General features: G+C 50.3%; 2 protein-coding genes across 2 annotated transcripts; both read left to right on the top strand.

The window, feature by feature from the left end:
* The first annotated feature begins 62981 nt into the window (after positions 1–62981).
* IGSF21 (immunoglobin superfamily member 21) lies at positions 62982–211301 on the top strand. Its single transcript, XM_060259586.1, has 10 exons — positions 62982–63216; positions 71127–71239; positions 117656–117777; positions 165818–165936; positions 183785–183900; positions 186702–187173; positions 206098–206183; positions 208287–208479; positions 209084–209122; positions 210996–211301. Exons 1-10 carry the CDS (start codon positions 62982–62984, stop codon positions 211067–211069), a joined length of 1569 nt encoding a protein of 522 aa, XP_060115569.1. The 3' UTR covers positions 211070–211301.
* A 65826-nt stretch (positions 211302–277127) lies between these two features.
* Positions 277128–280129, top strand: KLHDC7A (kelch domain containing 7A). The gene has a single exon (XM_060259094.1). The coding sequence runs from the start codon at positions 277170–277172 to the stop codon at positions 279810–279812; it is 2643 nt and encodes an 880-aa protein (XP_060115077.1). The 5' UTR covers positions 277128–277169; the 3' UTR covers positions 279813–280129.
* Positions 280130–285452: the final 5323 nt, after the last annotated feature.

Consider the following 285452-nt stretch of genomic DNA (forward strand, 5'->3'; position numbering starts at 1 on the left):
AGCTTCTCTGTTGGGGCCACGAAAGCCTCAGGCTCTTCCAGCCCAAGCCAGCAAGCGAGTGGGCTCCTTCGACCAGGGACCCTGGGAGTGCGGGATTCTGCACCCTGCAGGGAATGGTGATGCCACGTTGGGCCGCAAGTCCTGTGTTCTCAGCCCCTGTCTATGGTCAATCCACCAGGGCCAGGTTCCCACAGGCCACAGAATACTCACCTGGACTATTGTGTTCAGTTTGGGGCACTACATTTTAAGAAGGATCTAGACAAGCTGGAAGGAGTCCAGAGGAGGGTGACGAAGATGGTGAGGGGTCTGGAGACCAAGTCCTATCAGGAAAGGTTGAAGGAGCTGGGCATGTTTAGCCTGGAGAGGAGGCTGCTGAGAGGTGATAGGATCACCATCTTCAAGTCCTCGAAGGGCTGTCATCGAGAGGATGGGGTGGAATTGTTTTCTGTGGCCCCAGAAGGCAGGACCAGAACCAGTGGGTTGAAATTAAATCAAAAGAGGTTCCGGCTCAACATTAGGAAGAACTTCCTGACTGTTAGAGCAGTTCCTCAGTGGAACAGGCTTCCTCCTTGGGAGGTGGTGGGCTCTCCTTCCTTGGAGGTTTTTAAACAGAGGCTAGATGGCCATCTGACAGCAATGAGGATCCTGTGAATTTAGGAGGAGGTGTTTGTGAATTTCCTGCACTGTGCAGGGGGTTGGACTAGATGACCCTGGAGGTCCCTTCCATCTCTATGGTTCTATGAAAGAATTTCAGAGCCCCTATCCACACGTGCTGCCCTCTGTAAAATAAGAGACCTACGGTTGGAAGACCACCAGAGCAAACCAAGACATGGAGGCAGCACCTTGTTTGCTTCTGTGCTTGTTTCCAGCTTGTGGGGAGGGAGGTTTTTTCCTTTCACGTGAAGAACTATTCTGCTCTGGAGGCCAGCTCACTGCTGGCAGAGGGGTCACAGTGCCTTCTACAGCTTGGGCAGCTGACTCCCCTCAGTGCCAACAACTGCTCCTGAGCTAGGTCCGGGCACTCTGCACGTGCTCTGAGGCACTGACAGCTTCACTTGTCTCAGAGGCTGCATTTGGGTTTGGCTCCCACGAGCTCCAGCCCAGAGGAGTCCCAAACATCCCACAGATGACCCCAGACCTGAGGTGCCACCTCTTGTGGCCGACCCCCAGCCTGCAGGAGAGGTGCCCCCCCACCGTGGACTCTCTTGGCTCTAGGCTGGGAAATCCCTGGAGCTTTGGGAGGTACACCCTGGGGAAGAGGGGGTTGGGGAGGAACAGGACCTTAGCTGGGTGTGAAGTTGTGAAGCCCACCTTCCCGAGCGGCCATTTTCTCCAGCGGAACTGACCTCTTTTGTCTGGAGATCAGCTGTAATTCCACATCTCCAGCCACTCCCTGGAGGTTGGCAACCCAAGGCTCACAAATCCTTTCACACTCCCTTGTCAGGCTGCTGCTGCTCTGTCTGCATGTTGCTCCCAGGCCGAAGTCTCTCTCTTCGCTTTCTCTCTCAGGAGTCCTTATTATAATGAGGGGCTTCCGGTTTCATTATGCTTATTTTGCAGACAAACGATTGGGCACTTCTCATATCTCCCACCCCCGCTTGCCGCCAGCCTCCCTCCAACAAACTGTCAAGGGTAGGATGCTTTTCCAGCAGCTGGGCCTTGGCAGACGGAGGAATATTGGGAAGTTTTCACCAGAAGTGCAGATGCAGGGGCAATCCAACCGGGGGGGGGGGGCAAACTGATCCATGGAGGATGGAATTTTAGCAGATACTAGTCCAGAGGGCTAGGTAGAACTTCCATATTTGGCGGCAGTGTCGTCCCTACTTATTGCTGGGGGCAACAGCTGGGAGGGAGAGCCAGTTTGGTGTAGTGGTTAAATGTGCAGACTCTTATCTGGCAGAACCAGGTTTGATTCCCCACTCCTCCACTTGCAGCTGCTGGAATGGCCTTGGGTCAGCCAGAGCTCTCTTATCTGGGAGAACCGAGTTTGATTTCCCCCTCCTCCACTTGCAGCTGCTGGAATGGCCTTGGGTCAGCCAGAGCTCTCTTATCTGGGAGAACCGAGTTTGATTCTCCACTCCTCCACTTGCAGCTGCTGGAATGGCCTTGGGTCAGCCATAGTGGTTAAGTGAACCGGGTTTGATTCCCCACTCCTCCACTTGCAGCTGCTGGAATAGCCTTGGGCCAGCCCTAGTGGCGAAGTGTGCGGACTCTTATCTGGGAGAACCAGGTTTGATTCCCCCCTCCTCCACTTGCAGCTGCTGGAATGGCCTTGGGACAGCCATAGTGGTGAAGTGTACGAACTCTTATCTGGGAGAACCGGGTTTGATTCCCCACTCCTCCACTTGCAGCTGCTGGAATGGCCTTGGGGCAGCCATAGTGGTTAAGTGAGCGGACTCTTATCTGGGAGAACCGGGTTTGATTCCCCACTCCTCCCCTTGCAGCTGCTGGAATGGCCTTGGGTCAGCCATAGTGGTTAAGTGAGCGGACTCTTATCTGGGAGAACCGGGTTTGATTCCCCACTCCTCCCCTTGCAGCTGCTGGAATGGCCTTGGGTCAGCCTTAGCTCTGGCAAAGGTTGTCCTTGAAAGGGCAGCTGCTGTGGGAACCCTCTCAGCCTCGCCCACCTCACAGGGTGTCTGTTGTGGGGAAGGAAGATAAAGGAGATTGTAAGCTGCTCTGAGACTCTGATTCAAAGAGGCAGGGTATAAATCTACTGTCGTCTTCTTCTTCTTCCTTTGGGTTTCATGTCCTGTTTTATGAGCTTCCTCCAGGCCTCTGATTGGTCACTGCAGGAAACAGGATGCTGGGCTAGATGCAGGACTGCTCCTGCCCCTAAGCAAACTAGGGGATTGCCTAGGGCACTGGCTTCTGGGGGTAACAAATTGGGCACCCCCATGTGACTTGGTGATGCTATCAGTGTGGGAGGGTGTTTGCCGGAGTTTAGCCTTGCCTCGGGTGCCAGAATCTAGGGCCAGCCCTGGCTAGATGGATCCTTGCTTTGACCCTCCATGGCTGCTCTTGCATCCCCCAGCTGCTGATTTCCCACATCTGCCCCCTGCAGTGCTTCTAAACTAGAAAAGCCAGGGGGTGCTCATGGGAGACTCTGAATGGGTTGGTGCATACCAGGTTGCCAGACTAAGAAGCCTCCAGGCACTTGGGTGGTGGAGCTGTGAGGGCTGAAATCAAAGAGGTTGAGGGCAGCCCATCCCCCTTCATGTATCCCGTGGAAGTGGGGAGTTCTGCAGTGCTGAAGAGCTTTAAGCCAGAGCTGTGCAATCACTTCCCTGCTCAGACTGCAAATGGATCACAGATTGCGAGCACCGTCCCCATCTGCTCCAAAAAACGCTCACTTTTCAGAACATCCAGGATTGTCCTAAATGAGGTTACAAAAGATTTGTGCATGTGGATTTTCACATTGCATTCCAGCATTTGTCTCTGTCCTTTCCCTGCCCACTTGAACGGCAAAAGAGACATTTCCCTTGATTGTCTCAGTGCTGTGCAGGGGTGGGGGGAGTTGCATGATCCCCCCTCTCATATTTTCAAAGTCTCTCAGTTTGCCTGCCTGTCTCCTGAAGCCCAGCATGCTTATGTGCATCAGGTATCCTAATCTGGATTGCAAAGATCTTGAGCAAGGTTGGGGTTCTTTTTCTAGCAGGAGCAACTCTGCATATTAGGCCACACCCCCTGATGTAGCCAATCCTCCTGGAGCTTCCAGCAGGCCCTGTACAAAGAGCCCTCTAAGCTCTTGGAGGATTGGCTACAACAGGAGGGCATGGCCTAATATGCAGAGCAGCTCCTGTTAGAAAAAGAGCCCTATGGCCATCCTGTGCCACTCTTAAAGTAAGAGGCAACTTGAAATGGTGTGACCCACCCAGGACAACCCTAGGGGTGCGACTTTTGAACAAGCTGGCAATTGGGAGTTCGTGCCAGCTGGGCTGCCCAGCCAGCACCCTCCTGAAGCCCCCACCTGCACAAAGTGTCTTCTTTTCATTTAGATTCAGGGGGGTTGCCATATGCTAATAGATCCAGCTAGAGGCAATGGGGTGGCTCAAGCCCTCCCCTCTTCTCCAGGCAGGGAACAGAGTTTGGAGGACTCAAGGCTAGAACAGCTCCAGGGAGAATCTCCAGGAAAGGGCTGGAGAAAGCCCTTTTCTAGGCTGACCTGGTTTGGGGGGGGGGGGTGGCACGGAAAGGTAGGAGCCAGGAGGCAGCTCTTATTTCTTGTTGATGCTGCATTGAAAGAAGAATGCTAAGCTCCATTCTGCAGGCAGCAAGCAGCCCTTTTGACCCTGCATTCTCCTGAAGGGAGAGCCGAACAGAGCTTCAAGGTAATGGTCACTTTGCAGAAAGCTGGAGAAAGATAAAGAGCCCGTATTATTTTAACAGCTGGTAGGACATCTGTCGAGAGATGGACAGAGGATTTATGTTTTGTATTCAGGGATGCCAGGTTGGTGTTGGAAAATATCTGGAGCCTTTGGGGTGGAGCCAGGAGAGGGCGTGGTTTGAGGAGGGGAGGGGCTTCAGCATGACACCATACCCCAGGGCCCACCCTTCCAAGCAGCCATTTTCTCCAGGGGAGCTGATCTCTGCCAGCTGGAGATCAGTTGTAAAAGCGGGCGATCTCCAGGCCCCTCCTGGAGGCTGGCAACCATATGTTCTTTGCTCAAATCTTGTGCTGCATTAAAAGTATGTTTGTAAAGTACAGTCTGAAGTAGTTTAAACACCATAGTTTTAGGGGTTAAAGAGTCTACAGTAAAAAGTCTGATTTTACTGTTTTATAACCAGCATTGTAACCCTCCCTGAGCTGGCTTGTGGGAAGGGCAGGACAGAAATTGAACCAAATAAATAAATTATCTTTAAAATAAATACTTCAAACCTTTGATGCTGGGAGGCAGTTCTCTGTACCATGTAGACCTCCAGTGTCTTGGACACACTATTCTAGACAGGCCTTTTTGCGGGAAAAGCCCAGCAGGAACTGGGCCACACCCCCTGACATCACCATTGTCTCATGCAGGGTTTTTTTGTGAGAAAAACCCAGCGTTCCTGTGCATTCCTGCTAAAAAAAAAAAGCCCTGATTCTAGAGCTCCAGGAGGGGAAAAGAGAAGAAAATTAACACATGTGATTAACACGTGGAATTCCCTGCCACAGGAAGTGGTGGCGGCTACAAGCATAGACAGCTTCAAGAGGGGATTGGAAAAGCATATGGAGCAGAGGTCCATCAGTGGCTATTAGTTTATTGTTGGAACTCTGGCTGGGGCAGGGATGCTCTGTATTCTTGGTGCTTGGGGGGGCAACAGTGGGAGGGCTTCCAGTGTCCTGGCTCCACTGGTGGGCCTCTTGATGGCACTTGGGTTTTTTGGCCACTGTGACATAGAGTGTTGGATTGGATGGGCCATTGGCCCACTCCAACATGGCTTCTCTTATGTTCTCTTAAGAAGAAGATATTGGATTTATATCCCACCCAATACTCTGAATCTCAGAATCCCAGAGCGGTCCTTTACCTCCCCACCCCAACAACAGACACCCAGCTCTTATAGCAACTGCCCTTTCAAGGACAACTACGAGAGCTCTGGCTGACCCACAGCCATTCCAACAGGTGCAAGTGGAGGAGTGGGGAATCAAACCCAGTTCTCCCAGATAAGAGTCTGTGCACTTACCCACTGCACCAAACTGGCTCTCTGGGAAGATGGGCAACTGGGAAATAGCTGTTTCTCTAAGGAGAAAGGAAAAGTCTCTCCGGGGAGTTGAGAACCCCTTGGAAGGGAGTGTGGAATGGGGCCTGCAGGCTACAGCAGTCACACTTGGCCACACTGGGTATAAACTTTTGTGAGCATGCACATGTGGTATCTGAAGAAGTTTGCATGCGCATGAAACCTTATAACCATAAGGATGGACTCCATGGCATTGCATTATGCTGAGGTCCCTCTCTTGCCCAATACCCATCCTCTCCTGGATCCACCCCCAAAGTCTCCAGGTGTTTTCCAACACAGACCTGGCAACCCACAGTCCTACTGCCTCTGAACATGGAGGTTTCATCAAGTTTGCCTTTCAGCATTTCTGTCTCTGACCGCAGCTGTTTGAAGACCCGAGCCTCTGACGGAAGCCAGAGTTCCCTTAGATGAACAACCTTCCTTCTTTCTTGTGAGGAAGAGTTGCAGTGACAGTTTCCATTAACACAGCTTAAAACCTCCTCCCCTCCCTCTTCTAGCTGGAGATTTAAAACTTCCTGATGGAGGAATATGATAATGTTATAAATATCTGCAAACTGGCTGGCGATGCTTGTGGCTTTTCTTTGAGCCAAGAGTGATGGATCCGCACCGTGCGCCGTATCGATGGCCGTGGCGTAGCGGTGATACGGAAGAGCTGCTGGAGGGGATGGGAGGCTGGGCTGCAGCCAGGCGGAAATGGCAACACATTGATTTACTGTAGAAACAAATGTCTAAAATTGGACTCTGCCATTTTCTTTGTCAAGGACAGAGACGGGCTAATGGGCCACTTCTCCGGTGTGTGTTTTTCCTCCAAGGCAGGAGATTAAGGGTGTGCAGAAGTTCAAGGCAGGCTTCCAAAACTCTTTTCTTTCAAATCTTGTCCTGTATCTTGGCTTTCCAAATCACCTAGTTCTGTTTGTAAAGTGAAACCAACAAATAAGGATTCCTTCCTTTAGTATTTTATGTCCAGCTTTCCCAGAAAGCCCTGTAGCTGGGCTCCTTGCCTAAGAGTGCCGTTAATTTGTGTTGCTTCTCCTCCTTTAGCATCCAGTTGTGCAGGGGGTGTGTTTCTGTGGTGTTTTATCAGTCTCAGCGTGAGTGTGTGATTGCAGTTTCCCCTGCAATGCTTGTGAGCCGCATATGTGAATTTCCAAGAGGCCATGTCCGAGAACCTCGACAACACCCTGTGCAACCTCACCAAAAAAGGCTTTGTCCATCTTGTGTGCAGGAAGAACATGGCAGGGCCAGCTCTGTGGGTTCTGTTTTGAGGAATCCCCCACCCAAGCTGGGCCTGAGGAATAGGGTTTGATTCCCCACTCCTCCACTTGCACCTGCTGGAATGGCCTTGGGTCAGCCGTAGCTCTGGCAGAGGTTGTCCTTGAAAGGGCAGCTGCTGTGAGAGCCGTCTCCAGACCCACCCACCTCACGGGGTGTCTGCTGTGGGGGAGGAAGGTAAAGGAGATTGTGAGCCGCTCTGAGACTCTTCGGAGTGGAGGGCGGGATATAAATCCAATATCTTCTTCTTAACTGGGAGAACCAGGTTTGATTCCCCACTCCTCCACTTGCATCTGCTGGAATGGCCTTGGGTCAGCCATAGTGGTTAAGTGAGTGGACTCTAATCTGGGAGAACTGGGTTTGATTCCCCACTCCTCCACTTGCAGCTGCTGGAATGGCCTTGGGGCAGCCATAGCCCGTGTAGGAGTTGTCCTTGAAAGGGCAGCCCCACCCACCTCATAGGGTGTCTGTTGTGTGTGCGGGGGGGAGATAAAGGAGATTGTGAGCCGCTCTGAGACTCTTCGGAGTGGAGGGCGGGATATAAATCCAATATCATCATCATCATCTTCTTCTTCTTCTTCTTCTTCTTCTTCTTCTTCTTCTTCTTCTTCTTCTTCTTCTTCTTCTTCTTCTTCTTCTTCTTCTTCTTCTTCTTCTTCTTCTTTCTGGGCCCAGGACCAAACTGGTGCAATCCATGCAGGGGGAGGGGGAGCTGTGTGAATGCTGGTTCCCGTAAGAGAACGCAGGGCCCTGGCGGATTCCCTTTGGAGACAGGAAGTGAAGAGGAGGGGGGCTGGAGCGGGACATGTTCCCTTTCTGGGCACAGCTGGGCCTGTGTGCTGGATACCTCTTCGTGCTACAGACAGAGACGCTTAGTCATCCTTGTGAGTTCCAGGGTTTGGAAGGAGTCTTCCAGCAGAATGAGGGTTGCCAACAGAGCCGGTGCTGCCCTTCCTGGTGCCCTATCGAATCACCCACTAGTGCCCCCCCATTAGTAAAAAAAATATAGGGAAAATGAAGAGCATCAAACTTGAAACTTTCACATTTTTAATTTACTGATTTTAAATTTTAATTTTTTTAAAAAAATGTGAGAGTTTTTTAAAAATATATATTTTTTTAAAAAAATTGTGAAAATAACTGCTTGCTGGTCACCAGGAAGGAGGGTGGCGGAAAAGGATGAGGTGGGAGGCCAAGTCGCACATCGGGGGGGGGGGGGAGAGGGGGGTGGCTTGGCTTTGTTGAGGACAGCTGGGTGATGGGAGAGGACAAGGGGACAGTGGTCTGGAGCCAGAGTCATGTGTCGGGGAGGGGGCGCCCAGTGGTGCCCACTAGGCCAGGTGGCACCCTAGGTGACTGCCTACATTGCCTACTCCCATGCACCAGCCCTGGTTGCCAACCACCAGCTGGTGGCTGGAGAGCTCCTGTCCAGGTGAAAGAGATCGGTTCCCTGGAGAAAACGGCTGCTTTGGGTGGGGGTCTCTATGGCATTGTACTCCATTGAAGTCCCTCCCTACCCAAACGCTGCCTTCCTCAGGCCCCCCCTCCAAATCTGCAGTAATTTCCCAACGCAGAACTGGCAACCTTCAGCAGAACAGCAATGCAGGCCGGCGAGCTCCCTCTGCTTTCCCAGAATGCTTCACTTTTATAGGAACTTCAGTTGAAGTGTTGGGTCTCTGTGGAATGACTGAGGAAGCCTGAGGAGGAGTTGGGGTGTGTGTGTGTGTGTGTTTGTGTGTGTGTGGAAGGTTTGTCAAGTCACAGCTGGCTTACGGTGACCCTGTGGGGTTTTCCCGGCAGGAGACTTTTGGAGGTGGTTTGCCACGGCCTGCCTCTGCGTCACAAGCCTGGCATTTCTTGGAGGTCTCCCCTCCAAAGACCAGCCAGGGCTGACCCTGCTTAGCTTCTGAGATCTGATGAGATCAGGCTAGCCTGGGCCATCCATGTCAAGGCAAGGAGGCAGGCATCAGGTCAACAAATTTATGCACAGGATGGAGGAGGTAGAGAAAGTCCTTCTCTCCCTTTCTCACAATACAAGGAGAACTCGTGGGCACTCCATGAAATTGGTAAGCTGTCGGCTTAGAACAGATAAAGGGAAGTACTTCTGCAATGAAAGGGTGATGAACACGTGGAATTCGCTGCCAGAGGAAGTGGTGGCAGCTATAAGCACAGACAGCTTCAAGAGGGGAATGGATAAGCATATGGAGCAGAGGCCCATCCGTGGCTATTAGCCGCAAGATATCGGTGTAACATTATGTCTAGGGCAGTGAGACTCCATTCTTGGTGCTTGGGGAGAGGCACAGTAGGAGGCTTTCTGGAGTTCTGGCCTTACTTGTGGACCTCCTGATGGCATCTGGGTTTTGACTTCTGTGTGACACAGAGGGTTGGGCTGGATGGTCCTTCGGCCTGATCCAACAAGGCTTCTCTTATATTCTTATGTTCGGATTCTTATGGGAATCTGTGCCTTGCCAAACTGCCTTGGATTCTACTTGAATTCTGTTCTTTCACCCAAGAAGGGCCAAGCCAGCTTTGCTGGGGTTTGCACAATGTCTCTGGGGAGGGAGTGTGTGTGTGTGTGTGTGTGTGTGTGTATTTGCTCACATGCATGCTCATCCATTCCCTGGGTGTCCTTACAGTGATCCTATAAGTCCTTCTTCCCATGTTTTGAGACGGGCAGGGAAAGGTGAGGGTGACTAACTTGTTCCAGATGGGAGCAGGTGGGCTTGACCTCCCAGCTGAGCCCCCTTGCCTTTGGGCCACACTGACTCTCCTCCTTGGTGTCTTCCATGAGAAGCCACAAAGGTTTGTAGTGTGCTGAAATTTCAAGGCAGAATGAGCTCCAATGCGTGTCTTCCAGATCCCTCTTTGAAATGAGCTATGGATGGACTTTTCTGTGTTTTGGGATGGAGCTGCAAGAGTTATAGGAGAGCCAGTTTGGTGTAGTGCTGAAGTGTGCGGACTCTTATCTGGGAGAACCGGGTTTGATTGCCCACTCCTCCACTTGCACCTGCTGGAATGGCCTTGGGTCAGCCATAGCTCTGGCAGAGGTTGTCCTTGAAAGGGCAGCTGCTGTGAGAGCCCTCTCCAGCCCCACCCACCTCACAGGGTGTCTGTTGTGGGGGAGGAAGGGAAAGGAGATTGTGAGCCACTCTGAGACTCTTTGTAGTGGAGGGCGGGATATAAATCCAATATCTTCATCTACCTCACAAGGTGTCTGTTGTGGGGGAGGAAGGGAAAGGAGATTGTGAGCCGCTCTGAGACTCCGGAGTGGAGGGCGGGATATAAATCCAAGATCTTCATCTTCATCGTTTTGCCCACGTCCTGTGGTTGTGTCTCAGAATGTTGTCATCTCTAGGGAGGCATATAGGCTGGAGACAAATTTGGGTAAGTTTTAGCATTTAGGGGCCCATGGATTGCATGGTGTTTCTAAATGCATTTGGGGAGAGTTTCTGCGCATTGACAGTTCACAGAAACATATTGTGGTTTGGGGGATATTGGCCAATGGAGCCAGGGAAGGAGTGCGGATGGGAGGGGGCGGCCATCAATCACCTTGTGTGACTCTGTGTGTCGGTGGTGACCCCTGCCCCAGGGAAATGGGGTGGTGCTCTGCCTGCCTTGGGCCTGAGCTTCTGAGATGAAGATAGCTTTCCCTGCAATGAGGCCCCTCCCCTCGCCTGCAATTTCCCAAGCATCTTATGAACTAAATTTACAGCCATCTTGTGGGGTGGATATTGCAGCAGGTTGATTGCTTGTCTCTCCCCTCTTCCAGCGAGGGCTTCCCCTTCCCTGTACTCTGTTGAAAGCTTCCTGCAGAGGGGTGGGGGGAAACAACCAAACTCTTTAAACATTTAAAGGGCTGATTTAAACAATGTTATCTCTCTTGGAAACAAAAGAGAGAGAGAGAGAGAGCATATTCTCCAGTTATATTTAGTGTATTGTGTTGGACAAAACAGATGTGGCAAGATTTCAATGACTACAGCCCCAGGAATATTAAATATCCCATTTGGGGACTGCTGAAGTGTGCAATGCAAAAGCGATTATTAGGTGCAGAATTCAGTAGAAGGAGACTCGCTGTTTGCTATCGTACTGTGGGGGAAATGCAAAAAGTCCATGGGCAGGAAAGATGGCACTGAAAAGTTCTGGTCACCATAGAGTGGAGCCAGAGGTGGGTTGGAACAATGAGAAGGACCCCTTGCCCACCGTCTCCCCTGTGCCACAGTAGCAGGGTCCAAAGAAACAACATGGCATTCGTTGTCTGCAGGGCCACCTTCCCATATGAATCTGCCCTGAGAGGGTTGGGGGCACCTGTGATCATGTTCGACATGACTCTGCATATGGAGAGGCCTTTTCTCCATCGGCTTCATAGTTGTGGGATGCTCTGCCCATCACTCCATTGATGCCCATCATCTGTGGGTTAGATCCAGGCATTCTCCAAGGAGCCAAGGAATCTTCTTCCAACTTAGGTGGCTTTTCCCCCAAAGGGAGAGACACACACATTGGTGGAAGGGCCCCTTGGGTTGGCAGGAGGCTTCAACCTTTGCTCCGTGGAGTGTTGGGACAGGGGTAGGATCCACACTCCGTTGCTAGCTTTTAGGTGCCTAGCAGAACCATTGTTGGTCCCCTGAACTGCTGTCTCCACCTCTTTCGTTTGGCTCCGCTGGTTCAGCTTTGTATTTTCCACAGTGGAAAGTGCAGCTGACTTCTGATGACCTTGTAGGGTTTTCAAGGCCAGAGATGAGCAGGCTCTGTGCAGCAACCCTGGCCTTCTTTGATGGTCTCCCCTCCAAGTACCAGGACTGGCCCAAAGAGTGCTTGTGGATGGTTCCTCATCCTCTTGGAGAGGAGGGACAAGCGGAGTGCCTCAAGGACCTCTCCTGGGAGGACCTGTTTTGTTCAACATCTTTATAAATGATTTGGATAAAGGAATAGAGGGAATGCTTATTAAATTTGTAGATGATACTAAATTGGGAGGGGGTCGCAAATACAATAGAACAGGGGTGGCCAAGGGTAGCTCTCCAGATGTTATTTTGCTTATAACTCCCATCAGCCCCAGCCAGCATGGCCAATGGCTGGGGCTGATGGGAATTGTAGGCAAAAAACATCCCTTGGCCACCCCTGCAATAGAAGACAGAGACAGAATACAGGATGATCTTGACAGACTGGAAAACTGGCTAAAACCAATAAAATGAATCTTAGCAGGGATAAATGTAACGTTCATCATTTAGGTAGGAAAAATCAAATGCATAATTATAGGATGGGGCAGACTTGTCTTGGGAGTAGTTTGGATCTAGAGGTCTTAGTGGATCATACAGTGAACATGAGTCAACAGTATGTTGTGGTGGCTAAAAAAGGCCAATGCAATCTTGGGCTGTATCAACAGAAGTATAGTGTCCAGATGACATGAAGGGATAGTATCGCTTTACTCTGCTCTGAATAGACCTCACCTGGCGCATTGTGTTCAGTTTTGGGCACCACAATTTAAGAAGGATCTAGACAAGCTGGAACAGGTCCAGAGGAGGGCGACGGTGAAGGGTCTGGAGACCAAGTCTTATGAGGAAAGGTTGAAGGAGCTGGGGATGTTTAGCCTGGAGAGGAGGCAGCTGAGAGGTGACAGGATCACCATCTTCAAGTCCTTGAAGGGCTGTCATCTAGAGGATGGTGTGGAATTGTTTTCTGTGGCCCCGGAAGGTAGGGCCAGAACCAGCAGATTGAAATTAAATCAAAAGAGTTTTCAGCTTAACATTAGGAAGAACTTCCTGACCATTAGAGCGGTTCCTCAGTGGAACAGGCTTCCTCGGGAGGTGGTGGGCTCTCCTTCCTTGGAGGTTTTTAAACAGAGGCTGGATGGCCATCAGATAGCAATGCAGAGCCTGAGAGCCAGTTTGGTGTAGTGGTTAAGTGTGCGGACTCTTATCTGGGAGAACCGGGTTTGATTCCCCACTCCTCCACTTGCACCTGCTGGAATGGCCTTGGGTCAGCCATAGCTCTGGCAGAGGTTGTCCTTGAAAGGGCAGCTGCTGTGGGAGCCCTCTCCAGCCCCACCCACCTCACAGGGTGTCTGTTGTGGGGGAGGAAGATAAAGGAGATTGTGAGCCGCTCTGAGACTCTTCGGAGTGTAGGGCAGGATATAAATCCAATATCTTCTTCTTCTTCATCATCATGAGAAGGAAGGTGGGAAGGATTGCATCAGCCCTATCTTACAAACCCAGGGAAATGCTGGTTGCCACTTTGGGGTCAGTCAGCAATTTTTCTCCAGGCCGGTTTGGCCAGGGATCCTGGAGGTTTTTGCCATTTCATGGGCCTAGATGAGGGATCTGGGGATGTGTGTGCGTTTGCGGAGAGGAGGACTTGCGAATTTCCTGCATTGTGCAGGGGGCTGGACTAGATGACCCTGGAGGTCCCTTCCAGCTCTATGATTCTACGACCCTGCTTAGCTTCTGTGGGCTGAGGAGATTGCCTGGGCCATCTCGGTTAGGGCTTTGTGCTTTTACTGCTGTTAAATCTCCCTGGTTGCTTTATACAATGTTGTCTGCTGTTGCCTGGAGATAAGATAGGACAGAAATATTGTAAATAAATAAGTCCTTAAGATTATGAGGTGGTACGTATTGGAGTTGACAAACCCCATGTTTTTGCTGTAGATCCCAGCCCTCGGCTTCCTTTGCACACAGACCGTTCCCAGCATCTCCCAGCAAAAAGACTCTGAGGCAGCATCACTTGAAGGCGTATTGTGTGCCTGACTCGGTTTCCCTTGGAGAGTGCATTAGGTGTCCTCCTCTGAAGACAGGAAACAGCCGCATCTCTGAATCAGGAGCAGCCAGAGCATTCCCTAATGCCTCATGCCAAGTGAAGCAGAATTACCATCCCCAAGCAGAAGTTCATTGGAGGGAGCAGCAAAGCATGCAGAGATGCAGTGGGCATCCTCCTCCACAGACAAGCCCCATGACTCTTTCATGGATTAACTGGCTTATTTTCCAGGGCTGGCTGGGTTCGAAAGGAAAGAGAGGAGGAGGCAGTAAACCCTTGTTGTGTCTCTTCAATGTTGTTGTCATGTGTGGTGTGATATTTGGTCCTCTTTCTTTTGCACTGCTGTGGTTGGTGATTCTTTTCTTTATTCAACGCCATTTGTATGCAACTGAAGTGTTAGGGGAACAGGGAAAAATTGACAAAGGGAAAGAGAAACTGGTGCAAAACAATAAAAAAGATTCCTAGCTTTGTTTCTCACCAGGGAGACCCGCAGTCAGAGTGGGGGTGTTCTAATGCCCATCCATCCATTCAGCCTTTGGATTTAGCACCCCCCACTACCCCCACCCCTGTAAAGACAGGTTCCTACATCTTCTGTGCCTGGGCTGGCATTATAAGCCCTTGAAAAGTCAGCCTGTTTTGTGGGGATAGGAAGGTTTGCCAAGAATCTCCTGCTGTGGGGGGGGGGGCAGTTGGAATTGGAGGTGCACTTGATTCTTTTGCAGCCTTGAATTGCCCTTAGAAAAAAGGGGGAGTGTAAATGAGCTTTGGGTGCACCCTGCAGAGCCCTTCCAGCCCAGCCTTGTTTGTGTTTTTAAAAGGACTCCCCTTCTGCAAACAAGCGTCTCATCTCTCCCCGCCAAAGTGCCTCGCGCATTACCAAGCCGCTATTACCCTTCCTCACGGGAGCACTGAATTAAAGGAAATATTTTACGATTCCACGCTTCGTTATGTTTTATTAAAAGCAGTGTGTCAGCTTTCCCCTGCCACATTCATCAGACGGGCGGGCGCTACCTCCCCCGCCCGGTGCTTTTAAAGCTGCAGCCGCCTCTGGCCTTTGGTCCAAGCCAGGGACCCAGAAGCGGAGCCTGAACTCTGTGCAGTGATGAACTCAGGGGGGGGGGGGAGACTGAGAGCTTCTGAGCATGAACAGAGGATGGCTCCCTTTGCTGCTGACTCACAGCCGCATGCTCTTCTTCTCCCTGAAATCTAGGGTTATAGAGGGCAAGGGTGCCAGGGGGCAGGAGATTGGCTGCCCTTTCTGGAGGGCATTTTGAGGTGGGCTTTTTTTGCAGCAGGAACTCCTTTGCATATTAGGCCACACCCCCTGATGTAGCCAATTCCCCTGGAGCTGACAGTAGACCCTGTAAGAAAAGCCCTGTAAGCTCTTGCAGGATTGGCTACATCAGGGGGTGTGACCTAATATGCAGAGGAGTTCTTGCTACAAAAATGCCCTGCATCCATCTGTGGGAGAATTTTTCCCATCCATCCATCCTGATGTAGCCAATCCTCCTGGAGCTTACAGTAGGCCCTGTAAGAAAAAGGGAGGCTTGGTGGTTCAGTGGTAGAGCATCTGCTTGGTAAGCAGAAGGTCCCAGGTTCAATCTCCAACAAAAGCAGAAGGTCCCAGCATATCCAACAAAAAAGGGTCCAGGCAAATAGGCGTGAAAAACCTCCGCTTGAGACCCTGGAGAGCTGCTGCCAGTCTGAATAGGCAATACTGACTTTGATGGACTGAGGGTCTGATTCAGTAGAAGGCAGCTTCATATGTTCATATATGTTCATCCACCCACCCATGGCGTTTTCTGTAGCAGGAGCTCCTTTGCATATTAGGCCACACACCCCTGATGTAGCCAGTCCTCCAAGAGCTTACAGTAGGCCCTGTAAGAAAAGCCTTGTAAGCTCCAGGAGGATTGGCTACATCATGGGTGTGTGGCCTAATATGCAAAGGAGTTCCTGTTACAAAAAAAAGCCCCGGTTAAGAGAATCCTCTCACTTGGCAGTTGATACCAACCCTCTCATTGGTTAGATGTTCAGCCTCTTTGGCTGTTGCTTCCCTTTTGTGTTTTCAGGGGAGGGACGGTGGCTCATTGGTAGAGCATCTGCTTGGTAAGCAGAAGGTCCCAGGTTCAATCCCTGGCATCTCCAAAAAAGGGTCCAGGCAAGTAGGCATGAAAAACCTCAGCTTGAGACCCTGGAGAGCCGCTGCCAGTCTGAGTAGACAAGACTGACTTTGATGGGCCAAGGGTCTGATTCAATAGAAGGTAGCTTCATATGTTCATATCTTATATAGGACCTCTCTTTCCCTTAGGCTTGGAGCTGTAGCAAGTTAACCTTCTTGAAGTTAATCTATTAACAATAAGTTAAATGTTCCTACCTGAATATGTCATTAAGATGTAAAATTTCTTTCTCTTGTAACCATTGGAATCAGATCGTTTTTGTACTTTGAGCAGCATTTTTCCCTTAACCGGGAAATGTGGCGGATCAGGGATACTGCGTAAAGCTTCTGTACTTCCGAGGCAAATGATAATATTTTACATTTAACTCAATAATGTTTTGTCAGGGTTCGCTTGGGTCCCCTGGTCTGCTCCACCAACAGCAGAAAACCACTGAATACTGCCCATTCCCTGGAGAATACCACTGACGGTCAGGTCAAAGGGCCCATGCACAGGCTGTAGGGACCAATGGCCAAGTGACCCTGCAGATATTGGAGAACCATTTTCTAGCTGGGCAAAATGGGGAGACAGAAAGGTATTAATTAGGTGTTATTCCTTTGGTGGCTCGGAGAAGGATTAAGGCGGCCGCTCCACTCATCTGTTTCTGTAACATCTGAAAAGGAACGGTAAATCAGCAATATGGATCGGTGCTGTAAAAGAGAGATATGTTTTAATCTTATTAGCGGCGCAGCATTACGGAGAAAGGGACGGGATTATTAATCACAGGGTGCAAATCGGTTTCGGGAGGAGGAGGGTGGTGAAGGAAGGACGGGCTTTCCAGGGAGCAAGTCTGCATTGGAGGTCAGTCCAAAGTGGTGAGATGAATGGCAGGAAGGGGAAGAAGGGAGAGCGGGTAAAAGTCAGGCTTGGGGCAGAGAAGGCTGAAGAGGTTGGTGCTGCCTCGAGGTTTCCAAGTTGCTGCATTTGAACATATGAAGCTGCCTTCTACTGATGCAGACCCCCCCCCACTCCCCACTTGTCCCATCAAGGTCAGTCTTGTCTACTTGAGAAATAAAAAAAGACTCATTTAGGCGGGGGGGGGGGTTGTAGAAAAAGCAAAATAGGAATTCATTTGCATATTAGGCCACACCTCCTGACATCAGCATTGTTTCACACAGGGTTTTTTCGGTAGAAAAAGCCCAACAGGAACTCATTTGCGTATTAGGCCACACCTCCTGACCCCAAGCTAGCCAGAACTGTGTTCCTGTGCACTCCTGCTCAAAAGAACCCCTGCATTTAGGAATGGAAGGAGGGTCTTATAACCAAGGATGAATATAAACACATCTCCAGTGCTTGTAGAGAAAGAGTTAGGAAAGCTAAAGCTCAGCATGAGCTTAGGCTGGCCAAAGATGCTAAAAACAATGAAGGAAGGAAGGAAGGAAGGAAGGAAGGAAGGAAGGAAGGAAGGAAGGAAGGAAGGAAGGAAGGAAGGAAGGAAGGAAGGAAGGAAGGAAGAAAAAGAGCATGGAAATGGCAGGCCTGTTGTGAGGGCAGGAAAGTGAAATTGTAAGAGGCAATGAAGAGAGAGCAGAACTGCTAAATTTCTACTTTTCCTCCATCCTCTCTTCAAGGCTGATCCTGTGAATTAAGGGAGAGGTGCTTGTAAGTTTCCTGCATTGTGCAGGGGGTTGGACTAGATGACCCTGGGGGGTAACCTTCCAACTCTGTGATTCTACTCAGATTGGCAGCAGCTTCCCAGGTCTCAGGCAGAGGTCTTTCCCATCACCTCCTGCCTGCTCCTTTTTAAGGGGAGATACTGGGGATAGACCCTGCGACCTTTTGCATACCAAGCGGATGCTCCGCCCCTGAGTCACGGCTCCTCCTCACAAATGACTCCGCAAAGCTGCCTTGTAGAGTCAAACCAAGGTCTCTGCCTTTCCCAGCATGCAGTGCAAATGGGATTCCTTTTAGCTGGGGCTTCTGGGAAGCAACTTCCCACATGCCAAGCAGTGTGTGTGGGGGGGTGCCTTCTGTCCAGAAACTGCTTGGTCCCCTGGCCCACCTAACCCAGCATTGTCCCCTCCAGCTGGCCACAAGTCTCAAAGGGCCCGGGCAGTGAATGGACTCTTGTGGCATCTGAGGTCCATGAACTAGCCATGTTGAGGAGGGGGCCTTCTGCATGCCCAGGAGGCGCTCAGCCCCTGAGCTGTGGGGGTGCTGAGGAGGGACATGAGATGGAGCCGGTACCTTAAGCCACCTGGGCATGTTCCAGATTCTCCCTGGGTGACTGCTGACTTCTGTGTGTAAAGGAATTAACCTTGTCACCTTGGAAGCCTCTGCTAATGCAAAGTGGCAAAGAGTTTCTGGGGCCCGGCCAGGGTTTTATGGCAAAGGGGAGGGGAGGGAAACTCTCTTGGCCGGTTGTCAAGATGGTGCTGGTGGCTGGAGCAGGCAGGGGATGTTTGCTGCACAGTATATCATCATTGGTATTCAGCTCAGCATCATTTGAGACAAATAAGAGGGGCAGGGAGTTGACTGGGCGCCTGTTCGCACTTAAGGCTGATGCTCCTGATGCCCTTGCATCTTCCCCTCGAGATCTCAAGGTCTTCTCAGCCCACAGCTGCGGGGTGGTGTTTGGGGCTCCCCTGGCCCTACAACACAGGCAGGTCTTTCCTGGAACTCCCAGGAGACTCCAGGGCTGAACTGGGAATCTCCTGGGTCCCTCCCCCCTTTCACAGGGCAATGAGATTGTGGCTGGGGGGGGGGGGGTGGCACAGATTGGGTGGTGGCATGTCATGCCAGGGCCTCTCTTTGCCAGAAGCTGCTCTTCTTCCTCCCAGAGTTCTGTGGGTGGCAACGCCAGCTAGAGCACGCAAGTGAGAAATGCTGGACTTGAATCGACGGCGTGTCTTTTGTCTTGGCAAACTCTTGGGCAGCTGACATTTCGCAGCTCTCATGTAAATGAGTCTGTCTGAGAAACGCTTCCATTTATAGCGATTCCAATGTTAAGGAAGCTTCCACGATAGGCTGGGCATGTCCGTGTGTGTGTTTTTTCTCCCCCTCCCAGCTCTTTCCAAGTGCCTCCTTAATAGGACAGGTTTCTTCCAAGAGGATTGGCCTGTGTATCTTGGGGGTGAATTTTGAAAGAGGCCTGTGAACTTCTGGTTGTGGTGTTGCTGAATTGATGCTAAGGCCGAGCATTAAATATAGCAATATCAAGAGAAAAAAGGATCGATACTTCCAAATGAGATGGGTCCCATCAATATGCGGCAATAATTGGATTTCCTAAAAATTCATCAGCTGAAGCAAAAGGTATCCTCTCCGTCTCCAACTTTCAGCTGGCGGGGGCCCCTCCTTCCGCCTCCTCTTCTTGGTTGCTGTTTTATTTTGAAGCCTTCTGTCCAGCCCTTGCATTAAAAGTAACCCTGGCTACATTGGAAATGACACTATTGCAAAGGGAAACTATCGCACCATATTTTGAAAAGGCTGCAAACCCTGGCACTGAAAGTACAGCAAGTCCTCTGGTGAGATGAGCCAACGGGATTTGATACACTGAGCAAGAAGAAGCCCTGGTGTGTGGGCCTCCAGTCCTCGCTTCCAGGCTGCTCTGTCTGTCCGGCAACGAGACCCTGAGGCTGGATGCAGCCTTAGAACGTTGCCTGCTGCTGTGGTCTGCCTCTCACTCCCCCCCATACTCTTGGCTGCTGTCAACAGTGGGAGAAAAGAGGGTTGGGCATGATATAGCTGTAAGGTTGCCAGGCCAAACAGAAAATATCTGAAGACTTTGAGAGTGGAGCTGGGAGACTTTGGCGGTGGAGCCAGGAGACTTTCCCATTCTCTAAAATAAAAAAAAAATATAGCAGTACAGTTCCCCTGAATACAGTCTTCATTTCCTCATTCCCCAGCAGCTATATTTCCACTAAATGAAAGTGAACACACACACAGTCATTTGATTGCTTTATTTGTATGTTTACTAAATTCAATAAAAAAGTTTTTGGACATGTTTACTAAATTCAATAAAAAAGTTTTTGGACATTAAAAAAAAAAAAAAAAAAAACAAAGCAGCCAAAATAAGCACAGTTAGCAAGCACACCCTTCTGTGATCTCACTGGGGCAATTTACTCACATTGCTGAATGTAATCTGCTGTATTTCAACCAATATCCTCACACTAATAGGAAAATGAAAGGACTGTCCAGGGGGTGAAGTTTTCCTCCAAACAGAGGGACTGAGAGCCACGTGGCTCTGTCTGCTCACCCTGCCTCCTTGCAGCTTTCCTCTTGATGAGATTTAAAGGCACACACACATTCAGAACCACCAACAGTTGCAAGCCTCTTCTAAACGTGCTGAGATTTGAATGCACATGGTGGCTGTTGGGGCAGGGCTTTCCCCTGCTGGCCAGCTGGCTGGTGGTGAGGATGAGCCTCAAAAATTAGGTGATCCCCACCCAGACCTGAGGACTAGCAAGACCTATGTAGCTGATGCAGTGATGTCACTTCCGAATGTCACTTTCATAACACTCTAGGAATTTCCCCAGTCTCTGTGGTATTTACCATAGTGTTGCACAGTGCTCCCCCCTCCCCATAACCTGTCCCCAGAAGCTCCCAGGATCCAAACAAGAACCAGCAAGTGGACTTGGCAGCAGAACTCCTTAAGTTGACTGGGAATGCCCAGAGGCAGAAGGGTCATGGGGCCGGACAGTTAAGTAGAGCCCCCAGGATCTGGCCTTCCATCTTTGGCTGCACAACACACAACAGGAAATGTGCCTGTTGCACTTGGGACGTCCTGATCACACCTCCCCCCCACCAAATAAGTGAAGGTGTTCCCTGGGTGGGACTTCTTAGCCCAGTCTCGTTCTTTCTCAGAGACCCTCCACGGGTTCCCTCATCTGGGGCAGGGCCTGCTGGGTGTCTTCCAGAAAATTTCTGAGTTTGGGACCGAGGGCCCTTTGGGAGCTTGCCTCCCCCCCAACCCCCCTCCCCCCCGCCTCAGTTGCCTGTTGCTTTTCTCAGCCTCAGCTCCTTCGTACGAGCCCTGACTCCAAAATGCCTGAGTGGAGGAGGGAAGAGTCTAGGAGGGAGAAAAGCCCCTCTGGCAACTGCCTAAAAGAGACCCTGGCATAATGTGCTGCCCCAGCCCTGACCTGGTGGCCCTTCCAAGTGCAGAGGGGAGCTGGGGCTTCCTTGCACAGCTGCTCTGAGAAAGGCCAGTCTTGGACCCGCAGAGGCTCTGGATTGGCCAGTCCTTAGGATGCCTTTGAAGAGTCCCTCTCTTGACCTGGCCAGAACAAAGAGAGGTGTCTATGTAATGCCATTGATGGGCACAGTACTTCACATATGAAGCTGCCTTCTACTGAATCAGACCCTCAGTTCATCAGTCTTGTCTACTCAGACTGGCAGCGGCTCTCCAGGGTCTCAAGCTGAGGTTTTTCACAGCTACTTGCCTGGACCCTTTTTAGTTGGAGATGCCAGGGACTGAACCTGGGACCTTCTGCTGACCAAGCAGATGCTCTACCACTGAGCCACCAGCCCCCCCTAAGCAAAGACATATGAACATACGAAGCTGCCTTATACTGAATCAGACCCTCTTTGGTCCATCAGAGTCAGTATTGACTACTCAGACTGGCATCAGCTCTCCAGGGTCTCAAGCTGAGATTTTTCATGCCTACTTTCTGGACCCTTTTTAGTTGGAGATGCCGGGGATTGAACCTGGGACCTTCTGCTTGCCAAGCAGGTGCTCTACCACTGAGCCACCATCCCTTCCAACATATGAACATATATGAAGCTGCCTTCTACTGAACCAGACCCCCCTCGGTCCATCAAAGTCAGTATTGTCTACTCAGACTGGCAGCGGCTCTCCAGAGTCTCAAGTGAGGTTTTCCACGCCTACTTGCCCGAACCCATTTCAGTTGGAGATGCCGAGGATTGATGCTCTAGCTCAACCACTGAGCCACTGTCCTTCCCCCAAAGTGATGGGGAGTCCCCTGTCTCCATGCCCCAGCAGAAAACCTTTCTGGTTGTTCTGCATTCTTGTGTCAAGAGAGGGGGATGTTGCTTCCTTCCTCCTTGAGAGCCCTCACAGAAGGAGTGGTGTTGGGACTGGAAAGGTCTCGGAGTCAATTGCTGAGTATTCCTCTGGGTTGCCTCCACTCTTACATAGGTGGGCACCACCCATCCCGGAGAATGACCCCTCAGAGCGTGGCAAAGCCACCCCAAAGCACGCACTGTGCCCTGCCAAGCTGAAGCATCTAATTTCTGCAGATTGCCGAGCTTGGGTGTTTATATAATTAGCACGAATGAGTTACATGTGTACTGCCGAGCGAGCGGGTGCCCAAATGAACCGTCTGGGCGTAGGCTAGGTAATCAGAGAGCAGCAAGCAAATTAAGCGGCTTGATTAAATCTGTGAGGTGCATGTGAGGAGAGGCTCCTGTTGCTGAACGGGGGGGGGGGGGGGGACAACAACCCAAAAGGTACATGGAGGAGAAGAGGATGGCGTGACCCTGCACCTTTCCCCCCTGAGCTTTTCAGCTTGGCTTGGTAGGAGTGGCCAGAGTGAACGAGAGACAGGATTGCCCAGTGGTTAGACAGACAGAGGAAGACTGGGTTGACCCGGATTCCAATCCCCACTCATCCAGGAAGCTGGGTACCTGGCCGGAGCTGCTCAAGGCCCAGTGAGGAATATTGACAGTGGTTCAGGACCATTACAATTCCTGTGCCAGAATGTGAACTCGTAACATTTGTCTCTGCGTGTGAGTGTTGTGTGCATACACATGGGAACTCTCCCCATCAGTTCTTCCTATTCCCAAATAGTAAACCTTATGTTTATGAAGGGGCAGAGCTTTTTGTTGTGGCAGGAACTCTTTTGCATATTAGGCCCCACCCCCCACCCCCCTTATGTAGCCAATCCTCTGGGAGCTTACAGGGCTCTTCGTACAGAGCCTACTGTAAACTCCAGGAGGATTGGCTACAGCAGGTGTGCATGGACTAATATGCAAAGGAGTTCCTGCTACAAAAAAAGCCCTGTGAAGGGGGGGGGAGATAACTCCCCATGGGGGAATGGCTGCTGACAGAGGACTGGTCGCTTCTCCTCATTGCACATTCCTATTATAGTTCTGATTTGCATGGGAAAGGTACAAAAACTTCTGTTACCATCGTCCCAGAAATCAGTTAAATTCTGAGCATTTATTTATTTCTATCTCGCCTTTCCCCACAGTGGGATCCCAAAGTGTCTGACCTCATTCTCTTCGCCTCCATTTTATCCTCTCCACAACCCTGCGAGGAAGGTTGACCTAAAGGAAAGTGACTGGCCCAAGGTCACCCAACAGGCTTCCAAGCACAAGTGGGGATTTGAACCTGGATCCCCCAGGTCCTAGCTTGACACTGTAACCATGACATCACACTGGCTCATTTACCACCCACTGTCTGCCTCTGTGTTGATGCCGCCACTTTTGAGTCTGTTGGGAAGAAATGGGGCAGAGATAGCTTAAATAAAGGAATCCAAACCAGATATACCTGAAACTGCTAGTATTTCCTTGTGGTTCTTGCATTGAGCCGCAGTCTGAGAGATGCAGGTTCAGTGTCCCCCACTCTAAGATGGAACTTTCTGGGCCTTCATAAAATCATAGAGTTGGAGGGGAGTTCCAGAGTCATCTATTCCAACCCTCTGTACAATGTAGGAGATTCACAAATACCTCCCACCACTCACCCCCAGTGACCCCTGCTCCACACCCAGAAGATGGGGTGGGGGCCCTCTCCTGGATCCCTGGCCAAACTGGCCTGGAAAGAAAATTCTGGCTTACCTCGAAGTGTCAATCAGCATTTCCCTGGGTGTGTAAGAAGGGGCCATGAGAACTTACAACTGATGCAGCCCCTCCTGCCCTCCTTCCCATGATCTGCCTAAGTCCACAGAATCAGCCTTGCTGCCAGATGGCCATCTGGCCTAACCAAGCGATGTCACGAGGAGCAGATGGGGAAGGGAGAGCCCCGTCCAATGGGAGAGAGGCTGTGTGGCTCAGTGGTAGCGCATTTGCTTTGCGCACAGGAGGTCCCAGGCACCATCCCTGCCAGCATCTCCAGCCAAAAGGGTCAGAAGGCTGCTGGTCAGAAGAGACCGGACTGACCCTGAGAGATGGGGGTGGGGTGTCTGGCTTAGGAAAAGGCAGATTCTGGCATTCAAGGGGCCCTCAGTCCCTTTGGAGGAAGCGCAGGATAAAAATGTGCTAGGCTGAGAGTTTGTGCTTGCTGAAGATTTTGGGGGAAAGCATCAGCTTGAGCATCTGGTGTGCTTGTCCCGAGAGAAAAGGGGCACTGCAAAGAGGTTGACTGCTCTCTGAGCACGTTGTTCACAAGGGTTGGAGTTTTTCTAACCAACAAGAAGTCCTTTCCCTGGGCTTTTTGGGCTTCTGTCCCTCTGCCTATCTACATGCCTTGCCCTGTACAAACTTGTGAGGTTCTAGCCCCCAAAGAGGGTGGGTGACTTCCTCTTCTTGCATGCTGTCCCAGACACAAGGCCGTTCAGCTGCGTGGACTGCCTCTTGCATAGAGACATTGAGGCTGATTTGCATATATGCAAATAGTGAGCTCATCACACATTTACAGATGGGTCATTCAGGGCCTCAGCTGACCTGTCTGCATGGCTTGCATTAATGGGGAAGGCAGCTGGACAAGCTGCTGGGGGAAGAGGCCAGGAAGGGATGGAGTATAGAGGCCATAAAGGGTTCTGTAGGCAAATGCACAAGAGCCCCGTGGCACAGAGTGGTCAAGCTGCAGTACTGCAGTCCTAAGCTCTGCTCATGACCTGAGTTTGATCCCAGAGGAAGCTGGGTTCAGGTAGCCGGCTTGAGGTTTACTCAGCCTTCCATCCTTCCGAGGTCCGTAAAAGGAGTCCCCAGCTTGCAGGGGGGAAAGTGTAGAGGACTGAGGAAGGCAAGGGCAAACCAACCCATAAAAAATCTGCTGTGAAAACGTTGTGAAAGCAACGTCATCCCAGAGTCGGAAACGACTGGTGCTTGCACTGGGGACTACCTTTACCTTTTGAGGCAAATGCGCAGGATCCTTTTGGGGACTGACTGCCATGCCAGCAGGATGCCCTAGACCTCTTCCTTGGCATGTGGTTCTCAGAGTGCTCTGTAATTACAGGTCTTCCAGGAGCACAGCCAGTTGCCATAAGCTGCTTCACCAGTTTTGAGTCTGCCAGATCCTCTTGCTCCAGTAGGCCATGCCTCTTGGGCTCTTGCCGGAGCAGTGTCATAAGGACGGACTCTGGACTTTTCACAGGCTCTTTTACTGTCCTTCAGTGAGCCTCTTCTTCACAGGTCCTGTTGCCCTCTAGAAAGGAGCTCTGTTTGCTGGAGGTGGGCAAGCACGTGGGAAGCTACTTTGCAAAATGCCGGGCTGGGTCTGGTGGTTGCAGGGGTAGCCCTAGAGAGCAGAGTGGGTGGGCCCATCAAGGGGCCCACTACCCTACGAGAAAGCTCTTTACTTGCCAAGTCAAAGGAATCCCTAGCAGGTGCTTTGAGGGTCGCACTAATTTTGGATCAGACGTGGCCCAGTTGGACCACCAGTTCAGGCAGCTGCTCTTTAGGTTCTGAATGAAGACACAGAAAGGGGCACAATAGTGACTTCCTTCTTTGGGCAGAATGGAAAGGTGACCATCTCTGAGGCTCGAGTAGAGGGGGAGGCCTTAGAATCCTAGAGTTGGAAGGGACCTCCAGGGTCATCTAGTCCAACCCCCTGCACAATGCAGGAAACCCACGAACACCTCCCCCTAAATTCACAGGATCTTCATTGCTGTCAGATGGCCATCTAGCCTCTGTTGAAAAACCTCCAAGGAAGGAGAGCCCACCACCTCTCGAGGAGGAAGCCTGTTCCACTGAGGAATCGCTCTAAACTCACAAACACCTCCCCCTAAATTCACAGGATCTTCATTGCTGTCAGATGGCCATCTAGCCTCTGTTGAAAAACCTCCAAGGAAGGAGAGCCCACCACCTCCCGAAGAAGCCTGTTCCACTGAGGAACCGCTCTAACGGTCAGGGAGTTCTTCCTAATGTTGAGCCAGAAACTCTTCTGATTTAATTGCAACCCATTGGCTGAGAGCCCCAGACTTCACTTTACCTGACAGCAGCCAGATTGGAAGCGTTCCACTGGATGGGTCCTGCAGCGGGCCAGTCCCAACAATGTTCATCCGGTTGCACCTCCCAAGGACAGCTGCTCCCCCCCAACTGCCCAGGTGACCCCAGCAGTGGGGGCTGGGGGGAGGCTGGCTCTGGCCACCTGCCTCTCATTGTTGGGACTTTTGGGGCAGAGGGAGGGGCAATGGAGTCCAGCATCTTGTTTCCCCATCAGGGCTGGAATTTTCAGGTGGTGGGTTTGCTTGGAGGGTCCTGGTTTTGGGTTGGCGTCTCCCTTGAGAGACGAGAACCTGGACGTCTTCATTTTCACTCCGCTTCCTGCGCCTTCCCATCTGCTGTCCTCCATCAGATGTTCTGATGCGTTCATCATTATTTGTGTGTGTCAGATGCATCAATGAACTGTCAGTAGCAATGACAAAAAAGAGACGGACTGCAACCAGGGAGGATGCCGACACGCAGGCAGACAGAAAGGCCCAGCATCGGCCTTGTCCTTGGTCCTGATGGTGACTTTCACTCCCTGTTCTTGGGGTCTTCTGGGGCAACGACCCTCCAGCAGCATTCTGAGGTAGCCTGCCTCTCCACTTAACTATCCCAGCTTATAGCCATCGGTGACTCCTTCAGCTTCAGAAGGGTGCTTTTTCCGGGCTGACGTGTCACCTTTCAGCACAGCAAACCCACAGCCCAAAGAGGCTGTTGAAGAAGAAGAATTGCAGATTTATACCCCACCCTTCTCTCTGAATCTCCCATGTCTTCTCCCCCCACAACAGACCCTGTGAAGTGGGTGGGGCCGAGAGGGCTCTCACAGCAGCTGCCCTTTCAAGGACAACTTCTGCCAGAGCTCTGGCTGACCCAAGGCCATTCCAGTAGGTGCAAGTGGAGGAGTGGGGAATCAAACCCGGTTCACTCAGATAAGAGTCTGCACACTTAACCACTATGGTTGACCCAAGGCCATTCCAGCAGGTGCAAGCGGAGGAGTGGGGAATCAAACCTGGTTCTCCCAGATAAGAGTCCGCTCACTTAACCACTATGGCTGACCCAAGGCCATTCCAGCAGCTGCAAGCGGAGGAGTGGGGAATCAAACCCGGTTCTCCCAGATAAGAGTCCGCTCACTTAACCACTATGGTTGACCCAAGGCCATTCCAGCAGGTGCAAGCGGAGGAGTGGGGAATCAAACCCGGTTCTCCCAGATAAGAGTCCGCTCACTTAACCACTATGGCTGACCCAAGGCCATTCTAGCAGCTGCAAGTGGAGGAGCAGGGAATCAAACCCGGTTTCCCCAGACAGGAGTCCGCACACTTCACCACTACACCAAACTGGCTCTGTGCGGCATCTCTCCCTTCGCAGCCAGCTCCTGTGCTATTGAGGTGGCCAGGGAGGCTCTGTTGGCTTTATAGCGGCACTCGTCTTGCCACGTTGACAGTAGCAAAGAGGTGAAATTTATAAATAAAACTTTACTGCAGTGGGGTAAACGCCGCTAAACATTCTTCACATCTGTGCAGTGTGGGGAGATAAATATTACATCTATAATTTATGTAGATGGCTTCCCAGCTTGCAGGGAGGGGGCCGCTGCTGGCTAATAAAATACAGTATATCAAGGCAACGGATCTTGGTCGTTGCTGCAGAGCTCTGCAGGCTGTGCGTGGGGACTGGCCAGAAGCTCTGGTGGAGACCCTACCTACCTGCTCACCTCCCCTTGCTCACAGCCCTTTGCTTTCTCTGCAGTGATTTGTGGCAGGGCTTCTGTGCTTCCCCTTCCCTCTTAACATCTTGCCTCTTCTTTGAATAGTGGGTTCATTACCCTTGTCTGGGATATAATCTCAAGCTGCTGCCCACATACACAAATCCAGCCCTCCTCCATGGCATGTGATGTGCAGCCTCCTATTAAAAGGCAAATAGAACTCCTCTTTCGGATGTTACTCTCTGCCAGTTACACTCCTAGAGAAGTCAGAACTGATGTGAAGAGTCCAAGCAAGGGCAGAGAGCCAGTTTGGTGTAGGACTCTTATCTGGGAGAACCGGGTTTGATTCCCCCCTCCTCCACTTGCAGCTGCTGGAATGGCCTTTGGTCAGCCATAGTGGTTAAGTGAGCAGACTCTTATCTAGGAGAACCGGGTTTGATTCCCCACTCCTCCACTTGCACCTGCTGGAATGGCCTTGGGTCAGCCATAGTGGTTAAGTGTGTGGACTCTTATCTGGGAGAACCCGGTTTGATTTCCCCCTCCTCCACTTGCACCTGCTGGAATGGCCTTGGGTCAGCCATAGTGGTTAAGTGTGCGGACTCTTATCTAGGAGAACCGGGTTTGATTCCCCCCTACTCCACTTGCACCTGCTGGAATGGCCTTGGGTCAGCCATAGTGGTTAAGTGTGCGGACTCTTATCTGGGAGAACCGGGTTTGATTCCCCACTCCTCCCCTTGGAGCTCCTGGAATGGCCTTGGGTCAGCCATAGTGGTTAAGTGAGCGGACTCTTATCTGGGAGAACCGGGTTTGATTCCCCACTCCTCCACTTGCAGCTGCTGGAATGGGCTTGGGGCAGCCATAGCTCTCGTAGGAGTGGTCCTTGAAAGGGCAGCTGCTGCTGAGGTCTCTCAGCCCCACCCACCTGACAGAGTGTCTGTTGTGGGGGAGGAAGATAAGGGAGATTGTGAGCCACTCTGAGAATCAGGGTATAGGGTGGGATATAGATCCAATATCATCTTCTTCTTCTCTCTAGCTTGATGAAGGAGTCCATCACAGGATGCCAAAAAGAGACAAGCTGCCCCCCCCCCTTTATTCTCTGTTTATTCTGTAGCTTATTCATATTGACACTTGGAGTCTGCCTTATTTTTGTTGCTGCTGACAATTCCACAATGGAAGCCCTGCAGAAGGAGGGAAGGGAAGGCTGTGGATGATTTGCTGTCAAGTCACTTCTGACTTACAATGACATTATGAATGAGTGACCTCTGAGATGTCCTCTCATTAGCAATCTAGCTTGGGTCTTGCAAACAGAAAGCCGTGACTTCCTCTGTTGGGTCCGTCCCTCTCACATCGGGGCTCCCTCTTTTCCTGCTGCGTTCAACTTTTCCTAGCATGATTGACTTTTCCAGTGACTCTTGTCTTCTCGTCATGTGACCAAAGTACGGCAGCCTCAGTTTAGTCAGGAAGGCTACGAATGCTTTCATCAATAATTTCCCCCCTGCCCCCCCAACTGAGGCACAGACTGTGTTGAGAAAGGTGTAAGCTTTTGTGGAGGAAATGGGGGGGGGGGAGGAAACTGCAGCCGTGCAGGCTTCCGGGTTTGTTTTTTGCAAGGGAAAAGCAACTTCCAAATGAGGATATTGAGACTGAGTGAGGAATCTTGCAGATGTGAGTCCTGCAGTACTGAAGGCGAGTTGGGAATCCGTGCATGATGTTGACACCCACAGCTCCACATGCAATGGTTCTGTGGCTGTGCGGAAAACACAGACTTCCCTGAGAGACCCTCTTCGATTGGCAGGGGACTTAAGTGCACAGATTTTACAAATGTGACCCACGTGTGTGTTGAATGGGCAGGGGAGCAGGAAATGGCTACAGCTCCTTACTGAGTGGCAAACCCAGGTTGTGTCCAAAAATGTGTGAAGCAGAGAACTGGTACCAAGCCTCTTTTATTCTTCGTATGAATAGGTTCTGTGGTTGCATAGCTGCTAGATAGACTGGTCCTTATCCATGTGTTCATAAAGCCTTTACTTTTAAAGCCATTTTTATCAGTTGGCATAAAATTCTATGTCGGGGAGTTCTAAAAAGGGATAGAGTTGCCACTTTTTAACCCTCACACACTGCAGTAAGTCCAGGGGAGCAGTATCAGCTTGGTCCTATCAAATTGGTATGGAGTGACTTGCTACACCAGAAACATGCATAGATTGCCACAATGCGCTCAGAGTGAGAAGTCGGTGTTTGCGTACTGGGCCCAGCCAAGAGCTTTCCTTTTCTAAGAGTGTTGTTGTGAGCCTGAGATGCTTTTTCCATTTTCCTTGTTGATGTTTCAGGGTGTTTTCTTGTTTCTTTAAGGCATTCTTCTGCCAAAATGGAGGCAAAAATAAGGCCACACAATTGTCTAAATAGAATGGGGAGGGAAGTACCAAAATATAGGTTGAGTTTGCACAAGAGAAAAGCAAAAATGAAACTGGGATTTTCTGGTCTGTGAAATTTGGTAGCATCCCTAGCTACTAGGCCTGCTGGCCAGAGGAAGAAGATCCAGAAGCAGCGCAAGCAATAATGGGGCACCCCAGAATCCTCCTGACCTTTGCACTCCTCAGTTGTCATTGTGCCCCTCAGACTGGCCCCTCGGGCAGGTATCAGGGTCTACACCTGGTCTCTCCAGCTCTCCTTCTGCCCTTCCGAGTGACCCATCTTCAGCCATTTTCCTCCTTCCAACCCCCCCCCCCCCCATGAAGGTCTCCCTAAGTCCAGAGCAAGATTGAATTCCCCTCTCCCCACTCCCTCACCTCCTGCCGCCTCTGCTTGACTGTTGCAAGGCTCTGACACCCCTATAAATCACAGCCCGATTATGACACCAAATAGTGACCAATAAAAGGGATGTAAGCACCTGCTTTTTATCTGGCCTATTACGCCGGCCCGCCAGCCGCTAATGAAAAACAGATCCGCTGCAGATAGAATCATCCATAATGCTTACGTCTGGTGCTAGGACGGAGACAAAACCCCTGCTTAATATCTTCATTGCTCCTCTGAAGCAAAGCGCCTGGCCTCTGGCAGGCCACTGTTCCGGCTCAGCGGAGCACAGGAGAGAGGAAGGTGGCTCCCTCCCTCCCTCCTTCTCTCTCTCGCTCCCCACGGGTTTGGAGTGGGTGCTGCCATGTCAGCGGGCGTGGGGGTCCACAGGATCTCCGTTAGGGGCCAGGCTGGCACAAAGTTGGCAGGCTGTAAGGTCAGGAGCCCTTATTCACACAGTGCGGGGCTGACTGGTGGAACTCCCTGCCAAGTGGGGACGCCTTGCTTTGGCGGCTTTCAACTGAGATTAGACCAGCTGGCAGAGAGTCAGTCCATCAGACTCCATTCCTGAATTAAACCTCCCATGTTCAGAGGCAGAATAGCTTTCACTATCTGTGGCTCGGAGGCAGCAACGGAGCGAGACTTTGGACTCTGTACCATTGCTAGTGAAGCCGGTTTGGTGTAGTGGTGAAGTGCGCGGACTCTTATCCAGGAGAACTGGGTTTAATTCCCCACTCCTCCACTTGCAGCTGCTGGAATGGCCTTGGGTCAGCCATAGTGGTTAAGTGAGTGGACTTTTATCTGGGAGAACCAGGTTTGACTCCCCACTCCTCCCCTTGCAGCTGCTGGAATGGCCTTGGGGCAGCCATAGTGGTAAGTGAGCGGACTCTTATCTGGGAGAATCGGGTTTGATTCCTCCCTCCTCCACTTGCAGCAGCTGGAATGGCCTTGGGTCAGTCATAGTGGTTATGTGAGCAGACTCTTATCTGGGAGAACTGGGTTTGATTCCCCACTCCTCCACTTGCAGCTGCTGGAATGGGCTTGGGGCAGCCATAACTCTCGTAGGAGTTGTCCTTAAAAGGGCAGCTGCTGTGAAAGCCCTCTCAGCCCCACCCACCTCACAGGGTGTCTGTTGTGGGAGGAGAAGATATGGGAGATTGTGAGCTGCTCTGAGTCTCTGATTCAGAGAGAAGGGCGGGGTATAAATCTGCAGTCGTCTTCTTCTTCTTCTTCTTCTTCTTCTTCTTCTTCTTCTTCTTCTCCTCCTCCTCTATTGTTTCAATGCAGAGCAGAGCAGAGAAGACAGAGCAGGGGAGTGAAACCCAGGTTCAAATGCTCACTCTGACATGGAAACTCACTGGGTGACCTCGGCCCAGTTGCTCTCTTTCAGCCTCACCTACTGTTGTGAAGAGAAAATGGAAGCGAGAAGAAGGATGTAAGAAGCTTTGGTTCCCCATTGGGGAAGGAGCCAGGGTATAAATGAAGAAAATACAATCTCTCTGGTCCTAGTTGTATGCACTAACCAGTACACCACATTGCCTAGTTTCTCAGACAGCACACGCCATCCTTCCTGTCCCGGCTTGGCTCAGTCCTGGCCCATGCTTGCCCTTTATCTTCCCTTCCCTGGAAATCTCCCATCATACCTTTGGGATCCCGGCTGCAGTTCCCAGCCAAGATTCTATTACCACCTTCCTCAGTTGGGGCCCAGCAAACACCCATAAAGTATAATTAAAGGTGCAATTGATAAGTGTTTCTTGTACATTTCTGCAGATCAGTGAGGTAAGAGGCATATAATTAAATGTTTGTACTTTAATACGCTGCAGTGTGAAGGAAGATGAATTTTAATTACCAGTTCCTAATTGTTTGGTTGGCCTGTTAATATCCTATTTACACAGTATTAATGCAATATGCGGTGTGCCAGCAGGGCCCCTGCGTTCGGCTGGAATGGAAATTGCCTCCCCCTCGATCCTATTGAAAGGCTCCGGGCACCACGTGCGAGATTGTCAAGAGGGGCTTAGCTTCGTGTAAGGGCCTGTCTATAGAGGGAATTAGCATGCTGGGGTGCGAGGCCCTTATGCCAACACAGATCCGGTGCAGGCGGCAAGCCTTGTGTCTGGACGGATGCCGAGAGCTCCCAGGAATGGGCAAGTGGGGGGGGGGGAAGGCAAAGTGTTCGAGGCGCCAAGCCAGGGGTTCTATATCCACAGTCCTGTTGCCGAGGCCGAATCCTTCCCCTTTGGGAGGGAGAAGCACATTCTTCTGGCTCTGAAGACCAGCTTCTGGGTGCCCCATCCCTGCCGGCTTTGGCTCTCTCTTTAGAATTCCTTTTGCTTTGCTTTCTGCAGCTGCTTTTGGCTGAATGGGAGCCATAGTCCTCTGCTGTTCCCTGAGGCTCCTGAGGCCGTGTGGGGATTTGTTTGGGGTGGGGAGAGCAGAGGCCTGCCCTCGGAGCTCAGCTGCTGCCCTTGCCGCACGGGCTTCTGCGCAATCAGGCGTCACACAGAGAGAGGCACAGAAATATATTAAATAATCATTTTGTAGGTGGCAGAATGAGGGGAACAAAGGAGGCTCAGCTGGTTTCATTTCAGCGTGTTGCGCCAGTGAATGGACAAATCAAATCGGGTGGAGAAATAAAGCAGCAGAGGACTTCAGCTCCCACCCCGCCTCTTCTGCCTCTCCCCCACCTTCCCCATTTTGCAAGATAAGTTTATTTTCCCCCATGCTGTACTGATTTGGAATTTCAAGCACTCATTGAATAAAATGTTGCACCCTCCTTTTTACAAGGGCATGGTCCCCAAGGCACAGGGTGAAGCCCATAACAAGAGGGTGTTGGGTGGGAATGCAGCAGGAAGGAGGAGTTGGTGAGAAGGGTGTGTGATTCTGGGAGCAGAATGCAGCCATGTCAGAGTTAAAAGAAAGTAGGATTTGCTTCTGCAGGACCAGGGACAGCTCCGGGGCAGCAGACAGGTTGTTTCAACAAGCATTAAAGCTTGGATAACAAGTGCCCTGATTATTAAAGACATGTGTGAGGAGATATATGTTGCTGGCTTCACGATGTCAGTCCAACATCTAAAAGCCCTGCTCCTCACAAGAAGCTCTATCAGCACTTGGTGTGACTTCTTCTGGATACTTCCAACCAGGGCTTTTGTTGTAGCAGGAGCTCCTTTGCATATTAGGCCACACACCCCTGATGTAGCCAATCCTCCAAGAGCTTACAGGGCTCTAAGTACAGGGCCTATGGTAAGCTTCAGGAGAATTGGCTGCATCAGGGGGTGTGGCCTAATATGCAAAGAAGTTCCTGCTACAAAAAAAAAGCTCTGCTTCCAACTGTTCTCTGGAGTCGTGGCAATGTTGGTCATGAACTCAGATAGTCCTTCTAAAACACTGCTTAAGGTCTTCCACATGCTCAGTAGAACTCACAAATGGTCACAAATTTCCAGTACTGGGAGAGATTATTGAGTCCTTCTTTGTTTTCTAGAAATCCCAGTCATACCTTTTCCTCATTAGTAAAGTAAACTACTTTGTTTCTTAAGCTAAACCGTGTGCCTGGCTGTTATTCGTGGTTCTCTCCACGTTACTCTGCTAATAGTATATATAAACCCCAACAAAAGGCTATGGGCCGCAGAAAGCTTCACAGCTGCGAGCAAAAATCCAAGGCGGTAATTAGCTAAGAGAGAGGCATAGAGAAGTGCTCAGGTAAATTCTCCAGGAATTTGCATCTGAAGGAACTCCTTCCCATCGCTTGTAGTCACCGGCTGACTACTTGGGAACAAAAGGAACGGATTCTCTTTGATGTCCCGTCAGAGGCACAGACCTAAGAAACCCAGAGAGAGGCAAATGCCTGCAGGTTCTGGGACAGCATCTTCACCTGCAACTAGTGAGGAAAACATGATGTCGCAATCGTCTGAACAGGTCGTATGCAATATGGAAAATTCCCCCAGGTTAAGCATCCCTAAGCTGAGCAGGGATAACTTCCTTTTATGGAAAATGGGAATTGAGTGTGCTCTTGGAGTTCAACGGATAAGATATGTGTTGGACTTTGATATTCCAGATGATATATCCCAACACGAGAGGGAAAAGTTTGATGCAGATGAACTTAAAGCTAAGCTACTGATTCTAAGTTCAGTCTCATCTCAGGAAACGGCCGTTGTGGTTAATTGTGCTAATAGTACATATAAACCCCAACAGAGATTCCTTTGTGAATTCCTTGGGTTTGTCAGGCATTCTGCGGAGTTAGTGGCTGCGTACTTGCAGAGATTCATAGCCATTGTCTAGGACTCCAGAGTAATGCTTGGGCTGGTGCAGCTGCTGTGTCCAGATGAGGGTGGCAGTGAGCAGAGGGTCATCCCCTCTTGATCACTCCACACCATGGGAAGGGGTGTGTGTGTGCATGCCAGAGTTTGGTCCTTCATGGCCATGGAGGGTGTTTTGATGAATCCCTTTACAAAACCCAACTGAGTAGCACATATTGGAAAACCCTTATTCCCTAAAAATGAACCTAACAGATTTGAGTCTGGTTTACATTTCTCTTGTAGACCTCTCAGAAGAGTTCTGGATCTGCTGCTGTTCACCTTCTGTGGACAATGCCAGGGCCAAAAAGAGAGTGGGAAAGAAACAAAACCAATCAAGCAAAAACCTCCAAAGGAAGTTTGGAGTATGAGTAAGGACCAGAAGTTAAACAAAACAGCAGTAGTTAAAGACAAAAGTACACGTGCTTATCATAAAGAGAAGAAAAAAAAAGAGAAAGATAAAAACCTTGTGGGGGCCCAAATGAAGCCTCATAAAATCATCAAAGTGACAAACGCACAAAAAAGAGCTATATATGACCTGATGCGTTTCAGCCTGAAGAGGTCAACTAGTACAAATTACAACATACAACAAAGGCCCTGTTACACCTGTAAGGCAGTACACACTTAATATAGGACCCAAAATCGAATGTTCCAATCTGGGAATGAGTCTGGGAAAAACTTTGGGAGGCCACAAATGTATCTGACCTTATGTCAGCAGCAATCACATATGCTGGAAATAGTAATATTGCCAATATATACCTTCCAGTTTAGGTCCTAAGAAGACAAGTAAACTTCCCGTATCATCAAAGGAAAGGCATGATGTTAGTATTTCCATACAGTACTAAACCTAACTACTCAAAGTAGTTCTGGACGGCCAGCATTTTGCAAATTGAAAGGTTTCTGTAAAAGGCAGGGAGGAGTTGTGCGTTTGTAAACAGCTGTCTGAGTGACTTAATATTTATCAGCACAATATGTGTGCATTTCCCTTAGAGTAAGATCTTAGAAGTGGAATTCGCACGTGCTTCTCTCACACACACTTGCACACACCCCCAATCACTTCTGACCGAAGAGTCACTTCATTTTAGAAGTGTGAAGACAACGTGTTTTTTCCAGATCACACCTCCTTCTTTTACATCGTTTAACCCATGCTAAAATATTCATTCCCCTCAAGTCTACTTGATGAAAATTTGGAGAGGAGAACTGCACCAGGTATTCAAATTTTGACTTGAGGTCTGAAAAGGGGGGTTTCATGGAGGGTGTGGAAATGTTTGACAAATCATTTCCCCCCATCTTCACCCTTTCCAGTCCTGTTTGGTGTGCTGCCCCACTACTCTTGTGTGTGTGTTACATTTCCATGCAGCTGTTGCTTCTTTCTCTTTCCTTGATTATTCAGCCAGACTGGGATTTCATAGTAACTGGAATGATATCCCTGTACTATCTGTATAGTGAATCACATGACAAACACCACCAAATGAAGTCTATCAAGAGTGAGGGCATTACCCTCCAAGGTTAGGCAAGTAGGTGATCACAGTCAGCCGGGGATCCCATCATAACCAGGTAACCAATAGTGGAGGGGGGGGATGCATGCCATTTTGTCTTGGTCCTAAATTGGAGAATGGGACCCTTATCAGTAAAGCCCTGTGCCTCAGGATGTGTTGATATCTTTTGTTTTCTTCCATGCTCTTCTTGCTGGGCCTCCCTCTTAATTGTAAATTGGCTGTAAGATTCGACACAAAGCATTTACAGGAAGGCAGCAATGACCCAGAAGCAAGACGCTTTCTCTGCTGCATTTGCAGGAGAGAGGACAACTGCTAGCATGAATGTTTCATGAACAAGATCTTCCAGCCCCACCTGTTGGCACACATTTCATTCAGCAAAACCCGCTTTGGTGCTTGGCTCTGCAGGGCAATGGTGTTGGTCACGGCGGGGCGGGGGGGGGGGCATTGTTGACCTTTGTGGCCAGAGAGAGAAGGTCAAGGCCTGTGCTGCGGTTTCCAGGGGGCCACTTCTGCCTCTTCCCTTTCATTCCTCGGTAGTCTCTACACGTAAATTTTTATTTAGAGAAGTGGGAGAGAAATCATTTAAATTAAATAAGTGCTTTAAAAAAAATCTCTAACACCGGGAAGGGTGGTTTTGCACTCATGTATTCTTCACTGGATTCCTGCAAAGGCAAGCAAGGTAGCAAGTGTGAACAGGCCATTGCAGACGGGCCACTTCTGTTTATAATTTTTTCCCCCAAGAGAATTAAAAATATCCACGTCGTTCTCTGGTCAATTATCGATGAATGTTTAGGCCCTTGTCCACTGCTGCCTTGGTTGCTTGAGGCCTTCTAAAGCTGGGAGTGGAGTTGGTGCCCACAACTCCTGCCATTCTGTCTGCAGTCCAGCCCAGAAACTTCACCATACCCACAAGGTAGTTCCCAGTCCTAAAAAGATCCTTAAATTGTCTGGGTTCTGAATGGCAAAAGGGTTGCCTGTCCTCAAAAGCAGGAGCACCTGACATTGCTTCTGCTGAGAAGGACAACTGGTTCTGATAGCCCAGTTCTCTCTGGTCCGCCTCACAACCAGGGCTTTTTTTGAGCAGGAACGCACAGGAACACAGTTCTGGCTGGCTTGGCCTTGGGGTGTGTGGCCTAATACGCAAATGAGTTCATGCTGGGCTTTCCCCACAAAAAAACCCCTGGTGATGTCAGGGGGTGTGGTCTAATATGCAAATGCATTCCTGCTGGGCTTTTTCTACAAACAAGTCCTGCCAGCAACAACTCTTCTCGAGCCTTTCCCTAAAGTTGCCACCAGGCATCGAACCTGGGACATTCTGAATACAAACCCTTAATCTCTGACTCTGCCAATCTGCCTGGCTTGATTAGCTCCTCCTTGTTGGGGGCTCTGTTCGGAGTAGCAGAGATGGTGTTGCAGAGAGGTGCTTCAGGACAGCGGCATCTTGGCGGCTCTCTCAGGCCTGTGGTGCCACCTTCCCAGGGAAATTCCTGCTATGTCTTCTTCCCTCCTTCCAAAAGCCTGTCTAAACCTTCCTTTTCAAACTTCCTTGGAGAGGGCAGCTTCTTCTTGGGCACCTCTATCATCAGCGTGCCTCTACACAGTTTATACTTTTTGCTTTCGTGAAATTTTAAACAGTGGTGCCTTGTAAGGTTTTATGGCTCTAATAAGCACACATTCCTGCAGCCAGACAGAAAGATGATATACATAGCCAGGGTCTGTTGGGGGTCTGGTCCCAAATAATCAGGTCTCTAAATATTATCCTCTGGTTACAGAGCAGGAGATGGAGAAAGGACATGGTGGAGCGAGACTAGAAAACTGCAGCTAATCCACTGGACTGTGGTTGAATTCGGGCTGCGTCTTGGGAATTTGTTTCTCTAGTGGAGGCTCCATCAATGCCATTTTTGCATTGCTGCAGTGCTGCATTTTATTCCAGCTCAATGGGAATATTTCTATTACATTGAAGCTGAGATGTAAACTCTGGACTTCATTCCCATCTCCCTGAGAATCTTCTCTGGAGACAGAGTGACATTCTAGGAAAGAACCCACACCAGGGGCCCCTCTTCAGAAAGTGCCCCGTTGCCCGGCCATTGAGGTCTTTCCTTGTAGCCCCATGGAGCATTCTGCCTTGGCCCATTGTGGGGCTTCTCTGCTTCTCGGTGAAAGGCTGGCACGACAAGATGACAAGCCACGGCTCTTGCAGGCTGTCGTCGCCCGAGCGGAGGGGGAGAGACGGAAGCCGTTTGTAGAACAAACCTGAATAATGCATGAAGTTTGGTTAATCAGGCGCTGATTAAAATGATGATGTGTTAATATTATCTCTGTCACCTCAGGAGAGAGGAGACAGAATGGAGGCACCTGGGGGAGGGCAGGAGGAAGAGAGGGAGTGAGAGAGAGAGCAGCCAGAAAGTCATCTAGTCCAGCCCCTCTTAGGGGTCACTCATACACCAGCTATGCATGACCAGTTAGGAGCCAGTTAAGGTCACGCATCTGCCTGCCCAGTGTCAGGAAGCCCTGCATCTTGGCCTAGAGAGCTCTGGGGTGCTTTGTGCGGGCTCAAAGCTCTCTGCTGGCACAGGTGTGACTCCCTGCATGACCTCCACCAGCCTCTGGGAAGGAATGGCGGTTGCAGAGGAACATTCACATGAAGCTGCCTTCTACTGGATCAGACCCTCAGTCCGTCAAGGTCAGCATGGTCTCTACACAGACTCACTCTGGGGTCTTCCACATCACCTGCCTAGGTGCTTAACTGGAGATACCACGGACAGAACCTGGGACCTTCTGCATGCTAAGCAGCTTTTCTACTCCTGTGCCACCACCCCTCCTGCACCAGCTGGACCTGGGAGGGAAACTGAGGGCTTGGCCTTCTGCCCTTGCTTGCTTACCAGTGCTGGATCTTCAGCCCCATCTGAAGCAGCTGCAGAGAGTACTGACGTCTCACATTTAAGAACATAAGAGAAGCCCTGTTGGATCAGGCCAATGGCCCCTCCAGTCCAACACTCTGTGTCACATAAGAACATAAGAGAAGCCCTGTTGGATCAGGCCAATGGCCCCTCCAGTCCAAAACTCTGTGTCACATAAGAACATAAGAGAAGCCCTGTTGGATCAGGCCAATGGCCCCTCCAATCCAACTCTCTGTGTCACATAAGAATATAAGAAAAGCCCTGTTGGATCAGGCCAGTGGCCCATCCAGTCCAACACTCTGTGTCACATAAGAGAAGCCATGTTGGATCAGGCCAATGGCCCCTCCAGTCCAACACTCTGTGTCACATAAGAGAAGCCATGTTGGATCAGGCCAATGGCCATCCAGTCCAACACTCTGTGTCACATAAGAACATAAGAGAAGCCCTGTTGGATCAGGCCAATGGCCCATCCAGTCGAACATTCTGTGTCACATAAGAACATAAGAGAAGCCATGTTGGATCAGGCCAATGGCCATCCAGTCCAACACTCTGTGTCACATAAGAACATAAGAGAAGCCCTGTTGGATCAGGCCAATGGCCCATCCAGTCCAACATTCTGTGTCACATAAGAACATAAGAGAAGCCATGTTGGATCAGGCCAATGGCCATCCAGTCCAACACTCTGTGTCACATAAGAACATAAGAGGAGCCCTGTTGGATCAGGCCAATGGCCCCTCCAATCCAACTCTCTGTGTCACATAAGAACATAAGAAAAGCCCTGTTGGATCAGGCCAGTGGCCCATCCAGTCCAACACTCTGTGTCACACAAGAGAAGCCATGTTGGATCAGGCCAATGGCCCCTGCAGTCCAACACTCTGTGTCACATAAGAGAAGCCATGTTGGATCAGGCCAATGGCCATCCAGTCCAACACTCTGTGTCACATAAGAACATAAGAGAAGCCATGTTGGATCAGGCCAATGGCCATCCAGTCCAACACTCTGTGTCACATAAGAACATAAGAGAAGCCCTGTTGGATCAGGCCAATGGCCCATCCAGTCCAACATTCTGTGTCACATAAGAACATAAGAGAAGCCATGTTGGATCAGGCCAATGGCCCCTCCAGTCCAACACTGAGTCACATAAGAACATAAGAGAAGCCATGTTGGATCAGGCCAGTGGCCCCTCCAGTCCAACACTCTGTGTCACATAAGGGAAGCCCTGTTGGATCAGGACAGTGGCCCATCCAGTCCAACACTCTGTGTCACATAAGAACATAAGAGAAGCCCTGTTGGATCAGGCCAATGGCCCATCCAGTCCAACACTCTGTGTCACATAAGAACATTAGAGAAGCCATGTTGGATCAGGCCAGTGGCCCATCCAGTCCAGCACTCTGTGTCACATAAGAACATAAGAGAAGCCATGTCAGATCAGGCCAGTGGCCCATCCAGTCCAACACTCTGTGTCACACTGGCCAAAAAAAGAGAGGTGCCATCAGGAGACCCACCAGTGGTTTTGATCCCCAGCCCTCCAAGGCCAGCTCACACAGCTCCTCAGCTGGATTGGGGTGCCTGGTCCAACCTCCCCCCCCCCTTCCACACATGCCCGTGAACTGCACAGGCCAGAGGACATCTGTCGCAAGAAAGGCGCTGCTTCTGTCTTGGGGAGGGGAGGAGCTGGAGTCACTGTTGCATTAGGCTTGCTTTGGCCTGGTCCACGTATCCGCTGCATTCATGACTTGGATATCCACATCCGGTGACTTGCTGCTGCATGGTCTCCATCTTTTAGAAACCCCCCAGTTGCCTGTGTGAAGTGGCGGTTCCAGGGTCTGCTCCTGGTGGCTGGTTCTGAACCTGCAGGTCATCCTGATGTTGAAGCCAATATGCTGGTCCCAAAAGGCATCATTTTGAATTTGTCTCTGGCTGACTCAGGATTTGTCCAGGAGATGCTGAACGCGTTTTATCTGCCATCCATCAGCTCACCTGGCCGGATTCCAAAACGGGTCTATCATGTCTAGCATCTCATTTATAATAATGCCCACAAGCAAGGCCTAAAGATCTCCCCCTGCTCTTTGCCCCCCAGTGAGATGCAGCCTCTGAAAACAGAGGCTCTATTAGCTGTCATGAAATGGACTTCTCCGGTATGAATTATGTGCCTGATTGTCCTTGTTTAGCCTAGAGGCTGCCTCCCTCCTTGTGACACTGAGTTCCACAAGCTAACTTTTATGGTGGTAAGAGATGCTTCTCTCTGTTGATCTTGTGCTGATCAATTTCATAAAATTCTAATACTGGGAAAGAGGGCAAAAAATGCCCCTCCCATGCTTCCAGACTTCTAAACAGCATGGTGTAGTGGTTAAGAGCAGCAGATTCTAATCGGGAGAGAATTGGGTTTGATTCCCTACTCTTTCTCCACAGGAAGCCTGCTGGGTGAGCTTGGACCAGTCACGATTCTCTCTGAATTCTCTCAGCCCCACCAGCCTCAGAGGGTTCCTGTTGTGGGAGAGGAAGGGAAGGAGATGGTAGGCTGTTTTAAGGGTAGAGAGAACTCTCCTTCTAAATGCTTCTTCTAAATTGGCACCCCCAATGCCTTCTGGTTGTCTTGACCTGTGGGTGAAAACTGGCGGGATGGAGGGTAGCCACAGCTGGCCAGCTGCAACACCTGTTGGCGACCAGTCCTTGGGGCCCTCCGGCAGCCCCAGGGCTACATAGAAGTGAGTGAAAGAGCGAGAGGGTAAATATTAATATTAGATTAACATGCTGCTTCAGTGATACAAGTCAGTCCATATGCAAAGCTGTGCAGAAAATGGTTCAGGGGAATTGTTTAGACAGCACGAAATGGGGCTTCGGGGACCCCGGTCTGTCAGCTCATCTGTCAATGTCTCATCCAACTATGCTTGTGACTGGCACCCTCTTTTTCAAGCCGTCAATCATAGCCGGCAAGAACACACAGAAGCAGGGTCCGTTGCAGGAGATAGGCACCCAGGCCAAAGCCGCAGTTCTGTCATCTTTGCTGTCTGTGCGGTTCTGCCTCCACTGGTTTTGATAACAGGGATGAAGCCTGGCAGGTAGATGGCAAAACACCAACAAAGACCAGCAAGGTGTCAGCACCTTGATGTGAAAGAAAAAGACCATAGATTTATACCTTGCCTTTTTCTCTGAATCAGAGACTCAGAGTGGCTCACAATCGCCTATATCTTCTCCCCCCACAACAGACACCCTGTGAGGTGGGAGGGGCTGAGAGGGCTCTCACAGCAACTGCCCTTTCAAGGACAACCTCTGCCAGAGCTATGGCTGACCCAAGGCCATTCCAGCAGGTGCAAGTGGAGGAGTGGGGAATCAAACCCGGTTCTCCCAGATAAGAGTCCACACATTTAACCACTACATCAAATTGGCTCTCTGAGATAGCCATGGCTGACCCAAGGCCATTCCAGCAGGTGCAAGTGGAGGAGTGGGGAATTGAGCCCGGTTCTCCCAGATAAGAGTCCGCACACTTCACTACTATGGCTGACCCAAGGTCATTCCAGCAGCTGCAAGTGGAGGAGTGGGGAATCAAACCTGGTTCTCCCAGATAAGAGTCCGCTCACTTAACCACTATGGCTGACCCAAGGCCATTCCAGCAGCTGCAAGGGGAGGAGTGGGGAATCAAACCTGGTTCTCTCAGATAAGAGTCCGCTCACTTAACCACTATGGCTGACCCAAGGCCATTCCAGCAGGTACAAGGGGAGGAGTGGGGAATCAAACCCGGTTCTCCCAGATAAGAGTCTGTGCACTTAACCACTATGCCAAACTTCTTAACCACTACACCAAACCATTATACCATGTGCCTCGCTGCTTGCAGAATGTGGGGACGCTGCACCTCCCCTCTTGCACTGTTTGTGGACTGGGCTTGGGAACCACTGACCACTGTCCAGGCCCAAAGGATTGGTACCCATTGAAGAGCCCGAGGTGCAGTCTGATTCCCAGTGGGGGCACAAGCCTCTGCTTATCCTGTGAGGGGCTCATGTATCCAGCCTTCTCAGGTCTTCTAGTTCTGGTGCAACATCATTTCATTTCACTCCTTTTGTTGCAGAGGTTGCCATTTTTGTGTGTGTGTGTGCCATTCATTGATGCAAAACGAAAGTTAAACGGGAAGAAATTTGGTGCCAAGAAATAGAAAAATGCCTTGGAATAGAGAGTTACAGGTTTGATGTGTGCAAGGGAGAAGTGGAACCAGATTGACATGGAGTGACCGTGATATTTGACAACATCCCTTAGGCCTGTCTCTGTGTATTGGATAGGCAGCACTTGTGTGATGGTTTGTGTTGCCATATACTTATTGATTGCAATCTCAAGTATTTATTGTTGTATTGTAATTGGAATCTTGAATAACAGCATTTATTAGTAATCATGATTGCAACTTTATAAGTAATCATGATTGCAACAGCCATTTGGCTTTTTGGTATCTGATCCCATGGAGTGGCACCTCTTTCTTCCCATGTCCTTTGCACACCTGGATCCCTGGATCCTACAGGCTGAGATCCATTTGTGGGAATCTGGTGCCTCTGTTGTTTGCAGCCAGCAGAGTGTAATGGTTAAAGTGTTGGATTAGAATCTGGGAATTTCAGGTTTGAATCCCTACTTGGCCATGAAAGCTGGCTGGGTGACCTTAGACCAGTTACACATTCTCAGCCTAGCCCACCTTACAGGGAGGTTGTGAGGATAAAATGAGAGGAGAATGAGGGAAGCAACTTTGAGTTACCACTGGGGAGAAAGGGGGGGATATAAAGTAAATAAATAAATAAATGAAGGTGATGTTATGTGCAATGGTTTAACAAAAGGAAGAACAGGTTGCATAGCATCCTTGGGCTTTCTTCTAAATTTAAGATGCATTCCCTGTTTTTTAAATGAACAAATTTATTTATCTCTCTGTGTTTAGAACGGGTGATGTCAGAATTCCCTAAGTCTGCCATCAGAAAACATTCATATTCCACTGGGCTGCCGTCTAATCAGAATAGTTGTAATTCCCAGTTGGTAATCTAATCAGAAGGTTTCATTTTAGATTTGACGTTGTAGAGAGGAACTGTGGCTTGCAAATGAAGCATGCAACAGGAGTGGGGGTGAGGCAGAAGGGGAGAACTAGAATGTCACCAACACTAGAATGTCACTTCATGGTGACATGTTGCCAAAACAATTGGGGTCTCAGACCTGGTGGTGGTGAGACATTTCTGGCATCTGAATATGGTCCTTGCCAGTTTCCCCTCCCTGCCTCCCAAATCTTCTCTCAGATCCATGTGGCTTTCTCCTCTTGTGTTCACACATGGTGGTTTGTTCCACCATGTGTGAGAACCAGTTTGGTGTAGTGGTTAAGCGTGTGGATTCGAGAACCAGGTTTGATTCCCCACTCCTCCACTTAGAGCTGCTGGAATGGCCTTGGGTCAGCCATAGTGGTTAAGTGAGCAGACTCTTATCTGGGAGAACCGGGTTTGATTCCCCACTCCTCCACTTGCACCTGCTGGAATGGCCTTGGGTCAGCCATAGTGGTTAAGTGAGCGGACTCTTATCTGGGAGAACCGGGTTTGATTCCCCACTCCTCCACTTGCAGCTGCTGGAATGGCCTTGGGTCAGCCATAGTGGTTAAGTGAGCAGACTCTTATCTGGGAGAACCGGGTTTGATTCCCCACTCCTCCACTTAGAGCTGCTGGAATGGCCTTGGGTCAGCCATAGTGGTTAAGTGAGCGGACTCTTATCTGGGAGAACCGGGTTTGATTCCCCACTCCTCCACTTGCAGCTGCTGGAATGGCCTTGGGTCAGCCATAGTGGTTAAGTGAGCGGACTCTTATCTGGGAGAACCGGGTTTGATTCCCCACTCCTCCAGTTAGAGCTGCTGGAATGGCCTTGGGTCAGCCATAGTGGTTAAGTGTGCGGACTCTTATCTGGGAGAACCAGGTTTGATTCCCCACTCCTCCCCCTGCAGCTGCTGGAATGGCCTTGGGTCAGCCATAGTGGTTAAGCGTGTGGATTCTTATCTGGGAGAACCAGGTTTGATTCCCCCCTCCTCCACTTAGAGCTGCTGGAATGGCCTTGAGTTAGCCATAACTATCGCAGGAGTTGTCCTTGAAAGGGCAGCTGTTGTGAGACCCTCTCAGCACAACCCACCTCACACCTCAGCACAGCTCTGTTGTAGGGGGAGATGATATAGGAGATTGTAAGCTGCTCTGAGTCTCTGATTCAGAGGGAAGGGTGGGGTATAAATCTGCAGCCTTCTTCTTCTTTGCTTAGGAGCAGGGATCCTGTCAACAGCTCTCATATATTTATCCTACCTTTCAAAGTGCCTTTAGCCTGAGAATATGATTCTCTCTCATTGTTTCACAATAACCTTGCAAGGCAGATCAAGATGAGTAATCACATTATCTGAAGTGACCACAGTGACGCCCAAAAGCTCCTCCCCCGTCACACATTTTGTTAGTCTTCATGGTGCCCCTGGAGATCGGCTCTCTTCTACTTGTAAGGTAGGTTAGGCTGCAGGAGTTACTGGGCTGCTGAAGCCAGGTTCCCCTGCTCTTTCTCCAACTATCTGAGACCACTGCACCATCCTGACCTTGACCCGCGGGTGGCCATTCCTACCAAAGACAGGAACGCTTGGCGAAGCTGGTTTCCATAGTTCCTTTTAGGACTCACATGACTCACTGATGGTGATGAGTGGAAAACAGGGCTGCTACTTTTTAAAGAAGAAGAAGATATTGGATTTATATCCCGCCCTCCACTCTGAAGAGTCTCAGAGCGGCTCACAATCTCCTTTCCCTTCCTCCCCCACAACAGACACCCTGTGAGGTAGATGAAGATATTGGATTTATATCCCGCCCTCCACTCCAAAGAGTCTCAGAGCGGCTCACAATCTCCTTTCCCTTCCTCCTCCACAACAGACACCCTGTGAGGTAGATGAAGATATTGGATTTATATCCCACCCTCCACTCCGAAGAGTCTCAGAGTGGCTCACAATCTCCTTTCCCTTCCTCCCCCACAACAGACACCCTGTGAGGTAGATGAAGATATTGGATTTATATCCCGCCCTCCACTCCAAAGAGTCTCAGAGCGGCTCACAATCTCCTTTCCCTTCCTCCCCCACAACAGACACCCTGTGAGGTAGATGAAGATATTGGATTTCTATCCCACCCTCCACTCCGAAGAGTCTCAGAGCAGCTCACAATCTCCTTTACTTCCCCCCACAACAGACACCCTGTGAGGTGGGCGGGGCTGAGAAGGTTCTCACAGCAGCTGCCCTATCAAGGACAACCTCTGCCAGAGCTATTGCTGACCCAAGGCCATGCTAGCAGGTGCAAGTGGAGGAGTGGGGAATCAAACCTGGTTCTCCCAGATAAGAGTCCGTGTACTTAACCACTACACCAAACTGGCTCTCCATAAATAACTTTATGGAAGCTTGCTAGATTCAAGTCCAGTAGCACATGATGAGATCTTCAGGTAGAAGCATCTCTTCTTCTTTGGAAGGCTTCTGCCCTGAAACTAGGGATGGTCTTTAAGATGGTCCTGGGCTCAAATCCAGCTGTTCTCCTGCAGACCAACCTGGCTGCCCCGTGAAACTTTGGGAGGCTTATTTGTGAGTCTGTTATTTATTATTTTAGAACCCTGGTGTGCCACACCTCCTGGGATTCTGCCCAAGGCAGCTTACACAATAACAACAAAAAGGATCAACAGAAACCAGCTTTGCCAAGCATTTCTGCCCATGGGGGGGGGGTAGCCATTCCTACCAAAAAAGGCCAGGATGGTGCAGTGGTCAGATTGTTGGAGAAGACCAGGTAAACTTGACTTCAGCTCCCCAGTTACTCTTTCAGACTAACCTACCACACAACAAAAAACTTAGACAGAATCCCTGCCAGCAGTGTTCCCTCTAAGCTGAGTTAGCGTGAGCTAGCTCACAGATTTTTAGCCTCCAGCTCACACATTTTTTGTCTTAGCTCAGGAAGGATGACCCCGGAGCACACTCATTTATGCAGGAGCTCACAACTTTAATGCCAGGAGCTCACAAAGCTGAATTTTTGCTCACAAGACTCTGCAGCTTAGAGGGAATGTGGGCTGCCAGGTCCTAAATATTAAGCTGATTGCCATGGGCTTTGCCATTTTCCAGCTAACAGCAGATTCTAAACATGACGTTAAAGACCAAGCCTTGAATTTCAGGGCTCCCCAAATCCCACCGCTGATCCACTTGCAGCGGGTGATGTGTGGGCTGCAAGCGGTGCCGTGAGAATGCATCTCTCTGACAACACTGAAACCGGGTTGCTGATTAGGAGCTCCTGACAGCTCATTGAGTGTGTTCTTTTCAAGAGGGGCATTGTGCTTCTCCCACTCTTCCATCCCGCTTTTACTGACTGACAGTTCCTAAATATTGACATTCCCACCCCCTCTTGGCTAGGTTAAATGGCTTTCCTTCCATTGTTTTCTTGGGGATGTTGTGAGGAGCAGCCTATTTGGACAGATAGCGCCCTCGTGGCTCTGGCCTGATTGAAATGTTATCTCACATCTTTTCTGATTGTGCGCGGGTGGCCCCTCTGGATTCAGCCAGCGATCGCTCCTGATGCTATTTTCTCCTCTCCGGTTTCTCTGCTCGCTGATACTGATTTCTTGGTATTACCTGGGCCGTAGCAAAAAGGGTGTCTGCAGCGGCTCTTGTGTGAAGGTGGCATTAGAGTGATTTTGTTGTCTGAGACCACTGGGTCATCGGACTGTAATTTACAATAAATAAAGATTAGGAGCACCGTCCTCAACTGCTCCGGAGAAACTTGCTCCCAGAGTGGCTGGCCGGGCGAAATGCTGTTTGACACGTGCACAGACTATTGGGTGGGTTTATTTTTAGTCTTGGAGAATGCAGCTCCAACCAAGCTAACCAGCCTCCCACTTACCCAAAGATGGATGAGCAGGCCAGTCCAGGGATGGGGGTGGCGGAAGGGGGAGAAGCAGAACCAACACATAAATTTGCCTGAGTGAACTTGGAAAAGCTTCTCTGCTCCATAGCAGTTGCCAACGGTGTCTACAAAGCCCTTAAAGTCACCCTTGGGGATGTTTTCATAATTCTACCGGAGCTGCACTTAGTGTCCATGTTTTGGGCTATAAACAGGGCTAAATTAATGGCATCCTTTAAGCTGCAGATGTGCCGGATTTTGTTTTGCGCAGCAAGCTAATTAGGACTTTTCAGGGAAATGGTCTCTGTGAGCCTTGCCTGCTTGTCAGGTGGGCATGACTGTGAATTTCCTCTGTTAGTGATGGGCAAATACCACGCAGCTTGAATCACAGATTGCAAGTCCCTCTCTCAAAGACTGTTATTAAAAGTTCCCTTTCTACGAAGGAGGCTGCAAAGGAATGGATTCATGAGCCCCTCCTGTTCCCGTGGGTTGGTTCCTGGGAGGTTGGAAAACTCAGTGGCCCTTGACGATACTGCCACCTTCCCCTCACTCCCCAGGGATGCCAAAAATAAACCGGGTAACAATGGCTGCCACCTGCAACTCTGAGAGCTAAATAGAGTGGCACAACTCCATTTATCACTTTACTCTGCTCTGGGAAGACCTCACCTGAAGTCTTGTGTTCAGTTTTGGGCACCACATTTTAAGAAGGATCTAGACAAGCTGGGTCCAGAGGAGGGCGACGAAGATGGTGAGGGGTCTGGAGACCAAGTCCTATGAGGAAAGGTTGAAGGAGCTGGGCATGTTTAGCCTGGAGAGGAGGCGGCAGAGAGGTGATAGGATCACCATCTTCAAGTACTTGAAGGGCTGTCATATAGAGGGCGGTGTGGAATTGTTTTCTGTGGCCCTGGAAGGTAGGACCAGAACCAATGGGTTGAAATTGATTCAAAACAGTTTCCGGCTCAACGCTGGAAGAACTTCCTGACCATTAGAGCAGTTCCTCAGTGGAACAGGCTTCCTCGGGAGGTGGTGGGCTCTCCTTCCTTGGAGGTTTTTAAACAGAGGCTAGATGGCCATCTTACAGTGATGAAGATCCTGTGAATTTGGGGTAGGTATTTGTGGGTTTCCTGCATTGTGCAGGAGGTTGGACTAGATGACCCTGGAGGTCCCTTCCAACTCTATGATTCTATGATCTAGTATGATGTACATGACTTTTCAATTAGAGGCTCCATCCAGCCGCTGCACCTCTCATTGCACTCCTACAAGTTAGCCTGGGGAAATCTGTTGGAACGTCGTAATTTCTGACTGACCTGATCCAGAGATGCTGAGCTGCTCTCCTACCCCACCTCCAGTTACCAAACTTAAGACAGCAAGACCAAGTAGGCATGCTGTCATTCCAGAGGTTAAGCTTTACGCATTCAGAATTTAGGAAAATGTAATAACTGAATAAAATACATATACGTGGTCTGGTTGAGCAACAGCACCAAGAAACGACAAAAACCCACAGTCCCCTTTCCTTACACTCAGCACTGGTTCTAATCAGTGTTTTTGACTAACATTAGGAAGAACTTCCTGAAAGTTAGAGCGGTTCCTCAGTGGAACAGGCTTCCTCAGGAGGTGGTGGGCTCTGCTTCCTTGGAAGTTTCTAAGCAGAGGCTAGACGGCCGTCTGACAGCAATGTTGATTCTGTGAACTTAGGCAGATCTTGAAAAGGAGGGCAGGAAGGGCTGCATCAGTGCTTAGTTCTCATGGCCCTTCCTTACCTGCCCAGGGAAATGCTGATCGCTACCTTTGGGGTCAAGCAGCAATTTTTCTCCAGACCACCTTGGCCAGGGAGCCTGTAGGGGTTTTTACCATCTTCTGGGCATTGGATAGGTGTGCGAGGGAGGCATTTGTGAGTTTCCTGCCTTGTGCAGGAGGTTGGACTAGATGACCCTGGAGGTCCCTTCCAACTACTCTATGATTCTGTGAAGGAAAGTGGCAGCAGCCATTTTGTGGCTGATGGTACCTCCCGTAGAAGCCATTTTGTTCTTGGACTGATAATACTATGGCAGAATTCCAACAGTGCCTGCAGTCTCAAAAAGGTCGGACGGGCCTGGTCTTAGTGGTTCCTGACTTGTGCTCCAAAGTCCAGATGAAGATGAAAGAGAACTTCTGGAGAGTTTATGATCGCCCTCTGGGAGAGGAGGAGGGTTTATTATCTTGCCTTTGGCTCTTAGCAGTTTCTGTTCCTTTGGGGGTGTGCCATTTTAGCAGGGTGTGAAACGGCAGGCCATCGTCTCCCTTTAGCCAGAGCCATTAGCAGAAACCTCTAAGGACAACCCAAGCGGGCAGCCGTGTTGGTCTGAAGTAGTTGAACAAAGCAGGAGTCAAGTTTCACCTTTAAGACCAACCAAGTTTTATTCAGAACATAAGCTTCCGTGTGCTCTCTAAGCACACTTCAGCCCCCCTCGTGACTTCCTGCTACTACTGGATTTGCTGCTGGATTTCAGTTCCTAGTAGGGTTGCCAGGTCCAATTCAAGAAATATCTGGGACTTTGGGGGTGCAGCCAGGAGACTTCAGGGGTGGAGCCAGGAGACTTTGGGGGTGGAGCCAGGAGATATTGGGGTGGAGCCAGGAGCAAGGTTGTGACAATCATAACTGAACTCCAAAGGGAGTTTTGGCCATCACATTAAAGGGACCGCACACCTTTTAAATGCCTTATTATTTCCAACAGAGAATGACAGACAGGGGCACCTTCTTTTAATAATAATAATAATAATAATAATAATAAACTTTAATTTGTATCCCGCCCTCCCCACCGAAGCAGGCTCAGGGCGGCTAACAAGACATGGTTTCCCATGATTTACATAAGACAATTTAGGGCTCACAGAATTGGACCCCCTGGTCCAGTCTTTTTGAAACTTGGAGGGGGTTTTGTTTGCAACAGGCATTTCCCTCCTCGCCCCCACTTTCTGATGACCTTGAAGCCGTGGGGAGGCCTCCAAACTGGGGGATCCCCCACCCTAGTTCCTAGGCAGGGTGCCATCACAGGAATTGAAATATTGGGGTGATTTCTTGCATGGAGGCAGGCCCGTAGCTATGAGGGGGCCTGTGGGGGGGCACAGCCCCTGACTGGAGGCCCCAACCAGCCCCCGGGGCCTTTGCCATGGTTATGGGGGTTGCCATTGGGCCCGTGAGCATTTGGCAGGCGAGGGCAGAAGCAGTTCCAGCTTCTCGCTGGAGTTAAAGGGCTCCCGATCAGCTGTTTCATGGGCCCTTTAACTAGCACAGGGGCTGGGGCTGCTTCTGCCTCCAGCCCTCCGCACTGTTTTCATGGTGGGGAAGGAAGGGAGGGTGGTGGCGGGAAAGCAGCAGGGAGAGGAGAGGAGGGAAGGGAAGGGAAGCTCTTCCTTGCCTGCCCCTCACCACCGCCCTCCCTTGCCCGCCATTAAAATAGCACTGCGGGGCTGGAGGCAGAAGCAGCCCCAGCCCCCCTGCTAGTTAAAGGGCCCGCGAAACAGCTGATCATCGGGCCCTTTAACTGGCGGGGAGGTGGGGGGCTGCTTCTGCCCTGCTCCGGCTTCTCCTGGCCTCTTCCCCTCCCTCCCAGCCCTGATCGCTGCCTTCTCACCTCCTTCCCCTCTTTCCCAGCCCCAATCCTTGCCCATTCTCCTGCCTGTCACTCTCATTACCACCCTCCCTTCCTTGGGGGGAGGGTGTCAGAGGGGGAGAACAACTAGAGGGAAGGTCGTGGTGGGGGGCGTCCGTGCCCCCCCAAATGCAAATGCCCCCCCGATCTTCCAAATCCTGGCTACGGCCCTGCATGCAGGACATTCGGCCATACAGGTGAAATTCTAAATTGTGTCACAAATGGTTTTGCTCACGTGTGGTGTCTCAGGGCTCTCCCCTGGCTCTGTCTGAATCCCTCCCCCCCCCATTTACTCAACACAGCCAGAAAGATCCTCAGTTTCCCCAGGCGGCGCTGTCCTTAATGGCTTTGAGCCTGCTGGGGAGCCACATGGCCAGCTGGCCTCTCTTGTTTTCCAGGCTCCTTCTCTTTGTCTGGAGAACTTCCCCAACATGTTTGTGTCCATCAAGTCCTCTCAACCGGATTGCGAGTTCTTGGAGCATTTTTGTGCTGTCTCCGGGGTTCAATCCTGCAAGTTCTGAGAACCAGCCAAGATGCTTCGTGTTGCCAACTGCCAGAAGCTAAAACAACTGAGAGAGGTCAATGGAATGGGCATCACATGATGCAGAAGCTGGGCAGGCATGAGCCAAGAGGGGCCCCCCGGCCAGCTGCGCAACTGCAAAACAACTCGATATGCGTCTTCTGCTGAACTGTGGCCCAATCATCTGCGTGATTGTTTGGGATGCTTGGCTTGGGAGGAATGAGCATGGCAAACCATCTTTGAAAGTTCTGTTTGTGAAAACCAGATTGCCTCCAGTTTGAACTGGAGTTACTGCTTGAAGGCAGCTTTCCCAGATGTACCCCAAGGGGCTGCAGCTGGGAGATCCTCTGCCTTCTCTCCGATGGAAGGCACTGGGGACTCCTTTGCAGCTTTCACTGCTGCAGACAACAAAAACAACCCCCCCCCCCTGCACTTTCCTTCCATGTGTGTGTGTGTGTATTTGTGTGTGTGACACTCTGCAGTGGCATCAATAAAATGGATTGTCGTGTGGAGTGTAAACATCTCTCTGTGTGCTAGTGCACGGAGAGGTGCAAAGTGTTTGTTTTCTAGTCGCCTTCTGCACCTATTGACAAAACTAACACAGCCCCCGCTGGGAGGTGGCAGATCCAAGCATGCAAATAAGAGACTGGGATGGGGGGGGGTGGGTGGGGAGAGAATCTGGAAGAGAAGCTCCAGAAGGCTCCCCTGCTGGTAATTCATGCTTGGTCCTTCTTCCTCAGAACTGCAAGGCTGCTTTCTCACATGAGCCTTATTTCTAGAATTTAAGTCAGCAGCCCACTTTGTTCTGAGGCTGGGGTCACACCTGTAGGGGAGGGTGGTGGTTAGAAAGCTGATGCAGAAAAATAGATTGCACTGCTGCATGCACGCATGTGTGTGTGTGTGTGTGTGTGTGTGTATTGCTTCTTTGCTCAAAAGTGTCAATGTCGGCAGAAAGCTAGAGGAGGGAAAGGTTCTACCTGTACAGAATATCAGGCCAATGGCCCATCCAGTCCAACACTCTGTGTCACTCAGTGGCCAAAACCAAGAGTCACCAGGAGGCCCACCAGCAGGGCCAGAACTCCAGAAGCCCTCCCACTGTCCCCCCCCCACTCCAGCACCAAGAATACAGAGCACCACTGCCCCAGACATAAGAACATAAGAGAAGCCATGTTGGATCAGGCCAATGGGCCCATCCAGTCCAACACTCTGTGTCACACAGTGGCCAAAAACCAGGTGCCACCAGGAGGTCCACCAACAGGGTGTGAACTCCAGAAGCTCTCCCATTGTTGCCTGCCAAGCAGCAAGAAGACAGAGCATCACTGCCCAGGCATAAGAACAAAAGAGAAGCCATGTTGCATCAGGCCAGTGGCCCATCCAGTCCAACACTCTGTGTCACACAGGCCAAAACTCAGGTGTCACCAGGGGTCCATCAGTGGGGCCAGAACTCCAGAAGCCCTCCCTCGGTTGCTCCCCAAGCACCAAGGACACAAAGCATCACTGCCCAAGGCAGAGTGTTCCATCTATACCTTGTGGCCAACCGCCACTCAGGGACCTTAGCTCCATATCCCCTCTTGAAGCTGCTGTCTATGCTTCTAGCTGCCATGACTTCCTGCGATAGTGAATCGCTCTTTGGGGTGAAGAAGAACATTGTTTATCTGTTCCAAGCTTATTGCTCATTAAGTTGGTCCAAATGTTCTTTTTTGGAGGGGTCGGGTACATCCAAACTGCCCCAAAGCCTCTTGAGACTCCTCTTGTAAGCGGTTGGCAGTTCCACTGGTAGTGTAACAGCCGCCTGCTTCTGTAATTTGCTGAGGGGTGTGTGTGTGTGTTTAGGCTGAGGACGCCAAGTTCAGGAGTCAAGCTGATTGCGCTGGGAGCTGTTTGGAGACTCCATTCATCTCTGTGCCCTCCTGGCTTCTCTGTAATGTGAGTTTCTTGCCCGGGTGACCTTGGCATGGGCCGGAGGAAAAATCTTTGTAGTCCGAACACACACCTCTCCTGCCGAGCTGAAAGGAGGGCCCTGGAACATGAAGTGATTTGTATGCTCCACACACGTCACCTCCTTTTCAGAAGGGAGAAAGGCAGCTTGAGAAGTCATTTTTCAGCGTTTGACACCAAGTCTCTTTCGCTCTTGCACCAAGCCAGATAACTATCAGCTGCTGGAGAGATTAGGAAAATATATATCTACATTGTTTGGGAAAGGAAGTTGGAAGGAGAATATCTGTCTCCTGCCCTCATTGTCAAAGAGAAAACAGTTTTCTGCACTGGGGCTGCCAGCTCCAGGCTGGGGAATTCCTGGAGATTTAGAGGGGATGCTTGGAAAGGGGCCTCAGCAGGGTCCAATGCCCTAGAGTCCCCCCTCCAAAGCAGCCGTTTTCTCCAGGGGAGCTAATCTCTGTGGTCTGGAAATCAGTTGTAATTCTGCAAGATCTTCGGGTCCCACCTGGAGGTTGGCAACCATAGCTATAGGATCTGATGTCTACCTGACAGATGTTGTGGCTTGGTAGATGGATACCACGCCTCAAATGGTGGAGACAGATGGCCATTTGTGGCCCTTTCTTGAGGGACAGGGTGGGGTATAAATTGGAAAATTAAATTAAAATTTAAATTAACCCAGAATGATGAATACCTTTGGCTCAGTTCAGAATTGACTCATCATGACGAGATGTCTTGGAGGATATTGGACCAAAACCTCATCTGTTTCTCAAAGAATCTCTTGACAGTTCTCACATCAGTAAAAAGGTAAAGGTAGTCCCCTGTGCAAGCACTGAGACATTACCAATCCACGGGGTGACATCACATCAGGATGTTTTCATGGCAGACTTTTACAGGGTGGTTTGCCATTGCCTTCCTCAGTCATCTACACTTGCCCCCACCCCCAGCAAGCTGGGTTCTCATTTTACTGACCTCGGAAGGCTGGAAGGCTGAGTCAACCTTGAGCTGGCTACCTGAACCCAGCTTCTGCTGGGATCAAACTCAGGTCATGAACACAGCTTGAACTGCAGGACTGCAGCTTTACCACTCCGCACCACGGGGCTCCCTCTCACATCAGTAGGTGCACACAGATGGTGGCCCAGGCACAACTGCACATGCAACAAGGGTTGCCAGGTCTGTGTTGGAAAACACCTGTAGACTTTGGGGGCGGATCCAGGAGAGGGCGGGGTTTGGGGAGGGGAGGGGCCTCAGTGTGGCGCACTGCCACAGAGTCCACCCTCCAAAGCAGCCATGTTCTCCAGAGGAGCTGATCTCTGCCAGCTGGAGGTCAGTTTTAAAAGCGGGAGATCTCCAGGCCCCACCTGGAGACTGACAACCCTGTGCAACTTCTCTCCCCTTTTTGACATTGAGAGAAGAAAAAGAACCCCTGGAGAATATGAGGCTCAGCCCATCATAAGAACGTAAGAGAAGCCATGTTGGATCAGGCCAATGGCCCATCCAGTCCAACACTGTGGCACACAGTGGCCAATATATGTGTGTGTCTGTGTGAATATATATACTGTGGCTAATAGCCACTGATGGACCTCTGCTCCACATTTTTATCCAAACCCCTCTTGAAGCTGGCTATGCTTGTAGCCGCCGCCACCTCCTGTGGCAGTGAATTCCACATGTTAATCACCCTTTGGGTGAAGAAGGACTTCCTTTTATCCGTTTTAACCTGACTGCTCAGCAATTTCACTGAATGCCCAGGAGTTCTTGTATTGTGAGAAAGGGAGAAAAGAACTTCTTTCTCTACTTTCTCCATCCCATGCATAATCTTGTAAACCTCTATCATGTCACCCCACAGTTGGCGTTTCTCCAAGCTAAAGAGCCCCAAGCGTTTTAACCTTTCTTCATAGGGAAAGTGTTCCAAACCTTTAATCATTCTAGTTGCCCTTTTCTGCACTTTTTCCAATGCTATAATATCCTTTTTGAGGTGCGGTGATGAGAATTGCACGCAGTATTCCAAATGAGACCACACCATTGATTTATACAGGGGCATTATGTAGGGTTGCCAAGTCCAATTCAAGAAATATCTGGGGACTTTGGGGTTGGAGTCAGGAGACTTTGGGGGTGGAGCCAGGACCAAGGGTGTGACAAACATCACTGAACTCCAAAGGGAGTTCTGGCTATCACATTTAAAGAAACCGCACACCTTTTAAATGCCTTCCTTCTATAGGAAATAATGAAGGATAGGGGCACCTTTTTGGGGGGCTCATAGAATTGGACCCCCTGGTCCAATATTTTTTGAAACCTGGAGGATATTTTGGGGAGAGGCACTGGATGCTATACTGAAAATTCGGTGCCTCTACCTCAAAAGACAGCATCCCCACAGAGCCCCAGATAGCCACAGATCAATTCTCCATTATTTTCTATGGGAATAAGTCTCCATAGGGCATAACGGAGTGTCCAGCGGACATTTCCCTCCCCTCCCCTGCTTTCTGAAGACCCTAAAGCGGGGGGAGCGCCTCCAAACCGGGGGATCCCCTGCCTCCACCTGGGGATTGGCAACCCTAGCATTATGATACTGCCTGATTTGTTTTCAATTCCCTTCCTAATAATTCCCAGCATGGCGTTGGCCTTTTTTTTTTTATCACTGCAAGCGATGAGGACATCTGTCTTCTGAGCCAGGGAAGGTGGGGGGGCTTCGGAGACAGCACCACACAAACTTTTAGCTCACCGGGACGGCCCTTCAGATCACGTGGGGGGCTCACAATCTGTTCTCGCCTCCCCCCCACACCCATAAAGGAGTAAGGAGAGGCTCCACACCCAATCAGACATTTAGGCAGAAGAGCTTTAAAATTATCTCCATTTGGCAGGAGGCCACAGGGAACTAACTCCGTTTCCAAGTAGCATTTGAAAGCTCCTGCTAAGCAAAAAAGGGAGGGTCTGCTGTTTCCCCTCAGCCTTGTATGGGAGGGGGAGGAGGGGGAAGAAGTGTTTCCTTTCTTTGGTGCTGATATTTTGTCATTGGTTTTGGCTGACTGCTTTTCATCCCCGGGGTTTTTAGATCTGACTGTTCTGGGAACGCCTCTTGTGTGGCTTTTGTTGGCCACTGAATATGGTCTTTACCTAAACATGGAGGACTCTCTAGGTTTGCAGAAAAATCTGGAAGTTACAAAGGGGTGGGGGGGGAGAATACATTTTAAAAAAATGAACAGCAGTGCCTGTCCTGGCAAAATGTTTTCTGTGATGGGCTGCCAGCTCTGAGCAGGAAAATACCTGGAAATTTGGGGGTACGGTGGGGTTTGGAGAGGGGAGGTATCTTGGGGGGGGTATAATGTCATAGAGTCCACCCTCCCAAGCAGCTATTTTCTCCAGGGAACTAATCTCCATACCCTAGGGACTAATTGTAATTCTGGAGGATCTCCAGCCACCACCTGGAGACTGGTAACCCCAGGGCATGTCGCATTCATCTAGGTGTTCCAAATCTTCTCTTATTTTTTTAGCCATTCCCCATAATCTTTTTGGGGCTGTTGTTTCCCCTGCTTTTGTTTCCTTCTTGCATTTGTTGCAAGAGTGGGACCGTTCATTGCAGTGGTGACGGTGATGCTACAGACGTGTGCTAAGATCATTGGGGGGGGGGGGCAAAGTCCGTTGGAAGGGAGGGCTGTGCTCCAGAGACTGATCTCTGGGGTGATCCGAGCAAGTAGGGATCCCATAGCAAGGCTGCTGACTTAGGCTTGAGCTGTGCATTGAGCTCCAAGGGAAAATACAGCCAAGAATGAGGGCTAAGCATTGAACAGTGGGACGCCGTTGCATTTTGCATCCCTGCTGGCTCAGCGGGAAAGTCCCCATTTTTTATTTTGTGCGAATTGAGCCTTTAAATCTCTAGTTCCAAGTCGTTTTCTGTTGCTCTGTGCCAATTCCCCCCCAACCGTTAAAATTAACGCATTTATAAATAGTATATAAATGACATCAATGTGGTGTCAAAGAAATGAACAAATAAGGAATACCAGCCATTGAATTGGGCAGCAATAAGGAATCACAATGGTAACATATGATTTAAAAAACCGAAATGTGTATATTCATAGTTATTATATCTAGTGGTAAAATAGCTGGGCGCAAACCCCGTCCTGGTCTTAAAAGCAGCAAATCAGGTCACTCCAAAATGTACATTGATGGAGGAGTTCTCAGGTATGCCAATAAACATGGTAGGGTTGCCAGCCTCCAGGTGGGGCCTGGAAATCTCCTGCTTTTACAGCTGATCTCCAGTTTGCAGAGATCAGCTCCCCTGGAGGAAATGGCTGCTTTGAAGGGTGGACTCTATGACATTGCACCATGCTGAAGCCCCTCCCCAAACTCCACCCTCTCCTGGTTTCACCCCAAAGCCTCCAGGTATTTTCCAGCACAGACCTGGTAACCCTAAAACATGGGCTCCTAGATTAATGAAAAGACCCACACCCAAGTGGGCTGACTGGGACAGAAGATGCCGGCAACACTCTCTGCTCCTGTAGCAACTGCAAATAAGTTTGGGAAAGGACAATTAGCCCGCTTAGGCCTCTGAGAGTTGCTGGTCTCCTTGCAGGGGGAGGGGAGAGCTGAAGGAGGGCTTCCCAAATGGCTTCTGAGCAGCAAGAGTGAGCCTTGGGGGAAGGTCGGGCGTGGCTCTTCAGGGCAGCCCCCCCCCCGGGTGGTTATAGGGTTGCCAGGCCCAGCAAACAGGGGGAGACCAGGGGCAGGACATGTGAGAGCAGCCATCAGTGAAGGTGTGACGTCACTTCCAGGAAGAACCTGGAAATGATGCCAGTCCTCTCTAGGGATTGTCAGATCTCTATAGTTTTAGCATAGATTTTCTGACAATCTGAAGAGAGACATGATACTGCGCCATTGGCTCAACAGCCATTTAGAAGAAAAATTCAGCCTGGTGAGTGCAACCAGGATGCTAGATTTGGCCTGATCCAGCAGAGCACCTCAGATTGGTTACCATACTCTAGGAGGAGCCTGCAGTTCTCCTGGAAATACAACTTATCTGTTGTGGGGGAAGAAGATAAAGGAGCTTGTAAGCCGCTCTGATTCAGAGAGAAGGGCGGGGTATAAATCCACAGACTTCTTCTTGTCTCCAGACTGTAGCAGAGGTCAGTTTGCCTGGAGAAAACGGCCGCTTGGGTGGATGGACTGTATGGCATCACATCCTCACTGAACTCCCCCCTCCTCAAACTCCACTGACCAAATCTCCAGGAATTTCCAAACGCAGAGTTGGCAACCCTGACCTCTGGCGTTCTACTGCAGCTCCTCACAGGCCCCGCCTTTCCCTTATTTTGGAGGACAGGCCGATGCTTTCAGAGCCGCCCGCTTCCAGGATCAAGACTTTTTTGCACTGCTCCATAGAACCAGAGTATTTTTATTTTGGTTCTCCTTGTGGAAGCTCTTGTTTTGTCACTCCGGAGGATGCTGACACCATCAGGAGACCAATCACAGTTCCTCTGAGTTGGAAACACAACCCCCCCCCCGCCCCCCCCTCGCAGCCTTTGAGTGAGAAAGGCAATCAGCCTGTTATCTCCCCCCACACTTTTTGCCAGACTGACAATTTCACCTTGTCTGCGTCTCTCTTTCTCACAATCGGTGCTGTTTATCTGCACAACAACAACGAAAACAACCAGGTTGGATCCCAACGTTCTGTTAACAAACGCGCAAGGCAGGTTTGAAATCGCAAATGTCAGCACCACTCGGCTTGCTGCGCCGCTCTTCTCTGTCAGATAAGAGTCCGGCATTTTGGCGGTTTCGTTTGGGAGCTCCTGCGCCGAATGGAATCCTTGCCTTCCAATTCCACTGGTTTATCAGAGGCAGATAAAACCCCTGATTATTGAGGTTTGTAAGTCGGAAGGCTGGCCCCTATCTATAAGCCTACATGGGCAGGCGTTTGGTCTCTTGGTTATCGCTGAAGCACAAAATAGATATTTTCCCTACTGCCTCTTTTAATGTAGGGTGCTTCTTTGCTTTCTCTGGCCCTGTGCAGAGGTGGCAGGATCCTAACCCAGAGACTTGGGCGTGAAGAAAGGGGTTGTGGGAAGAGAGATGTCGGGGCACAGACGGTCTGCCTTGCAGGAGCGGACCAAAACTTCATCTCAATGGATCTGAGTTGAATTTGGAGGCTAAAAGGCTTGCAAAGAATCTAAGAATCCCTGGACTGGACTACATTAAGTTCCATCCAGGGGCCAGAGGGCGATTCTTTATTTTTACTTTATTTTATTCGATTCTGAGAATGACGGTGGCTGCCTGCCGTGCCCAGGTGTTCCATGGGGTACTGCCCCTGAGCAAGGAGGGTCTGTTCATCTGCCATGGCAGAGAGGTCCAGAATAGGGTTGCCAAGACCCAGGTGGGGGCAGGGGATCACTCCGTTTGGAGGCCCTCCCCCCGCTTCAGGGTCATCAGAAAGCAGGGCAGGGAGGGGAAGGGAAATGTCTACTGAGCACTCCATTATTCCCTATGAAGACTGATTCCCATAGGGTATAATAGAGAATCAATCTGCAGGAATCTGGGGCTCAGGGGGGGGGGGAGCTGTTTTTTGATGTAGATGCACCAAATTTGCTGCATAGGATTCAGTGCCTCTCCTTAAGATACCGTCCAAGTTTCAAAAAGATTGGAACAGGGGATCCAGTTGTATGAGCCCCAAAAGAAGGTGCCCCTATCCTTCATTATTTCCAGTGGAGGGAAGGCATCTAAAAGGTGTGCAGTCCCTTTAAATGTGATAGCCAGAACTCCCTTTGGAGTTAAATTATGCTTGTCACAACTTGGCTCCGCTCCAATGTCTCTTGACTCTACCCCCAAGCACCCCAGATATTTCTTGAATTGGACTTGGCAACCCTAGCTCAGATACATTTTGGGATCACATCAGGGTCCTTTTAGTCAATGTAATTGTGATATCCGTCCTCCGTTGGTGTACCCTGACAAGTGGAAGCCAGAGGAATACTCACGATAAGTGTGGAGGCGACATTTATACGGCCTCTTCTCCCTGAATGTATTTAACCCTTCCAAAAATGCCATTCTCAGCTAGAGGCCATGATTGTATCTCATGGCAGTTAATTAGGTAGCAAGGGAGAAGCTGGCAAGGGGAGAGGCTGAATTCGGTCTTTGCTGGAGATTATGGTCCCGAGGAAAGTCTTGAAGGAAAAGAGGGAGGGAGGGAAGAACCTGAGGAGCAGAGAAGAGGGGTTGGTTTGAATGCCCAGAGAAGAAGGGAATGGTGGATGGTCCGAGGCAAGCTTGTGGTCTCTGCACAAACAGGGATGCTCCTGAATCCTGCCTAGTTGGGTGAGGGATTTGTGGCGGATCCAGAGAGGGATGTCTTGAGAAGAGATGCTGCCCCTTCTTTAGCCACAACAGGAAAGGCTGAATCCGAGTGATGCGCCTTAAATGGAGACTCCTTAGTTCTACGTGGCCAGACTGATGACATCAATCCATGCCATTCCTACTGGCCTCTCCAGTGTGAGGCATTCACAATTGACTGCCTCGTAATTATGGTATTCCTCAGAACTCATCAGGCAGTGTGACTGCTATCCCAGTGGAACTCTGTGGATTTCTCATGTCAGAATCTGCGTGCATAGATGCTCCTGTGGAATTTCCTCTACTAGGTTTTGCTCAGGGGTTCTGCCCATCCAATAGAGAGAGAGAGAGAGAGAGAGTTTGGTGTAGTGGTTAAGTGCACAGACTCTTATCTGGGGGAACTGGGTTTGATTCCCCACTCCTCCACTTGCACCTGCTGGAATGTCCTTCGGTCAGCCTTTAGTGGTTAAGTGTGCGGAGTCTTATCTGGGAGAACCGGGTTTGATTCCCCACTCCTCCACTTGCACCTGCTAGCATGGCCTTGGATCAGCCATAGCTCTCAAGGAGGTTGTCCTTGAAAAGGCAGCTTCTGGGAGAGCTCTCTCAGCCCCACCCACCTCACAGGGTGTCTGTTGTGGGGGAGGAAGATAAAGGAGATTGTGAGCCACTCTGAGATTCAGAGTGGAGGGCAGAATATGAATCCCGTATCATCAATCATAATAATCATCATCAATATGCTGTAATTTTTAGCAATAAATGTTAGCCATTGTTTCCTGGCCCTGGAAAGTTCAGGACCCTGCCAGTTCTCCAGAAGAAAGCCCAGGAACTATTCAGGTTTTTAAAAATGGCAATTTCTGATAGGTGAAAGCCATTCTCCCGGTATTTGTTTACTGGAACAGGATAATGTGCCTGTACTGGAGACAATCTGAATGCAACGAACACATTTATCGGGCATGTCAATGAATCACAAAGAGACGCTTCCCATTATAGTCACCTTTGCTTGTTGTGCTGATCCAGCGATGTCTAAAACCTACATTTTAGATGAGGAGGAAACTTATTTTATGAGGCCTTCCTGAAAGGGGAAGGAGGCAACAGCCAGGAAGGCCGTGCAGCAGCTGATCCTCAGATCTGCCAGAATGTGCCTTGTCCTGGTGCCAATCCGGTCCCCAAGCGGTAGACTCCAGCGCCCCCCTCCCTGGGGTGTTCTAGTGCTCTCGTGGGTGGGGAGGAAGAATCAACAAAGGCTGCTTTTTGCATCTGTCGCAAGCGGGCGGGGCTCTGTACAGTTGCCTCATCCAGACTGGAGAGCAGAAGTGATCCACGGTCCAAAGGCCACAGAGAAATGTCACACCCTTTGGGAAACTCCAGGTTTGTTTGGCCTCATTGGGCGTGTGTGAGGGAGGGGTGACAATGTGGGCCACCACTGGCTGGTGATATTTGCAGCATGCTGTGTATCCGATACATAACATGGCTAAGAATGTTGATGCTCCCCTTCACCATCCCAGGGTTGGGACTCCGGGCAACCAGAGACCCGCGGGCATGGCGCTTTCAGCAGGTGCCTCCGTCTTGCCCCTCTCCTGCGGCTCACCTGCCTGCTCCGCCCCTTCCCTCCTCACGGGGCTCAAGAGCTTTTTACTTGTCTGTGTGACAGTTCCATTTAAGAAATTATTTGCATTTCTCAAAGAACGCCTCTGTGTCTTGCTGTGGTGTCATTTCTTTGGCGTAGAGATGAAATTGGATGTGAAGAGGAAGCTCTTGGAAATAAGGCACCATCGTGGGTTAGGGAGACAAAAGGTGCAATTTACCTTTCAAAGAGATGACGGGGTGACTGGGGAGGGTCTGAGGGCCAGGAAGCCTTAGATGGAGAAGCGCCGGCGGATGTTCCTACGGGGAGATTTTTAACTAGCTTTTCCCTCTGCTGTTCCATTTTTGATCTTCTTAGCATTACAGAGGAGCACAAAAACTCCAGTCTGTTCTAGGAAACTTTTAGGAGAAGAGGGGCGGAGATAAGAGAGGCTGTGGCTCAGTGGTAGAGCATCTGCTTGGCATGCAGAAGGTCCCAGGTATCTCCCATTAAAAAGGACCCCATGGTAGGTGATGTAAAAGACCTCTGTCTGAGACTCTGGCCTAACAGAGCCTTCTGCTGGCTGCCACCACTCTGGTAAGGGGCTGTACGGAGCACCCAGAGCACCCTTGTCTTCCTTATTAATAAATATCTCTTAGCGGTGACCAAGGAGTTGTGAGAATCCAGGCAGGATAACAACAAAAAGAAGTTTATTATTAGTGTTCTAAAACAATAAGCGGGTGATAAAGATTTAGTGCTAAAGTGAATATGAAAACAGTAAAGGTTGGTGCAAATAAAACAAAAGCCCTGACGGGTTTAGCTATACAGTCCCTACTCTAATACCAAATCCACCACACTTCCCTTGGGTGAGGGATCTTCCTACTGCCTGTTCCAGAGAGTGCTCCTTCTCTGCCTGCAACCTCTCTAGACAGAGAACCTCCCTGCCTGCAGCCTCTCCAGAAAAGAATACACCCTGTCTGGGCTTGGCCCTCTTTATGCTCTCTTCCCAGGTCCCACTCCTCTCTGGGTTAGTTTCCCTCCAAAACCTTGCCAACCTATCAGAGGGACAGAAGGGATCCTGGGAAATGTAGGCTTTCTCCAGTAACTCCTAGGCAGGCTTCCCTGAGGCCTGCAGGCCTCACTAGGCCCAGGCTCATGACAGAGGGTGAGGGCAGACTCGGCAGGGTTGCCAGCCTCCAGGCGGGCCACAACAGCAAATGCCTCGATCAAGATCTGATTAGGCTCCTTTATTTGAATTAAGCCTGTATTACCAATGATTGTATGGAAAGGCCTGATTTAAATTTTGTTCCAGAAACTGCAAAGGCGTAACTGTAGGACTGCCTGTACCTCTCTTTGACAAAGGGCTGGGAACGGCACGTCTACGCAAGCTTAGTTGGGCTCTGTTAGAGGTGGCAACAGAGTGTCCAATCTGTGCTTAAACTTGAAAGAATCTGCTGCACAAGCACTTTTCATGACTGAGACATCTGGCACTTATTCAAGGAACAATTTTTGACCATTTTCTTCAAGAATGAATTTATTGTTTATAAGGACTGGATGAGTATCTAAATACATGTTGGTGTATTCGTTTGGTGTTTGTATTGGAATTCGTGAAATAGAGACAACTTCCTCTAACTTTGATATTAATGTTTATTTAGCATTACATGTCCAAATTGTTGCTTCGTTAATCATTCATGGTTGCTGTTGTAGTTGATAGTCTATCCCAGGGGTGGCCAAACTTGCTTAATGTAAGACCCACAGAGAATGAACCTCAGATGTTTGAGGGCCGCAAGGCATGAATGTCAGATATTTGAGAGAAGGAAGGAAGGGCAATAGATGGGGAGGGAGGAGAGAGGGAGAGGTGGAAAGGAAGAAACTTTAACTCTAAATGCATTCCCCAAGCTGCTGGCTGGCTTGGCTTGGAGAAATCATTAGCATTGGAAAAAGTCCAGAAAAGGGCAACTAGAATGATTAAAGGTTTGGAACACTTTCCCTATGAAGAAAGGTTAAAACGCTTGGGGCTCTTTAGCTTGGAGAAACGTCGACTGCGGGGTGACATGATAGAGGTTTACAAGATTATGTATGGGATGGAGAAGGTAGAGAAAGAAGTCCTTTTCCCCCTTTCTCACAATACAAGAATTTGTGGGCATTCAATGAAATTGCTGAGCTGTCAGGTTAAAACGGAGAAAAGGAAGTCCTTCTTCACCCAAAGGGTGATTAACATGTGGAACTCACTGCCACAGGAAGTGGTGGCGGCTACAAGCACAGACAGCTTCAAGAGGGGATTGGATAAAAATATGGAGCAGAGGTCCATCAGTGGCTATTAGCCACAGTGTGTGTGTGTGTGTGTACTGGCCACTGTGTGACACAGAGTGTTGGACTGGATGGGCCATTGGCCTGATCCAACATGGCTTCTCTTATGTTCTTATGTGACACAGAGTGTTGGACTGGATGGGCCATTGGCCTGATCCAACATGGCTTCTCTCATGTGATACAGAGTGTTGGACTGGATGGGCCATTGGCCTGATCCAACATGGCTTCTCTTATGTTCTTATGTTCATTTAAAGAGACAATTGCCTTCTCCAAGCTGGTCAACGGGACAGTGAGGGCTTTGATAGTCACAAAATATGTGTGAAAGAGCCACATGTGGCTCCCAAGCCACAGGTTGGCCATCCCTGGTCTATCCCGTGGATCTTCCCCTTACTGCTCTCTGCTTAGCCTCCAGATGAGGCCTGGAGACCTCCAAGAATCCAACAGGTCTCTGGACCACAGATAAAATGGCCGCTTCGGAGGTGGACTCTGTTGCGTTGTGCCCTCTCTAGACCTTCCCCTCCTGAGGCTCCACCTCCAAATCTCCAGGAATTTCTCCACCTGGAGTTAGCAATGCTAATAGAATGGGAAAGAAAGGTCTCAAGTTGGCTGGAGAGATGGGCAGTGGCTAGAGACCCAGCCAGAGCACCTGCTGAGCTGGTTGCATTGGCTTCAGGTAGAGCCCCTCACATGCGGAGAGCCCCCTCCCTCCCTCTGGAGAATAGCTGTGCCCCTGCTGTGCCCTCTCTCTGCCACAGCAAGCCAGGAGAAGCCGGGGAGCCACAATTTCGGTCTCTGTCATCCATAATACATTTCCCTCCAGGTGCTTCTCCACAGCTGTCAAAAGTCACCCTGGCAACTTGGGTGCTGCTCGGCATTCCACGCCGTGCTTCAAGAAGGGGCTTTAAATTTTTAAAACTCTGCTGCCGCTTCTCTCTATTCCTCCCCCCTACACACACACACACACTCAGGGTTGTGTCGCTGATGCTGTCTCTTGTTTTTGAAATGTGTCTTCATTAACATTTCTGGAGACAGATTTAGGTGCTTCTGGTCCATATTTCTGTGTCTGCGTTGAAAGAGAGAATTTTAAGTTCCTAAGCGGCTTTCCCACCATAAAGGCCCTCAAAGGAGCTTATACTGGAATAGCTAAAAATGTGAAACAAAATATTCTTAAACCAGTAAAAATGAATGCACTTGTCTTAAAATTAAAAATGGCTGCCTCATTGAGAATAAAATCTCTGAACATTTGGTAGAAGCTGAGAGAGCAATCCTAAATGAGTCTACTTGGAATCCTAATCAGCCCTACTCAACGGCACTTACTCCTAGGAAAGTATTCTTAGGACTGCAGAGGAATTGCCTAATTTTAGTCACTGGAGCGGTCCAGGAGTTTTTCTCCTAGGCAACCCTAGGAGCTGGACTAATTTGGGATTTAGAGAAATTAACAAATTTAGCAATGTTAATACTTGATTGATGCACACATCATTTTGAAAAACGTGTTTGATTAACAGGAGAGATCCTATTAAGAAAATAGCACCCAAATCAGAATCTTTGGTGTATTTTGCACTGTGGGGGGGGGGGGGGGGGAAGCAAAGAGAAAAGCTGATTCCGGAGTCAGAAGAGCAGAGATGAGGAATTTTGAAAGGGAGGAGGGCACCTGTTTGGCCCCCAGTTCAGTCCCTGGCATCTCGGTTAAAGGGGCCAGGCAGAAGGTGATGGGAAGGACCCCTTTGCATGAGACCCTGGAGAACTGAGGGCCAGTCTGAATAAACAGTACTGACCTTGATGGACCAGTGGTCTGATTCAGTATGTGTGTGTGTGTGTGAAGTGCTGTCACTTCTGATCCATGGATTAATGAATTCAAGATGGTCTCTTAAAACAGCCTTTGCTGAGGTCTTGCAGACGGAGGGCCCTTGTGGCTTTTAGGCTGGGGTCCATCCATCTCCTCCTAATATATTCAGGTGGGAAGTTGTGTTGGTCTGAAGCAGAAGAACAAACTTTGAGTCGAGGGGCACCTTGAAGACCAACCAAGTTCTATTCAAGCTACATTTCTGGTGTGCATGCACACTTCTTCAGACATGCTGTAATGGAAGCTACCAGTCTGTACATATAGGTAGAGGGAGAGCAGCAAATTAGCATACAACATAATGCAGATGGTATAACGGATTCCAGGACCAAACAGGAGAATAAAAAGCTTAGCTTATATAGCCACCGTGTATTTACACATTAGTCTCCAATTCTGCTGACCCATGGCACAGTGGTAAAGCACCAGTAGTGGTCTGAACTCTCTGCTCATGACCTGAGTTTGATTCCGGCGGAAGCTGGATTCAGGTAGCCAGTCCAAGGTTGACTCAGCCTTCCACCCTTCCGAGGTGGGTAAAATGAGTACCCAGCTTGCTGGGGGGGGAAAGTGTAAAAGACTGGGGAAGGCAATGGCAAACTACCCTGTAAAAAGTCTGCTGTGAAAATGTTGCGAAAGCAACGTCACCCCAGAGTTGGAAACTACTGGTGCATGCACAGGGATCCTTTCCTTTCCCTCCAATTCTGATACATTTATTTGCTTAGCTATGTTACATAGCAAAGCAAATGATATGTATCAGAATTGGAGACTGATGTGTAAATGTACCATTCTTAATTGTGGAATGCTGAGAGTAATTAGTTGAGACCTCAGGTTGGGGCTTCCTTTTTTTCCTGCTGCCTTCCACTTTTCCTAGCATTTAGTGTCCTTTCCAATGATGCATCTAAAGTATGATAGCTTCAGTTTGTATGTACATCCACATGAAAGGATCCATACTCAGAAATTCTCCTTCTGGTCCTGGGCACCCCCCAACCCTTTCTCTTTCTTGAGTCGTCCCCCACCCAAACCCCTCTTGGGCACCCTCGCTGGGGGTGTCGTTTCACACAACTTCTTCTGCTCATCTGCAAATGCCTGACAGAGACGGATCTTCGGCAATCATCTCCCCATGCGGCCGTGTCTAATTCTTAAATATCGCCCGTTTATTTTGTTAAATGTATCTTAATAGGCGAGGCATAAAAGCACTTGCTGGGAGAGAGATGGAGCCGTCCAAAGTAATGAAGCGTCAAGTAATGGAGGCACCGGCGTCTGTCCAGCACCGGGGCGCAAGGAGAGGACATGGATTGGTGGGGAGGTCAAAGCTGGCTATTTTTCAAAAAGCCATCTGTCTTTTCCTTCGCTTTCTGACGCATCTTGTGGAGTCCTTTGCAGGCATTTGCATTGGGCTGAGTGGGATGCAGAGTTCTTTAGGGAAAACCTGACTAGAGGACTGGATGGTGGTTGTCCTTGAGAACCAGAACCCCATAGGGTGGCCAGCAGAGGGCGATGGACCGGTCATTCTCCCTCTGCCAAAACATACCTGACAGCATCCATCTTGTGACTCGGTGGCCACTGATAGCTTAAGAGAAACTTTTGGAGACAATTGGTCCAACCAGGTCTGTTAGCCAGCCAGAATGGCTAAATGAACCTCCAGAGTCAGAGACCATCTACCTCTGAATTACCACTTTCTGTAAGGTGGCTGCGGTGGGGAGACCTTGGCCTCTAGGCCCTGTTTGTGGGCTTTCTAGAGCATCGCAGACTGGGTGGGATAGATGGGACCCATTCACCTGATCCAGTAGATCTGTGCTTTCAGCCTCAGGCTGTTTGGGTGGGCCATGGATTGCCCTCTGGAACACCCCACCCTAGTCCCAACGTCCTTGGAGGAGATATGAACCTTCTGAGCCACATTTTGTAGGGAAGAAACAAAACTGGTGGTTGCTTCCTACTTTACATAGCAGTAAACCTGGCTTTGCTTTGGTTACTCAGTGGTATGAGAGAAGCAGCACTCTGCACATCCTCAGAGGTTAATTTTTTTCCTATCTATCTCAGAGCTGGATCCCGACATTGAGAATAGCTTCTGGGGATCACGCCTGCATACTATTAAGCTCTGAAAGTGACCGCTCTGTAACTTCTTTCTCCGTTTCCGGAAGACTGGGCAAAATATTATTTTTCCATGAATCCAGTAAGCCGACTTTGTTCCGTTTAGATGTTATAATATCCTCTGAAATGGAATCTCTGGCACCATTAATGAGAAATGTGTCGGAGGCCGGGCTTTCAGTTCCACCCTGCAGCAGGTTAAATGTGTAGAAGCAAAATAAGAGGAGGGGGGATTAGACAAAATGGTTCCTTCTGTTGTTCCTCTTCAGCAGAATTCCCAGGTTCTTTCTGCTCCCTCCCCCCCTAGCATGTTCTTTCCCCCCGCAGTTACTTTCCATGTGAACAGCCGAGGACGCATCATATGAACCCAGCCACCCACTCACCGACATGCAGGGCTGTTTTTGTAGCAGGAACTCCTTTGCATATTAGGCCACACACCCCTGATGGAGCCAATAGGGCTGCCAAGTTCCTGGGCCAGGTGGGGGCTCTCCTGCTCAGGAGATCCCCTCCTAACGTCAAGTGATGTCATCGCGCTGGCGATGTCGCATGCCGGCCACTCTAGGAGCTTCCAGGGAAACTCTACGGTTTTCCTGGCTGCTCTAGAAATTTGGGAGGAAAACTAAAGTTTCCCTCCCAAATTGCTAGTGTGTACCCTGCTGGAGACCATGGGGGACTCGCCAACCCTAGCAGCCAATCCTCCTGGAGCTTACAGTAGGTCCTGTACTAAGAGTTCTGTAAGCTCTTGGAAGATTGGCTACATCAGGAGTGTGTGGCTTAATAAGCAAAGGAGTTCCTGCTACAAGAAAAGCCCTGGACTCATGTAAAGCTCTCGCCTTCCACTGCCTGCCTGCAGGGATTGTGTTTATCAACCCCGTGACTGGATGGTTGTTGGATGCATTTTTCTCCCAGGGAGGAGCCTGCCTATCAACAGGCATGTGAATCCATCTTTTGCCAACTCAGGGCCCTGGGTTTGTCCTACTCCACATGGTCTCCTTTGACTGGCAGCTGCCCTCCTGGGTCCCAGGCAAAGAAGCGCCATCCCAAAAGAACTCAAGGCCTTCTCTCTATGCAAAGCTGTCCCCTGAGCCAAATCTGGGTTTCTCTGGCCCTGCCTTGCCTCCTTAGACTGCCAGCAGCTGTCCAAAGCCTGGGACTGAGAGAGGCCTTGCCCAAGACCTGTTCCACCCCCCCCCGCCCCCCACAGCCCTTCAATTGGAGATGCTGCTGGGGACTGAACCTGGGGCCATCTGCATGCCAAGCGGAGGCTCTGCCACTGAGCCCATCTGTGGTCCTCCAAAAGTTCGTCTGCCCATGGTGTGGGACAAAATCAAATCAATTTACCCCCCCCCCCCACCTCTGGAACCCAGCTGCCACTAATGGTTTTATTCAGAAAACAAGGTGAAGAACAAAAAAGAAAAGGGTGTTAATTATGGTTGCCAGCCTCCAGGTGGGGCCTGGGGATCTCCCAGGATCACAACGGATCTGCACAATACAGAGATCATTTCCTCTGGAGGAAATGGCTGCTTTGTTGGCGGTGGGCTCTCAGGCATTATAACCCACTGAGGTCTCTCTCTCTTCAGATTCCACTCTACATCAACAGGAATTTCCCAGCACAGAGTTGGCAACCCTACGTTAACTCCTGGCTCCTTTCTAGCACTCAAAGGCCTCCTTCAGGCTGCTCTAGAACTGGCTTGTGCAGCTTTCTCAAGGCTGAAAATGGAGCGTCTTTGCTGCAAGATAGGATATTTCTGATTTCCAGATGCTGAAAAATGGGGCAGCGCTCCCTTAGTCATGGCAGTGAGGGGTCTGGTTGCAAGACGGGGTCTTGGGTCCAACTCAGCCAGGCACTTCCCGCGTTCTCATGGATGATCCTTCTTCCCTCCAGGTTACCTGACTGTCAACATCGAGCCGCTTCCTCCGGTGGTGGTTGGGGATGCCGTGACTTTGAAATGTAATTTCAAGACAGATGGCAGGATGCGGGAGATCGTCTGGTACCGGGTAAGTGTGCGACACCAAACTCTTCCTTTGCAGCTGAGTTCCTGCTGCACTGTTGGTTGTGTGTTGGGAGAACCGGGTCAAGGGCACATCAGAGGAAGTTGCAGGACTGCCCCCTCCCCACCCCACACAAAGACTGAACTTCCTTTTCCATGCATCTCCGGTATTCAGTAATTCTAAGTGTGCAGGGCAGACGCATATTGTGCCAGAAGGAAGCCAACAAGCAGTGTGGAGAGTGCCCACCTGATGAGAGCCAGTTTGGTGCAGTGGTTAAGTGCGCGGACTCTTATCTCGGAGAAACCGGATTTGATTCCCCCCTCCTCCACTTGCAGCTGCTGGAATGGCCTTGGGTCAGCCGTAGCTATAGCAGGAGTAGTCCTTGAAAGGGCAGCTGCTGTAAGAGCTCTCTCAGCCCCACCTACCTCACAGGGTGTCTGTTGTGGGGGAAAAGGTAAAGGAGATTGTGAGCCTCTCTCAGACTTTGAGATTTGGAGTGGAGGATGGGATATAAATCTAATTTCTTCTCCTCCTTCTCTTTCTCTTCCTCCTCCTCCTCCTTCTCTTCCTTTGCCACCACCTTCCCATCACAATTATGCTAAGTTCCCTTTTGTCCTTGTAACCATCTTCTTATCGCCGGGAAACAATTCTCCTGCTTTTCTGCGCAGCTGACTTCTCCAAATGGTTTTGTCCAGATGCAGAAATGTTTCTACCTGCTCTCCAGTGAGGCCCTCTGGGAACAGTGACCTGTGCAAAAGTCTAGTGGGTGAACTCCGCTGGTAGGAGTAGAGTAACTCTTATGCTACAAGCAAGCTTTTCTGTGTGAGGCAGATGCCTCACCTTAAAAAAATTATGATCTTTACATCATTTCTCTGTTTACTGGATGGGTCAACATTCAAGCATTCTTGTGCACAATGGACAGGCTGAATTACCTGACAACCTCCCCCCTCCACCCCCTCCCATGCTCCAACCTTAGATTGTATTAGTAAACTGTGTCAAATGCCATTTAGTTCCAGGTCACCTGGACAGCAGTAGTGAGCCAGAGGTCTATTTATCTCAAAACCCATTAAGTCTTTTCAGGGGATGATGGGAGTTTAACCCTGCCTGGGAATGTGAAACCGCCCCCCCTCTCCCCCCACCCACTGCCCTCTCTGCTTGCTCTCAGCAATCTGCTCTGGGAAGATGGAGAAAATTATTACTGCCTGAGTATCTGATCTCTCTGGTTGCTGTGCCTCCAGCAGTCGGCAAGGGAAAAATTATCTGTTCGGGGCATATTCTGGGCTTGGAATTTGTCTGCTGGATGTATTCAAAACTGGAAATATGTCTAAAAAGCAATGCTTTGGTGGCTGTACATTCAGTGGAGGGGAGGGGAAACAGTGTGATGTGGTGGCTAAAAAGGCTAATGCAGTTTTGGGCTGTATCAACGGAAGTATAGTGTCCAGATCACGTGATGTGATGGTATCATTTTACTCTGCTACTGCTAAGACCTCACCTGGAGTCTTGTGTTCAGTTTCGGGCACCACATTTTAAGAAGGATCTAGACAAGTTGGAAGGGGTCCAAAGGAGGGCAACAAAGATGGGGAGGGGTCTGGAGACCAAGTCCTATGAGGAAAGGTTGAAGGAGCTGGGGATGTTTAGCTGGAGAGGAGGCGGCTGAGAGGTGATAGGATCACCATCTTCAAGTACTTGAAGGGCTGTCCTAGAGAGGATGGTGTGGAATTGTTTTCTGTGGCCCCAGAAGGTCGGACCAGAACCAATGGGTTGAAATTAAATCAAAAGAGTTTCCGGCTCAACATTAGGAAGAACTTCCTGACTGTTAGAGCAGTTCCTCAGTGGAACAGTGGAAGGACAGGTTTGTTTGGGAGCAGGCAGGAGCTGACTTCCCAGGGTGATTTTTCAGACGGATGCCCCCCAAGATCCCCGCCTGGATCTTCAGATGTCTTGTGAATCAAGTAAGACCAACCTAAGGCTCTGAGCGGCAGCATCCTTTGAAATGGAAACCTCTTCCACCACCCCCCCCCCCCGTACATGTACCAGCCGGAAATGGTATCCTTCTTCCACCCCCCGCCCTGCCCCCACAGCCCTGCCTTCCATCCCCAGCAGATTTCAGTGTCAGACACCCAGGGGATTAAAGGGAAACAATAATGCCATGCGGGGGAGAGAAATCCCTTGTCAAGCTCTCTTAATACGCGGAGACATTTAAGACTCCCCCAACCAACACCACACAATTCAGCTGCAGCCTGAACTGACCCTGCCAGAGAGGGAATCGACCATGGTGGGAGGTGAAGAGCCTTGCTGAGGGGTGGGTGGGAGGGAAACTGCCAGTTGGGCACACGATGGCTGGCAAGGGTCAAGGGCTGCAGTGGGTGGTTGTGAGAGGGACTCCCAGCTCCCCTCCCCTCCCCTTGCCAGCACAGAAGCTAGAAACGGCCCCCATCTTCCCACCTGTGCAAAGTTCAGTATAGCAGCGTCAGCCTGCAGGAGTCCACCTGAAAGATCAGTTAGCATCATCTGCACCACAGCGATGGGTCGGGAGGAATATGAAATGGGTTTAGGGAGGCAATCATTACAGGGCCTTAGGAGAGACGCAGGTGGGCAGCCTGCCATGTTGGTGTGAAGCAGCAGAACAAAGTGTGAGTCCAGTCGGGCACCTTGAAGACCAGCCGGGTTTAAATCCGGGGAGAAGGCTTTCGTGGGCATGCCCACTTCTTCAGATACATGTGGAAACTTCTACGCAGAATTAAACTGGGTTGGTCTTTGTTATGTATATGAATCTGTGTGTATCAAATGGGGTTCCTGCTTGGCTCATTGGAGCCTGATGGACTGGGTTTGGGGATCCAAATCTCAACTGCCCTGCTCCAATCACAGGCCCCCCACTGGTTTGAATGACCCAATCACGTGCTAGCGCAGGAACCCAGTGTTCTATATAGTTGGCCCTGCGAACCCCATTTTCCAGTTCAGTTAGTGCAGCCACCCACCATGGTGTACTCAATAAAAAGCTTGTTATCGCGACCACCTCGCCTCTTCAATGCCTACAAACCCACTGACTATGCTATAATTTTGAAGGTGCCTGGTTAGACTCACATTTTGTTCTAGAGGGCTGCAAGGAATTGAGGCAGGGTGCTGGGGTTTCTGTCTCTGGGCTGGGACCTTCCTGGAGGTTTGGGAGTGAAGCCGAGGGAGGAGGGACTTTGTCAGGGTATAGCCACATGCAGCCCCTTCCTTAGGCACATAGATGGACAGACAGGCAGCCCTTAAATATCTTGCCCTCGAATCATATGAGGAAGCGGAATGAAGTCAACAGGGCAGAGGAGCAGCCTCCCCTGGGAGCTGAGCCTAAGAGAGCCAGTGTGGTGTAGTGGTTAAGTGTGCGGACTCTTATCTGGGAGAACTGGGTTTGATTCCCCACTCCTCCACTTGCACCTGCTGGAATGGCCTTGGGGCAGCCAGAGCTCTGGCAGAGGTTGTCCTTGAAAGGGCAGCTGCTGTGAGAGCCCTCTCCAGCCCCACCCATCTCACAGGGTGTCTGTTGTTGGGGGAGAAAATATAGGAGATTGTGAGCTGCTCTGAGACTCTGAGATTCAGAGTGGAGGGCGGGATATAATTCCAATATCTTCTTCATCTTCTTCTTGTCTCTTTGGGATCCATAGAAAGTCCTGGAATAGCCTCTGCCACTTTGCCATGGATCAGGCTGGACTCTTTAGAAGGCCTCCATGATTCACGGATCTTGCCTCTCTCCTGTTAGTGGCTCCAGATGGCGTGTTTTGACATTCTTTCACTGCATGTCAGTTGGATGTCACTTTTCCCTTTCTAATATAATTAGAGAGGAACAAACGTTCTCAATTTCAGTTCTTTTCACATTCATATTTGTGTCAATAGCTTTGGTTCTTTGCTTGGATTGTACAATGGTTTTGTACATTGGGTAGACACATTGTATGTTTTTAATACAAAATGTATATAATATTTAATCATACAGTATATATTGTAGTTGAGTAAATATTGTGTGTGTGTATGTATACACAGGCACAAATACACACACACACACAGGGCATATATACACAGGGTTTTTTTAATAGCAGGAACACATTTGCATATTAGGCCACACCCCCTGATGTAGCCAATCCTTCTGGAGCTCACAGTAGGCCCTGTACTAAGAGCCCTGTAAGCTCTTGGAGGATTGGCTACATCAGGGGTATGTGGCCTAATATGCAAAGGAGTTCCTGCTACAAAAAAAGCCCTACGCACACACACATCTTATACTTTATGGGACTGGATGCCCTGAATCTATTCTCTTAGCAGGGGTGCTTTATGGCCATAGAAGGAGTTTTGGTCTGATACAAGAGGTTTCCAGACAGTTGCCCCCAGCAGCTGTTATTTAGAGGTGTACTGCTGCTGTACATGGAGGTTCTATTTAGCTGTCATACTAAACAGCTAAACATTGACCTCTATACTTCCATGGATCTGTCTAATCTCGTTAGAATGTCTCTGTGATCCACCAGCCTTGCCTTTCTCCCCTGTTAGTGGCTCCAGATGGCGTGTTTTGACATTCTTTCACTGCATGTCAGTTTGATGTCACTTTCCCCTTTCTAATATAATTAGGGAAGACCAAACGTTCTTCAGTTTCATGCATGAGGAGGAGACAATGAAGAGAGAATTTTTCTTCTGCCTCCTCTTGGGTCACCCTGTGAGCATGACTGGCAGTCGGTTCAGGACAGCTAAAATGCTTCCCGCTCAGTCATCCAAACAACAGGCCCATCACATCTTACAGTATTTTTGTCGATGAACTGAGTGTGGGGTATTTGAGCAGTCCTGCACTGCCAGTCATGATCCTGGGGTTGGCCCCAAAGAGAGGCAGAAGAAAAATTCTCTCTTCATTGTCTCCGCCTTGTGCATGACTTATAAGCTTTTGTGATGTCGCAAGAGAAGGTGTTTCAGCAGGTGCAGCAGCTTCCTTTGCCTCTCCTGAGCCTCTCTGCACCTGCCACACTCCGCTTCTGTCTCCTGAAGGTTTGGTTAACGTGCTGTGTTCATGTGTGAGTGAGCCCTTCCAGACTGTCTTCATGCCAGAGGGAACTGTGGCCCCATTCTTGCACCGCACCTTTTCAGCAAGGGATTCTTGTGTATTAAGCATTTCCCCACAAGAAAGGGAGAACCCTGGCAGATTTTAAAAATCCTCCTAGTTAAGCGAAAGTAAAGAAGTAGGTGAATGACATGGGGAGAGAAACTCTGGGCTAACGGCTGGCAGTGTTCCCTCTAAGCTGAGTTAGCGTGAGCTAGCTCACAGATTTTTAACCTCCGGCTCACCCATTTTGTCTTAGCTCAGGAAGGATGACCCCAGAGCACACTCATTTATGCAGCAGTTCCCAGCTTTAATGCCAGTAGCTCAAAAAGTAGAATTTTTGCTCCCAAGACTGCAGCTTAGAGAGAACATTGATGGCTGGAGGAGTGCAAGCAGGGCAACCCCCACAGTTTTTTTCATGGCAACGGAGTCCCTTAAGGTGCCTCCAGGGCTCAAGGGGGTGGAGCAGCGGATCCCAGGTCCCTCCCTGGGGCTGGAGCCTCTCCGGTCTTTTATATCACATTGCTCTGTTACATCAAGACCCAGTCTTAACCCAGTCTGCATAGCCACACCCCTTCATCTGGGAGGGATGGTGGCTCAGTGGTGGAGCATCTGCTTGGGAAGCAGAAGGTCCCAGGTTCAATCCCTGGCATCTCCAACTAAAAGGGTCCAGGCAAATAGGTGTGAAAAACCTCAGCTTGAGACCCTGGAGAGCCGCTGCCAGTCTGAGAAGACAATACTGACTTTGATGGACCAAAGGTCTGATTCAGGATAAGGCAGCTTCATATGTTCATATGTTCATCTGCATAGCAGACCCAAGGATCTCTCTCTTGGTCACACCATAGTGGACAGAAGTAGCAGAATCAAGTCTTTTATGTTTCTTCATTTGCCAGGCTTTCCCAGTTGGGTTGCCAATCCCCAGGTGGACAACCAAAGAAACAGTCACACAGGATGTGGAAGTGGAGATCAAGTGTAGGCACCGTGTACCGTAGACTCCTGCAGCAGAGTTAACCCTTGACAAATCCATTCAAAAAATGTGAAAATATGTCCAAAAATATTTATTAATTCATTCAGACCCCAAGGGTGAACATCGACCCCAAGGGTTTAGAAAATCTCTCCAATATCAAAAAATTAGTTTCCACAAGGGAATTAAGCCGTTTCTTGGAAGTGTTAGAACGCTATGATCTTTGAGAGTGGAAGCTGTTTTGTAAATTGAATAAGCAAAGGCTTAGATAAAGCTTACAGCGAAACAGGGAAAAATAGACCAGTTTTGCCTGTCAGGTTCATTCCCTTGTGGAAACTAGTTTTTGATATTGGAGAAATTTTCTATACCCTTGGGGTCGATGTTCACCATCTGAATTAATAAATACTTTTGACATATTTTCACATTTTTTGAATTGGTTTGTCAAGGGTTAACTCTGCTACAGGAGTGAATGGAACAGGGTGTCTGTGCTCGCTCTCCAATCCCCAGGTGGGGGCAGGGGATCCCCTGGTTTGGAGGCCCTCCCCCCACTTCAGGGTCATCAGAAAGTGCGAGGGGGAAGGAAATGTCTGCTGGGTGCTCCATTCTTCCCTATGGAGACCAGTTCCCATAGAGTACAATGGAGAATTGATCTGTGGCTATCTGGGGCTCTGGAGGGGCTATTATTTGAGATAGAAGCATCAGAGTTTCAGCATAGCATCCAATAGCTCTTCTCAAAACAACCTCCAAGTTTCAAAATGAGCCTCAAAAGAAGGTGCCCTATCCATGATTTCCAACGGAGGGAAGGCATTTAAAAGTTGTGCGGTCCCTTTAAATGCAATGGCCCGAACTCCCTTTGGAGTTGTTATGCTTGTCACAGCCTTACTCCTGCTCCACCCCCAATGTCTCCTGGCTCCACCCTCCCCAAAGTCCCCAGAGATTTCTTGAATTGGACTTGGCAACCCTATTTCCCAGCCTGGAGTTTTGGTTTGGAACCAGCCTGCTTAGCATATGTCATCTGCAACGCTGACTTTTGTGCATATAAAGCCCCCCCCCCCCCCCCCTCTTCCTGTCTAATGTCAGCACAAAGCTGGATTCTAAGGGCAGCCATTCTTGCCAACCAAAATCAGGCACATGAGGAAGAGATTAGAAGTCTTGCTGGAAAGAGGATCTCCTACCAGGTGGGTCTGCAGAGCTATCATTTGGAAAAGTGACAGCCAAGATGAGAGTCTGGTCTTTGGCACAGCCTCTCTTAAAATGATTGATCCAACAGTTCTTTAGGGAAGGTACCCACAATGGGTCAGGCAGTGGGATTTTTTTTTTTGTTTAACTATCCATTTTTCAAAATACAGGTACCTATAAATAGGGATGCTGCGGTTTTTGCGGCAAATGCATCTGACAGTCGGATTTGCCCGGTTCGCTGGCTGCGATAAGGGTGAGCTGATCCTCAGATTAGTTTGGTTTGGCGGCAAACGGCTGGAACACCTCCGGAACAGGTTGGCGGCTGCCTCTGAGCTGTGGTTGCTCGCAGGCACTGACTTGAGCACGTGAAGGCAGCCAAGGATAGCAGGCAGACTTCTAGTGAACTTTGTGCAGATTTCACCTCCAATGTAACTCAAACAGGGGGAGGGGCTGTGGCAGTGACAGAGCCTCTGCTTGGCACACAGAAAGTCCCAGGTTCAATCCCCAGCTTCTCCAGTAAGGATCAGGTGATATGGAAAAACTCAGCCTGAGACCCTGGAAAGCCGCCGCCAGCTTGAGTAGACAAGTCTGCCCTGGATGGACCCTCAAGGGTCTGACTCAGCAGAAGGCGGCTTCATATGGTCAAGTGGCCAGACAACCTTTGAAGATACTTAAAAACGTGTTGACAGTGCTAGATACCAACAGCAGTCTATCTTCACCAAGAGCTGAGAGACACCGTCTTCTCCTCAGCCTTGGGATGGAGGTGTGTGGTCACTTTCCTTTGCGGTGAGACTGTGTGGCTGTGAGAATGTTGGTCCAGGACCTGAGGATTTGAGTTCAAATCCTCACAGGGTGGTCTTGTTGGGCCAGTCAGTTTGGTGTAGGAGAACAAGTTTGGTGTTGTGGTTAAGTGCATGGACTCTTATCTGGGAGAACCGGGTTTGATTCCCCCACTCCTCCACTTGCAGCTGCTGGAATGGCCTTGGGTCAGCCATAGTGGTTAAGTGAGCGAACTCTTATCTGGGAGAACCGGGTTTGATTCCCCACTCCTCCCCTTGCAGCTGCTGGAATGGCCTTGGGTCAGCCATAGTGGTTAAGTGTGCGGACTCTTATCTGGGAGAACCGGGTTTGATTCCCCCCTCCTCCACTTGCAGCTGCTGGAATGGCCTTGGGTCAGCCATAGTGGTTAAGTGAGCGGACTCTTATCTGGGAGAATCAGGTTTGATTCCCCACTCCTCCACTTGCAGCTGCTGGAATGGCCTTGGGTCAGCCATAGTGGTTAAGTGTGCGGACTCTTATCTGGGAGAACCGGGTTTGATTCCCCCCTCCTCCACTTGCAGCTGCTGGAATGGCCTTGGGTCAGCCATAGCTCTGGCAGAGGTTGCCCTTGAAAGGGCAGCTGCTGTGAGAGCCCTCTCAGCCCCACCTACCTCACAGGGTGTCTGTTGTGTGGGGAGAAGACATAGGAGATGTGAGCCGCTTTGAATCTCTGATCCAGAGAGAAGGGAGGGATATAAATCTGCAATTCTTCTTCTCCAGTCATTCTCAGACATCCTCACTTACCTCAGAGGATTATTGTAGGATGAAGCAAAGGCTGGGAGGAATTTGTGCCCTGCCTGAGCTCTTCGAAGGAAGGGGAGGGAAATAATAATAATCAGGGCTTTTTTTTTTAAGCGGGAATGCACAGGAATGCAGTTCCAGCTGCCTTGGTGTCAGGGGATGTGGCCTAATATGCAAATGAGTTCATGCTGGGCTTTTTCTACAAAAAGCCATGAGGATGATGATGATGGTAGCTGGGCTGTTCTGGACCCAACTCCCTCTCTTCAGCTGTAGGTTTCACCTTAGAGGCCTTTTGCACCTCCCCACCCCCCAAGATTAAAGGCCTCCTGCACCTCTGAGGAAACCTCCCATCCCTTCTTGCTTTCCCACTCCCCAGCTGCGCGCACATGGGCATGCAACCCCCCCCCCATGCTCATTTGCCCCTCTCCTCTTCCCTGCTTCCACTCATTCTCAGCCCCGTTCAGTAATATTGGATTAGCCCACTTTTCCCGAAAAGCTGATTTCCTATTTGCATAATCCTCCCCAGTTTGGAGAAGTATCGGCTGGTGCTCCATGCGCGATAAGAGGAGGTGGCTCTGGAGGGGAGACAGCAGCAAATTATGCTCTTGATACTGAACAGCGACAGAGAGGGGAGGGCGAGGGGGGGGCACATTTCTATTTTTATGTTTTGAAAAATCTCTTTTGGAAAGAGGGCGGCACATTCTCTACTCTCCCCTCACTCGTGCCTATTTCTGGAGAGTAGATGCAGGGGGTGTGTGGGGGGGTTCTCACTAAACTGGAACACAAAGTAGGCCAGTTGGTAATAGTCCCATCCATCTCTGGAAGCGGGCTGTGCCTTGCCAAAGAAACATGGCAGGTGGTCTGGTTCATGCACCCGTGGCTCTGGAGCTGCAGTCTTGAGGGCTGGCCTGCATGTGGGAATCCACTTCTGCCGTTCAAACACCCCAACGGAGCTTTTGTAGCAGTGCAGGATGGACGCCTGCTGTAACGTTGTGATACAGGGGATGGATTCAAATCTCTCCTCAGCCTGAAATCCTGGGAGGAAGGGGCTTGGGGCAGGTAATTCTTTCTCAGCACCATCAGGAGGTTCACAATTGGGGCTTGAAGCCCTTCCACTTTGCCCCCCTCAAAGGACCAAGAATACAGAGCATCAAAGATTTCAGGTTTTCACGGCTGGTAACATCATTAGGGTTTGTAGAATCTTTCGGGCTCAAGTGCCGTGTTCTACTGGAGAAAGTTTTCCTTCCAGACGTTTCGTTCTCAGCTGCGGAGAACATCCTCAGTGGCGTTGCAGCCGGAGCAGGCGCTCTGACCTTCTTGGCTGCTGTGCATTGAGTGAGCACAGCAGCCAATGCACAGCAGCCAAGAAGGTCAGTGCGTCTGGAAGAAAAACTTTCTCCAGTAGAACACGGCACTTGAGCCTGAAAGATTCTACAAACCCTAATAATATAGAGCAACACTGCCCCAGACAGTTCCAACAATAAGCTGTGGCTAATAGCCACTGATGAACCTCTGCTCCATATTTTTATCCAATTTCTCAAGCTGAGGTTTTTCCCACCTATTTGCTTAGACCCTTTTTAGTTGGAGATGCCGGGGATTGAACCTGGGGCCTTCCGCTTACCAAGCACGTGCTCTACCACTGAGCCACTGTCCCTCCCTAAATTGATAGTTCCTTTATAAGGCAGCTTCATATATTCATATATGTTCAGATGGCAAACCTACGAATTAACATTCTCCAAAATGTCCTGCCCTTCATAGCCTTTCTCAAGTCTTGTGAACTGAGGGCCCTCGTGGCTTCATGGATGGAGTCCATTTCTCTCCTGTTGGGTCTTCCTCTTTTCCTAGCATGATTGTCTTTTCCTCCAGTGACTCTTGCACTGTGAACATAGATGAACCTATGAAGCTGCCTTCTACTGAATCAGAACCCCTCAGTCCATCAAAGTCAGTCTTGTCTACTCAGACTGGCAGCGGCTCTCCAGGGTCTCAAGCTGAGGCTTTTCATGCCTATTTGCCTGGAGTTGTTTTAGTTGCAGATGCCAGGGAATTGAACCTGGGACCTTCTGCTTACCAAGCAGATGCTCTACCACTGAGCCACAGCCCCATTCATGGCTCTCCAGGGTCTCCAGCTGAGGTTTTTCACGCCTACTTGCCTGGACCCTTTTGAGTTGGAGATGCCGGGGATTGAACCTGGGACCTTCTGCTTACCAAGCAGATGCTCTACCACTGTGCCACTGTCCTCTGGTCACATTATACACTTGGGTAACATCATTTCAGCTTCTAGGGAGAGTTCAGGCTTGATTTGGTCTAGAACAAGCTTATTTGTCTTATTGGTGGTCCACGAAATCTGTAAAATTCTCCTCAAACACCACAGTTCAGAGGAATCAACTTTCTTCCTGCCCACTTTCTTCATTGTCCAACTTTCACACCCACACATAGTAGTGGGGAATATCCTGGCATGAATTGTCTTGATTTTGAAGAGGAAGATATTGGATTTTTATCCCGCCCTTCACTCTGAATCTCAGTCTCAGAGCAGTCACAATCTCCTTTACCTTCCTCCCCCACAACAGACACCCTGTGAGGTCGGTAGGGCTAAGAGAGCTCTCTCAGAAGCTGCCCTTTCAAGGACAACTCTGCAGCAGCTATGGCTGACCCAAGGCCATTCCAGCAGCTGCAAGTGGAGGATGGAGAATCCAATCCGATTCTCCCAGATAAGAGTCCGCACACTTAACCACTACACCAAACTGGCTCTCTTGGTCACCAGACGCCCATCCTTATGCTTAAGAATTGTTCCCAGTTCCTCCATGACTGCCCTTCCCAGTCTCTGTCTTCTGGTCTCTTGGTTGCAGTCTCCCTTTTGGTTAATGATGGAGCCAAGGAAAAGAAAACCTTAATTTCAGTGTCTTCATTGTCAATATGTTGCCGAAGGCTTTCACGGCTGGAGTTCATTAGTGGCTGTAGATTTTCTGGGCTGTACAGCCGTGGTCTTGGCATTGTAGAACCTGATGTTTCACCATCAGCTGTGACTGGCATACTCAGAGGTATAATACAGAAGGCCAGAGACACAGAGAACTCTAGCCTTCTTTTATTAGATTAGATATTGGATTTATACCCCAGCCTCCACTCTGAATCTCAGCATCTCAAAGCAGCTCACAATTTCCTTTATCTTCTTCCCCCACAACAAACACCCCGTGAGGTGGATGGGGCTGAGAGAGCTTTGACAGAAGATGCCCTTTCAAGGACAACTCCTGCAAGAGCTATGGCTGACCCAAGGCCATTCCAGCAGCTGCAAGTGGATGAGCGAGGAATCAAACCCGGTTCTCCCAGATAAGAGTCCGCACACTTAACCACTACACTAAACTGGCTTTGTTATACTTCTGAGGATGCCAGTCACAGTTGCTGGTGAAACGTTAGGATCTACAATGCCAAGACTACTGCCATACAGGCTGGAAAGTCTACAACCACTAATAGAACATAGAAGCTGCCTTTTACTGAATCAGACCCTTGGTCCATCAAAGTCAGTCTTGTCTACTCAGACAGGCAGCGGCTCTTTCTCCGGGGTCTCAAGCTGAGGTTTTTCACGCCTACTTGCCTGGACCCTTCTTAGTTGGAAATGCCAGGGATTGAACCTGGGACCTTCTGCCTACCAAGCAGATGCTCTACCACTGAGCCAACATCCCTCCCCAATAATAATCTTCATTGTCAGTTTCTATATTTCTTGAAAATCTGGGAGACACCGGTTCTAATCCCCCCTCTTCCACAAAAGCTGACCACGCAACTTGGGCCAGTGACACACACTCCATCTAGCCTACCTCACAGGGTTGTTCTATTGGTAAAACGGAGGAGAGCAGAACAATGTAAACCACTTTGAGTCCCCACGGGAGAGAAAGGCAGGGTATAAATAAGCCAAATAAAAATCAATCAGTCAATGAAAATAAGTCCATTGGGACCCCATTTTGTTTGGGGTCTGATTTTTCTGCAAAACCAGCATACCCATGATCCCCCCAGGCCTGGGTGTCTGTCTCTCTTCCAGCCTCCCCTCTCCTGAGGACACCAAACATACCAGTTGCTGCCTCTTCCTCACTTGAGGAATGAAGGTTCCTCTCCACTGAACTGGTGCGGAGACGCAGGGGCTGTAGCGCTATATTTATACAATTTGTAAATGATTCTGACAGTGCTTGTCGGCAGGAGGCGAGAAACAGGTGTGCGAAAGAGCTATCTGGCTGGCATCAATTTCGCCTTTCTTTTACAAAGAAAGGGAGAGAATTCACAGCCTTTGGAAAAGCTACCCGAGGGGCCACTTGAAAATGCCCCGGGGAGCGGGATGCTGAATTAATAAACCAAACACAGGATTTCCAAGAGAGATCCAGACGCGGAGCCATGTGAGTCAGTCTGTAGCGGCAGAAAAGAAGATTCCAGGAACACCTTCAAGACTAACAAAATGGGTGGCAGGGAAGGCGCTTTAGGGAGCCACTAGTCACTTCTCACAACTGAGAGCCGGTCTGGTGTAGTGGTTAAGTGTGCAGACTTTTACCTGGGAGAACCGAGTTTGATACCCCACTCCTTCAGATGGATCTGCTGATGTGACCTTGAGTCAGCTGTTGGGCTGTCCTGGCTAAGGACCAAGAGAAAGACTCATTTGGTGTAGTGGTTAAGTGCGCAGCCTCTTATCTGGGAGAACCGGGTTTGATTTCCCTCTCCTCCACTTGCAGCTGCTGGAATGGCCTTGGGTCAGCCATAGTGGTTAAATGAGCGGACTCTTATCTGGGAGAACCGGGTTTGATTCCCCACTCCTCCACTTGCAGCTGCTGGAATGGCCTTGGGTCAGCCATAGTGGTTAAGTGAGCGGACTCTTATCTGGGAGAACCAGGTTTGATTCCTCACTCCTCCCCTTGCAGCTGCTGGAATGGCCTTGGGTCAGCCCTAGTGGTTAAGTGAGCGGACTCTTGTCTGGGAGAACCAGGTTTGATTCCTCACTCCTCCCCTTGCAGCTGCTGGAATGGCCTTGGGTCAGCCCTAGTGGTTAAGTGAGCGGACTCTTTTCTGGAAGAACCAGGTTTGATTCCCCACTCCTCCCCTTGCAGCTGCTGGAATGGCCTTGGGTCAGCCATAGTGGTTAAGTGTGCGAACTCTTATCTGGGAGAACCGGGTTTGATTCCCCACTCCTCCACTTGCAGCTGTTGGAATGGCCTTGGGTCAGCCATAGTGGTTAAGTGAGGGGACTCTTATCTGGGAGAACCGGGTTTGATTCCCCACTCCTCCCCTTGCAGCTGCTGGAATGGCCTTGGGTCAGCCATAGTGGTGAAGTGAGCAGACTCTAATCTGGGAGATCCGGGTTTGATTCCCCACTCCTCCACTTGCAGCTGCTGGAATGGCCTTGGGTCAGCCATAGTGGTGAAGTGAGCAGACTTTTATCTGGGAGAATCGGGTTTGATTCCCCAATTTTCCACTTGCAGCTGCTGGAATGGCCTTGGGTCAGCCATAGCTCTCTCAGAACTGTCCTTGAGTGTCTGTTGTGGGGGGAGAAGATAGAGGAGATTGTAAGCCACTCTGAGTCTCTGATTCAAAGAGAGGGGCGGGGTATAAATCTGCAGTCTTCTTCTGCTTCTCCTTCTCCTTCAGGATTTCTAAGTCCAGAGGAGTTAGCCGTGTTAGTCTGTTGCTCCAAAACAGTAAAGAGACCAGTAGCACTTTTAAGACTAATAAATTTTTATTGTAGCATAAGCTATCAAGAAACACATGTCTCTTCATCAGATGCATCAGATGTGTTTCTCGAAAGCTTATGCTACAATAAATTGTTAGTCTAAAAGGTGCTACTGGACTCCTTGCTATTGAAGATTTTGGGTCACTGTCACTGTTTTGGGTCACTGTGTTGGTTGGAATACTTGTGAATGTCCATCATTTTGCTTTTTTCTGCTTTGGTAGTTCTGGTATGCAGGATGTCCTAGTTTTATGAAGAATGAAAAGCAACCAACCCCCACCCAGGTCTAGTACATTCATTAGCACAATGAGAATTGATGAGGATATGAAGAAACTGAACCAATGCCATTTGTGCATTAATTTTTGTGTCTGGCAGCCTAGTGAGAAACTTGAACAAGGGCAGAGAAAGAACCAGAATGTAGGTGGAAATATGAAACTGACATGGAAGAATTCCAATCAGCAAAGTCAAACAAAGTCACACAACCAATGGAAGAAGTTCAAGGGCAGGTCAGAGAGAGAGTGTCAGCAGACCATGTGAAACAAACACCTATCTGTCCTAGTAGGTTTTGCTTCAGGCTACTGGAAGAACTCCAGCAGTTGATGTTAAAAAATGCTGAGCAGATTCTTAAAACTGTTGCTTTGGTAGCTAGCAACTACTACCACAGCATGAGGAATGCAAGCTGCAGCAGCCATTTTGTGGCTGGCTCCGCCTCCTGTAGCAACCATTTTGTGTCTGTGCCCACTATGCCGTGTCGGAATTCCCAAGGTGCCTACGGAGACCCCAGGAATGTTGGAGACCCAGGGCCAGCCTTGCCACTGGGCACACTAGGTGACTGTCTAGGGTGCTAACCTTCTGGGGGCACCTAATTGGGCACCCCATGTGACTCTGTAATATTACCAATGCGGGTGTGTGTGTGTGTGTGTGTGCGCTAGACAATCTAGGGCCAGCCCTGTGAAGACCCCCTGATCTAGTTGGCAGGATGCAGATCTTGTCTCAGTGTCTCCCAGAAAGGAAATCTCACTCACATATAGTTTTATCTTTCCTTCCTCCAAGCAGCACAGCCCCCACAACAGCACTGTTAGAAGCCCTGCCCCCCCAGAGGTTTCGAACTCAGCTTTTAGTCTGATGCTCAAACCGCTACCCAATGTTGGCTTCCCAAGGGTGAATGGAGAGGGAAAGCTTTTCTGATTTCTACCCTCTTCTCCCCGTTTTGGTGCGCAGGCTGACCCCACCCCTCTCCCCAGCAATTGTTTCCAGGCTCCGTTTTTTATTCCTTGCAAGGGAGAATGCCCAAGATGTGATCCCCCAGAGAGATGAGCAAATGTTTGTGAGTTTTCTGCTAACGGCTTCTATCTGAGCTGACCGTTTCTGTTTTTGGCTTTTTGCTCTTCCTTCTGCCGATCCCATTGAGATAGCAGGTGCACATTGTACAAGACTTTTTTGTATGGCGTTTGGATGGTATTTGTATGTCGAACGTGTCTTTCTGTCTGTGTAATGCACAATAATGATTTATTGATGCAGAAATAATGGGGGAAATCAGTGTGAGGAAGCAGGATATGGAAGGGAAAAGATTTAAAGCCACGAGTTCTCATAAGAGGGAAAAGTCAAAATTGAAGCGGGGGTGGGGGGGGGGAGGCTTCTGGGTTGAGACAGCAGGGGGTGGGAAATGCAGAAAAACTTCACAATTGCAATCACAGTCCCTTTTGAAACAGGAGTGTTGGTAGGGAGACAAGAATCCTGAACAGGGCTTGAGTTAGCCAATGAGGTCCAATTCTTTTTTTCTGGAAGACAAAACAAAATAGGGCTGCCCCTCCAGGGTCCACCTCCTTCCCTGCTAAGTTTCCCTCCAAGTCATTGGGCCTGGCGCTCAGGTGCCTTGGACTCTAGCCAGGCTGGAGAGCTTTGTGGACCCCCCCCCCCCACACCATTTCTCTTGGAGGGGGGCACTTCAGGGACTGCCGTGGAGCCTGATTCCAAATCATCATGGAACTTTATGGCAAGAAGATGCTCATTGTCCTTCAGAGACAGCCCGGAGATGGTGGTGGCTCTAGGTTGCCATGGAGACCTCTTCTCCTGTGCACTGACCGCTCCTAAAACAACTCCTGAATTTCTCTATTTAAAAAGAGAGAGAGAGAAAGAAAGAAACAATCACCTCCCCTCTTGACTTGAAACGTTCATTTGTTCTCAGCCGTCCTTATCAGGAGACGACAGCAGTGAAGAGTGCAGGAAAAAGGGAGCCAGTTGCCACCACGCTGCCTCCCTTGGCAAACTTCCGGGGAGCAAAGGGAAAGAACAAAGGGAACCTGCGACTCAGGGCAATGTGGGAAAGGTGGCCTTTTTGGCAGAAGGCATCCTGGGTTGTGTGCCAAGGAAGACAAAGATGCAGAGAGCAGGACAGCAGGCTGGCTGCCTGGAGGGGGTCAGAACTGCCCCCAGTTCCCAGATCTGCTATGCAAAGCACCCAAACTTGGCCAGCCCCACTCCTGGGTGGGACATGTTGGCATCCATGCAAAAGGATCTTGGGAGATGCCATGACTCCCATGTAAGCCAATCTGGAGGGACCCGCTCTTTGCAACACATCTTGCCAGACCTCGAAAGGATTCGGAGAAGCATAGCGAAATTCCCTGGAGGAGGGATGGGGGTGTGTGTGGCTTCAGCCCATTTCAATTGGGCACTGAATCACTAAAGTGATTTGGTGCATATGTGGTGTCTTCTTTCCAGGAAGCATCCCTGAGATTTTCAAGGAAGCAAAAATAATTTTAAGGAGATAAACTTCGCTAGGTGCTTTTGCACAACTCAGGATCTTAATAATAGGCACGTTTTGGCCTCATATGCTGATACTTCCCTGCCAGTGATTTCTACTTGTCCAGCTCAGCTGAGCAGAAGTCTCCTCTGGGGAAGAGGTGCTTAAGACCAGCTCTGTCTCTGCCTTCATCCCACTGTAGCCAGTCCACCTTCTCCTTGATGCCTACCTGGCTTGGCAGAATGGTCAGCACTGCCTTGTACTGCCAGTTGATTTCTCCCTGGGGCATGACTTGTTTGAATTGTGGGGTGGTTTTTCTTTTCATGGGGGTGCGCTATCCGACGATAGCTTTCCCCTCCTGCAGCCTGCAGTGGTACAGTCAGGACTCTGCTGTGCAAAATATGTTGAACACAAAGGCATAAGAACATAAGAGAAGCCATGTTGGATCAGGAATGGCCCCTCCAGTCCAAAAGGGGAGGGACGGTGGCTCAGTGGTAGAGCATCTGCTTGGGAAGGTCCCAGGTTCAATCCCCGGCATCTCCAAAAAAGGGTCCAGGCAAATAGGTGTGAAAAACCTCAGCTTGAGACCCTGGAGAGCTGCTGCCAGTCTGAGAAGACAATACTGACTTTGATGGACCAAGGGTCTGATTCAGTAGAAGGCAGCTTCATATGTTCAAGACTCTGTGTCACACAGAGGCCAAAAAAACCCAAATGCCATCAAGAGGTCCACCAGTGGGGCCAGGACACTAGAAGTCCTCCCACTGTGCCCCCTCAAGTACCAAAAATACAGAGCATCACTGCCCCAGACATAAGAACCTAAGAGAAGCCATGTTGGATCAGGCCAATGGCCCCTCCAGTCCAACACTCTGTGTCACACAGTGGCCAAAAAACCCAAGTGCCATCAGGAAGTCACCAGTGGGCCCAGGACACTAGAAGTCCTCCCACTGTGCCCCCACAAGCACCAAGAATACAGAGCATCACTGCCCCAGACAGAGTTCCATCTATACCCTGTAAGGCACATGGAGGACAGCCTACAAATTTATCATTGATAATAACTTTAAAAAGACTCCTCAGGATCTTTCAGCTTCTGTCCTGGTTTAATTCTTTCCTGGTTTTTTTCAGTCACGCCCCAGCCCTGCACAGATCCCCTCCCTCACTTGCTGGGTTTTCCTGAGTTTCCAAAAAGCCCTTCTGGATCAGAACTGCGGTCCAGCCAGTCCTGGTACCAGAGTTTCCCCCCAAAATGCACTGAGTGGGGCCCTAAACTTCTGGGCAGGACCTGGAAGTCCATGGGGGGTGGGCAGAGAAGAGCCGGTGGAGTCCTTGGGGTGACCCTCCTGCGTCAGGCAGCCTTGGGCTGCGTCCCAACTAGATTGTAATTGGCTTGCAGCGTGTCAGCCCCAGATTGTAATTGGCGCGTAGTGTTCAGCCGGCTGCCACCTCCTACCTGGCTGGGCTGTTCTCCCTGGAGCCTTTGTTTCTTGTTATGACAAGAAAAGGGGGGGATTCCTTTGTAGTCTGGGAAGTGAGTTTTCATTATCGCTGCCTCGCTGCAATCTTGGGCCTGCCTGCAGAACTATCTGCTTTCTCCCAGGAGAAAAAAAGTCTATCGGTTCCTTTCGCACTGGCCATCTCACAGCTATCACACCTTTGTGTGGAGGGAGGCGGGCTGCTGTTTCGCCATGATAGCATCTCTGCGGGAGGCGCCATTATTCATCTTGCAGATTCTATTTTATGGGCCGCATGAGCACCTTCCGATGGCTCGGCCCAGGGGACACGGAGAGAGCCATTCCCTGATGTGCGACTAGCCACGTCCTCTGTGGTGAGCTCAGACCTGAATCGCTGAAGGGGGAGCGATGCTGGTTTGGAAGGTCTCTCCAAGGCTGTGGAGGAATCACTGCGGCAGGAAGTCTAGGGTTGACCGATGGAGATCAGACCAGGCCTTCATGGGATCTCTTCAGCTTTCCGAAATCACCGGGCAGCCATGGCAGAGCTGCTCGGAGTTGTAAGCTTTTTTTCCGAGGGTGGTCAAGAGTAGATGAAGAAGAAGATATTGGATTTATATCCCGCCCTCCACTCCGAAGAGTCTCAGAGCGGCTCACAATCTCCTTTACCTTCCTCCCCCACAACACGGCGACCCTGTGAGGTGGGTGGGGCTGAGAGGGCTCTCACAGCAGCTGCCCTTTCAAGGACAACCTCTACCAGAGCTCTGGCTGACCCAAGGCCATTCCAGCAGCTGCAAGTGGAGGAGTGGGGAATCAAACCCGGTTCTCCCAGATAAGAGTCTGCTCACTTCACCACTATGGCTGACCCAAGGCCATGCTAGCAGGTGCAAGTGGAGGAGTGGGGAATCAAACCGGTCTCCCAGATAAGAGTCCGCACACTTAACCACTACACCAAACTGGCTCTCCAGGTGTAGCCATCCAGGTGGGCTCCGTGCTCCATATCAATACCATTTGTGGTTGAAGAAATGGAGCTGGGGGTCACAGCTCAAAAAGGGAGGCCAACTGCAGGGTCAAGGGAGGGTGGTGAAGGGGCCAGGAGCTGCTGAAGGCAAAACAAGAAAGATCAGCAAGGACCAGAAGAACAGAGCCCCTGGAGCTAAGGTGCCAGTCTCCAGAAGGGGCCTGGAGATTGCCTGAAATTACAGTTGATCTTCAGATTACAGAGATCAACTCCCCCGGAGACAAGGGCTGCTTCATGTTGGATTCTCTGCAGAGAACCACGTAAAAGTAGCAGAGTGCTCAAGGCTTTAACGCGGCAGAGCTGGGGCTAAGGGGTGGCAACAGACTTAACACAGTGACATGGAGTCAGCAATTAGTTCTAAGACTAATAGACAACTTTTGCTAGAGGAAATACATGCAGGAGAATGCAGGTAAGAGACAGGAATAGATGACCTGTTCTCGCTAACTAGATGGTGTTGAATGCTGGCTGCATGCCCAGCCTCTGTGGTGCAAGATGCATGGCTGGTGCGTGGGAGGAGGCCAAGTAGGCGACCGCCTAGGGCAGCACCTGGCCTGGGGGTGCCACTAGGTGCCTCCTCTCCCCACACGCAGCTTCCCCAGTGTAAAGCAGGCTCCATGGAGTGCAGATGCTGCCCGGCAGTTTTGTGTTCCCTGGGTCTATTACACACCTGGGAAATGCGAAAGCAGACGGCGCCTCAGAGCCTCATCTGCCACGTTGACGCCCACTCACCCAGCCTCAACAGATCCCTTTGGAGTGCCTCACAATCCTCGCTGGTTCTCACCACCCTGAACAATTTAGTGTCATCTGCAAACTTGGCCACTTCACTGCTCACTCCCAACTCCAAATCATTTATGAAGAAGTTAAAGAGCATGGGGCCCAGTAATGAGCCCAACTACAAGGATCAAGTAGAAATGGTCATGTGAAGGTCTTGTCCCTGGCACCTCCAGCTACAAGGATCAAGTAGAAATGGCCATGTGAAGGTCTTGTCCCTGGCACCTCCAGCTAAAAGCATCAAGTAGGAATGGTCATGTGAAGGTCTTGTCCCTGGCACCTCCAGCTAAAAGGATCACGTAGAAATGGTCATGTGAAGGTCTTGTCCCTGGCACCTCCAGCTACAAGGATCAAGTAGAATCGGTCATGTGAAAGTCTTGTCCCTGGCACCTCCAGCTACAAGGATCAAGTAGAAATGGTCATGTGAAGGTCTTGTCCCTGGCACCTCCATCTACAAGGATCAAGTAGAAATGGTCATGTGAATGTCTTGTCCCTGGCACCTCCAGCTACAAGGATCAAGTAGAAATGGTCATGTGAATGTCTTGTCCCTGGCACCTCCAGCTACAAGAATCACATAGTATTCTCACATTTTGTATTGCTTCATCTCACAATATTTTTTTTAAATAAAATGTAAAATAAAAAACTGCAAATTAAAAATGTAAATAGTTTCAAGTTTCTTCATTTCTCCTACAATTCTCTATTTTTTAAATTTCGGGGGGGGGGGGCACTAGTGGGCAGCTCGCCTAGGGCACCAAAAAACCCCCCACACCAGCCCTGGCAAGATGGAGAGATCATGCACCTGCTTTGTGCATGCAGGAGAGAGGAAGTGTGAAAGCAGAAAAGGAGGAAATTGTGCCCCTCAAGAATAGCATTCTGCTTTAAAGGGAAAGGATCAGAAAGGAAGGAAAGGATGCTCGGTGTGTCCTTTTGACCTCTCTATCTGGCTGAACTCTTTGGTGCCATCTCTCAAGTCTGAGACAGGAGGCAGTGCAAAGTCCTCTACTTCCAACACTTCGGAGGGTGGATGTTCTTATGTTTAATGCATGAGGGAGGCCCTGCTTCAGGTACGATTCTGCCCCAAAGGTTGCTCATCTCCCAAGACTCTGTCGCTTGAGTTGCAATCCACTGAGCCTACCGGAATAAGAATGGTAGAAGACTGTGGCTGGATCAGGGCAAAATGGTGCTGTGCAACCTTTACATTTCTCCTCCTAAAAATCTCCTTGAGGCAAGTCAGTAGTACTGTGGCTCTTGATTTGCAGGTCCTTCTTTACTGTGACACCATGCCAACGAATCCATAAAGCCAGCAGTGAAAACCAGAGAGCCAGAAAAGAAGATATTGGATTGGAAGATATTGGATTGAAAACCAGAGAGCCAGAAAAGAAGATATATTGGATTTACCAGTATATCCCACCTTATACTCTGTCTCTCAGAGTTTCAGAGCGGCTCATAATCTCCTTTATCTCCTCGCCCCAACAACAGACGCCCCGTGAGGTGGGTGGGGCTAAGAGAGCTCTCACAGAAGCTGCCCTTTCAAGGACAGCTCTGCGAGAGCTATGGCTGACCCGGAGCCATTCCAGCAGCTGCAAGTGGAGGAGTGGGAAATCAAACCAGATTCTTCCATATAAGAGTCCGCACACTTAACCACTACACCAAAGCGGTTCTCAAAAGGGGGCAGAAGTTAAAAAAAGCAGGACTACGAAGAGAACGACATCCCTGAGGCTGTCAAATCCTTCATGCTGGGAAGGCAGCCAGTCCAAAAGGAGTCAGGGATTCTTCAGCACTTCCTGGCTGGGACCTTTTGGTGAGGCTGGATTCTCATCTGATCTGGTTCACCAGTTCCGAGGAGCACTCAGGTCAAACCGTGGAAATAGGGGCTTCGCCGTGTTTCTGTCTGTAACTGCTTTGGTGCAAAATAAAAACGGTCCCTTGCTGGACCAATCCCACAGTTTCTGCTGGGGGCAACCTGGCAGCGGCTTTGTTTTTGCTCCTGGTCTCCAGAGTCTTTTTAAGAAACTCTGTCCACATTTGTGCCAGGAAGGATCTTTCTTCCTTAGAATGGGTAGTATCTTGCGCTTTGTCTCTGCTGCACCAAAACCCTGACAGGCAACTAATACAATTTAACAACATAAATAACAGAGTGGGGGATTCCAGGGCGGGGCTGGGACCAGAGCCCTTCCTTTCCTTTTCATAAGGAGGGTTGCCCCACACAGGAAAGCACGGGGAGGGGGGACTTCCCATTGCATTAGCTTGGTGGACACCACAGTGGAAGTTGCAAACCAACAGGAATGGGATCAGGGGGAGGGCTGAGCATTGGACGCCTGCTGTTTGCAGCTATGCCGTCTCACTCAGTGTATCACATCTTGGGAGCAACGGCCTAAAAAGGGGGCTTTGGGGAGAAGGCAAGGAACATACTTCAGTGTTAAATGTTAATCCAGCACACTCAGTCTGCCGCCCTGGTCTCAAAGCTGTATGAACTTTGAAGGGGAGAGGCACTGAAAGCTATGCTGAAAATTCAGTATCTCAAAAAAACAGGGCCCCCAGAGCCCCAGATAACTGCAGATCAATTCTCCATTATACCCTGTGGGAGTCAGTCTCCCTAGAGAATAATGAAGTGCCCAGCAGATATTTCCCTCCCCCTGCCCCTGCTTTCTGATGACCCTGAAGTGGGGGGAGGGCCTCCAAACCAGGGGATTCCCTGCCCTCGCCTGGCCCCACCCTAACCCAGAGCTGTGGGGGGAAGAACGTTGAGAGGTGAGAGGAGCCTTGGTGAGAAGAACCCAGTGGGGGAAGGGAAGAGGCGACAGGGCTGTCTGGGGGGGGAGGGGGGCACTTGTGCGAAAGAGCCTGGTGTGAGGAGTGGTGCCGAGAGCCAATCTTTCATTGGAGACTTTAGAGTTATTCCTTCCATTTGGGCAAAAGATGGCACACAGCAAGTCCTCTGCCAAGGCCAAGAATCGACCCAGCTTGAGATGCAGGTGTCGCCTGCCAACCTTCTGGTGCTTTCTCTCGCACTCTTTTCATTGTACCCCTGGCAGCCGCCTCCTTTGGCAAGGACAGCCCCACACCCCGGCAAGGGGCACAGGGACTTTGCTAAGCCCGAGCCAGCCTCTTCCTCGCAGCTGTGCCCAAGGTCACCCCGTGCCCGTTTGGCTTGCGCTCTCTTTGTCTCTCTCTCCCCCTCGGTGTTGAGGGATGCATCGGTGCCAGGCACGCGGCGGGGTGGGAGAGCTTCCGTAGGTGTCAAAGCTGTGGGGGGAGCTCGGGCAGAGATGAGTGGCAGGCAGTGCCTCGCTTCTGCCTCGTGACCCAGGTGGTGCCAGCCGGGCTTGGCTTCAGTACAGTGACCTTCATTTCTTTCCTTGGGACATGTGGCTTTCCTCTCCTGTCCTTCGCGTTCTTGCTCACTGTCTACTGTTTGCTGATTGTCGTTGATTACCAGGTTCTTGCAGGGATGGGGGGAAGCCGGGTGTCCAAAATATCCTTGATTTGACAGATTAGCATTTATTCTGTATCATTTATGGAGTGCTTTCAAGTAATAAGCAGAGCGGGGTAAAGGCAAGCAGCCTTTCCAACGGCTATGGCTACCGAACTGGAGTGCCCACAATTTCCTGAGACTGTCAGACTCCCCAGCCCATCCATCTCACAACTGCCTCTGCTTGGCATGTAGAAGGTCCCAGGTTCAATCCCCAGTAAGAGGTTCAAGTAGCAGAAGAAGAAGAATTGCAGATTTATGCTCCACCCTTCTCCCTGAATCAGAGACTCAGAGTGGCTTACAGTCTCCTATGTCTTCTCCCCCCACAACAGACACCTTGTGAGGTGGGTGGGGCTGAGAGGGCTCTCACAGCAGCTGCCCTTTCAAGGACAACTCCTGCCAGAACTATGGCTGGCCCAAAGCCATTCCAGCAGCTGCAAGGGGAGGAGTGGAGAATCAAACCCAGGTCTCCCAGATAAGAGTCCGCACACTTAACCACTGCACCAAACTGGCTCTCAGTTTGAGTAGGAGGTGATGTGAAAGACTATTTTATTTTGTTTTGTAGTTCTGCATTTGTGTGTGTGTGTGTGTGTGTGTGTACACCTGGAAGTCATGTCAATGTCTGGTGACTGACCCCTACTGGAGGCCTGGAGGATATTCAGGGAGGTGGCTGAATAAAGCCTGCCCCACCTCTCAACTGCTGGTATTCTAAGGAGGCCTCCCATCCACATGCTTGCCAGGGTCGGCCCTGCTTAGTGTCCAGATGCCTTGCCATTATCTCAAGTTGTGAATGTGCTTTCGCTTTCTGCTTCTGGCTCGCTTCCTGCCTATCTCGATATAACAATTATCAACATTCCTTATGCCTGGTCTGAAAGGTTACCAGGAGCAACCAAGGTCGCTCGTCTAAGATTATGTGCACCTGCGAAGGGGCCTGGGAAAGACTTGGGGGGAGGGATTGCAGCTTCCCGCTTTTCTTTAAACGTGTAACAGTTTGAGCCAACCATATATAAGAGGGGCAAAAGCCTGTCAAGTCAGTTTTCGCAAAGTCCACCCTGCCTGCAACTGTCATGTATCAATAAACCTCCATTAATGAAGTGGACCGTTTGTGATCATTGAACTGTGGGGTCTTGACACTTAGCTTCTGAGATCTGAGGAGATCAGGCTTGTCTGGGCTATCCAGGGCAGGGCTTGTGTTCATGCGCATTCACGTAATGTGGCTGCACAGTTGCATAAATGTTGGCTTTTTGTAGAATTTTGGTATTGGTAACATTAATGGGGGGGAGGAAGCAAAGGAGCTGAGATTTGTGACGGAGCATTTAGGACCAGTCCTGGGATTAATCTGAGAAATTCTTTGAGTTAAACAAGGAGTAGAAAAAATTGCAGAGAGAAATTGTGGAAGAATAGAGGGACGGAACAGGGAAATCTTCTCCTGCCCCTGGAGGGGAATTACAACAGAGGCTGTAATTACCTGGTTCAGAAGACAAATTTGTCCTTCTCATAGTGTTGGCTGAATTATGAGTTGAGCACAATTCCCCTCAGATGTGGTTTTTCAGCTCGGTTCTGCACGTGTGGTGTCAGCGTTCAGGCATGCCATTGTGGGGGAGCTGCTGGTGTCAATTCATTTTGCAAAGAGGGGCAGCCCCTCATTGAAATGTGGAGCAAATCCCATAGAATTAAAAAAAACAAAAACGTTTCTCTGCTTTCAATCCAACTCTTGTTTTGTCTTCAGGCTCTAATCACAGTTTAGACAGGGGAGTGTAATAGTCCCCAAAGAATGTTTCTGAGACTCTGGAGGGCTGTGAACTCCCCGAGCTATTAGCTTCCAGGGCCAACTTTGGGGGGCAGTCGGATGAGGCTTAGCCAAGATCCAGAGCTGGGAGGGAATATTTCCAGCCAAGAATTCTCCCCAAGATCTCAGAAATGCTGAGCGGATTCTGAGCTGAGTGGAGGGTGGTCATCTGCAGCCTTAAAGGGGGATTAGACAGATTAGCAGAGGAGGTCTATCAGTGGCTACCAGGGCCTGTGGCAGAACCCCAACGCGCGCCCACCCCCCTCCCACAGGGGAAAACTTTCACACGCGCACATGATGACATCACCAAGAGGTGATGTCATCACATCAGTCACTGAAGTCTGTTGTTTCCGGACACTGAGGGGCGGGGGAATTCCTCCGACCCTTCAGCGTCCAGTCAGAGGCCCAGGGACAGCGCAAGCAGGGAGGGGGCACCCGCCCTGTGCCCATTGGGAGCTTGTGCCATAGTAGGCGTCTGCTCCCACACATCGGCCCTGGTGGCTACCTACTAACTATGGAGGTAGTAAAACTCTGAATCCCAGAACCAGGAGGTAACATCAGGGAAAGGCCTCAGCCTCTATGCTCTGTTGCTGGCCCTTCAGAGGAACTGGTTGGCCACAGCGTGAGACAGGATGCTAGATTAGATGGACTCTCACTGGTCTGATCCAGCAGGACTCTTCTTATGTTTTTATGCTCTTATGTTCCACTGGGGCTAGTGGTAATAATTTCCTTGACTTCTCTACAGTCGTGGGCACTCTCTTTGTGCATTTTAGGATGCCAGTTGGCAATTTTGTTATCATTCTGAGCATTGCAATGGAAAGAGGAGGATTTCCCTCAATAGGCCAGCGTGGTTCTTGGCAGATAGGCTGTGATGTCTTGAAGCAATCACACTGGATAGTTTTTGCTCCTGGATTTCTGGAGGGAACCAGCTTCCGGAGTCTCCTGGGTGCAAGCAAGAGGGGGGAAGGAGGACTAATTAGCTGTGATGCTCTTTCCACCACCGTAGATGTCAGTCTGGCCCTTGTCTGTCCGTCCACCCAGAGGAAGCAGCACCGCTCCGAGGAGTGAAAAACCCATCAGACGGGGTGAGGCAGGGTTGATGAATTACAGATGCTGGCCACACTCTCTGAGCTGCTGCCTGATCGACTGTGACAAGCTGGAATTCCTGCAGGGGGCCTGCCTGCCATCCCCCATTAAGAGAAGGAGACATTAAAACCCTGCCCAACACCTTCTCGAGATGTCCAGAGGCTGCAGAGAACGGACGGTCATGTCAAGAGTGACAGGAAACCATCTCTGGTTGGGTTGAGTGAGATCTCGGCATCCCTTTATTTTAAAGAATGCCTTTATTTAAAACATTTCTAGGCAGCTTTTCCGCTCAAATGGGGCCTCCAGGCAGCAGGATAAAGGGAAGGCTGGCTCTGGGAGGAAAGGCAAGTGCCCAAGAGCTGGGGGTATCTCAGTTGGAGCTGGCGGGGGGGAGTCGGAGGGCTTCCTTTGGTCTGCCAGGCATTTAACTGACTCTCACCAATTCCTGCTGTAGGAAAAACTTAAGAGATACTGAATGCCACTGGAACTGTCTTGAAGGATATTAGCACCAGACTGTTTTTGATTGTTTTAATTATGGAATTTTAATTGTTTGTGTGATTTTATGTTGTGAGCCGCCCTGAGCTTGCTTCGGCAGGGAGGGCAGGATATAAATCAAATAAAGTAAAGTAAAATATCACAGACATTCAAGCATTTGCCCAGAACTCCATTGTCAAAAACCATAGAGTTTGGAGTGAATGCTAGAGCATCACCTCGGGAGTGATGGCATCCTTTCTGGGTCAGGCTGGAAGTGATGTCATGATGATGGAGATACCCATCATAAGTCCCCCCTCTCCTGTTGGTCACTAGGCCAAGCTGGCATCTCTGATTGAAGTGGCACAGCCTGGGAACCTTTCGATAAGTTAGAACCATTGGAGACACACTTGTGTTAAGATCTCAAGGTCCAGGGGTCCCCAAGAAAGAGCTGCCGGGGCAGGATGAGGAAAGATGGGGGATGCAAATTGTGCAGAAGTCAAGACTGTGGGGGACGGGACGGGGGGGAGGGAGATATAGCCAGTCTCCTGCCTGCTGCAGAGAGAGAGCCAGTGAGCAGAAAAGTAGGAGCCGAATTTGTCCTTAATTATTTCTACCGCAAGATGGAAACAGCTTGCTCTTAGAAAAACAAATTGAATGCTCTATTTGTTCCTAGGCCGTGCGTAAGTCTGTTTGCTGATGCCAGTGGGGGAGTTAGGAAAAGAAGGCTCCCCCCCTGCATTTTCCATAGCAACGGCTTTTAAGTGCATGCATCACTCTGTCCAAGGTGGAGTTTTCTACCCAGGCAGGCAGGCGTGCTCTTGAGGTGGTTGAGTCCCCCCCCCAAAAAAAGACAATACTTGCCTTTGCATCTGTCCCATGAGGGGGGATCAGCCAAGCTTCTTTCCCTGGAGGGGCGGCTTGTCATGTTGCCTGCTCTTGGTGCGGAGAAGAGAGGAACAGGAGCTCAGGGAGAGAGACTGCGAGCAATATCAGGCCTCTAATAGAGTCCATCGCAACCAGACATAAAGCCAGGCAGGGTAGAGATTTGGGGGTGAGGCCTGGGGAGGGACTGTGGCAAACCAGCATGCCACAGAGCAAGGGTCCCCAACAAGCTGTTCATGGGCACTGTGGCACCTGCCAACACCTTTTCTGATGCCCGCCAAGTGTTTCCAGAAAGTAGGTGGGGCTTTCGCCCAGCAAGGCTTCTGATTGGCCACTGGAGATTTGATTTGCTGTGCAGGTTTGGCTGTGCCACCGCAGCAGAAGGGTTTTCACTGTGCGACTGAAGGTGAGCTTGGTGAGAAGCATTTTGTGGCTGCAGCCCCCGTTTTGTGGCAGCTAGGGTGGTCAGGTCTGGGTTGGAAAATACTGGGAGATTTTTTTGGGGGGGGATCTGGGAGAGGGTAGAGTTTGGGGAGAGCTGATGGGGCTCTTCTTACAGGGCCTACTGGAAGCTCTTGGAGGATTGGCTACATCAGGAGTGTGTGGCCTAATATGCAAAGGAGTTCCTGATACAAAAAAAGCCCTGTGAAGGGGGTTGTGGTTCCTGGAGGTGCTTGCTTGCTTGTGGGGGAGGGTGTTGGGGAGGGGGGGATTGAGCGTCGGGGCCCCATTCTGCTCTCCTGCCTGTAGTTTGGGTGGTGTCCATTCCTTTATTTCTTCTTGGGTTTGTGCAGATGTGAAAATCATATAGGAAAATGAGACACAAGGTGTGGAGAGAGAACTTTACTCAGGAACTTGGGGTTACCCAACTAAATTTATTAGTGGTGGATTCAACAGAAGCAAGGACAAGATTAACTGGCAGAACTCTTTTGCCACAGTATGTAATGGTGGCTGTGAGCTTCCAGGGTTTTAAAAGGAAACAAGAGAAATTCACAGAGGAGAACGTCCCCACCCTAGTGCCTCCATGTTCCTAGGAGTACCGGTTGCTGGAGGCAACACCAGGGGGATAGTTTGGCTTCAGTGCAAAAATAGGCTTCAGATTTTAAGTGACAATTCTGTTGGAGGCAACGAAAGCTGCAATTTCATCCAGCATGGGGAGATCTCAGGTCGGGAACTGGGATTGACTAATGTGGTGTGTGAAGGAAATGTGGTGCACACGTGAAGCTGCCTTCTGCTGAATCAGACCCCTTTTGGTCCATCGGAGTCAGTCTTCTCTTTACTCAGTGGCAGCGGCTCTCCAGGGTCTCAGGCAGAGGCCTTTCACATCACCTCTTGCCTGGTCCTTTTAACCGGAGATGCCGGGATGGTAATACCCGGCCCCAGAGAACTGCTGTGAGATGCCCATCCAGCCTTGACGAGAGACAGGGCCTTTTCAGCCCTGGCCCCTGCCTGGTGGAATCAGCTCCCCCTGGAGATCTGGGCCCTGCGGGATCTGCTCCAATTCTGCAGGGCCTGTAAAACAGAGCTCTTTCGCCAGGCTTTCAGCTGAGGCAGCGGATGGCACTTGTTACCGGCCTCCCCCCTTCCTTCCTTCCCAGAGCTATAAGATCTACTAAACCTGGACAAGAGGCCATGTCTGTGAGGCAGAATTTGCCATTTTAGTCTCTATTGTCACTCTGTAGTTTTAGATTTTATATATTTTAAATCAGTCTTTTATTGTTGATTGTTTTTATCACGTAACCCACTTGAGCCTGTCCTACCGGAGGGTTGGGCTAAGAAGCGAATAAAATAAGAAAAATAAATGAACCTGGGGCCTTCTGCATGCCAAGCTGATACCCTTCCACTTGGCCCCAGCGCTAACCCGGGTAGCATCCCTGACTTGTGTGCCTTGTTCTTTACTGCTGTCCAGCACCAGAGATGCCTGTGGATGAGATCACAGCACAAAAAGGGACCCCGATGTCTTGCTGCCATCCCGGAAGGTTTCCTTTGATCAGATCACTGTGCCAGAAAACGAAGGACTTGTACATGACAGCAACAGAGGTCTTTCTTGCTCTGGGATTTTAATCGATGCGCCTGAACATTGCTGCATGTCAGCGACCTGCTAAGAAAACAAGGCACTGCCTGAAGATGTGGCAGGGACAAGCTGGCCCCAAATTCACCCCCCCCCCCAAAGAATGGCCAGCAGCTCCTGCGTTTGTGCCACTTTGGTGGGGAGCAAAACATCACAGCATTGGGAATCCCAGAACTACGGGGGAAATCTGATTGACTTGGTGGGGGGAGCTCATTGCAGAAACTCTGGGAGAGGTTCAAGGGGAGAGAAAGGAATGCGGCTGCAAGATCTTTGGAACACAATTTAAACAGTCCAAGAGAAACTGCTGTGAGCTGTTTTCGCTTCCCAGCCGCTATTACGGTCTCTTGCAGCAGTCGCGGGATTGGGCCGTAAGTGGGATATCAACTTTATTACAGCTATTTCCAGTCTGTAATTGGTTTTGTAGAACACGAAGAGGGATGGGGGCGGACAGGGCTTTGGAGAGCAACTGCCGAGCGCCGGCTGGGGGAGCCAGCCTCGGTCTGTTTTGCTTTTGGCAGCCAAGTGGAAGCAGGGCCAGGCCCTGTGCAAACTGCTTCCAAGCCGGCCGGCTGCAGTTTGGTTCCCCAGCTGCAAACTGAGGACAAAGAAGGTTGAAGGGGGAAACAAAGGCTGCTTCCAACCCTCACCTGTTTGGGGTAGTGGTTAAGTCTGTGGACTCTTATCTGGGAGAACCGGGTTTGATACCCCACTCCTCCACTTGCAGCTGCTGGAATGGCCTTGGGTCAGCCATAGTGGTGAAGTGAGCGGACTCTTATCTGGGGGAACCGGGTTTGATTCCCCACTCCTCCCCTTGCAGCTGCTGGAATGCCCTTGGGTCAGCCCTAGTGGTTAAGTGTGCAGACTCTTATCTGGGAGAACCGGGTTTGATACCCCACTCCTCCACTCGCAGCTGCTGGAAGGGCCTTGGGTCAGCCATAGTGGTTAAGTGAGCGGATTCTTATCTGGGAGAACCGGGATTGATTCCCCACTCCTCCACTTGCAGCTGCTGGAATGCCCTTGGGTCAGCCATAGTGGTTAAGTGTGCAGACTCTTATCTGGGAGAACCGGGTTTGATACCCCACTCCTCCACTCGCAGCTGCTGGAAGGGCCTTGGGTCAGCCATAGTGGTTAAGTGAGCGGATTCTTATCTGGGAGAACCGGGATTGATTCCCCACTCCTCCACTTGCAGCTGCTGGAATGCCCTTGGGTCAGCCATAGTGGTTGAGTGAGCAGACTCTTATCTGGGAGAATCAGGTTTGATTCCCCACTCCTCCCCTTGCAGCTGCTGGAATGTCCTTGGGTCAGCCATCGTGGTTAAGTGAACAGACTCTTATCTGGGAGAACCGGGTTTGATTCCCCACTCCTCCCCTTGCAGCTGCTGGAATGCCCTTGGGTCAGCCATAGTGGTTAAGTGAGCAGACTCTTATCTGGGAGAACCGGGTTTGATTCCCCACTCTTCCACTTGCAGCTGCTGGAATGCCCTTGGATCAGCCATAGTGGTTAAGTGAGCAGACTCTTATCTGGGGGAACCGGGTTTGATTCCCCACTCCTCCCCTTGCAGCTGCTGGAATGCCCTTGGGTCAGCCATAGTGGTTAAGTGAGCAGACTCTTATCTGGGAGAACCGGGTTTGATTCCCCACTCCTCCACTTGCAGCTGCTGGAATGCCCTTGGGTCAGCCATAGTGGTTAAGTGAGCAGACTCTTATCTGGGAGAACCGGGTTTGATTCCCCACTCCTCCACTTGCACCTGCTGGAATGCCCTTGGGTCAGCCATAGTGGTTAAGTGAGCAGACTCTTATCTGGGAGAACCGGGTTTGATTCCCCACTCCTCCGCTTGCAGCTGCTGGAATGGCCTTGGGTCAGCCATAGCTCTGGCAGAGGTTGTCCTTGAAAGGGCAGCTGCTGTGAGAGCCCTCTCACAGGGTGTCTGTTGTTGGTGGAGAAGACATGGGAGATTGTGAGCCGCTCTGAGGCTCTGATTCAGAGAGAAAGGCAAGGTATAAATGTGCAGTCTTCTTCTTCTCTTTCGCCACGCCTGACCCAGCCCCGGTGGGGTCACCGCAATGCACAGCTGACATTCTGCCAAGGACTCACCTGAATTGGACTCCGATTCAGAACAGCGGCCTCTAGGTGGGCTTTCTCCCCTGCATGGACAGTTGGTGCCCCCCCCCCATTTTGGGAACACTCTACGCAATGCTGTGTCCAATCCAGACATGACTCCTGTATTTTTCCTTGATGATCTGGGGATAAAAATTAAAAGTTTATTTTCTCTGGGGAAGTGCAGCTGTGGCCAGAACATCTACATGGACACCCCCAGCCAATACCAGAAAGGGGCAGCTCCAACTCCCCTCCCGCTTTTCAGCTTTTAAAAGTCCTTTATTCTGCTTTTCCCAGTTGAGCTTCACAGCAAAGCTTGTGGCCACGGGGTGTGTGGGTGGTAGGTTTGCCAGCTCCAATTCAAGAAATATCTGGGGACTTTGGGAGTGGAGCCAGGAGACTTTGGGGGTGGAGTCGGGAGCAAGATTGTGACAAACATCATTGAACTCCAAAGGGAGTTCTGGCCGTCACATTTAAAGGGACCACACACCTTTTAAATGCCTTCCCTACCCTGGAAATAATGGAGGACAGGGGCACCTTCTTTTGGGGGCTCATAGAATTGGACACCCCTGGTCCAATCTTTTTGAAACTTAGGGGGGAGTGTTTTGAGGAGAGATATTGGATGATATGCTGCAAATTTGGTGCCTCTACCTCAAAAAACAGGCCCTCTGGAATCCCAGATACCAGTAGATCAATTCTCCATTATACGCTATGGGAATCTGTCTCCATAGGGAATAATGGAGTGCCCAGCAGATATTTCACCCCCCCCCCCGCCTCCGCTTTCTGATGACCCTGAAGTGGAGCCTCTAAACCAGGGGATCCCCTGCCCCCACCTGGGGATTGGCAACCCTAGTGGGTGGGAATTGTTGCATTCCTGCTTCTCTGCTGATGTGCCGTCCTCCAGGTTGGGGCTGGAGATCTCCTGGGATTACAACTAATCTCCTGGCAACAGAGTTCAGGTCACATGGAGACAATGGCCACTTGGGGAGGTGGACTCTAGAGCATCATGCCCCACCGAAGTCCTTCCCTTCCCCAAACCCTGCCCTCCTTGGGCTCCAACAGTCCCCCCCTCCCCAAAAAACCCTCCAGGTATTTCCCAACCTGGAGCTGGCAACCCAAGATGCAGGGAAGGGGGTCCATTCCTGCCTCTTCCATGCGACTCAAGTGCCGCTCTTTGCTGCTGTTCCATGCACACTCCTTGGGAGCCGAACTCCCAGCACAGCCGGCGGGGTTGAACCGCCTGCCCCGCAGAACTGCGGGAAGAGGATGACGAAGCTGAAGATGTCGCCGCTGTCCTGGCCACCAAATGACCACTGTCCGAGCGGTCGCCCAAATTCGGTCGCACAGGAGACATGCCTTGGAACCACATCTGCTGGTGAATGCGATGAAGAAGATATTGGATTTATATCCCGCCCTCCACTCCAAAGAGTCTCAGAGCGGCTCACAATCTCCTTTACCTTCCTTCTTCACAACAGGCACCCTGTGAGGTGGGTGGGGCTGAGAGGGCTCTCACAGCAGCTGCCCTTTCAAGGACAACCTCTGCCAGAGCTATGACTGACCCAAGGCCATGCTAGCAGGTGCAAGTGGAGGAGTGGGGAATCAAACCCGGTTCTCCCAGATAAGAGTCCGCTCACTTAACCACTACACCAAATTGGCTCTCTTACTGCAGGGAAGGGTACCAAGCAGCCCTTATCCGGAATTCATCATCGTATTGAATCCCGGCAGGCCCACTAAACATTGTGTACCCCTTATAAATGATATCCATATACTGGATAAGAGCAGCCACCAGCCAAGGCTGGGCGCATGCAATCACACCAGCATATATAAAAAACCCAGGCAGCCGATTGTCCCAAATCCGATCTACTTTGCGCTTCCTCAGTTTCTCTTTTTCTTTGTCATCTGAATCCTCCTTATCTTTTTTTTCCAACTCCCGGAACAGGAGGGAGAAGATATCGATACACTCCTCCTTTAGGATCTTATCTTTTGTTGCAGGCAACAAACGATCACCCAAAGGTAATGCTACGTCCCCGAAAGGTAAGGCCGTAAAGGGGACCGCTCCGTAGGGAGAAGGCAAACCCCAACTGGGCTGTGAGGTGTATAATTATTTCATTATATATTGCAATGTAATCATAGAAATAGTGCACAATTGTATCATCTGAAAACATCCCCTCCCCCCGCCCCCCCGGTCCATGGCAACATGGTCTTCCACGAAATGGCCCCTGGTGCCAAAAAGGTTGGGGACCACTGATCTAGTCCAACTCCCTGCGCAATGCAGGGGATTCACAAATACCTCCAGTGATCCCTCTGCCATGCCCAGAAGACGATAAAAACACCTCTCGGATCCCTGGCAGAACTGACCTGGAGAAAAAATGAAAAAACGCAACCTGACCCCAGAGTGGTGATCAGCATTTCCCTGGGCATGTAAGAAAGGGCCATGAGAATGAAGCACGGATGCAACTCTTCCTGCCCTTCTCACTGCCTGAATTCACAGAATCAGCACTGCTGTCAGGTGGCCATCTAGCCTCTGCTCGAAAACCTCCAAAGAAGGAGAGCCCATCACCTCCCGAGGAAGCCCAATGCAGCAGGGTTCAGGGTGACCCTCCCTTGCGGAAGCAGCCAGTGTTACCCTGGCCTTGCTAGAGGCACCCCAGCATCCATCCTTTCTCACATCCTGTTTCCAGCAGCAGCAGCAGCCAGAAAGAGCTTCCAGGGCCTTGAGGCACTACTCCTACCTGCTGCGGAACCCAGCACCTGGCCCTCCAACACCGGGACTTCCTCCTCAACAGGGAGTCTCCTTGCAGCTGTCATGGCTGACAGGCCAGAGCCACAGGCGCCTCTCTTGTCGATTCTGTGCCTGCAAATGTGTCTCTAAAAAAACCCCCTTGGGATCAGTGTTTAGGGTGCTGGACTGGGAGGCCTGAGACCCGGGTTCAAATCACAACTCTTTCTTAAGCCTCGCTGGGAGGCCTGGGGCCAGGCAGAGGGACTCCCTGGTGGATGGGCAAAGAATCAGGAAGTGTTAATCCTCTGGGCAGCATCTCTCTTCCAACCGTGCCTCAAGCCAGATCTCTCTGGAGGTCCTAAATGGGGCATGAGAGGTTTTGTCACCCTCTGGGGGGCAGCCATAGATCTACATGGTGGATCTTTTTCACTGTCGTAGCTGCTGCTGACAGCACTTGATGGGCTTCTCTCCATGAGCAGCTGAAGCCACGCCTGCCTCAGCCTTGTCCTCTCTGGCTGTCAAGGGCACCTGAGCTCTGGGGATGAGACCTGGAACGGACTTTCTGCAGCAACGCAGGGTCATTTCCCCTCTGAGGCATGGCCCACCGAAGCCTCAAAACGTGGCCCTTGACTTTTCCACACAGCGTCATGTTGAAAGGTGGGGGCACTGCTTGGAAGGGTGTCCCCCTCCCGCCTTCAGATACTGCAGAAGAATTCATTGCAGGCAGACGGCCGGCCTGATCCACCCAGGAGTCCCTCAGGAGGAGGGTGAGATCATTTGTCGTGGCGCCAAAGCCCTGCCTACAAAGAGATTTTCAGTCTGGTTCAGAAAAATGTTCTTTCTCCCTCCCTCCCCTGTCCCCCCAGCCCCATTCTACATTTTGTGACAGGGACGTCAGTTCCACTGCTAGCTCCAGTCAATTGTGCTGGTGCCTCAGGAGCAGAGGAGGATGGGAACTGACAGAGCCCCCCGCCCGTCTCCAACCAATGAATTCTTGGATACCTTCTATGGTGGGTATCAGGGATTTGATGGACAGGTCCTTTCCTGGTGAATGAAGGGTAATCTACCCTCCTCTGAAATGGAAAGACTGCTGCCTTCCGTTTTGCCCACACCTGGAGAGAGATGGGACAATAGCTGGTTGCCCCCAAAGCGTGTCAGAAGGAACTTGTAAAATGGGGCAAGGGCCTCCGCTCAGACTGAAGTTTTACCTCCTCCTTGGTATGTTCTTACCAAGGCCATGGAGAGCCAGCCAGAAAGGATGCTACTGAGTTCGAGAGAGCCAGTTTGGTATGTTGGTTAAGTGGCCGGACTCTTATCTGGGAAATTGGGTTTCAATTCCCCACTCCTCCACTTGCAGCTGCTGGAATGGCCTTCGGTCAGCCATAGCTCTCGCAGAACTGTCCTTGAAAGGGCAGCTTCTGGGAGCTCTCTCAGCCCCACCTACCTCACAGGGTGTCTGTTGTGGGGGAGGAAGGTAAAGGAGATTGTAAGCCACTCTGACGCTCTGATTCAGAGAGAAGGAGTATAAATCAATCTACAGTCGTCTTCTTCTACCAAGAGGTCCAGATAAAGCAGGGCTCAGCATTCTGGAGTGGGAAATCTGCCTTCTCTGCAGCGGAGTCCCTGGCCTCTCCTAGGAAAGACTCCTTCTCTGCCTCTCTCATTCAGAGGAGACCCTGCCATCTTGGTGGCTCCCTTTGGTGCCTTTCAGCACTGTGGCGAAGGTGCCCAGTGCTTTTTTCTGTCCAGGCTCACGCAAGAGTTTCCAACCCCCCCCTTCTCCACAACTGGACGTGCCCTTGAAAACTTCCACTGCATGTCTCCCCAAAGTGCTGGAGATTTACAGCCCGGATAATTCTCTCTGCGGTTCTTTATCTTGTGTATGTGAGAGTGTGTATTTTCTTTGTAATAAAACCTTGGCTTAGGCAAATAAATTTGTGGAGACAGTTTTACTGACAGCTCAGCTCTCTTCCCTCCCCCACCCGTTCCCCTGTAATAAAAAGGTGTGGGGGGAACTGGAGTGAGATTTCTGCAGGCAGGGACAACGCAGGGAGCATCTTAAGTGCCAGATGAAGGCTGGGCCCCCGCTGCGGGAAGGGCGTTGGCAGCAAAGGTGTTCAGGAAAGAGGGGTCTCCCAGCTTTGATCTCTCCTTCGCATGTCTGCCGGGCTCTGATCCAAGGAAGGAGCGAAATTTTAAGGTGACTCCAGAGATGGAACCAACCAGGTGAAATGGCCGGAGGCATCTCTGGTGCTTCTCTATTAAGAGAGGAGGTGGGTTGTTCTTTTGAAGTGTGAGAAGGGAAATGGCAGCCCCGACTGGCTTCCTTCTTTGGGGGGAAAAGGCAAAGAGGCAGGAAGGAAAGAATTCCACTGCAGGTTGGAAGTGCGATAAGGGATTCCGCCCTGAAGTCTGTCTTGCTGGGCCAGTCCATTTGATTCCACCATCAGGCGGGAACTCTTGTTCACACAACCTTGCTGGCTTCAGCTCCAGGTCAAGCGTCAGCTGAACACTAAATGCCCCGCCCCCCTTTTCTAAAAATTAAAAACTTTGCTTGTCTATTTAGCTTGCAGTTGGAGCAGCACACTTTGTGGCTTTGTAAGGCGGCATAAACAGAGCATGTCTCTTGCATTGTGTAATTTAATTTGTAAAATTAATTTGTTAAATTGATGCTTGGCGCGACAGATCTGATAAAAAGCAGAAAGGAGTTCAAAGAGCCTCCCGCTTGCCTTGTTTGGAGTTGTAACTGTGCATTAGCAGAATTCTCCCAACTCCTTCCTGAATGAGCAGAACTGTGCAAGGGGCATCAGCTCAGGGAAGGATTCCAACCGCAGCAGGAAGCCTCTTTCCCAGGCCACCAGCCCGGTCTTTCCAAACGAGGAATCAAGGGGGGGGGGGGCTGAGACCTACTTGGAGGGCAGCCAGCCAGTGCCTGAGGCTGGGAAGCCCGCTGGCTCCAGTTGGATCTCATCTGTTGCCAGTCTGCCAGTTTCCCAAAAGTAGCCTTTTCCAACAAGCCACATTGCAAGACTGCTAATATGCAAGGAGGGGGTGTCAGTCACTCAGCTAGGCTTGAAAATCCCCAGGTCCCAGTGGGGGTTCTTCCGCTTTCCCAGGCTCCTTCCCGCCCCCAGTCAGCTGGCCAGTGGGGGGAAGCCCCGCCCCCAAAGCCACCATGTGACTTTCCCCCTTCGGAGGCTCCAGTCTCCGATTGGAAAGGCTTCCTCTTGGGATGGGGTGTCTGTGTTACTTGGAAGAAGTTGGCTGCAACTTGTCAGTAGAGAGGCCAGTCCCTCACTTCAGAGTCGCCAGAAACAGGGGGGGCGGGGAGGGCGGGAAACGTCTGCTGAACAGTTAATTATTTCCTATGTGGAAATCGATTTTCATAGGGTATAATAGGAATTGATTTGGAGGTTTCGGGGGCTCTGGGGGAGCTGTTTTTTGAGGTAGAAACACCAAATTTTTAATATAGTATCTAGTGCCTCTCCCCAAAGTACCCCCCAAGTTTCAAAACGATTGGACCAGGGGGTCCAATTCTATGAGCCCCAAAAGAAGGTGCCCCTATCCTTCATTATTTTCTATGGAAGGAAGACATTTAAAAAGGTGTGCTGCCCTTTAAATGTGATGGCCAGAACTCCCTTGGAGTTCAATTATGCTTGTCACACCCTTGCTCCTGGCTCCACCCCCAAAAGCCCTAACACGTCTTAACTTACAGTCCCTAAACTACTAACCAGCACTCACCCCTTCCCTTGGATGAGGGAGCTTTCCCCTGCTCAAGCTCTTCAGGAACGGCTTACCTCCAGCTCAGCCTTCCAGGGAAAGAACACCCACTTCCAGGGCTGGGCCTTTATATTCTCTTCCCAGGCCCCACCCCTCTCGGAGCCTGTTTCCCTCCAAACCCCTTGTTACCCAATCAGAGGGACAGAGGAGGATCCTGGGAGATGTAGGCTTTGCCCAGTAACTCCTAAACAGGCTTCCCTGGGACCTGCAGGCCTCGCTAGGCCCAGGCTCATGACACCAGGACAGCCCAACAGCGCTATTATTTATTCCTTATAATTAGGGTTGCCAGGTCCTGTTCAAGAAATATCTGTGGACTTTGGGGGGTGGAGCCAGGAGACTTTGAGGGTGGAGCCTGGAGAAAGGTTGTGACATAGGGAGTTCCGGCTATCACGTTTAAAGGGACCGCACACCTTTTAAATGCCTTTCCTCCGTTGGAAATAATGTAGGATGGGATGTGAAATAAACATGTGACAAAAGAGGAAATAATGAAGGATTATTTCCTTCTTTGAAGGCTGTTCCAAACTTTTTGAAACTTGGACAGTTTTTTTGAGAAGAGACATCGGATGCTATGCTGAAAATTTGGTGCCTCTACCTCAAAAACCAGGCCCCCCAGAGCCCCAGATATCCATGGATCAATTCTCCATTATACCCTATGGGAATTGGTCTCCATAGGGAATAATGGAGTGTCCAGCAGCCATTCCCCCCCCCCCCCCGCCCACACTTTCTGATAACCCTGAAGCGGGGAGGGCTTCCAAACCAGTGGATCCCCTGCCCCCACCTGGGGATTGGCAACCCTACTTATAATATGAGCAATGAGGAGTGGCACAAAGAATGTGTTCAGCTTCTCTGGGTGAGCGCAGCCTATCATGGCATAGCGGCTGCTGAGGACAATTGGGGGTGGGGGGAATCCTCATCTTGCACAGCCGATTTCTGAACTTCACATATGAAATGGAGGAAATGGGTTGGGGTGGCAGATGTGCCCTTGGTCTGCCCCAGAAAGGGTGTGATCTGCCAGTCATGGAGGCCTCGAAGGACGAGGAAGCCCTACCCATAAGACTGCCTGGTGCCATGAGGTATGTAAGACGCCCCTTCCCCAGGAAGGCCACCCTCTTCCCCCCTCTCCCTCGACTTCCACGTACCAAGAGCTCCACCTCTCCAGCACGTCCTTATATATTTATTTATTCCCCAGAGGTTGCTTCTGGAGTCTATTAGCACCATCTGTGTCTTCACATTTCCCGTGGAGGAGACATTCTGACACAGCCTCCAGGTGCGTTATTTCATTAGCAGATTCGCGCCTTGTCGGGTATTATCTCAGAGATGTGGCGTGCAATTTGGACGTGGGGCAGTCACCGAGGAGAGTGGAGCGGTTGATCTGCTCCTTCCTCCTCAAGACGGGCAGGCAGGCACCTGCTTCTGCTCTTTGGGGCATCTTGCAAATGGCCACTGAGAGCCACCCCTCTTTCTCCCTCACTGCACGCCTGTCAGGGCAGATGGCTGCCATGCGTGGCTTCCTCCAGACATGCAGAAGGTCTACTCTCATCCTGGAAGAAATTTTAGAAACATCCCAAACCGGTAGGTGGCTGCACTCCTGCTGGTTCAGGATGTTTCTGAAATTTCTTCCTGGATTTTTGCAGTTCCAGATTACTGATTTTCAGAGCAGTGAGAATCCACCATTTTTTCTGTTCCCAGATTTGGCCAGAGCACTGCGCATGCACAGTTTGCCACACCTTCCAACCATTTCATTAGCATCTTTCCCCGCCCCCTGTGTTGCTTTACGTGCATACCTAAAACCTTGCAAAAAAAGCAATCTGGGCATGCATGTCCATACAGTTTGTGTTGAGTTGTTTTGGGTGTGGAGGAGCACATGTGCACACCACAGAGAGAAAGAGCACTTATAGACCTGCTGGTGGACCTCCTCATGGCACTTGGGTTTTTTGGCCCCTGTGTGACACAGAGTGTTGGACTGGAGGGGCCACTGGCCTGATCCAACATGGCTTCTCTTATGTTCTTATGAGACACAGAGTGTTGGACTGGAGGGAGCATTGGCCTGATCCAACATGGCTTCTCTTATGTTCTTATGTGACACAGAGTGTTGGACTGGAGGGGCCACTGGCCTGATCCAACATGGCTTCTCTTATGTTCTTATGAGACACAGAGTGTTGGACTGGAGGGACCATTGGCCTGGTCCAACATGGCTTCTCTTATGTTCTTATGTGACACAGAGTGTTGGACTGGATGGGCCATTGGCCTGATCCAACAGGGCTTCTCTTATGAGAGAGAGAGAGAGAGAGAGAGAGAGAGAGAGAGAGAGAGAGAGAGAGAATGTCTTGAGGCAGTGTATCAGGGTTGTTTGGGGGCAAGTTTTGGTCAATCAGGATGTGATTGCACCGAGGACTGAATCTCCAAATTCTCTTTGCGTTCTCACAGAGACAATCTGGAAACCATCATATGTACAGCCATACCCGATTGCTTTTTTGTAGTGTTTCAGCAATGGTCTCTCTCTCTCACACACACACACACATGCTGGTGATGTAGATGGTGAATTAAAATTGCAGATGGCCCGAAGGAGCTGAGAGCCATGCAGAGATGATCCAATTTTGGAATGGGTTTTAGAAAACCTCCTCATTCATCCGAAGTGAAGGAGGAATGTAGTGCAGCACAGAGCAGGTGATTCTGGAATCCAAAGGGAATGGAATGGGAAGAGGAAAGAAGACGTTGTCATATCCCAGCAGAGTTAGTCCAAGCCTGGCCAACAGGGAGCCTTCCTTTGTGCTGACTGCCAGCCACGGGAGCTGGCTGGGGCTGCAATGTGTTTACTTTGCAAAACCATTTCAGATTGATGCTGCTATAACTATTCTGCCTCCCTCCCCCCAAAAAAATTATCCTGGGATTTGCTGACTGGTGAGGGGGCTTTTTTTGGCGACCCCCAGGTTACATTTCCCAGGACTCCTCTGGGAACGTTTGCGACCTCAGCATAAGCATTCAGGATAGATCTGTCCTCAGCATCCCCTCCAAGGCTACACAGAGAGGCTCATTGGGGAATTGAAGGGATGGGAGTGTGTGGGTGTGTGTGTGTGTGGAAATCCCACCCTGTTAAAAATGCTGCATGGCAGAGATGGGCGAGGGCAACAGCGCAGGCAAAGATGTTCAAAGCTGCAGCCGGCTCTATGGCGGCACAGAAGAGCTTCCCTCGCCGTCTTCCAGCCCCTCCGGCGCTCTTTCTGGATTCATCTCTTTCTTGCGAGACTTTGAACGCCGCTTGCTGAAGTTTGTGGATCAAAGTCTCTTTATTTCGTTGGCTTTTTCTTTTTCTGGTTTTTCAAATCCTCGCCCCCTGGATAATTCTTTCTCTCTCAACTTTTGTAGTAATTTATTTTTAAACATGGCCTAACCGCAACTAAGCTGAAGGAAGAGTTTGGGTGGGGGAGAGAAAGAATAATTTATTTTCTAATCTTATGGCTGATGGGCAGGGTGGGGGAGAGGGAAGGGGGGGGGTAGAGAAATACTATGTGAGACAATCCATTTGACAATAGAGTTTATTTAAGAAATCAGGCTCAACGGCCAGAGGCGGGAGGCAGACAAAATGAAGCTGTGAGTGTGTGTGGTGTGTGTGTGCTAAAATATTTATACATACCTTTCAGTTTGAGAACCCACAAAGCAGCTAACAGACATGCATTAAACAATGTGAGTTAAAAACACTATCACAGAAACAAAACACACTAATAAGAGCAGCCCGAGCCCCATAAATCATGAGAAAGCGCTGGGCAAGAAAGGTGGGCAGGACCCCAAAGTGGTCTTCTGGAAAAGCACTGTCTTTGCCCAATGACTGAGTCCCAGCCAAGAAGGGGGAGGGAAGCCAGTCTTCCCTGGGGGGTAGCTAAGGCCCCTCTTTGCAGCTGTGCTGCAGCAAAGCCTCCAGTCCGTCCGTGTCCTCCTCCAATGATACCCTGTGAATGTCTGTGAACTTCTGGGGTTTGGGCCTGTCTCTTAGACACTGGTTACAACTTGCATTCCTGTGGGACTTCCACAAGGCATCCAAACACACCACTCCATGCCTGAAAACCAACAATATGTTGACAGCGTTTTATCCCTCTATAACTCCAAGTGGCCTACAAATTCCCCTCCTCATTTTTGTCCCCCAACAGCCCTGTGAGATAGGTTAGGCCAAAAGAGGAAGTTGGAGATGCCAGAGCTGGTCGCCTGGTGGGAGGTGGGTAGGCTTCCCAATCCCCAGGCCCCAGCAGGGGATCCCCCAGTTCTTACAGGCTGGCCGACAGGGGAAGCCCCGCCCCCACAGCCACCATGCAGCTCTAGATCTTGGGCAGGTTTCGAAACCTGCAAACAGGTCCCTTTCAAAATGTGTGTCTCTGTGCCTGTAGAGTTGAGTAGGAAGCACTTCGTGTCAGCAACACCTGTGTGTGTGAGAGAGAGCAAGCAGCGGAGCCCCTGTTCTTTTCAGATGTCAGAAAGCAGCAGCGGGGGGGGGGGGGGAAGGGAAATGTCTACTGGGCATTTATTCCCTATGGAGAACGATTCCCATAGGGAATAATGGGGAATTGATCAGTGAGTATTGGGGACTCTGAGGGACTGCTTTTTGAGGTAGAGGCACCAAATTTTCAGTATAGCATCTAGGGCCTCTCCCCAAAATACCCCCCAAGTTTCAAAACGATTGGACCAGAGGGTCCAATTCTATGAGCCCCAAAAGAAGGTGCCCCTATCCTTCATTATTTCCTATGGAAGGAAGGCATTTAAAAAGGTGTGCTGTCCCTTTAAATGTGATGGCCAGAACTCCCTTGGAATTCAATTATTCTTGTCACACCCTTGCTCCTGGCTCCACCCCCAATGTCTCCTGGCTCCATCCCCAAAGACCCCAGATATTTCTTGAATTGGACTTTGCAACCCTAGAGGTGGGGCTTTCCTCCAGCGGAAGGGGGCATTTTTCAGCCATCTGCAACATCTTGACTTTGCAGGGGGGGGGGTTGTAGCTGGGACTCCTTTGCATATTAGGCCACACACCCCTAATGTAGCCAATCCTCCAAGAGCTCACAGGGCTCTTAGTACAGGGCCTACTGGACGCTCCAGGAGTACAGGCTACATCAGGGACTCATTTGCATATTAGCAGGGACTCCTTTGCATATTAGGCCATACCCCCTGGTGTAGCCAATCCTCCAAGAGCTTACAGGGCTCTTAGTACAAGGCCTACTGTAAGCTCCAGGAGGATTGGCTACATCAGGGGGTGTGGCCTAATATGCAAAGGAGTTCCTGCTGCAAAAAAAGCCCTGAGCAGTGTCAGGAGCTGTCATGGAGTAGACCAACGTTACCAGCAGGTGAATACAGGAATGGAAAATGGGCAACCTCTCCCCGCCCCCCCATTCAGCAGGATGGCAGATTGGAGCAGTCAATGAACGGTACCCATTTTCTTCCGCTTACATCCCTTGAACTTTGCAGTGTTTTCAGACCTTCATCTTTGGCTGTTGGTTTTGTGGGTTCATTTATGTCATGCTGTGCATGTGCTTTGGGTGAATTTGACACAGACAATTTAATGCAGGGTTTCTATATACTATGTCTGTCGTTAATATGCATCCTATCCACACACTGCTGATTTGTCAATGCAGCGGCCATCTTAAATGTGTTCCTTTCAATGGTCCAAATTCAGCGCAAGGAAAGCAAAAACGTTGGAAAGGAGCATGCAAGGCCTCTGGTGTCTTCGTCAATGGTGGTTTTGTGGAACTGGTTCCATAGTTTGGGAGGCCCTGGGCAAGAGCATGCCTGCCCTCCCATGCCCCCTACTAGGCTGGTGTCTTGGACACCCACTCCTGAAGTTTACAAGTTTATGCCTGGGATAGAAAAGGCAGAGAAAGAAGTCCTTGTCTCCCTTTCTCACAATACAAGAACTTGTGGACACTCAGTGAAATTGCTGAACAGTCAGGTTAGAATGGATAAAAGGAAGTCCTTCTTCGCCCAAAGGGTGATTAACATGTGGAATTCACTGCCACAGGAGGTGGCGGCGGCTGCAAGCATAGCCAGCTTCAAGAGGGGATTGGATAAACATCTGGAGCAGAGGTCCATCAGTGGCTATTAGCCACAAGGTATAGATGGAACTCTCAATCTGGGGCAGTGATGCCCCAGATGACACCCAGTTTGATGAGAGCCAGTTTGAGCCAGTGGTTAAATGCACAGATTCTTATCTGGGAGAACACAGTTTGATTCCCCACTCCTCCACTTGCACCTGCTGGAATGGCCTTGGGTCAGCCATAGCTCTCATAGGAGTTGTCCTTGAAAGGGCAGCTTCTATGAGAACTCTCTCAGCCCCACCCACCTCACAGAGTATCTGTTGTAGGGAGAAAGGTATAGGGCAGGATATAAATCCAATATATTCTTCTTCTGTGCATTCTTTGTGCTTGGGGGGGCCACAGTGGGAGGGCTTCTAGTGTCCTGCCCCACTGATGGACCTCCTGATGGCACCTGGGTTTTCTGGCCACTGTGTGACACAGAGTGTTGGACTGGATGGGCCATTGGCCTGATCCAACATGGCTTCTCTGATGTTCTTATGTCTGGAGCAAGTGATGCTCTGTATTCGTGGTGCTTTGGGGGCACAGTGGGAGGGCTCCTAGCCCCACTGGTGGCCCTCCTGATGGCACTTGGGTATTTTTTTGCCCACTGTGTGACATAAAGTGTTGGACTGGATGGGCCATTGGCCTGATCCAATCTGGCTTCTGTTATGTTCTTAATTCTGGAGCAAGTGATGCTATGTATTTGTTGTGCTTGGGGGGGCACGGTGGTAGGGCTTCTAGTGTCCTGGCCTCACTGATGGACCTCCTGATGGTGCCTGGTTTTTTTGGCCACTGTTTGACACAGAGTGTTGGACTGGATGGGCCATTGGCCTGATCCAACCTGGCTTTTCTTATGTTCTTATGTCTGGAGCAAGTGATGCTGTGTATTTGTGGTGCTTGGGGGGTGCACAGTGGGAGGGCTTCCAGTGTCCTGGCTCCACTGATGGACTTCCTGATGGCACCTGGATTTTTTGGCCACTGTGTGACACAGAGTGTTGGACTGGAGGGGCCACTGGCCTGATCCAGCATGGCTTCTCTTATGTTCTTATGTGCCCCCACCAGCCCATGGAGCCTTCCTCTACCCACGCACAAGCTCCCGTCCCACCTGCCATCCTTACTGCCCACACTGCCTGCCCACCCTTTCCCGAGTGGTGCCAGGGAGAGCAGTGAGGAGGCCCACCAGGAACACTGGTGCTTTGTGCCCACCTGCCCTTCTGCAGCAACACTGTGCAGCTGGAAGCAGAAGCGATCACAAGCAGGCAGGGGAAGGGAAGGGCAGGTATGAGAGGAGATCCCGGAGTAGGGAGTAAGCAGCAGTGAGCCTCCCCAGAAGCCAGGCAGCTGCCTCAACCTGGGGTATGCAGAGGTCGGTGCTTCGCTTGTAGCAGAGAACTGAACCTCACACAGAGCACGTGGCCAGCTGCAGCAAGGACTCCCCTCTTTTGCCTTTCCCAGGAGTGTGAGAAAAGAGCTCTGTAAGTATCAGATGCTGCTGAAGTCCAGCTAAGAGCTCCTTTTGGCTGATCACCTCCTCTTTGTCCCGCCCCCCTTGGCAGGTAACGGACGGTGGGACCATCAAGCAGAAGATCTTCACCTTTGACGCCATGTTCTCCACTAACCAGTCTCACATGGAGAATTATCGGAAGAGGGAAGACCTGGTGTATCAGTCCACCGTGCGGTAAGTCCTGCCGTCTCCTCCACCCAGGGAGTGTTGCCAGAACGGTACCTGGAAGAGGGTGGCACAAAGGGTCTCCTGTTGAGTTCCTGCTGCATCCACTGAAATTTTTATCAACTGTTCTGTGTTTTTTGCCAATGAGTTTATGTTGCAGATCCATGTCATGTAGTTTTTGTTTTATAGACCCTTTATGCATGTGGTATAAGTTGCTTGTTATGTCTGTAATGCTAATTAATTGATGCTCAACAATGTGAGGAGTATATCCATCGTACGGGGCCAGCTTGAGGAAACACTAGAAGCAGTGAAAAGCCTAACTTACATCCTAGAGTCATTTTGAGGATAAAATGGAGGACAAGAAAATGATGTCAACAGTTTCAGGTCCCCACTGGGAAGAAAGGCAGTCCTTCGTTCTCGTGGCCCTTTCTTGCACGCCCAGATTCATGCTGCTTGCCTCTTTGGGGTCAGTCAGCAATTTTCTCCAGGCCTGTTTGGCCACGGATCCCGGAGGGGTTTGTCATCTTCTAGCCATGGAAGAGAAGCCACTGTGTGTGGGGGGGGGGAGGGGAAGTATTTCTGGACTAGATGACCCTGGAGGTCCCCTCCAACTCTATGATTCTGTCAGTGAATAAATGAATAATAAAATGTGTAGCATCCCCAGTGAATGGCAAGGGTTAAGATGCTGCACCACCCAGTCTCTCTGAGAAGCTGCCCTGTCTCCGGTTTCAGAGAGAGCCAGTTTGGTGTAGTAGTGAAGTGTGCGGACTCTTATCTGGGAGAACTGGGCTTGATTCCCCACTCCTCCACTTGCAGCTGCTAGCGTGGCCTTGGGTCAGCCATAGTGGTGAAGTGAGCGGACTCTTATCTGGGAGAACCGGGTTTGATTCCCCACTCCTCCACTTGCACCTGCTGGAATGGCCTTGGGGCAGCCATAGTGGTTAAGTGAGCGGACTCTTATCTGGGAGAACCGGGTTTGACTCCCCACTCCTCCACTTGCACCTGCTGGAATGCCCTTGGGGCAGCCATAGTGGTTAAGTGAGCAGACTCTTATCTGGGAGAACCGGGTTTGACTCCCCACTCCTCCACTTGCACCTGCTGGAATGGCCTTGGGGCAGCCATAGTGGTTAAGTGAGCGGACTCTTATCTGGGAGAACCGGGTTTGATTCCCCACTCCTCCACTTGCACCTGCTGGAATGGCCTTGGGGCAGCCATAGTGGTTAAATGTGCGGACTCTTATCTGGGAGAACTGGGTTTGATTCCCCACTCCTCCACTTGCACCTGCTGGAATGGCCTTGGGTCAGCCATAGTGGTTAAGTGAGCGGACTCTTATCTGGGAGAACCGGGTTTGATTCCCCGCTCCTCCCCTTGCAGCTGCTGGAATGGCCTTGGGGCAGCCATAGTGGTGAAGTGAGTGGACTCTTATCTGGGAGAACTGGGTTTGATTCCCCACTCCTCCACTTGCACCTGCTGGAATGGCCTTGGGTCAGCCATAGTGGTGAAGTGAGTGGACTCTTATCTGGGAGAACTGGGTTTGATTCCCCACTCCTCCACTTGCACCTGCGGGAATGGCCTTGGGGCAGCCATAGTGGTGAAGTGAGCGGACTCTTATCTGGGAGAACCGGGTTTGATTCCCCACTCCTCCACTTGTACCTGCTGGAATGGCCTTGGGTCAGCCATAGTGGTGAAGTGAGCGGACTCTTATCTGGGAGAACCGGGTTTGATTCCCCACTCCTCCCCTTGCAGCTGCTGGAATGGCCTTGGGTTAGCCACAGTGGTTAAGTGAGCGAACTCTTATCTGGGAGAACTGGGTTTGATTCCCCACTCCTCCACTTGCAGCTTCTAGCATGGCCTTGGGTCAGCCATAGTGGTTAAGTGCGTGGACTCTTATCTGGGAGAACTGGGTTTGATTCCCCACGCCTCACCTTGCAGCTGCTGGAATGGCCTTGGGGCAGCCATAGTGGTGAAGTGAGTGGACTCTTATCTGGGAGAACTGGGTTTGATTCCCCACTCCTCCACTTGCAGCTTCTAGCATGGCCTTGGGTCAGCCATAGTGGTTAAGTGCGTGGACTCTTATCTGGGAGAACTGGGTTTGATTCCCCACTCCTCCACTTGCAGCTGCTGGAATGGCCTTGGGTCAGACATAGTGGTTAAGTGCGTGGACTCTTATCTGGGAGAACTGGGTTTGATTCCCCACGCCTCACCTTGCAGCTGCTGGAATGGCCTTGGGTCAGCCATCGTGGTGAAGTGCGTGGACTCTTATCTGGGAGAACCGGGTTTGATTCCCCACGCCTCACCTTGCAGCTGCTGGAATGGCCTTGGGTTAGCCAGAGCTCTGGCAGAGGTTGTCCTTGAAAGGGCAGCTGCTGTGAGAGCCCTCTCCAGCCCCACCCACCTCAAAGGGTGTCTGTTGTGGGGGGCGGGGGAGGTAAAGGAGATGGTGAGCCGCTCTGAGACTCTTCGGAGTGGAGGGCGGGATATAAATCCAATATCCTCTTCTTCTTTTTCTTCTTCATGATCCCTCTCAGTTTGTTCCCCTGCTTTTCTCAGTTCATATCTTGGATGTTGCACAAGCTCCTTTGCGTCAACACAAGAGAGGGTTTTACTGGGAAATGAAGATGTCAAAATGCACAGTGGTTATTTCACACATGACCCATTCTGGAGAGGGGAGATGGGGGTGGGAGAGAAGCATTTGAAATAAATGTTAAAGGCAGAGTGGGGGAGGGAAGGTGGGGGGAGCTGACAATATGGAAAAAAGCCGCCGGCCCAACAACCCAAAGCGCTGCAACCAAAGTTTGATGCAAAAGCTGCCGTTGGTGCTTCCTGATTGGCTGGGGACACTTCGGGGACAAGAAATCCACATTTACATATAAATGAAGATATTTACAAATTAATGCATTTTGAGCAAGAGAGAGTCCTGGCATTGCAGCTGTCAACTGAGGGCCTGCTTTTGCTGAGAACGAGGCGAGGAAGATTTACTGGAGAGGGAGAGAGAGAGAGAGAGAGAGGCAATTTCCCTAAGGAAAATGGGGAACCTTATCCATGGGGTGGCCCTCCAGACAGAGGAAGGCCAGTCAGCCAAACAGCCTCTCAGGTCAGCCCTTGCCTCCTTGGGCAGATGCCAAGGGTCTGGGGGAGAAACCGCTACCCTGCCTCTGCTGTAGGGTTGCCAGTCTGCAGGTAGTGGCTGGAGATCTCCTGAAATTACAGCTGGCCCTCAGGTAAAAGATCAGTCCCCTCCTGGGGAAAATGGCTGCTTTGGAAGGTGGACTCAATGGCATCATAACCCACAGAAGTCTCTCCCATCCCCAAATCTCCCCCAGGCTTCACCTCCAACATTTCCAGGATAGAGTTGCCAATCCCCAGGTGGGGGCAGGGGATCCTCCAGTTTGGATGCCCTCCCCCTACTTCAGGGTCATCAGAAAGTGTGTGTGGGGGGGAAATGTCCACTGGGCACTCATTATTCCCTTTGGAAACTGATTCCCATAGGGAATAGTGGAGAATTGAGACAAAGGTATATGGGGAGGTGGTTTTTTTTAGGTAGTGGCATCAAATTTGCAGCATAGCATCCAGTGCCTCTCCTCAAAACACTCTTCAAGTTTCAAAAGGATTGGACCAGGAGGTCCAATTCTATGAGCCCCCAAAGAAGATGCCCCTATCCTTCATTATTTCCAGTGGAGGGAAGGCATTTAAAAGGTGTGCTGTCCCTTTAAATGTGATGGCTAGATCTCCCTTTGAAGTTCAGCTATGCTTGTCACACCCTTGCTCCTGGCTCCACCCCTCATTGTCTCCCGGCTCCAGCCCCAAAGTCTCCCGGCTCTGCCCCAAAAGTCCCCAGATATTTCTTGAATTGGACCTGGCAGCCCTACCTCCAGGAATATCAGAGCCCACAATTTCGTAATTTCTGCTACCAGCTGCCATCTCTCCCCCTCTCAAGAACTGGGGCCCTGCCTTTGGCCAAAGTCCCTCCTCTGCTTGTTTCCTGGGCTCTTCCATGTCAGTTCTTAGGACTGCAGTATTGTTTGCATGCTCAGATTGGCCTGGGGTGTTTTTCACCACTTGCATCCCTCTTGGCCAGTTTGGTGTAGTGTTTAAGTGTGCAGACTCTTATCTGGGAGAACCGAGTTTGATTCCCCACTCTTCCACTTGCAGCTGCTGGAATGGCCTTGGGTCAGCCGTAGTGGTTAAGTGAGCGGACTCTTATCTGGGAGAACCGGGTTTGATTCCCCACTCCTCCCCTTGCAGCTGCTGGGATGGCCTTGGGTCAGCCATAGTGGTTAAGTGAGCGGACTCTTATCTGGGAGAACCGGGTTTGATTCCCCCCTCCTCCACTTGCAGCTGCTAGCGTGGCCTTGGGTCAGCCATAGTGGTTAAGTGAGCAGACTCTTATCTGGGAGAACTGGGTTTGATTCCCCACTCCTCCACTTGCAGCTGCTGGAATGACCTTGGGGCAGCCATAGTGGTTAAGTGAGTGGACTCTTATCTGGGAGAACTGGGCTTGATTCCCCACTCCTCCACTTGCAGCTGCTAGCGTGGCCTTGGGTTAGCCATAGTGGTTAAGTGAGCAGACTCTTATCTGGGAGAACCGGGTTTGATTCCCCACTCCTCCACTTGCAGCTGCTGGAATGGCCTTGGGTCAGCCATAGCTCTGGCAGAGGTTGTCCTTGAAAGGGCAGCTGCTGGGAGAGCCCTCTCCAGCCCCACCCACCTCACAGGGTGTCTGTTGTGGGGGAAGAAGGGAAAGGAGACTGTGAGCCGCTCTGAGACTCTTCAGAGTGGAGGGCGGGATATAAAACCAATATCTTCTTCTTCTTCTTCTTCTTGCCCTCTGGAGAGATGGAGGGAGGAAGCCATTTGCCTTTCAGTTACTAAGTGGTGCCAAGTCCGCAAGGGACCTGCTGCCTTAGGTTCAGAGTGTCTCTAGAGCTTTGCCTCCCAGAAGCTGGGAAGAACTTCCATCACCAAAGGTGTGTCTCTTGACTGTGTCTGACTCCTGGGTGCAGCGCCCCCTTCAGGTCCAGGCTGTGGGTGGAGAAGATGCTGCAAGTTCTCTAATTGCTTGGGAGATGCCGCTCGGAAACGAAATCGCCTCATTTTGCCTTCTGGCAAAGCATCAATTTCTCTTCAACGGCAAGGGAATTATCCAGCTTCGAAGCTTTCTCTTTCTATCGACTTTGAAGACAGGCAAGACGTCGTTCCATCTCTGTGTTCGGAGACTGCTTGGGAGCCGGTCCATGTTTGAGTCTGGCACTGGGCTCCCCCAGGTGCCCCCCTCCCCCGCCAAAGTACTGAAGTGGAAACTCAGATTTTGAAAAATTGTAGCATTTCCCCAAAGCTGTATTCCATTTCGGCTTTGATGTGCTTGTGTTTCAAGCAGGCGGATAAACAAATGAACAAAATGAAAGCTACATCAGAAAGGCAATTTAGAAGAAGAAGAATTCATCATTCTTTTTTGGGGGGTGGGGTGGGGGGGAAGGATCTTTACAGAAATCTTCCTATCTGCAAATATCCTACTTTGCAAGATACACACACAGTATGCATAAAGTTCAACACGGCTGCTGGAACCTCTGTAATTCTGAATTTTCTCCTTTTCCTAGTTTTCATTCAACGCTAGTTTTTTTGTTTTCAGGGGCTACTCTTTTGTATGTGTGTGCGTTTACTTCTGAGGGGGCTGGAGCTGGGGCTGAATTTTGACTGGAGAGGCTTGAGTTCAGATCCTGACTCCCCACTCCTCCACTTGCAGCTGCTGGAATGGCCCATGGGCGGTTTGGAGCGGTCCACCTTTTCGCAGCAAAACCTACCTAACAGGGTTGTTTTGAGGATTAAATGTATGGTAGAATGGCTCCTTGTTACGCTCCCTTGAGTTCCTTAGATGAATGAAGGGATTTCAGTTTTATGGGCAGCTGCTGAACAGATGGTTGTGCTTCTGTGGGCTGGAGGCACAATGCAGCAAGATCCAAGGCCTGCTTTAGGATTTGCACCTCTCTCTCTCTCTCTCTCTCTCTCTCTCTCCCCACCCCAAGCCCAGGGCATGCAGTGTGACCCAGGGAACAGTGTACAGCCCTGTGTGCACCAGCAGCTTCCTCCTCTCCTGGAGAGATGAGTGATGGAAGACGGGCAACCACCCCACCCAGGGACTCACCAGCAGGTGCCAGTCTCTCCCCTCCTCTTTGACCCCTAAGCTGTCCATGGCAAGGAGAAGGAGGGGCCCAGAGGACCTGGGGGGGTGGTACCAGTCCCACAATGCATCACCTCTTGGGGGTGGAGCCTGGTGATCCTTGTATGCCCAACCACATCCCTCCTCCCCCTCTTCCTTCCTCCCTTCCCCTCCCAGCACATCTCGTCCCGCTGGTGGCTGCCCCCTCCCCCTCTACCAGTGCGGCTAATTAATTACATCCTGCAACAACATGGCCTATTTTTAAAAGCTGCCAGCAGATTCCTAATCAGCACCCCATTCATTGTGTTCTTCTGCTGCTCGGCTTGAGTTTCCGCCCAGGGCATTGTCGTGGCACCGCTGGGTGCTGCTTCCGGCCCCCTTCCAAAGCCCCCCCTCCCCCATGGCTGGCTGCCACCCGCCTGCCATCCCTGGTTGCCGTGCAGCTCCCTTGGGAGATGGCTTGGCGCCCTCCAGTGGCATGCCAAGGGGCGGTTGCCAGGCAGCCTTGCCTAGATGGTGTCTGCCAATGACAGTTGGTAGCGAGGTGAGGGTGGCATGATTGGAAACAGACCAGGCGCTTGAATCCTGCTGCAGCTTCCATTTTGCATTTTGCATTGAGCTAACGAAAGTATTGCCTGCGTATGCCTAATAGCCAAGTGTGGACTGCAGATCTCTAAAACCAGGGATCAGGCCTGCACTGACAGAAAGGAGATTTTTCTCCAAACTTGCCCTCTGCCAGGTTTGGGGAAAAATCTTAAAGGTGACAAAATTATATTGGGGGGCTTAATTCCCCCCTCAAAACAAGAACATGGTCTGCAGTTGTGCAAATTACTTTCCTGTTCAGCCGACAACAGCCCTTCAGCGGCCCTGGTGGCCCAAGGGGGAGGGGGAGAGATGAGGGGTATTGCCAGAAAAAAGGAGGGGGGGATTGATGGAGAAGGGGTGAGGAGAGAACGGGAGGGGGAGACTGTCAGAGAAGAGGGCGGGGAGAAAAAGGGGGTAGAAGATTGCTGGAGAGGAGGGAGAGTGAAGGAAGCAAATGCGGGATGAGGTGTACCCTCCCTGCAAATTTCTTGCAGGTCCCCACTTGTAACCTTCTTCTACTACTTACGGGTCTGCCGGTCAGAGTGGGTGGGATCAAGCTCAATGATCGAAAGGTCTGAGGCAGCTTTCAAAGGAAAACTAGCTGGATCTACTAAAGAAAGATACGTACATCATAAAAGTGTCTCACATACTTTTTTTTTTTGCAATCCTTACTAGATTCTTTCAAGCAGGGCTTTTTTGGTAGCAGGGACTCTTTTGCATATTAGGCCACACCTCTATTATGCAGCCAATCCTCCAAGCGCTTACAGGGTTTTTATTACAGGGCCTACTGTAAGCTCTTGGAGGACTGGCCTAATATGCAAGCAAAAGAGTTCCTGCTACAAAAAAAGGCCTGCCTTCAAGGTAGATCAGAAATGAGTCTTAGGAAACCCTCCGTCAAGGCAGGATCAGCAAGTGGGAGAGTCTGCCAGTCTTGGCTGCTCTGGGGAGTCCTCCTGTCTTGGGTGGCGGGAGGTGGGGGCAACTCTGCTGTTTTGCATCCAGCCCTTTTGGTCAGAGCCGGCCCACAAGCAAGTCCCTTCTTCTCTGCTGCCATGGAGTTAAACTCCTCCCTCAAATGATTTGCTTTGGGATGATTCAGTGGGGTTTGCTGAAGCTGTGAGACCGTGGTCATATCTGGCTTTGGGGAGGGTCTTTGCCACCCCATTTCAGCCTACCTAACAATCCCAGAGTCTTTCAGTCTTCCCATGTAGCTTGGCTCATTCACTCGAGTCTTCTGTATGCATTTTTACTTTTCTGTATTGCACTCTCCGCCCCCCCGGTATGTTGTGATCCAGACTGCATCAGCTGCTCTGTTGATGGGCTTTGCTGTGTGTGTGTGTGTGGGGGGGTCCTGTCTCTAGCCAGTTGTCCCCCTTCCACTTGGGACCACCAGTCCTCAAACTGCCGCCGGAACAGCTGGCCTTGTTTACCTGGCAATCCGGGGCGGCTGGCGTAGCCGCTTTCTCAGAAGCCTCGTCTGTTCGGCCACCAGGGGATGGAGCTGTGCGGGGAGATGGCTGACATAAATCCAGACAAAAATAGAAATTGGGATCCAGACAGACGTGCAAAATAAATAAATAAGCTCTCCCCCCACCCCGCTGCTGCCGCAACCCCATCCCACGCCCGGCAAGAAATCACTCACAGGCATGGAGGCTTTATTACTAATTATGCTGTTGGCTTTATGGCTTTGGGGTATAAAACCCAAACTGAGGTATAAAAATGTTAAAGAGAGAATTAATTTAAGGAGAAAGGCTGGGATATTGCACTTTTATTTTTGGGTGCTATTTCTTGAGAATTGGTTGGAACATATTTCAGTGCTTGTTCCTCCAAGTGCCAGGGGACATAAAACTTGCCTGTGACCCAGACTGGGCTGAGGTTGTCCTTCCGAAGTCCCCGATGGGGCCTTCCTCTGGGTTGCTTAGAAATCTTTCTTTCTGGCTTCTTCTTAGACATTCCACACATTCCTTCTGGGATGGAGTTCTGCCTTCTGGGCCCTGAAGGGCAGGCCAGAAGGGGCCCTTTTCAGATCTGCTGGGGAACATTTCTCTTTCAGGGCCGGGCAGGGGGAGGAGGGAAAAGGATACCTGAATAGCTGAGCAAAGAAGGAAACAGTTCAGCAGCAGCTGGTCAGACAGCCTCATGAAGTTTACAAGAGAGGCTTTCAAAAGGTCAAGGTGGTCCCCTGTGCAAGCACCAGTTGTTTTCCACTCTGCGGTGACGCTGCTTTCACAACGTTTTCACGGCAGACTTTTTACGGGGTGGCTTGCCATTGCCTTCCCCAGTCATCTACGCTCCCCCCCCCCAGGAAGCTGGGTGCTCATTTTACCAACCTCCAAAGGCTGCGTCAACCTTGAGCCTGCTACCTGAACCCAACTTCCACCGGGATCGAACTCAGGTTGTGACTGTGAGCAGAGCTTGGATTGCAGTACTGCCGCTTTACCACTCTGCACCACAGGGCTTTACCACTCTGCGCCACCGGGCTCCTGTCAAGAGAGGCTTTAAGGGTGGTTTATTTGTCCTTTACATTTAAATTCTAAATTTGTTTATTGGTTCAATTTATAATTGCCCTCCCTCACACGCAGCCTTCTTTTGTATCCTATCGTTCTCCCTGGTGGGGGACCCAAAGTGGCTGACACCCTTCACCTCTTCCCCACTTTCTCCTCACAACAACCCTCTGAAGCAGGGTAGGCCAAGAAAGTGTGACAGGCCCAAAGTCATTCAGCGAGCTTGCTTGGGTCTCTGAGTTCCTAGTGCAACATTCTGACCACCACACCGTGCTGGCTCTCCTGTGGGCCTGGTATGCTGCTTCTGAACCTGGAGGCTCTGCTTAGGTTGGGGTTGCCAGCTCCAGGTTGGGAAATTCCTGGATATCTGGAGGGTGGAGCCTCGGGAGGACACCTCAGCGGGGTGCCATGAGAGAGGGTCCACCCACCAAAGCAGCCATTTTCTCCAGGGGAACTGATCTTGGTCATCTGGAGAGCAACTGTAATCATGGGAGATCTCCAGGCCCCACCTGGAGGTTGGCAACCTGAGTTCAGAACTCCAGTCATAAGAACCTAAGAGAAGCCATGTTGGATCAGGCCAATGGCCCATCCAGTCCAACACTCTGTGTCACACAGTGGACAAAAAACCCAGGTGCCATCAGGAGGTCCATCAGTGGTGCTAGGTCACTTGAAGCCCTCCCACTGTTGCCCCCCCCAAGCACCAAGAATATAGAGCATTCCTGCCCCAGACATCAGAGAAACCATGTTGGATCAGGCCAATAGCCCCTCCAGTCCAACACTCTGTGGCACACAGTGGCCAAAAGACCAGGGGCCATCAGGAGGTCCACCAGTGGGGCCAGGACACTAGAAACCCTCCCACTGTGCCCCCCCCCCAAACACCAAGAATACAGAGCATCACTGCCCCAGACAGAGAGTTCCAACAATAGGCTTGCTGTGGCTAATAGCCACCTGGACCTCTGCTCTATATGCTTATCCAATCCCCTCTTGAAGCTGTCTATGCAGTGAATTCCACATGTTAATCACCCTTTGGGGGGAAGAAGGACTTCCTTTTATCCCATCTATCCTGTCATGTGTGTGGTTGGAGTGGTTATTTGTCTGGTGTTTGGAGGAAGACAGGTGACCCTCTCCACCTCTCTGGGCAGCGAATTCCATCAGCGCGCTCCGCACCGTGTGAAACGCTCCTTCCTCTTCGGTGCTCTTGGCTGATCAATGCGATCGACCCCTTCTGGCTGGTTTAATCCAAAGCGTTGCACAAGCGGCTCTTCTGTTGTTGTGCAATTAGAGCGAAGTGAGAGAACCGGGGCAAGGCCCGGCCACAGCTCCCTGGAAGAGCCCCACTCCTCCGCAAAAGCTGGCACATCCCAGCGGAAAGCCAGTGGCAAGAATAGGGCTACCAGCTGCACTCAGGGGGTAGAACTCCTGATCTCTGGGGATGCCAGCCTTTCCTCACAGGATGGAATCTGGCAGAAGAACCCTGGACTTTCCAAAGCTCATCCCCTGGAGATCCGGTGGGTTTCAGAGATGCTTCTGGACTTGATGCTCACTGACACGAGGTGGAGAGCCAGTTTGGTGTAGTGGTTAAGTGTGCGGAGTCTTATCTGGGAGAACCGGGTTTGATTCCCCACTCTTATCTGGGAGAACCGGGTTTGATTCCCCACTCCTCCACTTGCAGCTGCTGGAATGGCCTTGGGTCAGCCATAGTGGTGAAGTGAGCGGACTCTTATCTGGGAGAACCGGGTTTGATTCCCCACTCTTATCTGGGAGAACCGGGTTTGATTCCCCACTCCTCCACTTGCAGCTGCTGGAATGGCCTTGGGTCAGCCATAGTGGTGAAGTGAGCGGACTCTTATCTGGGAGAACCGGGTTTGATTCCCCACTCCTCCACTTGCACCTGCTGGAATGGCCTTGGGTCAGCCATAGCTCTGGCAGAGGTTGTCCTTGAAAGGGCAGCTGCTGTGAGAGCTCTCTCCAGCCCCACCAACCTCACAGGGTGTCTGTTGTGGGGGAGGAAGGGAAAGGAGATTGTGAGCCGCTCTGAGACTCTTTGGAGTGGAGGGCGGGATATAAATCCAATATCTTCTTCTTCTTCTTCTTATACCAATATGCAAAATGCAAAAGCTGCAACACTGGAGCGTAATTCCACTGGAAGCTGAGGTATAAATCGAACCAGCTGCCCTGGACTAGGCGACAGGGGAACACAGCTCTTTAAGCTGCCCAGACTTGCTGTACCATCAATTGTTCCACTAGAAGGCGAAGATGAATCAAGCAGACCCAACATTTCACACAGAATCTTCATCAGAAACTAATTTGACAGTTCCTCAAAATGCTGGTGTCCTCAGATACAGCATACAAACAGCGTTCATTGAGGCGCTGGTCACGACATCAAGGAGAGGCAACACGAGTCATAGAAATCTTTGAATGACTGTCAGGTTTATTTGCATGAAGGGCAGTTGCTCCATAAGGAAGGCTGAGCGCAGAAGAATAGATGCTTTCGAGCTGTGGTGCTGGAGAAGACTCTGGAGAGTCCCTTGGACTGCAGGGAGATCCAATCAGTCAGTCCTAAGAGAAATCAACCCAGACTGTTCCCTGGAAGGCCAGATGCTGAAGCTGAAGCTCAAATACTTTGGCCACCCAATGAGAAGGGAACACTCACTGGAGAAGAAGACCCTGATGCTGGGAAAGACAGAAGGCAAAAGAAGAAGGGGACAGCAAAAGAGGAGGTAGCTGGACAGCGTTACTGATGTAACTAACACGAATTTGAGCAGACTTCGGAGGATGGTGGAAGACAGGAGGGCCTGGCGTGGCTTGGTCCAGGGGGTCACAAAGAGTCGGTCACAAAATTGCTCCAAGCCACCTCCCACAAGCCACGAATGATTGACAACGAAAAAGGGGAGGGGCGGAGCTTTCCAATCCACACCAAAGGAACTGATCAATGTGCCATGTAAGAAAAACACGTAAGCAGCGGCATGTATACAGTTCCCAGTTCATTTCACAGGGTGAGTAGCAGGGCAGAGGTATAGATTTACATCTCTCATGATCTGATCCTATCATGTTCCCTGCCTCAGTTCCGTATCACTGGCTGGTAAAGAGGCCACCTTTTGGTACCATAAACATCAAGAATAAGGGCGGGCTGGCCTTGACCTCAATAGCCCAGGCAAGCCCTTGGAAGTGAAGCAGGACCAACCCTGGCAAGTACTTGGACGGGAGACCTCCAAGGAATACCAGCGGTTGGGAGGACGAGGCAGGCTGTATCGAGTCACTTCTCTGAATGTCCACCATGCCCCAGTAGGTCAGAAGTCACCATGAATTCCAGGTGTGCGTGTAAATGTGCACACACACACTCTCTCACAAATAGGGGTAGGCTTGAATTTCTCAGCCCAGCTGTTTTGACTAACAAAATACCAATTTCCATAGAATCATAGACTTGGAAGGGACCTCCCGGGTCATCTAGTCCAACACCCTGCACAATGCAGGAAACTCACAAACACTTCCGCTAAATTCACAGGATCTTCATTGTTGTCAGATAGCCATCTAGCCTCTGCTTAAAAACCTCTAAGGAAGGAGAGCCCACCACCTCCCGAAGAGGAAGCCGGTTCCACTGAGGAATCGCTCTAACGGTCAGGAACTTCTTCCTAATGTTCAGCCGAAAACTCTTTTGATTTAATTTCAACCCATTGGTTCTGCTCCGACTTTTTGGGGCCCAGGAAACAATTCCACACCATCCTCTATATGACAGCCCTTCAAGTTCTTGAAGGTGGTGATCCTACCTACCACCTCTCAGCCACCTCCTCTCCAGGCTAAACATCCCCAGCTCCTTCAACGTTTCCTCATAGGACTTGGTCTCCAGACCCCTCGCCATCTTCGTCGCCCTCCTCTGGACCCATTCCAGCTTGTCTTTATCCTTCTTAAGATGTGGTGCCCCAAACTGAATACAATATTCCAGGTGAGGTCTTACCAGAGCAGAGTAAAGCAATACCATCACTTCACGTGATTTGGACACTAGATCATGTTCTTTTCCTTTTATCTCTACCGCCTCTTTCTCCTCAATGGGGACCCAAAGCAGCTGACCTTCTCCTTTCCTCCATTTTATCCTCACAAAAGCCGTGAGAGAGGTGAGGCTGAAAGTATCTCCCAAGGTCAGTCTGCCAGCCTCCATGGCAGAGTGAGGATTCAAACTTGGGTTTCCCTGGTGCTGGTCCAGCACTTCTACTGCCACACCCACTGGCTTTCCCCAGGTGCTTATCAAATGTCAGGGCCGGATCTAGGGGGGGCAGAGGGGGGTGCTTCCCCAGGCACCGACCGAGGGGGGTTGCCAAATTGGGTATGGAGTCCATTGTATTCTATGGGACCGTAAGATAGAATGGCCCATAAGGGGGCGCCATTTTTTAATTTTGTCCCCCCCTCAAAAAACATGTCGATCCGGTCCTGTCAAATGGAAGACTTTTTATCTTGTTGCATTTCTTTGCAGTTTGAGTGCATTTTCTGCCATTTTTGCATCAGGAGGGCAGCTCTGTATACACAACGTATATACATATGACATTCTTTGTGCTTCCATCGTGCTTATAAAACACATGCACAGAACACAGACCTATTTTCAGAGAGAGAACTGAAATCCGTAAGGGGAAAAACCAATATAAAAAAGAATGAAACTGGGAACCTCAGCTCATCTTGAGGGGAGGGAAAGCAGGTGATGTCAGCAGCCGCTGGGTTTTCAGTATCAGGTCTAGTCTTGTCCTTAATTCTTTGCGACTCTTGGACTTTGTGTGAGTGTTGACAGGTACAAGGCAAGCGAGCAGAGTGGTGTGTGTAGGAAAGGGGTGGGGAGGCTCTTCTCTGGCTCTTGTTGGGGTGAGGGATCCACAGAGGAAAGAAATCAAGAAATCTCTCTCCCTCCACACACACTCCCTCCCCAAGTCTGGGCTCGGTTTCTTCTCTACAGGCAGCCCCTCTACTGCTCAGCCACCAGCTTGATTACTATGGGATTTTTTTTTTGACATGACTAATTATTGTTTTGCAAGTATTTCTAGGCCTTCGCTAATTGATTACATATTCCCTGACTTGACAATTTTGCTTTTTCTGTTTGAATGCAAAAACGTCGTTTTCCCCCCCTCCTGCTAGTAACACTCTTTGTTTGTTATTGACTTTGTTCTCTCTCTAGCCGAAAGTGCATTTTTCACAGTGAGAGAATGGAGATGCTGAGAAGGGGGCTGAATTGCAACTTCTGGTTTCTTTCTCTGACTTTGATACATACGCACACACCCTGCAACACTGTGTTTCTTTGTTATCCTTATAAAGAGCACAACTTAGTATTGTGGTGTGACTGGAGAAACCCCAGGCTCCCTGAGTAGATGCAAAGGAGGATCAAGGTCACAGAAGTGGTCATAGAATCATAGAGTTGGGAGAGACCTCAATGATCATGGGTGCCAAATAGACCTTCCATGTTCAAAGGCAGTCTACCTCTGCGTACCAGGGGCTTAAGGCATACGGTGGAGGTTGACTATCTGTCTTTCTCTCATGTTTGAATCTCAACTTTTCTCTGAAGAGTTCTGGGCTTCATCCATAATTCTCCTCTGCTCTGTTTGATCCTAACAACACCCCTGTGAGGTAGGTGAAAGAAGAGTCTAGCTGTTTTGGAGTTATTGCTGGCTATCCTTGAATCTGAAATCTCCGTAGTGGCCAATGGTGTGTGTGTGTGTGGGGGGGGACTCTCAGCATTTCACAAATGGAAATTCAGCTTCAGGGAGCAATCCAGAGTCACAGAGTTGGAAGAGCCCTGTGGCTCTCCAGTAAGGGCAAAGGTGTGGCCCTTAAGGCTGCCTCTCTCTGACGCCTCTCCCCTGGGCAGGTGGGTATTGGAGGCTTTCTGACACCAGGGCAGGCGGGCAAGACCCAGTCCTACAGTGCTTCAGTTCAGACCAGGCAGCTCATGTGTTTTTTGCAGTGGCAGTTTCCCAGCTCTTTGCAGCAGCAGGAACAGGGCTTATGTCTCGGGGCACAATTTCTTCCCTCTATTAGTCTTTAAAGTGGGGAAAGGGAGGAGGCCAGATGCCTGCATGAATTCCCTGCCACCAATTACAAAAAAGGAAGAAAGGAGCCTGGGGGCTCCCTCCGCTGGAATAATGACCCCCTCATGCATCAGCCACCCGGGGGCATGCCAGCTTTTGCCACATCGACAGAGGTGGGGAAGGAGATCGGGAGCTGCCCAAAGGCCTCAGGAAGAGCTGAAGGGACTCCTGTGAAATTTCTCGGGTTGCTCATCCCAGGGGGCTGCAGGGCCAGTCTGCAAGAAGCATGGAAGATCCAACCAGAGCATCCCCCTCCCTTGCTGTTCATGTTGGCTATGGGGGCCTCTCAAGCTCACGGATTTCTGCTCCTGGTTTTTGTGGGGGGGGGAACATCAACTCAGGCCTGAGCTGGAAGAAGAGTCTCAGCTCCTCTCTCCCTCCCTCCCCCCCCTCTCTCTCTCCTCTCTATCTATCTATCTATCTATCTATCTATCTATCTATCTATCTATCTATCTATCTATCTATCTATCATCTATCTATCATCTATCTATCTATCTATTTTTGTTAACTTACATTCCACCCTTTCCCACGAACGGGCTCCGAGCGGATAACGACAAAAGTTAAAACAATTAAAACTTACAACTAGAAACATAACAATACAACAAAACAAAGCAGCATATATATATCTGGGGTGGCCAAACTTGCTTAACCTAAGAGCCACATAGAATAAACATCAGAGGTTTGAGAAAAGGAAGGAAGGAAGGAAGGAAGGAAGGAAGGAAGGAAGGAAGGAAGGAAGGAAGGAAGGAAGGAAGGAAGGAAGGAAGGAAGGAAGGAAGGAAGGAAGGAAATAGATGGCAGAGGGAGGAGGTGGAAAGAAAACAACTTTAACCTTAAATGCATTCTCCAGGCTGCTGGCTAGCTTGACTTGGAGAGGCAATTTAAGGAGACAACTGCCTTCTCCAAGCTGGCCATCAGGGTGGTGGGGGCTTTGAGAGCCACACAATATGTATGAAAGAACCACGTGTGGCTCCTGAGCCGCAGTTTGGCCGCCCTTGATATATCTCATAGGCTCCAGTGAGCTTTCCATGGTGCTGATCCTCTTGGGCTCCTGGCATGCGGGTTCACCCCTCCGACACCAGTCCAGAGCAGTCAACCTTTCCTTTCCCAAAGCATTCAGGCAAATGTTCATGATAGCTGACTCTGTGCAGGTCATCGATCATCTTGAAAACTTCTGAAGAGTCCTTGGACTCAGAGGGACCGAGCTGAGAACCTCTTTGGCACAACCACTGCAGGGGAGCTCTGAGGTCCCCAGTCGGAGGAACCAAGAGATCAAGAGGATTCCTTGGCTCTGAGGTGAAAGGTCAAGGGTCAGGGGTGGACAGATGCCTCAGGATGCCAGCCCTCTCCTCTTTGGTGTAGTGGTTAAGTGCGCTGCTGGAATGGCCTTAGGTCAGCCATAGCTCTCATAGGAGTTGTCCTTGAAAGGGCAGCTGCTTTTAGAGCTCTCTCAGCCCCACCTACCTCACAGGGTGTCTGTTATGTGGCGGGGAGGAGGTAAAGGAGATTGTGACTGCTCTGAGACTCTGAGATTCAGAGTATAGGGTGGGGTATAAATCCAATAGCTTCTTCTTCTTCTTCTCTGGGAGAGAGCTGTGCTTGCACTCTTCCTCCTTTTCTTAGCCAGAGCCACTTGGCTGACCCCAAATAGCAGACCTCATGGTGAGAACAGAACTGTATACCTGGAACTTCTTCAGCTGAAAGCATTGTTTCTTTTTCTGAGCAAGTTCCTTAGCAACTGAGGGGCACATCCTGCATTCTGAACCAGAGTGGACATCTTTGCAGATTTCCCTCTCAAGTCCTGAGTGGGGGAGGCTGTACCTCCCACCTCCTGCATCTCCATCCCTGAGTCCCCAAGCCATCAGCCTGGCCTGTCTCTCCTCCAAGAATGATTGGGCTCAGCCACCTCCTTCTCTCTGGTACACGCCAGAGAATTAATGCCCTTTGCAGGCAGAACCATTTTTTGCTGTTTTTGCTGGCCCAGCCCTGAGCAGTTAAAAGCCTCAGTAACTGCCAGCCGGTCTTGCACAAATTGTCTGAATTGCTGTGGAGTGGAGTGTTTGTGGTGAACGAGGTGTTTGCACAAATTCGGCTCTCGGTGTGCGTAAGTGAGCGAGCCCGCCTCCTCCTCCTCGTGTTGTCTTAACAACGACAACTACAGCGGCGGGCTTGGTTTTATCTGTCGCCTGTAAAAGCAGACCGTTTTCTGGATCGTTGGCTTTGGGTCATTGCTGCGGTCGTCATTTTCATCATCAAAGCTTCCCGGTGCTTTGCTTGTTGCTGCAACGGTCCTATGGGCTGTTTGTTCCCGGCTGAATGGGAAGAGCGGGAAGCGGAGATGGCGGCAGTCAGCCATTGCCAATTGCCGGTCACGGAATCATGGAGACACTCTGTGGAGCGAAGCGGGAGGGCAAGTCCATCAGTGGCCGTTAGCCACGTGGGCTTAAGCAGAACCTCCATGGTTAGAGGCAGTAGCCCTCTGGCTGCCAGTGGCTGGGAGCAGCAACTGTCCCTCAATTGTGGGCCGTCCAGGGAAAGCTGGCTGGCCAGCGCATGAAACAGATGGCTGCCTAAGAGGGCCAGGTGTCCAATCCTGCACGGCTGCTGTTACGGTCTCCCTGCCACAAAGCATACTGGGTGACCTGGTCCAGTTAGCCTCTTTCAGCCTCACCTGCAGCACACAGGAGGGGAGAACTTTGTCTACCACCTGGAGTTCTTTGAAGGGAGGGTGGAATAAGAAGACAGTAAAAGGGACTGAACTGCCTGCTCGCATCAGGCATTAGGGGTGGGTCAAGTAGTGTCCAGTTGTTTTTGGCTGCTTTCCACCTTTTTTATGGGCCTCATTTGCCTTGACTTTTGCTGGCTTCTGGCTCTGGGCTGCTGCTCTGTTCTCCTTCCTGGTCTCTTCTGCAGCAAGAAATCCCAAATAAATGGGACTAGATTTTAAACTGGTTCCCTGGTGATGCTAACCAAGGTGTGCCTCGGGAGCCAAGCCCCCCTTCCTGGCTGGCTGTGCCCATTGCCGGTGGAGGAGGCCGCTCTGACCCACTGGCAGGCCTGTCTCCTGCCTTTCACCTTCCATCACCGTCTCCTTCTGTCCAAGCCTGACAACTCACCAGGAAGGGAGGGGAGACCCAGAAAACTCCCAAGGCCAGCCACGTCTCTTCCGCGGGTGCTGTCCAAAGCAGAGAAATGTCAGGGCACAGAGGGTGTGAGTCTGAGGCAGCCAGTGCAAATGGAAGCCAACCCGTGGATGAGGTGCTCCGTTCTTCTCTCACCTGTCACTCCACCTTGTGGCAATCGCTTCACATCCGGCAGCTTTTGCTGCAGCAGAGATAACCAAAGTGCAGATGCTCCGGGATGGATTCAGCTGGGTGTCCAGTGTGTGTGTGTTTGTTGGAGGGGCGAGGGGGGGGGGGGTCGCTAGCTTTTTTAGCTAGTAAAAAAGCAAGCAAACCTGCATCACCCCTCCTATTGCTGTCTATTCATCTCCACAAAATGTTGCTGGTGGGGAAGGGGGGGAGGTGGACAGAGGGCCCCGAGGAGTGGCACAAGGAAGGAGGCTGCAGCGAGAAGAGGGAATTGGTAGGCAGGTCCTCGGCCATATAGAGTCGCCCTGAGCCCGCTTTGGTGGGGTAGGGCGGGATATAAATCAAATAAAATAAAATGAAAATGAAATGAAAATTGAAGGTAATAACCAGCACCTTGTAGCAAATCCGGTATACTATTGGCAGCCAGTGCAGCTCCCACAGCCCCGGCTGTGTATGTGCTCCTGGACTGAGCTCGGTGGCCTCTGGGGCTGGCCTCGTTTGTGTTCCTGGGGGTGGCAGAGCCCTGCCTTTGAATACCGGAGGTTTAAGGTTCAGTGTTTGGCCTTTCCAGCTGCAGGAGCAGATGGAAGAGGTGACAGGCAAAGGCCACCTTCTTTCTGGGGCTCTGGAGAGCTGCTGCTGGCAGTCCAAGGAGGGCCTTCTGGGCTAGACGAACCATGATTTGGTGCAAGGCAACTTCACAGATTCGTCCCAAGAGGCCCCTTGCAAACCTTCCCTGGCAACTAGAATCACAGTTGCCAGCTAAGTAAATTACACCGTATTATTTATTCCAGCCGCAGAGCTAGGCTGGTTGTAAAAACGCAATATATATTTTTAAAGAAATGGGGGGAAATGTGCTTTGGTCCTGGCCGTGAGCCACTGCAAGGTTTGAAAATGCCAGGGAGAGGATGCCAAGCTGGCCTTCGTGCTGACCTAGGACTGTTCCCTGGTGGAGGAGGAGAACACCCTTGGAAGGGCCACGTTTGGGGCGGGAGTGCTGAGTTCTGGACCGGGCAGCTGAATCGTGGCTGGCAGTGGCTATGCCTCTGGGAACAATGATTTGGTGCAAGGCAACTTCACAGATTCGTCCCAAGAGGCCCCTTGAAAACCTGTAAAGGGTTCTTCCCACCTCTGGAGGGCAGAGCACTGAGATGGGAGAAAGGGGGCTCCTTTCTTTCCTTGCCCACCTCTGAATTCACTCCCCCACTGAGTACCAGGGACAAGGGAAGAAGGCTGCCATTTTTTCACTGCAGCTGTCTCGGCCCCCAAATCCCACGAGTGGGGGGTTGTTTGACTTTCCCCTTGTGCAGCTGAAACCTGCAATTCTTCATTTACCCACATTGAATCTTTCCAGAATTTGCCAGTATTATTTCTGCATTAATAGATAAGACTACAGAGAGCCGTTGTTGGCCAGAGACACGAGAGTGTAAGATGGCCCGCGGCAGTCTGGCAGGAGAAGACAGCTTCCAGAGTTCCCATTTCCCCTTCCAAATTCTCCCACCATCCATTCCTTTCCTTTTCCTCCTCTGTCCAAACACCAGGGCGGCTGATTTCCCTTTCTCTTTTTGCTTGCTGAGTAACTGAAGGTGGGAACAGATGGCGGCAGCTTCATTACAAGCGGCATAGCCGGTCAAAGAAACTGCCTGTTGACGGTTCCCTTTAAAGTGACGGGAAGCCGGAGTCCGTTTGCGTGTCTGAAGAATGCATTTTCTCCTGGGAGGTTGGCATGCAGCAAACCTCCACTTGGTGTTTTAAAAAGTTTTTTTTTCCTTTGCTCTGGCCTGGGAACAGTCTGGGGGAAGGGAGCCTGAGTGAGGGCTTTCCAGCTTACTTGTCTACATATGCTAATGCATGGGTGTCAAACATGTGGCCCAGGGGCCAAATCAGGCCCCTGAGCAACTGGCTGCCATCTGCTTCCTTCTCCCTCTCTCTTGCTTCCTTATGCATCACAGCTTGTTTTGCTAGGCTTGTTCAATTGCACAAGAGCTACAGAGCAAAACCTCTATTGTCTCTATTGGCTGAGGCTCTTCCCTTGGGGAGGAAGCGGGAGGCAGAACTTGCTTTGCCAGGCTCTCTCAATCCCACAGCAGAGCTACTGAGCCAAGCCTCTCTTCCTTCTATTTACTGAGGCTCCCCCCTCCTGATCCTCTGAAGAAGGAAGGAAAGAGCCAGAGCTTCCTTTGCCCACTTCCCTGGATCCAAAGAAAGGACTTTTAAGACCAACAAGTGCTAATGTTTTAAGCATGTTTTATTTTAAAGGTTTTTTTTTTAAAAAAAAATATTTAATTGTGTTTGTCTGTGTCCTTTGTAAAGTTTATATCTCTGCTACCTAATCTTAAATAGGAACACACACGGCCTGGCTTGACATGGCCTGGCCCTCATAACAAATGAGTTTGACACCCCTGTGCTAATGGATCTAGCCAGAGACAATGGGAAGGGTCAAACCCTCCTCTCTTCTCCAGGCAGGGGACAGAGTTTGGAGGCCTGGAAGCTAGAACAGGCCCAGGGATAATCTTCAGGAAAGGGCTGGTGGAAGTGCTTCTATGACCTGTGCTGACTGGGTCAAGGTGGGAGGGAAGGAAAGATGATAAGACCTCCTTGCCACAGGAAGTAGCTTTTTTCTTTGGAGTGCTGCAATGAGGGAAGAATGCTGAGCTGGGCTCTGCAGGCCGGCAGCCATTTTGACCATGCGTTGGCCTGGGGAGCTGAAGGGAGCTTCAAGGTAATGGTGACTTTGCAGAGATCTACAACTTCATAAAAATAAAGAGCCTGTCCTGTTTTAAAAGCTGGTAGGACATGTGTAGAAAGAGGGACCAGGGCTTTTTCTGTAGCCGGAGCTCCTTTGCATATTAGGCCACACATCCCTGATGTAGCCAATTCTCCAAGAGCTTACAGGGCTCATAGAACCATAGAGTTGGAAAGGACCTCCAGGGTCATCTAGTCCAACCCCCTGCACAATGCAGGAAACCCACCCTCACCATCTTCGTCGCCCTCCTCTGGACCCATTCCAGCTTGTCTATATCCTTCTTAAAATGGGGTGCCCAAAACTGAACACAAGACTCCAGGTGAGGTCTTACCAGAGCAGAGTAAAGTGATACTATCATATCACGTGATCTGGACACTATACTTCTGTTGATACAGCCCAAAATTGTATTTGCCTTTTTAGCCATCACATCACACTGTTGACTCATGTTCAGTGTATGATCCACTAAGACCCTTAGATCCTTTTCGCACATACTGCTGCTAAGACAAGTCTCCCCCATCCTATAACTACGCATTGGATTTTTCCTACCTAAAAAAAGAACTTTACATTTATCCCTGTTAAAATTAATTTTATTGGTTTTAGCCCAATTTTCCAGCCTGTCAAGGTCATCCTGTATCCTTTCTGTTTTCTAATGTATTTGCAACCCCTCCCAATTTAGTATCAACAGCAAATTTAATAAGCATTCCCTCTATTCCTTCATCCAAATTGTTTATAAAGATGTTGAACCAAACAGGTCCCAGGAAAGATCCTTGAGGCACTCCACTAGTCACTCCTCTCCAAGAGGATGAGGAACCATTCACAAGCACTCTTTGGGTGCGGTCTGTCAACCAGTTGCAGATCCACCTAACGGTAACAGGATCCAAACCACATTTTACCAACTTGTCAACAAGGATAGTATGTGGAACCTTATCAAAAGCCTTACTGAAATCAAGATAAACAACATCTACAGCATTCCCCTGATCCAGCAAGGTATTCACTTTCTCACTTTCTTAGTACAGGGCCTACTGTAAGCTCTTGGGGGATTGGCTACATCAGGGGTGTGTGGCCTAATATGCAAAGGAGTTCCTGTTACCAAAAAAAAAAAAAGCCCTGAGAGGGACATAGGATTTGTGGTGTGGTTGTTTTACCAAGTTCTCTTGTATTCTTTGCTCAGATCTGGTGATGTGCTAAACCAGGGGTGGCCAAACTTGCTTACTGTAAGAGCCACATAGAATAAATGTCAGATGTTTGAGAGCCACAAGGAAGGAAGGGAGGGAGGAAGGAAGGAAGGAAGGAAGGAAGGAAGGAAGGAAGGAAGGAAGGAAGGAAGGAAGGAAGGAAGGAAGGAAGGAAGGAAGGAAGGAAGGAAGGAAGGAAAGAAGGAGCTTTAACTTTAAATGCATTTTCCAAGCTGGCAGCTGGCTTGGCTTGGCAAAGTGATTTAAAAGCGAAATGCCTCCTCCAGATCTGCTGACAGGGTGGTGGGGGCTTTGAGAGCAATGCAATCTGTGTGAAAGAGCCACAGTTTGGCCACCCCTCAGCTAAACGTATGCTTGTAAACATTATCTTTTCAATGAATACTTTCGATCCTGGGGGTGGTTCTCTGTACCACATAGACCCCTACCATCTTGAACATGCTATCTGAAGAGGAGAGCCAGGGTGCTGGCGAGTGGCTATTCCTCTGAGAGCACCCAAGGGTGGCCAGGCGCTGGGCAGCAGGAGACACAGAGGTCCCCTCAGAAATTGGAAGGGATGCTGGGAGTTCTGGCCCTTCCAGCCAGCAATTCCTTGAAAAGGTGGCAATGGCCAGGTAACCTAGAGAGAAAGAGAAGCCCCATCAGGCCAGGACAGAACGGGGCCTGCAAGCCAGAGGAGGCACATTCTGCCACAGCATGTGTGGACGTGCACAACCTTGAAAGGATGTCTGGCAATCAGTCAACATCAGGAGCCCTGGTGTAGCTGGCATGCCCTGGGCTACTCCAGCCATGACTCATGAGGGGCCTCCTCCACGGCTGCTCTTTCTGCCCCCTTGATGTAGCGGCCTGTCCGTCAGCAGCCTCAGGCGGGAAACAGAGTAGACATCTCCCAGGAGAGGAGAGAGACCTGGTGTCCCGTGGTGTGCCTCCGTATTGTTCTCAGCCCTGCAGCTCTAGGCCATTTATTTGCTTGATACTTTCGTACTCTGAGCCTGTTTCAATCCTGCTGTTGCCAGTCTCATTCATGTTTTAATTATACTTTATATGAGTTGGGTTTTTTTCCCAGGGTTGAAGACAAGCTGACAGCTGGCCTTTTGGTAAACAAGGAAAAGTGCAGATGATACATTTCTTCCATAAAAATCTCCCTTCTCTGTCAGGCCATGAGCATAAGAACATAAGAGAAGCCATGTTGGATCAGGCCAATGGCCCATCCAGTCCAACACTCTGTGTCACACAGTGGCCAATATATGTGTGTGTATACACACACACACAGTGTGTGGCTAATAGCCACTGATGGACTTCTGCTCCATATTTTTATCCAATCCCCTCTTAAAGCTGGCTATGCTTGTAGCCGCCACCACCTCCTGTGGCAGTGAATTCCACATGTTAATCACCCTTTGGGTGAAGAAGTACTTCCTTTTATCCATTTTAACCTGACTGCTCAGCACTTTCATCGAATGCCCACGAGTTCTTGTATTGTGAGAAAGGGAGAAAAATACTTCTTTCTCTACTTTCTCCATCTTATGCATAATCTTGTAAACCTCTATCATGTCACCCCACAGTCGACGTTTCTCCAAGCTAAAGAGCCCCAAGCGTTTTAACGTTTTAACATTGAGCACTGTCAACGGGCAGCCTGCAGTGGGCCTTCAGGTTTTCTAGAAGGGAAGCATTATTTTTCCATGCCCTCCCTTTGATAATGATGATGATATTGGATTTATATCCTGCCCTATACTCTGAATCTCGGAGTCTCAGAGCGATCACAATCTCCTTTATCTTCCCCCCACCCCCCATAACAGACACCCTGTGAGGTGGGTAGGGCTGAGAGAGCCCTCCTAGAAACTGCCCTTTCAAGGACAACTCTTGAGAGAGCTATGGCTGCCCCAAGGCCATTCCAGCGAATGCAAGTGGAGAAGTGGGGAATCAAACCCAGTTCTCCCAGATGAGTCCACTCACTTAACCACTACACCCAACTGGCTCTCACTATCTTTTCAATTATCTTTGGACATGTTGGGAATTGAACCGGGGGCTTTGCAAGCATGCCGTGTCCATCTGAATCAGAGCATATGAAGAAGAAGAAGAAGAAGAAGAAGATATTGGATTTATATCCCGCCCTCCACTCCGAAGAGTCTCAGAGCGGCTCACAATCTCCTTTCCCTTCCTCCCCCACAACAGACACCCTGTGAGGTGGGTGGGGCTGAGAGGGCTCTCACAGCAGCTGCCCTTTTAAGGACAGAGTCTCAGAGCAGCCTACAATCTCCTTTACCTTCCTCCCCCACAACAGACACCCTGTGAGGTAGATGAAGATATTGGATTTATATCCCGCCCTCCACTCCGAAGAGGCTCAGAGAGGCTCACAATGTCCTTTACCTTCCTCCCCCCCCACAACAGACACCCTGTGAGGTGGATGAAGATATTGGATTTATATCCCGCCCTCCACTCTGAAGAGTCTCAGAGCGGCTCACAATCTCCTTTACCTTCCTCCCCCACAACAGACACCCTGTGAGGTGGGTGGGGCTGGAGAGGGCTCTCACAGCAGCTGCCCTTTCAAGGACAACTCCTGCCAGAGCTATGGCTGACCCAAGGCCATGCTAGCAGGTGCAAGTGGAGGAGTGGGGAATCGAACCCGGTTCTCCCAGATAAGAGTCCACACCCTTAACCACTACAGCAAATGGCCTCAGGTGCCCAGCTGTAGACTGGGACATTTCTGGAGATTTGGGGGTGGAACCTCGGGAGGGTGGGATTTGGGGAGGAGAAGGACCTCAACAGAGTATAAGGCCACAGAGTCCCCCCGCCTTCACAGCAGCCCTTTTCTCCAGGGAAACTGACCTCTGTGATGCTGGGAGGTCTCCTGCTTCCACTTGGAGGTTCTGACCTATCTAGCTGCTTCTTGTCTGCTCTGACTAACTGTGGCCACTCAGGGTCTGAAGCAGAGAAGGGCCTTCCCCAGCAGCTACTATCCAACACCCTTCGGTTGGAGATGTCAGGACGAGGGTGGCCAAGCTCAATTCAAGAGATATCCGGGGACTTTGGAGTGGAACCAAGAGCGAGGTTGTGACAAGCATGACTGTGCTCCAAAGGGAGTTCTGGCCATCATATTTAAAGGGACGGCACACCTTTAAATGCCTTCCCTCCGTTGGAAATAAGTAAGGATAGGGGCACCTTCTTTTGGGGGGCTCATAGAATTGGACCCCCTGGTCCAATCCTTTTGAAACTTGGAGGATGGTTTGAGGAGAGGGATCAAATGCTATGCTGAAAATTCGGTGACTATACCTCAAAAAACAGCCCCCTCCGGAGCCCCAGATACCCACATATCAATTCTCCATTATACCCTATGGGAATTGGCCTCCACAGGAAACAATGGATAGCCTAGCAGACATTTCCCTCCCCCTCCCTGCTTTCTGATGACCCTAAAGTGGAAGGAAGGCCTCCAAATCAGGGGATCTCCTGCCTCAACCTGGAGATTGGCAACCCTATTCAGGACTGAACCCGCAGGGCCTTCTGTATGTGTGGCAGGTGCTTTACCATGGATCCACAGCCCTCCCCAAGGAAGCCACCTGACCTGGAAACAGGCCTGCCTGCTGACTGTTCTCTTCTCTGATTGGCAGCCAGGCTTTCAGAATATGGTTCAGGTTCTCTCTGTGTGTAGCAGATGGTTCCCTCCACCAGCTGCCTGGGAGCCTCCAGTGAGTGAGAAATGCCAGGGACAGAACCAGGGACCTTCTGCATGCTGAGCAGGTGCCCTGGGCCCTCGCCAACAAAGTCTGGACCGGGGGTGTGCACTGCGAGCTGCAGGACCTCCTTCAAGCCACCTTGAGGTCTAAAAAAACAATAATGGCCCACTTATCAGCTGCCTCCGACCTTCCTCAATGAGAAGTGGTCCTGGCACACTCCGAGAAGAGACGCATTCATCGCCATCCCGCTTTCCTTGGCACCAGGCAGGTGGCCTCCGCATTGACCTCTAACTACCATCCTTGGACGAGCTGTTCAGCCCATTGTGCTTTTAATTGTCCCTGGCCTACTTCTGGGACAGGAGACCTTGTCGGGGATGGTGCGGGAGAGAGATTTACTTGGGAGTGTTGAATGATACAGCCTGGACTTGCAAGGGCTGCCAGGGCCTCTCCGGCTGCACAAGTATGGAGTTTGGGGACTGATATGTAAGGGTGCAACAAGTATTATCCTCATTGCTTGATTCTCTGCATTGCGCTTGCATTCTTCGGCTTTTTTGCTTCCTGTCTTTGTGTCTCCCTTTCCCCTGTTGCAAGGACCTCTTCCCTTTCCCTTTTCTGGAACAGCCAGAAGTGGCCCTTACTGCCCCATGTAAAATGGGGTTAATCGCCAAGTAAAATGGGATTAATAGCCATTCTAAAAGCAAGGAGGGGGAAGGAAATGTCTTCTAGGCAGTCCATTATTCCCCATGGAGACCAATTCCCATAGGGTATAATGGTGAATTGATATGCGGGTATCTGGGGCTGGGGGTGGGGGCTGTTTTCTTCTCCTGCTGGGCAGAGAAGAAATTGAGATGGGAGCAGAAGACCTCTGGTTTGTTCTGGACTCTGGAGTCCTTGGAAAGGATGCTGAAGCCCGACCAGCTGCCTCATTGAGAGCCTGCCACTCGTGAGGTCTCCATGATCTTTTGCAAATCGATGCTGCGGCTGCTGCCAGGGCCTGGGGGGAGCCATTGCCAAGGGGAGCAGATGGTTGGTGGGCAAGAGAGGCCAGTGGAAGGCAGCCCTTCTGTCTGAGGCAGTGGGGGCACCATGATTCTGCACAGAACGTGCTATGTGTAGAATCGGCTCCTGGAATCATGGTTTGCTTTTGCCAGTTTGGTGTAGTGGTTAAGTGTGCGGACTCTTATCTGGGAGAACCGGGTTTGATTCCCCCACTCCTCCACTTGCACCTGCTGGAATGGCCTTGGGTCAGCCATAGTGGTGAAGTGAGCGGACTCTTATCTGGGAGAACCGGGTTTGATTCCCCACTCCTCCACTTGCACCTGCTGGAATGGCCTTGGGGCAGCCATAGTGGTGAAGTGAGCGGACTCTTATGTGGGGGAACCGGGTTTGATTCCCCACTCCTCAACTTGCAGCTGCTGGAATGGCCTTGGGTCAGCCATAGTGGTGAAGTGAGCGGACTCTTATCTGGGAGAACCGGGTTTGATTCCCCCCTCCTCCACTTGCAGCTGCTGGAATGGCCTTGGGTCAGCCATAGTGGTGAAGTGAGCGGACTCTTATCTGGGAGAACCAGGTTTGATTCCCCACTCCTCAACTTGCACCTGCTGGAATGGCCTTGGGTCAGCCATAGTGGTTAAGTGCGCGGACTCTTATCTGGGAGAACCGGTTTTGATTCCCCACTCCTCCCCTTGCAGCTGCTAGAATGACCTTGGGTCAGCCAGGGCTCGGGCAGAGGTTGTCCTTGAAAGGGCAGCTGCTGTGAGAGCCCTCTCCAGCCCCACCCATCTCACAGGGTGTCTGTTGTGAGGGAGGAAGGTAAAGGAGATTGTGAGCCGCTCTGAGACTCTTCAGAGTGGAGGGCGGGATATAAATCCAATGTCTTCATCTACCTCCCTGAGCCACTTGTGGGAAGGGCGGGATATAAATCCCGAATAAATAAATAATAAATACCTCACAGGGTGTCTTGTGGGGGGAGGAAGGTAAAGGAGATTGTGAGCCGCTCTGAGACTCTTCGGAGTGGAGGGCGGGATATAAATCCAGTGTCTTTATCTACCTCACAGGGTGTCTTGTGGGGGGAGGAAGGGAAAGGAGATTGTGAGCCACTCTGAGACTCTTCGGAGTGGAAGGCGGGATATATATCCAATATCTTCATCTACCTCACAGGGTGTCTGTTGTGGGGGAGGAAGGTAAAGGAGATTGTGAGCCGCTCTGAGACTCTTCAGAGTGGAGGGCGGGATATAAATCCAATATCATCTTCTTCTTTTTAAAAAGACCAAGTTTCTAGTCCTCATTTCTGTAATAAAAGACTTAAGGCTCTGCTGGCATCTCAGAAGGCAGACAAAATATGATTTCCAGTTGCTGGTGAGTTGGGTCTCGTGACCTGTGTGACCACACAACTAGAACAAATCATGCTCAACCGCCAGTACAGAGGGGCCACTCTTCTGATGCTCTGTTTGTATCAAATGTGCAGGTCCAGAATTCCACCTACGTGTTCTCTAGACAAACTATGCCCTGGTGTGATACCTTAATAACTGCAGGGCGTGGTTTCTGTGTATAATAAAGTGCAGGGATGTTCCAGAAGGGGAGAATTTCAGAATTATGATCCAGATTTTGGAATTCCAAACCAAATACTAACCAGGGTTTGCCCTGCTTAGGTTCTGAAATCTGTCAAGATCAGGCTAGCCTGGGACATCCAAGTCAGAATAGAAAATACTCATGTGCAAATAAGGTTGATATAATATAGACTTTTAAAGTCACCGGTTAGACTTTAACAAAAGGGAAAAATTGATCATTGTAGGGAAGGAGGGAAAAACCAAATGTGCATGCCTGACACACCCTCAAAGGCATCACGCTGGAAGACTTGAAAGGTAACCTGATGAGCAGGGCCAAACTGTTCATGGACCGCAAACTGACCAACTGGCGAATGGCTGGTGAGCCTTCAAGTCTCCCTGGTGCCAGCTCCCTCTGGAATTAATTGGAGACATTGTCCCCAGGATGCAGCACAGACGAGAATTCAGAGATCCTGACAGAGCAGGGGAGATGCCTCATCTCATGTCACCCTGGCTTCTCTCCCCACCAGGAAACACCACCTCTCCTGAGCTGGTTGGCCAGGATGGCCACTGAGCCTGGTTTAAGTCATACATGGACTCATGAAACTGCCTTCTATTAAACCGGACCCTTGGGCCACATCACTATCAGTATTGTCTACCCTGACTGGCATCAGCTCTCCAGGGTCTCAGGCAGAGGTCTTTCACATCACTCGCTGCCTGCTCCTTTTAACTGGAGAGGCTGCTGCGGACTGAATCGGGGACCTTCTGCATGCCAAGCAGAGGCTCTGCCACTCAACCACAGTCCTTTCCCAAGGCTGTTGCCTTCCACTTTGCGTGTGGCTGGATTCCCTCTCTAGAGCTGTCTCTTTTTCTGGTATGCACCTTTCTACGAAATGCATATGGTGTGCTGTGGTCTAGAGTCCCACAGGCCCATCTGTGAGACACCAGTGGCACAGCTGCCTTTCCTTCAGAGGGTTGGACTAGATGACCTTGAGGCTCATGGGCAATTTCTACCAGGAAAAGTCCAGCAGCAAAACCTCACTTGGCTTCCTAGTCTGTGTTTTTCCACCTCTGCTGAAGGGTCACGAATGCCAGACTTCTTCAGGGTCCCAAAGAACACCTGTCAGATGTAGAGCCAGATGTGGGGGATGCATGTGAGTCTGTCCATAGCAGGAGAAAAGAGCCACTTTCAAGACTAACCACATTGGAGGCCAGGGAGGAGCTTTCGGGAGGCACTGCTGGGCTCTTCAGATACTTGTTGGATGTGCAAGCCTTCTGTTTGCAAGGATACAGAGAGGACTGGGGATTTCCTTACCATCACCATGCTGTACATAAACTGCAGCAATGTTCTTCCCCACAGCCAACCTTCTGTTTGCAAGGAAAAGGAGCACATAGCTCAGCCATCTAAGGGGAAGCGTTAAACCCTCAAACTATTCTTTTTTATTTTATGTTCCTCACCGAGGAGCCTCTTTCGCTCTTCCCTGGCATGCTGTGCAGATAAGTTATGCATCCGGACTTCATTACGCACACTCAGCTCCGCTTACCGGCAAGCATCTCTGCACAACTTGTGCAGCGAATCTCTGGCCCCCTTTGTGCCCGTCGAGATAAACTGTGCTTGGCGTTCTTTTAATGAAGCGTCGGCAGGAAAAATGTAGCTCTGGGCGGCTTCCTTCTCTGTGGGCTTTTTTATTATTTGTTCGCAAATCAAGTCCACTCCTCCAAAAGTTAAGATCTGGAGAACTTAAAAGCAGGACGAAGGAAACAAGTCAACTCTTCACAGCCCTGAGAGCTGGGAACTTGGAGAGGCTGCCCCCCCCCCCCCGCCTGCTTTTTGAAAGGAGAGAAGAATCACTGCTAGGTCTGAGGTTGGGGCAGCGTTGCTAATGAAGGCTTCACTAGGCACTGGGGAAACAACAGGGTGCAGCACAGCCTCTGTTGTGGCAGTTCTGGAATATCCTTGTCCAGGGCTTGCTTTGTAGGAAAAGCCCAGCAGCATTCACATCTTAGGCCACACCCTCACGACATCACCATTGTTTCACATAATGTAGAAAAAGCCCAGCAGAAACTTATTTGCATATTAGGCCACACCCCCATGACATCACCATTGTTTCACACAATGTAGAAAAAGCTCAGCAGGAACTTATTTGCCTATTAGGCCACACCCCCATGACATCATTGTTTCACAAAATGTGGGACAAGCTCAGCAGAAACTTATTTGCTTATTAGGCCACACACCCTATGACATCACCATTGTTTCACACAATGTAGGGAAGGCTCATTTGCATATTAGGCCACACCCCATGGCATCACCATTGTTTCACACAATGTAGAAAAAGCTCTGCAGGAACTTATTTGCCTATTAGGCCACACCCCCATGACATCACCATTGTTTCACACAATGTAGAAAAGCTCAGCAGAAACTTATTTGCATATTAGGCCAAATCCCTGATGCCAAAGCAGCCAAAACTGCCTTCCTGCTCAAAAAAAGCCCTGTCTTTGTCTGGTGCAAGAATTCCCTCTTGCTTTTTCACATTTCTAAAGCTGGAGGTGTGTGCAACTTCTGAGCCATTTACTCCAGCTTTTGATGTCATCCCTTAATATGCATCTTTCCCGCTCTCTGTAACTGGGGCCTCTCTGTGTGTGTGTGTGTGTGTGAGAGAGAGAGAGAATAGAACACTGCAGAAAAGCCCCCTGGATGGGGTGAAGAGGCTGTGTCAGGATTCTTTGAGGGGTGATGTTTAACCCCTGGGCATCTGTGCACAAGAGAAATCTTGATGATGTAGTGACTTGTGATCACACCGAATGGTGGGTTTCATTGGGAGGGGTTCCTGGTTTCTATCAACACATGAGCATCAGTCGTGTGTGGGAGGGAAGGGGGGAATGCAGATGAATGGAAGGACTGCAAAGCTGCAGCAGAAGGGGCCTGCTTCAGGTAACTGAACCAGCATTAAAAGAGTCGTGGATGCAGCACAGAGAAGGAGTCCAGAGCAATAGCAGGAGAAGGGAAACTTTTCTCACCCTTGCTTCATGTCTCCCCTGTTAATATTTATTTGTATCCCAGCCCCTTAATCCAAAAAACCCAGCATGTTACAAAGCAATTAAAATCCTGGTTTAAAAATCAGATTCTCTGAGGTTTTTTTTTTTTTTTAAGCAGTGATAAAAATAAAATGCAGCAAAGACTATCAAATTAACAGTTCAGCCGTATTCTCTAAAAGGGGTGGGCGTAGAAACCCAACATGTTATGATAGGAAAGGGAAACCCTTCCACCTACAGGCCGGGGAAAACAAATATATCTTTATTTGGAAGTGGGAAATAGACAATTGGCTGCCAGGCAGGCATCTGAAGAGGTGGGGGCTTTTTGCAGCCAGGGTGCCATGCTGAGAAATGGCTCTTTGCCTCACCTCTGGAGCTGGCAGAAAGCAGAGTGGAGCCTCAGATGGCAGCCTCCAGGGAAGGTGGGGAAGCAAAGAATATCTCTCCCCCCCCCCTCCATCCTAAGCCCTTTTGGGCCACAAAGAAACTGGCCAGGATTCTGAACTGGTCCCAGAAAGAAAGAGGCAGTGTTTGTGAAAAACGAACAGAGCCATGTGATTTGACTTCCTCTCGTTCTGCATGTTCTCACTTCCTGCAAGTGTTTGTTTATCTGGTGAAAACAACGAACTGTGATGGAGGGGAGAGGGGAGTGGGTTCAAATCTTCGTGCAATAGGTGACCTCCACCCTACCTGCCACAGGTGATAATCATACCAGCCTCCCATGTGGGGCTATTGTAAAGATCCAACAATATAATGTCTGGGAAGTGCATTGAATACAGAAAGGTGATAGACATGTGAAGTTGTTGTTGTTGCTGTTGTTATTGTTATTATTGTAGGAGTGTGGCAGGGAAATGGCACCTGTGGTAATTGGATTACTGTAATGCCCTCTACATGGGGCTGCCTCTGTGCCAAACCCGGAAGCTGCAGCTGGTGCAGAATGCAGCAGCTAGGCTGTTATTGGGGCTCCCAAAATGGGAGCACATTCAGCCAGGGCTGCGCGGACTGCACTGGTTGCCAGTTACATACTGGATTCGTTACAAAGTGCTGGTTATTACCTTTAAAGCCCTATATGGCCGAGGACCTGCCTAACTGAGGGACCGTCTTTCCCCATATGAACCCCAAAGAGCACTGAGGTCAGCAGGGAAGAACCAACTGATCATCCCCGGGCTGAAGGAGGCAAAACTACAGAGCACTCGCATGCAGGCCTTCTCTATTGTAGCTCCACTTCTATGAAACCAGCTCTGGGAAGAAGTGCGGGCGCTGCGGGACTTTGAACAGTTTCGCAGGGCCTGCAAGACCATCCTCTTTGGTGAAGCTTTCACCGATTAAAAAGATAGAGGGACTTGCCTAAGTGACTTTCGCCATCTGCTAAAATAGCACCAGAATGTTAATTTTGGTAATTTTAGAATCTTAATTAAACTGTTAAACTAGCTATTGCTTTTAAATATTTATTGTATAATTTACTGTATTTGATTTGATGTTGTTAGCCGCCCTGAGCCTGCTTCGGCGGGGAGGGCGGGATATAAATAAAATGATTGAATGATTGATTGAACATCCTAGCAGCAGCTTCTGTTGCATTCCTGAGAATTCCTCTACTTGTGGCCATGGCAACAGATCAATGCAGCCACAAGAGGACATCGATGTCAGTTCTTCCAACAGGCACCTGAAAGAGGGGCCCGCAACTTTTGTGAGCCTTTGCTTTTCTGACACAGGTCGTTGGGGGAAGAACAAAATGGCTGCCTTAAGAGGTGGAGCCAACCCAAAAATAGTTACCATAAGAGGTGGAGTCAGCCACAAAATGGTTGCCACAGGGGGTGGAGCCAGCCACAAAATGTCAGGGGGTAAAGTCATGCATAACATGAACAGGATGCCTTTTAAAAAGTACATATTGTTTCAAAGTATTTTCTTTTGTCTACCGCTTGCCTTCAGTCATGCAATGAAGAGCCTTGCGGCTGTAGGGGCAGCTGTTGCCAACGGAACTTTTTTAAAAAACCACACAGCCAATCACATTTCTAACAGCCAATCAGAAGCCATGCTGGGTAGGCAAAACCCCCATCTGGCTCTGCCCCCTTGCCTGGATGCCGGAAATGGTGACTGTGGCTGCCCTGGAGCCCTTGGGCGACTAGGGTTGCCAGGCCCAAGTCAAGAAATCTCTGGGGACTTTGGAGGTGGAGCCAGGAGACTTTGGGGGTGGAGCCAGGAGCAAGGTTGTGACAAGCATGACTGAACTCCAAAGGGAGTTCTGGTTATTGCATTTAAAGCGACCGCACGCCTTTTAAATGCCTCCCCTCCGCTGGAAATAATGAAGGGTAGGGGTACCTTCTTTGGGGGCTCATAGAATTGGACCTCCTGGTCCAATCCTTTTGAAACTTGGAGGGTGTTTTGAGGAGAGGTACTGGATGCTCCGTTGCAAATTCGGTGCCTCTACCTCAAACAAAAAGCCCCTCCGAGCCCCAGGTACCCATGGATCAATTCTCCATTAGATCCTATGGGAATCGGTCTCTATAGGGAATAATAGCGTGCTCAACAGATATTTCCCTCCCCCCCCCCTTCGCTGATGACCCTGAAGAGGGGGGAGGGCCTCCAAACTGGGGGATCCCCTGCCCCCACCTGGAAAACCTCTCAACCCCCCCCCCTCCCCAATTGCTGTGCCGGACCTGTGGCCCCCGGGGGTGGAGATGTCCCCGGCCCCCTGCGGTGTGGGGCTGGGGGGGAGGGCCTCTCCTGTTCCCACCGGGCTCTGGGACTGCGCTGCTGGGAGCCGCGGCGGCGGCACAATGAATGCGGACGAGATTAGCGCCGGAGAGTTCAGCGGGCAACCGCACCTGCAGGCGGGGGGGGGGGGTGCTCCTTTGTGGAGGGCGGGAGCCCGCCTGGCCTTTGGGGCCCTCCTCGGCGCGCCCTGCCGTTGGGGGGAAGGAGCTCCCTTTGCAAAGGGTCTCCCGCGCCCCCCCCCCCCGCTTCCCTCGTGACGGCGGCGGCGGCGGCGCTTCTAAAGCGGGGCGGGGGGCGGGGGAGGCGTTAATGGGTTTTTAAAGGCCGTGGAGGAAGAGTTCAACACCCGCTAAAAGCAGCAATAAAAGGCGCTCAGCGCTGCAGCCAGCCACGCTCGGATTCCGGCAGCCCCCCCCCCCCCCGCTTCCCTTTCGGTCCCCGGCTCCGCGTCCGCCTGGCGGATTAATTGGCCGCGCTCAGAGCTGCTTGGATCAACCAAACATATTTAAATCAGACACACTGGCTGATTTGCATCCCAGGGAGCGGAGAGCAGCCGCCGCGTCAAAGCCAGCTGCTTTAAATCACAAGTCGTTGCAAAGATGATGGGGGGCGGGGGGAGGAAGAGAGGAGCTCTCAAGAAGCTCAAGGCCGGCTGTGGGCTGGGAGCCGGCCCTGCCGTTGGCTGCGCTGCTGTGATGTCACAGAATGTTCTTGCCTGCTGCTGCTGCCGCCGCTGCTCAAAAAGGGAACGCCGGCTACAGAAGGCTGGAGAAGAGCAGAGAGAGTTGTAGCCGGTGTTCCCTCTAAGCTGCGGTAGTGTGAGCTAGCTCACAGATTTTTAGCCTCCAGCTCATACCTCTTGGTCTTAGCTCAGGAATAATGGCCCCAGGGCACAATAATTTATGCGGGAGCTCATCACTTTAATGCCAGTAGCTCACAAAGTAGAATTTTTGCTCACAAGACTCTGCAGCTTAGAGCTTAGCATGTGGAAAGTCTCTGGTTCAAGGAAGTTTTTTCTTCTTTTTCTTTAGTATTTATGTTATCTCTAGTCTACCTTCCTCACTGGGACTCAAAGTGGCTTACACAGAGGGAGTCAATAACAATGGACAGTGTGGGGCATTCCATAAACAATGAAATGGGATTTGGGTTCATAGAACCGGAAATCTAAAAAACAGGACTGAGGCTAATCATCAGTGTTAACATAGCACATTAAATGGTGCACAGTTACATAGTAAGATCCAACTTATGAAAACCATTTGCAGCCGTATAGACTACCGTCTCTAATAATTTGTCCAAGTAACTTTGTGAATTGGTTTGTGGAGTACTACCCTATTTGCCTGCAAATTTTAATGATTCAGTTTTGCAGTTTGTGGAAAGCCAAGTTGTGTGTGGGGGGCGCTTCCAGACTGTTGCAGGGGGGCCACAATGGAGAAAGCACGTGTATGGGCAGTTGTGGATCTTGCCCATTGGCAGGGTGGCTGTAAGGTTTTTCTCAAAATCTATCACAAGGCTTTTTGAGTTAAATGCAAAAGAAGCTTTAATGAAGAAGCATATAGCAAACACTTGTAGCAGGTACATGCAGGGTTACTGCCTTTGCCAGACTTGATATAAAATGAAATTTACAATCCAAACATAGGTTATAGGTTAATGGCCCATCACTCCTCCTGCCTAAACATCTCCCACTCCAAAGTCTTTGAATTATTTCTCAGGCTGTGAGAAATTTTTAGCCTGATGTTAGTCTTTCCCAAGGCTGCATTCCGGTTTGCAGACTTCTTCTGTTGGTACCTATCTTCAGTTACTAAGGAGACACAATTAGGCCCCAGCTTCTCACAGTGGCTTACCCTCCACAGTGGCCTCCGTTGTTACTACTACTATTCTACATCAAACCTTAACAAAATGCAAAGAATATATACTGGGGTTAGTGGATACTGATGTTATAACACATGGGTTAGTACAGGTATGAATATGTGTATATAGATACCTGTTTGAATAAATGCAACACTGCAGTTATATGGCTATATGAATATACTTCGGATAATTGGCTCTTCATCAGCAATGACAATACTACTAGGAAAATCAGTGAACTGTTTGTAACCCACAAGTTTGAAACAAATCCTTGTCAGGGACTTGTACCTGTAGAAGGCTTTGCTCAAATGTAGGGTTGCCAATCTCCAGTTGGGTAATTAAACACATAGAACCAAAGCTGTGTACATAAGATTTAAGTGCCTGAAAAGAAAGGAATTTGAATACACGGTACTTCCTGCGAGTAAAAGTCACACTGGATAGCAGGTGTTGGTGTCTTACAACAAAATCTGGCATCCAAGAATGGATTTTTTTGATTTTGTATTTTGAAATGGACTGTGAAGGCTTCTGAAAAAAAACGTATAAGGACAGAAGTGTCTGAAAGAAGAAGAAGGTTATAGAAATAAATGGTGTGATGAATACTTAAATCATATTTGCACAGCTTTGGTTCTATGTGTTTAATTATCTACAAACTGTAGTTTCCTGTAATGTTTGCTTAATCTCCAGTTGGGGGCAGGGGATCCCCTGGTTTGGAAGCCCTCCTCGCTGCTTCAAGGTTATCAGAAAGCAGGGTCAGGGGAGATGTTCACTGGGCCCTCTATTATACCCTATGGAGGCCGGTTCCCATACAGTATAATGAAGAATCAATCCATGGGTATCTGGGCCTCTGGGGGGGGGGCTGTTTTTTTAGGTAGAGACAGCAGACTTTCCGCATAGCATCTGGTGCCTCTCCTCAATACCTCCCCCAAGTTTCAAAAAGATGGGACCAGAGGGTCCAATTCTATGAGCCCCAAAAGAAGGTGCCCCCTCCTCTATCATTTCCAATGAAGGGAAGGCTTTTAAAAGGATTGTGGGCCTTTTAAATGTGATAGCTGGAACTTGCTTTGGTGTTCAGTCCATGCTTGTCACCCCCTGGCTCCACCCCCAAAGTCCCCAGATATCACCTGAGTCTCAGACCTGGCAACCGTACTCGGATGAGCAAAGTCGTCAAGGTGGAGCCGAGGGGGAGAGGTGTTCTCGCAGGTAAGAGGCTCCAGGGCCAGGGAGGGCTTTGCATGGGACAGCCAGTCCTTTCAGCTGAGCCCCTGGACATGATCTGAATCCTCCAGCTAGCTCTTGTGGAGTTCTGCGAACTGATTGTGAGAATGCCGGCAGAGGACTTCTTGCCATTCTGTGGTCTCAAAAATACCCAATTGGGGACTGAGCTCAGGTGGAGCTTGATGAGTGTTGACAGTTTGGATGGATACGGAGGGGGTGAGTCACTAGAAAAAAAGGTTACATCACTTGGGTTGAATTAAAAATCCCGTCAGCCTTAACCCAAAGGGTGATTTTTCACCCAAAGGGTGATTAACATGTGGAATTCACTGCCACAGGAGGTGGTGGCGTCCACAAGCATAGCCACCTTCAAGAAGGGGTTAGATAAAAATATGGAGCAGAGGTCCATCAGTGGCTATTAGCCACAGTGTGTGTGTGTGTGTATATATATATATATATATATATATATATATATATATATATATATTTGGCCGCTGTGTGACACAGAATGTTGGACTGGATGGGCCATTGGCCTGATCTAACATGGCTTCTCTTATGTTCTTATGTTCTTATGTTCTTAACCCAGACTAGTCCCAACAGAGAAAGCTAGTTTGGACGTGAAGGGGGGCAGGGTTCAGGGCCTTGGAGGAGCCAAGGAGTAAACTGTTGTGAGCTTGCAGCACAGCTAAAGTTGCCACCAATACTCCCTCTAAGCTGTGGAGTCTTGTGAGCAAAATTTTTACTTCCTGAGCTACTGGCATTAAAATTGTGAGCTACTGCATAAAATAGTTTGCCCCGGGGCTGTTTTTCTGGAGCTAAGGCAAAAACGTGTAAACCAGAGGCCCTACTCATCTTACACCAACTCATCTTAGAGAAGAAGACTGCAGATTTATACCCTGCCCTTCTCCCTGGTTCAGAGACTCAGAGCGGTTTACAATCTCCTATATCTTCTCCCCCCACAACAGACACCCCGTGAGGTGGGAGGGGCTGAGAGAGCTCTCCCAGAAGCTGCCCTTTCAAGGACAACTCCTGCGATAGCTATGGCTAACCCAAGGCCATTCCAGCAGTTGCAAGTGGGGGATCAAACCCAGTTCTTCCAGATAAAAGTCCACTATGGCTGCTCCAAGGCTATTCCAGCAGCTGCAAGGGGAGGAGTGGGGAATCGAACCCGGTTCTCCCAGATAAGAGTCCGCACACTTAAACACTACACCAAACTGGCTCTCCATTGGGAACACTGGTTGCCATCCTCCAGGTGGGGCCTGGAGTCCTCCCAGAATTATGTATAACTGGTCTCCAGAATGCGAAATCAGCTCCACTGTAGGAAATGGCTGCTTCAGAGGGCAGATTCTATGCCACTGTGCCTCTACTGAGTTCCTTCCCCTCCCTGAACTCTGACCTCTCCAGATTCCACATCCAAAGCGCCAGGGATTTTCCGAGCTGCAGTTGGCCTTCTTAAATTCAGTTTAGGTCTTGAACTGAGTTCTCCTTTGTGCTAACCACTCAGGTACTGCAAAGCTGATTTCAACTGGCTTACAGAACTTGCAGAGCTAAGGTTTCCAACTCTGGGTTGGGAAATACATGGGGATTTTGGAGGTGGAGGGTGGAGTTTGGGGAGGGGTGGGGCTTCAGTGGGGCATAATGTAGGGCTGCCAAGTCCAATTCAAGAAATATCTGGGGACTTTGGGGGTGGAGCCAGGAGACATTGGGGGTGGAGCCAGGAGACATTGGGGGTGGAGCCAAGATCAAGGCTGTGACAAGCATCATTGAACTCCAAAGGGAGTTCCGGCCATCACATTTAAAGGGACGGCACACCTTTTCAATTCCTTCCTTCCATAGGAAATAATGAAGGAAAGGGGCGCCTTCTTTTGGGGCTCCCAAGCAGCCATTTTCTCCAGGGGAACTGATCTCTGTCACCTGGAGAGCAGCTGTAATCCCTGGAGATCTCTGGCCACCACCTGAAGGTTGGCAACGCTAGCTTTGCTTTGATCTGAAGTCAGTGTTTCGAAAGAAGGGCTGGGGGAAAGTCTGCGGTCCCCTTAAAAGCCTCACTCTGTAACCTTGAAGTATGTTCACAAGAAGTCGTCCTTGAAAATGCACACTGAACTTGGCGGGTGGAGCTGTAGGAGGCGCAGACAGGACACACGGCGGAGAGCTCTCACCCCACACTCCTGGGCCTAACCTCTTCCAATGTGGGACTGCTACGAGGGAGCAGCCCAGTTTCCTGACCAGGAGGAAATGCTGTGTTTTCAGGCGGGGCCTCCAAGAAGGGAATGAGGGCATCTCCCCCAACCTCAAGGACCTGCTTGTGTGTCATTGCCTGTGAATGCTTAGTGCTGGCATCGAATACTCTGAACAAGAACAGCTATTTTTAAATGCTGAAGCCTCTACCTACTTGCCTCAAGAAATAAAAGCGTTAGGGTTGGCAGGACTGTGTTGGGAAATCCCTGGAGGCTTTGGGGGTGGAGCCAGGAGAGGGCGGGGTTTGGGGAGGGGAGGGGCTTCAGCATGGTGCAAGGCCACAGAGCCCACACTTCCAAGCAGCCATTTTCTCCAGGTAGCGTTCCCAATCCCCAGGTAGGGGCAGGGGATCCCCCAGTTTGGAGGCCCTCCCCCCACTTCAGGGTCATCAGAAAGCGGGGGGTGGGGGTGGGGAGGAGGATATGTCTGCTGGGAACTCTATTATTCCCTATAGAGACTTATTCCCATAGGAAATAATGAAGAATTGATCCTCAGGTATCTGGGACTCTGGGAGGGCTGTTTTTTGAGGTAGAGGCACCAAATTTCAATATAGCATCCAGTGCCTCTCCCCAAAATACCCTTCAAGTTTCAAAAGGATTGGACCAGGGGGCCCAATTCTATGAGCCCCCAAAGAAGGTACCCCTATCCATTATTTTCTATGGAAGGAAGGTATTTGCAGTTCAATTATGCTTGTCATACCCTTGTTCCTGGCTCCACCCTCAATGTCTCCTGGCTCCACCCCCAAAGTCTCCTGGCTCCACCCCCAAAGTCCCCAGATATGTCTTGAATTGGACTTGGCAACCCTATCTCCAGGGGAGCTGATCTCTGCCAGCTGGAGATCAGTTCTGAAAGTGGGAGATCTCCAGGCCCCACCTGGAGGCTGGCAAGCTTAAAAAGCATCCTGGTGCTACTGCTGGACCTCAGTTTCACTAACCTTCCATGCTCAGGGGCCTGATTTAGCCAAGCAGTGATCCCCCCTCCCCCAAGGAGGACTCTTGCATGATAGCAATGGTAAGAAGAAGATATTGCATTTATATTTCCCTCCCTAAACTCTGAATCTCAGAGTGGTCACAATCTCCTCTACCTTCCCCCCACACACACACACACACAACAGACATCCTGTGAGGTGAATGGGGCTGAGAGAGCTCTGACAGAAGCTCCCCTTTCAAGGACAACTCCTATGAGAGCTATGGCTAACCCAAGGCCATTCCAGCAGCTGCAAGCGAAGGAGGGGGAAATCAAACCCGGTTCTCCCAGATAAGAGTCCGCTCACTTAACCACTATGGCTGACACAAGGCCATTCCAGCAGCTGCAAAGGGAGGAGTGGGGAATCAAACCCGGTTCTCCCAGATAAGAGTCCGCTCACTTAACCACTATTGCTGACCCAAGGCCATTCCAACAGCTACAAGTGGAGGAGTGGGGAATCAAACCCGGTTCTCCCAGATAAGAGTCTGCTCACTTAACCACTATGGCTGACCCAAGGCCATTCCAGCAGCTGCAAGGGGAGGAGTGGGGAATCAAACCCGGTTCTCCCAGATAAGAGTCCGCTCACTTAACCACTATGGCTGACCCAAGGCCATTCCAGCAGCTGCAAGGGGAGGAGTGGGGAATCAAACCCGGTTCTCCCAGATAAGAGTCTGCTCACTTAACCACTATGGCTGACACAACGCCATTCCAGCAGCTGCAAAGGGAGGAGTGGGGAATCAAACCCAGTTCTCCCAGATAAGAGTCCGCTCACTTAACCACTATGGCTGACCCAAGGCCATTCCAACAGCTACAAGTGGAGGAGTGGGGAATCAAACCCGGTTCTCCCAGATAAGAGTCTGCTCACTTAATCACTATGGCTGACCCAAGGCCATTCCAGCAGCTGCAAGGGGAGGAGTGGGGAATCAAACCCGGTTCTCCCAGATAAGAGTCCGCTCACTTAACCACTATGGCTGACCCAAGGCCATTCCAGCAGCTGCAAGGGGAGGAGTGGGGAATCAAACCCGGTTCTCCCAGATAAGAGTCCGCTCACTTAGCCACTATGGCTGACCCAAGGCCATTCCAGCAGCTGCAAGGGGAGGAGTGGGGAATCAAACCCGGTTCTCCCAGATAAGAGTCTGCTCACTTAACCACTATGGCTGACCCAAGGCCATTCCAGCAGCTGCAAGGGGAGGAGTGGGGAATCAAACCCGGTTCTCCCAGATAAGAGTCCGCTCACTTCACCACTATGGCTGACCCAAGGCCATTCCAGCAGCTGCAAGGGGAGGAGTGGGGAATCAAACCTGGTTCTCCCAGATAAGAGTCCACTCACTTCACCACTATGGCTGACCCAAGGCCATTCCAGCAGCTGCAAGGGGAGGAGTGGGGAATCAAACCCGGTTCTCCCAGATAAGAGTCTGCTCACTTAACCACTATGGCTGACCCAAGGCCATTCCAGCAGCTGCAAGGGGAGGAGTGGGGAATCAAACCCGGTTCTCCCAGATAAGAGTCCGCTCACTTCACCACTATGGCTGACCCAAGGCCATTCCAGCAGCTGCAAGCGGAGGAGTGGGGAATCAAACCCGGTTCTCCCAGATAAGAGTCCGCTCACTTAACCACTAGGGCTGACCCAAGGCCATTCCAGCAGCTGCAAGGGGAGGAGTGGGGAATCAAACCCGGTTCTCCCAGATAAGAGTCCGCTCACTTCACCACTATGGCTGACCCAAGGCCATTCCAGCAGCTGCAAGGGGAGGAGTGGGGAATCAAACCCGGTTCTCCCAGATAAGAGTCCGCTCACTTAACCACTAGGGCTGACCCAAGGCCATTCCAGCAGCTGCAAGGGGAGGAGTGGGGAATCAAACCCGGTTCTCCCAGATAAGAGTCTGCTCACTTAACCACTATGGCTGACCCAAGGCCATTCCAGCAGCTGCAAGTGGAGGAGTGGGGAATCAAACCCGGTTCTCCCAGATAAGAGTCCGCTCACTTAACCACTATGGCTGACCCAAGGCCATTCCAGCAGCTGCAAGGGGAGGAGTGGGGAATCAAACCCGGTTCTCCCAGATAAGAGTCTGCTCACTTAACCACTATGGCTGACCCAAGGCCATTCCAGCAGCTGCAAGGGGAGGAGTGGGGAATCAAACCCGGTTCTCCCAGATAAGAGTCGGCTCACTTCACCACTATGGCTGACCCAAGGCCATTCCAGCAGCTGCAAGTGGAGGAGTGGGGAATCAAATCCGGTTCTCCCAGATAAGAGTCCGCTCACTTAACCACTAGGGCTGACCCAAGGCCATTCCAGCAGCTGCAAGGGGAGGAGTGGGGAATCAAACCCGGTTCTCCCAGATAAGAGTCCACTCACTTCACCACTATGGCTGACCCAAGGCCATTCCAGCAGCTGCAAGGGGAGGAGTGGGGAATCAAACCCGGTTCTCCCAGATAAGAGTCTGCTCACTTAACCACTATGGCTGACCCAAGGCCATTCCAGCAGCTGCAAGGGGAGGAGTGGGGAATCAAACCCGGTTCTCCCAGATAAGAGTCCGCTCACTTCACCACTATGGCTGACCCAAGGCCATTCCAGCAGCTGCAAGCGGAGGAGTGGGGAATCAAACCCGGTTCTCCCAGATAAGAGTCTGCTCACTTAACCACTATGGCTGACCCAAGGCCATTCCAGCAGCTGCAAGGGGAGGAGTGGGGAATCAAACCCGGTTCTCCCAGATAAGAGTCTGCTCACTTAACCACTAGGGCTGACCCAAGGCCATTCCAGCAGCTGCAAGGGGAGGAGTGGGGAATCAAACCCGGTTCTCCCAGATAAGAGTCCGCTCACTTAACCACTATGGCTGACCCAAGGCCATTCCAGCAGCTGCAAGTGGAGGAGTGGGAAATCAAACCCGGTTCTCCCAGTTAAGGATCCACGCACTTAACCACTGGCACCAAATTGGTAAAAAAGAATCACCCAGAGCTGGGGAGCTGGGTAGGCAGAACTGAAGAGGTGGCATTTTAGAGCACTTCAAGATATAGGAGGAGGAAGGAGAAGTGTAGCTTTTTATACCCTGCTTTTCCCTCCCTTAAAGACTCTCAAAATGGCTCATTCAGAGAGAAATGGGACCGGCCCAAGTGGACTCCCTGTGGCAGAGGAGTGGGGAATTGAACCCGGTTCAATCTGCCGCTCTTAACCACAACCATGAGTTGCTCCCAAAGTGTTTATGTTTCCCCAAAAAAGCTTCCCTTCTTTTCCATCAAATCTCTCCTGTCACAGATTTTAAAGACACATTTTTTCCTTCCTGGGTGGGCCAGCACATCCTCTGGCCCAGCTCAGAGTTCAGGCCTCCCCCAGCCTGCCCCTGTCCCCAGGCCCCCAGGGCCCCGGCTTCCCCCTCCTCACCCCGTGCTCTTTTTTCCTGCATTGCAATAACACAATTACTTACCCTTCTGAAGAGCTGTCAGGGTTAGTAAACTCCAGCTGCTAAGCTGCATTACAGAGATCTCTCCCCAAAACCCTCTGCAGTTTATTAATAGTTTATTGATCCCCAGGCCCCATCACCGGTGAAGAGAAGCTTCATTCCAACCCTACCTCCCCGCCCGGCCCATTATCTGAATACTGACTACTAACCAGACAGCCGATCGATGACACTCCGTTTCTCGGGGAAAAATGTTCTCTTGCCTCCTTAATCCACTGGGGGTGGGGGGAGGCATCTCTGTGAGGAGGTTGGATTACAGAGGTATGGCCGAGAGGGAGGGGGGAGTGGAAAGCAGTGCCAAGAGAAATATGGTGACATTCACAGCCCACAGTTTCAAAGAAGACCATAGATTTATACCCCGCCCTTCTCTCTGAATCAGACTCAGAGCGGCTTATAATCTCCATTATCTTCTTCCCCCACAACAGACACCCTGTGATGTGGGCAGGGCTGAGAGGGCTCTCACAGAAGCTGCCCTTTCAAGGACAACTCCTGCGAGAGCTATGGCTGACCCAAGGCCATTCCAGCAGCTGCAAGTGGAGAAGTGCAGAATCAAACCCGGTTCTCACAGATAAGAGTCTGCACACTTTACCACTACACCAAACTGGCTCTCTTCAGTTTCAGAGGCAGAGCATGAGCTCTTGGGGTTTGGCGTAGGGATGCCAGCCTCCAGGTGAGACCTGGGGATCCCTCAGAATTACAGCTCATAGAATCCTAGAATCATAGAGTTGGAAGGGACCTCCAGGGTCATCTAGCCCAACCCCCTGCACAATGCAGGAAACTCACAAATACCTCCCCCTAAATTCACAGGATCTTCATTGCTGTCAGATGGCCATCCAGCCTCTGTTGAAAAACCTCCAAGGAAGAAGACCCCACCACCTCTCAAGGAAGCCTCTTCCACTGAGGAACCACTCTTAACGGTCAGGAAGTTCTTCCTAATGTTGAGCCGGAAACTCTTTTGATTTAATTTCAACCCATTGGTTCAACCCATCTCCAGACCACAGAGATCAGTTCCCCTGGAGAAAATGGTGGCTTTGAAGGGTGGACCCTATGGCATTGTGCCCCACTGGGGTCCCTGGCCACCCCCAAATATTCAGGAATTAGGCTTGCCAGCCCCCAGGTCTCTCCACCGCCAACCAGCTGGCCAGCAGGGGGAAGCCCCACCCCAACAGCCATGTTGTGCCTTTAAACCTTGGCAGGCTTAAAAAAACCTTTGCAAACTGCTTGTGTTTTGGGCTCTGTGTGTGCCTTTAAATCTGGAGGAAAGCTGCATAGGTGGGGCTGTTCCCGGTAGCTCTTCCCGGTGTGTGTGTGAACCGTGTGAGGAAGGGAGGGAAGCCAGTACAGTCCCTCTCTTTTGCATTGGTTTCAGAAGTTGTGTGTATAGTAAAATGGAGTTAACTAGATTTTGATTGTGGAATGAGGGGAAACTCCACCCCCTAGGCTGCTCTCCTTTCATTTTCTTGTCAGTCTGAAGAAGTTGGTTGAAATATAGCAGATAGTTACATTCAGCAACTCTTGTGAGTAAATTGCCCCAGTGAGATCACAAAAGCGTGGGCTTGTAAACTGTTTATTTTGGCTGCTTTGTGTGTGTGTGTGTTCACTTTTCATTTACTGGAAGTGCAGCTGCTGGGGGATGAGAAAGACTATATTCAGGGGAACTGCACTGCTGAATCTCTATTTATTTGTTTTCGGGAATGGGAAAGCCTCCAGGCTCCACCCCCAAATTCCTCAGATATTTTCTGATTTGGACCTGGCAACCCTACGAGAAATGTCCCCGCCTGGAGCAGGCAACGCTATTCCCCACCACCCTGCTAGTAGCCGGGGGGAACAGGCAGCCCTAGTTCAGCCCCATGTCAAACTAAGAAGGTCAGGAGAGCCCTGATTCCCCCTCATAACTATGAATAGATCTATCCTGTCTGGATCCGTCGAATCAGCTTTGAAGGCTGTGGCTCTTCGTTTGGCTACCCCACTCTTCCCAGTGCTGCCTCAGCAGATAGTTTTACTTCCAAGATACTAGTTCTTGCTGTTCAAGCTCTTCGGCTCACAGGGCATCTCCTGCCCCGTCATCTGATTATTCTCTCAGCTCTGCTCAAACCCTCCTGCTTGCCCTCCCCCCCCACACGCCCAGTTGCTCCTTGTTGCCCTCCGACAAAGTGACTCTTTTTCCTCGCAGAAATCTCCTTGTGAGGCTGCTTGGCTGTAATTGGAGTTCTCTGTTTGCCCTCCTCAAAGTGGGGCTCTCCAGGGTGCTTCTTGTCTTTGATTAACTCTCCCTCTCTGGCCACCAGCGGGCTCCATCAATCTGCCTTCTGACCACAGAGTCTTCATCCCCCCTCTCCACCGAGACTCGTTTTTAGCTCCCCTTTCAAATTGGACTCTGCAATGAGGGAGGGACGCTTTGATTTCTCTGTTGCTTTCCCCGTGGCCTTCTCCAATCCCTCCCCCCTTCGCTGTTCTCAGACCAGGTTTTTTTTTTAATTTAAAGTTATGTCACTTGATGAATTTAATGCCAGACCCGAGAAGTGTCAGGACATAGTGTGGGGGTGAAGAGAGATCAATGCAGCTTCAGCTTAACCCTTGCTCTCTGCTCTGCACAGACTTCTCGTCTCTCTCTTCTGGCAGTTGGGTGACCTAATTTTTTCCCTCCCTCTCACTGTGGAGATCCCATAATAATTTATTTTTGCAAATGGGTTCGGGTCTCTCCCAGCGTGCCTTTGTCCTCCAGCCAAGCACCCTTCTCCCACTGGGGCATTCGTTTTAGTCCTTTCTTAGCCAAACTGGGAGTTAAAGGTGTCCCCATAGAATCATAGAGTTGGAAGGGACATCCAACCCCCTGCACAATGCAGGAAATTTACAGGTACTTCTCCCTAAGTTCACAGGATCTTTATTGCTGTCAGACGGCCATCTAGCTTCTGTTTAAAAACCTCCAAGGAAGGAGAGCCCACCACCTCCCGAGAAAGCCTGTTCCACTGAGGAATGCTCTGACTATCAGGAAGTTCTTCCTGATGTTGAGCCAGAAACTCTTCTGATTTAATTTTAGCTTGTTGGTTCTGATCCTACCTCCGCATCAACAGTCTTTCTTGAACCCTTGATCAAAGCACACCACACACGCATTGGGCTCTCCCACATGGTCTTATTAGATGCCTCTGCCATAGTCATCTCAGCAACTGCCCTAAATAGCATCCCTCCCACCCCTACCAAGTCTGGTGGGCAGCTTCAGTCCTTCCATTTTCAACCTGCAATCTTTTGGTGACTGGTAGTTGAACACGAGAACAGACTCCTTTGAAAGCTGTGTCTGACCAGGCTGCATATTTCTAGTGTTGCCTAGATGGCGCATTCACACCTTACTTGAGTTTGCAGCCATTCTGAGACATGCACGTACCTGTGTTGCCTAGATGGCGCATTCACACCTTACTTGAGTTTGCAGCCATTCTGAGACATGCACGTACCTGTGAGCAGGCCTTGATTGTCTCGGCTTTCCAAGCAGCACAGGTGTCTGGAGTGAACAGTGTCTACACTGCGCAGGTGGATGCAGTTCTCCCAAGAGAGCAGAAAGCTTTTTAAGCAAGGCATTTGATAGAATTAACAGCAGTTCTTTGTATTTAATGACTGAAGATGTCAGCTGGCTTTCCCATTTGTATGAAGTGCTTGCGTCTTTCTTCTCTTTGTTTACAGCTCCCAACAGTTTACTCCAGGGGCTTTGCTGAGTCCAGAACCACATGAAATGGTTCCGAGGCAAAACTGGATGGGGAAAAAAAGGAACCGATCATGTCCTTTTCCTCACCTTCTCTGTCTCTCTTCCACCTGTAGGCTTCCTGAGGTCCGGATCTCGGACAACGGCCCCTATGAATGCCACGTGGGAATATATGACCGAGCGACCCGGGAGAAGGTGGTATTGGCATCTGGCAACATCTTCCTCAATGTGATGTGTAAGTTCACACTTGGTCTGCCCCCCCTGTATGAACAGCAGCTATTAATGAACCACGAGATTAGTGGTGAATGGAACCTCGGTTTGGAGGCAGCGTACACCTCAGGGTATTAGATGCTGGAGACAAGTCCTGTTTAGGGTTTCTCAGGAGCATCCCCTTTTGGAAGCAGAATGCTGGACTAAGATGGTTTGATCCTGCAGGGCTCCTCTGATATGTCCCTCTGATATGCTTAATTTCATGGAGTATTGTTTTTTTACTTGAAATGTGCCTAACATTTTCCTCCCATTCATATCTGAGGAACAGAGCATTGGTTCTCCCAAGGCCCAGATACCCTGCATAGCTGGTTGGTCTGTAAGGGGCTCCTGGACCTGAATCAAACTGTCCCATTCCTCAAAGCAGCTAACAACAGTAGCTGGAAAACCATTTGGAAGGACTATGCAATAAAACCAATGTATACGGTGGAGTAAAAACAAAATGATTGAGACATGCCATCATCAGAAAGCCCCTTCCCCCAAATCCACCCTGCCAAAGCCTCCCGTGGGCAGATGTGCCTTGAGGCAGCATTTAGGAGGAAGGAGTTCTTGGGAGAGGTTGCTCCACAACATGGGGCCCACCACCAAGGTGACCATGCTTTCCAGAGGCAGATGTTTGAACTTCCCAATCAAGGGTCTTTGACAAGGACCTCAGCAAGAGGTGGGTTCATATGGGCAGTGGGTGTTCCATGGGAGATGCCACTGTGTGAGACCTGGGGGCACCAGATTATGGAGGTTAGGCTGGCCCCAGGCCCTTGGCTGCTTCAAAACAAGGCTGCTCTCCTTCCCCCTTCCTTCTTGATGCTGCAGCTCCTGAGGGATTTCTTTATTTCATCTCAGAATTGGAAGGTACCACCAAAGTCATCTAGTCTGACCCCCGGCCAACACAGGAACTACAGCTATAATATTCCTGACAAGTAGGTATCCAATCAATACTTAAAAACCTCTATTGATTAAGCATCTACCACCTCTCACCCTGTTTGGAGCATGTGTGGAGGAGCATGTAGAAATTAGCAACATCCTGAGAACTGTCTCACACATCCATGGAAGTCCTCCCAACTCTGGATGTGCAGCTCAAGTTTCTGTGTGTTCCCCTCGGGAAGTGACTCATTTCAACACACTTCCTCCCGAATAAGTAGACATAGGATTGAAGCCCAGGGCTTTTTTTTGTAGCAGGAACTCCTTTGCATATTAGGTCACACTCCCCTGATTAGCCAATCCTCCAAGAGCTTACAGTAGGCCCTGTATGAAGAGCTCTGTAAGCTCCAGAAGGATTGGCTACATCAGAGGGGTGTGGCCTAATATGCAAAAGAGTTTCTGCTACAAAAAAAGCCCTGCAATCCATCCAGGACTTTTTTTGTAGCAGGAACTCCTTAGCCTGTTAGGCCACACACCACTGATGTAGCCAATCCTCCAAGAGCTTACAGTAGGCCCTGTACGAAGAGCCCTGTAAGCTCCATGAGGATTGACTACATCAGAGGGGTGTGGCCTAATATGCAAAGGAGTTCCTGCTACAAAAAAAGCCCTGCTGAAGCCTTCATGTGCTCATCAACTTCCTGGCCAAACTTGAGATTCTCTTCCTTGCTGAGCATGAGTGTGCAGACTGTAGAAAGCTTTGTAGAAGGCAACCACTCAGTAAGTGGTCCATGGTTGGTAGCTGAAGCTCTGAGATGAAGCACAATGCGTCCAAGCCATACAGGGTTAACGGCATTGCCAACAGAACCAGTGAACTGTGACTCTGGCCCAAGCAGGTCTTTAAAAATGAATCAACGGCAGTCCTAGATGCTCCGGACGAAATGCAAACACCAGCTGTCCCTCACAGTCCTTTTCTGGCCCTCTGGGCTGAGGAGGCAGCTGGATGGCCATTGAGTCAGCGGGTTGTGGGTGTCGTAGCCAAGAGGGCAGGCCTCCATCTTTGTTGTTCCTGCTGAGAGAGTGTCAGGTCTGGGCGAGCCGTGCCAGGGAGCAGCACGGAACAGATGTTGCGATTTATATTTACTGAGCGGCTTCATTTGCCGTGGAGAAATGTGGAGATGACAAACGAGGGTGGAAGGCAGCTTCGGCACCAGCTGCTGTCATGTTTCATGCCGCCTGCAGCCTCCAGAACCCTTTTGGGGGGCAGAGCGAGAGGGAAAAGGCAGCAGTCGGGCCTCGTTCTGTCTTCCGGTCCCTCATAATGAGGGAAGCCAAGCCTTCTCCTTGAGGAGCAGACAAAACACTTGGGAAGGAAGGGCTGTGTCTGATAACTGCAGGTTCCATCGCCATGGAGATGGGATCAGTAGGCCGAAGCCTGCTTTGATTGATAGGGCTTTTCTCCTGAGCTCAGGTGCTTTACAGTCTTGGGATGAAGGTGGAACAGGAACAGGGATGAGGGGTGGACTGGGATCCTGAAACAGCCTTGGATGCAAATGGAACTAGGAGAAGAGCCTGCAGAACCGTGAGGGTCTGCTCGGGTCTCACTGTGGTGCCCATGACACAGTGGGTACCAGCTTGGAAGGGCAATAAGGTTGCCAGGTCTGGGTTGGAAAATACCTGCTTTGAGCTCAGAAGGCCCTAGACTCTTTCCTTGGTATTTCCAGCTGAAGGTTCTCTCTGCCTGTGACATGAAAGTCGTGCTTCAGAGCAGTCCGGAGGTTGGGGGAGCAGAGCTCTGAGTCTCTACTAGGCAGCTTGATAACCTTCAAATGATCTTGGGGGAATAAGTTTCCTGTCAAGTCTGCAAAGCAGAAGTGCCTGGAGATCAAGGGACACCATGGTTCGAAGGACCCCCAGTTGTTTAGAAATGTCATCAGAGCGACCTTCAGATCTGGGAACGGAGCTCCATCTCCCACACGGCCTGTTGTGTAACCGGCTCCAACCTTGCAGAAAAAACATGGCACCAAACGAGGTCATGTTTGCCTATGGGAGGCTGTCCTTCTCTTCAGAAGCAGGTGAACCTAATAGCAGCAGAGTTATGGAACAAAGCTGCCAAATTTAACCTCTAATGTATGTCCCACTTCTGATAGGACACTGTGTTCTCAGCTCTTGGCGGAAAATAATTGGCAATTTCTGAGTGGCTCTAGCCAGCCACTCTCCAAATGTCACTGTCAAATTGTGCCAATATAAACTCACCCAGCTGTTTAGGGCATGGGGCGCGGGGGGGGGGGGGGGGTGTTGGCAGTGCTGTTTGTATTTGCCACTAGGTGCCAGTAGAGTCATATTAGGTGTGCCAGTTGTGCTATAGCGACACCTAGTGACAGAAAGCAAGTATTGCAAATTAGCTTTAGTATGCTGTACAAAAAGAAGAAAAATGTAAACTCACCTTCAGCTGTATTTCTTACTGATGTGATAAAGCCCCCAAAATGACAGCCATTGCTTTGAGTGTACTGATGCATCTAAGTCAGAAGATGTCTTGCAAGTACTTCAAAGGAATTTCAGAAGGGGTTTTCTACTTGCCTGTTGTGTTGAGCAGTTTCTTCTACACTATTGGTTCAAGCTGGCAGAAAGTTTATAAATTGAGGTAATCTATATCTGCAAAAGAATCCCAAAACACAGCTTATCCTTAGACTGTATCATTCCCCCACCCCATAAAAAATCAATACATAAAGTAAATTGACTGAGATTCCTATTCCACGATAGCCTCAGCTTTTCTGCAGTTTCTACATGAGAAAGCTGGCCTAAGTCAGAGCACTGGTCTGGAGGCAAGCGGGTGGTCAAGCAGTGACAGGCAAGCTGAGACCATCTGAACAAGCAAACAACCAAGCCGAGGGCAACTTCATTGGGCGAGCTGGGTAAGGGGCGTGCTTTCTCTGCCTTGTGGGTGGTCACAGTGCCACCTTCTGACCCTTGGAGGTTGGGGTGCTGCAGTTCAGAAGGAAGGCAGCAGTGACTCCCACCTTTGACAAGGTTTCTTGTTGGCTAAGAGAAGAAAGTGTGTGGGTGCCACCATTCAAGGCAGGGCTGGATTAACAATTACGCCAAGCAGGCACTGGCCTATGGGCCCCCATGCTTTTAGGGGCCCCAGGCCAGCTTTCCCCCCCAGTTTCCCCCCTGCTTGCAGCCCTCCCAGCCTCCACGTGCAGCCAGCAACTGAGCTGCTCTTTGCCCGACTTGCCCGGTGTGGTGTCATTGCCAAGTTTGCCTCTTTCTGCCTCCCCCCCACAGCTTTGTCAAAGGGGCTTTTGAGAAGGGGCCTGCAGGCTACAGCAGGGACCGTGGGCAGCGGGGTGGGTGCTCTGACTCTGAGATAATCTGCAAGGGGCTCCCAAGATTTTGACTGCCTAGGGGCCTCCGTAGGGTTTAATCCAGCACCGATGCAGGGTCCTGGTTTGGGGTCCCTGGCAAATTACAGGGACTCCCCTCCACCCCCGTGGTCTTCAAATCATCCTCCCAGTATCAGCTTCGCTCAGGTCTTGCAAACTGCAGGTCATGTCCTCCTGCATTGAATCCCTCCCTCTCATGTTGGATCTTCCTCATTTCCTGCCACCTTCGATTTTTCCTAGTGAATGTTGTCATCTCATAATCCCACCAAACCACGGTAGCCTCTGTTTATTCACGGTCCGGGCTTGATTGTCAAGTATGGTGCAAGCAAACCTGTGCTGGTCTGTGCATTTCAACTCCTGATGAGGTATCAGCCTAAAGAGTGTGTTGCTCATTGCTTTGAAGCTGCGTTAATGGAAAAGGGTCTTCCACTTTAATTTTGCAAAGCAGGAAATGCCGGTTTCCTCTGCCCAAGCAGCAGCGGTGGCAGCCATTCTAGCTGGCGAGATCTCCTGCGTCGAGGGTTCATCTCCTTCCCCTGACATCTCAGCTGCCCTCAGGTTTAGAAGAGAGGCCAGTGACCCCCCAGCTGGCTCTTGCCAGCGCTGAAGCAGGATAAGAATAATTCATTTCCTAACGGGGCAGCAGGTCCATTCCAAAGGATGCAATTAAGCCAGAGGCTCCTGGGAGAGACCTTTCCATCCTCCGACGTCCTCATAAAGAGAGCCTACCCTACCAAAGTTGGACTGTGCCGACTTATACTCCAGGCTGAGCCACGTTTGCCCTTTCCTTCAGGAGGAGCAGGGGAGGGAAAGCAGTCCTTGATGTGGTTGTTCCTGGAAGGCTGCCTAAAGCAAGATTCTGCACAGATCTGAGAGCCTCTCCTCAAGTCATTGGGAGGGAGAGTCAACTACATACAATGTTGGCCTATTGCAAGATTCCGGGGGAGGGAGGGGAAAGATGCCCAGCTGCTCCCTCCCCCTTTCAGTGACTTCATTCTGAATTATTCACTGGGGAGGGGGGGGACCGTCTCCCCAGGTGCTCTTCCACCATCCTGTGATTGAAGGAAGGTTAGCTGACCTTTTCCTCCTAAGCCCCATTCTCCTTATGTTTGGGAGCCATTCAGACTATTTCTGATCGTCAGAATGGAACCATGTGGCCAGTGACAGTTCCATGGATGCTTCTGGCTCAACATTAGGAAGAGCTTCCTGACTGTTAGAGCGATTCCTTGGGAGGTGGTGGGCTCTCCTTCCTTGGAAGTTTTGAAACAGAGGCTAGATGGCCACCTGACAGCAATGAAGATCCTGTGCATTTAGGGGGAGGTATTTGTGAATTTCCTGCATTGTGCAAGGGGTTGGACTAGATGACCCTGGAGGTCCCTTCCAACTCTATGATCCTATGATTCCCATTATGCATTGAATTTCCTACGTTGTGCAGGGGGTTGGGCTAGATGTCCCTGGAGGTCCTTCCAATGCTAGTATTCTATGATTCTTTGTGAACACAGGAAGTTGCCTCATGCTGAATCAGATTCTTGGTCTGTCAAAGTCAATATTGGCTACTCAGGCTGGCAGTGGCTCTCCAGGGTCTCAGGCTGAGGTCTTTTCCCATCCCCTACTGCCCATTCCTTTCAAATGGAGATTCTGTCAGGAATTGAACCAGGGACCTTCTGCAGAGGCTCTACCACTGAGCCACGGACCCTCCCTGGAGCACTGCCCACCCCCGAAGGATGGCAGTGCTAGCTTTCACAACTGGTCCCCACTATATCAGCCCTCTGTTTAAGGCTTACCAGATCACAGCGTAGGGTAGTGGCACCTGTATGCTTCCTAAATTCTCCTGAGCAGCTCCCCGCCCCAGCCACAAAAAACAAAACAAAAGCCCCTTCCTTCTCCTGCTGAACTGAGTCCTTCCTCCAATTTACTGAAGCCCTTTTGCCCTGGAAGAGAGCCTGACTGAGCTGCAATTTAGCATCCGGGCTCTGTTGCACAATCAGCACACAAAACCAGCAGCCTAAACAAGGCTCATCAAAATCCCCACATTCTTCTAATGGGATGTGCCAATCCTGCCCTTTTCGGATGGTCCTCAGGCCCCCTCATGGGCAGCCTCCCGGTTGGGGTGCCCTTTGGTGCTCGGGTAGATCGGCTCTCACCGGAAGGCTTTGCAGAGTTTTGAAATCAAGCGTGCTCCTTCCTTCCCGAGCTGCACACCCAAGAACACTCTCCAGGGATGACTTCAAGAATTTATCCTTCTCCACCAGCGATTTCTGCACAGAGGCTTAGATTTAGCTCTGTAGCTCTTTCTCCTCCATTTTTCTCCCTCCTTCCCGCTCTCGTGCTCTTTGTTAATTCGTTTCTCTGCCCCCTCGTGCACTTCGTCCTGCAGCTGTCGTTAAATCACCGGGGGGAAAAGCCGTTCCGCCTACAGATTAGCCCAGCAGCACCCATTAAAACGGCAAAAAGGTTCTGAGGCAACCTCTTGTTCAATCTTTGTGGCCTTAAACTTACAAGTCTCTTGGTAATGAGGTAAGAAACCCTGCTGGTGAAACAATCCTTAGAGGCAGCCAGGAAAGGAGGGTGCCAGAGGGAATTCTCAGCCGGGGGGATGGAACATGGGGGAGGTTGTCATTTCCCAGGTGATGCTCAGCATGGGGAGTGGTGGGGAACCATGGCCAATTGGGGCCAGGGGACAGACAGACATGTGCAGGGCTTGCTGAATCTGAGGCAGGAGCAGCTTGCCAGTTGGTTCTGTGCAATGAGGAGGAGCAGGGCTGGGAGACGGAGTGCAATGCGGAAGGGCCGTGGCTCACTGGCAGAACATCTGCTTGGCATGCAGGAAGTCCCAGGTTCAATCCCCGGCATCTCCAGTTAGAAAGGATCAGGTAGCAGATGATGGGAAAGACCTCCGACTGAGACCCTGGAGAGCTGCTGCCAGTCTGAGCAGACATTACTGACTTGGATGGACCAAAGAGGGTCTGTAGAAGGCAGCTTCCCGTGTTCATGCGATGGAATCCAGGAACAGCGTTCAGAATGGAAGATGGACAGGGAGAGGCTCAGAAGAAGAAGAAGAAGATATTGGATTTATATCCCGCCCTCCACTCCAAAGAGTCTCAGAGCGGCTCACAATCTCCTTTACCTTCCTCCCCCACAACAGACACCCTGTGAGGTGGGTGGGGCTGGAGAGGGCTCTCACAGCAGCTGCCCTTTCAAGGACAACCCCTGCCAGAGCTATGGCTGACCCAAGGCCATGCTAGCAGGTGCAAGTGGAGGAGTGGGGAATCAAACCCGGTTCTCCCAGATAAGAGTCCGCACACTTAACCGCTACACCAAACTGGCTCTCCCAAACAGGGAACGTCCAGTCTAGAACAGTTGCAGCAGGAGAGATCTGGATGTTTCTGGAGCAGCAGAGGTGGTGCCAGTCTGGACTTCAGGCAGCAAAAACATTTTCCCCCACCCACCCCCTTGTTCCCCATGGTCCATCTCACCCAGGGTTGTGTCTTGGAGCAGGCAGCAGATCTTTCCTAGACCTCTTCCCAGAGTTCCTCAAGGCTTATGCAGGCAACCTTTTGCATGCCAAGCATGTGTTTTGAACCATGAGCACTGGAAATGCAACTCCGTCTCGATGGGCTCCCACCCATGTGCGCCTGCTTGACCCCAAGTTAGACCACTGGCTCATTCCACTCTGTGCTTGGGCTGACAGCCGCTCTCGCTGACAGTCTTGGGCAGAGGGAGCCTTCCCAGCACTTCTTACCCAAGACGCTTTTGCTACAAATGCTGAGGACCAAACCGGGAGGTTTCTGTGTAGCGAAACAGGTTCAGCATAGAGCTGTAGACTCCGTCCCTCCCCGGCCAATCCAACCCATGCCCAGGTATTCTTCCTGCTTCGCTGTAAAGAACGGGCAAGTCTCCCAGCCGCCAGAGATGATCTTTCAATTTGGAAGCCGTAACGGGAACGAACGCTCGGTTGAGTCAACCTGGGGGGGATTCGGCAGCCAAAGAGGTCATTGCGACAAAACACCACGCCTGGCTTCCAAAATGGGTTTGGATGATTTTTATGCCTGGTAATAACATGTGTAGCTATGCAAGCTGGGACATTAAGGGCAATCAAATCTTATGCTTCAGGGCATAAAACCATCACCCACTGGGAGCCTCTGCCCACCCCCTCCTCCACAGACAGCACTGCATTAAGCACGTCGTGTTTTTAATTTTCCTTCCTCCGCCGCATCCGGTACATTTCCCTTATAAATACTGTCTTCGGAGAGTGGAGGCCTGATTGCTTCAATTAAACTAGCCGGCTGTGTCTCCTGGATCTCGGTGGGATCTCGAGGAAATGAAAGGCCAGGCAAGTCTCGGGAAGGTCGGCAAAGGGGTGGCCTTTGTTACTTGCAGAGAGTAGCCAAGGGAGACCCTGATTTGGGCTGACCACAGCCTGGGGAAGGGGGGGTTAGTTAAGCCCACCCCACACTATTTCCTAATATTAGAAGTCCCCCGAAGCTGTGATTTGCCCCATCAAGACATACAAAGTTGTCTCACCTGCCTCTCACACTTTGGTCCTCCAACAGGTTAAATCTGTGGTTCTCCCAGCCTGCCTTTTATCTTCACAACGACCTTGTGTGGTAGGTTAGCTCCAAAGAAGGTGACTAGTTTAAGGGCAGCCCAGGAGTTTCATGGCTTTCAGAATGTCCACCTGTGAGTGACAGCCTCCTGCAGCTGCTGTTAACCTGAAGAAATCACGCTGGAGTTCTCTGGCCTATGTCTCCTCCAACATCTTGTCTAGATCAGCCCTGCTAGATTCCCTTTGCCTGGAGTGGCTCCATTCATGCTTTCATACAGTAGCTCTGGGATGCCATAACAGAGAGCTTCACCCCTTGCCTTTGGGCCCACCAGGCGTCAGTTAAAAGGTCAGGGAAAGAGAGAGAGGCTGGCTGTCAACAGAACGAGATTCAGTCTTCCAGATTCCACTGCAGGACTGGAGACAAGATTAGTGGGGGGAATGAGATTGTGGCACACAGCTTTTCAGATGGAAATCGGCAAGTGAAGAGGCAAATACTTTGAACAGTCTCTATTTTTTTTTTCTTGTTAAAGTCACGATTTCCAGTTCTAAAGAACCAGCATCAGTCGTGCCACTGATGAGCTGGACGTGAGGGAATGCACACGCTCGGTGTGGCTTTTGCAGGAAGAACATGCAGGTGAAGGATGAGAAGAGACCCCTGCGGTGTCAGCCGGGAGCTCATAGAAGCTTTGCAGCTTGATTGACAGGCATCCGGCTCAGTAAATCCGACTGGCTCAGCCATCTGACTTGCTGGTCCTCCGTGCTCCAGGTTCGGGGGGGGGGGGGGGCTGCCTTTTTGTTCTCAGTTTTTGCAATCTTTCAAATACATTTTCCTTTTTTAAAAAGCAACTTAAATTATCCAAATTATTTTGGCTTAAATCGTTCAGTTAGATCATTCAAACAACGAAGGGCATGGATTCAAAGGTGGCAGAAACAAACACAGGAGTGTGTCTTGAAGAGCCAGCAGGGGGCAGCAGTCTCAGAAAACACTGAGGGGGGGCACCAAGCAATCCAAAGGGTCCAAACCTAGTGGGGGGGGGCAGCCACAGCCATAGCAGTGACACTGCCAGCAAACCAGTGTTCCCAAAAGAGAGTTAAGAACATGGGAACATAAGAGAAGCCATGTTGGATCAGGGCAGTGGCCCATCCAGTCCAACACTCTGAGTCATACAGTGGCCAAAAAAACCCAGGCGCCATTGGGAGGTCCATCAGTGGGGCCAGGACACCAGAAGCCCTCCCACTGTGCCCCCTCCAGCACCAAAAAGACAGAGCATCACTGCCCCAGACAGAACATAAGAAGAGCCATGTTGGATCAGGCCAATGGCCCCTTCAGTCCAACACTCCGTGTCACACACTGGCAAAAAAAAACCCCAGGCGCCATCAGGAGGTTCATCAGTGGGGCCAGGACACTAGAAACCCTCCCACTGTGCCCCCCCAACACCAAGAAGACAGAGCATCACTGCCCCAGACAGAACATATGAGGAGATACGTTGGATCAGGCCAGTGGCCCCTCCAGTCCAACACTCTGTGTCACACACTGGCCAAAAAACCCCAGGCGCCATCAGGAGGTCCATCAGTGGGGCCAGGACACTAGAAGCCCTCCCACTGTGTCCCCCCAGCACCAAGAAGACAGAGCATCACTGCCCCAGACAGAACATAAGAGGAGCCATGTTGGATCAGGCCAATGGCCCCTCCAGTCCAACACTCCGTGTCACACACTGGCAAAAAAAACCCCCAGGCGCCATCAGGAGGTCCATCAATGGGACCAGGACACTAGAAGACATCATCTGTGAAGGGCCATTTGGGTTGGAGAGGAAGTTGAGGAGAGAGCTCCTGGGTTTCCCTTTGTACCAAAGGGCAAGGCTCAGGAGGAGGAGAGGAGGAGAACACAGTGGCCAAACAGTAGCCTCTCTGGTCTCCATCGGAAGGTGCTGAGGGAGCTGCAGGCCAAAGGGGCACACAGATCACCCTGCCCACTTTGCAGATGCGGAGAAGGGTCTCTGCAGAAGACCACCAGTCCAGGTTTGATCCCTGGGTTAATGATAGAAATGGAAGCTTCATTCAGTAGTTCAAAATTATTCCGAGATTTGGGGGGAGGGGAATGCCACAGGTGCCGACCAGTCAGTGCCCCTTTAGTTTGCCAGCTCTGGGTTGGGAAATTCCTGGAGATTTTGGGGTGGAGCCTGGGGAGGTTTGGGGAGAGTAGAAGGTCATCGACTCCATCGTCCCCAAAAGCCATTTTTCTCCAGGGGGATCTGATCTCTGTTGTCTGGAGACAGGGCCGGTTCGCCCACTAGGCAGACTAGGTGGTTGCCTAGGGTGCCGGGAGGGGGTGCCAAATTGGGCTCCCCCCCTCCCGATGCCCAAGACAACCGCCTAGGCTGATCAATTGTAATTGTGGGAGAACTCCTGGCTCCGCCTGGAGGTTGGCAACTCTACCTGCCCCTTGATGTCTGCTTCTTGTAGAATAGATTTCTCCTCCCCCTTCCCCAAGAGGGGCAAAGATAGATTGGGACAGGATGGGTGGAGGTCACTTCGGAAACGCTCTTGACAGGAAAACAAATGGCCTTTCATTCCTTGAGAGTTCTACCTTGCTGCTCTGGCAAATCTTCTCTTCAAAATTTGGTAGGCAAAATGATGCCTGCCCTCCTCTACAGGGAACTGGCGGTTGGGGGGGGGGAGATGAAAGGGCTGCTTGTTAGGCTCTTCTTCACTTTCTCCTTCCCCCTCCCTAAATTGGTGCTGGGGGAGGAAACCTGCCACTACATAATGAGAGATTCTGACATCTCCCAGGTCACCCGGGATGGTTTACACCTCCCCTGTTGGATGATGCTAAATTTAGCAGCCCCAGGATTAGGTAAAGTTTTCTTCCTCCAGACGGCACCTTTAATTGGCCATGATGTGTGACTTCATGGTCCAGAGAGCACAGGGAGTGTGTGGTGGGAGGATGGAGGGGAGCCGGAAAGGTGACCGGTAGATCCTGGCAGAAGGGGAAGGCAGGACTTCGGCAATGGCCATCTTGACTGGCACAGTGCCCTGTCAGTCCCTTTGCGCTGGTGTTGATGGCTGATGAAGAGCTAAAGAGACTGTCGTTTTGCTCAGCCTGGGGGAGACAGCGATCCCAGGAGTGAGAGGCCTGCTGGGAGGCAGAGAGGCTTCAGCTGAGAACCACAGGAGAGATTTCCTGGGCGCCTCCCCTCCCTTCCACTGCATTCCCCTCGGCTCTGAGATGATTTGAGATTTCATATCCTTGCCATTTTGACTTCAAAATCTTTGTTTCAATTTCACATCTCTCTGACACGTGTTTTGTGCCATTTTCTGCTCTTTGCACTGAATTCGCCCTGTTATATATATATATAACTGAATCAGTAAATCAGCTACACATGCATATTGAACATGTATTACATTCATTGTGTGTGGCATTAGGAGACAAGGGAAAAGGAGCCCTGTGGCGCAGAGTGCTAAGCTGCAGTACTGCAGTCCAAGCTCTGCTCACGGCTTGAGTTCGATCCCAGCGGACGCTGGGTTCAGGTAGCCGGCTCAAGGTTGACTCAGCCTTCCATCCTTCCGAGGTTGGTCAAATGAGTACCCAGCTTGCTTGGGGGGGGGGGGGCGGAATGTAGATGACTGGGGAAGGTAGTGGCAAACCACCCCATAAAAAGCCTGCCATGGAAACATTGTGAAAGCAACGTCACCCCAGAGTTGGAAATGACTGGTGCTTGCACAGGGGACTACCTTTACCTTTATGTGGGATTAGACAGTATAATTAAATCCTCAAAAAGACTCTGTTGGCTGGACCCCTGCTTTGCCCCTGATGACAGGAGGAAACAAAGCAGTGTCCCTTACTATGCTCTTAATGCTGGTACAGGACCCCTGGGGGGAGGCAGCCCTTGCAGCCCCCAGTCCGCAGTAGTGCAACTGCCTCTGGCAGATAGCACAGTTATCCATTTAGGATTGCCAGACAGTGGCTGGCGCCCAGTAGGGACATGGGGGAGCACCATTGTTTCAACAGTGTGATGTCATTTCCAGGGCGAACCTGGAAGTGACATCAGACCACTCTAGGATTCAGCAGAAACTCTGCTTTTGCCGTAGAGTTTCTGTAGAATTCTAGAGTGGCATGATGTCACTTCCTGGAAATGACATCCTACCACTTCTGCAATGGTGTTTTTTCTTCTTTTTGCCTCCACTGGCCTACTGAGTGTCAGAAGGCAGGAAATCTGGCAACTTTATATCATCCTCTTTTCTGAGTTTGCAAGGCAAGCTCTCACACCCCCACAGTCTCTAAGTTGAAGCAACAATGCGTAAAGCGTTGGACCTGGCCTGACAGGACCACTAATCTTCCATCAGGCACCCACACTGCAGCTGTTGCGTTCCATGGTACGCCAGCACTCCTTTCTGTTATTTAAACCTCTTGCCAGCCCCCTCTGGGTTGGCTTCTATATTTCCTCCACCTCCCCATAACTCCCCATTCTCCATTTATCTGTCTCCTGTCTCTCTCCCGCAAATGTTTTCCAAGATCATTTCTCTTCCTTCCCGGCAAGTCCATCTTTCTCACGCTTTGACACAGATCTATGATTTTACATTTGGAGGCCTCCCAATCCATTGATGCCAGGGGAGGGAAGGCAAGATATATTTTTGTGGGGCCCTTGGGAGGCAAGAGATGTGACATGACAAAGCAGAAGCCAGCTTTCAGATGCCTCTTCTGGTGGCGGAGAACTCTACACGGACATAAAAATATTCTAGGAAAATTCAGGGCTGCGCCTGGAGCACCACCATCCCCACCCATCTAATTCTCAGGAAAAGAGCAGGCCCTGGGGGAATCCTGTATTTTTCCTCCTCGTTCAACAGATGTGTTGGGGTCGCTGACTCATGCTGCAGGAAAACACACAATCAAGGGCCACCTGGAAAGACCTTTCCAAGTCCAGTTGCTACTAAAATCCTGACTGGGAAATGTCTTCAGGGAGAAGGCAAAGCGGAACACCAAGTATGCATTTTTAAGAAGTTGCTCGGTACTTTTGAGCAGGAAGTGGGACTGGGAGGCCAGCCCTTTGCTTCCAACCAAAGATGCTGGTTTGGGGATGTGGTGCAGGAAATCCTGCTGGAGAGTCAGAGTACAGCAGTGAGTTGATAGGCTCTCACTTCACTTAAATCAACTGAGTTCTCTTCATAAGAACCTCAGAAGAGCCCTGCTGGATCAGACCAGTGAGGGTCCATCTAGTCCAGCCTCCTGTCTCACACAGTGGCCAACCAGTTCCTCTGGAGGGCCAACAACAGGGCAGAGAGGCTGAAGCCTTCCCCTGTGAAGAACATTAGAAGAGCCATGATGGATCAGACCAGTGAGGGTCCATCCAGTCCAGCCTCCTTTCTCACACAGTGGCCAACCAGTTCCTCTAGAGGGCCAACAACAGGAAATAAAGGCCAAGGCCTTCATAAGAACCTCAGAAGAGCCCTGCTGGATCAGACCAGTGAGGGTCCATCTAGTCCAGCCTCCTGTGTCACACAGGGGCCAACCAGTTCCTCTGGAAGGCCAACAACAGGGCAGAGAGGCTGAGGCCTTCATAATAACCTCAGAAGAGTCCTGCTGGATCAGACTAGTGAGGGTCCATCTAGTCCAGCCTCCTGTCTCACACAGGGGCCCAACCAGTTCCTCTGGAGGGCCAACAACAGGGCAGAGAGGCCGAGGCCTTCATAAGAACATCAGAAGAGCCCTGCTGGATCAGACCAATGAGGGTCCATCTAGTTCAGCCTCCTGTCTCACACAGTGGCCAACCAGTTCCTCTGGAGGGCCAAGAACAGGGCAGATAGGCCGAGGCCTTCATAAGAACATCAGAAGAGCCTTGCTGGATCAGATCAGGGAGAGTGCATCTAGTCCCACCTCCCGTCTCACACAGTGGTCAGCCAGTTCCACTGGAGGGCCAGCCATGGGGCACCTACCTCCCCAAGTAAGAGGCCGTGGGAGAGAGTTTGAATGCACTGCACCTCTTCCTTCTCAGTGGGGCCCACTAAGAACCCCCAGCTAGCCTTACTTCACAGGACCCGTGAGAGCTGTAGTCCTCATGGCTGGTTGGAGGGAGATGCCACAAACTGCTTTTTGCAGGCTTTCTATTTGTCCTGGAAGTGTATGTGTGTGTGTGAAGTGTTGTCAAGTCACTTCCCACTTACAGCAACCCTATGAATTAATGTCCTCCAAGAAGTCTTGTCTTTAACAGCCTTGTCCAGTTCTGGCAGACTGAGGGTCCTTGTGGCTTCCTGGATAGGATCTGTTAATCTCCTGTAGGGTCTTCCTCTTTTCCTAGCAGAATTGTCTTTTCCAGTGAGTCTTTTCTCATGATGTGACCAAGGAACGGCAGCCTCAGTTGAGTCATTTTAGCTTGAAGTTGATGCTACCCTTTCCTCCTCCTGGGCAAGCCACCCTTAAGCCACGCATCGAGCCCAGTCAGCTGAATGGCTGCTAATGGACCATGAATGTTTCTAACCCTTCCTCGCCTTGTGGCGTGAGTTTTGCAGCGCTGGGTTTGCTGTAACCTGGTGGATCAGCATAGGAAGCTGCCTAACTCCTCTGGGCAGTGGCTCTCTAAGGTCTCTAAGGACCAAGAGAGGCCTTCTCATGGTCACCCAGAGGCCAGAGATAGGAAGGAGCCTGGGGCCGTCTGCATACAAGACAAAGACCACAAAGATGTCTTTTCCCCGCGCAACAGCATTGATTCCCCCCACATCGGAGCTAAAGTGGGTTATAATGTGACGAGGAAAAGACCGTCTGGCTTTTGTATCCTGAGAAATACCGTGGAAATGATAAATAAGGACGAAACTCTGCCTCCGGTTCCGTTTGATGGGGGGGAAACAGCCCAATCCTCCAATCCGCTATAAAGGCAGTCAAGCGAGCCGACAGCCGTGCCGGAGCTCCTGTCTTCGACCTCCCCCTCCTCCATTTTTAAAAAGGGAATAATCTGGCTTTTGCCGCGATCAGCGCAGAGGAAGTGGAGGCTTCCGGGGGAAGCGTGAAGCCTTGACTGATGCTTGTTTGCCGGATCTGCATTTCGGGGTTTGTCAAAAGGCTCCTGCTAAAGACAAACTGGCCGCTGGGATGCACCTGAGAGGCCATCAGATCCTGGGGGGGCAGAAGGGGCTCAAAAGGTGTGTTCACCTGGCCATTTCCTCTCTTCCCTTTCAACCCAACTCACCATTCGTGGCCAGAGGCCTAACTACACGTTACAGAGATGGAAGGGATGCTGCTTCCACCCCCTCCCTCACTGGTCATGGGCGGTGCGGGGAGTGTAACTCGCCTTTGGCTTTTCACTGTCCTCCACTGATGAATTCTTGTTATTTCTTGTTTTCAGGGCTCCTGGCACTTTTGCTTGATAGAAACTTGGAACCCTACCCCCCCTACACACACACACACACAGACACACACAATCACCAACATCACAATCCTTCATCCCACACAGACTATCTCAAGAGGCATGGAAAAGTTTAATTCTGAAATTGCTGTTACATATTCGTTCTTCATGTCTGAAAAATGCTCATCTTTGCATCTGTAGTTTAATAACAGCCAGCTTGAGAGTCCTACAAGTTTGCTAAATTAAAAAAAAAACTTTCTGGTAACTAAAAAGGGATTATCCTGCCTCTGTCTGTCTGTCTGTCTGTCTACTGCTGATGCAGCTAGCACCTTAAACAAAAGTCAGAACCAAAACTTATTTTAGAAGACCTTAGTCAGTGCTGTTTCTCTCATATTGGATGATTGCACCTATGAATTTTGCCACTGAGATGGTGTGATCGTTTTGTATCTGACAGTAGCCAAGACACCAGGGCAATTCCGTATTTTTAAGTAAAGGGGTGACTAAATTAGCCTGGAACTCCTTGAATATAAGGCACTCCATAATCATATGCTTGATCGTTTCAATTTTATCATGAGCGCCTGCATGTTCTATTAGAGTACCATACTCTATTATATCTGCCCTCTGACAATGCAGAAGGAAGAGCGTTCATACCTGTAAATGTCTTCATTTTTGAGTTCTGACAGAGCAACATGAACCCATGAAACTCCCTTGTTCTGAATTAGGCCCTTGGTCCATCACAGTCAGTCTTGTCTGCTCAGACTGGCAGTGGCTTTCTCATCTGTGGTCTTTCCCATCACCTCCTGCCTGATCTTTTTAAACTGGGGAAGGTGGCCTTTGAACCTGGGACCTTCTGCACACCAAGCAGATGCTCTGCCAGTAAGCCATGCCCCTCTTTTGAAGATAGTTTCAAAGGGTTACTTGCGTGGGTCTGCAGTAGAATAGCTAGATTCGAGTCCAGAAGCACCTCATTTGCTAACAAAAATTTGGGGGGGGGGGGATAAACTGAGATGTGATGGCTCAGTGGCTCAACCATTTGTGCCCCATTGTGGAGGACCTGCAGCGTCTCAGGCTGGCTGGCTGGCTGATGCTTCTCGCAGCTTCTGCCTTGGACAGCAGACCTGGGATCCAGGAGACTCTGCACACTTCACTGGCAACGAGTCGCAGGTGTTTGTTGCAAATCCCGTTTAATAATATGAGTGGGAGTGGTTCCTTCTCTCTTCCAAAAGTAGACTGGTTTTCCAGATGCAGCATTTCACAGGGAAAATTCTCAAAAAGATCCATGATGTACTTGTGAAAGAGACATATAGAAGTTTCTTCGCGTTTCCCCAGGTTCTAGAGTTAGATACTTCCGGTCAGAGCAGAATGAAAAACAAACACCACGGGTTGTATTGAACCTTTGCTCAAATGTACAGGTGACATGGTCCAAAGTTGCCTCAAAAACATTCCTTCTGAATAATGACATTGGTTGTGAAGAGAGGGAGCTACTACTGAGAAGACCCTGCCTCTTGTGATTTCACTTTTGAGGTTACATGGAACGGCATGGCCTTTCTCTCTGCCTTTCTTCTCCTGTACTAATCCTGGCAGTAGCTTCCACCCAGCATCCTAGGTTCAGGCACACTGGTAGGGTCAAACGCCTTTGGGGAATGATGCAAACAGCCAATCAGAGTAACCGTGAGCTCTTCCTCCTGCCTCCAGCTCCTCCCATCTCGATCTCAGTCATCGCGGCAGACACGCCTGCCCCCTTCAGCCGCTACCAGGCCCAGAACTTCACCCTGGTTTGCATCGTCTCTGGTGGGAAGCCAGCCCCCATGGTAAGTTGCTGGGAGGGGAGAGGTGGAGATTTTTGTATCCTTTGGTATAGCATTTGTGCCTGGCCCACACTCCATCCTGGCATCTGGGTTCCAAAGAGCGGTTTAGCTACAGGATTGCTGTCCTGAGGAGCTCCAGAGTTTGCTTTCACCCTGGAATCACATGGGGGAAATGAATTTGGAGGTCGGGATGAGTCACAAGAGGGCAAAAGGCCCTTTTTGAATCAGGAGAGGGGGCTCTTGACTCTCATTCCACACAAACACGTGGAGTTGCCTTCTTCTGAGACAGACCCTCACTGGTCTGTCAAGTTTGGTATTGTCTCCACTGACTGACAGAGATTCTTTAGGGTCTCAAGCACAAAAAAGTGTTTCCCATCATCTCCCACCTGATGGTTTTAGGTGGAGATGCCAGGGATTGAGCTGGGGACCTCCAGCATGCCAACCGCTGAGCTCCAGCTCCTCCTAGGATAGGTGAGCAAAGTCTCTTCAACATACTGCAGCGATCTGCAAGTCATTTCTTGGAAGCTCAGTCTTGGCCTATTGCAGTTCAGCTGAGTACAGAAAAGTCGTGTGCTTAAGCTGAACAGTGAGGTTCCTTCCTTTTTTGTGCCAGAAGATTGACAGTACTGATGAGGAAGGAGCCCCATTAATTCACCCAAATCATGAGCTTTAGAGGGGATAGTTCATTGAGGAGGTCATGAGGAAGCAGGTCAGGTGACGATGACAATGAGTGATTAAAATGTGGAATTCGCTGCTAGAGACAAGGTAATGATGACCACAGATATAGACAGCTTTAAAAGTGGAATAGATAGATTTATAGAAGAGAGGTCTATCAGTTGCTATCAGCCAAGGTGACTGAAAGAAACCTCCATGCTCAGAGACAGTGCCGAAGGTGAGATCAGGGGAAGGCCTCAGCCTTTCTGCCCTCTTGTTGGCCTTTCAGAGGAACTTGTTGGCCACTGTGTGAGACAGGAGGCTGGACTAGATGGACCCTCACTGGTCTGATCCAGCAGGGCTCTTCTGATGTTCTTCTCAGGGGAAGGCCTCGGCCACTCTGCCTTTTGTTGGCCCTCCAGAGGAACTGGTTGGCCACTGTGTGAGACAGGAGGCTGGACTAAGTGGACCCTCACTGGTCTGATCCAGGAGGGTTCTTCTGATGTTCTTCTCAAAAGAAGGCTTCAGCCTCTCTGCCCTCTTGTTGGCCTTTCAGAGGAACTTTCACCTGGAGTTGGCTTGTTAATTGGAAGACCACATCTCTGAGCTTAGATGAGACTCAGCTTCAGTTTCTGGACTGTGAAATGGGAACTTCTGTGACCAGTCTCTGGGCCGTTGTGGCCAAAGGTTATGATTGTTCTGTGCTGCACTGTGGCTGTGCTTTGGAGATGAGATTTCCTCTACGGTCCAGGGCATGGCTGATGTCTTATTCCATCAAGTAGTTGTCTCATTTCCCTTTCAAGGCTATCTCTCAGGACTGCGTCCCCCAGACTGGCTTCCTTTTATACAACCACAAGTAGGAGTTGGAAGGAGCAGAAGTTCCTGGATTCTGGGGAATTATTTCTACTTATTCATTCTCATATCTGAAGCAGTTAAATTCTTAAAAAGAAATGGGGGGTGGGGGGGGTGGGAGGTATGCCTTCCGCTGTTGCTTAAAAAACACGACACTTATCTGCAAACATTCCCGTGGCTGTTTCATTACACCGTGACATTGGAGGCTTGAAAGGAGCCTTTTGGAAATGGAATGCAATCTTCTCTTCAGAGAGACAAATTCAAAAAGATTTAAACAGGCGTTACCTCTGCAGACGCGCTGTACTGCAAGCTTTCCACGCAGACCCCTCCTCGCATAGCAGAATCTGCTGGATGCACACGCCTGGGAGGTCTCACAGCCAGAGAAGCTCTTGGGCTGGATATGGCTAGAATGGCACTCTGCGTGTGCCTAGGGACACCCTTGTTCTGTTGCTGTTCCTCCACGGCTTCTGAGGCTCTGCGTTTGAAATACTGTGGCTCTAGTGAAGACCTGACTTGAGAATTGGATCTTGTTTCCAAACCATTTTCTGGGCCAGCGTTGTGGGAGCACTACAGCTTTTCTCAATTCAGCCCAGTGGTTTGATCCTCCGTGTCTGATGTTCCCTGGTCCCCCCCCCCCCAAAAAAAAACCCCCCACGCGCACAATGTTCTCTCTAAGCTGTGGAGTCTTCTGAGCAAAAATTCTACTTTATAAGCTACTGGCGTTAAAGTTGTGAGCTACTGCATAAATTAGTTTGCTCTGGGGCCATTTTTCCTGAGCTGAGACAAAAAAACCTCTTGATACATATGATTCAATCAATGATTCTTTGTGGGGGGTGTTTCACCAATGTATGTATCAGTAACACACAGCAAAAAAGGGAGATATTCCTGATGAGGTCATAGGTATGATTTTTTTTTTTTTTGCAATGTTTGCTATAGGCAGTTGTGAATTGGGGGGGGGGGTTATGAAAAAAGTAGAGTGGGTGTGTTCCATATCTGGCATTAAAGTTAGAAATTCTCCTCATTAAAGCTGAGTTCAGGAGGAGTGGAATGCCAGAACCAGTGAGACTTTGGAGCAAACGAGGGACAGAATGGGGAAACCATTAATTCATTTATTCAAGGAAGAAGTCTGCATAGCTCATAGGCTTTCTGGCAAAGCAATATAACAATAATTGAAATATGTGCAAAGAAAAGGAACATTCTGTACTTTAGAGAAAAAAGGGCATTGCAGGAATGGGGGAAAGGAATGCCTTTGTGTGTCCTGCAGTCTCCTCAGTGCCTGCTCCTCTTCCTCTCTGCAGGTGTACTTCAAGAGAGACGGGGAGATGATCGAGGTGGTGCCCTTGGCAGAACCCCCCATCAGCGCTGCCAGCTTGCAAGATGGCCGAGCATCTCGGAACCTGCTGAACCGGGACATGGATGACACCAAGATGCAGAAGTCGCTGTCCCTCCTGGACGTGGAGGACCGGGGTGGGAGGCCCTTTACCGAGGACCCTTTCAAAAGCCTCACCCCAGACAAGGGACTTTTGTTCAGCCCAGCCACAGAAGTCATCCCAGAGACTGTGGTAAGCCGGGAGTTCCCGCGCTGGATCCACAACGTGGACCCCATCTACTACTTCCACCACACGCACATCCCCATCAGCGACGGGACCGTGGAGGTGCGGGCAATGCTCATGTGGACGCTTAACCCCCAGATAGACAATGAAGCCCTCTTCAGTTGCGAGGTCAAGCACCCCGCCCTCTCTATGCCCATGCAGTCCGAGGTGACCCTAGGTAAGAGGGAGGGGCCGGTGGAAGAACAGCGGGTGGGGTGGGGGCCGCAGGAGCAGGTGTGCCATCTACCTGATGAGGGGATCCAGTCACACCTCTGCTTTTTCTGTTCCAAGCTCACACCTGGCAGGTGCCCTGAAGCCATTGGCATGAAGACATGCATGCCCAGACATTGCTTTCTCCAAGACAGTAGATGCTAGCCTGGAAGTGGACTAAGAGGAAGGGATGTTAAAAGGGCAACGGGGGTGTAGATTTGCCACAAGCCTTGGGGGTGGGGTGCCCAGGCACGGGTGCAATCCTGGCATGGTTCCCAATCCCGCCTCTGGCATTTTGGATGGCAAGACCTGGCAAGCCTAATTTCCTGGTGATTAAATGAACACAGCAGTGGAAAAGGCCAGCAAAGGAAGTTGCGGTCCCAGTCTTGGAGGGCTTCTGGGGGTCACTGGTGCCCTTTCTGGCTTTGAGCCCCCATTTGGATTGGAGCTCTGGAACCAGCACCAGCCAATGCAGAACCAGAAGTAGTTGCAACTCAGCTCCGAATCTGCCAGCACAGCTGAGTCCTGGTTGCTGCGTAGTTGGGTTAGAACGGATAAAAGGAAATCCTTCTTTACCCAAAGGGTGATTTACACATGGGATTCACTGCCACAGGAGGTGGTGGCGGCTGCAAGCACAGACAGCATCAAGAAGGGGTTGGATAAGCGTATTATTGAGCAGAAGTCCCTCCGTGGCTATTCGCAACAGCTTATTGATGGAACTCTCTGTCTGGGGCAGGGATGCTCTGGATTCTTGATGCTTGGGGAGGCACAGTGGGAGGGCTTCTAGTGTCCTGGCCCCACTTGATGGCACCTGGGGTTTTTTGGCCACTGTGTGACACAGAGTGTTGGACTGGATGAGCCACTGGCCTGATCCAACATGGCTTCCCATATGTTCTTAGGTCTGGGGCAGTGATGCTCTGTATTCTTGGTGCTTGGGGGGGGGGGCACAGTGGGATGGCTTCTAGTGTCCTGGCCCCACTGGTGGACCTCCTGATGGCACCTTGGGTTTTTTGGCCACTGTGTGACAGAGTGTTGGACTGGATGTGCTGTTGGTCTGATCCAACATGGCTTCTCTTATGTTCTTATGCTGGCAAAAGACCCTCAATCACTGGAGCAGGCTGGGATTCAGGTGTTAGTCAATGGAGGGTGAAACAACATGCTGTGCAGGGAATTATGGGTTTTCTAGGCCATGGGCCTGGGGGGGGTGGGGAGTGACTGAAGCTTGCAGGAGCATTGTGCAATTACTGCAGGGCCCATGCCTCAGGGCTGTACTTGCAGAAAGCCCTGGGTTCCATCCCTGGCATCTCAAAGGACTAGGCAGGAAGCAATGTATAAGACCTCAGCAAGAGACCCTGGAGAGCGGCTGCCAGTCTGAGTAGACAATATAGACCTTAGTGGACCAATGGGCTGATTCAGTACAAGGCAGCTTTCATGTTTTGGTGAGAGGCTGTGGCTCAGTGGTAGAACATCAGCTTGGCATGCCAAAAGTCCCAGGTTCAGTCCTCTGCCTCTCCAGATGAAAGGACCAGGCAGTCGGTGACGTGAAGGACCTCTGCCTGAGACCCTGGAGAGTCACTGCCAGTCTGAGCAGATGATACGGGCTTTGGTGGACCAAACGGGGGTCTGATTGAGAACCAGGCAGCTTCATGTACGATGCAGGAGGCAAAATGTCTATCCCTTCCCCTGCAAAAGTGCCCAACTCTTTAAAGTGATTTTTTCTTCAGTTCAGCATTTGAAAACAGGTCAACGGGGGGGGGGGCGCAAGGAACTGGTGCTGAAGCAGGGGCTCTAAGAGGGAGCCGCCAGGCATGAGAAGGCTTCTTGACCCCCCTCCCACCTGCAGAGCCTCCCCTCTCCCATGATTTCTCCTGTTTGCTGTCAAGTTATTTACGTTGCTTCCTTGATAGCCCCCCTTTCTCACTGAAATGCAAGGTGGGTTGCAAAAATCTCAAAATCCTGCAACCAGATAGAGAAAGCGGTTGTGGGATTCCCCCTCCCCTCCCTGCAGAAGTGTTAACTCTTTTCCTGGGTTTGAGGAAGGCGGGAGGTGGCGCCCCATTTTAATCTGTTAGGGTTAATTGTCCCCAAAGCAAAGCTGGAGTCCAGTAGCACCTTTACGACCAACAAAGTTGAATTCTGGTCAGGGGTGATTTCATAGAAAAGGAGGTGCTGGAGCTCATTAGCACAGCTCATTTGCATATGCCATGCACCCCCCCCCCGACATGACCAGAAGGCGTGCCAAATTATATCAGCTCAGCATCTACCTTAAAATGCCTCTTGAATTATAATTGTCATAATAAAAGAAGAAGAAGAAGAATTGCAGATTTATACCCCGCCCTTCTCTCTGAATCAGAGACTCAGAGCAGCTTACAATCTCCCATGTCTTCAATCTCCCATTTCTTCTCCCCCCACAACAGACAGCCTGTGAGGTGGGTGGGGCTGAGAGGGCTCTCACAGCAGCTGCCCTTTCAAGGACAACCTCTGCCAGAGCTATGGCTGCCCCATGGCCATTCCAGCAGGTGCAAGTGGAGGAGTGGGGAATCAAACCTGGTTCTCCCAGATAAGAGTCCGCACACTTAACCACTATGGCTGCCCCAAGGCCATTCCAGCAGCTGCAAGTGGAGGAGTGGGGAATCAAACCCGGTTCTCCCAGATAAGAGTCCACACACTTAACCACTACACCAAACCTGACTCCCATCCAGTGTTCCTTCCAAGCTGAGTTAGTGTGAGCTAGCTCACAATTTTTTAGCCTCCAGCTCGCACATTTTTGTCTCAGCTCAGGAATAATGGCCCTAGAGCAAATTAATTCATGCAGCAGCTCCCAACTTTAATGCCAGGAGCTCACGAAGTAGAATTTTTGCTCACGAAACTTCACAGTTTAGAGGGAACATTGCTCCCATCATACTTTTTAAATGACTTTCTCCTATGTGGCCATGAGGAAGATTTCCATCTGTTTGCTTTATATGTTTTGATTATTTTCCCATTTTTCATGGGGAAAAATATTAGAAAATCAAATCTTAGAGTTCAGCAAAATTCTCATAGGGGGTTTGAAGAATGGAATCCAGAAGCAAGTATTTTTAGGGGGGGGGGGGGAGAAAGAGCACAATAAAATTTATAGGTTCTGGAGCTCTGCTCCTGTGAGCTCCTGCCCCAAATGAGGTCTGGTTCTGTGTGCCCACAGCACATGAATTAAATTATGTTGCTCTTAAAGGGTCCCGACTGGACTCAGACTTTATTCTGCTCCTTCAGACCAACATGTATTAATATGAACATATGAAGCTGCCTTATACTGAATCAGACCCCCCTGGGTCCATCAAAGTCAGTATTGTCTTCTCAGACTGGCAGCGGCTCTCCAGGGTCTCAAGCGGAGGTTTTTCACACCTATTTGCCTGGACCCTTTTTTGGAGATGCCGGGGATTGAACCTGGGACCTTCTGCTTCCCAAGCAGATGCTCTACCACTGAGCCACAAGTGTCAGCCCCCTTAACCTGCCTTTAGAGGATTTTCATGATTTCAGGCTGTTCTGCTGAGAGAGCGGGTGGGCATCAGGCAAGGAAAGAGGAGAGGCAGCCAGTCACCCCCATCATGGACTCATGTCTCTTGTCCAAGGAATCCTACATTTATTCACACTTGTCTGTTCATTTCTTTAGGAGATGTCTTTGCTACCTTTCCAGAATCCTGCTCAAGGCGGTTTACAATTAAAATAATAGATTACCAATATAAAAACAAGCCAGTAAAGCAAGCCTAGGGTCATTAAAAAAAAACCCAACAGAATAAAACTGTCTGTAAAACAGACCTCAGCCCAGAAGCTGGTGATAAAGCATCTGGGAAAGATGAAAAACCCTCATTAAAAGCTCCAGTGAAAAGGCTTCTTTTCAGTTTTCCCCAAAAAACACCCCTACAGATGTGTGGCGGGATACGTGAATTTATTTGCACATTAATAGTTCATCGTGTGCCTTGAATTAATCAACTTTGAATTGTTTCATCAGCTGACTGCACAAACCTGGGAGAACCTGAAGTGTTACCATGCTGTTTCTTTCCTGTTTAGCCAGCGAAATTTGCTCAGGCTCAGCCCAAGAGCTCCCTTGCTAGGCTTGCCAACTCTAGGTTGGGAAATTCCTGGAGATCTGAGGGTGGAGCCTCTAGAAGGGGGAGTCTGGGGAGGGGGAGAGACCTCAGCACAGTCCATCCTGCAAGGGACCTGTTTTCTCCAGGGGAACTGATCTCTGTAGTCTGGAGATGGAATGTAATTCTAGGAGATCTCCAGGCCTTGCCTGGAGATTGGCAACCATTGGGCCAGCTGGCCCATCATCCTGTTTCCACCAGAGGCTGCCAGGCAGTCTGCCAGCAGGAGAAGAAGGCAGCAGCTTTGCCCTCAGAGATAGACTGTCTCGGAAAATGGAGTTCCAATGAGCAATCATGGCAGAATCAAATGTTGGTAGAGCGCTCCAGGACTTTGTCTAATCCTTTTTCAAAGCCTTCTAAGCCAGCCTCTTCCTATCTAGTCCTGCTAGGCCAGCGGGAAGAGGTTAGAAAGCTAGGTTGCCAACCTCCAGGGAGGTCTCCCAGAACTACAGTTTATCTCCAGACTACAGGACTCAGCAGTTTTGGAGAAGCGGGAGACTCTGGCATTTATACCTTGCTGAGGTCCCTCCCCTTCTCCAAATCTCTCCTTCCCCAGGCTTCACTCCCCAGTTTCCAGGAATTCCCCAGCCTGGAGATGGCAACCCTATTTGCAAGCTAGGTTTCCAGGGAAGCAAACTGGGGCAATGACAGGAAGGAACCCGGGTGGCGGGTGGGAGGCGGGGTGTTCTTCCAGGCATCCAGTCCTGGGACTCTCTCTTTCTCTCTCGCTCTCCCGAATTAATGAAGTTCCTTTTCCCCCTTCAGCTCTGCCTGCTTGCACTTTCATTATGTCTAATGGGCTCTGCAGGCCATTAGTGGCCGTCTGAGGAGCAGAACATGCCTTCCGACTGAGCTCTCTTGTCACACTGAAATGATGTCCCTGTCTGCCTTCCTTTCTTCCTCCCCAGGCAGTTCCTTCTCTCTTTCTCTCTCTCTCTTTCTGTCCTTTCTGTCTCTCCCTAGCAGAAATCCTGGCTTAAGAGCTGGTTATCTGGAGGGCAATTGGGGGATTGTTTTTGCTCTGGTTGCTCCTTCCCATCCTTTGTGTTCAGCATCCAAGCTAACGAGGCTTGGTGGGGCCGGAAACAAGGGAACAGAGGGATTTCTCCTCTCCACCTCTCTGCGCTCGTCCTCGGCTTCATTCAAGCAGCTTAAGTTTGCTAGAACTACACCTCCAAAACGTGAAAAATGCATCACGCACCTTCTTTTGGAAAGAATCAAGAAGGAAACGAGACACCTCTTTGTCTCAGAATTCTCCTGGCAGCACCCCGCAGCCTGCATGATTTCCCAATTCTGGGTGAGACCAATCTTGTGAAGAACCTGGGAGCTAACTGGTGGGGTGAAACTGAGAGTTCCCCCCACTTCCTGTTTCCAATGGCACCAATCCAGAGGCCTCCAGGAAAGGCAGGCCTGAAGGCACCAGTGCTCTTCTGCTGCTTGATCCCAGCCATTGGTATCCATGGATATACTGTCTCTGACTATGGAGGTTCCATTTCTCTGTCACAGCCAATACCCAAGAGTATCCCTAGGCATCATGAGTTTATGGGATTTGTTCTCAAAGCCATCTAAGCATGTGGCCATCGGCATCTCTTAGCCATGAATTCAGCATGGATATTCATTCATTCATTCATTCATTCATTCATTCATTCATTCATTCATTATGTTAAGATTTATATCCCCTCTCTCTCTCGGCTTGGCTTCGCGAACGAAGATTTAAGAAGGGTGCAATAGTCCACGTTTGCTGCAGGCTCGCTGGTGGCTGACAAGACCAATGTGGGACAGGCAGGTCCGGCCACAGCGGCTGCAGGGAAAAGTCTGATTTAGGGTTGGTCCTGTAGCAGTGCGATTCTTCCTCAATCTCCTTTTGTCCTCAAGACCAGCTATGCGTGTGTTCTCAAAGGAAGAGACAGCCTGGTGGATGGTGTGCCTCCATGCTTTGCGATCTGAGGCTAGGTCAGACCACTGGTGATGGTTGATGTGACAGGTGCTAAGGGATTTCTTCAAGGAGTCCTTGTACCTCTTCTTTGGTGCCCCTCTATTACGATGGCCGGTGGAGAGTTCGCCATACAGGGCAATCTTGGGAAGGCGGTGGTTTTCCATGTTCCAACAGATTTATATCCCACCCATTCTACAAAGACTCAAGTTGGCTAACAACATAAAATAACATATAATAAACAATATTAAAACAGTAAAACGATCAGGTAATTAAATGGTGCATTGGTTCCTTGCCTTTTTTTAAACCAACTGCCCATCTAACCAACTACAAGAACCAAAATACTAGGGGAGCTATAAAGAGGACAGTTAAAAAGGCAGCAGGTAACACCCACTGATTCGTGCTTCAGGAGGGAGATGGGGTACGACTGGCATTGCTGGGTCTCAGAAACTGGCTTTGGGGTCCAATCCCCCCCCCCGAGTTTGCCTCACCCCTGAAGTTTTCCAGTTGTGGATGGGCGGGGGGGGTGTGTGGGAAGATGGCTAAAGAAGCCGCCTCCATGCCTTGGTCCGAAGCGGCTGGGAGGCCTCGGATTCATTCCAGAGCTGCTTAGCCAGCGGTGGATCAGACAGACTTGAGAGCTGATCTGGGGCCTTAGCAAAAACTCTCTGTCAAAGGAGGCCTTAATCACTTTAGAGAAGTCATTAAACTCCCATTTCTTGATCCAAGGCTGCCGTGGACCCCTCTCTTCCTCTCGCAGGCTGGAGGAAGATTAGCCAGTGTTCTGTAAGGAGCTAATCCCAGGAAGGGTGTCCTGATCAAACAATTCATTGAGTTGTGTCTTTGCAAAGAGCTTCTCTTTTCCTGTCAAACTCAGCATTTACATATTAAAGACAAAATACCTTTTATGTTAATCCCAGAGGAAAAACCGCCTTGGGCTGAGAGAGACATAAATCTTGCACTTGCCAGATATGGGCACTGTCAAAGAGGCCCTCCGCTTGGGGGGGAGGGGCTCAAAACCTCCTCCAGCCCCCTCCCATGTAATTTTTCAGTTTGGGGCGTCTCTGGAGCAACAGACAAAGGGGAAGGAGTCAGGGCTGAGCTGTGCTGGGCAAGCACTTTCTGACACAAAAAGGGGAGTTTCTGTGAACAGAAGATCTTCTCCAGAAAACTCCACTAAAAAGTGACTTTTCCATCCCACTCCTGCTCAGTTCCACTGTCGTTGGCAGCATCTCTCTGCTGCTGCTGTAGGTGCCATTTTTACCGACCAATCAGGAACCGCCTAAGCTAGGTGGTGATGTCATGGCAGGATGTAGCCAATCAGATCTGGCTACATGATCAGCACCGTAAAGCAAAACCAGCATGGAAGGGATGCCTTCTTGCTGACATTCTGAGCAGGAGAATATTTTTGCCCCATTTTTTAGTTCCCTCCTCCTTCAAAAAATATATCACTGCAGCAGAGAACTGTGTGTGGCAGGAGACATATTTTTAAAAATAGAAACAATCCCACCTTCCCAGCGTTGCCAAGGCTGCTGCACGAAGGTGCTTTCCGTGGCTAAGTCACTGTTCATCGGACTTGCTTGCTCTCGTGACTGACCCCTCCATCCCCACAACAAGCACAAAGGTGTTCATGGAGCCACCGGCTGAGAGAACACAAAGATCTGTGGGTTGGGATCACCATCAATCAAACGCTGGAGAAGAGAGCGAGAGCCCTTTGTGCCCCAGATCCCCAAATCGTACATTGAAAAAGAGCTAGTTTGGTGTAGTGGTTAAGTGCACGGATTCTTATCTGGAAGAATCGGGTTTGATTCCCCACTCCTCCACTTGCAGCTGCTGGAATGGCCTTGGGTCAGCCATAGTGGTTAAGTGAGCAGACTTTTGGGGAGGGACGGTGGCTCAGTGGTAGAGCATCTGCTTGGGAAGCAGAAGGTCCCAGGTTCAATCCCTGGCATCTCCAAAAAAGGGTCCATGCAAATAGGTGTGAAAAACCTCAGCTTGAGACCCTGGAGAGCCGCTGCCCGTCTGAGAAGACAATACTGACTTTGATGGACCAAGGGTCTGATTCAGTATAAGGTAGCTTCATATGTTCATAATAGACTCTTATCTGGGAGAACCGGGTTTGATTCCCCACTCCTCCACTTGCACCTGCTGGAATGGCCTTGGGTCAGCCATAGTGGTTAAGTGAGCAGACTCTTATCTGGGAGAACCGGGTTTGATTCCCCATTCCTCCACTTGCAGCTGCTGAAATGGCCTTGGGTCAGCCATAGTGGTTAAGTGAGCAGACTCTTATCTGGGAGAACCGGGTTTGATTCCCCACTCCTCCACTTGCACCTGCTGGAATGGCCTTGGGTCAGCCATAGTGGTTAAGTGAGCAGACTCTTATCTGGGAGAACCGGGTTTGATTCCCCATTCCTCCACTTGCAGCTGCTGAAATGGCCTTGGGTCAGCCATAGTGGTTAAGTGAGCAGACTCTTATCTGGGAGAACCGGGTTTGATTCCCCACTCCTCCACTTGCACCTGCTGGAATGGCCTTGGGTCAGCCATAGCTCTCGCAGAGCTTGTCCTTGAAAGGGGGCAGCTTCTGTCATAGCTCTCTCAGCCCCATCTACCTCACAGGGTGTCTGTTGTGGGGGGGAGGTAAAGGAGATTGTGAGCCACTCTGAGATTCAGAGCATGGGATGAGGTATAAATCCAATATCATCTTCTTCCTCCTCCTCCTTCTCAATGAGGATAATGGGAGAGTTGTTACACACACACCCCACCCACCAGGAATGCTAATGTGAATTAAGGGGAATCCGCTCCTTTGACTCAGAAGACAGAAATGGATCCTACCTGAATAACAGTTGTCCACAAACATTGTAAATAAATTATATCTGACATCCGGGAGTGATTAGCAGCTTTCCAATCAAATGTTCATTCTGGCAATTTGCCATTTGCTTTCAAGTTCCCAGCTACGGTGTAGGGGAAAGAGCAACTCCGGATCAGCAGAGAGGGACATGGCAGGGACTCTGAGGACAGGATTCTCCCATTGGGTGGTTTGGAGCTCAGCATTTCCACTTCCCGTCAGGGCTGTCCTAACAAGATAGCACATGTCAAGCACTTGGCACACTGAAAGCAAGCTGTAAATGCTGACTTTGTTGTTGTTCAGTCGCACAGTCAAGTCTGACTCTTTGCGACCCCATGAACAAAGTCACACCAGGCCCTCCTGTCTTCCACCATCCTCCGAAGTCTGCTCAAATTCGTGTTAGTGACATCAGTAACGCTGTCCAGCCATCTCCTCTTTTGCCATCCCCTTCTTCTTTTGCCTTCTGTATTTCCCAGCGTCAAGGTCTTCTCCAGGGAGTGCTCCCTTCTCATTTGGTGGCCAAAGTATTGGAGCTTCAGGTTCAGCATCTGAACTTCCAGGGAACAGTCTGGGTTGATTTCCCTTAGCACTGACTGATTTGATCTTCTTGCAGTCCAAGGGACTCTCAAGATTCTTCTAGATGCTATTACATCTTCTCTACTCTCCACATGGCTACTGCAGAAGTGTGAGCTGATGAAACATTACCAAAAACAGAACAAACTAGAAATAACATCATCTTCCAAAGGGCCTGGGGAGCAAAAATGGTTCTCCTCTCCTGCATTTGAACCTCACCACAACTTCATCAGATAGGCCAAGCTGTGAGAAAGTGACTGGGCAGGGTGATCCAGCGGTCTTTATGGCTGAGAAGAGATCTGAACCCAGATCTCCAAAGTCCGTGTCCAACCCTCTTAACTGTTGTACCACATTGCCAATGCGCTTGTGTTGTATCAGGAAGGATTCTTTATGGATGGTGCTTTGCCCAAACACCGCAGCATAGCAGGAAAACACTGCTGGAAAAGAGCCGTTGTATGAGAGTTTGTTTTTTGCATCTGTTGAAAGGAGTGTAGACTTTTGAAATCTCATAACCACTCTACCCCCCCTGTGCTCATGGATTCAAATCTAGCTGTTTCTTGCAGTGGTCTGTCAGTGTGTCTGTTTGAGCATCAACCATGCAGAACAGAAGAAGAGATGTGAATCACGTGAAAAAAAGGTGTTGTCCAATTCTGGCATTAATGAGACAAATTCTGCTCCTTGAAGTGGAATGCAAGAGGAATGGGACGCGGAGCTTTGGGCAAGTCCAGAGGATGGAAGAAGACGATCTGCAGCACATCTCTCGATGTGAGCATGCCAGTGATGGGCGAGTGCGTGTGAACCAGCCGGCTGTCTTGGAGGCGAAAACATCCTTTGCCTGTCAGAGCTCTGGCAAGTCTGAAGATCTAACGGGCCTCTTCCTCTGATCTCGACATTCTCCATTCTGGGTGAATTGATGCCTCGTGACAGGAACTTGTTCACCCAAAGACAGGCAAAGCTCCAGCAACAAACACCAAGATCCATCGCTTCCCGGCACTGTCCTGTCAGCCCGGGGCCATGCTAACAACCAGAGAGTTTTGTGCGCAGAGACTTCCATGGCACCTGTAAATAAGACTGAATAATTGATGGGGCACCGATTCCCCTGGCAGACGTGATTTACTGCCGGGCGGGCAAAGCTCTGCGTGCCTTCAGGTGTTTGTGCGGCAGGTGGACTGAGGAGAAATTGCCTTTTTTTATTTTATAGAGCTGCAGAGAAGAGATTCCACATGCTGAATCCTCAGCACACTGCCCGTCCCTTTCCTGCTTGTATGGCTGCTTTACTGGGAAGAGGACGGCTGTTGGATCAGAGGCCCCGGGGCTGCATTGGGGGTGGGGGGAGTGGAGGGCACCACCCTCTCTGGCAAGGAGCACCTTCACCAGTCTGGCAGATTCAGTGATGGAATGAGATGGGACGCCGGAGACACACGACTGGGTTCTGTTTCTTAGCTGGAGCTGAGCACTGGCTGATTTTTGTGTTGGGGATTGTGGCAATTCGCTTGGGAGTGTTCACCCATCCATGTTTTCACAGCCAGATCACAGGAAGAAGGTAGATCTTCTCATCTTTGGCAGATGGAACACAGAAAACCCGATTCTCTTCCCCTTTAACCTGTGGAACTCATGGCCTGTGGACAGAACGATGGTGTGATGGCTTTCCAAAAAGATTAGTCAAATTCAAACTCAGTTCAAATTCATCAAGGACTATCCACTCCGGTGGCTTAGTGGGACCTCCGTGTTCAAAGGCAGTCCACATCGGGATACCCGGATGTTCTGTTCATGGGTCTGGAGGGCGTCACTGGTTTACCCACAAAGGGCCTCTGGGTACCAGCAAGGAGCTCTACAGTTCTGCCTGCAGTTCCCAGCTGGGGTCTCAGTTTGGAGATGCTGAGAAGGGCCTTGCTCTGCCCGAGACCCTAACGGAGCCACTGCCAGTCAGAGGAGACCTGAGGGAGGTCCACCACTGGTATGATTCAGTATGCAGCAGCTTCCCGTGTCCACCTTGGTAGCTTCCTGGTCCACAGATTCTTTTTTTGAAGGGAGAGCATTCAGTGCTTGCAAAACCTGTTTGGTGACAACTGTGGGGAGAGACCTAAGAACGGAAAGTCCTTTTGGAAAGGAAACTAGCACATAAGGGGGAGTGGCCTGTCCTAGCCTCATCCCTGAGAACAGAGTTCCCACCTGCAGCCTGGACCTGAGATGACCCCTCCCCTGGGCCTGCCGCTTGCTAAGCCTGGATCCTTGGGGCCTCCTTGCCAGTTGCTTCCTGGGACCGCAGGGGGGGGATCGAGAGGCGCCCAGTTCCCAGTTACTCCTCCTTCGAGGTTACGACCCGGAGCGTGGGATTTGATTACCTCCTTTTATTAACAGGCATAACCGCCCTGCTGGTGTTTATTAAGGGTCATAAAAATTAGTCATCTCCTTTTTTAAAAAAGTGCCCAAGGAAGGTATGTGACTCTGGGGAGTTCCCTCACTGGCTGCACTGAGAAATCTTTCTCTTTTAGCTGACGGTCGTTAATTTAACGGACTTGGCCAACACTCTGGTATTAAGGAACACGGCTGGGGGAAGCGGAGGGTTTTACTGTCCTCTCGGTTTATTCTCTGCTCTTCTTGTGTGAAGAGAAACACTGGTCGTCTTCTACCAGCTGTCCTTCTGTGCTGGGTGCCCCAATTTCAGGAGCTGGCCTGGAGTCCCAGAAGCTGGTTCTCTGGCCAAGCGCTCCAGGTAACTGCTGGGGGTGACGTGAGGGGGGGGGAGGATAGAGATAGACATGCCGTAGGGGCCCGTTGAGCACCACAGGATGGGGCTGACATTGCCTACTGGGCCTGCAGTGCTACCAGGATGGGTCCCAGACAGCTACTTGAACTTGCCCTGTTCTTGTCTGCCTGTGTCTGGGGAAGACGTCTGGGCTTCAGAACCCATCCTGCTGCCAATCTCTCTCCAGAACTTGGAGAAAGCCAATGGGCGTTTAATTGGGAGGGGCTATGGCTCAGTGGTATGGCTTGGCCTGCAGAAGGTCCTAGGTTCAGTCCCCGGCATCTCCAGAACCAGCAGAAGGTGATGGGAAAGACCTCTGCCTGAAACCCTGGAGAGCCGCTGCCAGTCTGAGTAGACAATACTGACCTTGGTGGACTAAAGGGCTGATTCAGTAGCTTCATTTGTGTGTGTATCCAGCAGTCTGTTTTTCTTGATTTCCCGACCAGATGTCTCTGGCAAGTCCACCAGTAGATCTTAAAAGCCAAAGTCTTCTTCATTGCTTGTCCCCAGCACCAAAGGTAGACTGACTCTAACCATGGAGGTTCTGCCCACTGCTCTAGGGCTTGTCCGGACAAGTCAGGCCAATAAACATTGGATTGGGTCCATCACATTCACCATTTGGCTTCTGACATCAGCTACTCAGTCTCCTCTGCAAGATGTGCGCTTTTGTTCCCCCACAACACCATCCTGGGGGTTTGAGGTATACTGTCTTGGATAATTCCATTCTTAACTGTCACAAGTAAGAAGTGACCAAAAGAGCCCAGCTGGATTGGATCCAACAGTCCAGCATCTGGTTTCCTGAAATGCTTGGCCTACTGCTTTTGGAGACTTGTGAGCCAGGAATGGTAGTGACACCCCTCTGTTGTTTGTCTCAGATAGCTGACAGTTCTGAGATACAGTGCTCTTGTACATGCAGGCTCTCCTTTCTCCTCTCCAGATACCTTCCTGAACTAATTTCCTGATCAATGAGTCCCACCTTAGTAGACCCAGCTTTGAACTCTGAGGACCACCTAGGTAGTCCCGTTGGTTCTGACACCAAACCTGCTCTGATCTCACCTCCCTTGGCCCATCTGTATCTGAAACTCACATGTGCGTGCAGGGCTGGGGGGAGAGATGGACAATAGTCTGGTGATCCTTTTCCCCCTCCTCCCGCTCCTCTTCTTCCCCTTCCTCCTGCTCCTCTTCCTCCTCCTCCTTCCTCCTCCACTGGGCCTGGTTTTTCTCTCCTGTCAAAAGCAATGTTTGTATCAGTCTCTGAAAGGTCTCCTGCTTGTGAAAACAGGCACTAAGATGAGTTGTCGAAGGACAGAAAGGACCAGCCCAGCAAGAGACTGTCAGAGATGAGATGAGAGATATGATGGGCTGTTCTGGTGACGATAATGTGGTGACAGGAATGGGAAGTCTAGAGTGCCTGAATGCGCTCCTATCCCCTCCCCTCCCCTCCCCGAGTCACCCCCCACCCTTGCCTGCACAAACTGGCAATATATATTGTTCCTCCAGTTGCCAAGGTAACCACTCTCATCCAATCGGCTGTGACCCTTATCAATTCTGGCACATCTTTCCTTGTTCCCCGAAGACAGCAGTCAGCTGAAAGTCACTCCTTAATGGGGCCTGTTTGGCTTGATCTTGGTGGAAGCTACAACTTCCGGAGCTGGTTGCTGCCTCCTGTGTGCAGAGGGCCGGACACCTGCCGACTCTTCTCGGAAATGAGAAATGGTTTTGGTCCCGATCTGCAGCAATGCTGGCAAATAGGGAACCGCAAAGCCTTATTTTGTAATAGGTGGAGGAGCTTCTTAAAAGGTAAAGGTAGTCCCCTGCGCAAGCACCAGTCGTTTCCGACTCTGGGGTGACGTCGCTCTCACAACGTTTTCACGGCAGACTTCTTACGGGGTGGTTTGCCATTGCCTTCCCCAGTCTTTTACACTTTCCTCCCAGCAAGCTGGGGACTCATTTGACCAACCTCGGAAGGATGGAAGGCTGAGTCAACCTCGGGCCGGCTACCTGAACCAGCTGCCACTGGAATTGAACTCAGGTTGTGAGCAGAGGGCTCTGGCTGCAATTCTGCAGCTTGACCGCTCTGCGTCACGGGGCTCTTGCGCAGGGGACTACCTTTACCTTTTTAGGAGCTTCTGTGAGTCATTGAAGAAAGGAGGAGTGAATCTCAAAAGCTCATAAAAGTCAAGGTAGTCCCCTGTGCAAGTACCAATCGTTTCCAACTCTGGGGTGATGTCACTTTCACAACGTTTTCACGGCAGACTTTTTTCGGGGTGGTTTGCCGTTGCCTTCCCCATTCATCTACATTCCCCCCCCCCCCCGCAAGCTGGGGACTTGCTTTACCGACTTCGGAAGGATGGAAGGCTGAGTCGACCTGGAGCCAGCTACCTGAACCAGTTTCCGCTGGGCTACAACTCAGGTCATGAGCAGAGGGCTCCGACTGCAGAACTGCAGCTTGACCCCTCTGCGCCACGGGGCTCTTAGGTGCTTCTTAGCACCCCTGAAAAACTGCGATGGGCAGCAAATCAGGATAACTCTTTTGTGGTGGGCAAAGTCCCATCAAGCGGCAGCTGACTTAGGGCATCCCCGTCGGGTTTTCAAGGCAAGAAACACTCAGAGATGGGTTGCCCCTGCCTGCCTCTGCCTTCCTTGGTGGTCTCCCTTCCAAGTACTAATTGGAACTGACCCTGATTAGCTTCCAAAATTTGATGAGATTTAGCTAGCCTGGACCATCCCGGTGAGGTTAGAGACATTCAGAGGTGGTTTTAGGAAATGAGAAATGGTTTTGGTCCCAATCTGGAGCCATGCTGTCAAACAGGGAACCCCAAAGTCTTATTTTGTAACAGTTGCCAGGTGCTTCTTAGAACCCTTGAAAAACTGCGATGGGCAGCAAATCAGGATAACGCTTGTGTGGTAGGCAAAGTCCCATCAAGCAGCAGCCAACTTAGGCCATCCCGGCAAGGTTTTCAAGGCAAGCGAAATTAATCTGCCTCAGTGTAGCAACGCTGGCCTTCTTGGGTGGTCTCTCTTCCAAGTACTGAAAGAGCCCCGTGGCAAAGAGCGTTGAAGCTGCAGTCCTGAGCTCTGCTCACGACCTGAGTTCAATCCCCGGCGTTAGCTGGGTTTTCAGGTAGCCGGTCGAGGTTGACTCAGCCTTCCATCCTTCCGAGGTTGGTAAAATGAGTCCCTAGCTTGCTGGGGGGGGGGGGGGGGAGCGTAGATGACTGGGGAAGGCAATGGCAAACCACCCCGTAAAAAGTCTGCTGTGAAAATGTGAAAACAACTGGTGCTTGCATCTTTTAGTCATCCTTTAAGAGCCCCATGGCGCAGAGTGGTAAAGCTGCAGTACTGCAGTCCAAACTCTCTGCTCATGACCTGAGTTCGATCCTGGCAGAAGCTGGATTCAGGTAGCCGGCGCGAGGTTGATTCACCCTTCCATCCTTCCGAGGTTGGTCAAATGAGTCCCCAGCTTGCTGTGGGGAAAGCGTAGATGACTGGGGAAGGCAATGGCAAACCACACTGTAAAAAGTCTGCCGTGAAAACGTTGTGAAAGCAGCGTCACCCCAGAGTCGGAAACGGCTAGTGCTTGCACAGGGGACCTTTGCTTTCCTTCCAAGTACTAATCAGAACTGACTGTGCTTAGCTTCTGAGATCTGATGAGATCTAGCTGGCCTGGACCATCCAGGGCAGGGCAGAGGTGAGCAGAGGTGGTTGGCCATGGCCTGCCTCTGCGTAGCAACCCTTGGACTTCCTTGGTGGTCTCCCACCAGGCCCAACCCTGCTTAGCTTCCAAAATCTGATGAGATCAGACTAGTCTGGGCCATCCAAAGCAGGGCTCGTGTGGTGAAGGAGGAGGAAGATACTGGATTTATATCCTTCACGCTGAATCTCAAAGTCTCAGAGCAGCTCACAATCTCCTTCATCTTCCTCCCTCACAACAGACACCCAGTGAGGCAGGTGGGGCTGAGATAGCAGCTGCCCTTTCAAGGACAACTCCTAGGAAAGCTATGGCTGCCCCAAGGCCATTCCAGTAGCTGCAAGGGGAGGATTGGGGAATTAAACCCGGTTCTCCCAGATAAGAGTCTGGTCACTTCACCACTATGGCTGCCCCAAGGCCATTCCAGCAGCTGCAAGTGGAGGAGTGGGGAATCAAACTCGGTTCTCCCAGATAAGAGTCCGCTCACTCAACCACTGTGGCTGACCCAAGGCCATTCCAGCAGCTGCAAGTAGGGAGTGGGGAATCAAACCAGGTTCTCCCAGATAAGAGTCCGCTCACTTCACCATTATGGCTGCCCCAAGGCCATTCCAGCAGCTGCAAGGGGAGGAGTGGGGAATCAAACCCAGTTCTCCCAGATAAGAGTCCACTCACTTAACCACTATGGCTGACCCAAGGCCATTCCAGCAGCTGCAAGTGGAGGAGTGGGGAATCAAACCAGGTTCTCCCATATAAGAGTCCGCTCACTTCACCACTATGGCGGCCCCAAGGCCATTCCAGCAGCTGCAAGGGGAGGAGTGGGGAATCAAACCCAGTTCTCCCAGATAAGAGTCCACTCACTTAACCACTATGGCTGACCCTGGGCCATTCCAGCAGCTGCAAGGGGAGGAGTGGGGAATCAAACCCGGTTCTCCCAGATAAGAGTCTGCTCACTTCACCACTATGGCTGCCCCAAGGCCATTCCAGCAGCTGCAAGGGGAGGAGTGGGGAATCAAACCCAGTTCTCCCAGATAAGAGTTCGCTGTAGGAGTTTCATCTCTCCTACCATTTTTTCAGCTCTAGAAATGAGAGATGTTAAGTAGTGGGAGGGGGAGGAGGGGTGGGGGAAGCAGGAGAGGTGAGAGGATGATTGGTGTATTCTCTCTCTGAAGGGTACTATAAGCTGTTTGCAGCGAGAGCAGTCCAATTTCCACCACCATCTGTTTTCCTTTCCTTTAAAAAGATGCTTCACCTCCTACAACACTTGGTGTTCCTGGAGGATAATGTGGGGAGGGGGAGTCTCTGTAATTGATAGAGGGACATTCCTGCCTGCCTGGGGAGTCCCCTGATGGAGTGTGCAGAACCCCTCCCCCTTGCTGGGGACTGCCCTTGGAGGGTTGCATTCCTGATCAGTACTCAGCCATCAAGCCCGCTCTTAGAAGGAGTGGTGGTGGAGAGAATGAGGAATGGAACACTTTGGAGCAGGTACTAAGTCTCTTTCCTGGGTGGAAAAGTACACACCTGGAAAAGCTTCTAGGTTTGTGGGAGGGGCATGGCTCAGTGGAAGAACAGCTGCTTGGCATGCAGAAGGTTCCAGGTGTGATCCCCAGCATCTCCACATGAAGAAGAAGAAAATATTGGATTTATATTCCACCCTCCACTCCAAATTTTAGAGTCTCAGAGCAGCTCACAATCTCCTTTATCTTCCTCCCCTACAACAGACATCTTGTGAGGTGGGTGAAGCTGAGAGGGCTCTCACAGCACCTGCCTTTTCAAGGACAACTTCTGTGAGAGCTATGGCTGACCCAAGGCCATTCCAGCAGCTGCAAGTGGAGGAGTGGGGAATCAAACCCAGTTCTCCCAGATAAGAGTCCGCTCACTTAACCACTATGGCTGACCCAAGGCCATTCCAGCAGCTGCAGGTGGAGGAGTGGGGAATCAAACCCGGTTCTTCCTGATAAGAGTCCGCTCACTTAACCACTATGGCTGACCCAAGGCCATTCCAGCAGCTGCAAGTGGAGGAGTGGGGAATCAAACCCAGTTCTCCCAGATAAGAGTCCGCTCACTTAACCACTATGGCTGACCCAAGGCCATTCCAGCAGCTGCAGGTGGAGGAGTGGGGAATCAAACCCGGTTCTCCCTGATAAGAGTCTGGTCACTTAACCACTATGGCTGACCCAAGGCCATTCCAGCAGCTGCAGGTGGAGGAGTGGGGAATCAAACCCAGTTCTCCCAGATAGGAGTCCGCACACTTAGCCACTACAGCAAACTGGCTCTCTCTGAAGCAAGGCAAGAGGACCAAGCAGTAGGTGAAGTGGAAGTCCTCAACCTGGAGAACTGGACACTGCTGTCCTTGATGGACCAACGGTCTAATTTAAGTAGAAGGCACCTTCATATGTTGGACAATGAGCCCCAGCACCTTTCTTCTAGACATGGTTTTTAACTCCAGGGGTCTTGATTAACCTTGACCTTTGCATTCTGCATTTTCAGTTAGATGCACATCAAGCGTATGTTTGCAAGCCCACCCAGCCAATATTCTGGGGTAGCAAACTGCGCTCAGGGGGGGCCAGCTCAGATTTTCGAGTCATTCTCATTTAGCATTTGGTCATTGGGAGCTCCAGCTCCAGGGAGCAAGATTGGACCTGGAACCAGAGAATTAGAAGGCCAAGTTCTCTTGCCCAGCCAACTCCTCTGAGCCCCGGCTTGGGTGAGGGTGGGCATTGTTGCACCATAGTGCCTTTGCTGGTTCAGGCTCCCTCCTGGATCTGGCCAAGTCCACGCCTACCTCCTGTGGCTGCTGGCAGCACAAGCTCAGGAGAGGATGGTGCTGCTGTGTTTTGCTTGAGATGATAAAACCCCTGGAAACAGCCCGGACGGGGCCAGCAGGAGCAGTGGCTGAGAGGGGGGCAGGGAGGGTGGGGCTGGGGAGGAGTGAATCTGAGCTTGGGGAGACCCACCCACCAGCTCTCTTTTTCTGCAGTGGCTCCCAAGGGACCCAAGATCATGATGACCCCGACGAGGGCCCGAGTGGGAGACACAGTCCGCATCCTGGTTCATGGCTTTCAGGTGTGTAACAGTGCCTCCGGTTGGCTTTGCCAGGGCCTCTCAGGGCAGATGGGCATCTGGGTTTGTGTCTTGCTGAGAGTTTGATTTAAATGGAGAGCAATCAGGGAAGGAGATGAAATGTGGGCAACCCAAGGGAGGGTGAAGGAGAGATCAGGAAACGGCACCTTTCCCTGTAACACTGGTCTGGTGAACAAGAGCTCAGATCTCCTTGAGAAGAAATTTTATACATCACGTTTTTGTCCCACCTTCCCTCAAAGGAGCTCATGGTTGCATACAGGGGGGTCCCCACCAGAATTCAGCCTCACGACAGCCTTGTGAGGCAGGTTAGGCTGAGATCGACTGACCTGAGGCATCATGGGTTAGTGGGGACTGAATATGTGTCTCCCTGACCTTTTCCTCGACACCCTAATCCCTGCATCAAACTAGCAAAGAAACAGGGAGGAGGTTGCTACCTTCTGCTCAGCGAAAAAGAGCACCTTGAATGCAGAAGGAGGCTGAAGGGGGGCTCTGAGTGCATGAAAAATTTTCTGGAGAGTGGGAGGGAGGGGCCATGGCAAAAGGTCCCTGCATGAAACCCATCAAAATGACCTCAAGATACAGGTCTGGGGAAAGTGGCCATTTGGAGCGGACAGTCCAGAGTGAGCTGGGCTGGCCACTCAATTTCAGAGGCGCTTCCACCAGCAGTTGGGTGACATAATAGTTAGGGCCCCCCCCCAAGCAATTCCAGATTGCTTCTCCCCCCCCTGCCCCGCGCAAGGCCCAAGGTGGGGGGATTTGGCATGGCCGGTGTGCAGCCTCTCGCCCCATTAACTCCGTGCAAGCGCCTTGTTCGGGATTTGTGTGCTCTCGGCTGCCTTCTCATCAGCAGCCACGTTTGTTGTCATTAGGAGGCAATTGCAGGCAGACTGCGAAGTAGCTGCCACTTAATCTGTGCAGCGCACGGAGCGTGTTAAGTGCAAAGTGATGGGTGCGGGCTTTCTGCGAGGGGGGAAAGCAATTTGTGCTCCTGGGGACTCAAGGGACAACAAAGATTCCAGGGAGGGAGGGGGCACAGAACCCCGGCTTTACATACAGAAAGCCCCTGGGATCAGGCCCCGCTTGAAGGCTGCAGTCGGTAGGAAAGACCTTCCTCTGCCAGCAGAGCCCAGAGACCATGCTGAGCTGCTGCCAGCCAGAGCAGACAATGTTGAGCTTCATAAACCCAAGAGGTCTGACTAGGGTTACCAATCCCCAGGTGGGGGCAGGGGATCCCCCAGTTTGGAGGCCCTCCCCCCGCTTCAGGGTCATCAGAAAGTGGGGGTGGGGAGGGAAATGTCTGCAGGGCACTCCATTATACCCAAAGGAGACTGATTCCCATAGGGTATAATGGAGAATTGATCCACAAGCATTTGGGGCTCTGAGGGGGCTGGGTTTTTAGGTAGAGGCACCAAATTTGCAGCATAGCATCCAGTGCCTCTCATTAAAATACCCTCCAAGTTTAAAAAGGATTGGACCAGGGGGTCCAATTCTATGAGCCCCCAAAGAAGGTGCCCCTATTTTTTATTATTTGCAATGGAGGGAAGGCATTTAAAAGGTGTGCAGTCTCTTTAAACATGATGGCCAGAGCTCCCTTTGGAGTTCAATGATGCTTGTCACAATCTTGCTCCTGGCCCCACCCCCAATGTCTCCTGACTCCACCCCCAAAGTCCCCAGATATTTCTTGGATTGGACCTGGCAACCTGAGGTCTGACTCAGCAGAAGGCAGCTTCTGAGATCCAGAGGGCCCCTTGGCCTCCCTTTCCCCAACAGGCAGGCTGTCTGTGTCCGGAAATCAGTTTGGAATAATGTCCTGCAATTTGAAAATTCCCACAGCATGCCTTTTGGATACCTGAAAGCAAAACTGCAAAGGAGGCAGAGAATCCTTTGCCCAGCTCTCTTTTTGGCCTGCCCTGGCCTGAATTATAGGAACTCCTTTGCCCGGGTAGAAAGGACTACGTTGAGGAGACTTGGCCGGGTCATGTTTGGGGGCCCAATCCTAATGACACTAAAGATGCTTTGAGCTCAGTTACGTCTGAAAACGCCCTCCTGGGCCTATTTATTCTACCCTCTTGGCTTGGACTGCAGAACGAAGTCTTCCCGGAACCCATGTTCACCTGGACCCGAGTGGGGAGCCGACTTCTGGACGGGAGCGCTGAGCATGATGGGAAAGAGCTGGTCTTGGAACGAGTGCCTGCAGAACTCAACGGCTCCATGTTCCGCTGCACGGCACAGAACCCACTTGGCTCCACCGACACCCACACCAGGCTGATCGTATTTGGTAGGGGGACAATTGCCAGCCTTCGCTTGACCCCCTCTAGGCCACAAATCTCTCTGGTTTTGGCCCTCCAGACACCTCCCCCACCCTGCATACACCTCACTGCGCACGAGGGCTGAGCACTAGCAGGAGGGCCGGGGGAGTTGAAGGCAGGAGGGTGGCACCAAGCAATGTCTCAATGCCATTTCTGACTTTAAAAACGGACGTGGCTGCACTGTGTTGTGCAACGCTCTAAAAATCCCTCTGACCTCTATGATTTTTATCGTAGAGTTCTAGAGGATTCCTAGAGCATCATGCAACATGGAGACATCACGTCTGGTTTTTTGGCCAGAAATAATGGCGTGGTGTCATATGACACCATTTATCCCCGCCTTTTCCCCACCACCTTTACACTATCTTAAAATGATATTGGAACAGGGATAGCAAGATGGGAAGTTTGACCAGTGTGGTCTCTACCCCAACTTCCACCTGACAGTCTGAACCCACCTAGCTTCTAAGTGTGGTCATATCAGATGATGCATGAAGAAAATAGGAACCCGGGTGATTTCCCCCTCCCATATAGAATTGCTATCTGATTATTACTGTTTTTCCCCCTCTTCCTCCTTAGAAAATCCAAATATCCCAAGAGGAACAGAAGATTCAAATGGTAAGAAACTGCCTATTCTGTGGAATTCTCTTGCGAGAACTCACCCAACCCCTTTGCCATCACTCAGCCCCTCTTGAACTTCTAAAATACAAAAATACAAAATATTGTGCACAAATACTCTTAACTGGTGTAAATAAAGTTCTATTATAATGAAATGAACAGCCTACAACAGTGGGCATACATTCATACAGTATAAATAGAAATAGAAAACAACAGTCTCAAAACAATATTCCAAGGAGGACCCCACACAGTCACAGAGTTTTCAAAATGAGTACAATGACTCAAAAATAAAGTTCCACAGGAGTCCCTCCGTTGTTTGTTGACTTCTGAAGGACAAATTCTAGCCTTCACGCAAACCCCGGATTTGATTGCGTTCCGCTGCTCCTGCAGCTTCCTCGTAAGTCAACTGAAAAATCCAGCCTAGTTCTTTCTCAAACGCCCATTTTGATATCTTAATTAGCTGCAAATTAAGATATCAAAATGGGCGTTTGAGAAAGAACTAGGCTGGATTTTTCAGTTGACTTACGAGGAAGCTGCAGGAGCAGCGGAACGCAATCAAATCCGGGGTTTGCGTGAAGGCTAGAATTTGTCCTTCAGAAGTCAACAAACAACGGAGGGACTCCTGTGGAACTTTATTTTTGAGTCATTGTACTCATTTTGAAAACTCTGTGACTGTGTGGGGTCCTCCTTGGAATATTGTTTTGAGACTGTTGTTTTCTATTTCTATTTATACTGTATGAATGTATGCCCACTGTTGTAGGCTGTTCATTTCATTATAATAGAACTTTATTTACACCAGTTAAGAGTATTTGTGCACAATATTTTGTATTTTTGTATTTTTGTATTTCATATATTGTGCTGCCACTGTTCTTTTGCCTCTTGAACTTCTGGCTGGGACTTCCACTCCTCCACCTCCAGGATTCATGGCCCCTTGCCTTCCATGCTCTGCAGAAGCTCTGCCTGTTTTCCCTGGCTTCCCTTCATGCCCAGACCTCTTCTCAGAACACCGATGTTTCCTCTTGCTTGGTGGGAGAGCACTGTCCTGGCTGCAGACAGTCCCTGGAATGGCTTCTCTCTGCTGCAGGCAGGCAGACCAAGCGGCTGCATCCATTGAAGGCAGCTTCTTTGGAGGAGGACTCTCAAAACTGTCTGCTTTGCACAAGGAGATCCTCAGCTCAGTCCTCAGTGTTCCCTGTTCCACGCAGGCCAAGAAAACGTCCTCCACCTCTGCCTGAGACCAGTGCAGGATTAAACCCTGTGGAGGCCCCGAGGCAGTCAATATCTTGGGGGGCCCTTCGCAAATTATCTCAGAGTCAGAGTGCCCGCCCCACCACCCATGGCCCCCACTGCAGGCTCCTTCTCCAAAGCCCCTTTGACAAAGCTGCGGAGGAGAGGCAGAGAGAGGCAAACTTGGCAACGATGCCAGCAGCAGCAGCAACAGACAAGTCAGGCAAAGAGCAGCTCAGTTGCTGGCTGCACATGCAGGCTGGGAGGGCTGCAAGCAAGGGGGGAAACCAGGGGGAAGCCAGCCCAGGGCTCCTAAAGGAGTGGGAGCCTATAGGCCAGTGCCTACTTGGCCTAATTGTTAATCTGGTTCTGCCTGAGACCTGGGAGATCCATTGCCAGCCAGAGCAGGCAAGCCTGGGCTCGGTGGGCCGGTGGCAGAGGAGTATTTCCTGCCCCCATCCCACCCCCAGGGTACAAGCGTGTTAATCCGGTGGCAGATGCGGTCCACTCTGTAGAAGCCTCTAGAAGGGGGTTGTGCTGGATTATGAATTTCAGCATGAGAGGAGGGAGGCTTCGTGTGGAACGGATTGTCTTGCTGCCTGCCTCCCCCCAACAGGTTGTTCTTCTTTCCTTCCCCCCACCCCAGGTGCAGCACCCAGCCTCGCCAGCTTCAGGCTTGTTCTGGCCCTCGTCTTGACAGTGATCTTAGAAGTGACGTGAAGCCTTCACCAAGTCCCCTGCCCTTCTGGCAGCACTCACATCTCCCTGGATCGGTTTTCTATTATTATTATTTCTTCTTCTTCTTCTTTGTCTTCTTCTTCTTCTTCTTCTTCTTTGCTTTGCTTTCCTTTCCCCTTTTCTGAACTATTTACAGTCTTGTTATCAGTCTCTTTCTGTCTGTGTCTTGGCTTTATCATCCAGTTTAATTAAAAACAAAACAATGACCAAAAGAGTTGGTGCCCGGGACGAGGCTCAAGCCGATTATTTCCCTCTTTTGCGTTGCCAGCAGGCGGGAGCAGGACTCCCGGCTCTTCCCAAAAGGGGGGCTGGGAACAGGCCCGTAGCTATGAGGGGGCCTGTGGGGGCACAGCCCCCCGACTTATGGGCGAGGCCCCCTGACTGGAGGCCCCAACCAGCCCCCGGGGCCTCTGCCATGGTTCTGGGGGCTGCCACTGGGCCCGTGAGCATTTGGCAGGCGAGGGCAGAAGCAGTTCCAGCCTCCCGCTGGAGTTAAAGGGCCCCCGATCAGCTGTTTCGTGAGCCCTTTAACTAGCACAGGGGCTGGGGCTGCTTCTGCCTCCAGCCCTCTGCACTGTTTTCATGGTGGGGAAGGAAGGGAGGGTGCTGGCGGGAAAGCAGCAGGGAGAGGAGAGGAGGGAAGGGAAGCTCTTCCTTGCCGAGGGCCCTTGCCACCGCCCTCCCTCCCTTGCCCGCCATTAAAATAGCACAGCGGGGCTGGAGGCAGAAGCAGCCCCAGCCCCCCTGCTAGTTAAAGGGCCCGCGAAACAGCTGATCATCGGGCCCTTTAACTGGCGGGGAGGTGGGGGGCTGCTTCTGCCCGGATTGCCGGCTTCTTCTGGCCTCTTCCCCTCCCTCCCACGCCCCATCACCGCATTCTCCCCGCCTCCTTCCCTTCCCTCCCAGTTCCAGCCCTGATCCAGCTTCTCCTGGCCTCTTCCCCTCCCTCCCAGCCTTCTCGCCTCCTTCCCCTCTCTCTCAGCCCCGATCCTTGCCCATTCTCCTGCCTGTCACTCTCATTGCCACCCTCCATTCCTTGGGGGGGAGGGGAGAGTGTCAGAGGGGGAGAACCACTAGAGGGAAGGTCATGTGGGGTGCTGGGGGGCATCAGTGCCCCCCAAAAAATGTAAGTGCCCCCTGATCTTCCAAATCCTGGCTGTGGCCCTGGCTGAGAAGCACTGAGTCTCTGCACAATCATGGCCAGGTGTACAGAAAAGAATGTTTCAGGAACGGGGGCTCGCAGACTTTTTGCAGTGTGGAGGGGGGAGCTCTCTGTTTGCTGCCTGGCATGCATTTTTTGGACAGAAGCTGGCCGGATGGTGGACCATGGGGCATCTTGCAAGAAATGCGGCTCCACCAAGCTTGATCCTGCCGGCCACGTCTGAGCAGCGTTCCCTCTAAGCTGAGTCAGTGTGAGCTAGCTCAGTGTTTTTAGCCTCTAGCTCACACCTTTTTCTCTCAGCTCAGGAAAAATGGCCCCAGAGCAAATTGATCATGCAGGAGCTCACAAGACTCCCCAGCGCAGAGGGATCTCTGCTTCTGAGGGCAGGAACACGGAGGCAGGACCTTGTAGCCCAGTTTAACGTAATGTTCTCACTATCAGGTAGGTGGTTTTTGTAAATGGCCACTGTAAGAGGGGAGTCCCATCCTCCCTCCTGCAGGTAGCCATTCGCCTCCGTGAGGCTGAAGTCAGTGCAGGCTGATTGGTGGGCCAGTGGGCACTTTGCCACAGAAGGGAGGCGCCCCACAGAGCTCAGGCACCGTTTCTTCTGTTACCAGCCAGGCAGCCCCACCTTCCAGTGATCTCATCCCAGCCTTATAAGCCCATGAGCTGTAAAAGGAGAAAAAAAGCAACATTTCTGAAGCACAACCAAGGCTTTTTTTGAGCAGGAACACAGTTCTGGCTGGTTTGGCATCAGGGGTGTGGCCTAATATGCAAATGAGTTCCTGCTGGGTTTTTCCTACCAAGAAAGCCCTGTGTGAAACAATGGTGACATTAGGGGGAGTGGTATAATATGCAAATGAGTTCCTGCTGGGCTTTTTCTTCCCAAAAAGCCCTGTGTGAAACAATGGTGACATCAGGGGTATGGCCTAACATGCAAATGAGTCCCTCTGGGCTTTTTCTACCCAAAAAGCCCTGAGCATAATGTGGTCATGGACTCGCAGCCCCAAGGGCCCTGCCCAACCACCTGGCCCCTGGTAAAGCACTTAAAGCCCTGGTAAAGCCCTGCCCAACCACCTGGCCCCTGGTAAAGCAATTAAAGAAATATCTGGGGACTTTGGGGGTGGAGCCAGGAGACATTAGGGGTGGAGCCAAGATCAAGGCTGTGTCAAGCATAATTGAACTCCAAAGGGACTTCGGGGCATTGCATTTAAAGGGACGGTACACCTTTTCAATTCCTTCCTTCCATAGGAAATAATGAAGGATAGGGGTACCTTCTTTTGGGGCTCATAGAATTGGACCCCCTAGTCCAATCTTTTTGAAACTTGGGGGGTATTTTGGGGAGAGGCACTAGATGCTATACTGAAAATTTGGTGCCTCTACCCCAAAAAACAGCCCCCCCAGAGCCCCAGATACCCACAGATCAATTCTCCATGATTTTCTATGGGAATAAATCTCTATAGGGAATAATAGAGTTCCCAGCAGACATTTCCCTCCCCTCCTCCCACTTCCTGACGACCCTGAAGCGGGGGGAGGGCCTCCAAACCGGGGGATCCCCTGCCCCCACCTGGGGATTGGCAACCCTAAAAGCACTTCTGCTCCCCTTCACCCCGCCATGCTTGGAGTCGGGGTCAACAGAAAGACTTCCCTCTCTGGGGTCACAATACATCCAAACTGCCGGAGCTGCCATAAAACGGAGTGGTTGGAACCATGCAGAATTGGCCTGGAGTCCCCAGGAGCCCCGGACGGGGTGGATGGAAGCCACTGCTGGCTGCTGGACAAGATGGCCGTTCCGTGGCAGGTGTAGGGAGACCCCTGGTGGGGACTGGTGGGGTCACCCACGTGCCATCTGTCCAGACTGCCCGGGCGTTTGGAGTTGTGTGTCCCTATGCAAGAAACGCAGAAGGCACGCCGGCTTTTGTTTGCAGTCCAGTGTGGAGGCCTTCGGGCTGCAAAGATGTGCCGGGAAATGGGGGGGGGCAGAGGGGGGCTGAATGAGGCTAGAGATCCAGGTCCCTTCTCCTTGTTACTTCCCTTGCAGAAATTATGCAAAATATTATTTTTTAAAAAGATTCTAGAATAAATAATGCAGCATAAGATGAAACGATACAAACGTGCTCCGTTTCTATGACGCCTGCCAGCCAGTGGCAGGACTCATCTTTAAACCGCTGCCAGTGGAAGAGACCTGGTAAGCGGCTCCGACTTTGAGACGCAGAATATTAAAATGGCACCACCACCCCAGCATCAATGCTTCTGAGAAGGAGCTGGAAATTCAAAGGTCACTCTTTTCACACACACACACACCACTTTGGCCTTCGCCTGCTCTTTTTAACAAGCCAACAAAACGCCGTAATCTGGCTCCCGGATTGTTTATTCATGCTAGTTCCTCTTGGGCCACATGAAGCAGCGGTGGTGGAGTGCATATTAATTCAGATTCCCTTTCATATCCCAACACCTGTGAGTTTGCTGGGGGGCGCGGGATGGAGGATCAGGGAGAGAGGCTTCTGGTATACCAATCTAAGCTTTAAAATTGTGGAGCGTCGGCTGCTTCTGCAGGGAAGGTGGAAAGAACTCGATTCAAATGTTAAGAAGACCAGAGATTTATACCCCGCCCTTCTCTCTGAATAAGAGTCTCAGAGCAGCTCACAATCTCCCTTATCTTCTTCCCCCACAACAGACACCGTGTGAAGAGGGTGGGGGCTGAGAGAACTCTCACAGAAGCTGCCCTTTCAAGGACAACTCCTACGAGAGCTACAGCTGACCCAAGGCTATTCCAGCAGCTGCAAGTAGAGGAGTGGAGAATCACACCCGGTTCTCCCATATAAGAGTCTGCACACATAACCACTACACCAAACTGGCTCTCATAAGGTACTCATGAAAACCCAAGGAAGTCCATGAAGCATCCTTTGTTCCATCACAGACAAAATACATACCCGTAGAGATGCTTCAGAGGAAACACAGGCCGTGCATGGCATGTCTGGGCACAGATTAGAGGAGCTTGGAGGCACCCTTGTTGGGAAACACAAAACAGTTCTTCATCTTTCTATCCAGCTAGTTCTGATGAGCATCCTCCGTGGCAAGAAGGGTCACTCTGTCCACATCTCCACATCAGCTAGGACGGGGTTGTCCAATTCTTCATGCAGAGGCACAACAGAATCACCCATTTTCAGAGGAGGGTGCTCGTTGCATCTCTGAACAGTCCCCTGCTCTGGGCTCCTCCGCTCCCCTCCAGGGAGCATGCCCAGAACAGTGACTCCTGCAGAAACAACAGTGCCGTTGGGGCTGCCAGGTGTGCCTTTTTTTAAAAATTGGGGCAAAAAAAGCAGGCCTTTGTTAGCGAGGGTTAGGCAAACAGGAGCCCAAGCACTTGGAGGGCACTGGTTGCTCAGTCACTGCCCTCAACTGTTCCCCTGTGAGTTCTTGTGCCACTTGGCGTCCCTTTTCAGCTGGCGGTGAAGGAGTTTGTCACGGGGGGGGAAGCCTCCTTGGGATGATCGCTCTTCCTCTGAGTAGCCCCCCAGAAGGGCAGCCCATCCTTCTTCAGGGGCAGCTGGCCCCCCAGGCCTTGCATTTAAACGCACCACATTTCCAAGGCAGTCGAGTTGATGGATGTGTGCTGCAGCTTCCATGGAGAGGCGGGTGCAGAGCTCCGGATCTGGCGGGTGCTGTGGAGAGGAAGGGGAGGGAAGCAGCAAGGAGGGAGCATTTCCTGAGCTAGGACCAGAGACCTTGGGGTCTTTCCCCAGCTGCTTTCACCATCAGGAGAGCCATGGTTGGGGTTGGCTTTTTTTCTGTAGTGGGAACTCCTTTGCATATTGCGCTACCCCCCCCCCCGATGTAGCCAATCCTCCAGGAGCTTACAATCGGCCCTGTACGAAGAGCCTTGTAAGCTCTTGGCGGATTGGCTACATCAGGGGGGTGGGGCCTAATATGCAAAGGAGTTCCTGCTACAAAAAAGCCCTGGTTGTGAGGTAGTGTTGCCAGCTCCAGGTAAGGAAATTCCTGGAGATTTGGGGGTGGCACCAGGGGAGGGGAAGGGGACAGGGATGAGGGAGGGGCAGACTTCAGCAGGATATAATGCTATAAAGCCCACCTTTCCAAGCTGCCATTTTCTCCAGATGCATGCAGGGGCAGAGGAGGAGGGGTGGTCCCTTTTTGTTTATATGAGTGTATCCATGTCCCCCCACCCCCAGCCAACAGCAGGGTATGGAGGGGCAGGGCTACCAGGCGCAGGCAGGGAGATTTGGGGCTGGAGTCTGGGGAGGGCAGGGAGCACAGTGGGGTGCAACACCAGAGAGCTCACCCTCCAAAGCACCCTCCAACCCACCAAGGATTGGCGCCACCACTGAGAACACTTAAGATCTTGTTGATCATCTATGAACTCGACTGATGGAGAGGATCCAGTCTAGTGGGACTATTCTGAGGCTCTCTGTTGATGGGTGGCTCATGAAGATCCAGCAGGAACGTGATTGCACACAGCACAATGTTAAAGGTAAGCACATAGGAGACCCATGGAGATTTTAAAGAAAAGAAAAGACAGCTTAATCTGCAAGAACAACTATCGCTTACCGGTTTGGTGTAGTGGTGAAGTGTGCAGACTCTTATCTGGGAGAACCAGGTTTGATTCCTCACTCCTCCACTTGCAGCTGCTGGAATGGCCTTGGGTCAGCCATAGTGGTTAAGTGAGCGGACTCTTATCTGGGAGAACCAGGTTTGATTCCCCACTCCTCCACTTGCAGCTGCTGGAATGGCCTTGGGTTAGCCATAGCTCTTGTAGGAGTTGCCCTTGAAAGGGCAGCTGCTGTGAGAGCCCTCTCAGCCCCACCCACCTCACAGTGTCTCTGGGGAAGAAGATATAGGAGATTGTGATCCACTCTGAGTGGAGGGTGGACTATAAATCCAATGTCGTCTTCTTCTACCAGTAGGTAAGCAACTTTGTTTTGTACAGACTGAAGCTTCCAGTCTTTTCAAGGACAACCCCACATAGAGCAGTTGTAAACCCCCAGCACCCCGAGTCTCTCTTGAGAGGGAGAATTTACAGGCTATACCAATGGCCTAACAGAAAAATGGGGAAAGAAACAAATCAGAAGGGAATGCTTTACTGATCACTACCAGCAAAATGGAGCATCCATATGCAGAAGAAACTTTCTTTGGAATGCTAGGTAGAAGAAGAAGACTGCAGCTTTATATCCCGCCCTTCTCTCTAAATCAGAGATTCAGAGCAGCTTACAATCTCCTACATCTTCTTCCCCACCGTGAGGTGGATGGGGCTGAGCGGGCTCTCAAAGCAGCTGCCCTTTCAAGGACAACCTCTGCCAGAGCTATGATTGACACAAGGCCATGCTAGCAGGTGCAAGTGGAGGAGTGGGGAATCAAACCCGGTTCTCCCAGATAAGAGTCCGCTCATTTAACCACTATGGCTGACCCAAGGCCCTTCCAGCAGCTGCAAGTGGAGGAGTGGGGAATCGAACCCGGTTCTCCCAGATAAGAGTTTGCACGCTTAACCAGTACACCAAACGGGCTCTCACTGGTGTGAGAGGGCATGCTCTATTTGTGGGTTTCCTAGAAACATTTGACTGACTCACTGTGGGAAACAGGGTGCTTTGCTTGATGAACTTGCCTTGTGATGACCCCACAAGGAAAGACATTGTTATGAAAGCAGAGGCTTTGCTGACAGTGTTCTGAGCCCAGAGCCAGTGTGCCCTTGGAGCTGTGCGCATGACTGGTCACTCCTTAACACAGGAAGCCCCACTTAGCAGCAATCTGGAGCCACATGGGGTCTTCCACTGCCCGTTGACCATGTGGTCTGCTCAGGATGTGAGTGGGGGGGATTAGAACATTGCCCAGAACATGACCTGATCTTGGTTACCAGAAGGCTCTTCAAGCCATGAATCAGCCCCACCCTGCCAGCAGGTGACAAAACCTGAAAGGTATGTAAGAAAGAGAAACTGCTGTTGACAGAGCAAGGCCACCTGCCTCCTTCCCCAAAACAGCAAAGGGGATGCAAGCACAAGTTTCCTGTGGGGCTTTGGCTCATGGCTGGTCTTGACCTTGGAACCAGCTCTCCAAAGATGGTAAAGAAAATGTTGGGTTTGAGTGAGTCCTCCAGTGTGGCTCAGTGCTCAGCAATTTGCAGTCCCCCCCCCCCCTACACAAAGGGTATCTAGAAGGGTTGGTTGTGGAGGAATCAGGCCTTGGATTCAGCGAGAGCTCACAGGAGCACAGCTCCTGAACCTTTCTGAGAATTCCACCTCCTTCTTCCTACTTTGTCCATTGAATAGTAGTTGCAGCTACATAACAATCCCTGGATGAACTCCACCACCTTTTTTCCTTCAAAATGAAGAAGATAAGAAGATATTGGATTTATATCCCACCCTCCACTTCGAAGAGTCTCAGAGCGGCTCACAATCTCCTTTACCTTCCTCCCCCACAACAGACACCCTGTGAGGTAGATGAAGATATTGGATTTATATCCCACCCTCCACTCCAAAGAGTCTCAGAGCGGCTCACAATCTCCTTTACCTTCCTTCCCCACAACAGACACCCTGTGAGGTAGATGAAGATATTGGATTTATATCCCGCCCTCCACTCCGAAGAATCTAAGAGGGGCTCACAATCTCCTTTACCTTCCTCCCCCACAACAGACACCCTGTGAGGTAGATGAAGATATTGGATTTATATCCCACCCTCCACTCCGAAGAGTCTCAGAGCGGCTAACCATCTCCTTTACCTTCCCTCCCCCCACAACAAGCACCCTGTGAGGTAGATGAAGATATTGGGTTTATATCCCACCCTCCACTCCAAAGAGTCTCAGAGTGGCTCACAATCTCCTTTACCTTCCTCCCCCACAACAGACACCCTGTGAGGTGGGTGGGGCTGGAGAGGGCTCCCACAGCAGCTGCCTTTTCAGGACAACCTCTGCCAGAGCTATGGCTGACTCAAGGCCATGCCAGCAGGTGCAAGTGGAGGAGTGGGGAATCAAACCCGGTTCTCCCAGATAAGAGTCCACACACTTAACCACTATGACTGACCCAAGGCCATTCCAGCAGGTGCAAGCAGAGGAGTGGGGAATCAAGCCCGGATCTCCCAGATAAGAGTCCGCTCACTTAACCACTATGGCTGACCCAAGGCCATGCTAGCAGGTGCAAGTGAAGGAGTGGGGAATCAAACCCGGATCTCCCAGATAAGAGTCTGCTCACTTAACCACTATGGCTGACCCAAGGCCATTCCAGCAGCTGCAAGTGGAGGAGTGGGGAATCAAACCCGGTTCTCCCATATAAGAGTCTGCTCACTTAACCACTATGGCTGCCCCCAGGCCATTCCAGCAGCTGCAAGTGGAGGAGTGGGGAATCAAACCCTGTTCTCCCAGATAAGAGTCCGCACACTTCACCACTATGGCTGACCCAAGGCCATTCCAGCAGCTGCAAGTGGAGGAGTGGGGAATCAAACCCGGTTCTCCCAGATAAGAGTCTGCTCACTTCACCACTATGGCTGACCCAAGGCCATTCCAGCAGCTGCAAGTGGAGGAGTGGGGAATCAAACCCGGTTCTCCCAGATAAGAGTCCACGCACTTCACCACTATGGCTGACCCAAGGCCATTCCAGAAGCTGCAAGTGGAGGAGTGGGGAATCAAACCTGGTTCTCCCAGATAAGAGTCTGCTCACTTCACCACTATGGCTGACCCAAGGCCATTCCAGCAGCTGCAAGGGGAGGAGTGGGGAATCAAACCCGGATCTCCCAGATAAGAGTCTGCTCACTTCACCACTATGGCTGACCCAAGGCCATTCCAGCAGCTGCAAGGGGAGGAGTGGGGAATCAAACCCGGTTCTCCCAGATAAGAGTGTGCACACTTAACCACTATGGCTGACCCAAGGCCATTCCAGCAGCTGCAAGTGGAGGAGTGGGGAATCAAACCTGGTTCTCCCAGATAAGAGTCCGCTCACTTCACCACTAGGGCTGACCCAAGGCCATTCCAGCAGCTGCAAGGGGAGGAGTGGGGAATCATACCCGGTTCTCCCAGGTAAGAGTCTGCGCACTTAACCACTATGGCTGACCCAAGGCCATTCCAGCAGCTGCAAGGGGAGGAGTGGGGAGTCAAACCTGGTTCTCCCAGATAAGAGTCCGCTCACTTCACCACTAGGGCTGACCCAAGGCCATTCCAGCAGCTGCAAGGGGAGGAGTGGGGAATCAAACCTGGTTCTCCCAGATAAGAGTCCACTCACTTCACCACTATGGCTGACCCAAGGCCATTCCAGCAGGTGCAAGTGGAGGAGTGGGGAATCAAACCTGGTTCTCCCAGATAAGAGTCCACTCACTTCACCACTATGGCTGACCCAAGGCCATTCCAGCAGCTGCAAGGGGAGGAGTGGGGAGTCAAACCCGGTTCTCCCAGATAAGAGTCCGCTCACTTCACCACTAGGGCTGACCCAAGGCCATTCCAGCAGCTGCAAGGGGAGGAGTGGGGAATCAAACCTGGTTCTCCCAGATAAGAGTCCACTCACTTCACCACTATGGCTGACCCAAGGCCATTCCAGCAGCTGCAAGGGGAGGAGTGGGGAGTCAAACCCGGTTCTCCCAGATAAGAGTCCGCTCACTTCACCACTACACCAAACGACCTCTGGGAGGAAGGCGTACAGAGAGCCAGAAGTCCCAAATGGGCCAGTGGATTTGGGGGCGGTTGGCAAACTCTTCCTCTCTTTATACAGAGGGAAATGCAGATTTGTTTTGCTTCGGGGGAAATTTCTGCACACCTGTTGCACACCATGGCGCAGAGACAGAATATTTGATTCTTCATCAGACCGGTTTCAAAGAATGGTCAAGAAGCCGGATGCATCTGAAGGCTTGCTGGCGGAACATGAAAGCAACAGCCGCTCGTTTTGATGGCTTTTTAAAAAGGGATTAAACAAACTCATGGGAAATCTATCTATTTGCAGATAAATGAAACCTCCTTATTCAGAGGCAGTGTACCTTCTTGGGCAGCATCCAGCAGGGAAGCATTTGGATGGCCCCTGCTGCTGGACAAGCCAGGGCGGGCCCTATCTTACAGTCTTATGACAAGAGACCCCCCAGGCAATTAACTCAGCATGGGTTCTGCAAGGGAAGATCTTGCCTCACTAACCTGTTACAGTTCTTTGAGGGGGTGAACAAAGCCCCACAGGAAACTTGTTCTGCCAGGGAAGCAGTGGGGCCCTTGGATGACCAAGGGGTCAAAGGATTACTGGAAAAGGATAGGGAAATGGCTGAGAAGCTGAATGCATTTTTTGCCTTCGTCTTCACTGTGGAAGATGAGAAGTGTTTGCCTGCTCCAGAACCACTTACAGACGAATTAAAAAAACTAATAAGTCACCAGGTCCGGATGGCATACATCCGAGAGTTCTGAAAGAACTCAAAGTTGAACTTGTGGATCTTCTGACAAAAATATGTAATCTTTCATTGAAATCTGCCTCCGTTCCAGAGGACTGGAAGGTAGCAAATGTCACCCCCATCTTTAAAAAGGGTTCCAGTGGAGATCCAGGGAATTACAGGCCAGTCAGTCTGACTTCCTTATCAGACTAAGAACAAATTGATGTAGTTAAATGAAAGGATGAATAAAATAAAAAGATAAAATATACAGTCTCACTGAGCAGTGATAAGGAAGCCATCCGCCCCGACCACTCCCGGAACTTCAATACCGGGAAAGTTGGTAGAAACCATTATCAAGGACAAAATGAGTAGGCACATTGATGAACATGAGTTATTGAGGAAGACTCAGCATGGGTTCTGTAAGGGAAAATCTTGCCTCACTAACCTGTTACATTTCTTTGAGGGGGTGAACAAACGTGGACAAAGGAGACCCAATAGATGTTGTTTACCTTGACTTCCAGAAAACTTTTGATAAAGTTCCTCATCAAAGACTCCTTAGTAAGCTTGAGAATCATGGAGTAAAAGGACAGGTCCTCTTGTGGATCAAAAACTGGCTAATTAATAGGAAGCAGAGAGTGAGTATAAATCGGCAGTCTTCGCTGTGGAGGACGGTAAGCTGTGGGGTGCCACAGGGCTCAGTACTGGGCCCCATGCTCTTTAACTTGTTCATAAATTATTTGGAGTTGGGAGTAAGCAGTGAAGTGGCCAAGTTTGCAGATGACACTAAATTGTTCAGGGTGATGAGAACCAGAGAGGATTGTGAGGCACTCCAAAGGGATCTGTTGAGGCTGGGTGAGTGGGCGTCAACACGGCAGATGAGGTTCAATGTGGCCAAGTGCAAAGTAATGCACATTGGGGCCAAAAATCCCAGCTACAAATACAAGTTGATGGGGTTGTGAACTGGCAGAGACTGATCAAGAGAGAGATCTTGGGGTCGTGGTAGATAACTCACTGAAAATGTCAAGACCGTGTGTAATTGCAATAAAAAAGGCCAATGCCATGCTGGGAATTATTAGGAAGGGAATTGAAAACAAATCAGCCAGTATCATAATGCCCTGTATAAATCGATGGTGCAGTCTCATTTGGAATACTGTGTGCAATTCTGGCCACCGCACCTCAAAAAGGATATTATAGCATTGGAAAAAGTCAGAAAAGGGCAACTAGAATGATTAAAGGGTTGGAACACTTTCCCTATGAAGAAAGGTTAAAACGCTTGGGGCTCTTTAGCTTGGAGAAACGTCGACTGCGGGGTGACATGATGGAGGTTTACAAGATTATGCATGGGATGGAGAAGGTAGAGAAAGAAGTACTTTTCTCACTTTCTCACAATACAAGAACTCATGGGCATTCAATGAAATTGCTGAGCAGTCAGGTTAAAACAGATAAAAGGAAGTCTTCTTCAACAAAGGGTGATTAACATGTGGAATTCACTGCACAGGAGGTAGTGGCGGCTACAAGGATAGCCAGCTTCAAGAGGGGGTTAAATAAAAATATGAGCAGAGGTCCATCAGTGGCTATTAGCCACAGTGTGTGTGTGTGTGCATACATATAATTTTTTTTGGCCACTGTGTAACACAGAGTGTTGGACTGGATGGGCCACTGGCCTGATCCAACATGGCTTCTCTTATGTTATCTGCCTGTTAAAAGAAGAAGAGTTGCAGATTTATACCCCGCCCTTCTCTCTGAATCAGAGACTCAGAGCGGCTTATACAATCTCCTATATCTTCTCCTCCCACAACAGACACCCTGTGAGGTGGGTGTGGCTGAGAGGGCTTTCACAGCAGCTGCCCTTTCAAGGACATCCTCTGCCAGAGCTATGGCTGACCCAAGGCCATTCCAGCAAGTGCAAGTGTAAGAGTGGGAATCAAACCCGGTTCTCTTAGATAAGAGTTCGCACACTTAACCACTATGGCTGCCCCAAGGCCATTCCAGCAGCTGCAAGTGGAGAAGCGGGGAACCAAACCCAGTTCTCCCAGATAAGAGTCCGCTCACTTAACCACTATGGCTGCCCCAAGGCCATTGCAGCAGCTGCAAGTGGAGGAGGGGGGAATCAAACCCCAGTTCTCCCAGATAAGAGTCCGCACACTTAACCACTATGGCTGCCTCAAGGCCATTCCAGCAGCTGCAAGTGAAGGAGTGGGGAATCAAACCCGGTTCTCCCAGATAAGAGTTCGCACACTTAACCACTACTTTAGGATTACAGGAAACTTTCTAGAACTCCCATCTCACTCAGTTCAACAAGGGGGGGAGTAAAACTGGCAGGAACCACATAATTTGAGAGAGAGAGAGAGAGAGAGAGAGAGAGAGAGAGAGAGAGAGAGGAAAAACAACTATTCCAAAGTGTCTATGATTTATTGAAAGAAACCCATACTGCACAAATTTTCAAGCACAAAGCAATTTCAAGCACAAAGCAATTTCATCTAACTGAAGGGAGAACAAGAAGAAGACCATAGATTTATACCCCACCCTTCTCTCTGAATCAGTGTCTCAGAACAGCTCACAGCCTCGTTTATCTGCCTCCCTCACAAGAGACACCCTGTGAGGTGGGTGGGGCTGACAGAGCTCTCTCAGAAGCTGCCCTTTCAAGAACAACTCTGTGAGAGCTGTGGCTGACCTAAGGCCATGCCAGCAGCTGCAAGTGGAGGAGTGGGGAATCAAACCTGGTTCTCCCAGATAAGAATCTGCGCACTTAACCCCTACACCAAACTGACTCTCCCAAGACAAACCAATACTATAAACCAATAATGTGCTTATTAGTCATTTAGGGATTAGTATCTATTTAGGAATGCATTCCAGTTGCTCTGGCAAGAGTATACAGAGCTGCCTGTCTTCTTGCCTATAATTCCGCCGCACTGCCAGAATCTAGTACTGAGAGAGAGACCGTTGCTGAACATGGCAGTTGTTCTTTTGCTATTAAGGCTACTAGCCGGTGACAGACCTATCCATCAGCCTTGCCTTGTTTCCATATCCTGTAGCCTGAATTTGTTCAACCCTCCTTCCTCGCCCTCCTCCATTCTGCACCTGAAATATATACTTAATATGTTTAAAAATTGCCTTCACCTTGAACTCATTCATCTCTCGGGCTTTTCTCTTTTTTTTACTCTACAGACACACTCAAATATATATATAAAGCTCTCTCTCATACACACACATACCCCATACTTGTTCTCCAGGGGCTATTAACCACGAATAATTTATCCTGGAAATTTGTTATGTTAGAATTACCAATTAGATATGATTATAACTTACCGCAGCTAACTCTCTGCTGCTGTTGAAAAATCTGAATCCCATTAAAATCAAATTAGCATATATTAGGCAAAATATGGGTTTTACTGCACTGCACTAGGAGCTTTTATGGCCCAGGCTTTACCGGCCGGAATGCAGCAGCCAGCTGGTCACTTGCGGGAGCCTGAACTGGCGGGGAAGGCCAGTCTGGTATGACCTGCAGTCGCTTCTCAGCAAGTCCCCTTGCAAAGCCGAATAATTCAGTGTTGCCACTGAAATTGCAAACTAGGGGGAAAAATCTGAAGCAAACTGGAAGTTCTTCCTCAGGCAAAACAGTCGAGGAATTTCAAGAGAGGTGAGTCAACAGTTCAGCAGTAAAACCTCACGTCTCCCAGAATGGTTCAGATTTTGCTGAAAATTTACCTCAAGCAAAGCCTGAAGCTCTTCCTCAGGCAAAGCATCCAAAGAATGTTGAGGGAAGTCAAACGCATTTTGGTAAAGATGGAGCAAAATTCTTGGGAGACCAAAACCTCTCTCTATCAAACACTCCAGTTTGGCCCTCTCTGCTCTCTCCCAAGACTTGCCTGTTCAAATTTATGGCATAAGGGATGGGGCGGGGGTGGCATTTGACAGAATATCAAAAGGGAAGGCTCCTGCCTGAAGGATTTTGCAGTCTTAATATAGACAGGGAGTGGATAATGGAGGGAGGGGAGAGGGCAAAAGAGAGTGGCAACAGGAAGAATTCGATTAGCATAGAAGCCATTAATATCAATACACCTAGGAACATATCAAGAAGTCCTTGGTTTGAGTATCATCTCTGTAAGGTATTCTTAGAGCCCCGTGGAGCAGAGTGGTAAAGCTGCAGTACTAAAGTCCTAGCTCTCTGCTCACAACCTGAGTTCAATCCTGGCAGAAGCTGGGTTCAGTTAGCTGACTCAAGGTTGACTCAGCCTTCCATCCTTCCGAGGTCGGTAAAAAGAGTCCCCAGCTTGCTGGGAGGGAAAGTGTAGATGACTGAGGAAGGCAATGGCAAACCACCACGTAAAAAGTCTGCCGTGAGAACGTCGTGATGCAACATCACCCCAGAGTCGGAAATGACTGGTGCTTGCACAGGGGACTACCTGCGCCTTTTAAAAGTATTTTTCCCTAGCCCTTCCTAAGATCATCAGAGGAACCTTGCTGGATGAAACCCAAGAGGGTCCCTCTGAGGCTGCATCCTGTTCCCCACAGTAGACAAGAAGGTGCCCCAGAAGACCCACAAGCAGGCCTCCAGTTCAGAAACGAGAACTCTCCCTGCTGCTCCCCCAGCCCCCCAGAGGGGGACTAATCTGGACAGCCGGGTTTGATTCTCCACTCCTCCTCCACATGCAGCCAGCTGGGTGACCTTGGGGCAGTCCCGGTTCTCTCAGAGCTCTCTCAGCCTCACCTACCTCACAAGGTGCCTCGGGTGAGGAGAGGAAGGGAAGGTGATTGGAAGCTGCTCCAAGACTCCTTTGGGTAGTGAAGGAGGGGAGCATAAAACCAACTCCTCCTCCTCTTCTTGAATTGGCTTAATTGCCTTTCACATTCATCTGTGCTTGCAGTGATCTCACGCAGCAGCTCCCAGCATGAGAGGATAACAATGGTGGCCAGCCTTGTGGAGTGAGTGTCAGGAAGGTCATGGACCTTTGAACAGTTTTAGGGCAGCTTAGAAACGAGGTTGCTCTTACCATTGCGGGGACTTGCAGAGTCATCGGATTCAATGGCAGTTGGGGTGGAGGGCCCATTCTAGAGGTGGTCGGATATTCTGTAGAGAGGTTCAGGTGAGTTGCTGTGTTGATCTGAAGCATTTGGACAAAGTTTGAGTCCAGGGGCGTCCTGAAGACCCAACAAAGTTTAATTCCAGGTAGCAATTTTTCATGTATCTGAAGACGTGTGCATGGACACCAAACCTTCTACCTGGAATTAAACTGTGTTGGTCTTCAAGGGGCTCCTGGACTCAAATTTTGTCCAAATGTTCCGAAGCGAGACTCTTGTCCCTCTAAACACATGGCGCCATTCGAGACCCCATGCCACTTTCCTCCCCCTCCACATAAAATGCAGGGGTCTCATCAGCTTTTTGCTCCCCACTCCTTATTTAATATTTCTAAATAGATAGCATCCGTTGGGTTTGCCAACCTCCTGGTAGAGACTCGGGGCCAGATTAAACCCTGTGGAGGCTCCTAGGCAGTCCAAATCTTGGAGGCCCCCCTCACAAATTATCTCAGAGTTGGAGCAGCCCCCCCACCGCCCGTGGCCCCTGCTACAACCTGCCTCCACCTTCTCAAAAGCCCCTTGGACAAAGCTGCAAGGGAGATACAGAGAGAGGCAAACTTGGAAGCAGCTGCACCAGGCAAGTCGGGCAAAGAACGACTCAGTTGCTGGCTGCACATGGAGGCTGGGAGGGCTGCAAGCAGGGGGGGAAGCCAGCCCAGGGCCCCTAAAGGCATGGGGGCCCATAGGCTAGTGGCTACTTGGCCTAATTGCTAATCTGGCCCACTAGAGACTGGAGGTCTGCTGGAATCACAGCTGATCTCCAGTCAACAGAGGTCAGTGCCCCTGGAGAACATGGCTGCCGAGGAGGCTGGGTTCTATGCAGGGCCTTTTTTTTGTAGCCAGAACTCCTTTGCATATTAGGCCACACCTCCCTGATGTAGCCAATCCTCCCAGAGTTTACAGTAGGCCCTGTAAGAAGCACCCTGTAATCTCTTAGAGGACTGGCTACATCAGGGGTGTGTGGCCTTATACAAAAGGTTCCTGCTCCCCCCAAAAGCCCTGATTCTATGGATTTAGACTCTGCTGAGGTCTCCCTCTTTCTCAAGGCCCTCCATCCTGTCAGCTGAGAGTGGCGGAGCCGGGTCGCAGGGGGCTTGCTGTCCTCTCAGTCTCCCAAAGGCCTGGATTGTTCAGAATGATGTGTTAACTTCAAAATTAAAGTGGTGCAGGAACACTCCTCTGCCAGAATCATAAGCCAGATTCTTGCGCTGCTCCCCCACGGCTCAGCTGAAAGAGGTCTTTGGAGGGCTGCGCGTGACGGAAGCCTCTCTTTATTACAGATGAAGGATGCGCCAGGCCTGCGTTGCAGACCCTGCCACTTAATTCTAATGCCTGCAACTTCTCCAACATGGCTGCGGCATGGTGCAGATGTGCCATAAAATTTTTATGTGCTTCATAAAATGCTTGCCATTTATATCCAGATGATACATCAGAAAGTGTATAAAACACATTTTAAATATTAAAATGCAGCCTTACTCTCCCCTCCCCACCTGGTGTGGAAAAAAAGGTCCTCGTGCCATTTGAGATGGAAGAGAATGCCATTGTGTCAAGGACGCCGGAGAGCAGGTGGTGTGCCGTTCTGATTCACTGGAGTCTCGCCTCCTTTCTAAGCAGGAAAAATGGATGCGGGGCAGGACGGAGGAATGGCCTTCAGTCTGGGCAAGAGCCGCAGGAGTGGGGGGCCTATGGTTCAGTGACAGAGCATCTCTTTGGCATGCAGAAGGTCCCAGATTCAATCCCTGGCATCTCCAGTTCAACGAACAGGCAGTAGGTAATGCGAAAGACGTCTGCCTGAGATCCTGGAGAGACGCTACCAGTCTGAGTAGACAAGACTGATCTTGATGAACCAGTGATCTGATCCAGTGTAAGGCAATTTCATGTGTCCATCTGCTTGGCATGCAGAAGGTCCCAGGTTCAATCCCCGGCATCTCCAGTTAAAGGAGCAGCAGCCTGGGAGCTGCTGCCAGTCTGAGTTGCAAATACTGACCTTGACGGGCCAATGGGCTGAGTCAACAATATGCAGCTTCGTGTGGTCACGGGGAGAGGTGCCTGACCTGGGAACTGGAGCCCCTTCCTGAGAAAGAAGGGAAGCAAATTCGGGAGGAGGCCCCACACAGAAGAGGCTGCTGTCCACTGTACAGGCAGGGGCGAAATGGCACCTTCAAACTGCCCTGGAGCCAAGCTGCTCCTGGGTGCTGGCAGCGCCACTGGAACGCTCCCTGGGATTGGGTGGTGGGGGGAGGCGGCTGTGGCCATGAGGACAATGGCTGCAAGGAGAAGACACCCACTGTCATCCTTAGAATCATAAAATCATAGAATTGGAAGGGACCTCTAGGGTCATCTAGTCCAACCCCTGCGCAATGCAGGAAATCCACAAATACCTCCCTCTAAATTCACAGGATCTTCATCGCTGCCAGATGGCCATCTAGCCTCTGTTTAAAAGCCTCCAAGGAGGAGAGCCCACCACCTCCCGAAAAGGAAGCCTGTTCCACTGAGGAATCGCTCTAATGGTCAGGAAGTTCTTCCTAACGTTGAGCCGGAACCTCTTTTGATTTAATTTCAACCCATTGGTTCTGGTCCTATCTTCCGGGGCCACAGAAAACAATTCCACACCATCCTCTCTAGGACAGCCCTTCAAGTATTTGAAGATGGTGATCCTATCGCCTCTCAGCCGCCTCCTCTCCAGGCTAAACATGCCCAACTCCTTCAACCTTTCCTCATAGGACTTGGTCTCCAGACCCCTCACCATCTTCGTCGCCCTCCTCTGGACCCGTTCCAGCTTGTCTAGATCCTTCTTAAAATGCTCAAAACTGAACACAATACTCCAGGTGAGGTCTTACCAGAGCAGAGTAAAGAGATACCATCACATCACGTGATCTGGACACTATCCTTGCTGGTCACTTCTTGGGTTGCCAGCTTCCAGGTGGGGCCTGGAGATCTCCTGCTTTGACAACTGCTCTCCAGCCTGCAGAGATCAGCTCCCCTGGGAAAAAATGGTTGTTTTGAAGTGTGGACTCTGTCACATTGCACCCTGCTGAGGCCCCTCCCCTCCCCAAACCCCGCCCTCTCCCAGATCCACCCCCAAAGACTCCAGCTGTTTTCCAACACGGACATGGCAGCCCTACTCACTTCCCCGGGAGGAAATGGGAATTTCAGAGCAGAGGGAAGGCTCCAGATCTGGCATCACATCGCTGATGGGCTCCCTTTGCACCCAGGAATTTCCCTCCCCAGAGTTGGCAACCCTATCCACAGCAGAATCTGGGTGGGGCCAGGAAGTGATCCCAGACAGCAGGAAGAGGGTCTGCTGGGAGCGCCACTGTTTTCCTGCTTTGTGGCTGGGGGTCTTCAGACCAATCTTCCCTCTAAGCTGAGTTAGCATGAGCTAGCTCACAGTTTTTTAGCCTTCGGCTCACACATTTCTGTCTTAGCTCAAGAAAAATTGCCTCAGAGCAAACTAATGTATACAATAGCTCATCGCTTTAATGCCTGTAGCTCACAAAGTAGATTTTTTTGCTCACAAGACTCCACGCCAGGCCCGTAGCTACAATGGGTGTGTGTGTGTGTAGCAGGCCCATCCTTTCAACCTCCCCTTCCATCTGTACGACCCGTCCACTGGAGGACCCCCAGTCTGTCTCCTTTGCTCACTGCCACTCTGAACAAGCAGCAGCATCGCACATAAGAACGGGGGGGGGGGGGGGGAGAGTGGAGCTTCTGCAACTGCCTAGGTGAAGGGGGTTAGTTTGTGGAGCTCAAGGCAACTTAACAGTGTTGCGAGCCCAGGGCTGCCAAACCAGGGGGCCTCCCAGCCCCTAAAACAACAAATCCCCCCCCCAAACATGGAATCCTGGCTTAGAGGGAGCCTTGCTTGCTTCAGACATGAGCCGGAAGGTGAGCGGAAGGGGCACCCAATAGTGGTAAGGATTCTTCAGCTAGAAGATCTGGATTTGGGTCATCCTCAGCCACAGAGTTTCCATTCCAAAGGCAGGAGAGTGGCAGTCACCAGGATCAGTCCCCACTATCCAATTGCTCTTCCCCAAATTCCCCAGCTACGTATCCTGTTGGGGTTGGTAAGACCCGTAGCTCCTTGGCCTCCCAAAAACCTATTGGATGGGCCCCATTTCTGCCCCCCCCCCTTTAGCACAGAATGATGCATGACCTGGAAGGAGGGGGCAACTGGAAGGATGCGATTGGGGTCTTCCGTATGTGTGGGTGAATGCGGTGAATGTGGGTGAACATCTCTGAGCATCTCCTAGATACTCAGGAAAGGCCACAACATTTGGAAATGTTTGGGAGTGAGTGCCAAAATGCAGGCCACTTCAGATCCAACGCAGGGGTGCCTGCCCATCACAGCTTCACACTGTAGCTGGTAAATCATGCTCTTGAGCATGTACAGAGTGGCCTCAGTGCACAGCAGCTGCAACAGCTAGCACAGCTCTGTCCTTTGCCGGCCCCCGCCGTTTTCTCCAGCTCTGAGGAGGCAGCGCAGCCAGTTCTGGCCCACAGTAAACTCGACTGAGCTCCTCATGAGAAAGCTGGGCGGGCTTGCGCTGGATGCACTGAAGCACCACCGCCGGCTGCTACAGCTGTAGCGATGCTGCAAGCCGGCCGACTGGCAGCTGCTGTAATATCATCAAATATTTATCTGGGATCATCTCATCTTTCGTAGCTCTCGCAAAGTCTTCAGACAACTGAAAATATGTTTTGCTTAGTCAAAGGAGGAGAATCGGAAAAATTGGACAAGGAGATAAAAACAAGTAAGAAAGGAGCAATATCTCTCTCTCCCTCTGATGCCTGTGCAAGGCCTGCCATTCATGCAGCCAGAAAAGCACCATCCTCCTGCAATTAATTCAGTGCCCAGCCGGATGTATTTCGATGCGCTGCTGCATTTGGACGCTCTCCCTCACCTAGTTCATTCAAATTTTTCGGACGTGCCCTCAGACGTCTCTATGCCGGGAGATAGATGCGCTGGCTCCAGCTCCCTTCCCTGGGGCCTTTCTCCGCTGCTTGTTTGCATACATTTGCATATGCAAATATTTGCTGAAAATAGCCGATTGCTTTGCATTTTTTTTTCCTGTGGTTATTAGGAGCCCAACATCAGTACCTCCGCAGCAAAACCGGCAAATTGGTTGGAAGAGAAACCTTTCCCCAAAGGGAGATGGAGAGCTGTATTTGGGCTTGAACCCAGATGCTAGGCCAGGTTGGTAAGTTGCCAACTTCCAGGTGGGGCTTGGAGTTCTGCAAGAACTGTAGCTTTTCTCCAGACTACAGAGATCCTATGGCATCACACCCCCCTCTTCCTAAACTTCACCCTCCAGAGGCTCTGCCCCAAAGACCCAGGAAGTCCCATACCAAGAGTTGGTGAACCCACCTGCTGTGTTCTAATGGACTGTGCATGCAAAGGCTCACCACCAACGCAAAGGGGAAGTGTGCACATGGAGAGTGCGAAGAGGAAGGACTTGGCTTTTGCAAATCAGGCCTTAGGAAGCTGAATGCACTTTGCCCACAATGTCATAAGAACATAAGAGAAGCCATGTTGGATCAGGCCAATGGCCCATCCAGTCCAACACTCTGGATCACACAGTGGCCAAAAAAATTATATATATATATATATATATATATATATATATATATATATATATATATATATATATATATATATATATATATATATATATATATATATATATATATATAGACACACACACACGCCACTGATGGACCTCTGCTTCATATTTTTATCTAACCCCCTCCTGAAGCTGTCTATGCTTGTAGCTGCCACCACCTCCTGTGGCAGTGAATTCCACATGTTAATCACCCTTTGGGTGAAGAATTACTTCCTTTTATCCATTTTGACCCGACTGCTCAGCAATTTCATCGAATGCCCATGAGTTCTTGTATTGTGAGAAAGGGAGAAAAGGACTTCTTTCTCTACATTCTCCATCCCATGCATAATCTTGTAAACCTCTATCATGTCACCCCGCAGTCGACATTTCTCCAAGCTAAAGAGCCCCAAGCGTTTTAACCTTTCTTCATAGGGAAAGTGTTCCAACCCTTTAATCATTCTAGTTGCCCTTTTCTGCACGTTTTCCAGTGCTATAATATCCTTTTTGAGGTGCGGTGACCAGAATTGTACACAGTATTCCTAATGAAACCACACCATCGATTTATACAGGGGCATTATGATACTTATGTCCATTCCCTCCTCAGCTGCGCTCCCCATGGAACTGCACCAAGCATTTGTTTGCACTTGCAAAGCAGGGCAGCCTAGTGGTTAAGAATGTCAACTAGGGTTGGGCAATTGGGAGTCGGATCTTAACTCGCCTGTGAAGCTCACTGGGTAACCTTGGTTCCTCAGTCTTACCTTCCTCACAAAGTCGGTGTGAGGCTAGCAGAAAGGACCAGGTATTCCAAGTCCCTGAGCTCCTTGAGGAACCAAAACACATCAGATAGATGGGCACAATATAAGACGAGCTCATTCATTGTCCTCCTTTTCTCATCTGAACAGTTAGTGTCATTGAATGTGATAGCTGGCCAGTTAACCACAGGAGTAGGCAAGGTGAGATGAGGAGCTGTTCAGACTCCATCTTTGCCCCCCCCCCGCCCCCAGCCCAGAGAGTTCAAGCCAAGGGAGGACACCGCCTCTGTTGTTTGCTCTGTCAGGTGTGTTGAGGAAGGCAGGGGAAAGGATCAGAAAGGAGCACACCTGTGTAGAATGTTTGCAAAGCAAATGAGAACCGCTCTGAGAGTTTGATCCAAGAGGAACTGATGCTCACCAGTAGCGGCACAACTGCAGTTTGAACAGAAGAGGATTTGCCCCCACCCTGTCATTGTATAAAAGACCCTGCTGTCAATACTTGGAGACTTATCTTCTGGAGCCAGTTGGGGTGGGGGGCGGTCGGATTGCTAAATATCAAATGGGAGCCAACCCAAACCACTGAACGGCCCCAGGCTGCTGCTTCAACAGAGGGAAGAAAATTCGCTGCTCCGTGCTTAAGATCACAGCCAGATCAAATGGCTTTAAGGAAATGGATTCGGAGGAGGAAAGGTTAGACCAGGAGTGGCCAAACTTGCTTAACTTAAGAGCCACATAGAATAAATATCAGATGTTTGAGAGCCGCAAGGAAGGAAGGAAGGAAGGAAGGAAGGAGGGAGGGAGGGAGGGAGGGAGGGAGGAAGGAAGGAAGGAAGGAAGGAAGGAAGGAAGGAAGGAAGGAAGGAAGGAAGGAAGGAAGGAAGGAAGGAAGGAAGGAAGGAAGGAAGGAAGGAAGGAAGGAAGGAAGGAAGGAAATCAAATAAATGGGGGAGAGGTGAAAAGAAAGCAACTTTAACTTCAAATGCATTCTCCAAGCTGCCCTCTGTCTTAGCTTGGAGAAGTGATTTAAACAGACAAATGCCTTCTCCAAGCTGGCCGATAGGGCGGTGGGGGCTTTGAGAGCCACACAACATGTGTGAAAGAGCCACAGGTGACTCCTGAGCCACTGTTTGGCCACCCCTGCGTTAGACCACTTCATGGAGAGAGGACAGGTTGAGTTGGAGGTGGGGCATCCCTGAGGCTGATGCCAGAGCAGGCCCAGTCTTCCTTCAGGGGAGGGCGGGGGGGATTTGCCACATTGTCCAGTGGAGCATTAAATAAATGTATAGAAAACCTGTGATTAATCAACATCAGCCAAGCATCTGTTTATTAATTATAAACAGTGCTTAATTTCTCTGAAAGCTATCTATGCATCATTTAAAGAAAAAAGGCAGAATTGTAAAGGGGAAAAAAACACATCTGTTTATTCCCCTCTTTTTCTTTTCTTCTGTCTATTTTAGAGTCTATGAATTGGTACAGTCATAAATTAAATAAGAACAGTTATTTTTACGTTCTGAAGCTTTTACCTACTTTCTTAAATAAATAAAAACCTTTTTCTTGAGTTGCCCTTGATCCCAGTTTAAGCAGCACTCCATGCTCACGTTGTCATTGCTAAAAAGAGACTTCTTTTCCCCAGATGACTTGGGCATGACAGTGATGGTGAGAAATCCACTTTGAGCTGCGGGGGGGAGTCTCTGGGAGGGAGGAATGCAGATCTTGGTAGGTAGAATTTGAAGCATCTTAAAGAGAAGATGAAGGCATGTTTCCAGTTCAGTGGGTATAAATCAAAGCATGTTAGGTCTAATATAGTGCAGGGGTGGCCAACAGTACCTCTCCAGATGTTTTCTGCCTACAACTCCCATCAGCCCCAGCCAGCATGGCCAATGGCTGGGGCTGATGGGAGTTGTAGGCAAAAAAACATCTGGAGAGCTACCGTTGGCCACCCCTGATATAGTGGGTTCAATGCATTGAAGAGGCGAAGCAGTAGTAAATATCAGCTCTTTATTAGATACAGCGTTAGGTAGCTGCACTTCAAGACTGAGGAACTGAGCCAATGGGGCCAACTATATACAACTCAGGGTTCCCACGCAAGCACGCTATTGGGTCATTCAAACCAGCAGTGGGCTCATGATTGGTGCAGCCAGGATTTGGATCCTGCTGTCCATTGTTCCCAAGTCCCCAAGCTCCATTCTACGGCTCCAATGAGCCAGGCAGGAACAGCCTATACCAGGGGTGGCCAATGGTAGCTCTCCAGATGTTTTTTGCCTACAACTCCCATCAGCCCCAGCCATTGGCCATGCTGGCTGGGACTGATGGGAGTTGTAGGCAAAAAAACATCTGGAGATACAGTCTTCACTTTGGTCCGCATACACAACATTAGGGGAGAGGCTGTGACTCAGTGGTGGTGTATCTGCTTGGGATGCAGAAGGTCCCAGGTTCAATACTTGGAAACTCCAATTGAGAAGATGAGAAAGACCTCTGCCTGAGACCCTGGAGAGCTGCTGCCAACTTAAATAGACAATACTGACCTGGATAGATGGAGGGTCTGACTCTGAGGTAGTCTGAGGCAGCCTCCTCTGTGCTCTGAAAGGACTCGGGTGGGATGAACCAGTGCTCCAAATGGGGGGTGGGCCTGTTGGCTTCCCTTACTTGTGTCTCTTGTATATGACCTTTACCCCCTGCTAGAGAATGTTGTGGAGAGCTACTGAGAACCAACGGAGAGTTGATCTGTCCGTGCCAATCACTTGTGCTAACTAGCAACGGGAGCTCCCTGGTCAGAGGCAGTCTACCTCAGAGAACTGGATAGTGAGGGAATTCAGAGGGTGTCAGCAAATTGCCGTAGTCGTTGTAGTCTTCCAGGAAACACCCAACAGGCCAAAGTTGGAAATAGGATGCTAGATTAGAAGGGCAAAGTTTGAGTTCAGGGGCAGCTTGAAGACCACCAAAGTTTAATTCTGGGGGTAAGCTTTCATACGCACGCACACAAAAGCTTATATCCAGAATTAAACGTTGGTGGTCTTCAAGCTGCCCCTGAACTCAAACTTTGTTCTGCTGCTTCAGACCAACACGGCTGCCCACCGGACCCTGGCCTAGGTGATCCCTTGGTCTGATTCTGCCAGCTTGTTCTTGACTGCAGATTCCCCACCAATGGGTTGATCCTGACATCACTGTATAAAATCTGCAGTAAAAAAACCCAGATGGCAGAGATATTAAAAGACAGGGGAGCAGAATGGCTGCACTTGACAAATAGAATTAGTCCAAAGCACAGGAGAAGGAGGAGGAGGAGGAGGAGGAGAAGGAGAAGAAGAAGAAGAAGAAGAAGAAGAAGAAGAAGAAGAAGAAGAAGAAGAAGAAGAAGAAGAAGATGATGATGATGATGATGATGATGATGATGATGATGATGATGATGATGATGATGATGATGATGATATTGGCTTTATATCCCGCCCTCCACTCCGAAGAGTCTCAGAGCGGCTCACAATCTTCCTCCCCCTCATGATGTGACATCACCCCTTGGGTCAGTAACGACTTGGTGCTTGAAAAGGGACTACCTTTACTTTTACCAGTTTGGTGTAGTGATTAAGTGTGTGGACTCTTATCTGGGAGAACTGGGTTTGATTCCCCACTTCTCCGCTTGTACCTGCTGGAATGGCCTTGGGTTAGCCATGGCTAACCTTCCTCCCCCTCAACAGACACCCTGTGAGGTGGGTGGGGCTGGAGAGGGCTCTCACAGCAGCTGCCCTTTCAAGGACAACTTCTACAAGAGCTATGGCTGACCCAAGGCCATTCCAGCAGCTGTAAGTGGAGGAGTGGGGAATCAAACCTGGTTCTCTCAGATAAGAGTCCACTCACTTAACCACTATGGCTAACCCAAGGCCATTCCAGCAGGTGCAAGTGGAGGAGTGGGGAATCAAACCTGGTTCTCTCAGATAAGAGTCCACCCACTCAACCACTACACCAAACTGGCTCTCAAGACACAGATATGGAGGGCTCACCCAGAGGAAAGTCAGCTGGTTCAGGATTACTCTGCAGGGGAAAGCACTCTGCACATGCACAGAGCTACATGTTTTCTAGGTCTGATCCATGAATGCAGGCTCTCAACTAAGCCCCTGTTGAGTCTTGAGTCATATCAAGGAAGGAACTGAGCCTTCCGAAAGAGGCTGTGTTGCGCAGTGAAGGAGGAAAGGGCCGAGCCTAATAGGTTTGTCAGACCTCTATTTGATCAGCCAACTGACACGGTTTGACCCCTCGCCATTCATCCTCGGAGCTGTTGGCCAGAGGAATGCAGCAAGGAAGGATTCCTACCCTGCCAGGGGTCCTAATCAAGAGGGAGTGTTTGCACAAGAGCCTTATCTTTCAAAAGCGCTCGGCAAACATTGACTAATCCTACAGGATCAAACCCTTGTGGGAGTCAATAAGACAAGGGGCTTGTGTGTGACAGTTGTGGGTGCTTGTTTGCCCATCAGGCAGGAGTTATTTAGTGTGTGCAATTAATGCAGGTGTCGGGAGACGCCAGGCCTTGAACCAGCAACCTCTTGGCCTGAGGCTGAGACCTACCCAAGGGACTGCGTGTGTACAGAGCGCTCTTCTGGAAATCAGGAATGTGCAAGCAAGTGACTGGTGGGCAAAGGATGCTTCTGGCTGGCCACATCTAGGTAAAGAAGAAAAAGATTGCAGATTTATACCCTGCCCTTCTCTCTGAATCAGAGTCTCTGAGCAGCTTACAATCTCCTTTCCCTTCCTCCCCCACATCAGACACCCTGTGAGGTGGGTGGGGCTGGAGAGGGCTCTCACAGCAGCTGCCCTTTCAAGGACAACTCCTTCAAGAGCCATGGCTAACCCAAGGCCATTCCAGCAGGTGCAAGCGGAGAAGAGGGGAATCAAACCCGGTTCTCCCAGAAAAGAGTCCACACACTTAATCACTACACCAAACTGGTAAAGGTAAAGGTAGTCTCTTTTCAAGCACCAAGTTGTTACTGACCCATGGGGTGATGTCACATCATGAAATTTTCTTGGCAGACTTTTTACAGGGTGGTTTGCCATTGCCTTTCCCAATCGTATACACTTTACCCCCAGCAAGCCAGGTACTCATTTTACTGAGCCAGCTACCTGAACCCAGCTTCCGCTAGGATCGAACTCAGGTCGTGAGCACAGCTTGGACTGCAGTACTGCAGCTGGACCACTCTGCGCCACGGAGCTCCTTGGCCGCATCTACTAATATCAATAATCATAAGATCAAACCAGCTACCAGCTTGACACACACTTATTTTCAATCAATGTAAAAAAAAAATATTTAAACCGTCTCCCAAAAGCATGGATGAGACAGTGTTAGGCGAACCTCATGAAAGACAGAGTTCCTTAGCCTTGGTGCCACTGCTGAGGAGACCCTGTTAAGAACATAAGAACATAAGAGAAGCCATGTTGGATCAGGCCACCGGCCCATCAAGTCCAACACTCTGTGTCACACAGTGGCAAGAAATTTTATATACACACATACACTGTGGCTAATAGCCACTGATGGACCTGTGCTCCACATTTTTATCTAAACCCCTCTTGAAGGTGGCTATACTTGTGGCCGCCACCACCTCCTGTGGCAGTGAATTCCACATGTTAATCACCCTTTGGGTGAAGAAGTACTTCCTTTTATCCGTTTTAACCTTTCTGCTCAGCAATTTCATTGAATGCCCACGAGTTCTTGTATTGTGAGAAAGGGAGAAAAGTACTTCTTTCTCTACTTTCTCCATCCCATGCATTATCTTGTAAACCTCTATCATGTCACCCCGCAGTCGACGTTTCTCCAAGCTAAAGAGTCCTAAGCGTTTCAACCTTTCTTCATAGGGAAAGTGCTCCAGCCCTTTAATCAATCTAGTTGCCCTTCTCTGGACTTTCTCCAATGCTATAATATCCTTTTTGAGGTTGGAAGTGATCATTCATTAACCCTTCAGCTGCAAGCCGCAAGGAGAAATACCTCCGTAGAAGAAGATCTATATTTTCATGCAGGCAGTATTAGTGAAGCGGCGGAGAAAATGTTCCGGATAATTATCCAGTGCTATATTTTGCTGCGGAAACTTTTCTGCCCTATGTAGGTGCAGTCTCTGTTTATCTCTAGTTCTTGAGGCTGTTACACTGCAAATCAATCATGTTAGACGGCTTAAATGAGTGGTATGAAGCATGAACAAACGGTGCTTGAATATGGTGCATTCGCCTCCTCTTGCTAAGATTATTTAAATATTAAATTATGAATTTAAATTTGAATTTGAATAGAAAGACTTTACAGATAATTTTCCAACTCAAACTTCCCCAGACAACCCACAGCACAGGGTGGGGTGCAAAACAGCAAGCTACAGACATACTGTAAATCAGGGCATTATTGGAGTTGAAGCTGCCTTATATTGACTCAGACCCTCGGTTCATCAAAGTCAGTATTGTCTACTCAGTTATTATTGGTTTCTCCCAAGATATCTTCTATTTTAGGATTGCCAGCCTCCAGGTGGGCAGGGGGAAAGCACAAAAGCATCCACGAACGACCAACCACTCTGGAAAACTTGTGCAATAATATATTCAATACAAAAACACATATAATAGATGCAAAGTTACAAAAAACATTCCCCAAGACACAGTCTTAACTTATAAGTGCAAAGTTCATAAATAAAGTGAATGTCCGGGGAAGACTTTCCCGAAAAGCCATGAGCAGGGATTCCAAGAACGATCTTTTCCGTCGGAATGGATGTAGAATGTTATTCCGCTAAGGCGAATACTTCGTAGTTTTTGAAGCGGCAAAAGTTTTTGAATACAGCGCAACTTCGTAGTTTTTGAAGCAGCAGATATTAAACAGAAAGCGATAAATCGTTATTTCACAACAGCAGCAGAGCGCATTTGAGCGACAGGGAGGTGCTTATAACCCTGTTTCACCAGAGGCTTTAACAAGCTTCACAAATTCTTAAAAGTTCATAACAAGCAATAGCTGAGTACATTTTCTGCAGAAGAAAGAGGTGAAAGAGTATGTGTTTTTGTACTGAATACATTATTGCACACGTTTTCCAGAGCGGTTGGTCGTTTGTGGATGCTTTTGTGCTTTACCCCTGCTTTACTTTCCCACGTTGCTCTTTTGGTTGCTCAGCCTCCAGGTGGGGCCTGGGGATCTCCCGCTTTTACACCTGCTCTCCAGCTGGCAGAGATCAGCTCCCCTGGAGAAAATGGCTGCTTTGGAGGGTGGACTCTATGGCATTGCGCCATGCTGAGGCCCCTCCCCTCCCCAAACCCTGCCCTCTCCCAACTCCGCCCCCAAAGGCTCCAGGGATTTTCCAACACAGAGCTGGCAACCGTATCCATCCTGGTTCTACGTAGACACAAGGCTGTTTTGCTTCGATTGGTAAGCTGTACCAGAAACCTGGAGATTATTCTCTTGGGATTTACAGGGCATTAACTATGCAATGAGTTTTTGCTTTTGTTTAAATGGAATGTCAAGACTTATATGAAACCCCATTTCAGTTTTACATCCTCTGAATTGAAAAAATATCAGAAAACAAGATGAGATTAATAACAGACCTTCGCCCCTCCCAATCATACAGAGTGCAGCAATCCCATGGCAAAGAGTTTATACTTGATTTGATGGGACCTTTCCTGATGAAAGTGGAGCAGAGTGGTAAAGCAGCAGTACTGTGGTCTGAACCTGAGTTCGATCCCAGCGGAAGCTGGATTCAGGTAGCCAGCCTACGGTTGACTCAGCCTTCCATCCTTCCGAGGTTGGTCAAATGAGTCCCCAGGTTGCTGGGGGGAAAGTGTAGATGACTGGGGAAGGCCATGGCAAACCACCCCATAAAAAGTCTGCCGTGAAAACGTTGTGAAAGCAACGTCACCCCAGAGTCGGAAACAACTGGTGCTTGCACAGGGGACCTTTCCTTTCCTTCCCTTCGTGATGAAAGCTGATATTGAACAGGCACAAAAAATGGCATCCTGGATCTTTGAAGCAGAAAGAGTCTGTGATTGATTAATTGTTTGAAACCATTTCTGTGCTGCCTTTACACTCACGGGTGCAACCGAAACTGACAGCCTGTATCCCTTTCTTCCCAGTTATATTTGGTGAGTGAAAACACATGCTGTGATCTCATCATGTTTCGTATTTCCCCATCTAATATAGTGAGCTCAACACATAGAAGACATGCTGTTGCAGTGACCATAGCTCTCTTTATTAAGTTACAGCATGGTAACTGCTGAACTAGAAGACTGGTTAACTGGGCCATTGGGGTCAACTATACACAGTCCTGGTTCCCGTACTAGAATGCCATTGGGTCATTTGAACCAGCAGGGGGCTTCTGATTGGACCAGGGCAATAAGCAGTGGCTGACTGGTAGGGTTGCCAAGTCCAATTCCAGAAATATCTGGGGACTTTGGGGGTGGAGCCAGGAGACTTTGGGGGTGGAGCCAGGAGACACTGGGGTGGAGCTAGGAGCAAGGGTGTGACAAGCACAATTGAACTCCAAAGGGAGTTCTGTCCATCACAATTAAAGGGACCTCACAACTTTTTAAATGCCTTCCTTCCCTCCACCCTCCCCTTCTCTGATTTCACCTCAGAGGCGGAGCGGGCGATGCCGCTGCGCTGCTGCCGCCTCTTCTCCGCTTCACTGTAGCTGCTCCTCCGAGATGGGCTCAGCCTGAGCCCATCTCGGAGGAGCAGCTACGGTGAAGCGGAGAAGAGGTGGCAGCAGCACAGCGGCGTCGCCCGCTCCGAGATGGGGCAGCTCGCCACGCTCCTTGGCGCCGTTTCCCCCCTCCCCCCACTTCCGTTTTTTTGGGAAGCAGGGGAAGAGGCTGGAAATCCTGGGGTCCCCCACCAGGGCGGGAGGGTTGGGAAGCCTACTGACCTGCCAGGTGTCAGCTTGCCCAATGGCAAGTGGGCCCCTTAAACACTAGACAATATGTTCAAAATGTTAATGTCCTTTTAGTAGCTTGGAAATATAATAGAAGTTCCAATGTTATTACTGTCATGCAACTAAAATTGACATTGTATGTAGGGTTGCCAGCCTCCAGGTGGGGCCTGGGGATCTCCCGCTTTTACGACTGGTCTCCAGCTGGCAGAGATCGGCCCCCCTGGAGAAAATGCAATCTGGATTTACATTTAATATCTCCTGCATTCTTCCAGTGAAATGCACAATATGTGTACACTGTAATTACTAAAAATATGTATACATTTATTTCTCAAAAGTTTTAATTGTACCTTTTTTCCACTTATGTATTTTTTGAAAATTTTTATTTGTTTCTTATAAAAATTAAATGATAGCCTTATAGTTGTGGGTGGGCCCCCTTTGTCTCCTGTCAACCAATATTTTTAGACCCAGTCTGCCACTGAAGAGGGATTGTTCTAGAGTCCCCAAGCTCAGTTCTCAAGGCTCCAATGAGCCAGGCAGGAACACTGGTCCAAGCAGAGTCCACACACACAACACCCCACCTCCTTCAAGGGCTTACAGCACAGAGCACGTTTCTACAGTCATAGCACAGTCCTCCTAACTTGCAAACATTGCGGAGAAGGGAAATAGACACAGGGCTGCCATCTTCCAGGGCAGTCCTGCGTCTTTAGAAATATCCAGTTCTGCTCAAAGTTGACATTCCAAGTCAGATCCCTGGAGCGCCGCCAAGCCTAGAAGTAGCATCTTTTTTTTCCAATTCTCTGTTGCTGTCTTCTCTTAGGCCTGGGGGAACTGAGCCAAGCCTGTGATGAGATAGTGCTCTCCCTCTCTTTCTCTCTGAGCTTGGATATTCCTCATCCTCCTCTTTTCTGGATTGATGCTCCGAGGGGGTCTCATCTGAACGTGATTAAACCGCCATTATGCCCACTCGCTAAGAAAATGGAGATTTACAGACTCCCAGACCTCCATTTAAATGCAAATGTGGCAGTTTTAGCCTGGAACCATGGAAATGAGGCACATTACGGCTGCGGCACCATCGTGAACCGTCTCTTGCTTTGTCTCCCAGGCCTTGGAGAGACGGGGTTTAATCTTGCCATCCAAGTTACAAAGCGAAGCAACACATGAATCCAGCGCAGTCGCCCTGATCAGCTGGGAATAGTATTTAGCGGTGTCTTACACCTAGCTGCAAGTGCAACTCTATGGAGAAAGGGTGAGAGCGTGTACCATTTCTTTCTTTTTTTTAAAGAGCTGCAGTGAAAAGCGGTAAATGGGGCTGTTCCTTTTTGCACAGTTTTGTATGACATTAAAAACCATGTTGAAAAATAACAGGCCATGGTGGAAGAACAGATCCATGAGTTCAAATCGCACCACGGAGAAGCAAAGTGGAAACATGGGTTTTTGAGAATAAACAGCAGGGAGGAGGAATCCAGTAGCAGCATCTCTACTTGGCAAGTTCACAGCTCAAGGAGTTCAGGAACAGCATTGGATGAAAAAAAATGAAAACCATTGTGGCAATAACCCCGTGTTTCTGAAATTCCTGGGGCTGACAAAAGATGGTTTAGCAGTGATTTCCTTTATTTCTGTTTCTGATATTTACCAAGGAGGATAAGCGATCCCATCAGCCTCTTTTAGGGTTGCCAAGTCCAATTTAAGAAATATCTGGGGACTTTGGGGGTGGAGCCAGGAGACTTTGGGGGTGGAGCCAGGAGACATTGGGGGTAGAGCCAAGAGCAAGGGTGTGACAAGCATAATTGAACTTCAAGGGAGTTCTGGCCATCACATTTAAGGGGACTGCACAAATTTTTAAATGCCTTCCTTCCATAGGAAATAATGAAGGATAGGGGCACCTTCTTTTGGGGCTCATAGAATTGGACCCCCTGGTCCAATCTTTTTGAAACGTGGGAGGTATTTTGGGGAGAGGCACTAGATGCTATACTGAAAATTTGGTGCCTCTATCTCAAAAAACAGCCCCCCCAGAGCCCCCGATACCCGCGGATCAATTCCCCATCATTCCCTATGGGAATCGTTCATGGAGGTGCATGATGGCTCTGGGGGCGGGGCTTCCCCCGCCAGCCAGCTGGCTGGGGGAGCGGGGGGAAGCCTGTAAAACCGGGGGGTCCCCCTCTGGGACCTGAGGTTTGGGAAGCCTAGCCTCTTTCTCAATTTCTGGGCATGAGATTAATTTACTTATTGTCAAAGATTTCAGGTTTTCACGGCTGGTAACATCATTAGGGTTTGTAGACTCTTTCGGGCTCAAGTGCCGTGTTCTACTGAAGAAAGTTTTTCTTCCAGACGTTTCAAGAACAAAACGTCTGGAAGAAAAACTTTCTCCAGTAGAACATGGCACCTGAGCCTGAAAGATTCTACAAACCCTAATTTACTTATTAACTTGCTTGCCTAGTTAACTCAGTCCTCCTCTCTCCTGGGAAATAACTAGGGTGGCTAGCTCTGGGTTGGGAAATAACTGGAGCTTTGGGGGTTGGGGAGTGGAGTTTGGGAAGGGTGGAATTTGAGGAGGGGAGGAACTGCCATGCAGTCCACCCCCGCCTCCCAAGCTGCGGGGGGAATTGGAACTGATCATCTGGAGACCAATTGTAATAGTGGGGGATCTCCAGGAGCTACCTGGAGGCTGGCAACCCTAGAAACAGCATAAGCAGCCAGCCCCGACTCCCCCAGTGGGATTTTTTGTAAACTAAACTGAAACAGAGAAGGAAAAAGAGAAAAGCTCAATTTCCTTTCTTTAAAAAAAGATATAAGAGCAAGTACAATGCAGCTGAAAGTCTCCTGTCAAATCAAATCAAGTTCTCCTAAATGGGAACTTAGAAAAAAATCAGCTTCGGATTGAGTTGGTTTCCTGTGCTGCCGCAGATGCCTGAAAAGATATCTGGTAGGGAGAGGAGGAAGAGTGGGGGGCCACTCTGTCTCCGGGGTCCCTGGCCTTAAGTGGGGGGGGCCTGTCTCGCTTTTCTGAGCTGCAGTCAGAACAGAAGCAAGGAGGGAAGAGGTTTTCCGCTGGTGGCTGGCTCTCTCCAGGGGTTTTTTTTGTAGCTGGGACGTCTTTGCATGTTAGGCCACACACCCCTGGTGTAGCCAATCCTCCAAGAGCTTACAGGGCTCTTCGTACAGGGCCTACTGTAAGCTCCTGGAGGACTGGCTACATCAGGGGGTGTGGCCTAATATGCAAAGGAGTTCCTGCTACAAAAAAAAAGTCCTGGGAGCCTCTCTCTGATTCTCTCTTGCCTGCTCTTCATGCTGCTGCTTTTGATGGGTTTGACTTGACAGTTGTAGGCTCTTGAATTCTTGGTTGCTGCCTTTATGGTCTTGATTTCTGGCATTAACGTTTTTTTAAAAAAATTATTTATTTCTTCACATTTCTATCCCGCCCTTCCCAAATGGACTCAGTAGATAGATAGATGAGATAGATAGATAGATAGATAATTAGATAGATAGATAGATAGATAGATAGATAGATAGATAGATAGATAGATAGATAGATAGATAGATAGATAGATAGATAGATAGATAGATGATAGATAGATAGATAGATAGATAGATAGATGAAGAAGAAGAAGAAGAAGAAGAAGAAGAAGATGATGATGATGATGATGATGATGATGATGATGATGATGATGATGATGATATTGGATTTATATCCCGCCCTCCACTCCGAAGAGTCTCAGAGCGGCTCACAATCTCCTTTACCTTCCTCCCCCACAAGAGACACCCTGTGAGGTGGGTGGGGCTGGAGAGGGCTCTCACAGCAGCTGCCCTTTCAACCTCTGCCAGAGCTATGGCTGACCCAAGGCCATTCCAGCAGGTGCAAGTGGAGGAGTGGGGAATCAAACCCGGTTCTCCCAGATAAGAGAGCTATGGCTGACCCAAGGCCATTCCAGCAGGTGCAAGTGGAGGAGTGGGGAATCAAACCCGGTTCTCCCAGATAAGAGTCCGCGCACTTAACCACTACACCAAACTGGCTCTCCATAGATAGATAGATAGATAGATAGATAGATAGATAGATAGATAGATAGATAGATAGATAGATAGATAGATAGATAGATAGATAGATAGATAGCATCCCCAAAGACAATTTGATTAGCTGAATTTGATTAGCATGGTCTTTAAAATAACTAAATGCAAGGCTGAGGGAAGATCAAAATTGGTGAGGTCTTCCAAGGCAATCCAGCAAAAAGAATTGCCTTTGATTCTGAAAAGGTGTTCCTAAAAACCAAGGAGAACTTTTGGGCTCTGCTCTGCTCATGAGTAGAGAAGGGAGGGGCATCTCCCCCTGTTGAGCTAATACTCTACTTGCTGGGATGAGCTTTTAATCAGTGCCGGATTAAACCCTATGGAGGCCCCTAGGCAACCGAAATCTTGTGGGGGGGGGGGAGAGGTCCCCTTGCAAATTATCTCAGAGTCTGAGCGCCTGCCCCACCGTCCACAGCCCCACTGCAGCCTGGAGGCCCCTTCTCAAAAGCCCCTTTGACGAAGCTGCAGGGGAGAGGCAGAGAGAGGCTGGCTGCACATGCAGGCTGGGAGGGCTGCAAAGCAGGGGAGAAACCAGGAGGAAAAACCAGACCGGGGCCCTAAAGGCATGGGGTCCATAGGCTAGTGCCTACTTGGCCTAATTCTTAATCCAGCCCTGCTTTTAATGTGCAGGATCATCTCTTAAGACCCAGGCTAGCCCGATCTCATCAGATCTAGGAAGTGAAGCAGGGTCAGCCCTGGTTAGTGTTTGGATGGGAGTGCCAGGATCGCTACGCAGAGGCAGGCAACGGCAAACCATCCCTGAGCCTCCCTTGCCTTTAAAACCCTACAGGGTTGCAATAAATCAATTGCAACTTGATGGCACTTTCTACCACTACTATCCTTCCCATCTGCAGTCCAAAATGACACCGGCTATTCCAGCAGCAAGGAGCCCCGTGGTGCAGAGTGCTAAAGCTGCAGTACTGCAGTCCAAGCTCTCTGCTCGTGACCTGAGTTTGATCCCAGCAGAAGCTGGATTCAGGTAGCTGGCTCCAGGTTGACTCAGCCTTCCATCCTTCCAAGGTTGGTAAAAGGAGTACCCAGCTTGCTGGGGTGAAAGTGTAGATGACTGGGGAAGGCAATGGCAAACCACCCTGTAAAAAGTCTGCCAAGAAAACGTGATGTGATGTCACCCTGGAGTCGGAAACAACTGGTGCTTGCACAGGGGACCACCTTTACCTTTTTATTCCAGCAGCAAAGGAGGTTGCCCCTCATTCCAGGGGAGGTTCAGGTCTCACACCAGCCGCAGACCTTTCCTCAGGTAGCCAGGTGTCTTCTGTCCCCTCCCCCTGCCGTGAGCCTCACTGGGTAATTACGAAGGACATCAATTAAAGCCCCGGCACTGTCCCCAATGTTTGAAGTCCTAGAATTGAATAATGCAGAAGATGGCAGGGGGGGGGGGGCGTGAGGGACTGCTGCCATTGTTCCATTATTGATGAGAGATGACAGGCCCTCCACTGACAATCTGCCTTGGTGAGATGATTAGCTTGTAAAAAATTAATCGCCACTCTTTGGGAAGACGGGGATGAAACGCACACACATATGTGCGTGCCCCTGATGAACGGCATTATCGATGTACCTTTATTGCAGAGGACTTTGAAAAGGTTTTAGCAAAATGTTGAGAAGACAATTAAATTCAATTAGGATCACAAGCGCCCAAATGTCACTGCAAGAACAGGAGGCGGCGAAGGACGAAGGAAAGGGGAGGTCTGACAGTCGCCAGTCCCGGGAGGATCAGAGACAGTTGGAGATGCTTTGCTGCATGAGCCGCTAATACATCCCGTGAGGCCATGCCCTCGCCTAAGGGAGACCTGGCTTGGGGACCCTTCCCTCTGCATTGACCCTCTCCCTGCATTCCCTCTCTCACGCTCCGTCTAGAAGCAACAAATTTATCCTTGGAAGGAAAGTCTTGCTATCGGGGCTGATATGCATTCATTCAGATAATGCCGTTAACATTAGGGTTGCCAATCCCCAGGTGGGGGCAGGGGATCCCCCGGCTTGGAGGCCCTCCCCCCGCTTCAGGGTCGTCAGAAAGCGGGGGCAGGGGAGGGAAATATCTGCTGGGAACTCTATTATTCCCTATGGAGATTTATTCCCATAGAAAATCATGGAGAATTGATCTGCGGGTATCTGGGGCTCTGGGGGGGCTGTTTTTTGAGGTAGAGGCACCAAATTTTCAGTACAGCATCTAGTGCCTCTCCCCAAAATATCCCCCAAGTTTCAAAACGATTGGACCAGGGAGTCCAATTCTATGAGCCCCAAAAGAAGGTGCCCCTATCCTTCATTATTTCCTATGGAAGGAAGGCATTGAAAAGGTGTGCCGTTCCTTTAAATGTGATGGCCAGAACTCCCTTTGGAGTTCAGTTATGCTTGTCACAGCCTTGATCTTGGCTCCACCCCAATGTCTCCTGGCTCCACCCCCAAAGTCTCCTGGCTCCACCCCCAAAGTCCCCAGATATTTCTTAAATTGGACTTGGCAACCCTAGTTAACATACAGGCACGATCCAGATTCACATAAAGGAGACCCTGTCCCCTCCCCACCCCCCACCCCCACCTCCGCAATGTTTGCAGTCATCTCTAGAAGTGTGAAAATTAGTTAACCTGAACCAGAAGGGAGCTCCACACCTGGGTATGAACTGGTTGGAATGTCTTCTTCCACTCCATCCTCCTCTTGGCATTTTTATTTTATTTATTTATTTACCTTAAATGTTGTACGCTGCCCACTCCACATACGGACTCTGGGCGGCTCACAGTCATAATATAACGATAACAATACTTTATGATTATAAAATCAACACATATAAACGATTTATAGTTTAAAACTTTAAAATGGTGCTATAACATTTCTAACAAAGTTGGTCCAGCTTCATTTCAGCTCTTAATTCTCTGTATAGCTCTATTGGGTGTCATATAGATAGAGGATAGTATTCAACGGCAAAGCAGTGGCAGCTCCTCACGCGTTAGTTACTGTAGGCCCGCCAGAAAAGGTCAGTTTTGCAGGCCCTGTGGAATTGGGAGAGATCCCGCAGGGCTCTCATGGCCTCTGGATGTGTGTTCCATAAATTAGGGGCTGCCACCAAGAAGGCCCTCACCTGTGTAGAGCATAATCTGGCCTCCCTTGGTCTGAGGATGGATAACAGATGTTGACTTCCTGAACGCAGTGCTCTCTGGGGTATATATGGGGAAAGGCGGTCCCTTAGATAGACAGGTCCTTGGCCATGTAGGGCTTTATAGGTCAGTACCAACACCAAAGTTGGTACACTATAGGCAGCCAGCGCAGCTCTCTCTCTCTCGGTTTTACAGGCCCTGTGGAATTGGGAGAGATCCCACAGGGCTCTCGTGGCCTCTGGATGTGCGTTCCATAAATTAGGGGCTGCCACCAAGAAGGCCCTCACCCGGGTAGAGCATAATCTGGCCTCCCTTGGTCCGAGGATGGATAACAGATGTTGACTTCCTGAACGCAGTGCTCTCTGGGGTATATATGGGGAAAGGCGGTCCCTTAGATAGACAGATCCTTGGCCATGTAAGGCTTTATAGGTCAGTACCAACACCAAAGTTGGTACACTATAGGCAGCCAGCGCAGCTCTCTCAGCACCGGTTGAATGTGCTCCCATCGAGGAAGCCCCATTAACAACCGCGCTGCAGCATGCTGCACTAGCTGCAGGCATGCAGAAGGTTATCTATTGGACAAGTTGGGTACCAACTTGGATATCACCTTGCAACAACTTCTGACTTTTCTTGAACTTTTCAGCATCATATTTTTGATGCCACAGAAAACCATGCTCCCCAAATGGCCTTGCAGATGCTGTATCTGGGGGAAACAAATACATTCTTTGTCTCTCCTCCCTTCACTCTCCTGTGGAGTTCAACCATTTCTCTTTCAAGTCAATGGAATTCCCCCAGGGAACCAGGTCTCCTCTCCAGGAGATAAAGGAGGGAGAGTTGGTTTTATATGGTCCAACCTCAGAACTTTGTCAATGATCACGTACCGTAGCTGAATGACATTCACCTGACTGAAACCCCTCTTCCCCCACTTAGCTGGGGGCGCTGAAAGAAGACATGGATAAGCACTTCTGTCTCTGGCACACAGCCAAGTCGTAATTCAATAAGGAACTGTTGGGTGCATGCCAGCAGGTCCTCGGGGACAGCCTTGACCGTCTTCTTCCCCCTGACCTTGGCAATGTTCATCTAGTGGAGAGCTAGTTTGGTGTAGTGGTGAAGTGTGTGGACTCTTATCTGGGAGAACCGGGTTTGATTGCCCACTCCTCCACTTGCACCTGCTGGAATGGCCTTGGGTCAGCCATAGCTCTGGCAGAGGTTGTCCTTGAAAGGGCTGCTGCTGTGAGAGCTCTCTCCAGCCCCACCCACCTCACAGGGTGTCTGTTGTGGGGGGGGAAGGTAAAGGAGATTGTGAGCCGCTCTGAGACTTTTTGGAGTGGAGGGCGGGATATAAATCCAATATCTTCATCTTCTTCAATCATGGACCAAAGGACTGAAAAGGTAAAGGTAGTCCCCTGTGCAAGCACCAGTCATTTCTGACTCAGGGGTGACATTGCTTTCACAACATTTTCATGGCAGACTTTTTATGGGGTGCTTTGCCATCGCCTTCCCCATTCATCTACACTTTACCCCAGCAAGCTGGGGACTCATTTTACCAACCTTGGAAGGATGGAAGGTTGAGTCAACCATGAGCCAGTTACCTGGACCCAGCTTCCACCGGGATCGAATTCAGGTCATGGCCAGAGCTTGGACTGCAGTATTGCAGCTTACCACTTTTACCTTTTTATAGTACTTGTAATTGATTATTTTATGATTCTATGTTTTTTTTCACCATCATGGTTGTGAGCCGCCCTGACCCCACGGGCAGGGAGGGCAGGATATAAATCCAATAAAACAAAATAAAACAGGGGTGCTTAAAGTTTGGCCAACCCACTGCAGTTTCAAATGAAACCAAATCAAATAATTTATTATAGTCCATGACTAAAATACAGGAGATAACAGATAAAAACAGAGATACTAAAAAGCAAAGAATATATAAAACCAATATGTTAATACAGGTTGGCAAATACCATCCAAGGAAAAAGCCTCTAAACCTGGTTTATAATGTTAATATTAGCACTAAGACAAAATCTACTAACCTCTAACCTCAGATGGATAAAAGTAAACCCAGTGCAGTTTGATTTTAAGAATCTGAACAATCCCTTTGTGCCCTCTTCTCCTGCCTTGCTAACCTCCCTCCCCTCCCAGGCCAGATAATTTCTTTTTAGTGTGTGCACAGCGAGCCACATATGCTCCATGGAAGCTCCCACCTTCTCATGTTCCCCAACAATTCAGCAAGACCTTTACCAGCTACACTTTAAAACCAAGTGTAAGAAAAATATCCTCATTGACTGTGCCTGAAGCCACAAGCTGAGCTTTCACAGGGCAGCTGATTGTATAAAGCTCTAATCCATTTTATCTCTAGATTAGAAGAGACTTTGCACCAGAGACAGCAAGAAACTTCCTTACCGATTAATGACTTCTGGGAAGAGGCCAGCCAAACAGGTGCAAGGAGGAGTCCGGAACAAACTTCCAGAGTCGCTTAACAAAATAGGGGAAGACCAACACACACACACACACCCCTCCAAACCTGAGCTTCCAGGACTCAGTTGAAAGCCACCAAGGGCTCTTATTGGTTGTGGATTCAGAATGCACACTCTCCTTCTCTTGGCTTGAGTAAAATCAGTTCAGTTTTGTACTAGAAGGAACAGTGATACAATGGGACTGTAGCTCCTCTGCATCTCTGTGTGTGTGATCAAGTCACTTCTGGCTTTTGGTGACCCTATGAATGAATGGCCACCAAAATGTCCTTTCATTAACAGCCTTGCTCAGCTCTTGCAAAGGGAGGGCCCTCATGGCTTCCTCAGACGAGTCCATCCATCTCATCTTGGGTCTTCCTCTTTTCCTACTGCCTTCCATTGCATTGTTGTCTTTTCCTAGGGTTGCCAGGTCCAATCCAAGAAATATCTGGGGATGTTGGGGGTGGAGCCAGATGACATTGGGGGTGGAGCCAGGAGCAAGGTTGTGACAAGCAGGATTGAACTCTAAAGGGAGTTCTGGCCATCACATTTTAAATGCCTTCCCTCCATTGGAAATAATGAAGAATAGGGGCACCTTCTTTGGGGGTTCATAGAATTGGACACCCCCCCCCCTGGTCCAATCTTTTTGAAACTTGGAGGGTCTTTTGAGGAGAAGCATCAGATGTTATGCTGCAAATTTGGTGCCTCTACCTCAAAAAACAGCCTCCCACAGAGATACCCATAGATCAATTATCCATTATACCCTATGAGAATCAGTCTCCATAGGGAATAACGGAGTGCCCAGCAGACATTTCCCTCCCCCTCCCATTTTCTGATGACCCTAAAGTGGGGGGGAGGGCCTCCAAACCAAGGGATCACCTGCTCCCACCTGGGGATTGGCAACCCTATCTTTTCCAGTGGCTGTTGTCTTCTCATAATGTGACCAAATACAGTGACCTTTCTTGAGCATCCAGGGAGAATTCAGGCTTGATTTGATCTAGAACCTATTTATTTTTCTTATTGGTGGTGCACAGTGTTTCCTCTAAACTGAGTTAGTGTGAGCTAGCTCACAGTTTTTTAGCCTCCGGCTCATACACTTTTGCCTTAGCTCAGGAAGGATAGCCCCAGAGCAAACTAATTGAGGCAGTAGCCAAATCACCCGCTCACAGCTTCGATGCCAGGAGCTCACAAAGCAGAATTTTTGCTTGCAAAGACTCCACAGCTCAGAGGGAGTATTACAGTATCTGTTAAACTCTCCTCTAACACCACATTTCAGAGGAATCAACTTTCTTCCTGCCTGCTTGCTTCATTGTCCAAAGCCAGTTTGGTGTCATGGTTAACTGTGCAGATTCTTATCTGGGAGAACCGGGTTTGATTCCCCACTCCTCCACTTACAGATGCTGGTATGGCCCTGGGTTAGCCGTAGCTCTGGCAGAGGTTGTCCTTGAAAGGGCTGCTGCTGTGAGAGCCCTCTCAGCCCCACCCACTTCACAGGATGTCTGTTGTGGGGGGGGGGGGAGGTAAAGGAGATTGTGACCGCTCTGAGATTCATTTTAAAAAGGTAAAGGTAGTCTCCTGTGCAAGCACCAGTCATTTCCGACTTTGAGATGACATTGCTTTCACAATGTCTTCACAGCAGACTTTTTACAGGGTGGTTTGCCATTGCCTTCCCCAGTCATCTACACTTCCCCCCCCCCCCAGCAAGCTGGGTACTCATTTTACCAACCTCAGAAAGATGGAAGGCTGAGTCAACCTGTAGCTGGCTATCTGAACCCAGCTTCCACCGGGATCGAACTCAGGTCGTGAGCAGAGCTTGGACTGCAGTACTGCAGCTTTAACCCTCTGCGCCACAGGGCAGAGTGGTAAACCTGAGATTCATAGGGTGGGATATAAATCCAATATCATCTTTTGTTGCAGGGGGAGAAGATATAGGAGATTGTGAGCCATTCTGAGTCTCTGATTCAGAGAGAAAGGTGGGGTATAAATCTGCAGTCTTCTTCTTCTTCTACTGTAGGCTCCAGGAGGATTGGCTACATCAGGGGTGTGTAGCCTAATGTGCAAAGTTCTTGCTACAAAAAAAGCCCTGGGAAGATCTCATAGACCCGCCCCCCCTCAGGAGGATCTGCTTGGAACCCCCCACCCCCATGCCAGTCTGAGAAGAGTTGCCTCAAAGTTTGTTCCATCCATTTTTTTAAAGCAGGCAAGCTCCTCAGCAACGATTTGGAAACAAGAGAGTCTCTTTCAGCCATAAACGTTCCGTGGAACCCAAAACAGCAAATGTCTCTCTGACTAACTGTTACATCTCTATGCTCAGGATGAGAAAATGCCCTCCATTTCATTTTTTTAAAAAATTATATTTTTATTAGTGAAGTAATTTCTCCACTTTTCACCACAGGTGCTGGAGATCTGTTTGTATTCTGCTAGCATGTTCTAGGCTCTTTCTGCATACTTTAGTTATTCAGTACGTTTAATTTGTATACATAATACGTGCCTCATGTTGATCTATTGACACACAATGAACACTGGAAGATGAGTACATTTTTGCAAAAGAAAAAAGAAAAATGCCAATGCAACCAAACAAAAATCAGTGCTGAAATAAAGCGTGACAGTGACAACTTCAATCTGCAGAAGAGAGAAGCAAAATCCAAATGGAGATGGGGAGAGGGGTGGATTGAAATAGCAGGGGTGAGAATCAGGAACCTCCCCCCTCTCTTCTCCACCCCCTATCCTTGACTTTGAAAGAGCTGGCATTGTCATAGAAGACATCTAGCCGCTCTGCCACGCGTGATCTCAGAGACCAGCTGCCTGCCTCTGAAGCCAGTTATTGTTCAAAACATTAGCCACAATTTCAAGAAGGAAGAGGGGTGCGCTCTCGCTCTCTCCTTTTTCCCCACCTCCACGATATAATTATGAAGAGCAGCAAATGCCAGGCTAAGTTCACGGGGGCACTAACAATTTGATGCATAATTCATGGCTTTCCTAGAAGAAGATGCAGCCAGTCCGAGTCTGCATGCTGATTTTTTTTTTTTTAAGTATGAAAGGCCACGTACCAGGAAAGGGAAATTCGCAGGAAATGTTAACGAAAACCGGTTCCCCAAGGTAGCCAGCCCTGCTCAGCCAATTAGCACCGTCCCCAAACATACCAGGACGTGACATTTGCATGAAGAAGACACCCAGCAGGATGCAATATTGGATCTGCCTTTCTAGGGAGAATCGCGAGAACAAATATTCATCAGAATGTCACATTTTGCTGTTTGCAAAAGTGTCAGACTCTGAATGCAAACTTTGCAAAAGTATTTTAGAGCATACACATTTTTAATCTCCAAAAGAACTCAGGCCTCCCCCCAGTTTGTTCTCACAACAACCCTGTAAGGTGGAGTTGCGACTTCATGACAACTTCATGGCCGTACAGGCATTTGAACCCAGGCCTCCCAGGTCTTCTTCTGCACGAACCCCTGCCCCACACTCTGCACCTTTCGTTCATCCAGATAGCAACAGCAGCAGCGGGCCTGAGATTCAAACTCTCCTAAACTGCTAAAGGCCATTGCATGTCAAATTCACCCAATCTGATCTGAATACCTTTATATGGCAGGTGTCCAATGCTATCAGCAAGAGCTGCTCAGCGCCATCAGCTCTCAAATGCTGCCAAAGAAGGGCTGTCAGATAAGGCAGGAGGTCCGAGATCAAATCGAATATTCCGCCAAGATATCAAAAGCTGGAGAGGAGAATTGTCGGGGGCTAATTCATTTCTGGAGTTTGCTCAGAGGGGGGGGGGGTCTTCACAGCACTAGCAGGATGAGAGGGGATGGGGCATGGCCGGTGTGTGGGAGTGGGCCAAGTATTATTATTATTATTATTATTATTATTATTATTATTATTATTATTATTATTATTATTATTATTATTAATTTATTATTATTATATTTGATGTATCGCCCTATCCTGGCCAGCGCCAGGCTCAGGGCGATGTACAGCAGTAAAATCAGTTACATTAAAAAATATATGTATAAAATCAATTACATTCAAAATTACAAACCCTGATGGCATCTTTAAAGTGCTCTTATTCAGTTATCAGATCACATCAGGGGTGGGGGAATCCCCCAAGAGGGGGTGGAGAGGAAAAGGTGCCAGGATGGCAACCGTCACTGTCCTCATGCAAAGCCTTGGCAGAACATCTCTGCCTTACAGGCCCTGCGAAACTGTAAAAGATTTCGTAGGGCCCTGATGTCTTCTGGCAGAGCGTTCCACCAAGTTGGGGCCAGGACTGAAAAAGCTCTGACCCTTGCTGAAAACAGCCGGACTTCTTTCGGGCCAGGGATCCCCAGCAGATTTCAACTACTGGAGCGCGATGCCCTTCCAGGGACATAGTGGAGGAGGCGGTCCCGTAGGTACATCGGTCCCAGACCGCTCAAGGCCTTAAAGGTCATAACTAAAACCTTGAATCTGACCCAGAACTCAACTGGCAACCAGTGTAGCTGGCGCAGCACAAATAGAATATGTGCCATCCGTGGTGTTCTTGTCAGGACTTGTGCTGCTGCATTCTGGACCCGTTGGAACTTCCGGATCAGACTCAAGGGTCGGCCAGCATAGAGCGAGTTACAGTAGTCTAGTCTGGAGGTGACCGCTGCATGGATTGCTGTGGCTAGGAATTGGCAGCGGCCTGGGACACCTCCTGGCCTATAGGGCCATGTGCAGCCTGCCTTCCCCAATGGAAAGCGGGCTCCATGGGGCAGAGACGCTGCCCAGCCAGTTTCACGTTCTGAAACATGAAAAGCAGACAGCGCCTGCACAGTGCGCTTCTTGGAGCCCATCAGGGATAAATTAACCAATTGTAAAAGGTGAAGAAGAGCCAATGACAGTTTCTAAAAATGGGCTCCTGTTGCAGTTGTCTACTGCCACTCACCCTTCCTATCCTACTTGAACAGAGCCCTGGGGTGGGAGCCTTAGCACAATGGTAGAGCATCTTTCTCGCATGCATGAGGTCTTGTCACCGGCACCTCCAGCTAAAAGGATCAAGTAGAAACGGTCGTGTGAAGGTCCTGTCCCTGGCACCTCCAGCTAAGAGGTTCAAGTAGCGTTCTCACAATTTTTATTGCTTAAAGAAGTAAAGGCATTTCCCTGTGCAAGCACCATTCGTTTCTGACTCTGGGTGACATCACATCATGACGTTTTCACAGCAGACTTTTTACGGGGTGGTTTGCCGTTGCCTTCCCCAGTCATCTACACTTTCCCCCCAGCAAGCTTATTGCTTACTCTCACGATTATTTTTTAAAAAATTAAAATTTAAAATAAAAAACGTAAATAATTTCAAGTTTCTTAATTTTTCTGGTTTTTTACTTTTTTCTGGGGGGGGGCACTAGTGGGCATCCCGCCTAGGGCACCAAAACCCCCAGCCCTGGCCCTGGATGGGGGTGGGGGTGCAGTATTCACCCAGTGAAGGGCTCAGAAGGTAAGGAGGGGCAAGAAAGGGTGCTTCTGAGCATATGCAGAGCTTAGCCAGCTCACATCTGGGGGTATGGCGTGTCCAGTATGCCCATTCTGATGGCTGAGAAGGCTTCTGCCTTTGTGGCTTTCAGTTTCGAAATTGAATTAGTAGCTCGCCCTCCCTTCCCCGCCCCCCCGCCCCCCATGGCACATCACCACCACTTCAAAGCGCTGCCATTTTGCTCATCCCACCTGCCAGAGTGGCACAAACACTTCTCCGCTTCTCCTTCACTTAGCAAAACACTTGTCAGCAAAAGCAAGACTAATCCTCTTCTGGAGTCTTCAAAGCCTTCTTCCTCCACCCCCAATCTGGACGCCCATGAAAAGCAGCCATCGGTCCTTTGATGTCATCTCCTCTTTCAAGTCTGGAAGGCGAAGCCTTCACTTTTGAAATGGGGGAAGGCAGGTTCTTTCCAGCTACTGAGGATTCAGCCCAGCTCCTCTCTGTGCTCCAAAGTCTGTGAGGGAACTGGGAGAGCCAGTTTGGTGTAGCGGTGAAGTGCACGGACTCTTATACGGGAGAACCGGGTTTGATTCCTCACTACTCCATTTACAGCTGCTGGAATGGCCTTGGGTCAGCCATAGTGGTTAAGTCAGCGGACTGACTCTTATCTGGGAGAACAGGGTTTGATTCCCCACTCCTCCCTTTGCAGCTGCTGGAATGGCCTTGGGTCAGCCATAGTGGTTAAGTGTGTGGACTCTTATCTGGGAGAACCGGGTTTGATTCCCCACTCCTCCACTTGCAGCTGCTGGAATGGCCTTGGGGCAGCCATAATGGTGAAGTGAGTGGACTCTTATCTGGGAGAACCGGGTTTGATTCCTCACTACTCCACTTGCAGCTGCTGGAATGGCCTTGGGGCAGCCATAGTGGTTAAGTGAGTGGACTCTTATCTGGGAGAACCAGGTTTGATTCCCTCCTCCTCCACTTGCAGCTGCTGGAATGGCCTTGGGTCAGCCATAATGGTGAAGTGAGTGGACTCTTATCTGGGAGAACCAGGTTTGATTCCCCACTCCTCCACTTGCAGCTGCTGCAATGGCCTTGGGTCAGCCATATTGGTTCAGTGAGCGGACTCTTATCTGGGAGAACCAGGTTTGATTCCTCACTTCTCCACTTGCAGCTGCTGGAATGGCCTTGGGTCAGCCATAGATCTGGCAGAGTTGTCCTTGAAAGGGCAGCTGCTGTGAGAGCTCTCTCAGCCCCACCCACCTCACAGAGTGTCTGTTGTGGGGGGAGAAGACATAGGAGATTGTGAGCTGCTCTGAGACCCTGTCCTTGAAAGGGCAGCTGCTGTGAGAGTCCTCTCAGCCCCACCCGCCTCACAAGGTGTCTGTTGTGGAGGGAGAAGACATAGGAGATTGTAAGCCGCTGTGAGTCTCTGATTCAGAGAGAAGGGCGGGGTACAAATCTGCAATTCTTCTTTTTCTTCTTCTCTGGCTTGCTATCGGGAAGCTGGAAGGAGTGAAGCTTTTGTCCCAGTGAAAGAGCCCCACAGACCCTGTAGGACATGGGGCTGGGATAGTCTTTATTCGGCATGGTTTCCTGTGAGTGCTTGTCTTTGTTATTAGGACAGGTGCATGTCTGAGGGACACCCTGGGGCTGTTTCTATTTTGGCAAGAAGACCCCACCCTTAACACAGCACCACTGTCCTCTAAGTCAGGGGTGTCGAACTCATTTGTTATGAGGGCCAGAGTTGACATAAAAGAGACCTTGATGGGCCAGGCCATGTGTGTAACTATTTAAGATTAGGTAGCAGAGAGATAAATTTTATCAAGAACACAGACAAACACAAATATATATTTTTAAAAACCTAAAACATGCTTAAAACATTAGCACTTATTGGTCTTAAAGATTTTGTATTTCTCCCATGGGATCCAGGGAACTGGGCAAAGGAAGCTCTGGCTCTTTCCTTCCTTCCCCAGGGACTTGGGGGGGGGGGTGTCAATAGAAGGAAGACAGGCTTGGCTCAACAGCTCTGCTATGCGATTGAGACAGCCTGGCAAAGCAAGCTATTCCTCCCCAAGGGAGGAGCCTCAGCCAATGGAGAAAATAGAGGTTTTGTTCTGTAGCTCCTGTGCAGTTGAGCAAGCCTTGCTGCTATGCCAAAGGAAGCAAGATATAGGGAGAAGGAAGCAGATGACAGCCAGTTGCTCGGGGAGCCTGATAGGAGCCCTCCGGGGGCCTCATTCAGCCCCCAAATTGCTAGTTTGACACCCCTGCTCTAATGTGAGTGCAGGTACACAAAAGCTCCTACCCTGAATGAATCACGATTGGCCTTAAAGGTGCCCCTGGGCTCACACTTTGTTCTCTTAACGGCTAGGAGAGAAATAGCTAAATTTGTCTGCTAACATCTGAGCAGCCCTCTTTCATTAGCGGTTCAGTTGCAAGAGCTCCTTGAAAAGTTGGCAACTGAACTGATATTTGATTACCTCTGTGATAGACACCCTGGCACAGGCGGCGTAGCCGGATCTCGAGGACAGAGCACATGCAGGGGTCTCTCCCTCCAGTTGTTTTAAAATCTGCCTTGGAGGGGGGGACTGAGTTTGTGTTGGGGCCACAGACCCTCCCCCAGCCCCGTTCCATTGCCCCAGTACAAATCCCAGGTGGAGGAAACATTTGCTACTCTACCAGGCCCCATCTGCTTCTCCCATGGGGCAATCAGTGTTAGAAAACTGGAGTGCAGTAGATAAGCTTATAAGAAACATTTATTTATTCATTTTCTTACTTCGTTGCCCCGGGGGCGGGGCACAAAGCAGCCTGCATCATTCTCTATTTTGCCCTCATAACAACAACACCCCTGTGAGGTAGGATAGGCAGAGAGTCTGTGATTGGCCCAAGGCCCCCAGATGAGCTTCCATGGCATGAGCCTGTCAGACCTTAGGGTTGCCATGTCCAATTCAAGAAATATCTGGGGGTGGAGCCAGGAGACACTGGGGGTGGAGCCAGGAGCAAGGTTGTGACGAGTACAATTGAACTCCAAAGGGAGTTCTGGCCATCACATTTAAAGGGACCGTGCACCTTTTAAATGCCTTCCCTCCATTAGAAATAATGAAGGATAGAGTCACCTTCTTTTGGGGCTCATAGAATTGGACCCCCTGGTCCAATCCTTTTGAAACTTGGAGGGTCTTTTGGGGAGAGGCATCGGATGCTCTGCTGAAAATTTGGTGCCTCTACCTCAAAACACAGCCCCCCCATAGCCCCAGATACCCACAGATCAATTCTCCATTTTACCCTATGGGAATTGGTCTCCATAGGGAATAATGGAATGTCCAGCAGACATTTCCCTCCTTCACCCCCACTTTCTGATGATCCTGAAGCGGGGGAGGGCCTCCAAACTAGGGGTTCCCCTGCCCCCACCTGAGGACTGGCAACCCTATCAGACACGCTCACCCTTGGCCAGGCCCAAACCTGGGTCCCCTGGATCCTAGACAGACACCCTCACCACAACACCCCCTCCAAAGATCATCTGCCTCAGTGGCTTGTTTGGTCATTAAGTGCTTGACTGCCAGTTTACTAATCTCAGTACAGATCTGAGTGGGGTACAGAATGGCTGCAATTCAAGCATCTTTGGCCTCATCTGTTATCTGGATGGGACCGGGGGGGGGAGGGGTGATGGAAGGGAAGCCACGCTCTGGCATTCTGGGTCCCTCCACATGAAATTACCAGGCGTGTGTTCTAGAGTCAAGAGGCACCCCTGCCTCCCCGCAAGTGCATGCAGATAGTCAGCCAATGTTCCCTCTAAGCTGCGGAGTCTTGTGAGCAAAAGTTCTACTTTGGAAGCTCCTGGCATTAAAGCGGTGAGCTCCTGCATCAGTTAATGCACTCAGGGGTCATCCTTCCTGAGCAGGCTGAGCTAAGACAAAAAGGTGTGAGCCAGAGGCTAAAAAACTGTGAGCTAGCTCACATGAACTCAGCTTAGAGGGAATACAGACTTAGATAACAATTGCATGGGGCTTTGCTGACGAGCCACAGAAAAATCCCCAAGGCATCAGTTGCGTAAGATGTTTTCATGTAGGATGAACCCCAAAGGGCCAGTTTGGTGTGGAGAGCCATTGTGGTGTAGTGGTTAAGTGTGCGGATTCTTATTTGGGAGAATCAGGTTTGATTCCCCACTCCTCCACTTGCACCTGCTGGAATGGCCTTGGGTCAGCCATAGCTCTCTTATCTGGGAGAACTGGGTTTGATTCCCCACTCCTCCACTTGCACCTGCTGGCATGGCCTTGGGTCAGCCATAGTGGTTAAGTGAGCGGGCTCTTATCTGGGAGAACCGGGTTTGATTCCCCACTCCTCCACTTGCAGCTGCTGGAATGGCCTTGGGTCAGCCATAGCTCTGGCAGAGGTTGTCCTTGAAAGGGCAGCTGCTGTGAGAGCCCTCTCCAGCCCCACCCACCTCACAGGGTGTCTGTTGTGGGGGAGGAAGATAAAGGAGATTGTGAGCCGCTCTCAGACTCTTTGGAGTGGAGGGTGGGATATAAATCCAATAGCTTCTTCAAAAGCCAGAAATTAGTAGGGGCTCACTGGTTGTGCACCATTTAGCAGGAAGTCCCAGCTTCAATAGCCAGCATTTCCTGTTGGAAGGTCTGTGGATGGTTCCCTCTACCTGAAGGCAGGCTGCCAGGCCAAGGAGACAATACTGGGCTCGGGGGATCAATGGATGGATTCAGATGTAATTCCGCAATTGGGGGGGAAAAATCCATGTTTGCTAGCACAGCGCATGTTTTCCGTGCAGAGTGCCGGCTTCAGTCATCAACTCCTGACATGGTCTTGCGGAGCAGCTGTTTGGAAAGGGCTTCTTCCACTGCTCAAATTTCTTGAGGGCAGCTGAGCTGGGTGGGCAACTGTTCGAGAGTTCCCCAGATGGCTTCGTCAGGCGGGAAGTCCAGTCGATGCAGCAAAACAAATGTGTGTGGTGGGAGCATTAATTGGATTAGGTGGAGCTGGATACAAACAAGGTTGAAAGATGTGCTATGGGCCACCAGGGAAGATAAGCAAAAATAAATGGCTGCTCTCCCCTTGGGAACAGGAAAGCAAGCAGCCACGCAGACCCCTGGCTCTGGCAGCTGAACTCTTAGCAAGCCAGAGGTGGGGGCAAAAAGCCCTGTCATTTGTGGGGGGCGGGGTTGATGTGCCATCAAGTCAATTCTGACCAATGCAGCTCTCTGAATCAATGACCTCCAAACATTCCATCCTTGACAGTCTCACTCCAGTCTTGCAAATGGAGAGCCCTGGCTTCCTTAACTGACTCTGTTCATCTCATGTTGGGTCTTCCCTTTTTCCTGCTACCTTCAGCTTTTCCTAGCAGTAGATATATGAACATCTGAAGCTGCCTTCTACTGAATCAGACTCTCGGTCCATCCAAGTCAGTCTTGTCTACTCAGACTGGCAGCGGCTCTCCAGGGTCTCAAGCTGAGGTTTTTCACGCCTACTTCCCTGGACCCTTTTTAGTTGGAGATGTCGGGGACCGAGCCTGGGACCTTCATCTTACCGAGCAGATGCTCTACCGCTGAGCCACCGTCCCTCCCCTAATAGATCCAGGTGGGTTGCCGTGTTTGTCTGAAGTAGCAGAACAACGTTTGAGTCAAAGGGCACCTTTAAGACCAACAGAGTTTTATTCAAGGTATAAGCTTTCCTGTGCAAGCATTGTATCCAAAGAAGTGTGCATGCACACGAAACCTTATACCTTGAATAAAAGCATTGTTAGTCTTAAAGGTGCCCCTTGACTCAAACTTTGTTCTTTTCCTAGCAGTGTGGGTGTGGGTGGGTGTGTGTGTGTGAGAGCATTCTTTTTAAAGGGCTCCTCGTAGTTGCTCACAGACAGGTGATCAGGGGCCCCTCTGGAAACCGGAGAAAATGAGGGCTCTCCCCTCGCTGACCTCCTCTGCTCTGCTTCATCCTTTCTCCTCTTCCTCTTTGCCTTGCCTCGTTCCTTTGGCCAACCTCTAACCATCCTCTCACAAACCTCACCATTCTCCCATCTCGCTGCCTCCCCCTGCAGAATGCTTTATGGCCAATTTGCAGCCATTTTGCTACACTGAAGGCCAAAAGTCGCAACAGGACTTTTAACAGAGTTGCCAACCTCCAGGGGCTGGCTGGAGATCTCCCATTATTACAACTGAACAAAGCAGGAGTCAAGTGACACCTTTAAGACCAACCGAGTTTTATTTAGAACGTCAGCTTTCGTGTGCTCTCTAAGCACACTTCATCAGACGAGGGGATCAGGTAGTGTGCTTAAAGAGCTCACGAAAGCTTACGTTCTAAATAAAACTTAGTTGGTCTTAAAAAGGTGCCACTTGACTCCTGCTTTGTTCAACTGCTTCAGGCCAGGCCGGCTGCCCACCTGGATCAATTACAACTGAACTCCAAGCAACAGAGATCAGCTCCCCTGGGAAAAATGGCTGCACTGGAGAATGAACTCTATGGCAAGATACCCCTGTGAACTCCCTCCCCCCCCCAACCCCACCCCGCTCAGACTCCACCCCAAAATCTCCAGGTATTTCCCACCCAGCAGCTAGCAACCCTAACTTTTAACTAGAAGGGTCCAGTTTTCCAGGATGGACTGGCCTTTTCTGCAAGCACACAGCAGCTGTAGGGAATGTCCCTTTTAAATCCTGCAGAAGCCCAATTTGGATCAAGCAGGGCCTGGAGGGAGGAGGGGCCTCCTGCCTCCCCACCAAGCCTTTCCCCAAAGCTGAAGTGGCCCAAGTGGGGAGTGATTTGAAGGCAGCTTCATACATTTTCTAACTGGTTGGGTCTGGAATTCATAGAAATTATTCTATAGTGGGTTCACAGAAAGAACAGCTCTTTATTGGAAGCAGCATGGCAACTGGCTACACCAACAAGACTGAGTAAGAGGCCTGCAGGCCCAACATATATACAGCTCTGGTTCCCACACTAACCTGCCATTGGGCCATTCAGACAGGCACGAGGTCTGTGATTGGGTTAGGGCAGCAGGGATTTTGGATCCTGCTGCCCACTTTTCCCAAGTCCCCAAGCTCTGCTCTCCTGTCTCCAATGAGCCAGGTAGGAACTACGTATCCCAGTTCAATACATAACAGAAATGACTCACTAACTGCCCCCCCTTGCCCTGCATTCACAGCAGCTGCCCCCCCCCTTGCCCTGCAGTCACAGCAGCACAGAATGTCAGTTTTAAACTCAGAAGAAGACCAATTTGACTCAGGAAAGAGGTGAAGAAGAAGAAGACATAGGATTTATATCCCACCCTCCACTCTGAATTTCAGAGTCTCAGAGCGGCTCACAATCTCCTATATCTTCTTCCCCCACAACAGACACCCTGTGAGGTGGGTGGGGCTGAGAGAGCTCTCACAGCAGCTGCCCTTTCAAGGACAACTCTGCAAGAGCTATGGCTGAGCCAAGGCCATTCCAGCAGCTGCAAGCAGAGGAGTGGGGGATCAAACCTGAGTATCCCAGATAAGAGCCGGTACACTTAACCACTACACCTAACTGGCTCTCAAACTGGTAAAAGCCCCCAGCCCCCATGGCACTGTCTCTTTTAATTTTCGGGGGGGGGGGAGTTGTGTGTGCACATGCATACCTGGAAGTCATGGTGACCTCTGGTGACTGACCTCTACTGGAGGCAGGTAGGAGATTCAGGGTAGTGGCTGAATAAAGCCTGCCCTTCCTCCCAGCTGCTGGTATTCCCAGGAGATCTCCTATCCAAGTATTTGCCAGAGTCAACCCTGCTGAGCTGAGATCTGATGAGATCATTGGGCTTGCACCTGGGCTATCAAACCAGGTCAGGGCCTCAGACCACTCTCTTGATCCAAACTGGGTTCTTAAAAATGATATTCTCTGCAGCTGCTGTGTGATCGCAGGAAAAGTGAATCAGTCCCAAGACCCAACTAGTTAAAAATATATTCTATCTTTGGGTCCTGTGCCAGAGAGTGATGCCCTGCTTTCCGCTTCCTCTTTGCACATAAAGGATGCAGGAGGGGCCGTTGCCAGGAAATTCTGGCAATTTGTTTCCCCATCTAAGTTTTCTCTCAGTTCTTCCAGTAAGGATAGTTTGGGGAGCAAACACTTCACAAAACTGTTCTCCCAGCGCAGCAGTAATTGCTTTGGAGCCGACTCAAGTCCCAGCAGCTTCTTCAGTCTGTTCCATGGTCATAATCCTGTCCCAACTGACTTCCCTGGATCTGATCCTGAGCAGAGATCCCTTCTGTGGAGTCAAAGCCTTGGTCCAGCCAGCCAAATATTATCATCTTCCTCTCTCTGGCAGCAGCTCTCCTGGGCCTTGTTCAGAAAAGGGTCTTTCCCAGCACCTGGCTGCTGATGACTCAGAACCATTGGGGCGACAGTCCAGCTGAGAGGCTCCTGGTGGCTGTGGGGCTTTTCCAGCACCAGCTGGCATCCAAGGCCCTAAAACTTTTAGATGCCGCTGGGGATTGAACCAGGGACCTTCCGCATGCAAAGCAGATGCTCTGTCACTGAGCCACGTCCTTCTCTAGCTCTTGAGAAGGTTCCTCCATCAATAACAGGAGGAAAACGGCTGCCTAGGTGTGTCTTTGCAGGTTCAAATGCAAGCAGCTCCAGCAGCCTCTCTACCTGTTGGACAGGCTGCTGCATAAATGTCGAGGCCTGGGTGCCAACAGGCCTCCCCCGCCCCCAGCAGCCCAGGTGTCTAGATTGGAATGGCTGAGGAGAAGAGACTCTTTGGGCCCAAGGCTCCTTTGGCTCTTGGCTTTGTTTGCCTCTTGTTGGGGGGAGGCAGAGGGAGGAACAGCCGGCCCATCAGCAAGCAAGAATTGCCTTGTTTGCACATTGCATCAAAGGACCATTTGTGGGTTTTTTTTTATTTTCTCGTTTTTACACAACAGACATTTTTCTCCTCCAGTTCAAGCAAAGAACAAAACTGCTGACTTCTTGCGTGGGGATTTGGGGAAAAGCGAGCAAGTGAAAGGCATCAAAGCCATTTTGCCTCTTGAAAAAACAGCAGGCAACAGAGGAGGCCGTGTGCTCCGTGATGGAGATGCTCCTGCAGAAGCACTTTTGTGGGGAGGGTGAAGCCTCAGAATGCCTCAGCCTTTAAGGAAGGAAATGCCACCACCAGCAGCAGCAGCAGAGACAAGAATAACTCTGGGGCAGTAGCTGGTGGCTCTGCCAGCAGTCTGGTGGGTGCAGAGCTGCATGCAGCCAGCAGAGCACGGTAGCCAATCTCAAGGGACTGGCTTGGCAGCAGGTAGAGTCATCTGGAGCACATTCCATTCCTTCTGCAGGAATAGGGACGCAAACACACCCTCCATTTAGGAGTGGCCACCTCCAGGTTGGGAAATACCTAGAGATTTGGGGGTGGAACCTGAGTAGGGTGGGGTAGAATGCCCTACAGCCCACCTGCCAAAGTGTTCGTCTCTCCAGGGGAACGGATCTCTGTCACCTGGAGATCAGCTATAATCCCCAGGAGATCTCCAGCTACCACCAGGAGACTGGCAACCTGACAAGATGGGAGGGAGTTGATCACATCATCAAAATAGCAAAGAGTCCACTGGCACCTTTAACAAATTTTATTGCAGAAGTTTTTGAGAAACACAGCTCTCTTCATCAGATGCATCTGTCGAAGAGAGCTGTGTTTCTGGAAGCTTATGCTACAATAAAGTTTGTTAAAGATGCTACTGGACTCTCTGCTATTTTGCAGCAACAGACTAACTCTGGATCATTTAATCAAGGAGAGCTGCCACACTCTGCTTGAAAGAAAGGTTCTCACCTCTCCTTCTGTCTGACACTGCATGGCCGATGGCTGGGGCTGATGGGAGTTGTAGGCAAAAAACATCTGGAGAGCTAGCGTTGGCCACCTCTGCTATAGTTGATTCAGCTGTCAGCTAAACCAATTTGAAAGGTGTCTGCTTCAGGGACTCTTCCGTGACTCTAGGACATCCCCTTTCTCTGTTTCAGTGTTGTGGCGACCTCCCTGCAAAACAGGCTGCAGCTTGGAAACAGCCAGGTTATTTCAGCGTGAATTTGAGCTAGAATGGATGGGGTTTGTTTGCCTGTCAGCTTCAGTCTTGAAAACATTCCCAGGCTCCGAGCAAGTTTTCTCCCAGCCTCCGAACTCCGTCTTTGTTTGACTTCGAGCTTTGCAAGGTTGATCAAGTTGACCTGAATAGGCAAGCTGCGCATCCAGAGTGCGCCGAGTGCTGAGAAGTGGTGCGTGCCACGGCCCCTCATTCTTACCGGGGCAGGATTAAAATAAATACATCCGCCTGGGGAGCTGAGCGCCAGAATCCTAGGGGGAAATCTGAGACCGAACTTGCATGTTTGCTTGTGGTTTATCAGAACCCGTTTTTCTAGCTCCAGTGCTCAGGAGTGAGATTACAGCAAACAGCTCTTCCCCCCCACCCCCCGCCTCCTCTCCACCCAAGACAGGCAGCTGCAGCTTCGTCCCCCCCACCACCACCACCAAAGGCCACTGCAAACTGTGTCCTTGCCCTGTCATAATCCTTTCAGCCACCCTGTGAGGTAGGCCATTATCGCCACTCCCATATTGTAATTGGTGGAGGAAGAGGGACTGCGGTGAAAGCAGCCTGAATAGAATATAGTGGGTTCTATGCAATGATGAGGCAAGGTGGTAGTAAACATAACTCTTTTATCGAATACAGCATACTATAGCGCTGCCTCAAAAGACTGAAGACTGGGCCACAAAGTTCCTGCACTAGCATGCTATTGGACCATCCAAACCAGCAGGGGGCTCGTGACTGGAGCAGGGCAGCAGGGATTTGGATCCTACCGCCTATTGTTCCTGAGTCCCCTAGCTCGGTCCTCCTGGCCCCAGTGAGCCAGGCAAGAACTCCATGTACTAGGTACAATTCCAACCGCATATACAACACTGCACAAGGCCAGGGAGGGAGTTTGGAACAGAGACGGGAGTCAAACCAAGGAGAGACTGTGACTTTGCTGCTGTGCGGTGCTGTGCTGCACAGGAGGCTGCATCCTTACAGAGTTTTGCAGCCACTCCAGCGGTGGCTGGAAACTGGGATTTTTGCCAGGCAGATTTCAATTTGCTTGTAAGGGCCTCTCCATTGCCTTGAAGGAGTTTTGATAGGGTTGCCGATCCCTAGTTGAGGCCAGGGGGTGCCCTGGATTGGAGGCCCTCCCCCTGCTTTAGGGTTATCAGAAAGCAATGGGGGGATGTCAACTGGGCATTCCGTTACACCCTATGGAGGCCAGTCTCCATAAGATGTGATGGAGAATCAATCCGAGGGTGTCTGGGGCTTAGGGGGAGGGCTGTTTTTAAGGTAGAAACACCAAATTTTCATCATAGTGTCTGGGGCCTCTCCTCAACGCCCCCCCCCCCAAGTTTCAAAAAGATTGGACCAGAGAGTCCAATTCTGTGAGTCCCAAAAGAAGGTGCCCCTATCCTTCATTATTTCCAGTGTAGGGAAGGCATTTAAAAGGTGTGTGGTCCCTTTAAATGTGATGGCCAGAACTCCCTTTGAAGTTCAATTGTGCTTGTCACAACCTTGCTCCTGGCTCCACCCCCAAAGTCTCCTGGCTCCACCCCCAAAGTCCCCAGATATTTCCCGAGTCGGACTTGGCAACCCTACTGGTGGAGGAGGGCAGCAAGGGTGTTGCCGTTTCGTATTTCATCAGAGAAACATTGCTGCAAGCAGTGAGTGAGCTGCCACGTGAAAGAGAGCTCCAGCGAGGCGCACAAGTGAAATTGACACCCTCACTGTTTTGACTTTGAAAATCCTTGGGGTGGGGTTGCTTTTGTCTTGTGCAAACTGATCCCCTGAACCTCCGTTTCCCCGTCCTTTGCTGTTTCCCTGGGCTGAATTTTGCAGTTAAATTAGTGCAATTTGTAAAATTAGCTTTGCATCAATTAAGTATTGACTGCATTTTAAAAAGGCACAAAACTGGAAATAAAACGCTGCAAAGAAGCCAATGGAGGAACGCCTGCAATGAAAACGGCTGATATGATTTATGACAGTCAAGCAGGAAATCTAAAGGTGTCAGAAAAGGGCCAATTCATGCCTTCCCGGCTGAGTGTGATTCTCCACTAGGCCCACCCCATGTTCCCCTGGCTCCAGCCCCGGATCTGGCCCTTTCTGCTTCAGAAGCCCTGCCACCCTTCATCATATCAGATCCTGTAAAAGGGAGAGCTGACAGCACAAGCCGGAGACTCTGTCCTACCTGCCAACGTTTCCGATGGAAATAAGGACACATTTGTGACATGATGAAATCATTACTCTCGGAACAAAGATCGCTGAGTGAGCAGCCCTCACCCCCCCCCCTTTATGCGTTCCTGAGGACTCCGGCGCTGCTCTGTTTGCTCACTGCTTCGCTTCTGCTGCCGGGCTTTAAAAGCCAAAAGGGTGTTTGTTCTTCTGCTTCAAGATCTGCTATAAAAGCATAACGATTGGCTATCAGCAGATCAAAATGAGCTCCCCCGTTATGTGAGATGCCCAGCTGAACGCTACCGAGTGGCTTAATGTGCATCTGTGTGTGTGAGACACAAGCCCGCTGCTCCGCGATTGAACTTCTCTAGCCTGCGGAGAATGGCCCAGGCCTGAAGTTCACCAGTCTGGCAACCGGCTCGAAAAACACTTTGAAAAACGCGTAGTGATGATGAGTGATGTACAGTTCTGCTCAGTGTCAGCTGCAAACAAATGCTCCTTACAAGTGCGTGGGCTGCTTTACTTAAGAGAAAGTGGGCATCAGGAGCACAATACATTACAGGCTATTGCAACGTTACAGGCTATTGCAACGTGGCTTAGGCTGAGTGGGCTGAAGTTGAATCCGGCAAAGACAGAGGTTCTCTGTGTGGGTCGCGGCGCTCCAGGGGGGGAAATATCTCTCCCGACCTTCGATGGTGTGCAGCTAAAGGCGGCGCAGCAGGTGAAGAGTCTGGGTGTCTTGCTGGAGCCTTCATTATCAATGGAGGCCCAGATAACAGCAACTGCCAAGTCAGCATTCTTCCATCTGAGGCGGGCAAAGCAGTTGGCCCCTTTTCTGGAGCGTCGGGACCTAGCAACGGTGATCCATGCGACGGTCACCTCACGATTGGACTACTGTAACGCCCTCTACATGGGGCTGCCTCTGTGCCGGACCCGGAAGTTGCAGCTAGTGCAGAACGCGGCGGCCAGGCTACTGCTCGGTCTCCCAAGATGGGAGCACGTACGGCCGGGGCTACGCGAACTGCACTGGTTGCCGATTGTATACCGGGTCCAGTACAAAGTGCTGGTTATCACCTTTAAAGCCCTATATGGCCGAGGACCAGCCTACCTGAAGGACCGTCTCTCCCCGTATGAACCCCAGAGAGCACTGAGGTCAATAGGAAAGAACAGACTGACTACCCCTGGGCCAAGACAAATTAAACTACAGAATACCCGCTCTCGGGCCTTCTCGGCCGCAGCCCCACATCTCTGGAACCAACTCCCAGAGGAGGTGCGGGCCCTGCGGAACCTTGCTCAGTTCCGCAGGGCCTGCAAGACCACCCTTTTTAAATTAGCTTTTATGAATGATTGAAGTATAAATCAACAACGAAGAAAATCCGCCATCAGTACTAATCAGATAGCGTCAATGATAGTATTATACTTGTTTTAGTTAATTGATTTAATGGGTTTTAAGGTTAATTAATGCTTAATTTTAATGTTTATAACATAACTGTTCATAATGTAACTGTTTTATTGCTTGGTGCACCATTGGTCACCGCACTGTTAGCCGCCCTGAGCCTGCTTCGGCAGGGGAGGGTGGGGTACAAATAAAATTTATTATTATTATTATTATTATTATTACATTACATTTCCCAGCACTACGTATTGGAAGAGGAGTGAAGGCAGCACTATATCTCCCTATAGAAGAGCCAGTTTGGTGTACTGGTGAAGTGCACGGACTCTTATCTGGGAGAACCGGGTTTGATTCCCCCCTCCTCCCCTTGCAGCTGCTGGAATGGCCTTGGGCCAGCCATAGTGGTTAAGTGATTGGACTCTTATCAGGGAGTACCGGGTTTGATTCCCCACTCCTCCACTTGCACCTGCTGGAATGGCCTTGGGTCAGCCATAGTGGTTAAGTGAGAGGACTCTTATCTGGGAGAACCGGGTTTGATTCCCCACTCCTCCACTTGCAGCTGCTGGAATGGCCTTGGGTCAGCCATAGTGGTTAAGTGAGCAGACTCTTATCTGGGAGTACCGGGTTTGATTCCCCACTCCTCCAGCTGCACCTGCTGGAATGGCCTTGGGTCAGCCCTAGTGGTTAAGTGAGCGGGCTCTTATCTGTGAGAACCGGGTTTGATTCCCCAATCCTCCCCTTGCACCTGCTGGAATGGCCTTGGGTCAGCCATAGTGGTTAAGTGAGCGGACTCTTATCTGGGAGAACCGGGTTGGATTCCCCACTCCTCCACTTGCAGCTGCTGGAATGCCCTTGGGTCAGCCATAGTGGTTAAGTGAGCGGACTCTTATCTGGGAGTACCGGGTTTGATTCCCCCCTCCTCCACTTGCACCTGCTGGAATGGCCTTGGGTCAGCCATAGTGGTTAAGTGAGCGGACTCTTATCTGGGAGTACCGGGTTTGATTCCCCCCTCCTCCACTTGCAGCTGCTGGAATGGCCTTGGGTCAGCCATAGTGGTTAAGTGAGCGGACTCTTATCTGGGAGTACCGGGTTTGATTCCCCCCTCCTCCACTTGCACCTGCTGGAATGGCCTTGGGTCAGCCATAGTGGTTAAGTGAGCGGACTCTTATCTGGGAGTACCGGGTTTGATTCCCCACTCCTCCACTTGCAGCTGCTGGAATGGCCTTGGGTCAGCAATAGTGGTTAAGTGAGCGGACTCTTATCTGGGAGTATCGGGTTTGATTCCCCCCTCCTCCACTTGCACCTGCTGGAATGGCCTTGGGGCAGCCATAGTGGTTAAGTGAGCGGACTCTTATCTGAGAGAACCGGGTTTGATTCCCCACTCCTCCCCTTGCAGCTGCTGGAATGGCCTTGGGTCAGCCAGAGCTCTGGCAAAGGTTGTCCTTGAAAGGGCAGCTGCTCTGAGAGCCCTCTCAGCCTCACCCACCTCACAGGGTGTCTGTTGTGGGGGCAGAAGATAAAAGAGATTGTAAGCTGCTCTGAGTCTCTGATTCAGATAGAAAGGCGGGGTATAAATCTGCAGTCTTCTTTTTCTCAATGTCCCTTTTGAGACACCCACACGTTTGTTTTGAAGACTGGAGCATGGCAGTAGGTTGGCAGAAGCATGTACTCAAAATCTGTGTGCCTTTGTCAACGCCAAGTTTGCATCTCACATGGTCCTGTCATACACTGCATCCATCCCTGTCATCAGGATGGTGTGACGTTCATGGGCTGCAAGATGTGGTGCCCACACAAAGCAGTCCAGAGTTTGTTCACATCCCTTCGTTAACTGTCCACCTACGTGACGAGCAAACGATTGAAGACCCTTCCATCTAAGACTGCAGGAATGTTCCTCTAATATGAATCCGTCTCTGCCTCTCTTCCACGCAGACAGGCAGGCAGAGTTCACATTTATCTGGGGCTTTAGCACTTCAGGCTGTAGTGGGAGAGAATTCTACCCTGGGAGAGAGAAAAAAATCTCTGTGTAGAAAGCATGCCAGGGAGAAAGGAAGGGCCCTGAAATGCTTGATTTCCTTATGCAAGGAATATTTTCCCATGAAGGAGCATTCCACTGCAAAAGCCCTCCCCATCTCATGTTCTACCATAGTACGACTTAGACTCAGGTGAGTCACCTGAGCAAAAATGAAGCCTGCATGCGTAGGCTAGAAAACTCTCAGAATCCTTTGTCATAGTGCAGAAATTCTCATGAGGACAGAATAGTTTGGGATGAGTTTCCAGAAGGTAGCATGTTTCAATGCAACTAAAATGGGAGAATGGATCAAGCGAATGCTGGCTTGTATAATGCACTGGAGCATTCAGAAGCCTTTGCCTGCATCTGACACAGTGGTCTTGGATTCCTGAAAGATTCTGCCAGCTAAACTTGGTAGGCTTGACCATGCCACAAATTGCTTCGTGGCTAAACAGAATTAAAGCACTGCAATGATTTAGAGAGTGTTGGGAGAGAACTGGAGAAATCGGGGTTCCATAGGTAGCTCTTACCAAGCCATCTTCTCTTGACCCCTCCTCTGTCCCAGGACTGCTTCAAGGATAAAAGGGAGGAAGAGAAACCCACAAAGACCTCCCCCCTGAGGTCCTTGGAGCAGAGATGGGATAAAACAGTGATAGGAATATAGTTTTGACTGCATGGATACTCCCTGAAATGCCATACTGTCAAAAGGAAGAAAGGTTAGACATTGACCTAGCCAGGCAATTTCTTACATTCTTTTCGTTAACAAGTGAAGAAGAAGAGAAGAGATTGGATTTATACCCCACCCTTCGCTATCTAAACGTGCAAAGGAGTCCCAGAGTGGCTTACAATCTCCTTTCCCCTCCCCTCCCCACAACAGACACCCTGTGAGGTGGGTGGGGCTGAGAGGACTCTCACAGCAGCTGTCCTTTTAAGAACAACTCCTACGAGAGCTATGGCTGACCCAAGGCCATTCCAGCAGCTGCAAGTGGAGGAGGGGGGAATCAAACCCAGTTCTCCCAGATAAGAGTCTGCTCACTTAACCACTATGGCTCACCCAAGGCCATTCCAGCAGCTGCAAGGGGAGGAGTGGGGAATCAAACCCGGTTCTTCCAGATAAGAGTCCATGCACTTAACCATTATGGCTGACCCAAGGCCATTCCAGCAGCTGCAAGTAGAGGAGTGAGGAATGAAACCTGGTTCTCCCAGATAAGAGTCCACTCACTTAACCACTATGGCTGACCCAAGGCCATTCCAGCAGCTGCAAGTGGAGGAGTGGGGAATCAAACCTGGTTCTCCCAGATAAGAGTCTGCACACTTAACCACCACACCAAACTACACTTTCCAGACAGTAAAGGACTCCACATTTCTCTGCAGTTCCTGTGCCAGCCGCTCCCCACTACACATCCTCACTGTGCCTACACAAATAGAGGAGCTTCGGATGGTTGTGGCTGGCGTATACAGAGATGGTCTCCTTTGCTCCCTCACCTATCCACTCTTCCTGAAAACTTGCACATGCTTCTGGAGCCCATGAGTTCCTCTCCTCTGACGGCTTAGGAAAGGCACCGAGGCAACCTGGCAACCACCCATGAGGACTTCATCCCATTTAAGACATTCTCCCCTGCCCGCTGCCCCTGCCTGGCTTGTTTGCACTTCCCGTGTTTGCCTTCAGACTCAACTTTTTGGATCCGCCACCCCGTGAGCAAACCATCGCACTCCCCAGCCGTCCTCGCTGTACTGTACGCCCTGCACAAGATGGACTTCCAATTATCTTTGACGTTTCACTCCCGTCTTCGTTTGTTTATTTCACTTGGTCCTGATGGTCTCCTTCACCCCGCGCCTCCCCCCTGCCTTTTAAAGCACCATTTTAATTTACTGCAAATTGACCAAGGTGGCTCCAGAGAACTAGCCGATGCTGCTGAGCTGGAGAGCGGGAGGGAAGAAGGAAGGAGGGAAGGAAGGAAGTGGAAGGCTTTCCTCTGGCTCTGCTCAATTATTCCTTATTTAATGTCCAGAAGTGTTGTTGCCCCCGTCAGCGGGCCTCTGCGTCCTTCTCCCATGGGCTGAGCTCTACGTATCCCCCTCCTGTCAGCATTCTTGTACCATGTTAATGTTTTTTGCCCCCGATTTCTTTTTTCTTTTTGCAATGAACAACAGATCCAGAACAGAACAACAGTCCTTAATAGACCGGGACCCACACATCTTCGGGACCACCTCTCCTGGTACACCTCGAGGAGAGCACTGTGCTCAATAGATCAAAATCTGCCGGTGGTCCCTGGCTTGAGAGATATCTGGCTGCCCCCACCCAGAGCCAGGATGTTCTCCACTCTGGCTCCAACCTGGTAGGACTCTCTGCCAAATCACATCTGTGCCTTGCAGGACCTGAGACGCTTCTGCAAGGCCTGGAAGACATCTGGTTGAGGCAGCAGTGGCCCCACCCTTCTGGCATTCCGCCCCCTCCCTCCCCATGAGGCCAGTGACACCATTAAGAAAAAAAATTAATTCCATCTTTTGCTTAAAGGTAAAGCAAGAACCGGGTCATTACTGACCCGTGGGGTGACGTCACATCAAGATATTTTCTTGCCAGACTTTTTATGGGGTGGTTTTCCCCAGTCATCTACACTTTACCCCCAGTAAGCTGGGTACTTATTTTACCGACTTCGGAAGGATGGAAGGCTGAGTCAACCTAGAGCCAGCTACCTGAACCCAGTTTCCACCGAGATTGAACTCAGGTTGTGAGCAGAGCTTGGACTGCAGTGCTGCAGCTTTACCACTCTGCACCACAGGGCTCCTCATCTACTGCTGTGTTTTATTGGTTTTAATTTGTTTTTAACGATGTTTACATGATACTGTGTTGTATACCGCCCTGAGCCTGGTCTTTCTGGGGAAGGCAGTCTAAAGTTGAATTTAACAAACAATTATTCTGTGCAGGGTGGAGAATCCAAAAGCCTATGATGCAGTATGAGTGGCGGCTTGTATGCTCCAGAAGATGAAACAAGCCATTTTTAATATATCAGGAAGAACAGCCCAAATGGAGGCTACTGAAATTCAGGTGGGAGTATCTAGATGCCATTTGAAAGATTTTTCACCCTGGTCCTCAGAATAAAGTTTTGTGAGAAAATGGGAGAGAAAATGAAATAGGGAATGACTCTCACTTTCCAGGATTGGATCTTGCCTCTTCTAAATCTGTACCTGTATGCATGCAGAACCACTGATCTCCCAGGCCCAGACTTAACAATTTGGGGGGCATCATGATAGCCTTCTAATTTCATTCTAGGCAGGGATCCACAGAAAACTTACATCTCTGTTTCGTCCTGCTTCCAAGCTCAGGGCAGCAGCAGACCCCTGCTCCCTGTTAACTTCAAAACCAGAGCAAGTAGCTTGGCCAAGCTCACCAGGGATTTGAATCAGAGGTCTTAAGGTCTAATGGGCTCCCCTGCGAGCTGGCTTCTTTGGAATGACAGCCCCAGAGTCACATCGCCATTATGAAGTTGGTGCAGCCCAAATGCAATTTTGGCCTATATCAACAGAAGTCTAGTGGCCCAATCACATGAGGTGATGGTATCGCTTTACTCTGCTCTGGGAAGACCTTACCTGGAGTCTTGTGTTCAGTTTTGGGCACCACATTTTAAGAAGGATCTAGACAAGCTGGAATGGGTCCAGAGGAGGGCGACGAAGATGGTGAGGGGTCTGGAGACCAAGTCCTATGAGGAAAGGTTGAAGAAGCTGGGCATGTTTAGCCTGGAGAGGAGGCGGCTGAGAGGTGATGGGATCACCATCTTCAAGTCCTTGAAGGGCTGTCATCGAGAGGACGGTGTGGGATTGTTTTCTGTGGCCCCGGAAGGTTGGACCAGAACCAATGGGTTGAAATTGAATCAAAAGAGTTTCCAGCTCAACATTAGGAAGAACTTCCTGACTTTTAGAGTGGTTCCTCAGGAGGTGGTGGGCTCTCCTTTCTTTGAGGTTTTTAAACAGAGGCTAGATGGCCATCTGACAGCAATGAGGATCCTGTGAATTTAGGGGAGGGGTTTGTGAGTTTCCTTCATTGTGCAGGGGGTTGGACTAGATGACCCTGGAGGTCCCTTCCAACTCTATGATTCTATGAAGTGACAGGAAAGGCCTAGCTTAAGATGTGGGTTTTCAGCTCCAGTTCAGTAATGAATATCATTAATAGCAGACTATGAACAGTGAACCAGAATTGCATGGGCCGTGAGAGAGGAGGGCAACTGGGAGAAATCTGTATGGAAGAACAGCGGCTCATAACATTGTTAGGTAATCTATTATGAAAACGCCCCCTTTGTCTTTGGACTTCCGTATGGTTTTCCAAGTTTCCCTTGTTTACAGAGCTTCCTCACCACCACCCCCTTCATTTGCCAGCTCTTGGTAGTCTGTCTGGTTGCTGCGCTTTCCTTTGCCTGTGTCCGGGTCAGCCTACCTTGTTCAAATATGCAAACCACCTATGGTAAGCGGACACCTGGCGAGCTGAGTTACCAGCTGGGAGCATACGGTGTTCTCTTTTACCTGCCAACAGGTAAAAGTCACCTTCCAGGGAGTCGAAGGAGGCAAGTCTTATCCACCCCGCGCCGGTCCTTGCTTGGCAATCATTAATCCCAGATTTTTTACATTCCTGAGCACCTGCGTGAGATGGGAAAATGATCCACGGTGAAGAGGGAAGCGGGGATCAGCCTCCAGAAATGCAGCTGGCCGGGAAGCTGGCCCTTTCGGCCGCAGCTCTGCTTTTGCTGACTTTGGCATACAAGTACTATCGGTCTCGGGTATCTGCCGGCACCGTGGGAGGTGGCAGTGTCAGAAGCGAGGCTGGCAAGGAAGCGGGGCAAAGCAAACAGCTGGCGTGCGATGGGACAGACAGAGAGGCAGTGGGCCAGGAGCTGAGGTACAGGCACGTCTTCAGCAAAGGGGCGAAGGCAAATGGCGAGGCGGCCTATCCGAGTGCGCACCTGGGCAGACCTGCTGCCGTGGTGGAGTCCAGGCTGCAAAGTGCACCTGTTGGCAGAGAGGTGAAGTTTCTGAATGGGAAAGCAGAGAAGGAGGAGGGGAAGCAGAGAAAGGAAATGAGTCATCTAGGAACCGGCCTGCAACCTGACAAAAAGCAGTCCCCGCCGGAGACAGAGGAGGAGGCAGAAAAGGAAGAAGAAACTGCAGGTACGGTTTTGAGCGACGCAAGTAGGGCTGGGGCAGCGGATGGGCTAGCAGCGACGCAGCCAAGGGGGAGGCCAACTTCTCTAGGTCTGCTGAGTCAAGGTTGTGACGTGGGCAGTTCTGACAGTGGCCACAAGGGGCCATGCCTGAAAGCCGACCTTCGCCCTGGTCCTCCCGATGAGCAAGCAGGGCTCGATCCTCCTGCAAATGGGAACAGGACCCCCTTAGAGAAAGAGAAGGGGCAGGTGTGGGGAGAAGACATGGATCAGAAGTTAGCCCAGATGCAAGAGGTGCAAGTGGGACGAGAGGCAATCCAGTCCTTCCGTGCAACTTCTGACATGGGCCTGGCTATAAACCAGTGCAATGGGCACTCCAACACCGCCTATAACTTCTCCTCTGTGGCAAAGGTCCAAGTGGAGGAGAACATCATTAAAGAGAGGCAGCCGAAAGAAGGCAGTTGCGGGGAACTGTCCTTATCAGGGAGCGGCCTGAGAGGCAAAGTCTATGACTACTATGTCCAGTCCGTCTCCCAGTCCGTTTCGGATGCAAGCCCCTCCCATAGAACTGCAGTCACACAAATGGTCCACAGCCCATCTACCAGTGACCCACCCCATGAGCCAGAGCCATGCCTGCATCAGACTTCGACAACAGAAGACGAGGAGAACAGAACCACCCTTAAGGAAGGGCCAGCCCCATCTTCTGGTGCTCTGCTCCCACAGGATAATGCAAATGCCACTCAACATGTAGACCCTAAAGAGATGACTAAAGAAGCAAGTGGATGCCGGGAGCCTCCAGAACTAGCACACGGCTTCAGCCGGAAAGGCAGTTTCCATCAGATTGCAGAAAACCCAGAGTTTCAGGTGCAGATGGAGGGGTTTGGTTCTTGGGCACCTGGAGAATCAAGCTGTAGCACTCCAGATCTCAGTCCCGTCCGCTCCCCCTCAGTTTCTTCCCTGGTCGGATCTATGCAGAGCCTCTCGGCTGACACGACTGTGGCGCCCACCGTGGAGCTGGTGGCTGGTGCCAGGTTCTGCCACATCCCACTGAATCCAGAGTCCTCCGTAGACATCCGTTTGGATCTGGGGAACTGTTACGAGGTCCTGTGCATGGCCAAGAAGCAGAAGCTAGAGAGAGTTCAGGAAGCAGCCTATAAGGTCATGAGTGAGAATTACCTTCAAGTGCTCCGAACCCATGCGATCTACGGGCGCCTCAACGCCCTGGAAAGGGACCTGATCTTGCAGAGGAGGATGCGGGGGAAGAAGTACGTGGCTGTTGCTGATGTCAGCTCACAGGATCACAGCCGTGGCGCAGGCAGACTCTGTTATTATGATGACCAGAGCGACACTTGGCACCCACTAACACACGTGCCTATGGAAGTTGTCTCCAGGGGTTGCGCAGTGTGCAACATGTTCAACTATCTCTTTGTGGTGGCTGGCTGTGAAGGGCAAGGGAAGAACCAGAAGCCTTCCAACCGGGTCTTCTGCTACAACCCGCTGACGAACATCTGGCGAGAGATCTGTCCGCTGAACCAAGCCAGGCCTCACTGTAAGCTGGTCGCCTTGGACGGCTGCCTCTACGCCATTGGAGGGGAATGCCTTTACACTGTGGAGCGCTACGACCCACGGTTGGATCGCTGGACTTTTGCAGCCCCATTGCCCAATGACACCTTTGCCGTGGCCCACACGGCCACCGTGTGTGATGGGGAGATCTATGTGACAGGGGGTACATTGCGGTACATGCTGCTGAGGTACGTCAGCCGCTCAGACACCTGGAAGGTCAGCCTGACGGGGGGGAGCAAGGACAGGACCACAGAGATGGTAACCGTCAATGGCTTCATCTACCGGTTCGACTTGAACCGCAGCATGGGCATCAGTGTCTACCGCTGCAGCGCCAAGGCGAAGCTCTGGTACGAGTGTGCCACCCACCCCATGCCTTTCCCAGCTTGCTTTCAGTGTGCCGTTGTCGATAATCTGGTGTACTGCATCAGCCGGCAGTTCAATATCCGCTTCCTTGCGGATTATGTCTCACCGCGATTCGGGACCAAGGAATTACAAAACTTCCCTTCCCCGAGAGGGACTCTTTTCCCCGTGCCGCTTTTGCTGCCCGACAGAGGGGCGGCCCAAACAAGAGTCTGACAGCGATGGCAGAACTGCCGGAGGGCCCTCAGGAGGCAAAGCCGGTTAATTCCACGGGTTCCGTGCCGACGGTCTCCTCCCGCTAGCTGATTTCCACGCATCTGTCAAGGGAGATGGAGCTACAAGCGGGTTGGCAGCGTCTGTTTATTTTAAGATACTTAAATCCTTGTAAATTTGCATGCAAATTAAACGCAGCCTTTGGGGTCTTGGACAGTCGCCAATACAGACCTCGTTAGTGCAAACTTAGACAAACTCTGTATAAGCCGGATGGCACGATGCTGCCACATGTTGTCATGATCTGGAACACTTTGGATGCGCAACGCACAGTTTCTAAAAATTCTCCACCCTCTTGCTCCCAGGTCTGAAATACAACTTTTGGATTCGATTATCATTCTACAGCAATTTGGCGAAGGACCCCCCCCCCCCTCCGAGAATCCAAACCAGGATGAGCTTTTTGTTTTGGACTCTACCGTGACATTTCTGAATTCCCATGGGGGTGCAAGGAAGGGCCCCTCCCCTCAATTCAATTCAGTGGAGGGGACATATACACACTTCCGGGTAAGAAAAATGATTCTGTGTCCATGTTCAGAGTGCCTTTCCTTCCACCCAAATAACCAAACCCTGCTCATTGGATCTGGGATTGCCCAGTTTGTCATGGTCTTCTGAATTTACGTGTGTGACTTTCTAGCCTTCTTGACCCCCCTTTCGAGGAATTACAACAAGCACTAGATTAAAAGGGAGATCTGTTTAAATGACCTGCCATGCAATGACAGGCTTAATTAATTAATGCTTCTTAAATCAGAAATCCCCCACAAAAAGGCCTAGAAAACTAATTTAGTAATGCTTTTGTTTTCATTGTCAATAGTACAAGCTTAATGAAAGATTTGTAGGTAGAGATTGGGCTGTCTACCTGAAATCAATACGTGGAATTCAACGGTGTCTCTTAGGGCTTTAGTACCCCTTTCTGTTGAACCAGCCTTCCACCTGCAAAGCCTGCCGTCCAGGATCTAACCACTGGGTGAAGTTTCCCATAGACCTTTCAGTTCTGGGGGAACCGCAGTGTTTGAACATATTCTATTGCTGACGGCCCCTACCCTGCCCCACCAGTAGGAAGTCTCTTCGTTTTCCTGTGGCTCCACAACAGTTCAGCCAGTGGGGGTGATGGGAACTGCAGGGTACAAGCAAGCTTCATAATTAATGTATTATGTTTACTGTCAAGTCACTGCTGATGTATGGTGACCCCATGGGGTTCTCAAGGTAAGAGACGTCTACTGGTGGTTTGCCCTGGCCTGCCTCTGCATAGCAACCTTGGACTTCCTGAGTGGTCTCCCATCTAGGTACTGATCAGGGCCGACTCTTCTTAGCTTTTGAGAGCTGATGAGATCGGGCTAGCCTGGGCCATCCTGGTTAAGGCAAGGGACAAACAGGGGTGGTTGCCATTGCCTGCCTCTGCGTAGCAACCCTTTCCTGCCACCCTTCTTTAATGGTCTCCCATCCAAATCCATCCAGGGCCGACCCTGCTTAGCTTTTGAGAGCTGATGAGATCGGGCTAGCCTGGGCCATCCTGGTTAAGGCAAGGGACAAACAGGGGTGGTTGCCATTGCCTGCCTCTGCGTAGCAACCCTTTCCTGCCACCCTTCTTTAATGGTCTCCCATCCAAATACCATCCAGGGCTGACCCTGCTTAGCTTTTGAGAGCTGATGAGATCGGGCTAGCCTGGGCCATCCAGTTCAGGGTGAGAGACAAACAGAAGATTGCCATTGTCTTTTTCTGCACAGCAACCCAGGACTTCTTTAATGGTCTCCCATCCAAATACTATTCAGGACTGACCCTGCTTAGCTCCCAAGATCTGATGAGATCAGGCCAGCCTGGGCAGTACCCAGGTAAGGGCTTATAACCTGTTACTGGTATCTAATTTTTTGGTCTTTTTGTAAAGAGTTTGCCTGTGAAAATAAAACAATTAACACCACAAAGAGCCCTCTTTTTTAAAAAGCAAACAGCTTCTACTGCATCCTTTAATCTAAATTTTTGCTGCGTACACACACACACACACACACACACCCTCATTTCCTCCATTACTGTAAGTGACTGAGATTGGATAATTAAGACACAGAACCTGCCATAATCATTAATGCATTTTACATCCAAGGGTCTCAGGATGCATTTTCATCAAAGCACCACCAATTATTCATCCAGGGTTCTGATTCCAGCAGCTGCCATTCCCCCCACCCCACCCCTTTTTCTCACAGATAAGTCCAGGATCCTCATCAAGACTCTGTAATGGGGGGGGGGGGGCTTTTGATTGTCTAATTAAGGTGCTGCTGGATTGGAACCCAAAACCCAGCTGATCCAGCATTCCACTTGCAACGATGACCTGCCAGATGCCTCCAAAAAGCCGGACTGGGATGTTAAACAGGCCCAGGAGTAAGCCAAGCCAGCTAGGGACCTTCTGCATGCAAAGAAGGTTCTTGACCACCCATTAAGGCTCTGCACATATCCAAATGACTTGCATGGAACTTAACCATTGGTTCATCCAGCCCAGCATCAGTGGTTGCTCTGCAAGGTCTCAGGCAGAGAAAGGTCTTTCTCAGCCTGGCCCCTTTAATCAAGAGGGTTGGGGGGGGGGCTAAGGCTCCGTGGAGAATATCTGCTTTGCATGCAGAAGGTTCCAGATTCAATCCCCAGCATCCCCAGGGACAATGCCAGGGGTGTCAAAAGGAGAGCCAGTTTGGTGTAGTGGTTAAGTGTGCAGACTCTTATCTGGGAGAACCGGGTTTGATTCCCCACTTCTCCGCTTGCACCTGCTAGAATGGCCTTGGGTCAGCCATAGTAGTGAAGTGAGTGGACTCTTATCTGGGAGAACTGGGTTTGATTCCCAACTCCTCCACTTGCACCTGCTAGAATGGCCTTGGGTCAGCCATAGTGGTGAAGTGAGTGGACTCTTATCTGGGAGAACCGGGTTTGATTCCCCACTCCTCCACTTACACCTGCTAGAATGGCCTTGGGTCAGCCATAGTGGTGAAGTGAGTGGACTCTTATCTGGGAGAACTGGGTTTGATTCCCCACTCCTCCACTTGCACCTGCTAGAATAGCCTTGGGTAAGCCATAGCTCTGGCAGAGGTTGTCCTTGAAAGCGCAGCTGCTGTGAGAGCCCTCTCCAGCCCCACCCACCTCACAGGGTGTCTGTTGTGGGGGAGGAAGGGAAAGGAAATTGGGAGCTGCTCTGAGACTCTTCGGAATGGAGGGCGGGATATAAATCCAATATCTTCATCTACCTCACAGAGTGTCTGTTGTGGGGGAGTAAGGTAAAGGAGATTGTGAGCCGCTCTGAGACTCTTCGGAGTGGAGGGCAGGATATAAATCCAGTATCTTCATCTACCTCACAGGGTGTCTGTTGTGGGGGGGGGGGGAGGTAAAGGAGATTGTGAGCCGCTCTGAGACTCTTCGGAGTGGAGAGCGGGATATAAATCCAATATCATCTTCTTCTTCTTCTTCTTCTTCTTCTTCTCATTTGTTCTGAGGGCCGGGTTTGACATAAATGAGACCTTGTTGGGCTGAGCCATGTCAGGGTGGGCTGTGCGTGTGCCTATTTAAGATTAGGCTGAGGGATGAACTTTATAAAAGACACAAACACAAAGATTTTTTTAAAAAAGAAAACTTAAAAACATTCTTAAAATGTTAGCACTTGTTGGTCTTAAAGGTGCTCTCTTTGTATCTCTCTCATGGGATCCAGGGAACTGGGCAAAGGAAGCTCTGGCTCTTTCCTTCCTTCCCCAGGGGACCAGAAGGGGGAGGATCCTCAACCAATAGAAGAACAAGAGGTTTGGCTCAGCAGCTCTGCTATGCGATTGAGAGAGCCTGGCAAAACAACCTCTGCCTCCCCCCCCCCACCTTCCTCTTCAAGGGAGGAGCCTCAGCCAATGGAGAAAACAGAGTCTTTGCTCTGTAGCTCCTGTGTGGTTGAGCAACCTGTGATGCAGAAGGAAGCAAGAGAAAGGGAGAAGGAAGCAGATGACAGCCAGTTGCTCAGGGACCTGATAGGAGCCCTCTGAGGGCCTGATTTGACCCCCAAACCACATGTTTGACACCCCTGGACCAGGCAGTAGGTGATGTGAAACCCCCATCTGAGACTCTGGAGAGCTGCTGCCAGCCAAAGTAGGCAATACTGACCTTGATGGTCTGATTCTGTATCAGGCAGCTTCCTTTGTGTTCCAGAGATGTTTTCCTTTCAGAAACTAAGTCGTGGAAGAGTTGATGATATTTTGGATTCCCAGGAACCCTCCACAGCCACTGAGAGTTCATTGGGAATTCTTTTCTTAAAGCTGCAGGTCTTGTTTCTCTTCTTCTGGGGAGTTTTAATTCCCTGCTGTTGGTTGGTTTGTTTTTTAGATCTCAGATATATTTTTTTCCTGCAACCCTGGGGTTTCTTTCAGGTTTGTAGAGAAATCCCCTCATTCTGTCCCAAGCTCCCTTTTTGCAGTTCAGTCAGTCATATCCTCTATGGCATGGTTTGGAAATAGACATATTGATAGGAAAAGATAAAATGGGGACTGTTCCCTCATCCCTGACATGGGTTTGTGAGAGAGGGTCTGGGTGCATTCACAGGAGGCTTCAAATAGACCCCAAGAGGAGGCATTTGTGGCAGATTTTGTGGGGGAGACACACACACACACACACACACCCCAGATTCTGTTCCACTGTCTGGCCAGGTAATTTTGCTTCATGCTGGTGGGAAAGGTGCGGACAGTGTCCTACCCCAGGAGGCCATATTCCCGTTCCCACCGTCTTGCCAGCCTCCAGCTCCACCCAACGGCTGGTGCGGTCCTCTCGCCTGTATCTCACAGCCCCAGAAATGTCTTCAAAGCCTGCCCAAACAAGTTGAAACAAGAATGAATGGTGAAAATAATACAATAAATAGCGCCAAGCTAAGTGAGCTGCTCCCATTAAAATGTCAAGCCAATTACGCAAGGAGAATCACAACATGGCTCCGACGGCACAAAGCAAAGACGGCGCCGCATTTGGGGAGAGGTTTCCACTTCGATAAGGCAAATAATTGTAATTCACAAGCAGCTCTTTGCTGTACAGACAGGCTGGAGAAGCTGCTAGAGGACTGTGGCTGTCTTCGCCTCTTCATGCAGCCTTCCTTGCCCGTTCGGTCATTCACCAAAGCAGGTAGGATTCTTTGAATAGTTCTTCAGAAGATCCCCCCTCGACTACCCACCTGAGCAGTACTCTTATCCATTTACTTGATTTGAGTTTTCTCCTACCTCGCTTTTTTTTTTTAGCAAGAATGCACAAGAACACAGTCCCAGCTGGCTTGGTGTCAGGGAGTGTGGCCTAATACGCAAATGAGTTCACCCTGGGCTTTTTCTACAAAAAATAGAATTTGCTCATTCTGGGCGACACACTTCTCAGAGTGAAGAGCCAGGCCAGAGCTGGGAGTCATCTAAGGCCCGGGGGAGAAGGCTGTTTTGGGGCCCTCAGGTCAGCTCATCCCTGCAGTACCTTGTGCAGCCACCTGCTGTAGTGGCGCTGCAGAGCAGCCACAATCCAATCAGAGCCTCCCCCAAACAGAGAAGGTGCACAGTGTGTCTGGCGCCTAGCCTTCTCTGCCTGAGGCCGTGGCGGTGTGCATAAGGA

This window comes from Heteronotia binoei, chromosome 18, assembly GCF_032191835.1.
Source record: "Heteronotia binoei isolate CCM8104 ecotype False Entrance Well chromosome 18, APGP_CSIRO_Hbin_v1, whole genome shotgun sequence".
Classification (NCBI taxonomy): Eukaryota; Metazoa; Chordata; class Lepidosauria; order Squamata; family Gekkonidae; genus Heteronotia; species Heteronotia binoei.

Excerpts from the sequence above, each read along its gene's own strand:
- IGSF21 (XM_060259586.1), top strand. The coding sequence starts at position 62,982 with ATGGCGCTTTCAGCAGGTGCCTCCGTCTTGCCCCTCTCCTGCGGCTCA. Across the intron at positions 187,174-206,097 it reads GCAGTCCGAGGTGACCCTAG|TGGCTCCCAAGGGACCCAAG; the intron begins GTAAGAGGGAGG and ends CTTTTTCTGCAG. Across the intron at positions 209,123-210,995 it reads AGGAACAGAAGATTCAAATG|GTGCAGCACCCAGCCTCGCC; the intron begins GTAAGAAACTGC and ends CCCCCACCCCAG.
- KLHDC7A (XM_060259094.1), top strand. The coding sequence starts at position 277,170 with ATGATCCACGGTGAAGAGGGAAGCGGGGATCAGCCTCCAGAAATGCAG.